This window comes from Rhinoderma darwinii, chromosome 1, assembly GCF_050947455.1.
Source record: "Rhinoderma darwinii isolate aRhiDar2 chromosome 1, aRhiDar2.hap1, whole genome shotgun sequence".
Taxonomy (NCBI): Eukaryota; Metazoa; Chordata; class Amphibia; order Anura; family Rhinodermatidae; genus Rhinoderma; species Rhinoderma darwinii.
The window spans coordinates 16,231,566-16,518,389 of NC_134687.1; the positions used below are offsets into that span (position 1 = coordinate 16,231,566).

At 42.5% G+C, this 286,824-nt stretch overlaps 1 protein-coding gene across 1 annotated transcript; it reads right to left on the reverse strand.

Annotated features, from left to right (window-relative positions):
- Positions 1-82,988: 82,988 nt before the first annotated feature.
- Positions 82,989-241,897, reverse strand: ADRA1D (adrenoceptor alpha 1D). The gene is made up of 2 exons (XM_075848723.1): positions 240,468-241,897; positions 82,989-84,164 (listed from the first exon to the last, which is right to left on the reverse strand). Exons 1-2 carry the CDS (start codon positions 241,399-241,401, stop codon positions 83,605-83,607), a joined length of 1,494 nt encoding a protein of 497 aa, XP_075704838.1. The 5' UTR covers positions 241,402-241,897; the 3' UTR covers positions 82,989-83,604.
- Positions 241,898-286,824: the final 44,927 nt, after the last annotated feature.

The following is a 286,824-nucleotide window of genomic DNA, read 5'->3' on the forward strand; positions in this document are numbered from 1 at the left end:
CAGGGCCCGTTTCACTGATCCCGTCAGTCCTGCTGACCTGACGGATACAGGATACAAAGCAGCTGTATCTCAAAAAGTGAAAATATTTTTTAATAAAACGTAATTACAAAGTTGCACCAAACACACATTTTTATAAAAAATAAATAAAAACAACGTGATTTTTGCGACATTTTTTCCGTAGACAATGCAGGTTTCTTTTTTTTTATCGTTTTTATACACACCTTTTTTGCTATTTTAGAATTTTTATTCATAAAGTTTGAAAATAATAGTAAAAAAATAAGCTTTTTTACGTTTCAGCTATTTTTTTTGGTAATAACATAGTTTTACCCTAAAATAGACCTTTTATTTGTAATCGTCATTGTTTACCGTAAATGTTAATATATTACATGTCTATATTAGGGTAATTGGGTCAGCGCTAGCGTTACAACAATGATTGGCGGGGGGAACAGTTTTTATTGGGGTGGGTATTTTATGTGTATTTATTATTTCATTTTTTTTTGCACTTTACTTTCCTATTTTTTATTACTATGGTCTGTTCCTCAAAGGTCAAAAAAGACCTTTGGGGAACTTTATATATATTTTTTCTTTCTTTTACACCATGTTTTTCCACTGTAACTGGAGCTGCACAGCAGCCCCAGTTACAGGGGAAATCAGCCCTCTCATAGTGACGATTGTCACTAATAGGGCTGTGCTGGGTCTAGTTAGACCCAGCAGCAGCCTGCCACTAACGGCACCCGGCGATCATGTGACCAGTCACATGATCACCGGGAGGAATAGAGACAGCGCCGCTGCTGCTTTCTCTATTCCTATACACAGCGTTCATTGAACGCTGTGTAAGAAGACATCGGAGAAGACAGAAGCAGCGAAAGCTGCTTCTATCTTCTCCTCAGGGTCCCCGGCAGTCACTGACAGCCGGAGACCCGACATTCAGCTGCCCGATCGCGCGGGCAGCAAGTTAAAACCCGAGCCGTAGAAAGTCTATGGCTCGGGTTTTAAGGACCCGTCCCTGACCGCTGGCCGTAAAAATACAGCCAGCGGTCGGGAACCAGTTGGGCAGGAGGATAAGCCTGCTGTACTGACCTCAGCGCCGGTGACCGACCGCCCGGCTCTTGACTTGCAGATTCGGAGTAACAGAACAGCCGTCCGTCGCTGTTCTGTTACTCAATGGCAGCGGCCCGCACTTGTCAGGGAGGCGTGTCCTACCCCTTTCCCGGCCAATTCCCTGCTCCTCCCCTCCTCATCTTCGTTAGTTAGCAGCGCTAGCACGCTGAATAGGTACCTTTGCAAGATGATGTGCGGTTCGGGCTGCCATGGGCCCCCTGGGAGCCTCGGTCCCCGGGCGGCCGCCCGAATCGCCCATATGATAATCCGCCACTGTCTATAGGGAGGCACTATCTACAAGGGGGGGGGGTTGTGTGATACCCAGCAGAGGGGGGGCCCCAGTCAAAAGTTTGCTATGGGGCCCAGTCTTTCCTAGTTACGCCCCTGATCACAGTTGTGTCTTCTTACAAGCTGTGCGTCTGTGTGTCCATCCCATGACCATAGACACAATTGAATCCAATGGAAGTGAACAATGAATGCTCTTACTGAATAATAGCAAGCAGAGATCTTGAAAAACGTGAGAAATTAACACAGAAAGTATATTGGAAAATTGTATAACTTTTAAAGGGACACTCCGGATATAACGTAACTCTCCCACGTGCACCATTCTGGTGTTCCATGTGTCAGGCTCTCACCTGTTATTTATCTCTATATATCAGATTGGGACGGTTGCTTAGCAGCAGTGTGACTCCGGCTCGGTGACTACTTTCTCTACTTGAGTCTATGGAGATCTATGCGTCACCCATCACAGTCTTCAGCAGTTCCTGTACCACACTAGTTATACACAGGGGGGGGGGGGCAGAAACTTCTATCATCAGCCACCACTGATACATAGACAGGTTCCTGTCACGCAGGTATAATGTAGAAGAATATAGTGCAGCCTCCCTGTCTGTATACTTATGGTTTCTCATCTTATTTAGGAGAATATAGAGAGAATGATAATCATAGTGTCCGTTCCTTAGCTGGTCATGTGATGCTGTGCTGATGCATCATGGGATTGATAGCAAAGCAGAAAGAAGAGAAAGCTGGGGAAATATAAGAATCAAGATGGAGGCTTTTTTAAAGCACAGACAAGGCAGAAGTTCAAAAAGTAAGTACAGTTTACATAAAAGAAGTGTAGAGTGTGGCATACAGACAGGTGCGGGGTGCAGACAAGTTGTGTTTCCACTGGAGGTCTTCATTAATTATACAAAAAAAAAAATATTAGTGTGCTGAAACTGGACAACCCCTTTAAAGCGTAACTAAAATTTTTTAAAACGTTTGACATGTCAGAAGTTTTGATCTGTGGGGGTTCCGAGCACTGAGACCCCCACTGATCGCTAAAACAAAGTGGCAGGAGGACTCAGGTGAGCGCTGTGCTGCTTCGTTTCTGATCGGCTTTCTTGGATGGACTCCTAGAATTTCTATTGTGCCCATACAGCACTCGCTCGACTATCCGAGAAAAGCCAAGCGCTTCTGCTTCATTTTAGTGATCGTGGGGGTCTTAGTGGTCCCAGTGCTCAGACCACTGATCAAAACATCTGACATATCACTATGACATGTCAAAAGTTTTTTAAAAGTTTAGTTACACTTTAATCTCTACAAGCCTATTCACGCTTCTCTACCATCAGTTCAGTGACAATTCTGTCTTGAACTGAAGATCTTATGCTGCCTAACAAGAGAAAAATATGGTAGTTAGACAGCATGTAGCTTAGCAACTAGACTGTCAGACATGACTCAAAACCGGATTTGCACTTGTTAGTAGTCTAGCCATGCCATGCCATGCCCTTTCCTGCTGATGGTGTGTAAGTTCTTCAGTCCATCTCTGCTAGTGGTTGCCCTTCATATATAGATCACCCCCTAATAACACTCCACACCCGCTCTTGATGAATAAGTAGTGTCTTTATAGTATAAAAACCTTCAAGAAACTTCAAGCGACTCCAAAAAAAAAATGATAGACCCTTCAACAGACTCCCAACAAACCCGACAGACCCCAGCACCCTTTAGCAGACCCAAAAATACTGATATATCCTAGAAACCCTTCAACAGACTCCATTAGCCTTTAACGGATCCTAGCAGACCCTGATTCTCCTCAACATAACCCTTCAGACCCCCGCAAATTTCAGGCTGCTGACCTCCTCAGCTGCTGACTGCCGTCAGACCTCTTCAGTGTCAGCCTGAGCCTCAGGAGGTCTTATTCCAGCTGAGCACATAGCCTGGCCCCTCACTGCCACAGCTCTCCTGGGGGTCCGGAAAGTGTCCCCGTTTTACTCAGGTCTTCCAGATATCCCAGTAGAATAGCAAACCCTACATTATGTTTCTTTTTACATTAGAGTTCCTATGGGGGACGTCATTCTTCTTTCCCGTTAGAGTTCTGAATGTTTAGTCTGCCCACGTATGCCATAGATTTGCCTACAAGAGTCAGGAAAAGTAGAATTATCAGCTTATTTTAGGAGTTGTGGTGATGACCATATTTTGTTTTTTACCCAACATCAGTCTTAACTAAGATAGCATTTGTTAAAAATTTGACAGCTAAAAAAAGACTTTACACAGCAATTGTAGTAAATTCACAGATTTTCCATATAGAGTAAAAAAGTTGTCAGCAATTTCCAATGATTGTAAAAATTCTGACCATGTAGGAATTCTTGGAATTGTCTTACTCAACCCTTTCCTCCATGTGGAAACATTGAGGTCACATGATTTAAAAAAAAAAAAAAAAAAAAGTTCAATCATTTATATTTTTTATTAATTATGTATTTATATTTTGTTATTTATATTTTTATTATTTGTTATAATTATTTATATTTTTGTATTATTTATATTGTTATAATTTGTTTCTAATTATTATTATCTATATATTTCTTTTTTTTATTATTTATACTTTTGTTATTTATATTTCTATTTTTATCATATTTTCTAATCTGTTATTATTATCATTTATATATTTTTACATTTCTATTATTTGTTATTTAATTATTTACTTTTATATTCATGTTTTGCATTTTACATGCGTACGAGGATTTTGAAAAAGTTTTAACATTGGAAAAATGAGGAACAAATGACTGTGAAAGAAATCTGAAGTTGTAAATATGTCCAATCACTGGGTAATAATGGAGACAATCTGTAAGATTTCTCATGCCAAGGAGGCTCTGGTGAACAATATGTTTAATGATTCCTTTATAGAGGGTTATAATTTAGGAAAACCTACAAAATATGTAGAATAAATGGAGGTAAATTTGTAGCGCGGCGCCCAACATCTGACCCTGAGAGATCCGATGAGATGTTGATAAGAACTGCATGGACTAAATGCTCAGATACTCCAACCTAAAGATTCTTGGCTGTAGTCTTTGCTGAATTAACCTACACCACCTCAAGTGACCACCGAGTCCTGTAAAGCCGCCCCCCTCCCTTATTGAGGCTCATCACCACTTCATTCTTTGTGCAGCAGGTAGATGAAGGTTCAGTTGCTTGTAGTCTATAAGCATTATGTCTTTCATGTAATAGAAATCCTACTGAGTTTATGGTGAGCTTGTGCTTATACACAGCAGCTAATCTGAACAAGCAGAGCTGCAGCATAAAGTATGGCTGAGGGACAGAGCAGAAGCCTGAAACTTTAATGAGACAGGAGGTGTATTTAAAACTACTATATACTCCAATATACTGTCACGGCTGTGGGGTATGTGAACCCACTAGGCCGCTCCGCCGTAGTGGAGAAGCAGCTGGCCGAACAACAGTGAATAACAGTCTCTCAGATATGGGTACCTGGGTAGGAGATCAAGCAGGTACTTGGAGTAGCAGACACGGGGTGAAACAGGCACAGACAATACTTGGTGTAGCAGATGACACCAGATGTGGCAGATGACACCAGACATGACAGATGGCAAGAGACGTGGCAGATGAGGCACACACAACTTCTAAAAAAGGCTTAGGCTCAGGAACAAACACAGCGACAGGATACAGGATATGGGAAGCAGGATACGGGAACACTGGGAGCAGTATACAACTAAGGGACCATTTTCATAGACGAACACAGGAATACAAACAATGCTCAGGCAAGGAGAGGAAGGGCAGAGCCCTTTTTAAAGTCCAGTGTGTTACTGGGTTGATTGGGAAACTTTAGACAGGTGCGCGAGCTGGCCTTTTAAGGCCGGGAGTGAGCACGCATGTGCACCCTACAGGACACAGGAGAGCACTGCAGCCGTGTGTGTCATCATCTCTGAGGAGGGAGATGCCGTCCTGAAGATACAGTCCTGCGGTCGCAGCTGCCGGTAAGTGGGACGTGTCAGCGGTCAGCGACCGTGAGCATAACATATACAATGCAGTTAAGCTGGAATCGCTGATCGTAGTTGTGCCGTAACGAAGCTGAGCTAAGAAGCAGCCAACACTGAAAAGAAGAGCCGATAACGATACCCATTAGGGGCAGTGACTTATATATCGGTGTAATGCCACAACTGGACATACATGTAGCAGTTATTAACAAGTTTCTGCAAATTTTCACCATAGGTAAGTTGCATTGTGGCTGCAGTAATCCTACAATTTTACCGTGACCGCTTGTCACCATATGGTCCTAGTCTATTGTTTACATCAGCACACAAATCTTTCTTGTCCTGATACTTTGCTGCAATGTATGAGTGCAGGTAAAATGTATCAGCCTGGAGTCCAGACTGTTTACCTCACAGAGGATTGACTAGGCTGGATACAAGTACTACCTCTGTATAGGTTTTCAGCCTATGGATGTAAACATGATTGTTCCCATTCACTGATGGACATATGTCTTTTTTCAGCCGTACTAACTATGTGACTGCAAGTAAACAGAGATCTTATAGAAGCACTCAAGCAATTTTTATTTTTTTTGCCTATATAGTGCAGCATAGGCTAATATAGAATAATGTAAAAGCTCCTGTGTATAACCTGTGGGTTGTCTGCCATGTTGATTTCTTCTTCCCTTCTGATACAGTTCCTCTAATGCAAACTACATTTCCCATAATGCTTCTGTGCAGCAGGTGAAAGATCAGTGACATACAGTAGAACTTCTGTACTCACATTGCAGTCTCAGTGCATTCTATGTGATGCAGCTTCAGCCTGTCTCCTCTGCATTCTGCTTGTGATAGGTTCCTCCATGTCAGTTTTTACACAGGAGGCAGTGAGAAGCAGCATCTCATAGAAATACACTGCACTCTCTGCACATAGCACTGACAGAGATGATCGACAGGCAGTGTGAGTCATTAGAATTTTATGTCTTTAGATAGGGATGAAATGTCTCTTTAGCAGAACTATATGCATGGGGGACTTACAGAGGAACAAGGAGGGCGGAGCTGGGTAGGCAGGGGTCTCAGAGCTGCCAGGAGTGATGTGATTGGTGATGATGTAATCCTGTAGTTCACAGGAAGTCATCCACACAGGAGAAATTAACTTCTGTCTACACATTGAGAGCACGGTCTATTTTGGTGGTCAGACTGAGATCACATGACACAGCTGCCCCTAATAAAAGGGTTCAAAATGTATAGATGCAACTGAGCTGGGAGGAAACAACTGGCAGTGCTAGAATATTGCTGGTGAGTTAGCATTATATGTGCAAAAAAATAAATAAAAATTGCTTGAGTGTTTCTTTAAAAATGGTGTGGAATTGAAATACAAAGTAGTAAGTAAAGTACTAAGTTTCAGAACTTTTTATTATAGAATGATTAAAGGCTACAGTATGTAAGCCTTTCTATCCTTTTTTAAATAAAAAGTGTCTGTTATACGTTTCTATACATGTATTACACATTTTCTTTACTTTTCACTCTGCAGCTTCTATGTATCCACTATACATAGAAGCTGTATAGCACGGCTTGTCAATTAGCTGGACTGACAGATGTGATTGGTATTTGGGTTATCGCGTAAGTCAGAGGCACACAGGAGCCACTGTCAGTCGTGCTGTCCATCCAGTAGACTGAAGGATTCATCTTACAGCGGCGCTATGTAGCTTCTATGTATAGTGGATTTACAGAAGCTGCAGCGCGAAAGGTAAAGAACATTTTTAATACATGTCAATTTGACAAATTTATATAAACTCATAACACGTACATTTCATTAAAAAAAATATACGAAGGTTTACATAGCCTTTAAATTGGGCACTGTTCCCAAGCCACCAGTGTTGCCATAGTACATCACAAGAGCTTGGAAGCCAATCGCTCTCCAGTGTGGTGACATTTAGTCATGTGCCGTGACACGGTGCTGGATGACGGCTACCATTACTGGCGACATGACAATGGTGCCTAATTTTAAGCATCGATTTCTTTCCTGGTTTGTAGGAGCCATGCTGGAGGGAGGACGACACAAGGAGGGACAGCAGGGACCTCCATGGACGCTATATTTGTGTATGTATCAGGGTCTATACTCACGGACCCCCTATATGTTATCTTCTCATATCTCTATGATATGTGACAAGTTACATTAAGGTGGAATTCCTGTTTAAGTTTTCTGTGGACCATCCATGTTTCCATGAGATGACCACGTGCAGACCATCTCGCCCCCCCCCCCTCCAGTTCTATTGAATGATCAACCTCTCAACTCTTAATGTCCCCATTCTGTCACAGGAGCAGCACATGTTTTCCTTCTATACTGATGACATAATATTGATCTCACTATTACTATGATGTGATGTGGACATTGACAAAGAACATTTCCTCATGACACATTACATTATTACACCGCAGGTGCCAGAAATTCTAAACAACACGCCCCGAGCCATGAACTGGCGCAATGAGCTGGAATGGGAAGCTTCTTACACATCATCTGTAAATGGAAATAGAGCCGTCAAATACATGATATTACTGAATACCGGGGTCAAGATCAATCTAACCCAATTCATTTACAATATTAATGCCCGTTGCACACGACCGAGTGCCTTTCGGGCAATTTTTCACTGCATCTGAGTGGCACCCAATAGTTTTCACGGACCCACTCACTATAGCGAGTGAATTGGGTCCTTGAAAACAGACCAGATATTCGGATCCGTGAAAAGATAGGAAATGTTCTATCTTTGCACGAATCACAGACGGGACCCGGCCGGCACACATGGTCGTCTGAATGAGGCATAAGTGTTTGCCAAATGTACAAACCCTCCCTCCTTACCATCTTACAGTACTTCTCCCTGTGGGTAACATTTCCAGGTTCTATGTGCTGCAAATAATAACTACCAGTGACTACCTACCTTATCATTTCAATATTGCGCTAACGCAAGAGTTGGTCAATGGGTCCAGGGGGAAACACAAGGGTGAGGTTATTGGGTAACCCACCACATTTGCCCCTCCATGACATAAGAACAGCTCCACGGCTGGGCTGAGTAATCCTGTAATGACTATTGTCAATATAATTGCATTCATGGGAGGGAAGAGCTCTGCTAGTTGGTAGGGTTAGACGTCACCAAGACAGCTTGGCATGCCTATGTGTATGGATGCAGTTAGTACCATATTTACCACCGGGCACTGGGGTGCAGTGCCTAGGGCGTCCAGCAGGGGGGGAGGCTGGAGGATCGTATTTTTTTTAATTTTATTAAAAACTTAACTCGTGACCTAACCGGCCAGCGGTCAGGTCACTCACAGGGCAGGCCAGAACAGCTGTGGCCAATCTGAGAACAGTGGGCGTGTCTTAGACTTAGTCTAAGAAGCGCTGTAGGGGGAGCGGACAGCAGCGCAGCAGGTCAGGTAAGTATTGCTACAAGTTTAATGTAATGTAGTATAGTGTAGTGTTGGGCTGAACAGTTCAATACCGTTAATTAATGCACATCTTAGTATTGTCATACATGAATGTAGTGAACGGGGCTGCAGCTCTGTAATACAGTCATTGCCCCGCTGACAAGTGTGCATGAGGTGATGCGGCCGGTGTTGCAGACAGAGAACATGGTGGGCGCACTAAAAAACACCCATGTTCTCTGTCTTCAGGGCCGGTGCCGCCACTCATTAGTGCAGCGCTGGTCACATCACCTTATGCTGACCGTGCGTGCACACTTGTCAGGAGCGTGCAATGGCTGTATTACACACCCACAGCCCCACTCTAACGGCGGAGATCAGAGAAAACTACCATCTCCGAAACTATTCCCCTGAATGCTGCGATCAAAGTTGACCGCCACCGCAGCATTCAAGGGGTAAAAGAGAAGGGGGTTGCCTTTTGGATCGCATCACAGGGAATCCCTGTGATGCGACTGAGGGACATACCATGTATGGGCAGACAGCCTAGGGTCCATTGAAGGACCCAGGGCTGTCTGACCATATTTCCTGTTGTTAGGGCATACTTAGGTATGTCCTAACAACTGCTTGTGTACTATTAGTATCTGCCAGTACATTAAAGGGGTATTCCGGTTACAACAAGTTACCACCTATCCATAGGGTAGGGGGTAACTTGCTGATCGGTGGGTGTTCGACAGCTTGGACCCCCACCGTTTGAACCGAACGGCAGGTTGCTCACGCGCACTGCCGCTCCATTCATTCTCTATGGGATCGCCGGAGTTAGGCGAGTACAGCGTTCTCATAAATGGTGGTGGTCCCAGCTGTTGGACACCCCCCCCCCCGATCAGCAAGTTACCCCTTATCCTACGGATAGGGTGTAACTTGCTGTAACTGCAATACCCCTTTAAAATGTATAAATAAGAAAAGTAAAAATAAAGTAATGTTAAACATAAAAAATAAAAATACACACACACATTTTTACAATAAACCATAAAATTGTCACGACCATAATAGCAAATTTATAGTGTAATTTATGATGTGTACGGTATAAAAAAATAAAATAAAAACTGCTTTTTTTCACTTATTAATGTGAGGCACGAAGTGCTATGAATTGTATAACTCCATGTGCCTCACATTAATAGTAATTAACCCCATCATGTACCTCACTCATTAACCCAATGTTGTCCATTATGACTGAGAAACACGATGGGGTTAATTACTAATAATGTGAGGCACACGGAGGTTCAAAATTCATCACACCACGCGCCTCACATCAGAAAATGGAAGAACTTTTTTATTATTGTTGGCAAAGTATCGTTTTGATATCGAGAATCACAATATTACACGAAGTATCGATATCGAAGTCCAAATTCTGGTATTGTGACAACCCTAATGTAATGTAATGTATTCAATTGTATCCGCGTCCTTAGGAAGCAGATTCAATTGAAAGCGCAGGTGAAGCAAGGGAACCATTAGTTCCCTTCCTCATCATTCGGCGCTTTCTTGTGGTGCAGGCGGTGAGATGACGTCATCAAGCCGCCTGCTGTCATTCCGCTGCAGCAGGCCTGATCAGAAAAGACCAGGCCTGACTCAATGGAAACTTTATTTCTGAGCCCCGCCGACGCTCGTAACTCCTAGTGCGGGATTCCTTTGTATCTGGAGGAGTCCCTGCACTAGGTTTATAGTGGCACACGCACCCGAGATGCACCAAAATTCTGGAGCATCTCGGGTGACCCCGTGTCACTTACAAGGCTCAGTAAGCTAAGCAGTGACTTTCGGGCGGTTTTGGTCACTGCGTGTGAACATACCCTAACTCAAACGAGGCTTTCTTTATTTTATAACGTGGGTTGACACGAGGGTCGGCCACAGCTTTATTATGTTTAGATTTGTTTATTTCCTTAGCTTTTATTTATACTAGTAACTGATTGCAACAATGTATATGTATAACCATAACTTAATACCCGAATGCCAGACCGCCTAAGGAAGGGTATGTAGGCCAGATCTCTACCCAACACCGCCTACTGTGACACCAGTATTGCCATACAAAATCGAAAAACACACAGAAACATGAAATAAAAGGACAAAAAACGTCCCGGCACACTGACAATCAAAGAGGACGTACATATCCACCAGATAACAAAACGCCTCACAGATCTTAATCAAAACCGTTTACTCCTTTCTTATTATCATCATCTTATTTTTATTTTTTTACATACGGTATGTTTCTTTTTTTTTTTGTGTTCTTTCCATTCTTTCTTTTTTTTAAATCTTTTATATATATACAGTGGAGGAAATAAGTATTTGATCCCTTGCTGATTTTGTAGGTTTGCCCACTGTCAAAGACATGAACAGTCTAGAATTTTTAGGCTAGGTTAATTTTACCAGTGAGAGATAGATTATATTAAAAAAATAAAAAAAAATAACATTGTCAAAATTATATATATGTATTTGCATTGTGCACAGAGAAATAAGTATTTGATCCCTTTGGCAAACAAGACTTAATACTTGGTGGCAAAACCTTTGTTGGCACGCACAGCAGTCAGACATTTTTTGTAGTTGATGATGAGGTTTGCACACATGTTAGATGGAATTTTGGCCCACTCCACTTTGCAGATCATCTGTAAATCATTAAGATTTCGAGGCTGTCGCTTGGCAACTCGGATCTTCAGCTCCCTCCATAAGTTTTCGATGGGATTAAGGTCTGGAGACTGGCTAGGCCACTCCATGACCTTAATGTGCTTCTTTTTGAGCCACTCCTTTGTTGCCTTGGCTGTATGTTTCGGGTAATTGTCGTGCTGGAAGACCCAGCCACAAGCCATTTTTAATGTCCTGGTGGAGAGAAGGAGGTTGTCACTCAGGATTTGACAGTACATGGCTCCATCCATTCTCCCATTGATGCGGTGAAGTAGTCCTGTGCCCTTAGCAGAGAAACACCCCCAAAACATAATGTTTCCACCTCCATGTTTGACAGTGGGTACGGTGTTCTTTGGGTCATAGGCAGAATTTCTCTTCCTCCAAAAACGGTGAGTTGAGTTAATGCCAAAGAGCTCAATTTTATTCTCATCTGACCACAGCACCTTCTCCCAATCACTCTCAGAGTCATCCAGATGTTCATTTGCAAACTTCAGACGGGCCTGTACATGTGCCTTCTTGAGCAGGGGGACCTTGCGGGCACTGCAGGATTTTAATCCATTACGGCGTAATGTTTTACCAATGGTTTTCTTGGTGACTGTGGTCCCAGCTGCCTTGAGATCATTAACAAGTTCCCCCCGTGTAGTTTTCGGCTGAGCTCTCACCTTCCTCAGGATCAAGGATACCCCACGAGGTGAGATTTTGCATGGAGCCCCAGATCGATGTCGATTGACAGTCATTTTGTATGTCTTCCATTTTCTTACTATTGCACCAACAGTTGTCTCCTACTCACCCAGCGTCTTACTTATGGTTTTGTAGCTCATTCCAGCTTTGTGCAGGTCTATGATCTTGTCCCTGATATCCTTAGAAAGCTCTTTGGTCTTGCCCATGTTGTAGAGGTTAGAGTCAGACTGATTCATTGAGTCTGTGGACAGGAGTATTTTATACAGGTGACCATGCAAGAGCTGTCTTTAATGCAGGCACCAAGTTGATTTGGAGCATGTAACTGGTCTGGAGGAGGCTGAACTCTTAATGGTTGGTAGGGGATCAAATACTTATTTCTCTGTGCACAATGCAAATAAATATATATAATTTTGACAATGTGATTTTCTTATTTTTTTTAAATATAATCTATCTCTCACTGGTAAAATTAACCTAGCCTAAAAATTCTAGACTGTTCATGACTTTGACAGTGGGCAAACGTACAAAATCAGCAAGGGATTACTTATTTCCTCCACTGTATATATACTTCTTTTTTTTTTTTTTTAAAAGCACACGCATAACAGTCAACAGGGAGGGAGGGTGGGACAAGTAACGGCCAAAGAGGAAGATGCCCTCCCACCCTTGCCTTATAAACCCAGGCAAGGAGGAGGGGGTAAAATCCGCCCTTGATCCCCTTAATGCCTCCCTGTAGGAGGGGACCTTAAATCCCTCTAGGCTACCCTGTCACCGTAGTAAAGGGAAGGGGAGGAACTAATTTCCCCTAGCCCTGCTTTACCCATGATAACACTTTTCTTGCCCACAGTCATAGTCCCAACGGCCAATAAGCCTGAGGGCCTGTAATTAATGTTATTAATGTTTTTGTTTATTTTTTTTTACAGGTTCGGTCATTGGACTACTTTCGCTTCGAGGACTACTTCGATGACAGCGTTTTTATTTTCAATAAATTGGTTAACGAGGTTTGTTTACCGGGTTTTATTTCAATAAAATATTTTGACGGTCTGTTTTTTTTTACTATATTACTACTGCCTTATTACTTATGGCGGTTTGATTGACAGCATCCATTACTAAGGCAGGGCTTAGTGTTAGCTGGTGCAGAGGCTAACACTAACCCCCTCATTATTACCCTGGTACACACCGCCACCAGGGCTGCTGGAAAGAGCCAGTTATGATCCAGTACCCGACCATCTAAAGTGATGGCCGGGCACTGGGGCGGCCGCAGGCTGGTTATATTAGGCTGGGAAAGCCCAAAAACAATGGTAATGCTTCCCTGGTAATGCTAGGCTGCTGTTGTATCTGGCTGGTTATGAAAAATTGGGGGGAAAGCTATGTCATTTTTTTTTAAAATAAATACTTGAAATAACAATATTGGGACCCCCTATTTTTCATAACCTGCCAGATACAATAAAGCAGCTGCAGCCTAGCATTACCAGGGTGGGAAAGGCCATTGTTTTTGGGCTTTTCCAGGCTAATAATACCAGCCTGCAGCCGCCCCAGTACCCAACTATCACTTCAGATGGTCGGGTACTGGATTGTACCCGGCTCTTCCTAGCACCCCTGGTGGATGTGGGTACCAGGGTAATAATGGGGGTGGAGATTAGTGTTAGCCACTTCACCGGCTAACACTAAGCCCGCCTTAGTAATGGACGCTGTCTAGGCAGTAGTAATAAAGTTAAAAAAAACACCTACATAGAAAAAATATTTTATAGAAATAAAAGCCTCCACACAACCCTCGTTAACCATTTTATTGAGAATAAAAACACCGTCATCAAATTAGTCCTCAAATCCGACGTAGTCCAACGACCGAACCTGTAAAAAACCACACCAAAAAAAAAACAACATTAGTAACAATAATAACTAAAAAAGAAAAAAACATTATCATACTTACCTTCCTGGGTCTGTGACAGTAAACTAAGCAGTGACAGCTCTAAACTGTCATTGGTTAGTTTACATCACATGGTCCCAGGATACCTCCATTCATTGGCCTATTTTTAAAAGTAGGACGGTGTACTGAGGTAACCGGCTGGGCGTTTTTTGCTCCAGTCGGGGAAGGGGGCGAAGCAGGAGTGTTTTTTTTTTCTTTCTAAAAAACAATAAACTGTGACCTGATCAATAATAGGGGAAATTGCCCCCAGTGTTCATGTGGGGGGCAGGGGAGGGAATGATAATGGGGTAGTACTGAGCATTTATTTTTGGGTATGTCCAAACACAAACATTGTGGATTTTACGTAACGGATTTCATTGCGAAAAATCCGCAGCATAACACAGTAGCAGTAGAGTGGATGATCTATGAACAAAACCCATCCACACGCTGCGTATATAACCCACCGAAAAAACGTTTATAAATTGACCTGCGGTGCGTTCTTTTTAATCTGCAGCACGTCAATTTATGTTGTGGAATCGCTGGTTTTCTGTTGCAAGTCTTCCCTGTTGAATTCAATGGAGAGGTAAAACCTGCAACAATTAGCACATGTTGCGATTTTTGCGGCGGAAAAGCTGCGTTATCGGGGGCGTCTGTTATCGGGGGCGTCTGCCTGGGGCAGAACAAACTCTATATACGGCGGCCCTGTATGTAGTGAGTATGCATATACAGTACGTGCATCCATGTCGATAGCGAATATGTGTGTGTATGTATATAGACTGCGCACACCTTAATATAATGACTGTCCGTAAATGTACGTGTACCTGCAGTAATATTATTTGAGCCCTGTATGGCGGTATTATTTGGTGACAGTAGATCAGCATTGTTACGTGTGCAGTATGGTGCTATTGTTTAGGAATACAGAATGATGACATTGTCCAGTAGGATGGTACTGTTTTGCTGTGCAGTATGGCAGCATTGTTTAGGTGAAGTGATGTGTGATTTTATTTATGCATTTTTTCACTCTTCGACAAAATCCTTGTTGATTTGGAAGTAGGACCAGAAGGGCTGCGGAACCCAGGACTTATCACTTGTACAGTCTTATTTTCCCAGTGTTGTGATTTGTTGACTTATCTAGGTCAGGATGTATATACTATGTTATCAATGTGCCCTGTTCCGCATGTACTGTGTGTGTATATATTCTATATGGCCTCAGGAAGAGTTATTTTAACAAAGAACAGCGCTGAAATCTGACCGGTCAAAATACAACGCTCGATCCTCCAGAATTCAAATGAACACCAATGGCGCATTAAACCCTCTAATTCTTCTGGCAGATTTAGCATTGCACCAGACATTTATCTAGAGAGTCCGCACAGTTATAGTCTTGTTTGAGAGTAGATGGGGGATGTTTATTAGGTAAATGAGTTATGTCGCTCAGTTCATCATCCAGCCGCGTACGTGACGGGCCGAGGATGCTGTAAATCTGTATTCTCATCAGTCAAAGCATCTTTACATATACCATGCAGAGACACTCAAAATAAACATCCCTTATGATATCGAGGGAAATGGATTTATTTAGTGCTCCCTGGAGGGACTGACATAAAGGACCATTGAGACACACAGAAGGCACAGGGAACTGATGCTGAAAATTAACTCCATTTTTGTTTCCAAAAGACGTTCTACGATGTCAGCGCTAATATATAAACATAAAAGAAGATAGATGGCATGCGGTATTGTGAAAATATTCAAAGAGGCTTTATACAAATATCCCTTATAATCCAGCACTGGATGGTCCATGATTGTGTGAGCTGGATCTTCAAGACCTAAAACTCAAAGACCTACAAGGCACAAGTGTTAATAATCCCACCAGGACTGCAAATCCTAGAAGAGGAAGGATTAAAAGCCTGGCGCCAAGACTTCTCTCACCCAAGTCATACCGGATTTTGACTGCGCAGGTTGGGTCTTCAAGATCTAAAACTCCAAGACGCTCAACAATCTGCAATGCAAAAGTATTAATAAGCCCACCAGGACTGCAAATTCTAGAAAAGGCAGGATTGGAAGCCTTCTCACCTAAGCGATCCAGGATTCTGACTGTGCGGGATGGTTTTCAAAATCTAATACTTTAAGGTGCTCAACAATCTGCAATGCACAAGTGTTAATAATCCCACCAAGACTGCAAATTCTAGAAGAGGCAGGATTAAAAGCCTGGTGCCAAAGCTTCTCCCACCAAAGTCATACCGGATTCTGACTGCGCAGGTTGGGTCTTCAAGACCTAAAAGTCCAAGACCCTCAACAATCTGCAATGCACAAGTGTTAATAAGCCCACCAGGACTGCAAATCCTTGAAAAGGCAGGATTGGAAACCCGGTGCCAAAACTTCTCGCCCAAGTGGTCCAGGATTCTGACTGTGTGTGATGGGTTTTCAAGACCTAGAACTCCAAGAAGCTCAACAATCCGCAATGCACAAGTGTTAATAAGCCCACCAGGACTGCACATTCTAGAAGAGGCAGGATTGGAAGGCTGGCACCAATTTTTTTTACCCAAGTTTCAGAATCTGAAATTGACACTTGGAGAAGACTGCTTTCCTCAAAAGTCAAGTCTAAACACAGTAGCATATTCTGCCTTAATGCTAGATACGCCACTATGGTCCAAACTACTAATGAACATCTGGCATTTGGTGAGGGTTAATTTACCCAGTTAACAAGTCCTAATGCAGAGGCATATCCTGCCTCAACGCTACGCACCGCTCTATGAGCCAAACTACTGATTACCACTGGGCACCAGACTAAGGTCGGTCTACCCAACTGCCAGGTACATATACAGTTCCATATTCTGCCAGAATCCTAAATATACCACTACGGACCAAACTTCTGATTGGTATCGAGCACTTAGAGAAGGTTGCTCTCCCTAACTGAACCTCTTTACCAGCTTGACAGATGTCGGTAGTGTTTTGTCTAGATGGATCGGTTAAAGATTTCCAATGGCTTAGTCTCAGCAGTGTCGAAGGGAATTTAGTGCTCTATACAGCACTGGTGCCTTACAATTTTGGTCTTAGCTTAGTGACCATCACTGATGTCATCTTGTGACATGTCTACACTCTTGGGTGAGCTGTCCCAAAAAAGTGGGTCATCCAATCTGTCCAGCAGCACTATACTTGCTATCTTTCCAGACTGATGAGATGACAACTTGTTCCTGGGTAATGCTCTCCTCATATACCATCATACTATTGCCAAGTCATCTACATATGCGACCACCATGTTAATCCCATGAAGATTGCTTAAGCCTACAATATGGATGCCTATGTTCTCTGCAGGCGACTGAGGTCATCAACTTTATTCCTGTAGAGAAAAAGTAAAAAAAAATACTTTTCGTACATTTAGTTGTTCATTATAAAACAAAAAGCCTAGAACTGAACATTCAGATCATTGCGTTATATAACTGAAGAATAAGAACTTTTCTTTAAACAAAGTTGAGATGTAAAAATACTTAGAATTCCGTCAGTAATAATTCACAGTCGTATTGTTAGCGACGCTTCGTAGCAGCAATTATGGCTAATAAATGTGGGAACACTTCTCGTTCAGCAAGGATGTGTTAAGAGAATTTCTAAGGGCCGTGTAATTACAGAGATGATTATTTTCTAGGTAACATTTTGTGCTAAAAGTAAATTGTGGAGTTGAAATGTAATGGTACAAAATAAAAACAATATATCATATACTCTCTTCTCACTTGTTCAACCGATTTTCGGAACCCTAAGAACATTTTCCTCAAAAATTGAAAAAAATTCCTCAAAATCGTAAAATTTCTCAAAATTGTAAAAACTTTTGAATTTACTTACTGTTCTACTTGTTTTTGTCGTCATGATTATGATGTCTTAATCAGGCACCTTTAAGAGAATGCAGAAGTTATATTTTACTTTACTAAATAAATGAAATGTTATCAATTTCTGTATATATATAAATATATATATATATATATATATATATATATATATATTTAGTGCTCATATGACCTCTGTGCTAACAATACTACAAGACCCAGCACAGCCCTAAAAGTGAGAGTTGTCACTTGTCACGGCTGTTTTCTTTTGTAACTTGGGCTGCTGTGGCAATTATATGTGAAGCCCTGCCCCCGACACAGTACCCCTAACTAGGGCATGTTATAAATCAAAATAACCACCGGACAATGGCAGGAAAAAATATATAATTTTTATGTTTGTTTTTTTATATGATATAAAAAAAAAGTTGAATCGAAATAATATATATTTTTACCTTTTTTATGCAATAAAAATACAATATTTTTTTTTAAAAAAGCAACTGCTACTTAGTTAAACAATTTTTAACAATAAAGTAAATCCTTGTTTTTTGTCTAAAAAGATGCATAAAATAACTTTAATAACCTAAAAAATAAAACGTTATAGCCGTTTGACCAGTACAAACACAAAAATTCTTCATCATTAGAAGGGTATTTCCATCTAAGACATTAATGGCATATCCACAGGATATGCCATAAATGTCTGATAGATGTGGGTCCCGAGTCTGGGGTCAGCACCTATGTTGAGCTTGGTCTCCCAACCTCCGTCGTGTCTGGTGACGAACACCATTTTTGACATAGGTGTGGGCCTCAGAGACGGGAGCCGCATCTATCAGACATTTATGGTATATCTGTTGGATATGCTATATTTGTATTAGATAGGAATAGCCCTTCAAGGCCCGAGTATTAAAGGATTAAGACATTAAAATGTAAAATAATGCATGTGGGGACCAAAAGTTCAAAAATAGAATCCAGAATGAATGGGGAGGTAATATGGACAAGAACAGAAGAAGGGGACCTAGAAGTTATCAGATGATATGACGGCAAGCAAGGACTGGGGTCAAGCTGTGGGAAAGCCAGGAGGTGACATGATTGTATAGGGAGATATATCAGTAATAGGAAGGAGGATAGGTTACCACTTTATAGGTCACCGGTAAGACCCCACCTTGAGTACTATATACAGTTCTGCAGACCCTCTCTCAGGTAAGACATCAAGTAAGTAAGACATTAATAAAATAAAAAAATTCAGAGGAGGGCAATTAAAAATGGTTCATGGGCTGCAGGACAAAACATAGAAGTAAACATGTTCGGCTTAGAGGAGAGAAGAGAGAAGGGACTGGGGTGATATTATACAAAATGTAAATAAAAGGTATAATAAATATAAAAGTATTAACAAAAGTACTTTCGCTAAAGATTTTTTTTTAAAACGCCAGAATTGCCTTTTTCTGGTGACCTTACCTCCCAAAAAAAGGAAAGAAAGTGATCGAGAAATCATATGTAGCCCAAAATGGTACAAAAAAAAACCACGACAGCTCGCCACTACAAAACACAAGCCCTCACACAGCTGCATCAAAGGAAAAATCCAAAAGTTATGGGTCTCAGAATATGGCAACACCAAACAATATATTTTCTTAAGAAAAAATGTTTTATTTTGTAAAAGTAGTAAAAGATATAAAAAAACCGATATCAATTTGGTATCGCCGGAATGGTATTGACCCGCAGAATAAAGATAACACATAATAACCCAAAAAACAATGGAGGAATTGCTATTTTTTTCCATTACACCCCACAGTGGTGTGATTAAAAACTACAACTCGTCCCGTAAAAAAAACAACCCATCAAATGGCTATGACAACAAATATGATTCTAAACATTAGTAAATGTCCACCTTTCAACACCATGATATTAATGTGTAAATATATCTATATGGCAGTCGGAGCTCTTTCTTTTGATACAAAGCTCCAAATCCCCTGTCTAGACATAGAGTTAAAGGTTCGCCTCCTGAAGTCTACCCCTTTTTAAAAATAAGTCATCGTGGCCGGTCCAGCTTCTTTGCCTTCTCGGCGATCAGCTGTTATTGCCAGAGAAGCCACAGCCAGTCACGCATTGTAGCAAGACATGATTTCTATTTAAATGAATGGCCATCCGTTCAATGCATGGACACTTCGGGTTCACCAGAGTGGGTTCTGCACTCTGGCATATAAAGGGGGGTCCCAAGCAGGGGACTTCCTTTATTTGTCCTAATAGAGACTATAGACAGTAGTTCTTGTCGTGAGACAACCGCTTCAAACAATAAAACTCTTTCTGCCTACAGTCACCACTAGAGGGAGCTTAGGAGCTTCCTGCATACTGTGTTATCATTGAGTTTAAAGGGGTTGTCCAGAATTAGAAACAAACATTGCTGCTCTCTTCCACAAACTGTGCCACACCTGTCCATGGTTAGGTCTGGTATTGCAGCTAAGCTCCATTGAAATGAATAAAGCTGAGCTGCAATACCACACACAACCTGTGAAAAAGTGTGGTGCTGTTTTTGGAAAACAGCAACCCCAATAGGTCTGTTGTCTACCTAAACATGAATGAGAGGTTGTCACAGCTTCTCCTATTTTACCGACCTTACTAAAAAAGTAACAGGATTTGTTTAAGACAGTGTCCACATATGTAACCAACTGCATTTTTGGCTCATATGGAGACCTTTGTGTCTCCATCTTAATAGATAAAAAAACAAACCCTCATCACCTGGACATAATTCTGTCCATTATTTCTTGCCAACACATATTTGGATCAGAAAAATACAGGGGAAAGCTGGAAGGGAGTATGACTAAAGGATCAGACTACACAGGGTTTGTCTGTAGTCTGTTACCATGGGGACTAATAGGACTGCATAGAAGCTGTAGACACAACACTCTAGGAGATTTTTCACTAAGCCGGTTATCCGGGACATTTAAAAATCTCCAATGGTTGGCATAAAGTAATAAATTAGCAGATAATGACCACCTGAATTGTCCTTCGCTCCAGGACTGAGGGTTTGTTTTCCACCACACTGGTCCCGGTGACACTATCATAGGGTGCTGACGGGTTTCCATGGCAACTGGGGCTTAACAGATGCATTGCCTAATGGTTTGTATGTTAGTGTTAGGCTGTATTCACACGTTGCGTATTTGTTGCAGATTTTGATGCAGATTTTTTTTTTAGCTAAAGCTAGAAGTGAAAAGTAATGGCAAATACAAAGGCAGAAGTTATACTTCTCCTTCCTCCTGTATCCTCTTCTGGCTTTGGTTAAAAAAAACCAAAAAAAACTATGCAAGATATAAAGCAGCTGTATCTCAAAAGTAAAAATATTTTTTTTTACCAAAAAGTTATTAGAAAGTTGCACCAAACACACTGATAGACATTTTTATTAAAAAAAAACAAAAAGCTTTCAAAGGTGTTTTAACAAAGTTTAATACAATTTAAAAAAGCCCCGTCGTAAAAAAAAAAAATAATTAAAAAAAATATTTCGGGGTAAAAATAGATATATGGTAATGCTGCAATCATAAGGAACCATAGAAATAAAGGTAACAATTTTAACTGCCTTGTGTATGGCGTGATAAAAAGAAGCGTAAAAAAATTGGCAAAATTTCATTTTTTTTTCCATTACCCCTCAAAAATTAATAAAAGTTCATCAATAAATTATATATACCCCAATATAATAGAAAACAAAAACTACAGTTCCTCCCAAAAAGAAACCAGCTCGAATTTGGCCACTTAGTCCAGCCTGGAATCGGCAGTCAGTGGCCTCCTTACCGGGCAAAACGAGGGTCCAGTGCTCCCGTTTCTCAACATAGGAGCGGGTGCCAGTGCTGGGACCGTATCTGTCAGACATTTATGGCATATCCTGTGAATATGACATAAAGTCTAGGGCATAATCCCTTAACAATATGTGTGGTAAGGCTGGCACCAGCATCGACAGTAATTCAACGGATTTCTGGTTTTCATGGTTTCTTGACACGGAATCCATAAGAATCGGGGTCTGGAGGGGACGAGACATTTTCTGCTCTACAATTATGGGGAAAAACAACTCTCACAGATGGCAGGTATTTTCCCGCAGGACGTCAGTCAGATTTACCCCTTTCTCATCCAATAAAGTTTATTAGGTCATCGGAGTCTGTGACTTTTGAAGAATTACCGATTTTCCAACTGTTATTATTAGACTCGATACCGAAAAACAGGCACAGAAAACGGCCCACGAAACTTTTTTCTTCATCTGTAAAATTCCCTTGTGTTTTTTAAAAAAAAAAAAAATATCTAAATAATTGATTTCAATGGAAGGTTCAAGAGCGGATCCGCCTAACGATAGACCAAAATACTCCTCTGATTGCCAGTGAAATCAATGGAAGGCAGATTGTTTTTTAATGCTGATTCCGATGTGGAAACTGCTTTAAAATCAGCGTAACGGTGTGAACGAGGCCTAACTCAACGCAGCTCGCTGTGAAGTTCATGATTCACGCACAATCCTAGACGCACACTAATCATTCCATCTTATAGACTTCATACAACATATATATCATATAATGCATCCGTTTTTCGGAGCTTCATCTGGACATTTTGGTTCAGCTGTCCAGTAGAGGGCGCTCCAACATAATAACAACTGCAAGTAAACTTTTGTTGTCTCATGACTGTTAACCCCTTGGAGACGTAGCCAATTTTCTTTGTTTTTCTTTTTCTTTTTTTCCTCTCTGCCTTCCCGGAGCCATAACCTTTTTATTTTTGCAACATTTCATTATGAGGACTTTTTTCTTTTTGTGGCATTCCACCATTATTTTTTGGATATCGTTCCTACGGCATTCACTGTGAGGTAATAACTACATGTTAACTTTATTTTGCGCTTCAATACAATTACAGTGATACCAAATTAACCCCTTAACAACCACCCACCGTATTTTGACGGCAGGTGGTGCAGGTACTTTGTCTACAGCGACGTCTTTTGGCGTCGCTGTAGAAGAGGCTGATGAGAGCTTATCCTCTAAGCAGGAGCTGTAACTTACAGCTTATGAACTTAGAGAAGCCTGCTGAATACAGCTGGGGTCGTAAATAGTTTTAACCCCTTGATCGCCTAGACAGCGGCATGATCAAAGGAAACTCCCCTCTTTGATCACGTCATTGGGATCACGTTGGTGATGGATCACGTGTCTTTTTTGGGGTAAGTGGGGTTACTAAAAAAACAGCAATGCTTACAGGTGAATTTGTTATTTTCCTACAGTGTTCACTATGTGGGTTAAAGGACGTGATATTTTAATAGCTCACGCTTTCACGGATGCGGCAATACCAATTATGTTCACTTTTTTATTGCTTACCATTTTTTTTTTACAGAAATTGGGGAAAAAAAAGTTAACTTTTAGTTTTTTTAGTTGTTGATATTTTTAAAAATGTTATTCAACTTTTTTTTTATTCCCCCTAGGGAAACAAAACATATGGTCTTTGGATCGCTCATTAAATAGATTGCAGTACCTATGTATTGCCTATATCTGTGCTCTATCATTAAACGATCAGGGGGGGCGGGACGATCAGCAGACAGAGGGAGTCCCTTCCCTTTGTCTAACCGCTCAGATGCCGCGATTGCTATTGACCGCGGCATCTATGGGGTTATACGGCCGAGATTGGAGTTATCTCCGATACCAACCGTTGCAGGTGGATGTTAGCTGTTTGAAACAGTCGGCACCCGCCGCATATCCGCAACTCCTGAGACCGCGCCATATTGTGATGGTCTACATCAAACACAATAGTGCGTTGGATGTCACCAATAGGTTAATCTATGTGGCATAAAATAAATGGGGGGGCATTATTATAGTGTGAGTGCGTTATTAAATAGTGGGGGGGCATTATTACAATGTGGGGGCATTTTTATACTGTGGGGGCACTACAGTGTGGGGTTCATTATTACAGGGGGGGGCAATATTACAGTGAAAGGAGAATTATTACATTCTGGTGGCAATATTACAGCGGGGGGCATTATAACAGTGTGAGCGACATTATTACAATGTGGGGGTCATTATTACAGTGTGGTGGCATTACAACAGTTTGAGGAACAATATTACAGTGTGGGGGCATTATTATGGTATGGGAGGCATTATAACAGTGTATGGGGCATTATTAAAGTGTGAGGAGCAGTATTACGGTGTGTGTGTGTGGGGGGGGGGAGCAGTATTACAGTATTAAATTAACACCCCTGACCAGACCCCTAAATCAATTCAGACCCCTAACCAGACCACAAATTTCAGACTCCCATACAGATTTCCAGATAAGTTCAGACCCGTAAAGAGACCCCTAAATTAAGAACCGTGTGAAGCGGGGCCCCAGCAGTAGTAACTTTGGAGAAGGGAATGAGCCTTGCAATATAATGGGGCTCATTGATTTCTTCAAACTAAATACCACTGGCATCCTGCTTATAAGTTTTAACATAATTTCATATGGTGGCAAGGGGCGGTGGTGGTGGACAGCAATTTTTTTTGTCCCCTGACGGGAGTATCAGCCGTGCTGCCCTAATAGCCCTGTACAGTAGAGCTACTGGTATATTGTTGTCTTTAATGCCTTTTTATTGGGGGTGGCGGACATAAGTCTTTTGTGGCTTGCGCCCTAGATCTTTTAACATATTAGCAACGCCCCTGGCTGCTTGGTAAAAAGTATGCCAAATACCACTTTTCCAGAAGCGACCACTCCAAACAGCGCTGTCTACAGATGGGTGTCTCTGGTTTGGTGATTAACCCCAGTCGTGTTTCAAGGCTCTGCAAAGGATCACATATTGACATACAGGGAGTCACCTATAGGTGGCACTAGAGATACAGTGCTCTTCTTTCTGAAGGAACACAGCATCTTTCCAGACAGTCTTTGAGTCTATGATGATAATTGGGGAACGGTCGGCATAACCTGCAAATATAAGATTCAGTCGAATGCCATAGACATCATTCACTGAGGAGTCAAGTGAGAAAAAGTAAACGTTGAAATAACTTGCTAAGTATTGATCTCTCTGTAAGGGTGTTTGGACTAAGTTGGTAAGTATGGGGCATCCAAGGGAAGTCTATAGGAAACAGGGTGCAAGGGGTTAATGATCAATGGCGGATTATCATTTGGGACCATCATCATCTCGGGATCGCCCCAGTTCTCCCGAACATGTTGTTAAAGTTACATCCAGTTCGGCGAACGGAGGAGAATTAGGACCCAGAATCGGTACCCTGCACTCAATTGTATCCGCATCCTTAGTACACGAATACAATGATTAGTCCAGAGCTGAAAAGACACGGCAACTATCAGTTCCCTGCCCCACCATTTGGCGCTTTACCAATGATGCAGGTAGTGCGATGACGTCATTGCACAGCCTGCCTCACTCCGCTGGATGAGCCTTTCCAACCAGGCCTTCATCGCTGGAGGACAATGCGGGAACATGACAGGTGAACATGTAATTATTTTTTTTTTTCAGTGGGCAGTGCTGAGGCACTATCTACCAGGGGCACTATACAGGGGATTCAATGGGGCGCACTATCTACAGGGGACTCCATGGGGAGCACTATCTGCAGGCTACAGGGAAAACTACCTTCAGGGGGCTCTATCGGAGCACTATCTACAGGGGGCACTATCTACAGGGGCTTTTTGAGGGGACACTTTCTACAGGGGCCTCTATGAGGGGCACTATTTACAGGGGGCTCTGAATTGGGAATTATCTACAGGAGGAAATGTGAATGCTACTATCTACAGGGGCACTATCTACAGGGGACTCTTTGGGGAGAACTGTCTACAGGGGAAACTATCTACAGGAGGCTCTATGGGGCACTATCTAAGGAGGCTCTGAGGAACACTATCTACAGGGTGATCTATGAGGGGCACTATCTACAGGTGCTCTATATGGGGCATTATCTACATTGGGCATTGTATATGGCACTATCTACAGGGAGCATTGTTGTTAAAGATCTGCCAGGTACAGCTTCTTTGTCTACGCCCATAGGTAATCAGTCTGCACCTGCTTCTATGTCTGTGAGACTGACTCCATCTTCCACCACTCAGGATGGCAGGCTTAGGAGTGGGAGAGCCTATCACAGCCTGGCCAGACGGAGCTAGCTCCCGCCCTCTGTCTATTTATACCTGCCTTTCCTGTTCCTCCTTGCTTGTGATTCTTCTCGTTTGGTTTCCTGGCCCTGCTGCAGCTTCTTGAACTATTTGACCCTGCTTCATATTGACCTTGGCTTGTTCACTACTCTCCTGCTCTTCGTTTGGTACCTCGTACACTCCTGGTTTGACTCGGCTCGTTCACCACTCTTGTTGCTCACGGTGTTGCCGTGGGCAACTGCCCCTTTTCCCTTGCTTCTGTGTACACGTGTCTGTTTGTCTGTCGTGCACTTATTGAGCGTAGGGACCGTCGCCCAGTTGTACCCCGTCGCCTAGGGCGGGACGTTGCAAGTAGGCAGGGCCTGAGTGGCGGGTAGATTAGGGCTCACTTGTCTGTTTCCTTACCCCCATCATTACATAATCACAAGCCCTATACCTAGTCTACCCTGGCCCCTCACACTACTATGGACCCCCTTGAGACCCTGGCTCAGCAAATGCAGGGTCTCTCCCTACAGGTCCAGGCCCTGGCTCAGAGGGTCAACCAGCCTGATGCTACCATGGTAGTGCCCCTCACCTCACCTCTCGAACCCCACCTCAAGTTGCCTGACCGGTTCTCAGGGGACCGGAAGACTTTTCTCTCCTTTCGGGAGAGTTGTAGGCTCTATTTTCGCTTAAAGCCCCACTCCTCAGGTTCTGAGAGCCAGCGGGTGGGTATAATTATGTCCCGGCTCCAGGAAGGGCCCCAAGAATGGGCCTTCTCCTTGGCTCCTGACGCCCCTGAACTTTCCTCCGTTGATCTTTTCTTTTCTGCTCTCGGACTCATTTATGACGAGACTGACAGGACTGCCTTTGCCGAGAGTCAGCTGGTGACCTTACGTCAGGGTAAGAGACCTGTTGAGGAGTATTGCTCTGACTTTAGGAAGTGGTGCGTAGCTTCTCGGTGGAATGACCCTGCCTTAAGGTGCCAGTTTAGGTTGGGTCTGTTGAACGTCCTGAAAGACCTGCTAGTTAGCTATCCCTCTTCTGACTCCCTAGACCAGGTTATGGCTTTAGCGGTACGACTTGACCGACGTCTCAGGGAACGACAACTTGAACGTTTTTGTGTTTTCTCCTCTGACTCCCCCATGATGCCTCCCTAGGTTCCGTTGCTTCGTTCTTCCACGGAAGACTCGGAGGTACCTATGCAACTCGGGGCCTCCGTGTCCCCCCGACAACGTAGAGAGTTCCGCAGGGGGGATGACAAGCATCAAGTGAACACCTGTCCTAGGCGTAAGAATAAGCAGCCGGAAAACTTCCGCGCCTAAGTGATCATCGGGGAGGTCACTTGGGCGCACAGGTATTTCCCTTAAATATGAAACGTAATAAAATCTTGTTTCCCTTTCAGGTCTCTTTTGGTGGTAGGTCTGCTACCGGCAGTGCCTTCGTGGATTCAGGGTCTTCTGCTAATATCATGTCTGTGGAATTTTCTATGTCTCTAGCTATGCCTTTGATTGATTTGCTTAAACCTGTCCCGGTAGTGGGTATCGACTCCACTCCTCTTGCTAATGGTTATTTTACTCAGCATACCCCTGTTTTTGAACTCCTTGTTGGCTCCATGCATTTGGAGCAGTGCTCTGTACTGTTGATGCAGGGATTATCGTCCGATTTGGTTTTAGGCCTTCCCTGGTTGCAGTTGCATAATCCCACGTTTGACTGGAATACTGGGGAGTTTACCAAATGGGGTAATAAATGCTTGACGTCATGTTTTTCTGTTAATTCTATTTCTCCCCCTGAGGAGGTGAACACGCTACCTGAGTTTGTTCAGGACTTCGCCGATGTTTTCTCTAAGGAGGCCTCCGAAGTGTTACCTCCTCATAGAGAATACGATTGCGCTATCGATTTGGTACCAGGAGCTAAGCTCCCTAAGGGTAGGATATTTAACCTTTCTTGTCCCGAACGTGAGAGAGTATATCCAGGAATGCCTGGCCAAGGGTTACATTCGCCCCTCTACTTCTCCGGTAGGTGCTGGCTTCTTCTTCGTAGGGAAGAAGGATGGTGGTCTTAGGCCATGCATTGACTACCGTAACTTGAATAAGGTCACTGTAAGGAACCAGTATCCCCTTCCTTTGATTCCTGATCTCTTTAATGAGGTTCAGGGGGCCCAATGGTTCTCTAAGTTTTATCTACGGGGGGCGTATAACCTTATCCGCATCAAAGAGGGGGATGAGTGGAAGACTGCATTTAACACGCCCGAAGGTCATTTCGAATACCTCGTCATGCCCTTTGGGTTGTGTAATGCTCCCGTGGTCTTCCAGAATTTCATAAATGAGATTTTAAGAGATTACCTGGGGGTATTTCTTGTAGTGTACCTTGATGACATACTTGTGTTTTCCAAGGAATGGTCCTCCCACATTGAGCATGTCAGGAAGGTGCTCCAGGTCCTTCGGGAAAACAAACTGTTTGCGAAGACTGAAAAATGTGTGTTTGGGGTGCAGGTGATACCATTTTAGGGTCAAATCCTCACTCCTCATGAATTCCGCATTGACCCCGCCAAGGTCCAGGCTGTGGCGGAATGGGTCCAACCTGCCTCCCTGAAGGCATTACAGTGCTTCTTGGGGTTCGCTAATTATTACAGGAGATTTATTGCTAACTTCTCTGTCATCGCTAAGCCTCTTACGGATCTCACTCGCAAGGGTGCTGATCTCCTCCGCTGGCCTCCTGAGGCTGGCCAGGCTTTTGAGGTCCTTAAGAAGTGCTTTATCTCGGCCTCGGTGCTGGTTCAGCCCAACCAAATGGAGCCATTTATCGTGGAGGTTGACGCGTCCGAGGTGGGAGTGGGGGCTGTCTTGTCCCAGGGTACCAGGTCCCTCACCCATCTGCGTCCCTGTGCCTACTTCTCCAGGAAGTTTTCGCCCACTGAGAGTAACTATGTTATTGGCAACCGCGAACTCTTAGCCATTAAATGGGCATTTGAAAAGTGGCGCCACTTCCTGGAGGGGGCTAGGCACCAGGTAACGGTCCTTACCGACCACAAGAATCTGGTTTTCATAGAATCTGCCCGGAGGCTAAACCCGAGACAAGCTCGATGGGCGTTATTTTTTACCAGATTCAACTTTTTGGTTACCTATAGGGCTGGGTCTAAAAATATTAAGGCTGATGCACTCTCGCGTAGCTTCATGGCCAGCCCTCCTTCGGAGGAAGATCCTGCTTGTATTTTGCCTCCAGGTATAATCATTTCCTCTATTGATTCTGATTTAGTCTCTGAAATTGCTGCTGATCAAGGTTCAGCTCCCGGGAACCTTCCTGAGAACAAGCTGTTTGTTCCCCTGCAATTCCGGCTAAGGGTACTTAGGGAAAATCATGACTCCGCACTATCTGGTCATCCAGGCATCCTGGGTACCAAGCACCTCATTGCCAGAAACTATTGGTGGCCTGGGTTGCCTAAAGACGTTAAGGCCTACGTCGCCGCTTGTGAGGTTTGTGCTAGGTCCAAGACTCCCAGGTCCCGACCTGCGGGCTTACTACGTTCTTTGCCCATTCCCCAGAGACCTTGGACCCATATCTCCATGGATTTTATCACCGATTTGCCTCCATCTCAAGGCAAGTCGGTGGTGTGGGTTGTAGTAGACCGCTTCAGTAAGATGTGCCACTTTGTGCCCCTCAAGAAACTACCCAATGCTAAGACGTTAGCTACCTTGTTTGTCAAGCACATCCTGCGTCTCCATGGGGTCCCTGTCAATATTGTTTCTGACAGAGGGGTACAATTTGTTTCTTTGTTTTGGAGAGCCTTCTGTAAAAAGTTGGAGATTGATCTGTCCTTCTCCTCTGCCTTCCATCCTGAAACTAATGGCCAAACTGAGAGGACTAATCAGTCTCTAGAACGATATTTAAGGTGTTTTATCTCTGACTGTCAATATGATTGGGTCTCATTCATTCCCCTCGCCGAATTTTCCCTTAATAACCGGGTCAGTAACTCGTCAGGGGTCTCCCCCTTTTACTGTAATTTTGGGTTTAATCCACGGTTCTCCTCCGTTTCACCTGGTAGTTCCAACAATCCCGAGGTAGAGGTCGTTCATCGGGAACTGTGCACAGTCTGGGCCCAGGTTCAGAAGAACCTAGAGGCGTCCCAGAGCATACAAAAAACTCAGGCAGATAGAAGACTTTCTGCTAACCCCTTGTTTATGGGTCTGGTGTGGCTATCGTCAAAGAACTTACGCCTTAAAGTCCCGTCCAAGAAGTTTGCTCCCCGGTTTATAGGGCCGTACAAGGTCATTGAAGTCCTCAATCCTGTCTCCTTCCGACTGGAGTTGCCCCCATCTTTTCGAGTACAAGACGTGTTTCATGCCTCCCTCCTTAAACGCTGCTCCCCGTCCTTGGCTCCCTCGGGGAAACCTCCTGTCCCCGTTCTCACCCCTGAGGGGGTAGAATTCGAGGTGGCCAAGATTGTGGACAGCAAGATGGTCCAAGGCTCCCTCCAGCACCTGGTCCATTGGAGAGGATACGGGCCTGAGGAGAGGACTTGGGTACCCGCCCGGGATGTTCACGCTGGGGTATTGGTCAGGAGGTTCCACCTTCGTTTCCCCAATAAACCAGGTCCATCTAGAAAGGGTCCGGTGGCCCCTCATAAAAGGGGGGGTACTGTTAAGGATCTGCCAGGCACAGCTTCTGTGTCTACGCCAATAGGTAATCAGTCTGCACCTGATTCTATGTCTGTGAGACTGACTCCATCTTCCACCACTCAGGATGGCAGGCTTAGGAGTGGGAGAGCCTATTACAGCCTGACCAGACGGAGCTAGCTCCCGCCCTCTGTCTATTTATACCTGCCTTTCCTGTTCCTCCTTGCTTGTGATTCTTCTCGTTTGGTTTCCTGGCCCTACTGCAGCTTCTTGAACTATTTGACTCTGCTTCATATTGACCTCGGCTTGTTCACTACTCTCTTGCTTTGCGTTTGGTACCTCGTACACTCCTGGTTTGACTCGGCTTGTTCACCACTCTTGTTACTCACGGTGTTGCCGTGGGCAACTGCCCCTTTTCCCTTAGCTTCTGTGTACCCTTGTCTGTTTGTCTGTCGTGCACTTATTGAGCGTAGTTAAAACCACAGAAAAGGCCATACTCACAGATTAGGTGGTGGGTAAAAAAACCCGTTCCAAACAGGACGCAACCAGGTCAGAGAATGCTGTTGAAGGGAAGTGCCCAGGTGTGTTTAAATAATGATAGCCACTCCCACTAACCTTGAGGGGAGTGGTGTGTTGGGCATGGAAGTAAATGTGTAATAATAATAAATAAATAATGAAGTACTGTGTATAGTGTACATGTGAGGTATAGGGGACATGACTAAGTGAAGTGTGTAGAAATCAGGGCTGTGAGTGAAACAAAAACGTGAGTGTGGTGTGTAAAACATGGAGGCATAGTGTTACCCACCACCTAATCTGTGAGTATGGCCTTTTCTGTGGTTTTAATTACATTCTATGTCCCATTTTTTTGCATATCTTATTGAGCGTAGGGACCGTCGCCCAGTTGTACCCCGTCGCCTAGGGCGGGTCGTTGCAAGTAGGCAGGGACTGAGTGGCGGGTAGATTAGGGCTCACTTGTCTGTTTCCTTACCCCCATCATTACAATTGTGAGTGGCACTGCCTACAGGGGGCATTGTGTTTGTAATGCTTTATTTTACAGTGTTTGACACAATTGTATTCAGGAGTACAGTGTATAGTACTATTATATTCAGTGGTACAGTGTATGGTACTATTATATTCAGGGGCGCAGTATGGTACCATTATATTTATGGACATAGTGTGTGGCACCATGGGAATTTTATCTTCGTTTATAGGTTTGGAAATGTTGGAAATTAGGCGCCGAAGACATCTGAGTGGCAAATTCTACAGATGTCACTTGTGAGTCACTGGATTTATAGTGAATCTGTCACCTCCTGACATGTTGTTTAAAGGAAATCCTTGTATTCCACAAAGTCTTTGCGTAGCCCAGGACTGATAGACTATCTATCTATCTATCTATCTATCTATCTATCTATCTATCTATCTATCTATCTATCTATCTATCTATCTATCTATCTATCTATCTATCTATCTATCTATCTATCTATCTATCTATCTATCTAATCTATCCTCCCATCCATCCATCCATCTATCCATCCATCTATCCATCTATCCATCTATCCATCTATCCATCTATCCATCTATCCATCTATTCATCTATCCATCTATCCATCTATCCTTCTATCCATCTATCCATCTATTCATCTATCCATCTATCCATCTATCCATCTATCCATCTATCCATCTATCCATCTATCCATCTATCCTTCTATCCATCTATCCATCTATCTATCTATCTGTCAGCTGGTACGTGGCTGGTGTTTGTTACATGAATGCAGTAGAACAGGTCTGGGAGATTACGTTTACTAGTCAATAATACACATAGAAATAAACATTGTACAGGAGCCGGAATTGTAGTCTTTTTGTGTCTGTGTCTACTAGGCTTGTGCAGACTTGTAGACACTCGTGGGGTCCTATGAAAGTGATTATATCCTGTTCATACCAAATTAACCTCGTGTTTCAGTTCCTCCATATAAATGTCAAATGGAAACACTATCCGACTGGTGAGGCTGGTAACTCACCTCCCTCCATTGTTCTGTACGAGAATAAACACAGTGAAGAATTTAACGATGATCTATTAACGCACAAGTACAAATTAATTGGTGGCCGGTTGGCCAATAGTTCAACCACAATGAGCATTGAGCGGAGGGAAGACTTCTGGGAGTGTTATGTAACCTTTCATAGCAACTTAATGACATATTGGAGGTTTCAAGTATTATATAAACTAGGGGTAACATTGTGAAGCTTGTGCTGTGTGGGAGATGTAGAAATGGGATATCAGTCATACAGAAGAAAACGGTATAAGATTATTATTTTTTAAGAAAAATCTACTATATGGCCAGAACACCCCTCCTCATTATTAAGTTCAGATGTTTCAGCCACACTTATTGCAAACAGATGAATAAAATCAAGCACACAGTCATGTCATCTGTATAGACAAACATTGGTAGTAGTATGTGTCATACTGAAGAGCTCGGTAGCTTTACATATGGCACTGTCATAGGATGCCACCTTTACCATCTGCCCCGGTCACTAGTAAGTGCTCTTATTAAGAAGTCGAAGCATCTAGGATTGGTAACATCTTAGCCACAAAGCGGAAAATCAAGCAAAGTCACAGAGTGGGGCTGCCAAGCGTTGAAGTGAGTGACACATAAAAATCGCCTATCCTCTGTTGTATCCCTCACTACAGAGATCTACAAGGCTTCTGGAAGTGTCACCAGAACAAGAACTGAGTGTCTGGAGATTCATGAAATGGGTTTCTATGGTTCGCTGCATGCAAGCCTAAGATCACCATGCACAATGCCAAGCGGCAGCTGAAGTGTTGTAAAGCACATCGTCACTGGACTCTGGAGTAGCTAAAGGCTCATGGGCCCCGATGAAAAAGTTCTTAGTGGGACCCGCAAACTTCTCATGGCCGACAGCCCGCAGTTTTCAGTTGCATTGCTGGGTCTCCTAAGTGTCCCAACAATGCAGCACTAGCAGCCAGGGGCGTCACTAAGGTCTTAAAATTTCAGGGGAAATAGCCCCTATACATATGTGTCCCCCAAGAAATTGTGTATGTGTGTGTATATGTGTGTCTGTGTATATGTGTGTATAGGAGACAGCATATCTATAGTACTACGACCCTATAAACTATGAATAGGATGAGATACAGTGGCTCAGCAGAAAGTATCACACATGATAGGATTAGATATAGGGCCCAGCTCGCTGACATTGCGGCTCCAGCGCTGGACCCAGGAAAGGTGAGAATAATAATTGTTTTGCTTCTTTATGTGGTACTAATTATTTTTGTGTGGTTGTGTTATTTTACAAGTTCGGTTGTTGAACTACTTCGGATTCGAGGACTTCAATGAAAGCGTTTTTTTTTTATTCTCAATAAAATGGTTAATGAGGGTTGTGTGTGGTTTTATTTTATTTCAATAAAATATATTTTCTATGTCCTTGTATTTTTTTAAACTTTATTATTACCACATTACGAATAGCTGCTGGCTGATTGACAATGTCGTTTACTAAGGCGGGGCTTAATGTTAGCAGGTGCAGAGGCTAACACTAACCCCCATTATTAACCCGTCACCGTCACCAGGGGTACTGGGAAGAGCCTGGTACGAACCAGTACCCGACCACCTGTAGTGACGGTCACAGAGCCCTGATTTCATCCCCATCCAACACCTTTGGGATGAATTCAACATAATTGCCTGTCAGGGACTGTGGCAGATTCAGAGTCCAGTGGTTAAAATTATAAGGAAGGAGGTTGCAAATAGCAATAATAATCAAGTAGACACATGAGGCAGAGATGTCGTCAGGAAACAGTCCAGGTTCGGTACACAGATAAATAGCAATTGGTACTAATATGAGACAGAAAGACTCTAGACTATAAGCAGAAAGCTCAATTATCTGGCAATGAAGAACTGCAAGGTCCAGGCTTATATGGAGTCACAATAATGAGACTAATTAGGCATTCAAGGCAAGGAATCCAGAGAAGCAAGAATCAAAGAAAACTAGACACTAAATCCAACGCCGGAGCTATCCAGCAACACCAATGGCTAAACAAGAAAATACAGGTATAGTTCCTGGAACACAGGAGTTTTGGGGTTCAAATCCAGACATCACAAATTTCCACAGACACACTCAAAGATCTTGTGAAAAAGCCTTCAAATAATAGTGGAAGCTGTTGTAGCTGTAAAAGGGACCGTACGCCATATTAACACCCTTGGTTTTGTAATGGGATGTCTAACGAGTTCATATGGTGTGATGGTCAGGGGTCCACATACTTTTGGCCATATAGTATATCTTTAAATTATCTCATCTTCCTCTGAATTACAGCTCCCACAGGGATTTTCATACAGCATTCCTAGACTTCTGAATGATGAGTGAACAGTACCCACGATAGTTAAAATGGCGTACCTATCATAGAGGCAGGGCACAAGATTGCAGAACTTCATCCCCTGACTGAAGCTAACACTAGGGTGAGCTCATTACATGTAGATGTATACAGCTCCCATTGAGTTTAATACTAAATGTATAAATCTATAAGCAGCTAGCTCCCCCTCGTGGTGGCTGCATGTAGCCAGAATTCTTCTAATTATCAAGTTAAAAAAAAGAGATCCCCCTATAAAGATATATCAGGTCTAGAACTATGCTTTCAATAAATTGTACTATTTCTATATGGAATTAAGATTAATTAGACCCCAGAAGAGAACGGTGATCTGTATCAGTTCTTGCCCTGACTATATATCATAATACCTATTAATAGTTCAATCATAGGAAAATGCAGAAAAAATGAGGTTATCACTAAAGGGATGAACTGTTAAAGTCAAATGCTATAGTTAAAAACAACTGTGCAGTGAATATGTACTTACATTATCTGGCCAAAAGTCTGTGGAAACCTGGCAGGGGTGGATATAGGGGTGGCAACCACCACCCTAAACAACAGCGACCATTTGTATTTCTATTTTATAATCGGCTGTTATCTATTGGATCTGGTCTGGGATTTTAAGTAAATAAGAGGTCTGGTCAAAAGTATGCAAAATTAAGGGGTCTGATATGGGGCAATTAGAGGTCTGCTGTGGGGTCTAAATTAATTTTAGGGTCTAGTCTATTATCTGAATTATTTTAGTGTTTTGGTCGGGGCACTGAAATTATTTAAGGGTTTGGTCTGGGGTTCAGGGGTCTGGACCACGGTCTACATTAATAATGGAGTGTTTTCTGGGGTCTGAAATTATTTAGGGGTCAGGTCTGGGGTCTGAATTTATTTGCATTGATTTAAAGGCTGGGGTGGTTGTAGAAGCGAGGGGCCAAGGATGTCTGGGCAGAAAACTCTAGAGTGGTCATGAGAAGTCATAATGGTGGTCCTATATACAAGAATATAACTACTATAATACTGCCCTCTATGTACAAGAATATAACTACTATAATACTGCCCCTATATAAAAAAATATAACTACTATAATACTGCACCCTATATACAAGAATATAACTACTATAATACTGCCTCCTATATACAGGAATATAACTACTATAATACTGCTTGCTATATACAAGAATATAACTATTATAATACTGCTCCCTATATACAAGAATATAACTACTATAATACAGCTACTATATACAAAAATATAGCTACTATAATAATGCCGCCTATATACAACAAAATAACTACTATAATGCTGCCCCTATATACAAGAATATAACTACTATAATACTGCTCCCTATATACAAGAATATAACTACTATAATACTGCCCCATACACAAGAATATAACTACTATAATACTGCCCCTATATAAAAGAATATAACTACTATAATACTGTTACTATATACAAGAATATAACTACTATAATATTGCCCCTATATACAAGAATATAACTACTATAATACTGCTCCTATATACAAGAATATAACTACTATAATACAGCCCCCTGTATACAAGAATATAACTACTATAATACTGCCCCTATATACAAGAATATAACTACTATAATGCTACCCCCTATGTACAAGAATATAACTACTATAATACTGCCCCTATATACAAGAATATAACTACTATAATACTGCTCCTATATACAAGAATATATCTACTATAATACTGCCCCTATATACAAGAATATAACTAATATAATACTGCTCCTATATACAAGAATATAACTACTATAATACTGCTCCTATATACAAGAATATAACTACTATAATACTGCTCCTTATATACAGGAATATAACTACTATAATACTGCCCCCTATATACAATAATATAACTACTATAATACTGCCCCTATATACAAGAATATAACTTCTATAATACTGCTCCTATATACAAGAATATAACTACTATAATACTGCTCCTTATATACAGGAATATAACTACTATAATACTGCTCCTATATACAAGAATATAACTACTCTAATTATCTTTTTTATTTGAAAACTTGCAACAAATTATTACAATACCTTTGCAATACACTCATAACAGATAAAGAAAATAAACATTTGTCTCTTAATAACATCACAATCATTAAACAAACCATAATATATGAATATTGCTCCAGTATAGATTGTTTCAACTATTTTTCATGATATTATTCTAGACAGTATTACAGGAGAGTTCTTCTTTATTGGTGACCGGGCAGCATCGCGCACACCACAGATGGTACACGGTCACCACATTTATGACATATAGTAAACCTCTATGATATAAACGGAGTTCGGGGTAGAAGTCTCCATACAGCAGCAAAGAGCTTCACTGTCCCACTAGATGTGGTGACTGCAGGGACACAGCAGGGACATTACTCTGTAGATAAGTCTCTTGTATAAAGATGACATTGGTTTTGTCGTCAGACAGACACTGGAATATCGTCCGCCGCCTGCTCCTATTCTTCACACTGTTCACGTTAACAGGAGGTGATTTTCAGCCTCATCTTGGTTACATGTCTTTCCTACTTTTTTTCCTTCTTCCACTGCTATGTCCTGTAACACCCCATCTTTTGGTGGACATTGGGGGGTCAGCGTCTTCATCCTGAGGTTCGTCGTCTGGGTTGTGTGAGGAGACTTGCTCCATCTCTGCTTCTTCTTCCTGGTGATCTTCTCCCAGCGCACAGTAACGTCCCCCAGTTATCGCCAATACTGGAGACTCCGGTGATTTCTTTGCAGCAGTGATTTTTTTCCTAGAAGAATCATCTGTTTTACTTCTCCTTTTAACCGTCTGAAATCCCTCCTCATCCATACTGGTCGCTGCGGCTGAATCAGCTGGTTTTTTACTGGTCACTGCGGCTGGATCAGCTGGTTCCTTACTGGTCGCTGCGGCTGGATCAGCTGTTTTTTTACTGGTCGCTGCGGCTGGATCAGCTGGTTCCTTACTGGTCGCTACGGCTGGCCCAGCTGGTTTTTTACTGGTCGCTGGGGCTGGATCAGCTGGTTCCTTACTGGTGTCGGCAGATGTTTGTTGACAGAGTGACTGGATATTTTGCTTTTAGCATGATCTCTATTTTCAGTGGCTGGTGACACTTGTGCAGCATCCACAGATAGGACATTCGTCTCTGGAGCACGATCTCTGGTACTTCGGCTCACATCATCGTTGGGACTTCCAGGTTCTGGGGTTGTATCTACACATATTGAGACATCCTCCTGCTCTTCCTCCATGGCTTCTTTAAAGGTCTCCTCCTTATTATGTTCTGCATGCGGACACTCCCGGAATGTATGTCCAGGTCCTAAGCACAGGTTACAGATGACAGGTCCTGTACAATCATCCTTCACATGCCCAAACTGACCACATAGTGAGCACTTAATACGGGAACAGTTTAATGCCAGGTGTCTGCCCCCACATCTATGGCACAGTCGCGGTTGACCAGGGTAGTAACATACGCCTCTCTCCGAGCCCAGGTAGAAGGAGTGCGGCAGATGTCTGGTCACTCCATTCTCCTGAACCAGCTGGATCTTGACAGAATATCCTCCATTCCAGATCTCCTCCTCATCATAGATCTTTGTTGGCAGTCTCTTCACCTCACAATATCTGTTCAACCAGTGCTGAAAATCTGCCAGAGCCACCACCTCAGACTGGAACAGGACGGTGGCGGTGACTACCTGGGGTTTAGTCAGCTGGATGACATGTAGATGCTCCCACATCGCGTGCTCCTTTGCATCACTATATTGCAGCTTGAAACTGATGTCATAATTCCTGCTGGAGGGAACGTGGATCAGAGCGAACACCTCAGAAGCTTTAAACTTCATAAACTCCTTCAGCAAAACTTTCCCAATGTAGAGTCTGGAGGGGAGGTTTTCCTCTGGTCCTGAGTACCTGATTCTGACCGCGTTCCTCCTCTGAGGTGCGGGGTTAGTCGGTCTTGTGACGCTGGAGAACAGTCTCCTGTACTGAGGTCTGTCAGCAGGTGGGTCAGGACTGGACCTCTCCTCAGCTGATTGTACTGCAGATCCTCCTGTGTCTGCTCCTGATCGCTGTGTAACCTGCACTTCATTCACTGACACTGCGGACGGCTGAACCTCCAGAACAGGGCCTGCAATGTCCGCCTCAGCCTGTGCCGCTGGTTCATCCGATATCATACTATCAATCACCGCGCTGAGCGAGGTCTCACTTACAATGTCAGTATATGCGGCACTTTCTTGCTCACTCCCAGGAGTGCCACTCGCATTCACTTCATCAGTTCTGCACATAGAGTCTACTGCAGTTAACCCCTCGTCAGCTGGCACACATTTCTCTGCAGCTTTAGCAGCATTTGTGTTGGCTGATTGCACAGACCCCACACATGATGAGAGATGTGATCCTCCATCCACTGCACACTCATATCTTCCAGGGTTTCCCTGCTCCACAATATTATACACAGTCTTATAGTCAGTGTCTTTTTTTGCAATGATATTTTTTCTCTTCACAGTTTGGGCTCTGGTCTCCCTTTTATTCTCTATTGCCCGGTTCTTTATTTTGGGTACTGTGCATGATTCTTTCTGCAATCTCTCCTTCAATATAACCAGCTCACGTGTGCAAACATCCAGACACTCACATTTCATCAGCTTTGCCTTTGGATCAGTCTCTTGGTTAACTTCAGTTCTCAATTTGCGAACTTGCATTTCCATTTTAAAGATATTTTTCTTTGTCATTTTTGTGCACAATTCACCAACATCATGAGATTCAGTTGACTCACCAGCCACCATTTCCAGATCATCACCTCCACCATCTCCATGCTGCAGGCCAAACTCCAGACTCTGGGCTTTCCCAGGATCATCAGCCCAGGACCCCTCCCCTCCACCTGAGTCAGAAGCCATGCATAGTCCTAACAGGGAGCTCACAAGCACACGTCTATCCTCTCCTATGGACAAGAATAGAACTACTCTAATACTGCCCCTATATACAAGAATATAACTACTATAAGGCTGGGTTCACACGTGGCGGAATTTTACTTGAATTCCGCTGCGGACACTCCGCAGCGTTAATCCGCAGCGGAGCCGTTTCTCCATTGACTTCCACTTCTATTTAGAAGTGTTCATTTAGACGATGCGTAAAATTCCGCTGCGGAGCATAGGCTGCGGTGCGGAATTTGGTGTCCGCAGCATGCAAGGGATGTTGCGGAGTTGTGGCGGACTGGTTGCGGACTCATGGCGGAATTTCTCCATTGACTTCAATGGAGATTCTAAGTTCCGCAATGACGTCCGCAGCTGTCATGCACATGTTATGTGTGCTGCGGATGCGTCTTGCTTTTTTGACATTACATTTTTTCATTCTGTCTGGACCTATGTATTTCTAGGTCTACAGCCAGACTGAGGAAGTCAATGGAGCTCCCGTAATTACGGGAGCGTTGCTAGCAGACGTCAGTAAATAGTCACTGTCCAGGGTGCTGAAAGAGTTAAGCGAACGGCAGTAACTGTTTCTGCACCCTGGACAGTGACTACCGATCCCAATATACAGCAACCTGTAAAAAAAATAGAAGTTCATACTTACCGAGAACTCCCTGCTTCTGTCTCCAGTCCGGCTTCCCAGGATGACGTTTCAGTCTAAGTGACGGCTGCAGCCAATCACAGGCTGCAGCGGTCACATGGACTGCCGCCTCATCCAGGGAGGTCGGGCTGGATGCCGAAAGAGGGACGCGTCACCAAGACAACGGCCGGTAAGTATGAAATTCGTTTACTTTCACTAGGGAAAGTGCTGTCCCTTCTCTCTATCCTGCACTGATAGAGAGAAGGGAAGCACTTATCCCGCAGTCTGCAGCAGCTAGTCCGCATCACTTTACTGCACATTTTGGGCAGATCCGCCGCAGAATCTGCAACGCAGATTCTGTGCGGCATTGATGCGGACAGTTGCGGAGGAAATCCGCCACGTGTGGCCATGCCCTAATACTGCCCCCTATATACAAGAATATAACTACTATAATATTGCCCCTATATACAAGAATATAACTACTATAATACTGCCCCATATACAAGAATATAACTACTATAATACTGCCCCCTATATACAAGAATATAACTATTATAATACTGCCCCTATATTCAAGAATATAACTAATATAATACTGCCTCCTATATACAAGAATATAACTACTATAATACTGTCCCTATATACAAGAATATAACTACTATAATACTGCCCCTATATACAAGAATATAACTACTATAATACTGCCCCTATATACAAGAATATAACTAATATAATACTGTCTCCTATATACAAGAATATAACTACTATAATACTGTCCCTATATACAAGAATATAACTACTATAATACTGCCCCTATATACAGGAATATAACTACTATAATACTGCCCCTATATACAAGAATATAACTACTATAATACTGCCCCTATAGACAAGAATATAACTACTATAATACTGCTCCCTATATACAAGAATATAACTACTATAATACTGCCCCCCATATACAAGAATATAACTACTATAATACTGCTCCCTATATACAAGAATATAACTACTATAATAATGCCGCCTATATACAAGAATATAACTACTATAATACTGTCCATATATACAAGAATATAACTACTATAATACAGCTCCTATGTACAAGAATATAACTATTATAATACTGCCCCTATATTCAAGAATATAACTAATATAATACTGCCTCCTATATACAAGAATATAACTACTATAATACTGTCCCTATATACAAGAATATAACTACTATAATACTGCCCCTATATACAAGAATATAACTACTATAATACTGCTCCTATATACAAGAATATACCCACTATAATACTTCCCCTCTATATAAGAATATAACTACTATAATACTGCCCCCTATATACAAGACTATAACTACTATAATGCTGCCACTATATACAAGAATAAAACTACTATAATTCTGTCCCCTATGTACAAGAATATAACTACTATAATACTGCCCCCTATATACAATAATATAACTACTATAATACTGCCCCTATATACAAGAATATAACTACCATAATACTGCTCCTACATACAAGAATATAACTACTATAATACTGCTCCTATATACAAGAATATAACTACTATAATACTGCCCCTATATACAAGAATATAACTACTATAATACTGCTCCTATATACAAGAATATAACTACTATAATACTGCTCCTTATATACAGGAATATAACTACTATAATACTGCTCCTATATACAAGAATATAACTACTATAATACTGCCCCTATATACAAGAATATAACTAATATAATACTGCTCCTATATACAAGAATATAACTACTATAATACTGCTCCTATATACAAGAATATAACTACTATAATACTGCTCCTATATACAAGAATATAACTACTATAATACTGCCCCTATATACAAGAATATAACTAATATAATACTGCTCCTGTATACAAGAATATAACTACTATATGACTGCCCCTATATACAAGAATATAACTACTATAATAATGCCGCCTATATACAAGAATATAACTACTATAATACTGTCCATATATACAAGAATATAACTACTAGCTAGTCCGCATCACTTTACTGCACATTTTGGGCAGATCCGCCGCAGAATCTGCAACGCAGATTCTGTGCGGCATTGATGCGGACAGTTGCGGAGGAAATCCGCCACGTGTGGCCATGCCCTAATACTGCCCCCTATATACAAGAATATAACTACTATAATATTGCCCCTATATACAAGAATATAACTACTATAATACTGCCCCATATACAAGAATATAACTACTATAATACTGCCCCCTATATACAAGAATATAACTATTATAATACTGCCCCTATATTCAAGAATATAACTAATATAATACTGCCTCCTATATACAAGAATATAACTACTATAATACTGTCCCTATATACAAGAATATAACTACTATAATACTGCCCCTATATACAAGAATATAACTACTATAATACTGCCCCTATATACAAGAATATAACTAATATAATACTGTCTCCTATATACAAGAATATAACTACTATAATACTGTCCCTATATACAAGAATATAACTACTATAATACTGCCCCTATATACAGGAATATAACTACTATAATACTGCCCCTATATACAAGAATATAACTACTATAATACTGCCCCTATAGACAAGAATATAACTACTATAATACTGCTCCCTATATACAAGAATATAACTACTATAATACTGCCCCCCATATACAAGAATATAACTACTATAATACTGCTCCCTATATACAAGAATATAACTACTATAATAATGCCGCCTATATACAAGAATATAACTACTATAATACTGTCCATATATACAAGAATATAACTACTATAATACAGCTCCTATGTACAAGAATATAACTACTATATTACTGCCCCCTATATTCAAGAATAAAACTAATATAATACTGCCCCTATATACAAGAATATAACTACTATAATACTGCCCCTATATACAAGAATATAACTACTATAATACTGCTCCTATATACAAGAATATACCCACTATAATACTTCCCCTCTATATAAGAATATAACTACTATAATACTGCCCCCTATATACAAGACTATAACTACTATAATGCTGCCACTATATACAAGAATAAAACTACTATAATTCTGTCCCCTATGTACAAGAATATAACTACTATAATACTGCCCCCTATATACAATAATATAACTACTATAATACTGCCCCTATATACAAGAATATAACTACCATAATACTGCTCCTACATACAAGAATATAACTACTATAATACTGCTCCTATATACAAGAATATAACTACTATAATACTGCCCCTATATACAAGAATATAACTACTATAATACTGCTCCTATATACAAGAATATAACTACTATAATACTGCTCCTTATATACAGGAATATAACTACTATAATACTGCTCCTATATACAAGAATATAACTACTATAATACTGCCCCTATATACAAGAATATAACTAATATAATACTGCTCCTATATACAAGAATATAACTACTATAATACTGCTCCTATATACAAGAATATAACTACTATAATACTGCTCCTATATACAAGAATATAACTACTATAATACTGCCCCTATATACAAGAATATAACTAATATAATACTGCTCCTGTATACAAGAATATAACTACTATATGACTGCCCCTATATACAAGAATATAACTACTATAATACAGCCCCTTATATACAGGAATATAACTACTATAATACTGCCTCCCCTATACAAGAATATAACAACTATAATACTGCCCCTATATACCAGAATATAACTAATGTATTACTTCTCCTATATGAAAGAATATAACAACTATAATACTGCCCCCTATATACAAGAATATAGCTACTATAATACTGCCCCCTATAGACAAGAATATAACTACTATAATACTTCCCCACTATATACAAGAATATAACTACTATAATAATGCCCCTATATACAAGAATATACCCACTATAATACTTCCCCTCTATATAAGAATATAACTACTATAATACTGCCCCCTATATACAAGACTATAACTACTATAATGCTGCCACTATATACAAGAATAAAACTACTATAATTCTGTCCCCTATATACAAGAATATAACTACTATAATACTGCCCCCTATATACAATAATATAACTACTATAATACTGCCCCTATATACAAGAATATAACTACTATAATACTGCTCCTATATACAAGAATATAACTACTATAATACTGCTCCTATATACAAGAATATAACTACTATAATACTGCCCCTATATACAAGAATATAACTACTATAATACTGCTCCTATATACAAGAATATAACTACTATAATACTGCTCCTTATATACAGGAATATAACTACTATAATACTGCTCCTATATACAAGAATATAACTACTATAATACTGCCCCTATATACAAGAATATAACTAATATAATACTGCTCCTATATACAAGAATATAACTACTATAATACTGCTCCTATATACAAGAATATAACTACTATAATACTGCTCCTATATACAAGAATATAACTACTATAATACTGCTCCTGTATACAAGAATATAACTACTATATGACTGCCCCTATATACAAGAATATAACTACTATAATACAGCCCCTTATATACAAGAATATAACTACTATAATACTGCCTCCTCTATACAAGAATATAACAACTATAATACTGCCCCTATATACCAGAATATAACTAATGTATTACTTCTCCTATATGAAAGAATATAACAACTATAATACTGCCCCCTATATACAAGAATATAGCTACTATAATACTGCCCCCTATAGACAAGAATATAACTACTATAATACTTCCCCACTATATACAAGAATATAACTACTATAATAATGCTCCCTATATTCAAGAATATAACTACTATAATACTGCCCCTATATACAAGAATATAACTACTATAATACTGCTCCTATATACAAGAATATACCCACTATAATACTTCCCCTCTATATAAGAATATAACTACTATAATACTGCCCCCTATATACAAGACTATAACTACTATAATGCTGCCACTATATACAAGAATATAACTACTATAATACTGCCCCCTATATACAATAATATAACTACTATAATACTGCCCCTATATACAAGAATATAACTACTATAATACTGCTCCTATATACAAGAATATAACTACTATAATACTGCTCCTATATACAAGAATATAACTACTATAATACTGCCCCTATATACAAGAATATAACTACTATAATACTGCTCCTATATACAAGAATATAACTACTATAATACTGCCCCTATATACAAGAATATAACTAATATAATACTGCTCCTATATACAAGAATATAACTACTATAATACTGCTCCTATATACAAGAATATAAACACTATAATACTGCTCCTATATACAAGAATATAACTACTATATTACTGCCCCTATATACAAGAATATAACTAATATAATACTGCTCCTGTAAACAAGAATATAACTACTATATGACTGCCCCTATATACAAGAATATAACTACTATAATACAGCCCCTTATATACAAGAATATAACTACTATAATACTGCCCCTATATACAAGAATATAACTACTATAATACTGCCCCTATATACAAGAATATGACTACTATAATACTGCCCCTATATGCAAGAATATAACTACTGTAATACTGTCCACTATATATAAGAATATAACTACTGTAATACTGTCCACTATATGCAAGAATATAACTACTATAATACTGCTCCTATATACAAGAAAATAACTACTGTATTACTTCTCCTATATACAAGATTATAACAACTATAATACTGCCCCCTATATACAAGAATATAACTACTATAATACTGCCCCCTATAGACAAGAATATAACTACTATAATACTGCTCCCTATATACAAGAATATAACTACTATAATACTGCCCCCCATATACAAGAATATAACTACTATAATACTGCTCCCTATATTCAAGAATATAACTACTGTAATACTGCCCCTATATACAAGAATGTAACTACTATAATACTGCTCCCTATATACAAGAATATAACTACTATATTACTGCCCCCTATATACAAGAATATAACTACTATAATACTGCCCCTATATAAAAGAATATAACTACTATAATACTGCTCCTATATACAAGAATATACCCACTATAATACTTCCCCTCTAATAAGAATATAACTTCTATAATACTGCCCCCTATATACAAGAATATAACTACTATAATGCTGCCACTATATACAAGAATATAACTACTATAATTCTGTCCCCTATATACAAGAATATAACTACTATAATACTGCCCCCTATATACAAGAATATAACTACTATAATACTGCCTCCTCTATACAAGAATATAACTACTGTATTACTTCTCTTATATACAAGAATATAACAACTATAATACTGACCCCTATATACAAGAATATAACTACTATAATACTGCCCCCTATAGACAAGAATATAACTACTATAATACTGCTCCCTATATACAAGAATATAACTACTATAATACTGCCCCCCATATACAAGAATATAACTACTATAATACTGCTCCCTATATTAAGGAATATAACTACTGTAATACTGCCCCTATATACTATAATATAACGAATATAATACTGCCCCTATATACAAGAATATAACGAATATAATACTGCCCCTATATACAAGAATATAACTACTATAATACTGCCGCTATATGCAGGAATGTAACTACTGTAATACTGTCCACTATATACAAGAATATAACTACTATAATACTGCCCCTATATACTATAATATAACGAATATAATACTGCCCCTATATACAAGAATATAACGAATATAATACTGCCCCTATATACAAGAATATAACTACTATAATACTGCCGCTATATGCAGGAATGTAACTACTGTAATACTGTCCACTATATACAAGAATATAACTACTGTAATACTGTCCACTATATACAAGAATATAACTACTACAATACTCCTCCTATATACAAGAAAATAACTACTGTATTACTTCTCCTATATACAAGAATATAACAACTATAATACTCCCCCCTATATACAATAATATAACTACTATAATAATGCCGCCTATATACAAGAATATAACTACTATAATACTGCTCCCTATATACAAGAATATAACTACTATATTACTGCCCCCTATATACAAGAATATAACTAATATAATACTGCCCCTATATACAAGAATATAACTACTAAAATACTGCCCCTATATACAAGAATATAACTACTATAATACTGCTCCTATATACAAGAATATACCCACTATAATACTTCCCCTCTATATAAGAATATAACTACTATAATACTGCCCCCTATATACAATAATATAACTACTATAATACTGCCCCTATATACAAGAATATAACTACTATAATACTGCTCCTATATACAAGAATATAACTACTATAATACTGCTCCTATATACAAGAATATAACTACTATAATACTGCCCCTATATACAAGAATATAACTACTATAATACTGCTCCTATATACAAGAATATAACTACTATAATACTGCACCTTATATACAGGAATATAACTACTATAATACTGCTCCTATATACAAGACTATAACTACTATAATACTGCCCCTATATACAAGAATATAACTACTATAATACTGCTCCTATATACAAGAATATAACTACTAAAATACTGCTCCTATATACAAGAATATAACTACTATATTACTGCTCCTATATACAAGAATATAACTACTATAATACTGCCCCTATATACAAGAATATAACTAATATAATACTGCTCTTATATACAAGAATATAACTACTATATGACTGCCCCTATATACCATAATATAACTACTGTATTACTTCTCCTATATGAAAGAATATAACAACTATAATACTGCCCCCTATATACAAGAATATAGCTACTATAATACTTCCCCCTATAGACAAGAATATAACTACTATAATACTGCTCCCTATATACAAGAATATAACTACTATAATACTGCCCCACTATATACAAGAATATAACTACTATAATACTGCTCCCTATATTCAAGAATATAACTACTATAATACTGCCCCTATATACAAGAATATAACTACTATAATACTGCTCCCTATATACAGGAATATAACTACTATAATACTGCTCCTATATACAAGAATATAACTACTATAATACTGCCCCCTATATACAAGAATATAACTATTATAATACTGCCCCCTATATACAAGAATATAACTACTATAATCCTGCCCCCTATATACAAGAATATAACGTCTATAATACTGCCCCCTATATACAAGAATATAACTAATATAATACTGCTCCTATATACAAGAATATAACTACTATAATACTGCCCCTATATACAAGAATATAACTACTATAATACTGCCCCCTATATACAAGAATATAACTACTATAATACTGCTCCTATATACAAGAATATAATTACTATAATACTGCCCCCTATATACAAGAATATAACTACTATAATACTGATCCTATATACAAAAATATAACTATTATAATACTGCCCCCTATATACAGGAATATAACTACTATAATACTGCCCCTATATACAAGAACATAACTACTATAATACTGCCCCCCTATATACAAGAATATAACTACTATAATACTGCCCCTATATACAAGAATATAACTACTATAATACTGCCCCCTATATACAAGAATATAACTACTATAATACTGCCCCCTATATACAAGAATATAACTAGTATAATACTGCTCCTATACACAAGAATATAACTACTATAATACTGCCCCCTATATACAAGAATATAACTACTATTATACTGCTCCTATATACAAGAATATAACTACTATAATACTGCTCCTATACACAAGAATATAACTACTATAATACTGCCCCCTATATACAAGAATATAACTACTATAATACTGCCCCTATGTACAAGAATATAACTACTATAATACTGCCCCCTATGTACAAGAATATAACTACTATAATACTGCCCCTATATACAAGAATATAACTACTATAATACTGCCCCCTATATACAAGAATATAACTACTATAATACTGATCCTATATACAAAAATATAACTATTATAATACTGCCCCCTATATACAGGAATATAACTACTATAATACTGCCCCTATATACAAGAACATAACTACTATAATACTGCCCCCCTATATACAAGAATATAACTACTATAATACTGCCCCTATATACAAGAATATAACTACTATAATACTGCCCCCTATATACAAGAATATAACTACTATAATACTGCCCCCTATATACAAGAATATAACTACTATAATACTGCTCCTATACACAAGAATATAACTACTATAATACTGCCCCCTATATACAAGAATATAACTACTATTAGGGCATGACCACACATGGCGGAATTCCTCCGCAACTGTCCGCATCAATGCCGCACAGAATCTGCGTTGCAGATTCTGCAGCGGATCTGCACAAAATGTGCAGAAAATTGATGCGGACTGGCCGCTGCGGACTGCAGGAAAAGTGCTTCTCTTCTCCCTATTCAGTGCAGGATAGAGAGAAGGGACAGCACTTTCCCTAGTGAAAGGAAACGATTTTCATACTTACCGGCCGTTGTCTTGGTGACGCGTCCCTCTTTCGGCATCCAGCCCGACCTCCCTGGATGACGCGCCAGTCCATGTGACCGCTGCAGCCTGTGCTTTGCCTGTGATTGGCTGCAGCCGTCACTTACACTGAAACGTCATCCTGGGAGGCCGGACTGGAGACAGACGCAGGGAGTTCTCGGTAAGTATGAACTTATATGTTTTTTTACAGATACATGTATATTGGGATCGGTAGTCACTGTCCCGGGTGCAGAAACAGTTACTGCCGATCGCTTAACTCTTTCAGCACCCTGGACAGTGACTATTTACAGACGTCTCCTAGCAACGCTCCCGTCATTACGGGAGCCCCATTGACTTCCTCAGTCTGGCTGTAGACCTAGAAATACATAGGTCCAGCCAGAATGAAGAAATGTCAAGTTAAAAAAGCAAGACGTATCCGCAGCACACATGACATGTGCATGACAGCTGCGGACTTCATTGCGGAACTTTGAATCTCCATTGAAGTCAATGGAGAAATTCCGCCATGAGTCCGCCACTGCTCCGCAACAGACAGAGCATGCTGCGGACACCAAATTCCGCTCCGCAGCCTATGCTCCGCAGCGGAATTGTACGCATCGTGTAAACGAACACTGCTAATTTAAAGTGAAAGTCAATGGAGAAACGGCTCCGCTGCGGATTAACGCTGCGGAGTGTCCGCAGCGGAATTTAAGTGAAATTCCGCTATGTGTGAACCCGCCCTTATACTGCTCCTATATACAAGAATATAACTACTATAATACTGCTCCTATACACAAGAATATAACTACTATAATACTGACCCTATATACAAGAATATAACTACTATAATACTGCCCCTATGTACAAGAATATAACTAATATAATACTGCTCCTATATACAAGAATATATCTACTATAATACTGCCTCCTATAGACAGGTGTATACATATATAAATATTGATATGGTTCTGGATAGAATATGTAAATCTGGAGTATGTAGAACATATAATATTGGTTGATTTATTTATATCTTATGATACTTTATAGTGGGTAATAACGAAACATCTGAGTTCTTCTTCAATCTTGAGGCTAATGGCTCTTAATCAGATTACAAGATAAACAGAGATTATGCCTCCTGTCAGAGATGATTTAGCTTCGCTATCAATATCAAAGCAGAAATCTATTAGCAGCTAATAACATTTAGGATGAAACTCGTCGGTTTATTGCGCCGTCCCCGGGGAACAATTGTTCTGCTTTGTTTACTTCCCACACTAATCCTCTGAAAGGATGAAATAAATACTTACACTGTAAAGAAACACAACCTAGAAATCATCTGCAGGCAGAATAGAAGCCGAGTCCTGGAGAGCAGCCTATGTCCTGGCAGATACAGCGGAACAACAATTCCCATTATCCCCTATCATACACTTTACCAAAAAGACTGCGTAAACCATATGGAAGCTGCAGAAACCCTACAAACAAGACGACCAGGGTTTTAAAGATATTTTTCCCATGGGATAAAGCTTTTGGGAGACGTGCAGCGACAGTAAGAATTATCTTAGGGTCCTATACTATAAAGAAAAAATGCCCCATTGGTTGATGTTGGGACAGGAAGCAAATTCCAGATTCTAGGTTCGTGGGGGAAGAGTGAAGGGGAAAAGGAATAAGAACACATCCTACACATCTGGTCCTGTGCAGAACGAACGTTACCCCCTATTAGATAAAACAGCTGATTTTGTCAGGGGAAGCCTCCGCTGGTCAGAAATATAATATTACATGGCGGACATTCAGATATATGGTCGTCCGTGTAATACTGTACATGGACAGCTGGAGTCCGCCAGAATGGGAACTGCTTGAATAGAGCGGCTCTTCATTTTGTCTTATAGCGGAGGGGTCCTAAGCAAGGACCCCCCTCTATCATGTCTATATGGCCTTTGATTCATGAGACAACCCCTTTAAGTTCATAATATCTATAGCGAACTAAACTCCAAATTTTGGTTACTTTATTTCAGATCCCCTGATTTTCTCCTTCAATTTTTTTGTGGGAAATACATTTTTCAAATATATTTTCTATTGTAAATATCAAAAAAGGAAAAAAGTGTGTGTGTATATATATATATATATATATATATATATATATATATACAGTATATATTCACAAATACAATGATAAATACAGAAGCAGCTAGTATACAAAATAGGAACCACGACCTTAACTTTTAAATTAAAAGAATTGTCCAGTTTAGAGAACCTATTTCCATACATCCCATTAGGGAATTCTGAGATAATGGAGGGGGTTCTTCTTTCAAGATCCTCATTTCCTGGCCACAATGGAGAGCGGTATTGGTTCAGAGTGCACTAGACTTATAGGAGGTGCACGAATAGGGTCCCAACCCAATCGTATGTAGAGAAGTATTCGGCACACAGACAAATGGGGTTCATAAATTCTTTCGTTTTATTATATTGTATTCAAATGCCATGGGCGGAGAGCGGTTACAAAGAGCGTCTCTCTCTCTCTGGAGGACCTGTCCTGTCCTGCATTACACAGACAACCCATTGATATGAATGTGCCCAGTGTAATGCTTAATTTCTCCTGTGGTGGCGCTGCAGGGAAACTCAACTCTTTGCACTTTCATAAAATGCTGTCATACGCAGAAATAGGGAGAGGGTCTACGTTTGTAATATACATCCAATACACCTTGCAAATTATGTTGTAGAATAAATGATCCGGTTATAGGAGAGCACATCCTAAATGAGACGGTGGATTACAGAAGGGGCAAACGGGGCAAGCGTCCCAAGGTCTTCATTATCTAGGGTTCTCTACCATCATGTGCCGCCAACACATCAGGCCAATAAAGATATAGAGGAAGGGGTCTATCTGGATCTGGACCCTCTCTGCTATATTTATAGCACTGTAGGATGTATTATTACTGCATGGAAATGTTACGTGGGTACAGTATGGGATCAATGTTATATTTATCGAGTCACTCTCTCTTTTTCTATTCGTCCAAGAAAAGGGGGAGCCCACCACCATATTATTTTTTTGCCATGGGGTCACAACAGACCTCTGCATGCCAGCCTCACAATCTTTCCAGAGGAAGAATTGGGACAGGGTATAAGTCAAAAAGTTGAACCATGTTCCAATTGCTACCAAGGGACAACCCCAAATGCTGCCTCAATATATGGTATTAATCCATATGTAGTAACCACGGTCAGTGAATGGCAATATTCCCCAACCCCACCCCAGGCCTTTTGCCATTGTCCCATACTTTACACTTCCAAACCTCTTTCCCTATGTAGCATAGCCAGTATTATGCTGTCTTAAACAAATGATCACAATTATCTAGATATAGCTGTTATTCTTGCTATAATTCCGCAGTGATGTACGGGTACGACGTCACATAGGACTGGGATAAAACTCAGTGACTGAAAAAAAATTACAACCAATGTATTTTTATTTTCTCTGAAGTAATATTAAAAATAGTATATTTATAATAACTACAATACCTTGCCATCTGATATCCTCCCCCCAGAGGTCATTAACCCCCTCTAGGAGGAGCAGTTCAGGAATAAAAATAAAATAATAAATTAAAGGCTGTTATTCCATTTGCCAACACTAGGGGCAGTATACATTTATTTTTTAGTTCAACAAGAGCAGTAACAATCCCTATGCATTGAGATCCCCCTAGTGGCAGCTGCAGGAAGACAGAATTTTATCATGTTACACTCCAATATGGATGTGTGAAGGGAAACCGGGGATTTAGATGAAATTGAATGAAATTATTAGCACACTTTCCTGCCTGAGACCACCACTACCCCCCCCCCACACCACCCTTAACAGTATAATATTATATAAGCAGTGTTTTTTTCACAATATCTTATACAAAACAGAGGTTATCCTTTTCGTTTGCTTACTGAGAAAACTCTTGATTCTTAAATTTATCCTTTTATTTTATGTTTTTTTGGAGGGGAATGGAAAAAAACTCTATGACAAAGCAGAACAATGGAAACCTATAACGCAGGTGTGAACCCAGCCTTAGGGCTTATTCACACGAACGTGGGGAAACTCGGACGTGAAAAATGGCCGTATTTCACGTCCGAGGTTCACCCGTGCGGGACCCGTTTTGATGGATTCCCATAGACTTGAGTCTATGGAGGGATCCGTGAAAACAGAAGATAATAGGACAGGTTCTATTTTTCAACGGACCCTTCACATGGTCCGTCGAAATAACGGGCCATTGGAATACATGCGTCCGTGTGACGGCCGTTGTTTTAATGGCCGTCACACGGACATATTCAACGTTCAACGTTCATGTAAATAAGACCTGAGAGATAAGTGAAGGAGGGACATATCTGTTAGACTCGGAGCTCCCTATACAATGATATTATTATATAGGAATACAGTCCTACAGACCTCTCCGCTCCACGTGGTTACCGGTCTGTGTAGTCCTCCCCTGTTCTTGGCCCGTTTCCTTGTTTCTGCCCTTTACGGGTATCCTCAAGGTTCAAACTTCCCAAGTCTTTGGCTGTCCTCAGCTGATGCGTGGATGATATAACCCTCGGACAGATTCCGTTTCTTACAGGATAACCTTGGTAACTCTATATGGACAATATCAAGACAAAAACACACACAAAACTGCGTGGGACCAGATCTAAAAGTATTTCCCTTCTTTTTTTTATATATAAACTGATAAAATAAAAACTTGTATCCAACATATAAAATCACCATCTGGAATCCAAATGCCACCCGACTGGTTTCTCCTTGCCGGCTTCCTGGTCAGACAATATTTAATGTTTTTGTTTTTTTAAATTTTTGCCGTGATTCCTGGTCAGACAGGAAACAATATTACATAATGGAATGAATAAATATATATTGATATAAAACATCAGCAGACAAATATAATGTATAAGAAGTCATTATTGATGAAACTAATTCTATGTGCAGCACATTCACCATCGCCCCCGTCAGTTCTTTTCTTACATATTCCAAATACCTTCAGGCTTTCTGGATTGTGTCTGTGGTGGGAATGGAAACGAGCGGATCCACTATGTGATATCAGACCATTCGGAATATTCCTCATACGTTAGTTTAGTCTTGTTTTCCGTTTTCTGCCGATCCATCGAACGTATTAATAGCCACAACCACATTCTAATAGATATACCACATTATTTAGTTACAGTCTATTCTTATTTTTGATCTGGCTGCAATTTGGGGTGACGGAGAAACAATTTATTAATTTTTTTGCCTTCTTTCTTTTAGTGTTTTATATACTTTACATCGTCTGCAAGGAGAGAAACCTTTAACCCCATTCCCTTATTTATTTGTGTTTCCTCCCAAATGGCTCCGCACTAGTCGATCTCTTACGTGCGTGCTCCTCTGTAAACGAGTTTCATTTTAGTTTTTTTCTAATAAAGGGCAGAGGATCGTATTACATTTTAGGATGTGCCAGTTTACTTCTATCTATTTTTTCTGATATTACCATCTCTTAAAAAATTTGTAATAAAATGTGGTATTTTCTCGACTTCCATGCTCCCGTTTTTCTCTTTCTGTCGTGTATTAGGACACGACCGTTGTTTTCTTCAGTGTCCTATCGGTTTTTTGTTCTGAACCTTTCATTTCTTTGGGGCCATGCACACAACGTTTTTTTTTTTGTTTGTTTTTTTGAAGATGCTGCAAATTATAGAACAGTTCTTATTCTTGTCCATAATGGCCGTCTGTCTCACCCAGTCTAGTGTATGGGTCTGCATAAAAACAATGGATAGCACAAAGAAGCCGCTGGGATCGTGTTTTGCGGTTCCGTATAACGCAAACCGTTGTGTGCATGATGTTAAAATTTCTGGATTAACTAGTCTGACTTCTTCCAATGGTCCATTCATTTCCTTCAGAGAGTAGGGTTTTTTTTCAAACCTCTTATCATACTTAGGCTGGATTCCCACGAGCATGTTCAGTCCGTAAAGGACGGAACGTATTTCGGCCGCAAGTCCCGGACCGAACACACTGCAGGGAGCCGGGCTCCTAGCATCATAGTTATGTACGACACTAGGAGTCCCTGCCTCTCCGTGGAACTACTGTCCCGTACTGAAAACATGATTACAGTACGGGACAGTTGTCCCGCAGCGAGGCAGGGACTCCTAGCGTCGTACATAACTTCGATGCTAGGAGCCCGGCTCCCTGCAGTGTGTTTGGTCCGGGACTTCGCGGCCGAAATACGTTCCGTCCTTTACGGACCAAACATGCTCGTGTGAATCCAGCCTTAGAGATTACATGGATTCCACATGAATCTAATTCGGTCCAAATTTCTAAAAAGTTTCAGCAAAATCCAAAACTTCTTTGGTTCAGTGTACACAAATGGTGGAGGAGGAGGACGACCTTACTAATGCTGGATTATAAAGGGGTTGGCTGCTTTATATATAATGTTCTTATAAACAGTGGATAAGGGGGATATACGGCACTTACTAAAATACTGGGGGAAATCCATTAAAGATTGACGCCATTTTTCTGGCGTAAAAAATTTTGCACATGTTAGCTGAACTTTGCGTTTTTGAACTTCTCTTGCCATTTCCCGATAGTAAAAAATATAGAGAAGGTGGTGGGGCCTCTGACAAAACGGCAGATTTACCATAATTTTTGCTAGAAATTGGTGCCAGCGTAAGTTATGGCACAAACCTACCCTGGGTCATAGCAGGCGTAGATTTACCTTTCTGTTGAACGGACGGCCAAAGATACACCAAATTTGTTTAGAAGTATGCACCTCTTAATAAGTGCTTATTCACACGAACAAGTGCAAACTCGAACGTGTAAAACGCCAGTTTTTCACGTCCGAGTTGTACCCATGCGGGACCCGTTTTCACGGATCCCTCATGGACTTGAGTCTATGGAGGGATCCATGAAAATAGAAGAAAATAGGACATGTTCTATTTTTCAACGGACCCTTGACACGGTCCGTTGAAATACATGCGTCCGTGTGACGGCCGTTGTTTTAATGGCCGTCACACGGACGTATACAACGTTCGTGTGACTAAGCCCTAAATTAGGCACTTCTTCTGCAGACGTAAATTAGTTTAAGTATGGCATTTCAAACTATTCATTAGCAAAGTTCTTTGAAAGTTTGACCCTTGAGGAATCCCGTCGTCGCAGCAGCGGGCCAAGTGCAGAAGGACTACGCTGACTGGTAACCACATGGAGCGGGGAGGTCCGTATTCCTATTCTTATATGAGAATATTATTGCATAGGGAGCTCCGAGTCAAACACTTTTTCTTTATCTTGACTGCAATTCCAGCAACGGGACATTCTGTACGACTCGTTTAGAAGTTGTTTACTTGATTTGATCAATTCAGACACATAATGTCTTCACATTGGCGATCCAGTCCATCGGGACCTGGAGCGTTATTGCTAAAATACCTCTTATATCTCCTCCAGTGACAGCGGTGCATATAACATCTTACATTGGTTGATTGTCAGCTGAAGCTTTCCTTCACATTGAAATGATAAAATGTTTGATTTGTGCAGCCACCACTAGGGGGAGCTCACTGAAGATGGATTTATAATGGAGTTTAATGGGAGCTGTATATATCTGTCTGCAGTGATAACCCCCTAGTGGTTGTTGTAGGCAGCCAGAATTTGATTAGGATAGTTAGAGTCCTGTATGAGAGAAAAGTTGCTACCTCTCAGTTTTGCATACTTGCTGTTTAGCTTTTTCAATGGCTACTTTTAAGCTCCGTTCCACCAAGGATATGCTATGATCTGCGACTTCAGCTTAGGTACATTGTCTATTGTAGTCTGAGGTAGTCTGAAAACCACTTCCTGCTTCATCGGCTCAGACTGCTGCTTTGTTCCTCCCCCATGCTTTACACTGCAGCTCTGCTTGTTAAGATCAAAAGGGATTTTCATGACATCAATTACAGAACCATTATAAACTCCAAGTAACTGAACCACCATGGGATTTCTGAAGTTTTCATTTTATAATATCTTTGTTCTATTCACAGTTTCTGAGGCACCCCTACATAAGTAATGGAGGTTGGGTGACAGTTAGTATTGACAGCTATTACAGTTATCTTACTTTCTAAAGACCATGCATGGTATAAAAGGCTAAAACCTTAACTGTCATTCTAAAATTCTATTCCTGCACCAGGAAGATTAGGATGAGCTATGCCATAAGTTTTATCATAAGAAATCCTCTTAATTCCAGTGACCTATTTGCTATCAGTGGTAGCGGCTGTCACAAACCGCCACCTCCTTCTCCAGTAAATGTTTTAGGCAGCAGTGCCATGGACATCAGAGTGACAGCGCCCTATACATTAATCATCACTTGACAGACAGGTTAATTAACCAGAGCAAGCGACACGATCAGCAGATTCAGACATGGCAGCTAGAGAGTAACCCCGTAAATGCTGGTTATAAATAAGAAAGTCATCAAAGCGAATAAAAGAGAGGCACGGTAGTTATTACGCTGGGACTGCCGTTTCGTCATTGTATTGCTTGCATAATGTTATTATTATGGTCACATTTTTCCATCTGTCGTAAATTATATGGGGAGCGGAGGAAACTCCAGCATTTTCTCACGCGAAAATAACAATGAAGTAAGAAATGGAGTCAACAACTATATTATAGTCCTAAAATAAGATAATACAGTAAATGAATATTAAAGGGTACATATAACACAGCTGACGGTTTGTTGCAATGTGAGAATTTGAGCCTTGAACCAAGCACAGCAGCAGCACAAATCTCTTACCTGCATGGATCAAGAATGCTTCTATTCACTGAAAAGAAGCAGAGATTTTGAAAATGGTGATGAAATGAAACACCAAGTATATTAAAAAATTGCAAAACTTTTCACTATACACTGAATAAAGGTCACAGCTTTTGCTGGCTGTCAGAGCATGCTGGGAGTTGTAGTTTCGTATCAGCTGGGGGAGCACAGGATGAACCACACTGCACTAGGGAGCTTAAAAAAACTCTGTAATAAACAGTTGATAGATATTGCTAGCCACAATGTCCACCCTCTTGCATAAGCCCAGCCCATGCTTACCTTGCGCGCAGGTTTCTTTCTTTGTCAGAGCTGTGGCGTTCCATCGTCTGTTACTTAGAGACAGGGAAGCTATGAGTATATGGAGGTTACAATTGAAAGAGGCGATCACCGACCTGGGACACCTGTGGCACCAGGCAAAAAACCCAAGACATGTGCCCCTGATGCCTGGGCCCGACAATGCCACTGGCCCTGGTGGTATACATAATGGAACCAGAAGGGGGTCAAGAAAGTTTGATGTATTGAACTGTTCGGCCGGTAAAACACGAAAAAACGAACATGCTCCATAATTTCCGGCTCATGGACTCAATTATTGGATCCCCCACGCTTCAGGCATGTATGACATATCCATTGATCAAATTATTCTCCCATTTGCTATGGTTGAGAATGACTTGGCATGTGCAGCTCCCTCATTGCTGAGAATAGGGGAGAATAGGGGATAGGGCACCCTGATTCCTGGAAAGGGTGGTCCTGCCCACTGATCAGGCGTTAATGGCACATGAGCTGTTTTAACATCTACCTGTTTTGGATAATACATGAGCAGCCACTTTACTCCATAATGTCCATGATGGGAAATCCTCTCAGTCAAACCTACAACTTCAGGCCATGCTACCACCGGTTTTCTTGACAGGTACCCAGTGGCGGATCATCATTAGGGTGGTTCGGGCGGCGGCCCGGGCCCAAGGCTCCTGGGGGGCCCATGGCCGCCCAAACCGCACATGACCGCACGGGCCCCCTCATGCCCGGTGGCGTAGCTAGCACCGGAGGGGGCCCCGGTGCTAGCGGCAGCCACATTCATTTGTATCGGAGTCCTCAAGACTCCGATACAAATTAATATTATAGTCTGCAGGCCACTTTAGGCCTGCAGGCTATAAGGCGCTGGGAAGACTCCCTGCGCAGGCCGGCGTGACGAGGTACTGCATAACGCCGGTCTGCGCATGCATCTAGTCCGAGGATTCACATGCATCCAGCTGGAGCGGCCATCACGGGGCAAGGTAAGTAAGATATATATATTTTATTAGGTGGGGGTAGCGCTGTGTATATATTCAAGGAGGGGAGGGGTGCTCCGTTACACTATATACAAGGGGGAGTGCTGGGTGGCCCTATATACAAGGGGGAGGGTAGCACTGTGTGGGCCTATATACAAGTGGGAGGGGAGCGCTGTGTGACATTATATACAAAGGGTTGGAGTGCTCTGTGACACTATATACAAGGGGGGGAGTGCTGTGTGACCCTACTTTATATACAAGGGGGGAGGGGAGTGCTAAGTGGCCCTATATACAAAGGGGGGAGTGCTGTGTGCCCCTATATACAAAGGGGGGAGTGCTGTGTGACAATATCTAGAAAGAAGGAGGGCTGTGTAGCACTATATACAAGGGGGTGCTGTGTGGCACTATCCACAGCGGTATGTGTGTGGCGCTCTTTACAGTGGGCTCTCTGTGGCGCTATTTACAAGAGGGGGAGGGCTGGGTGCCGCTCTCTACAGGGGGGCTGTATGGCGCTATCTATAGGGGGCTGTGTGTAACACTCTCTACGGGGGGATGTGTGTGGTGCTAGCTATAAGGGGATGTGTGTATGTGGTGTTTTACAGTCTATGGTATTATTATATTCAGGCGCGCAGTGTTTGGTGCTATTATATTTAGGGGCACTGTATGTGGCACCATGATAATTTTATTTTCGTTTATAGGTGTGGAAATTTTGGAAAAGTGAGAAGCCAAAGACATCTAAGTGGCAAATTATGCAGAAATGGGTCATGGCCGGGAGAAGTCGTCATGAGCTATGGACCGGATGGAGAAGAAAAGAGGAAACAAACGACTAGAATCTGAGACGTCGTCACCTGTGAGTCACTAGATTTATAGAGAATCTGTCACCTCTCCCGACATGTTTATTATAGGCAATCCTTGTATTTCACAAAAAAGTCTTTCTGCAGTCCAGGACTGATAGACAATTACCATTGTCAGGAGGATGTGTCCCAGCACAGTGTGATACTGTCAGTATGTAGGAACACAGCCCTTTGACAAGGGGAATCGTAACTCCCATTTGTTAATGCTTGCCCAAAGAGGTAGTATTAACAGTTACGGCGCGACAAGTCTATTTCATTTGAAGCAGTGGAAATGAGGCTGAGACACGAATGTGGAGACATTTATCAATGTCACTCTGGATTAAACATTAAAGGCGGACAGGGAGACCACATTGATTTTATTCCTTTTCAATGCTGGCTTTTTATTAGGGAATCTGTAAATTATATAATATATAGAATCTGAAAATTATGTCACTTTCTTATATACTGTACTCATCATTTTAATTCCTCACTCGGGTAAGCCCTTGACGTCACTGTCCATATATAGACAGTGACGTCAGTGGCTACTGATTGAGCGGAATCCCTGTTGCCGATGATCTGTCCGGGGATTCCGCTTCTAGAGGAAACCCCTGAGATCACTGTCCATATATGGACATTGACGTCAGGGGCTCCTCCTGGGGCGGAATCCCTGGCCAGAGTCGGCAACGGGGATTCTCCTCAAGTAGTAGCCACTGACGTCACTGTCCATATATGGACAGTGACATCAAGCGTTCCCTCTAGGAGCAGAATCCCCGGCCCAAGCTCTGGCTAGGGATTCTGCTCCTAGAGGGAGTCCCAATGGCGCTATCTACAGGGTGGTGGCGTTATCTTCGAGTGGGGTCGGGCACTATCAACATAGACACTGTGGCACCATGTAGGGTCACTATAAACATGGGCACTATGGCACTACCTACAAGGAAACTGGCACTTTATATGTGGGCATTGGCACTAGGGGTAGCTTTGGGGACATTATACAGTATGGGAGCAGCTATGCGGGCATTATGCTCTATGGGGGCATTAAGCTGTATGGGGGCAGCTATGAGGTATACTGTATAGGGCAGCTATGGGGGCATTTTACTGTATGGGGGCATCTGTATGGGCATTATACTGTATGGGGGGAACTATACTGCATGGGGCAGCTATTGGGCAGTATGCTGTATGGGGGAATTTGTTTTGACATTATACTGCATGGGGGCATCTGTGTGGGGATTATACTGTATAAGAGAATCTGTCTTGGCCTTATACTGTATGGGTGCATCTATGGGGCATTATACTGTTTGGGTGAACCGGGTGTCTATGGCCGGCGATTGGGTGGGCTACGCATTGCCTCATCAGTTGTCCCTCTTTGTGATACTTCATAGTTGGGAGGTATGATACATTGTACCAAACTCTCCTCTACGAGCAGGATTTAAGGCTCATGCAATCGGTTGTTTTATGGCTCCATTTTGCACAGCACTGTAATGGGACCTCCATAGAGATACGGCATGCTCCATCAGACACTGTATATATTAAGGGTATAAGGACGCATTGCTTTAAGGGGAGAGTATCTCCGTACACACAGAGTTCGACAGAGGCTGCATGACAGTGCATGATAACTATACTCAGGAAGAATAAGGCACCGTGCACTGCCATACAGGCTCCGTCCTGATTATGACCCAGCCTCAGATGCAAGACTTGTTACAGTGTATCAGAGCGCTCTCTTCTAACGAGCTGTGCAGCTGTGTGAGCAGGACATGATCAGGAGAGCTGATTAATAGATGAAACTATATACAGCGCCACCTTGTGTTAGACATATTTTCAGTAAATTGGCCATTATAATACAGTGTTTTCTTAATATAAAGCCCACCAAAATTCAGACGGTAAAAGTAAATGTCTCTCTTGCATAACCAATAACATCACTAAATATATGACCTTGACTGAACTAATTCTAATGAACTTGTCTAGAAACCCACACAATCATGATTGTCACACGTTTAACCGCATCAGACTGCTCCACAGGATCCTCTGGTGGGTACATATTCTGATTCGATAATAGGGCCCAGCCAACAGGGGGTCCAGCAGAGGAAATATTCACCAGAAACTGAGAGTAGAGCAGATCACTTGAAAGAGGGGTTTATCAATTTTATAAATTAGTTTAGAAATAATCTATGAGTTATTAGAGGGTCTATGGTCTCTGTGTGCGCAGTAGCAACATTACAGCTAAATGGTGGAGGAGGGGCCCAAGGTTTATCCTAGACAATCGTTTATTGATCATTATTGCCACTAGCTTCCTGAGTGACATCACCGTGCTCCGATACCGACGGGAAGCTTGTGGCAACAAGTACAGCGCTCTACCGGCCGGAGCACCTCCACTATGCAGGACTGCCGAGCAATCAAGACTTCTACTCTACTAGCCTGAGACATCTAAACTCACCAAAAGATAACTACAAATGGGACTGATCCGAACTTTTGTTTTTCGGGAGGCTGGCACTAGCGTCCTCGTTGGTTATATTTTGTACTTCCTTATGCCACCTCTTGGTTGGCTTACTTTAGATGAGTATTTTGTACCAAAAAACTGACCCACGCCATTGACAAGTCTGGCGCATTTTACGGCTCCACTTAGCCCCGTCCCCTTTCCAGACACTTTTCAAAAGTGAGCCGCGAAAAGTGTCTAAAACACATAATAAATGTGGCACACGACATGTGCTTCAGTTTTAGGGCACATTTTGAGCCATTTATGGCCCCATTGTTTTCAGGTTATGCCTATATGTAGATGATTGCTATACGAGGACAGGTTGGGCACTGTACCAATCTAACATCACTACTTAGGGGATTAGTATACGTGAGGAGCTTGAAAGCCTTAGATGTCTGGCGCACAGTCCATTAGCCGGGGAATATGAAGTGCGGATAATAAAGAAGTTTGTTCTGTTCAGTGTCATTCCGAAGCTTCATGATTGAAAGTAATACAAATGAAAAATGACAAAGCATAAAAGCATTAGAAGATTGCTCTGTAATTTATAAAGTCTCTTCTGCCTGGTATGTCCTCTACTGTGCCAATCAAATGTGACTTCAGCATTCGACCTTCTTTTCATATTGTACGTCTTTGTATTATCTTATTTTTCTATGTCTATATCCAGACTTGGAAGCTGGTATTCAATTCCCTACAGCGCCGCCAGAGGAGGAATGAAGCATTACACAATTCCCATTAACCCTTTCCAGACGCAGCCTGTTTTGGCCTTCAGGACTAAGCCGATTTTTTTCAAATCTGACATGTGTCACTTTATGTGGTAATAACTCCGGAATGCTTTTACCTATCCAAGCGATTCTGAGATTGTTTTCTCGTGACACATTGGACTTTATGTTAGTGAAAATATTTGGTCGATAAATTCAGTATTTATTTCTGAAAAACACCAAAATTTTGAGAAAATTTGTAAAAATTTGCATTTTTCTAAATGTAAACGTATCTGCTTGTAAAATAGTTAGTAATACTACACAAAATAGTTTCCCATATGTCTACTTTATGTTTGCATTGTTTTTTGAACGTCCTTTTTATTTTTCTAGGTCGTTACAAGACTTAGAACTTTAGCTGCAATTTCTCATATTTTAACCCCTTCCCGCACCTGGACGTAACTGTACGTCCAGGTGAGCAGTAACTTTGCGCACCTTGGCGTACAGTTACGTCCGCGCTTTAACAGTTAACCGCCGCGCGGCGCTACACCGCAGCGGCGGTTAACTGTGCAGGGTGTCAGCCCTGCTCTCCCCGTTGCCGATCAGCAGCCTGTCGCCGCTGAAATCGGCAATTAACCCCTTCGATGCGGTGGTCGATTGCGATCACCACATCGAAGAGGTTTACAGCGGATCGGCAGCCCCCCACATGTATTTGCGGGGGCTGGCGATCCTTATCACGGCAATCGGAGGTCAGATAATGACCTCCGGGTTGCCATGTACGGAAGCCTCGGAGGATCAGCCCCCGGCCGTTCCTCCTCTGCTTCCTGTCAGTGTGACTGTCACGTCACAATGACAGTTAGAACACATTACACTACGTGTGTAGTGTAATGTATTCCAGCAGCGATCAGAGCTGCCAGTCTAAGTGTCCCCTAGTGGGACAAGTAAAAAAAGTAAAAAAAAGATAATAAAAATGTTTTTAAAAAGTGTAAAAATAAAAGTTAGAAGTGACATAAACAAAGAATGCTTTTTTTCCTATAATAAGTCTTTTATTATAGGAAAAAAATTAACACGTTAAAAAAAGTACACATATTTGGTATCGCCGCGTTCGTAACGACCCCAACTATAAAACTGTAATATTATTTTTCCCGCACGGTGAACACCGCAAAAAAAATAAACAAAAAACAGTGCCCGAATCACAATTTTTTGGTTACCAACCCTCCCAAAATATACAATAAAAAGTGATCAAAAAGTCGCACGTACGCCAAAATGGTACCAATACAAACTACATCCCGTCCCGCAAAAAACAAGCCCTTACATCGCTTTTTTGACTGAAAAATAAAAACGTTATGGCTCTCAGAATAGGGTGACACAAAAATGTATTTATTTTATAAATAAGTGATTTTATTGCACAAACGCTGCAAAACATAACAAAATTATATACATCTGGTATCGCTGTAATCGTATCGACCCGCAGAATAAAGTATAATGGTCATTTATAGCCCAGGGTGAAGGCCATAAAAAAACGAATAAAAAACATTGTCAGAATTGATGGTTTTTGGTCACCTTGCTTGCCAAAAAATGGAATAAAACGTGATCAAAAAAATTTCTGGTACCCCAAAATGGTACCAATGAAAACTACAGATTGTCCCGCAAAGAATAAACCCTCACACAGCTCCGGTGGAGAAAAAATAAAACCGTTCTGGCTCTCAGAATATGGCGATGCAAAATGTGCGGAGTGTTCCAAAAGCAGATAAGATTGGGCGCCATTTACCAGTGCGACACCGGCCACACATCTGCGGATTATTATTTATTTACTGCATTATTATACCCTCTTATTATACCCTGATGTACCCCGCACAGATAACATGTACCCTGATGTACCCCGCACAGATAACATGTACCCTGATGTACCCCGCACAGATTACATATGCCCCCACATTACAAACTGAAACACCAGTAAAACCCCAAACAGAACAACTACCAAGCTACATCTGCGCCCCAAAAGCCAAATGACGCTCCCTCCCTTCTGAGCCCTGCAGCGTGCCCAAACACCAGTTTACGTCAACAGATATGGCATCGCCATACCCGGGAGAACCCGGTTAATATTTTATGAGGTATTTGTCTTCAGTGGCACAAACTGGGCATAACATATAGTGCACTAAAGTGGCATATGAGTGGAAAATTTTAATTTTCACTCCGCACCATCCGCTGCTCATTAACCCCTTCGCGCACCATGACATAGCATGTCTTAGTGTGGGGGGTGATGTATGGAGCGTCTCACGTGAAAAATAAAGAATTTAAAACGGCAAAATCGCTGTTTTTTTGGTCACCTTCGCTCTAGCTAAAAATGTAATAAAAAGTGCTCAAACAGTTGTATGTACCAAAAAATGGTACCAATAAAAACGACCGCTCGTCCCTCAATAAATAAGCCCTCATACCGCTCTATTGACTGAAAAATAAAAAAGTTGTGGCTCTTCGAACGCGGGGAGGAAAAAACTAAAAAGGAAAAGAAAAAAATGGATCAGTCCAGAAAGGGTTAATTACTTTCTAATGAAAAACCATTTATGACCACACGTGGGGTATTGCCGTACTCGGGAGAAATTGCTTTACAAATGTTGGGCAGCTTTTACCCCCTTTATCCTTTGTAAAATTTAAAAAAATGCAACATTTTAGTGGAAGAAATGTTGATATTCATTTTCATGGCCCAATTCTAATAAATCCTGCAAAAGACTTGTGGGGTCTAAATGCCCACTATACCCCTAGATAGATTCTTTAAGTGGTGTAATTTCCACTTTTGGTGGGTTTCCACTGTTTTGGCCTCTCAGGGGCTTTGCAAATGCGACATGGCACCCAAAAACCATTTCAGCTAAATTTGAGCTCCCAAAGCCAAATAGCGCTCCTTCCCTTCTAAGCCCCGCTGTGGGTCCAAACAGCACTTTATTACCACATATGGCGTATTTACGTAATCGGGAGAAATGGTTTTACAAATGTTGGGGTGCTTTTTCGCCTTTATTCCTTGTAAAAATTAAAAATGACTACCTTTTTTCAGAAAAAAAGTCGATTTTTACCTTTACAGAATAATTCCAATGAATTCAGCAAAACAACCGTGTGGTCAAAATGCTAACTTTACCCCTAGAAAAATTCCTTGATGAGTGTAGTTTCCAAAATGGGGTCACTTTCCGGGGGATTCCACTATTTTGTTCCCTCCAGTGCAATTCAAACGCAACATGGCACTGAAAACTATACCAGCAAAATCAGAATTTCAAAATCCAAATGGTGCTCCTTCCCTTCTGAGTCCTGCTGTGGGTCCAAACAGCAGTTTATTACCACATATGGGGTATTGCTATAATCAGGAGAAATTGCTTTACATATGTTGGGGTGTTTTTTCTCTTTTATTCCTTGAAAAAATTACAAATTTCTACGTTTTTTCAGAAAAAAAGTAGATTTTCACCTTCACAAACTAATTCAAATAAATTTAGCAAAAAAAACTGTGGGTTCAAAATGCTAATTATACCCCTAGATAAATTCCCTGAGGGGTGTAGTTTCCAAAATGAGGTCACTTTTGGGGGTCTTTATTGTTTTGGCCCCACAAGACCTCTTCAAACCTGACATGGTACCTAAAATATATGCTAGAAAAAAGGAGGCCCCAAAATCCACTAGGTGCTCCTTTGCTTCTGAGGCCGGTGTTTCAGTCCATGACCGCACTAGGGCCACATGTGGGGTATTTCTAAAAACTGCAGAATCTGGGCAATAAATAATAAGTTACATTTCTCGGGTAAAACCTCCTGTGGTATAGAAATTTTTTTATTACAAATGAATTTTGTAAAAAAAAAATGAAATTTGTAACTTTCACCTCTACTTTGCTTTAATTCCTGTGAAACGCCTAAAGGGTTAATACACTTTCTGAATGCTGTTTTGAATACTTTGAGGGGTCCAGTTTTCAAAATGGGGTGATTTATGGGGACTTTCTAATATATAAGGTCCTCAAAGCCACTTCAGAACTGAACTGGTCCTTGTAAAAATCACCTTTTGAAATTTTCTTGAAAATATGAGAAATCGCTGCTAAAGTTCTAAGTCTTGTAACGTCCTAGAAAAATAAAACAATGTTCAAAAAACGATGCAAACATAAAGTAGACATATGGGTGATGTTAACTAGTGACTATTTTGTGTGGTATTACTATCTGTTTCACAAGCAGATACATTTAAATTGAGAAAAATGCTAATTTTTGCAAATTTTCTCCAAATCTTGGTGTTTTTTACAAATAAATATTGAATTTATCAACCAAATTTTTTCACTAACATAAAGTACAATATGTCACGAGAAAACAATCTCAGAATCGCTTGGATAGGTAAAAGCATTCCGGAGTTATTACCACATAAAGTGACACATGTCAGATTTGAAAAATCGGCTTCGTCCTGAAGGCCAAAACAGGCTCAGTCCTGAAGGGGTTAAAGAAAATTTCAAAAGGCTATTTTTTTTCAGGGACCAGTTCACTTCTAAAGTGGCTTTGAGGGGCTTATATATTAGAAACCTCCAATAAATCACCCCATTTTAAAAACTGCACCCCTCAAAGTATTCGAATCAGCATTCAGAAAGTGTTTTAACCCTTTAGGCGTTTCACAGGAATTAAAGCAAAGTAGAGGTGAAATTTACAGACTTTATTTTTTTTTGCCGAAATTCATTTCTAATAAAAAAAAATTCTATAACAAAGAAGGTTTTACCAGAGAAACACAACTAAATATATATTGCCAAGATTCTGCAGTTTTTAGAAATATCCCACATGTAGCCCCAGTGTGATAATGGACTGAAGCACCGGCCTCCAAACCAAATAAGCACCTAGTGGATTCTGGGCCTCCTTTTTTTAGAATATATTTTAGGCACCTTGTCAGGTTTGAAGAGGTCTTGTGGTGCAAAAACAGTGGAAACACCCATAAGTGACCCCATTTCGGAAACTACACCCCTCAAGGAATTTATCTAGGGGTATAGTTAGCATTTTGACCACACAAGTTTTTGGCTAAATATATTGGAATTAGTCTGTAAAAATGAAAATCTACTTTTTTTATGAAAAAACATAGACATTTTTAATACTTTCCAGGAATAAAGAAGAAAATGCACCCCAACGTTTGTAAAGCAATGTCTCCCGATTACGGCAATACCCCATATGTGGTAATAAACTGCTGATTGGACCCACGGCAGGGCTCAGAATGGAGGGAGCATAATTTGGATTTTGGAGCACAGATATTGCTGGAATGGGTTTCGGTGCCATGTCGCGTTTGCAACGCCCCGGAGGGACCAAAACAGTGGAAACACCCCAAAAGTGACCCCATTTTAGAAACTACACCCCTCAAGGAATTTTTCTAGGGGTATAGTGAGCATTTAGACCCCACGGGTCTTGTGAAGAATTGATTAGAATTAGGCTGCGAAAATTAATATCAAAGTTTTTCCACTAAATTGTTGAATTTTCTCATTTTCACAAGAGATAAAGGAGAAAAAGCCGCCCAACAGTTGTAAAGCAATTTCTCCCGAGTACGGAAATACCCCACATATGGTCATACATTTTTTTCATTACAAATGAATTGACCCTTCCAGAACTGATCCATTTTTTGCTTTTTATTTTAGTTTTTCACTCCCCGCTTTCCAAGAGCCATAACTTTGTTATTTTTCCATCAACAGAGAGGTGTGTGGGTTATTTCTTGCAGGAGGAATTGTAGTTTCTATTGACACCATTTAAAGTACCATAAAAGAGCTAAGGTTAAATAACTTATTACATTTTTTACGGTGCTCACCGCGCAAGTTAAATAATGGTATATTGTAATAGTTCGGACTTTTATGGATGTAGTGATACCAATTTTGTTTATTTTTTTATTTTTTTACATTACTTTAGAAGAAAAATGGAAAAAGTCTTTTTTTTTAACTTTAAAAAATAAATACAAATTTCACTAATAATAACTTTAATTCTTTTAAACATTTTATTAGGCCTCATTCACACGACAGGGTCCGAGTGTCGGCCGGGAAAATCGGCTGTTTTTGGCCGGTTTGCATCCGTTCCGATACCGTTCTGGGCCGTGTTGCCGTTTTTACCGGCCGATTTGGACCCGATTTGCATCCGTTTTTTTCCCTGACCGTTTTTTAATCGGATGAATTTTTTTATATTATCTTCACATTACTAATAATGTTCATTCTTTACTTCATTAGTTTTCCACATTCTTTTTTATGTCCCCCTGGACAGAGCGCTTGATGTCTCTCTCCATATCTGGATAAGGACATCAGGGGCAACTCCTGAAGTGAAATCTCCATGTGGCCGGTGATTCCGCTTCAGGAGTTTCCCCTGATGTCACTGTCCATATATGTACAGAGACATCAAGCGCTCTGTCCAGGAGCGGAATCACCGGCCACAGGGGATTCCTCTCCTTCAGGGAGCTAAAGTGGGGCTAGCACATAGCAGAGCGGGGAGATACCTCCATGCTCTGCTATAGTGGTGTCGCTGCAATAGTAGCAGCCGCGGCAGCAGCAGCTGCTAGCGGCGCCATCGAAGGTGTCGACGGGCCAGGGCGCTTTTAACCAGTTCAGGACCGGGCTATTTTGCGCCTTCAGGACCAGACACCGTTTAGCCCTTTTTAGCACGTGTTAGTTATAGCCATTTAACTTTTTTATTTGTTGGGCTAGCGACGTGATTTTTGCGACGTATTTTCCGTAGACAATGCAGGTTTCTTTTTTTATCATTTTTATACACACCTTTTTTGCTATTTTAGAATTTTTATTCATAAAGTTTGAAAATAATAGTAAAAAAATAAGCTTTTTTACTTTTCAGCTATTTTTTTTGTTGGTAATAACATAGTTTTACCCTAAAATAGACCTTTTATTTGTGATCGTCATTGTCTACCGTAAATTGTAATATATTACATGTCTATATTAGGGTAATTGGGTCAGCGCTAGTGTTACAACAATGATTGGCGGGGGGGGGAAACGTTTTTTTTTGGGGTGGGTATTTTATGTGTATTTATTATTTAAATTTTTTTTGCACTTTTAGTTACATAGTTACATAGTTAGTACGGCTAAAAAAAGACACATGTCCATCAAGTACAACCAAGGGAAGGGAAAAGGGAAGAAAACATTTCTACACATAGGAGCTGATATTTCTTTGTTCTAGGAAATTATCTAACCCTTTTTTGGAGCATCTCCTGTCCCTGCTGTGACCAGCTCCTGCGGTAGACTATTCCATAGATTCACAGTTCTCACTGTAAAGAAGCCTTGTCGCCTCTGCAGCTTGAACTTTTTTTTCTCCAGACGGAGGGAGTGCCCCCTTGTTTTACTTTACTTTACTTTACTTTTTTTAAAGACCTTTGGGGAACTTTTTTTTTTCTTTCTTTTACACCATGTTTTTCCACTGTAACGGGAGCTGCACAGCAGCCCCAGTTACAGGGGAAATCAGCCCTCTCATAGTGACGATTGTCACTAATAGGGCTGTGCTGGGTCTAGTAAGACCCAGCAACAGTCTGCCACTAACGGCACCCGGCGATCATGTGACCAGTCACATGACCACCAGGAGGAATAGAGACAGCGCCGCTGCTGCTGTCTCTATTCCTGTACACAGCGTTCATTGAGCGCTGTGTAAAAAGACATCGGAGAAGACAGAAGCAGTGAAAGCTGATCTATCTTCTCCTCAGGGTCCCCGGCAGTCACTGACAGCTGGAAACCCGACATTCAGCTGCCCGATCGCGCGGGCAGCAAGTTAAAACCCGAGCCGTAAAAAGTCTATGGCTCGGGTTTTAAGGACCCGTCCCTGACCGCTGGCCGTAAAAATACAGCCAGCGGTCGGGAACCAGTTAAAACAAGCAGGGTAAGGGAGCCAGCACAGCGCTCCCTTCCACCTGCTGTACACCCCGGCCCTGCCACACAGAGTATATCCAGCGTAGCCAGTCGTCCGAATGTCATCAACTCCTCCTCCTCACATGCAATCTGCGCTGTGAGGAGGAGGAGAGAGTGCGCGAGCGACAGTAGACCCGGCCATCACTCGGGACACATTCCCACAGACTTCTATGGGAGCCGGGCGGCCGGGTACCCGGCCGAAAATAGGGCATGTCCCATTTTTTGACGGCCGGTTTTCCCAGCCCGTCAAAAAATCGGTCGTATGAATAGCCCCATTAGGGGTCTATTGCTCCTAATGCAGCCGGGTGACGACCGATTTATGAACAGCCGTCACCCGGCCGGGAAACCCTGTCGTGTGAATTCCGCCTTAGTGGTCCATGTTGTACATTAAAGCTTCAAAACATCCAGAGCAGTAGATCTCCACTTTGACTAATAGAGTGTGGTCCTGAGTGGGGGACATAGGAAATATGGACAACCCCTTAAATTTCTTACTCGATATATACAATATTTGGACAAAAGTATTAGGACACCTCCACATTACACTACAGGAGCTTTCATGACGTCCCATTCTAAATCCATAGACATTAATATGGAGTTGGCCCCTTTGCAGTGAAACATCTTCCTCTCTTCTGGGAAGACTTTCTACAAGATTTTTGGTGCCTGTGAGAATTTTTGCCCTTTCATTCCTACGAGTGTTTGTGATGTCAGACCCTGATGTTGGGGGAGGGGGCCTGGCTCGTAATCTCCGTTCTATTTCATCCTAAAGGTGTTGGATGGGGTTGAGGTTCGTTTCTTGCCACTGTGTCCACGACCGGACAACTGATGACCTATCCACCGGATAGGTCATCAGTATATGATCGGTGCGGGTCCGACACCTGGACCCCGCACCGACCAGCTGCTCCGGCTGAATGCGGGAACCGGATGTTATTGCACAGTATGCAGTGTACGGAGCCGGAAGCAGTTGGCTCCGTATACTGTATAGCAGACGTGCTGCAGCTCTGCTTCTATTCACTTGAATACTGCAGTACTGCAGCTCGGCCACTATTCTGGGACCGGAAACCATCTGCTCCCTGATGGACGTCCGGGGGCCGGAGGCAGCTAGAGCAGCTGATCGATGCGGGGTCCGGGTGTCAGACCCCGCACCGATCATACACTGATGACCTATCCTCTTGTCCGATAGTGTGCAACCCCTCTAATGCGTTCAAAGTCAAGATAAAGATGGCTACATCTGTACTATAATATATGGCCCAAGCTGTTTCAGAACATGGAGCTCCATATCAATCACTATTCAGCAAATACAGGTCAATTATTGTATCGTGAAAAGTTATACAATTTTCCTATATACTTTCTGTATTAATTCCTCATGGTTTTCAAGATCTATGCTTGCTGTTATTTATGGGAACCTTCATTGTTTACTTCCACTGGATACAAATCTGCCCTGGTCATGTGTATCAGAGCTGCATCTTCTAACAATCCCAGCACCTGTGTGTCCATCACATGACCATGAACAGAATTTTATCTACTGGATACAAATCTGCCCAGGTCATGTGATGGACACACAGGTGTACAACTTGTTACAAGAGTACTGATCTACATTCTGCAACTGTAACGAGCCGTCCACCTGTGTGTCCATCACATGACCAGGGCAGATTTGTATCCAGTAGATAAAATTCTGTTCATGGTCATGTGATGGACACGCAGGTGCTGGGATTGTTAGAAGATGCAGCTCTGATACACATACTGTAATTGTAACGAGCCGTGCACCTGTGTGTCCATCACATGACCATGAACAGAATTTTATCTACTGGATACAAATCTGCCCTGGTCATGTGATGGACACACAGGTGCATGGCTTGTTACAGTTGCAGAATGTAGATCAGTACTCTTGTAACAAGTTGTACACCTATGTGTCCATTACATGAGGAGGACAGATTTGTATCCAGTAGATAAGAGACACAAAACACAGCGCCACATAGTGTAGATTACCAAGGGTAAAGAGGTGCAAAATCCAGAAATCCAATTAGGTGCTCACCTAGGATCAAAGAACAACGAACAGTGGAGAGAATGGTTTCTGCTGCTGCCAGGACTCGGTGCCGGTGTTCCACGGAAAACCGCAAGGGATATACTGATATACAGATAAAAAATAGAGTCTCCAAGGCGCTGCTGCATGGGGAAAGCAATGAGCATAAAGGATGTGTATGGTATAGGTAATTTATTGAAAACAAGGCTACGCGTTTCAATGCCGCACTGGCATCTTCATCAGGCCATCGTTGGCCTGATGAAGATGCCGGTGCGGCATTGAAACGCGTAGCCTTGTTTTCAATAAATTACCTATACCATACACATCCTTTATGCTCATTGCTTTCCCCGTGCAGCAGCGCCTTGGAGACTCTATTTTTTATCTGTATATCAGTGTATCCAGTAGATAAAATTCTGCCCTGGTCATGTGATGGACACAGAGGTGCACGGCTGGTTACAAGAGTACTGATCTACATTCTGCAACTGTAACGAACCGTGCACCTGTGTGTTATAGGATCACATTAACAAAATTCTACAAAATTTTAGTTTAATGTCTCTTTAAATATATATTATTTTCAGCTTAAAATCTGAAGGGGAATATTTTGACAAAACATCTGACATCTGTGGACTACGTTTAGTTTTGCAGTAAGTCTCGGCCATGTCTCACACCATCCTCTGCCAGCAACGGAGTAATCTCAGCAATGAACTGTACACAAACCTATTTTAAGTACAGACCAGCATGCTTATCATATCAGTGTGGCCAAGTGGAACATAGTGCGGTCTGTCTGGGGAAGCGCGCGCGCACCAGAGCGAGCGGATTCATTCTCTAAATGTAATGATACCGAGTGCTCATTCCATATCTTGCACCGGCCTGAGACTCATTTTCTCCATTCATTCACACAAGGATTCTCTCATTGGTGATCTTTCAATCACTGTGTCATGCTCCGCCCCCTCAAATCCTGAACTTGGCATGACACGCTGCATCAATTTTTCCTTTAAGATCCTCACATTTGCTGCATCTTTCCTTCACAACACTTCTGCTTGTCCTAATACAAGGAATCCAAAATGAGGAACCCCCTTCCTTCTATTACCTCTAAATGTCCTAAAAGGGCATATGGAACGAGGTTGCCCAAAGTGAATACCCCCTTGTCCTTAACCCCTTGCCGCTGAGGCCATTTTTTGTTTTTTTATTTGAGTTTTTTCCTCCCCGCATTCCAAAAGCCATAACTTTTTTATTTTTACTGTCAACATAGCCGTATAAGAGGGTTTATTTTTTCGTGGGAGGAGTTGAAGTTTTCAATGGAACATTTTAATGTATCATATAACGTACAGAGAAGTTGAAAAAAAAATCTTTATGGGGGTGGAATTAAAAATTTGATTCTTCCATTGTTTTTTTGGTTTGGTTTTACGGCGTTCACTGTGTGGGGAAAAAAAACACATTCACTTTGTTCTGCGGGTCAGTACGATTACGGCAATACCAAATTTACATAGGTTTTTGTGACGCACTACTTTTACAAAAAGTAGCTTTAGTTTTTATTGGTACCATTCTTGGGTACATTTGACTTTCTTGATCACTTTTTATTCCAAGATGAGAAAAAATGTGAAAAAGTTTTTTCTTTAAAAAAATTTTTATACATTATTAACAACTTTCTTAAACCGTTTTTTACATTTTCTTTAAGTACCCTAGGGCACTTGAACATTACCTATGTATTGCAGTGTATTGTGCCATTTACTAGCTCCTGTTAAGCCTGCCTATGGTCCCCAGACTTGGGGCTGATGCAGGGCCGCACCGTCCATGTGGCGAGATGAGCATCTCGCCCCAGGCGGCGCTCTGCTGCCTCTCTGAGGGGGCGGCGGAGCCACTGAATCCAGCCGCCGCCACCCCCGCCTGCACTATAATTTTACCTGCTTCTATAGGACACAAATAAAATTACATGCATAAGCACTGAATGGCGCGACATGTTCCGTGTCCCGCTATTCAGCGTCTTTCACTGACGTAAGCTGCGCAATGTTGTCATCGCGCCCCTTGCGTCGTTGAATGACAGGGCAAGGCTGCCTGCCAATCAGCACCTTTCAACGACGCAACGTTGAAAGGCGCTGATTGGCCGGGCAGAATGACTTGCCCTGCCACTCAGCTCCGCATCGTTCAGCCTCAGCAGACCTGCATTGCAAGAAGACGGCACGGGAACGGGTTTAGGTGAGTATGTAAAGTTTTTTTTTTTTGCTAAAAGTTTGAGGGGCTATATGTTCAGCGCTATCTACAGGGGGTAGGGCATTATGTGGGGGGCTATATGTGCAGCACTATCTACAGGGGTAGGTCTGTATGTGGGGGCTATATGTGCAGGACTATCAACAGGGGGTAGTTCTTTATGTGTGGGGGGGTATATGAGCAGCATATCACTTTTGGCAATACCAAAATCGATGTTGGCCAATTTAAATTCTTTGGCAAAACACCTTAGGAAAAGTTGACAATATCTCAACAGTGAGGGTCCGACTCCCAACACCCCACCGATCAGCTGAATGAAGATACCACGGTGCTCCAGCTGCTTCTCCTTCACAGTTTCTCCAAGCACAGCACCACACATTTGGTTGTGGCCATGCCTGGTACTGCAACATACAGCAGTCTAGTGCCATTCAAGTGAACTGTACCAGGCACAGCCACAAACAAATGTATGGCGCTGTGCCTGGGTAAACCATCAAGGGGATGCGGAGCTCGCTGATCGGCTGGAGTGCTGGATGTCGGACTCCTCCGATCAGATATCAATGGCCATTAATATTACAATCTCAGATAATCCCTTTAAGAACTTTTCTTGTACCTGTTTTATATGTAACGTTTTATATACATTGTATTAGCGTGGGCATGAGAACCTCACGAACGCCAAAATTACATGACCACGCTTCATCTATTTAGCGGTTCCCCTGAGAAGCTGGAGGCGTCTCTAATAATTATGAAGAAGTCGAAAGTTTTCGCTACTAAATTTCTTTTGCCTGAAGACCGAAGATTGTTCACAAACATTTCACAGTTTGCTACAATGTTAAACAATCCAACATATGGTTCCCATCAGCAGGAAAAATATGCCAGTCCCTAAAAAAAAAAAGGCAAAAATGTAAAAAATATAACAGAGTTTATAGTAAATAACCAGAGCAGCTTATGGGCCGCACCAGGATTCCCTCTGCCGGCGATAATCAATTCCGGCCCCACTTAAAAGCTTTTTCTCGTTTGATCATATTTATAACAGAGATGAACTGAATCCAGAAAGTCTCGAGCGTGAGGAGTCTCCTAATCGATACTGCGTTAATGGAAGTTCAGAAATCAGACAGGCAGAGTTATCGATCTGTCAAAGTGCCATTAAATACTCCTTTAGGACAGAAAACAAGACACAATGAACTACGAAAAATCTCAGAAAAGTCAAGAAAAATAATATCAGTTCATACAGAACTGGAACTTCATATCAATTTGTATCTATTTATATGCAGCAGAGCTGAGTTGTCATTTGGCCAAGTCACGGTGATATTACCATATTTTTGCTTTTTCATTAGCCTATGGAATTCTCAAAAATCTGTGAAAGATTCTAAATTTTATACTGAACATCTCAAAGAGGTACTGCAGCAGCTGGGGTGTCTATTAGAAGGAATAATGTACAACCTACACCCTCTGAAGCTCCATGCGTTTGGTGACTTCTACTAGAAATGAGGACTGTTAGAGCACCTTTTTACCATATATAATCTGCAACAAGTAATAATTTGATAAATTATAGGCTATACCATTGTGCTTAAAGCGGCTCCTCTCGAATGGCAGCACAGAATAGAGACGGAGACGCTGAGCTCAGGAATATATAGTTTTCAATGTTTGTTTCAGTATTTTCATGTATAAACCTGTTTAACTGCTTTCAGGAGTCATACTGAAAGCCTGTGAGTCCTGCTGACCCCACCCACTTATAGAGAAAGCCTGTGAGTCCTGCTGACCCCACCCACTTATAGAGAAAGCCTGTGAGTCCTGCAGACCCCACCCACTTATAGAGAAAGCCTGTGAGTACTGCTGACCCCACCCACTTATAGAGAAAGCCTGTGAGTCCTGCAGACCCCACCCACTTATAGAGAAAGCCTGTGAGTCCTGCTGACCCCACCCACTTATAGAGAAAGCCTGTGAGTCCTGCAGACCCCACCCACTTATAGAGAAGCCTGTGAGTCCTGCTGACCCCACCCACTTAGAAAAAGCCTGTGAGTCCTGCTGACCCCACCCACTTATAGAGAAAGCCTGTGAGTCCTGCTGACCCCACCCACTTATAGAGAAAGTCTGTGAGTCCTGCAGACCACACCCACTTATAGAGAAAGCCTGTGAGTCCTGCAGACCCCACCCACTTATAGAGAAAGCCTGTGAGTCCTGCAGACCCCACCCACTTATAGAGAAAGCCTGTGAGTCCTGCAGACCCCACCCACTTATAGAGAAAGCCTGTGAGTCCTGCAGACCCCACCCACTTATAGAGAAAGCCTGTGAGTCCTGCTGACCCCACCCACTTATAGAGAAAGCCTGTGAGTCCTGCAGACCCCACCCACTTATAGAGAAAGCATGTGAGTCCTGCAGACCACACCCACTTATAGAGAAAGCCTGTGAGTCCTGCAGACCCCACCCACTTATAGAGAAAGCCTGTGAGTCCTGCAGACCCCACCCACTTATAGAGAAAGCCTGTGAGTCCTGCAGACCCCACCCACTTATAGAGAAAGCCTGTGAGTCCTGCAGACCCCACCCACTTATAGAGAAAGCCTGTGAGTCCTGCAGACCCCACCCACTTATAGAGAAAGCCTGTGAGTCCTGCAGACCCCACCCACTTATAGAGAAAGCCTGTGAGTCCTGCTGACCCCACCCACTTATAGAGAAAGCCTGTGAGTCCTGCAGACCCCACCCACTTATAGAGAAAGCATGTGAGTCCTGCAGACCACACCCACTTATAGAGAAAGCCTGTGAGTCCCGCTGACACCACCCACTTATAGAGAAAGCCTGAGACCTGCTGACCCTGCCCACTAATGGAGAAAGCCTATGAGTCCTGCTTCCTCCACCCACTCTGTCTGTATGCAAGCCCACAATCACTGTGTGTGGGTGCAGAACTCACAGGCTCTCTATATGAGTGGGCTGAGTCAGCAGGGTTCACAGACTCTCTCTGAGTGGGCGGAGTCAGCAGGGTTCACAGGCTCTCTTTATGAGTGGGCGGAGTCAGCAGGGTTCACATTCTCTCTATGAGTGGGCGGAGTCAGCAGGACTCACAGACTTTTAAATTAGAGGGAATATTTAAAGGTACAAAATAGTTTTAAAAACTGTTAAATTACTTCAATTTATATTTAAATATCACTTTTTTAGCAAAAATAAAATTGTTGCCGTTGACATTTTAAAGAGACAAATTTAACCAAAAAAGGTTTTTTATTTTATTTCCACATTTTCCTCCCAAAATCAAGCAATTCACGGATAGTCATTAAATTGTTGCACATCTCTAAAAAGGCACAAAAAATGTGTCCAAAAGATGGTAAATTTATAGGACGTTAATGATGTGGCCCCGGGGGGGGGTTTATTCTGAATATATCAAAAAGTTATCAATAGACGAGAATTCACCAGAGACTTTCCCGCTCGCTGAAGGGGCTGCGCGGTGCGGATGTTAAAGTTCACGTCTCATTGAATTTCATTTCACGGACGAGGAAAAGACTAGAAGAATGAATAGTGTCATTTCTGTGTCCAATTTGGCACTGAATGTGATAATAAATATATTTATTTAATTAATCTCCTTTTAATGAATTCACTGGAAAACAATGAGAGATTTATAAATAATCCTACAAAAATGGCCTCTTGGGCTGGGGCAACATCAAACCCGGACCGCAAACTGCCCCAAAACGATTGCAGTTACATTCACAAATTTATGGACATTTATTTATCCGACTAAATCTAGACAAATAACTGAAGCTGCGATGTCATGACCCATAAAACCTCTCTAATAAATGTAGTATTTCAATTCCTCATCATTTTTACGATTTGTGCTTGCGGTCAGTGAATGAAACCATTCTTAAATGTTTCCAGACGCTGATCATGTCCAACTCACACAGTTGCAGAGTTAGTTACAGTATATCAAAGCTCTCTCTCTTGTAAAGTACCCTGCACTTGGAAGTAAATGAGAGCGTTACCATTCTCACATTTATTAAAAATTGTATTTAGTTTTTTGTGCTGCAGCTTCTTTGTATCCAGTAAACATAGAATCTGCATAGTTCTGCTGTATGGTAAATCCGTCAGTCAGCTGGACTGACGGCTCGGCTAAGAACGACTTCTGTTTGCCTCTGATACACAATCTAACTGTAACCAAACCAAAGAGAGTCACCGTGGGTCAGGGATTAGACACGTCGCCCTGCGACGCTCGAACTGCCGTCACACTGGAGACTTGGAAGAGAACTAGACTTGGAGAAGAACTGGTCTTGGTTTGGAAGATATCAGGCAATCAGGTTTCTTGTAGGACTAGGGTTCACCAGAAGAAATTATTTCGAGGCACCACTCTCCATCTATACTGAACACATGAATGACTCAGTTCAACTGCATCCTGGATCTTTGGGGGGCCCATTGCTAAGTCAGAACCTGGGCCCACCAGAAGAGCCACTCGTACTGTGATGGGCCAGTCCAACCCTGATCGGCTTCATTTGATGAATGGTTTAAAATATGACAGTAGAAGAACGTGCTTGATGTCCATGTCCATCACTCAATGAGGTTAGAAGATCAAGAGGCGGCATGATTAACAACATCCATGGTATCAGTAAGTTCTGGTGGTTGATTTGACCTTGCACATACATTTTTATTGTACCGGTGGCTGCAAAAGTCAATAGGGCATAAATCATGTTGACCCAAAGGTCAGTCTATCCATGTTCTGTAATGTCAACACCCATACAAACCCCGCTACCTTGCCCATACGTCTACAAACTATTTGATGCAGTTACCAAGGTCTAGGTGAACGGAAGTTGCTGCGGAGGTCCAGGCTATTAGTCAAAAAGGTCCAGCAGATATCTGTGCCCTAATCAAAGACAACATAGCCCTGTATATTGGTGGAAATCCCAAATTCCTCTATGTTGAATAACTATTTTGAATTAGAAATGTCCCGACAATAAGCTGCTCGGAACCCTTCCCCATCAGAGGAAACATTGTCACTTTCCTTGCAGCAATCCAGGACTACACGGTACCTGAAGAAATCAATGAGCCATCAATGTATAGCAACGTACGTAGCAGCACATCCACTTTTTTGTAGTTTCTCTCCACTTGAGGTTATAGAGCGGGGTCCTAAATGGTGAACCCTACTCTTTAAGCTCAAAATCCCACAATAGGGCAATTGTAATTTTGTTTTTCTATACCAGACGACCAAAACATCCTCCCTTTAACACCTTAATGCCCTTTTATTTTTATTTTTTGCAGCACTGTAGAATTAGCCTTGCACAGGTGCACAGCTGTCTATTGACAACTTCGCTCCCACAGTAAACACTAATAGTAATCCGGGTGCTATGACATAAATGTCTAAGATAATCATTTCATCATTTTTGCTGATCAACTGAAGGCGTTTTCTGCCTTCCTCTGGGTCAACACTGCAGAATTATAAAATGAACCTGATAGACTTGATGTTAGAGGTGTGGTCAATATTTGGGGGTGGGGCTAAAATGTCTATTAATAGTAAACAAATCCCCCTGACATGAAATTAATAATATATATATATCTTTTTTTTTATTTAATATATTTTTCTCATGTCAGGATTTCTTTTTCTTATAAAACATGTCCAAAAAAAATAAATAATAATAATAATAATAATACATAAATAATATTGTTTGTGCCTTCTACTCGTTATATACAATGAGAATTTTAACACAATGGGGTAATTTATCAAAACTGTTGCAAAGGGAAAAATGGAGCAGTTGTCAGTAGCAACCAATTAGGTTGCCGCTTTCATTGGCAAACCGGCCTCTGAAAAACAAGTGCTGGAAGCCGATTGGTTGCTTGTTACAAATGCCCCTTTGCACAGGTTTTGAAATATTTTGCCCAATGTGTTACTTTCAAAGTATTTCTCTCTGAACATGAATTTAAAGAGGCTCTGTCACCAGATTTTGCAACCCCTATCTGCTATTGCAGCAGATCGGCGCTGCAATGTAGATTACAGTAACGTTTTTATTTTTAAAAAACGAGCATTTTTGGCCAAGTTATGACCATTTTTGTAGTTATGCAAATGAGGCTTGCAAAAGTCCAAGTGGGTGTGTTTAAAAGTAAAAGTCCAAGTGGGCGTGTATTATGTGCGTACATCGGGGCGTGTATTATGTGCGTACATCGGGGCGTTTTTACTACTTTTACTAGCTGGGCGCTCTGATGAGAAGTATCATCCACTTCTCTTCACAACGCCCAGCTTCTGGCAGTGCAGACACAGCCGTGTTCTCGAGAGATCACGCTGTGTCGTCACTCACAGGTCCTGCATCGTGTCAGACGAGCGAGGACACATCGGCACCAGAGGCTACATTTGATTCTGCAGCAGCATCAGTGTCTGCAGGTAAGTAGCTACATTGACTTACCTGCTAACGCCGATGCTGCTGCAGAATCAACTGTAGCCTCTGGTGCCGATGCGTCCGACACGATGCAGGACCTGGGGCAGGAAGTGAGTGACGTCACAGCGTGATCTCTCGATAACACGGCTGTGTCTGCACTGCCAGAAGCTCGGCGTTCTGAAGAGAAGTGGATGACACTTCTATACACAACGCCCAGCTAGTAAAAGTAGTAAACACGCCCCGATGTACGCACATAATACACGCCCACTTGGACTTTTACTTTTCAACACTCCCAGTTGTACTTTTGCAAACCTCATTTGCATAAATACAAAAATGGTCATAACTTGGCCAAAAATGCTTGTTTTTTAAAAATAAAAACGTTACTGTATTCTACATTGCAGCGCCGATCCACTGCAATACGAGATAGGGGCTGCAAAATCTGGTGACAGAGCCTCTTTAAGGTTTGTTCTCCCAGGAGCGCAGTAATAATATTATTACCAAATCCAAATATTATATGTCGAAATAATTTTCTCCTCTTTGTTCATTTTAGTAATATTTAATAATAACAAATGCCAATTTGTCATATTTATGCCAAGAAATGTAAACTCCCCCCCGAATATTTGTGCAAATATAATAATTTAGTACGGTTTTTATATTTGATTTGAAAAATGTGGTCATACAGATAGAAAAATCTCTAAGCGGTAACTGGAAACCCATTGTACCCATTTTATGTAAAAAAAATAATTTTTGTTTTTACGACCTTCCAATGACCATGGGTGGAAGAGTTAGGTCAATATATCCAGTAAGACACACTTACCGAATCAACAAGTATATTGATAGCTAAAACCAATTTTAGTTGTGTTCAACTTCCCAAGGTATTGTGGGGTGGTCTTCTTTCCGATGATAGGGTTCACTAACCTGGATACATTGAGGATGACCAGCTCAAAAACATAACGGATATAAGTAATAGTCTAATATTTTAACGTTACCCTCTAGTGAGAACACCAAAAATTGAAACAGTCGAACCACCTTCTTCTAATTTTTTGAAATTCTTATATTAATACCAAAAATTCATTTATAATCCATAATTTTTTCACAAAAACACAATGACTCCCCCTCCCCAAATGGCAATAAAATCATGACAATATAGTACATATATTTAGATATCTGTTTCTCGGAGGCCGCAACAGTCCGTAAGATCGTACATTTGATACTCTAGCTCGGTAAAGTCATTGGACACAGCCATGGATATGGACTCAACCTCGTTCTTGTAGGCGGCCGACATATTACTTTTAGTTGAGCCGTTCTTTATTTTATTAGAAAGATTGTTCATTTTTTCTTTCAATTGAGACGAAGACTTTCGGAAAGGAGAGATGAGTTTCCAACGGTTAAAATCCATACTCTTCCTCTTTGTAGCAATTCCATGGTTACCCGGATTGAAAATAAATGAGGAGTTTACGGAGGAAAAGTCTGTAGTTTGTTCTGTATCTGAACCCCTCCTGGAACTGTTCATGGAAGTTCTCCATTGATGGTCGTAGACCCTCCAAAGAGGACGCCGTTTTCTGCGGCAGCGGCATCTCAGCAGTCTTATGAATGCCCTTTTGAATTCCTTGCTGGAACATGGGTATATAATCGGGTTGACGCAGCTATTAAAGTAACCCAACCAGAAGATGACTTTAAAGACTGCATCAGAAGGATTCAAAGCTGGAAAAAATGACCCTAAAATAGACAAAAATAAATAAGAAAAATAGTTCAGTCATATAGATCGTAACTTAAATGTATGCCGTGTATTTTATTATTATACATAGATATTATTTATTATATATATTACATTCTACACATAGAAGGTTCCATCAGCATTTCATGGCTCACATTCTCAATTGCTTTACATGCAAAACTTGTCGAAATTAGAGGGTATCCGTCATGAGACAGACCTTTAAATGTAAGGTGCCCTAACATGGGGAACTTGAAAGGGTTTTCCCATATCATAAAATGATGGCATATTGTTATGTCTCCACTTTGTGATCATTGAGAGTTGTTGAAGGAGACGCTAAATTATCGCTGCATCCCATTCATTTTTTTTCCAGCACAGTGGTGCACCCGACCCCCCACTGTGCAGGATACTGCAGAATGGCCCCTTTAAAATGAAACCAGCACTAAACCTGCGGAGCAGCCCCTTCATTATCAGCATCAGTGAGGTCCCAGCAGTCGATAGTACAATTGACACACTAAAAACACCCCTCCTGTCCATTAGGCAGTATTTACAACAGTGACACCTAGTGGTCAGTGTCATAGACATACTGCACAAGTGACAATGGTTTTATGGTGAGAAGTGTGCGCTAGCGAGTAATGCGTTCTGTTAATGTTGATACAAGTGGCACCAATACTGGTGACGTCCAATAGTGAATAACCAAAATAAGGGAACACATGTACCAACATGGATTATGGGGAGCCCAAATTGAGTTTCACCGAATTTTGGATTATTGCACCTCCTTGGCTGCCGACGAATATTAAATGAGTAGTTTACTTATGTCATCCCATTTTCATATGGAGCTAATAGAGGGATGGGGGGCCCCATTAAGGACACCCCTCTATTTGCTACAAGAAAAATCAGCTCAAAAGCAGATAGATAGATAAATAGATAGATAGAGAGAGAGAGAGAGAGAGAGAGGGGAGAGAGGAGAAAGAGAGAGAAGAGAGGAGAGAGAGAGCGGAGAAAGAGAGAGAGCAGAGAGAGGAGAGAGAGAGGAAAGAGATGAGAGAGGAGAGAGAGAGGGAGGAGAGAGAGGAGAGGAGAGAGAGGAGAGGAGAGAGAGGAGAGGAGAGAGATAGAGAGGAGAAAGAAAGAGAGAGAGAGATGAGAGAGAGAGAGAGAGAGAGAGGAGAGAGTCAGATATATGTATAAATAGATATGAGATAGATAGATAGATAGATAGATAGATAGATAGATAGATAGATAGATAGATAGATAGATAGATAGATAGATAGATAGATAGATAGATAGATAGATAGATAGATAGATAACCAGATTAGTTTGACAACACATAAAGCCTCAACCTCCTGCAGGACAGATACTTAAAGTGTTTCCTCGATGTTGCTCATACATGCCAGTGATAAAACGCCATGTTTGTTCCTGTCCATATTACATAAGCCGCTGCATGTTGACATTGGCTCTACCTTTATTCCACAGGCTCAGTTCAATCATAACAAAGCAGCAAAAAATGTCTCAGTTTCATTATTTTTTTTCAAAATATTTAACTCACTCAATTGCTTGGCTGCTCAGTGACGAAGATCAAAGGCCCGACAACAACCTCCTATCAACTACCCAAACAGCCAATGTGACAACTATTTAACATGGAGCTTAGAACAGTGGAACCCAGCAGGATATATACAGCTCACATCTGCTCATAGTGTAGCGGTAACTTGTTCTAAATAAGAATGTTTAAATTTGCTATGCCAGTCAAAAATAATATAATTTTGTCAATAGGGGGCAGTATTATAGTAGTTATATTCTTGTATATAGGGGGTAGTATTATAGTTGTTATATTCTTGTATATAGGAGCAGTATTATAGTAGTTATATTCTTGTATATAGGGGCAGTATTATAGTAGTTATATTCTTGTATATAGGAGCAATATTATAGTAGTTATATTCTTGTATATAGGGGGCAGTATTATAGTAGTTATATTCTTGTATATAGGAGCAGTATGATAGTAGTTATATTCTTGTATATAGGAGCAGTATGATAGTAGTTATATTCTTGTATATAGGGGCAGTATTATAGTAGTTATATTCTTGTATAATGGGGCAGTATTATAGTAGTTATATTCTTGTATATGGGGGGCAGTATTATAGTAGTTATATTCTTGTATGTAGAGGAAGTATTATAGTAGTTATATTCTTGTATATAGGGGGCAGTATTATAGTAGTTATATTCTTGTATATAGGGGCAGTATTATAGTAGTTATATTCTTGTATATAGGAGGCAGTATTATAGTAGTTATATTCTTGTATATAGGGGCAGTATTATAGTAGTTATATTCTTGTACAGAGGGGAAGTATTATAGTAGTTATATTCTTGTATATAGGAGCAGTATTATAGTAGTTATATTCTTGTATATAGGGGGCAGTATTATAGTAGTTATATTCTTGTATATAGGAGCAGTATTATAGTAGTTATATTCTTGTATATCGGGGCAGTATTATAGTAGTTATATTCTTGTATATCGGGGCAGTATTATAGTAGTTATATTCTTGTATATAAGGGCAGTATTATAGTAGTTATATTCTTGTATATAGGAGGCAGTATTACAGTAGTTATATTCTTGTATATAGGAGCAGTATTATAGTAGTTATATTCTTGTATATAGGAGCAGTATTGCAGTAGTTATATTCTTGTATATAGGAGCAGTATTATAGTAGTTATATTCTTGTATATAGGGGGCAGTATTATAGTAGTTATATTCTTGTATATAGGTGTTAGGGATCTGCCAGGTACTTCATCTAGCTATACTCCTGGGATTAATCAATCCACACCTGAGGCCAGACCTGTTCGACTGACACCATCTCCCACCAACCAGGGTGGCAGGCTCAGGAGTGGGAGAGCCTATCGCGGCCTGGTCTGTCGGAGTTAGCTCCGCCCCCTGCCCTTTATTACCTGCCCTGTGCTCTCCCTCAGTGCTTGTAATTCTTTTGGATTCCTGGCCCCACTGCTGCTTGCTCCAGCCTGCTTCTGCCGTGCTTCTGCCTTGCTGCAGTTCTGCCTGACCTGCTTTGCTTTGCCCCTGGCTTGCTTCTGTCTCCGTGCCCGCTCGGGTGTACTCACTTCGTCCTGGTCCTGACTGTTCGTTCGCCGCCCCGTTCCCTCGTGGCGTTCCGTGGCTACTGCCCCTTCCCTTGCGTGTTCCCTGTTTGTCTTCCTGTGCACTTAGCCAGCGTAGGGATCGCCGCCCAGTTGTACCTCGTCGCCTAGGGCGGGTCGTTGCAAGTAGGCAGGGACAGGGCGGTGGGTAGATTAGGGCTCACTTTCCCTTCACCTCCTTCCTGCCATTACATAATTACAAGCCCTTACCTAGTCTACCATTTCTCCTACGCTGACGCTATCATGGACCCCCTTGAGACCCTGACCCAGCAGATGCAGGGCCTCTCCCTACAGGTCCAGGCCCTGGCCCAAAGGGTCAATCAGGGTGACGCTGCTTTAGTAGTACCCCTCACCTCACCTCTAGAACCTGACCTCAAGCTACCTGACCGGTTTTCAGGGGACCGTAAGACGTTTCTCTCCTTCCGGGAGAGTTGCAGACTGTATTTCCGCCTAAAGCCCCACTCCTCAGGTTCCGAGAACCAGCGGGTGGGTATCATCATATCCCGACTCCAGGAAGGGCCCCAAGAGTGGGCCTTCTCCTTGGCTCCTGACGCCCCTGAACTTTCCTCTGTTGATCGTTTTTTCTCTGCCCTCGGACTAATTTACGACGAGACTGACAGGACTGCTTTAGCCGAGAGTCAGCTGGTGACCTTACGTCAGGGTAGGAGACCGGTTGAGGAATACTGTTCTGATTTTAGGAAGTGGTGCGTAGCTTCTCAGTGGAACTGTAAAGGATCTGCCAGGCACTGCTTCGGGGTTAATTCCCAGAATTAATCAGTCAACACCTGAGTGTACATCCCTGAGACAGACACCAGCTTCCTCCACTCAGGCTGGCAGGCTTAGGAGTGGGAGAGCCTATCGCAACCTGGCCAGACTCAGCTAGCTCCCGCCCTCGGTCTATTTAAGCCTGCTCTTCCTGTCCATCTGTGCTTGTGAATTCTTTCCTTGAGGTTTCCTGGCCCAGCTACAGCTCCTGCTACCTTTTGATCCTGCTCCATACAGACCCCGGCTTACCGACTACTCTTCTGCTTTTCGCTTTGTACCTCGCACTCTCCTGGCTTGACTCGGCTCGTTCACTACTCTGTTGCTCACGGTGTTTCCGCGAGCAACTGCCCATTTCCCTTGCTTGTATTCCCTTGTTTGTTTGTCGTGTTTGTCATGCACTTACTGAGCGCAGGGACCGCCGCCCAGTTGTACCCCGTCGCCTAGGGCGGGTCGTTGCAAGTAGGCAGGGACAGAGTGGCGGGTAGATTAGGGCTCACTTGTCCGTTTCCCTACCCCCCCCACCATTACAAATTCACAAGCCCTATACCTAGTCTACCCTGGTCCCTGACACCATTATGGAACCCCGTGAAACCCTGGCTCAGCAAATGCAGGGTCTCTCCCTACAGGTCCAGGCCCTGGCTCAGAGGGTCAACCAGCCTGATGCTACCTTGGTAGTTCCCCTCACCGCACCCCTTGAACCCCACCTCAAGTTGCCCGACCGGTTCTCAGGTGACCGGAGGGCTTTTCTCTCCTTTCGGGAGAGTTGTAGGCTTTACTTTCGCTTAAAGCCTCACTCCTCAGGTTCTGAGAGCCAGCGGGTGGGTATAATTATGTCCCGGCTCCAGGAAGGGCCCCAAGAGTGGGCCTTCTCCTTGGCTCCTGGCGCCCCTGAACTTTCCTCCGTTGATTGTTTCTTTTCTGCCCTCGGACTTATTTATGACGAGACTGACAGAACTGCCTTTGCCGAGAGTCAGCTGGTGATCTTACGTCAGGGTAAGAGACCTGTTGAGGAGTATTGCTCTGACTTTAGGAAGTGGTGCGTAGCTTCTCGGTGGAATGACCCTGCCTTAAGGTGCCAGTTTAGGTTGGGTCTGTCGAATGCCCTGAAAGACCTGCTAGTTAGTTATCCCTCTTCTGACTCCTTAGACCAGGTTATGGCTTTAGTGGTACGACTTGACCGACGTCTCAGGGAACGACAACGTGAACGTTTATGTGTTTTTTCCTCCGACTCCCCCATGATGCCTCCCGAAGTCCCGTTGCTTCGTTTCTCCCCTAAAGACTCAGAAATACCTATGCAACTCGGGGCCTCCGTGTCCCCTCAACAACGTAGAGAATTCCGCAGGAAGAATGGTCTCTGCTTCTACTGTGGGGATGTCAAGCATCAAGTAAACAACTGTCCCAAGCGTAAGAATGCTGTCAGAGAGCTCCCGCGTCTAAGTGATCATCGGGGAGGTCACTTGGGCGCACAGGTATTTCCCGTAAATATGAAACGTACTAAGATATTGCTTCCCTTTCAGGTCTCTTTTGGTGGTAGGTCTGCTACCGGCAGTGCCTTCGTGGATTCAGGGTCCTCTACTAATATCATGTCTGTGGAATTTGCTATGTCTCTCGCTATGCCTCTGATTGATTTGCCTAAACCTGTTCCGGTAGTGGGTATCGACTCCACTCCTCTTGCTAATGGTTATTTTACACAGCATACCCCTGTTTTTGAACTCCTTGTTGGCTCCATGCATTTGGAGCAATGCTCTGTACTATTGATGCAGGGATTATCGTACGATTTGGTTCTAGGTCTTCCCTGGTTGCAGTTGCATAATCCTACGTTTGACTGGAATACTGGGGAGCTAACCAAATGGGGTAATGAATGTTGTACGTCATGTTTTTCTGTTAATTCTATTTCTCCCCCTAAGGAGGTGAATACGCTACCCGAGTTTGTTCAGGACTTCGCTGATGTTTTCTCTAAAGAGGCCTCCGAAGTATTACCGCCTCATAGAGAATACGATTGCGCTATCGAATTGGTACCAGGAGCTAAGCTTCCTAAGGGTAGGATATTTAACCTTTCTTGTCCCGAACGTGAAGCCATGAGGGAGTATATCCAGGAATCCCTGGCCAAGGGTTACATTCGTCCCTCTTCTTCTCCGGTAGGTGCTGGCTTCTTCTTCGTAGGGAAGAAGGATGGGGGTCTTAGGCCATGCATTGACTACCGTGGCCTGAATAAGGTCACGGTAAGGAACCAGTATCCCCTTCCTTTGATTCCTGATCTCTTTAATCAGGTTCAGGGGGCCCAATGGTTCTCTAAATTGGATCTACGGGGGGCGTATAACCTTATTCGCATCAAAGAGGGGGATGAGTGGAAGACTGCGTTTAACACGCCCGAAGGCCATTTCGAATACCTCGTCATGCCCTTTGGGTTGTGCAATGCCCCTGCGGTCTTCCAGAACTTCATAAATGAGATTTTGAGAAATTACCTGGGGATATTTCTTGTAGTGTACCTTGATGACATATTGGTGTTTTCCAGGGACTGGTCCTCCCACATAGAGCATGTCAGGAAAGTGCTCCAGGTCCTTCGAGAAAACAAACTGTTTGCCAAAATCTAAAAATGTGTATTTGGGGTACAGGAGATACCATTTTTAGGTCAAATCCTCACTCCTCATGAATTCCGCATGGACCCTGCCAAGGTTCAGGCTGTGGCTGAATGGGTCCAACCTGCCTCCCTGAAAGCGCTACAGTGTTTTTTGGGGTTCGCTAACTATTACAGGAGATTTATTGCTAACTTCTCGGTCGTCGCTAAGCCTCTTACGGACCTCACTCGCAAGGGTGCTGATGTCCTCCATTGGCCCCCTGAGGCCGTCCAGGCTTTTGAGACCCTCAAGAAGTGCTTTATCTCGGCCCCCGTGCTGGTTCAGCCCAACCAAAGGGAGCCATTTATTGTGGAGGTTGACGCGTCCGAGGTGGGAGTGGGGGCCGTCTTGTCCCAGGGTACCAGCTCCCTCACCCATCTCCGCCCCTGTGCTTACTTTTCTAGGAAGTTTTCGCCCACGGAGTGTAACTATGATATTGGCAACCGCGAACTTTTAGCCATTAAATGGGCATTTGAAGAGTGGCGCCACTTCCTGGAGGGGGCTAGGCACCAGGTAACGGTCCTTACCGACCACAAGAATCTGGTTTTCCTAGAATCTGCCCGGAGGCTAAACCCGAGACAAGCTCGATGGGCGTTGTTTTTTACCAGATTCAATTTTTTGGTTACCTATAGGGCCGGGTCTAAAAATATTAAGGCGGATGCACTGTCGCGTAGCTTCATGGCCAGCCCTCCTTCGGAGGAAGATCCTGTTTGTATTTTGCCTCCAGGTATAGTCATTTCCTCTATCGAGTCCGATTTAGTCTCTGAAATTGCTGCTGATCAAGGTTCAGCTCCTGGGAACCTTCCTGAGAACAAGCTGTTTGTTCCCCTGCAATTCCGGCTAAGGGTACTTAGGGAAAATCACGACTCCGCACTATCTGGCCATCCAGGCATCCTGGGTACCAAACACCTCATTACCAGAAATTATTGGTGGCCTGGTTTGCCTAAAGACGTTAAGGCCTACGTCGCCGCCTGTGAGGTTTGTGCCAGGTCCAAGACTCCCAGGTCCCGACCAGCGGGCTTACTGCGTTCGTTGCCCATTCCCCAGAGACCTTGGACACATATCTCCATGGATTTTATCACCGATTTGCCTCCATCCCAAGGCAAGTCGGTGGTGTGGGTGGTGGTAGACCGCTTCAGTAAAATGTGCCACTTTGTGCCCCTCAAGAAACTACCCAACGCCAAGACGTTGGCTACCTTGTTTATCAAACACATCCTGCGTCTCCATGGGGTCCCCGTCAATATTGTTTCTGACAGAGGGGTACAATTTGTTTCATTGTTTTGGAGAGCCTTCTGTAATAAGTTGGGGATTGATCTGTCCTTCTCCTCTGCTTTCCATCCTGAAACCAATGGCCAAACGGAGAGGACTAATCAGTCTCTAGAACAATACTTAAGATGTTTTGTCTCTGACTGTCAATTTGATTGGGTTTCTTTCATTCCCCTCGCCGAATTTTCCCTTAATAACCGGGTCAGTAACTCGTCAGGGGTCTCTCCCTTTTTCTGTAATTTTGGGTTTAATCCACGGTTCTCCTCCGTTTCACCTGGTTGTTCCAACAATCCCGAGGTGGAGGTCGTTCATCGGGATCTGTGCACAGTCTGGGCCCAGGTTCAGAAGAACCTAGAGGCGTCCCAGAGCATACAGAAGGCTCAGGCCGATAGAAGACGTTCTGCTAACCCCCTGTTTGTGGTCGGGGATCTGGTGTGGTTGTCATCCAGGAACTTGCGTCTCAAGGTTCCGTCCAAAAAGTTTGCTCCCCGGTTTATTGGGCCGTATAAGGTCATTGAGGTCCTCAGTCCTGTCTCTTTCCGGCTGGAGTTACCCCCGTCTTTTCGTATACACAACGTGTTTCATGCCTCCCTCCTGAAACGCTGCTCCCCGTCCTTGGCCCCCTCGAGGAAACCTCCTGTTCCCGTCCTCACCCCTGAGGGGGTGGAATTTGAGGTGGCCAGGATCGTGGACAGCAAGATGGTCCAAGGCTCCCTCCAGTACCTGGTCCATTGGAGAGGATACGGGCCCGAGGAGAGGACTTGGGTACCCGCCCGGGATGTTCACGCTGGGGTATTGGTCAGGAGGTTCCACCTGCGTTTCCCCAGTAAGCCAGGTCCACTTAGAAAGGGTCCGGTGGCCCCTCATATAAGGGGGGGTACTGTAAAGGATCTGCCAGGCACTGCTTCGGGGTTAATTCCCAGAATTAATCAGTCAACACCTGAGTGTACATCCCTGAGACAGACACCAGCTTCCTCCACTCAGGCTGGCAGGCTTAGGAGTGGGAGAGCCTATCGCAACCTGGCCAGACTCAGCTAGCTCCCGCCCTCGGTCTATTTAAGCCTGCTCTTCCTGTCCATCTGTGCTTGTGAATTCTTTCCTTGAGGTTTCCTGGCCCAGCTACAGCTCCTGCTACCTTTTGATCCTGCTCCATACAGACCCCGGCTTACCGACTACTCTTCTGCTTTTCGCTTTGTACCTCGCACTCTCCTGGCTTGACTCGGCTCGTTCACTACTCTGTTGCTCACGGTGTTTCCGCGAGCAACTGCCCATTTCCCTTGCTTGTATTCCCTTGTTTGTTTGTCGTGTTTGTCATGCACTTACTGAGCGCAGGGACCGCCGCCCAGTTGTACCCCGTCGCCTAGGGCGGGTCGTTGCAAGTAGGCAGGGACAGAGTGGCGGGTAGATTAGGGCTCACTTGTCCGTTTCCCTACCCCCCCCCACCATTACAGGAACGACCCGGCCCTAAGGTGCCAGTTTAGGTTAGGATTATCTGACGCCCTGAAGGATCTGCTGGTTAGCTACCCCTCGCCTGACTCCCTTGACCAGGTTATGGCCCTAGCAGTACGACTTGACCGACGTCTCAGGGAACGTCAGCTAGAACGCTTCAGTGTGCTCCCCTCTGACTTTTCTGCGATCCCCCCCGAGGTCCCGTCTCCTCGCCCCTCCACGGAGGACTCGGAGGTACCTATGCAACTCGGGGCCTCCATGTCCCCTCGACAACGTAGGGAGTTTCGCAGAATGAATGGTCTCTGCTTCTACTGTGGGGACGACAAGCATCTACTGAACACCTGTCCCAGGCGCAAGAATAAGAAGCCGGAAAACTTCCGCGCCTAAGTGATCATCGGGGAGGTCACTTGGGCGCACAGGTATTTCCCGTTAATGTGAAACGCAATAAAATTTTGCTTCCCTTTCAGGTCTCGTTTGCTGGCCGGTCTGCCACGGGCAGTGCTTTCGTGGATTCTGGCTCATCTGCTAATATCATGTCTGTGGAATTTGCTATGTCTCTAAAGATGCCTTGTATTGATTTACCTTATCCTATCCCTGTAGTAGGAATCGACTCAACCCCCCTTGCTAATGGTTATTTTACTCAGCATACTCCTGTTTTTGAACTCCTGGTTGGCTCCATGCATTTGGAGCAGTGCTCTGTACTGGTGATGCAGGGATTATCGTCTGATCTGGTTTTAGGCCTTCCCTGGTTGCAGTTGCATAATCCCACATTTGATTGGAATACTGGGGATTTCACCAAATGGGGTAATGAATGTCTTATGTCATGTCTTTCTGTTAACTCTATTTCTCCCCGGGAGGAGGTAAACACGCTTCCTGAGTTTGTTCAGGACTTCGCCGATGTGTTTTCTAAGGAGGCCTCCGAGGTGTTGCCCCCCCATAGAGATTACGATTGCGCTATCGATTTGGTGCCTGGTGCCAAGCTTCCTAAGGGTAGGATATTTAATCTTTCATGTCCTGAACGTGAAGCGATGAGGGTGTATATCCAAGAATGCCTGGCCAAGGGTTTCATTCGCCCCTCGACTTCTCCTGTAGGTGCTGGCTTCTTCTTCGTGGGGAAGAAGGATGGTGGTCTTAGGCCGTGCATTGATTATCGAACCTGAATAAGGTCACCGTAAGGAACCAGTACCCACTTCCTTTGATTCCGGATCTTTTTAATCAGGTTCAGGGAGCCCAATGGTTTTCTAAGTTCGATCTACGGGGGGCATATAACCTTATCCGCATCAAAGAGGGGGATGAGTGGAAAACTGCGTTCAACACACCCGAGGGTCATTTCGAATACCTGGTCATGCCCTTTGGGTTGTGTAATGCCCCTGCTGTCTTCCAGAATTTTATTAATGAAATCCTGAGAGAGTACCTGGGTAATTTTCTTGTTGTGTACCTTGATGACATACTGGTGTTTTCCAAGGACTGGTCCTCCCACGTGGAGCATGTCAGGAAGGTGCTCCAGGTCCTTCGGGAGAATAATCTGTTTGCTAAGACTGAAAAATGTGTCTTTGGGGTACAGGAGATACAATTTTTAGGGCAAATCCTCACTCCTCATGAATTCCGCATGGACCCTGCCAAGGTTCAAGCTGTGGCGGAATGGGTCCAACCTGCCTCCCTTAAGGCGTTACAGTGTTTTTTAGGGTTCGCCAACTATTACAGGAGATTTATTGCCAACTTCTCGGTCGTCGCTAAGCCTCTTACGGACCTTACCCGCAAGGGTGCCGATGTCCTCCATTGGCCCCCTGAGGCCGTCCAGGCCTTTGAGACTCTCAAGAAGTGCTTTATCTCGGCCCCCGTGCTGATTCAGCCCAACCAAGAGGAGCCATTTATTGTGGAGGTTGACGCTTCCGAGGTGGGAGTGGGGGCCGTCTTGTCCCAGGGTACCAGCTCCCTCACCCATCTCCGCCCCTGTGCTTACTTCTCTAGGAAGTTTTCGCCCACGGAGAGTAACTATGATATTGGCAACCGCGAACTTCTAGCCATTAAATGGGCTTTTGAGGAGTGGCGGCACTTCCTGGAGGGGGCCAGACACCAGGTAACGGTCCTTACGGATCACAAGAATCTGGTTTTCCTAGAATCGGCCCGGAGGCTTAATCCTAGGCAAGCTCGGTGGGCACTATTCTTTACCAGATTTAATTTCTTGGTTACCTATAGGGCTGGGTCCAAGAATATTAAGGCTGACGCTCTGTCACGTAGTTTCATGGACAATCCTCCTTCCGAGAAGGATCTTGCTTGTATTTTACCCCCTGGTATAATCGTCTCTGCCACGGATTCTGATTTAGCTTCTGATATCGCGGCTGATCAGGGTGCAGCTCCCGGGAACGTCCCTGGGGACAAACTGTTTGTTCCCCTGCAATACCGGCTGAGGGTACTCAGGGAAAACCATGACTCCGCTCTATCTGGTCATCCTGGCATCTTGGGCACCAAACACCTCATTACCAGAAACTATTGGTGGCCTGGGTTGCCTAAAGATGTTAGGGCTTACGTCGCCGCTTGTGAGGTTTGCGCTAGGTCCAAAACCCCTAGGTCCCGACCTGCGGGCCTACTACGTTCCTTGCCCATCCCCCAGAGACCTTGGACCCATATCTCCATGGATTTTATCACCGATTTGCCTCCATCTCAGGGCAAGTCGGTGGTGTGGGTGGTAGTCGACCGCTGCAGCAAGATGTGCCACTTTGTGCCCCTTAAGAAGCTACCTAACGCCAAGACGTTAGCTTCTTTGTTTGTGAAACACATCCTGCGTCTCCATGGGGCCCCAGTCAATATCGTTTCTGACAGAGGGGTACAATTTGTTTCCTTATTTTGGAGAGCTTTTTGTAAAAAGTTGGAGATTGATCTGTCCTTCTCCTCCACCTTCCATCCCGAAACTAATGGCCAAACGGAAAGGACCAACCAATCCCTGGAACAATATTTAAGGTGTTTCATTTCTGACTGTCAATTCGATTGGGTCTCATTCCTTCCCCTTGCTGAATTTTCCCTGAATAACCGGGTCAGTAACTCGTCAGGGGTCTCCCCGTTTTTCTGTAATTTCGGGTTTAACCCAAGGTTCTCCTCCGTCTCCCCTGGTTGTTCCAATAATCCTGAGGTAGAGGAGGTTCATCGGGAACTGTGCACTGTCTGGGCCCAGGTTCAGAAGAACCTAGAGGCGTCCCAGAGCGCGCAAAAGATTCAGGCGGATAGTAGACGTTCTGCTAACCCCCGGTTTGTCGTCGGGGATTTGGTCTGGTTGTCGTCCATGAACTTGCGCCTTAAGGTCCCGTCCAGGAAGTTTGCTCCCCGATTTATTGGACCTTATAAGATCATTGAAGCCCTCAACCCTGTATCCTTCCGTCTGGAGCTCCCCCCATCCTTTCGCATACAGGACGTCTTCCATGCCTCCCTCCTTAAACGCTGCTCCCGTCCTGGTCCCCCTCGAGGATACCTCCTGTTCCCGTTCTCACCCCTGAGGGGGTGGAATTCGAGGTGGCCAAGATTATGGACAGTAGGATGGTCCAGGGCTCCCTCCAGTACCTGGTCCATTGGAGAGGATACGGGCCGGAGGAGAGGACTTGGGTACCTGCCCGTGATGTTCACGCTGGGGTATTGATCAGGAGGTTCCACCTCCTCTTCCCCACTAAACCGGGTCCCCTTAGTAAGGGTCCGGTGGCCCCTCATAAAAGGGGGAGTACTGTTAGGGATCTGCCAGGTACTTCATCTAGCTATACTCCTGGGATTAATCAATCCACACCTGAGGCCAGACCTGTTCGACTGACACCATCTCCCACCAACCAGGGTGGCAGGCTCAGGAGTGGGAGAGCCTATCGCGGCCTGGTCTGTCGGAGTTAGCTCCGCCCCCTGCCCTTTATTACCTGCCCTGTGCTCTCCCTCAGTGCTTGTAATTCTTTTGGATTCCTGGCCCCACTGCTGCTTGCTCCAGCCTGCTTCTGCCGTGCTTCTGCCTTGCTGCAGTTCTGCCTGACCTGCTTTGCTTTGCCCCTGGCTTGCTTCTGTCTCCGTGCCCGCTCGGGTGTACTCACTTCGTCCTGGTCCTGACTGTTCGTTCGCCGCCCCGTTCCCTCGTGGCGTTCTGTGGCTACTGCCCCTTCCCTTGCATGTTCCCTGTTTGTCTTCCTGTGCACTTAGCCAGCGTAGGGATCGCCGCCCAGTTGTACCTCGTCGCCTAGGGCGGGTCGTTGCAAGTAGGCAGGGACAGGGCGGTGGGTAGATTAGGGCTCACTTTCCCTTCACCTCCTTCCTGCCATTACAATAGGAGGCAGTATTATAGTAGTTACATAGTTAGTACGGCTGAAAAAAGACACATGTCCATCAAGTTCAACCAAGGGAAGGGAAAAGGGAAGGAAAAATTTCTACACATAGGAGCTAATATTTTTTTGTTCTAGGAAATTATCTAACCCTTTTGTAAAGCCATCTACTGTCCCTGCTGTGACCAGCTCCTGCGGTAGGCTATTCCATAGATTCACAGTTCTCACTGTAAAGAAGCCTTGTCGCCTCTGCAGCTTGAACCTTTTTTTCTCCAGACGGTGGGAGTGCCCCCTTGTTTTTTGAGGGGGTTTTACAAGGAACAGGATTTCACCATATTTTTTGTATGTGCCATTCATATATTTATATAAGTTAATCATGTCCCCCCTTAGTCGTCTTTTTTCAAGGCTAAATAGGTTTAATTCTTTCAATCTTTCCTCATAACTTAAAGGCTGGGTTCACACGTGGCGGAATTTCACTTAAATTCCGCAGCGGTGCCGTTTGTCCATTGACTTACACTTTAATTTAGCAGTGTTCGTTTAGACGAGGCGTAAAATTCCGCTGCGGAGCATAGGCTGCGGAGCGGAATTTGGTGTCCGCAGCATGCTCTGTCTGTTGCGGAGCAGTGGCGGACTCATGGCGGAATTTCTCCATTGACTTCAATGGAGAGTCAAAATTCCGCAATGAAGTCCGCAGATCTTATGTGTGCTGCGGAGCGTATTGGTTTTACTACCATGACATTTCTTCATTCTGGCTGGACCTATGTATTTCTAGGTCTACAGCCAGACTGAGGAAGTCAATGGGGCTCCCGTAATGACGGGAGCGTTGCTAGGAGATGTCTGTAAATAGTCACTGTCCAGGGTGCTGAAAGAGTTAAGCGATCGGCAGTAACTGTTTCTGCACCCGGGACAGTGACTACCGATCTCAATATACATGTATCTGTAAAAAAACATATAAGTTCATACTTACCGAGAACTCCCTGCGTCTGTCTCCAGTCCGGCCCCCCAGGATGACGTTTCAGTGTAAGTGACGGCTGCAGCCAATCACAGGCCAAGCACAGGCTGCAGCGGTCACATGGACTGCCGCGTCATCCAGGGAGGTCGGGCTGGATGCCGAAAGAGGGACGCGTCACCAAGACAACGGGCGGTAAGTATGAACTTCGTTTACTTTCACTAGGGAAAGTGCTGTCCCTTCTCTCTATCCTGCACTGATAGGGAGAAGGGAAGCACTTTTCCCGCAGTCCGCAGCAGCTAGTCCGCATCAATTTACTGCACATTTTGTGCAGATCCGCAGCAGAATCTGCGACGCAGATTCTGTGCGGCATTGATGCGGACAGTTGCGGAGGAAATCCGCCACGTGTGGTCATGCCCAAATTCTCCATGCCCCTAATTAGCTTCGTTGCTCTTTGTATTTTTTCCAACTCCAGGGCATCCTTTCTATGAACTGGAGCCCAGAACTGAACTGCATATTCTAGATGAGGCCTCACTAATGCTTTGTAAAGTGGTAATATTACATCCCTGTCCCGCGAGTCCATGCCTCTTTTAATACACGACAGTATCCTGCTGGCCTTTGAAGCAGCTGATTGACACTGCATGCTGTTATTGAGTTTATGATTTACAAGTACACCCAGATCTTTCTCAACAAGTGAATCCGCCAGTGTAGCTCCCCCTAGGACATATGATGCATGCAGGTTGTTGGTACCCAGATGCATAACTTTACATTTATCTACATTAAACTTCATCTGCCAAGTGGACGCCCAAACACTTAGTTTGTTTAAATCTGCCTGTAATTCATGAACATCTTCCATAGTCTGAACTATATTACATAGCTTGGTGTCATCTGCAAAAATAGAAATAGTGCTATTAATCCCATCCTCTATACCATTAATAAATAAGTTGAATAATAGTGGTCCCAGCACTGAACCCTGGGGTACACCACTTATAACTGGGGACCATTCAGAGTAGGAATCATTGACCACAACTCTCTGGATACGGTCCTTGAGCCAATTCTCAATCCAATTACAAACTATACTTTCTAAACCTATAGTCCTTAATTTACCCATTAGGCGTCTATGGGGGACAGTGTCAAATGCCTTTGCAAAGTCCAAAAACACTAAATCCACAGCGGCCCCTCTGTCTAGACTTCTGCTCACCTCTTCATAAAAACAGATTAGGTTGGTTTGACAGCTTCTGTCCTTAGTAAAACCGTGCTGGCTGTCACTTATAATGCTATTTATTGTCACATAATCCTGTATATAGTCCCTCAATAGCCCCTCAAACATTTTCCCCACGATGGATGTTAAGCTTACTGGTCTATAATTACCTGGGGAAGACCTAGAGCCCTTTTTGAAAATAGGCACCACATTTGCCCTGTGCCAGTCCCTTGGCACTATACCAGTCACTAGAGATTCTCTGAATATTATGAAGAGGGGGACAGAAATAACTGAACTAAGCTCTTTAAGAACTCTAGGGTGTAACCCATCTGGTCCCGGGGCCTTGTGCACATTTATTTTATTTTATTTAGCTTGGACCATCTCTACATTCATCCAATTCAGTATATCAACAGATATATTAACAACGCTGGCACCGGCTACATCAGCTGCTCTTTCTTCAGTTGCATATACAGAGCTAAAGAACCCATTTAGTAACTCTGCCTTCTCTTGATCCCCTGTGATCAACTCCCCATTACCATTATCTAGGGGTCCTACATGTTCAGACCTTGGCTTTTTAGCATTTATATACTTGAAGAATTTTTTGGGATTTGTTTTACTATCCTTGGCCACCTGCATTTCATTTTGTATTTTTGCTAATTTTATTACATTCTTACAGATTTTATTAAGCTCTTTATATTTTACAAAGGCTGCAGCTGTACCCTCAGATTTGTATTTTTTAAATGCCCTTTTTTTGTCATGTATTGCCCCTTTCACAGAAGGTGTAAGCCATGTGGGGTTTAATTTGAGTCGTTTATACTTGTTACCTATAGGAATAAATTTTGCACTATAATTACCCAAAGTCGATTTGAAAATCTCCCATTTATCATTTGTTCCATTATTTGACATTAGTTCTTCCCAGTCCATATCCTGAATATGGACTGGTTATATTCTTGCATATAGGAGCAGTATTATAGTAGTTATATTCTTGTATATAGGAGGCAGTATTATAGTAGTTATATTCTTGTATATAGGAGCAGTATTATAGTAGTTATATTCTTGTATATAGGAGCAGTATTATAGTAGTTATATTCTTGTATATAGGAGCAGTATTATAGTAGTTATATTCTTGTATATAGGGGCAGTATTATAGTAGTTATATTCTTGTATATAGGGGCAGTATTACAGTAGTTATATTCTTGTATTTAGGGGGCAGTATTATAGTAGTTATATTCTTGTATATAGGGGGCAGTATTATAGTAGTTATATTCTTGTATATAGAGGGCAGTATTATAGTAGTTATATTCTTGTATATGGGGGCAGTATTATAGTAGTTATATTCTTGTATATAGGAGCAGTATTATAGTAGTTATATTCTTATATATAGGGGGCAGTATTATTGTAGTTAATTTCTTGTATATACGGGGCAGTATTATAGTAGTTATATTCCTGTATATAGAGGTCAGTATTATAGTAGTTATATTCTTGTATATAGAGGTCAGTATTATAGTAGTTATATTCTTGTATAAAGGAGCAGTATTACAGTATTTATATTATTGTACATAGGGGGCAGTATTATAGTAGTTATATTCCTGTATATAGGGGGCAGTATTATAGTAGTTATATTCTTGTATATAGGAGCAGTATTATAGTAGTTATATTCTTGTACATAGGGGGCAGTATTATAGTAGTTATATTCTTGTATATAGGAGCAGTATTATAGTAGTTATATTCTTGTATATAGGGGCAGTATTATAGTAGTTATATTCTTGTACATAGGAGCAGTATGATAGTAGTTATATTCTTGTATATAGGAGCAGTATTATAGTAGTTATATTCTTGTATATAGGGGCAGTATTATAGTAGTTATATTCTTGTATATAGGGGCAGTATTACAGTAGTTATATTCTTGTATATAGGGGCAGTATTATAGTAGTTATATTCTTGTATATAGGGGCAGTATTATAGTAGTTATATTCTTGTATATAGGGGGCAGTATTATAGTAGTTATATTCTTGTATATAGGGGGCAGTATTATAGTAGTTATATTCTTGTATATAGGGGCAGTATTACAGTAGTTATATTCTTGTATATAGGGGGCAGTATTATAGTAGTTATATTCTTGTATATAGGGGCAGTATTATAGTAGTTATATTCTTGTATATAGAGGGCAGTATTAGGGCAAAGCCACACGTGGCAGAATTGCTCTTGAATTCCGCTGCGGACACTCCGCAGCGTTAATCCGCAGCGGAGCCGTTTCTCCATTGCCTTCCACTTCTTTTTAGTAGGCTTCGTTTAGACGAGGCTGAAAATTCCGCTGCGGAGCATAGGCTGCGGTGCGGAATTTGGTGTCCGCAGCATACAATGGATGTTGCGGACCAGTGGCGGACTGGTTGCGGACTCATTGCGGAAGTTCTCCATTGACTTCAATGGAGATTCTAAATTCCGCAATGAAGTCCGCAGCTGTCATGCACATGTGCTGCGGATGAGTCTTGCTTTTTTGACATGACATTTCTTCATTCTGGCTGGACCTATGTATTTCTAGGTCTACAGCCAGACTGAGGAAGTCAATGGGGCTCCCGTAATGACGGGAGCGTTGCTAGGCGACGTCAGTAAATAGTCACTGTCCAGGGTGCTGAAAGAGTTAAGCGATCGGCAGTAACTGTTTCTGCACCCTGGACAGTGACTACCGATCCAAATATACAGCAACCTGTCAAAGAAATAGAAGTTCATACTTACCGAGAACTCCCTGCTTCTGTCTCCAGTCCGGCTTCCCAGGATGACGTTTCAGTCTAAGTGACGGCTGCAGCCAATCACAGGCTGCAGCGGTCACATGGACTGCCGCGTCATCCAGGGAGGTCGGGCTGGATGCCGAAAGAGGGACGCGTCACCAAGACAACGGCCGGTAAGTATGAAATGCTTTGACTTTCACTAGGGAAAGTGCTGTCCCTTCTCTCTATCCTGTACTGATAGAGAGAAGGGAAGCACTTTTACCGCAGTCCGCAGCAGCTAGTCTGCATCAATTTACTGCACATTTTGGGCAGATCCGCCGCAGAATCTGCAACCCAGATTCTGTGCGGCATTGATGCGGACAGCTGCAGAGGAAAACCGCCACGTGTGGGCATGCCCTTATAGTAGTTCTATTCTTGTCCATAGGAGAGGATAGACGTGTGCTTGTGAGCTCCCTGTTAGGACTATGCATGGCTTCTGACCCAGGTGGAGGGGAGGGGTCCTGGGCTGATGATCCTGGGAAAGCCCAGAGTCTGGAGTTTGGCCTGCAGCATGGAGACGGTGGAGGTGATGATCTGGAAATGGTGGCTGGTGAGTCAACTGAATTTCATGATGTTGGTGAATTGTGCACAAAAATGACAAATAAAAATATCTTTAAAATGGAAATGCAAGTTCGCAAATTGAGAACTGAAATTAACCAAGAGACTGATCCAAAGGCAAAGCTGATGAAATGTGAGTGTCTGGATGTTTGCACACGTGAGCTGGTGATATTGAAGGAGAGATTGCAGAAAGAATCATGCACAGTACCCAAAATAAAGAACCGGGCAATGGAGAATAAAAGGGAGACCAGAGCCCAAACTGTGAAGAGGAAAAATATCATTGCAAAAAAAGACACTGACTATAAGACTGTGTATAATATTGTGGCGCAGGGAAACCCTGGAAGATAGGAGTGTGCAGTGGCTGGAGGTTCACAACTCCCATCATGAGTGGGGTCTGTGCAATCAGTCAACAAAAATGCTGCTGCTGCTAAAGCTGCAGAGAAATGTGTGCCAGCTGACGAGGGGTTAACTGCAGTAGACTCTATGTGCAGTACTGATGAAGTGAATGCGAGTGGCACTCCTGGGAGTGAGCAAGAAAGTGCCTCATGTCCTGATATTATAAGTGAGACCTCGCTCAGCGCGGTGATTGACAGTCTGATATCTGATGAACCAGCGGCACAGGCTGAGGCGGACATTGCAGACCCTGTTCTGGAGGTTCAGCCATCCGCAGTGTCAGTGAATGGAGTGCAGGTTACACAGCGATCAGGAGCAGACACAGGAGGATCTGCAGTACAATCAGCTGAGGAGAGGTCCAGTCCTGACCCACCTGCTGACAGACCTCAGTACAGGAGACTGTTCTCCAGCGTCACAAGACCGACTAACCCCACACCTCAGAGGAGGAACGTGGTCAGAATCTGGTTCTCAGGACCAGAGGAAAACCTCCCCTCAGACTCTACATTGGAAAAGTTTTGTTGAAGGAATTTCTGAAGTTTAACCCCTTCCCTCTTTAGCCACTTTTGACCTTCCTGACCGAGCCTCATTTTTCAAATCTGACATGTGTCACTTTATGTGGTAATAACTCCGGAATGCTTTCACCTATCCAAGCGATTCTGAGATTGTTTTCTCGTGACACACTGGACTTTATGTTACTGGCAAAATTTGCTCGATATGTTCAGTATTTAATTGTGAAAAACACCAAAATGTAGCAAAAAATTTCAAAAATTAGCATTTTTCTCAATTTAAATGTATCTGCTTGTAAGACAGGCAGTTATAACACACAAAATTTTTCCTAATTAACATCCCCCATATGTCTACTTTAGATTGGCATTGTTTTTTGAACATCCTTTTATTTTTCTATGACATCACAAGGCTTAGACCTTTAGCAGCAATTTCTCACATTTTCAAGAAAATTTCAAAAGGCCATTTTTACAGGGGCCAGTTCAGTTGTGAAGTGGCTTTGAGGGCCTTATATATTAGAAACCCCCAAAAAATCACCCCATTTTAAAAACTTCACCCCTCAAAGTATTCAAAACAGCATTTAGAAAATGTCTTAACCCTTTACACATGTCACAGGAATTAAAGCAAAGTAGAGGTGAAATTTACAAATTTCATATTTTCATAGCTTATTTTTACTCATTTCCACAAGGACTGAAGGAGAAAAAGCACCACAAAATTTGTAAAGCAATTTCTCCCGAGTAAAACAATGCCCCACATGTGGTAATAAACGGCTGTTTGAACACACGGCAGGGCTTCGAAGGGATGGAGTGCCATTTGGCTTTTGGAGTTCACATTTAGCAGAAATGGTTTGCGGAGGCCTTGTCACATTTACGAAGTCCCTGAGGAGACAAAACAGTGGAAACCCCCCACAAGTGACCCCATTTTGGAGACTACACCCATTGAGGAAATTATCTAGGGGTATAGTGAGCGATTTGACACCACAGTTTTTTTGCAGAAATTATTGGAAGTAGGCCCTGAAAATAAAAATCAACATTTTTTCAAAGTTTAGCTTATTTTTACTCATTTCCACAAGGACTCAAGGAGAAAAAGCACCACAAAATTTGTAAAGCAATTTCTCCCGAGTAAAACAATGCCCCACATGTGGTAATAAACGGCTGTTTGGAGACACGGCTTGGCTTAGAAGGGAAAGAGTGCTATTTGGCTTTTGGAGATCACATTGAGCAGGAATGGTTTGCGGCGGCCATGTCACATTTGCAAAGCCCCTGAGGGGAAAAAACAATGAAAACGCCCAAAAAGTGACACCATTTAGGAAACTACACCTCTTGAGGAATTCATCTAGGGGCGTAGCGAGCATTTTGACCCCACAGATGTTACATAGAATTTATTAGAATTGGGCAGTGAAAATAAAAACAATCCTTTTTCTTCAATAAGACGTAGCTTTAGCGCAAATTTTTTTCATTTTTGCAACAAATAAAGGAAAAAAAAGAACCCAACATTTGTAAAGAAATTTCTCCCGAGTACGGCAATACCCCATATATGGTCATAAACTGCTATTTGGGCACACGGCAGGGCTCAGAAGGGAAGGAGCGCCATTTGGAGTGCAGATGTTGCTGGATTGGTTTCTGGGCGCCTGTGGGCCCAAAACAGTGGAAACCTCCCAGAAGTGACCCAATTTTGGAAACTACACCCCTCAATGCATTTACCTAGGGGTGTAGTGAGCATGTTAACCCTGCAGGTGTTTTGTAGAAATTAGTGTGAACTCGATGTTGCAGAGTGAAAATGGGATTTTTTCCACAGATATGTGGACAATATGTGGTGCCCGGCTTGTGCCACCATAACAAGACAGCTCTCTAATTATTATGCTGGGTTTCCTGGTTTTAGAAACACCCTACATGTGGCCCTAATCTCTTGCCTGGACAGTCGACCAGGCTCAGGAGTGAAAGCGTACCATGTAAAATTGAGGCCTAATTTGGCGATTTACAAAGTATTGGTTCACAACTGCAGAGACTCAGATGTGAAATAATAAAAATAAACCCCTGGGAAGTGACCCCATTATGGAAACTGCACCCCTCAAAGCATTTATTAAGGGGTGTAGTGAGCATTTTCACCCCACAGGTCTTTTCCATAAATGAATGCGCTGTGGATGGTGCAAATTAAAAATTAATATTTTTCCCTAGATATGCCATTCAGTGGCAAATATGTCATGCCCAGCTTATGCCACTGGAGACACACACCCCAAAAATTGCTAAAAGGGTTCTCCCGGGTATGACGGTGCCATATATGTGGAAGGAAACTGCTGTTTGGGGACGCTGTAGGGTTCAGATGGGAGGAAACGCCATTTGGCTTTTAGAGCGTGGATTTTGCTTGGTAGTAGTTTTGCTTGGAGTCTTACTGGTGTTTCCGTTTATAATGTAGGGCATATGTAAGCCGGGCGGAGTATATAAGGGGCATAGTCAGGTGGTATAATAATGGGGTAAAAAAAAACAATAAAATGATCCATAGATGTGTGTTACGCTGTGACACAATCCTTTCTGCACAGGCCGGTGTCGCACTGATATATGGCGTCCTTTATTATTCCCCTTTTGATCCACACTCCGCACCTTTGTAGTTTGGGGAATTTTGCTAGGAAGTGTTGTCCTGGTATAATACGGGCACCGTCGCTTCCAGCGATAAGGTTTGGGCCCTCCCTTTCCTGGTTCCCTAATTTTAGGTCTTTGATAAATCGCTTCTTCAAACAGAAGAAATGTTCCCCTCGGGCTGCACAACTGCATATTTTTTTATTTCCTGACTTATTGGAGCCATAACTAATTTTATTTTTCATAGACGTAGCGGTATGAGGGCTGGTTTGTTGCGGGACGAGCTGTAGTTATTATTGGTACCATTTTGGGGTACATGCAACTTTTTGATCACCTTTTATCCTATTTTTTGTGAGGCCAGGTAAACAAAAAAACGCAATTCTGGCACAGCTTTTTTCGTTTTTTTTATACAGCGTTCACCATGCGTTATAAATTACATGTTAACTTTCTTCTGCGTGTCCGTACGATTCCGGCGATACCTATTTTATAGGACTTTTTTATGTTTTACAACTTTTTGCACAATAAAATTACTTTTGTAAAAAGAATGTATTTTTTCTGTCGCCAAGTTGGGAGAACCATAACTTTTTTATTTTTTTGTCGACGGAGGTGTATGAGGGCTTGTTTTTTGCGGGACGAGCTATAGTTTTTATAGGTACCATTTTTGGATACGTGCGACTTTTTGATCACTTTTTATTCTAACATTTGTAGGGCAAAGTGACTAAAAAACAGAAACTCTGGTAACGTTTTTTACGGTTTTTTTTACGCTGTTCACCGCGTGCAATAAATAATATAATATTTTGATACCTCAGGTCGTTACGGTCGCGGCAATACCAAATACATATGGTTTATTATTATTTTTCAATAATAAAAGGACTTGATAAGAGTAAAAGGGGGATTGTGTTTTATTTGATTACTTGAAACTTTTATTGTTTTCAAACTTTTATTATTTGCACTTTTTTTTACACTTTTTTATACTTTTTTTAGACTTTTTCTCAAGTCCCACTAGGGGACTTGAAGGTCCAACGGTCAGATTTTTTTTTCTAATACATTGCACTACCTATGTAGTGCAATGTATTAGATCTGTCAGTCATTCACTGACAGCAAGCCGATTAGGCTTCGCCTCCCGGCGGGGCCTAAATCGGCTTCCGTAATGGCAGAGCAGGAGACCATTGTGTCTCCTGTTGCCATAACAGCAGTCGCCAGTCCTGATTGCCTGTCAGGGCTGGCGATCTGCTAGTAACCGCTACGATGAAGCAATCGCTTTTGATTGCTGCATCGAAGGGGTTAATGGCAGGGATTGGAGCTAGCTCCGGTTCCTGCCATTACAGGTGGATGTAAGCTGTACAGTACAGCTGACTTCCACCGCTGCTGACGCCGGATCAGCTCCTGACCCGGCGCCATCTTGCCGGCAGCTACGGAAGCCGATCAGGCTCCGCCGCCGGGCGGATCTTGACCGGCTTCGGTGCTAGGCAGACCGGGAGGCCAGTATTAGGCCTCCGGTTCCATTGCAGCCACCGGAACCCCGCCAATTTCATTACTGGGGTTCCGATGAGCTGCAAACACCTTAAGTGCAGCAATCGCGTTTGAGCGCTGCACTTAAGGGGTTAATGGTGGGGATCGAAGCTAATTTCGGTCCCTGCCGTTACAGCCGGATGTCAGCTGTAAGATACAGCTGAGATCCGGTGATGATGGCACCGGCTCAGCTTCTGAGCCGGTCCCAAACATTCGGCGTATATGTACGGCAAGATGCGGGAAGTCAATGCTTTCCATGACGTACATTTACGGCAAATGTCGGGAAGGGGTTAAAGCTTCTGAGGTGTTCGCTTTGATCCACGTTCCCTCCTGCAGGAATTATGACATCAGTTTCAAGCTGCAATATAGTCTAGACTTATTCTGGAGTATTTATAACGATACAAAGGAGCACACGATGTGGGAGCATTTACATGTCATCCAGCTGACTAAACCCCAGGTAGTCACCGCCACCGTCCTGTTCCAGTCTGAGGTGGTGGCTCTGGCAGATTTGCAGCACTGGTTGAGCAGATATTGTGAGGTGAAGAGACTGCCAACAAAGATCTATGATGAGGAGAAGATCTGGAATGGAGGATATTCTGTCAAGATCCAGCTGGTTCAGGAGAATGGAGTGACCAGACATCTGCCGCACTCCTTCTACCTGGGCTCGGAGAGAGGCATATGTTACTACCCTGGTCAACCGCGACGGTGCCATAGATGTGGGGGCAGACACCTGGCATTCAACTGTTCCCGTATTAAGTGCTCACTATGTGGTCAGTTTGGGCATGTGAAGGACGATTGTACAGGACCTGTCATCTGTAACCTGTGCTTGGGACCTGGACATACATTCCGGGAGTGTCCGCATGCAGAACATAATGAAGAGGAGCCCTTTAAAGGAGCCATGGAGGAAGACCAGGAGGATGTCTCCATATGTGTAGATACAACCCCAGAACCTGGAAGTCCCAGCGATGATGTGAGCCGAAGTACCAGAGACCCTGCTCCAGAGACGAATGTCCCATCTGTGGATGCTGCACAAGTATCACCAGCCCCTGAAAATAGAGGTCATGCTAAAAGTAAAATATCCAGTCACTCTGTCACCAAAACATCTAAACATCTGCCCAACACCAGTAAAGAACCAGCTGATCCAGCCGCAGCGACCAGTAAAAAACCAGCAGATCCAGCCACAGTGACCAGTAAGGAACCAGCTGATCCAGCCGCAGCGGCCAGTAAAGAACCAACTGAGCCAGCCGCAGCAACTAGTATCGATGAGGAGGGATTTCAGGCGGTTAAAAGGAGAAGTAAAACAGATAATTCTTCTAGGTAAAAAAATCACTGCTGCAAAGAAATCACCGGAGTCTCCAGTGCTGGCGATAACTGGGGGACGTTACTGTGCGCTGGGAGAAGATGACCAGGAAGAAGAAGCAGAGATGGAGCAAGTCTCCTCACACAACCCAGACGACGAACCTCAGGATGAAGATGCTGACCCCCCAATGTCCACCAAAAGATGGGGTGTTACAGGACATAGCAGTGGAAGAAGGAAAAAATTTAGGAAAGACGTGTAACCAGGATGAGGCTGAAAATCACCTCCATCAATGTGAACAGTGTGAAGAATAGGAGCAGGCGGCAGGCGATATTCCAGCGTCTGTCTGGCGACAAATCTGATATCATCTTTATACAAGAGACTTATCTGAAGAGCAATGCTCAGGTGTATGCAGCCAAGAGAGACTGGAGACACAGACCATCATTCTGGTCCTTTGGACTGGAACGAAATGATGGTGTAGGAATTCTATTTCATAACATGGACGTACAAGTGGAGAAAGTCCTGGAGATCTGCTCCGGCCGCTGCCTGATGCTGGACTTTACCCTGGACACTGTACATTATAGAGTCATTAAAATCTATGCCCAGCAAACCAGAAAAGAGAGGAGGGAATTATTCCAAAATATTAAGCCCTATTGTTTTACTTCTAAGGTCTTTATTTTGAGTGGTGACTTCAATAGTGTCTCCAGTAATGTGGATCGTTCCAGTAGTCACAAAAGATTGAGATATGATGAAAATTTTCTCAATAATCTAGTCCAGCAGGCTCATTTAGTGGACCCCTATGGTCAACATTGTAGTCGTAAAACGTACACTTATCATAAGGGAGGTAATGCAAGCAGAATAGACCGTGTGTACATTAAGAAAGAATTTAAGTGTTCTCAGTATAGGATAAGTCCTATAGAGTTCTCTGACCACTGTATGGTGAGTATAACGCTGGATCTGGACGATGCTGTGGTCTATGGTAAGGGCTACTGGAAGGTAAATAGCTCTGCGCTCCAGGATCCACAGTTTAAAGAGTCCTTTATCGCATTTTATAACGACCGGAGAACTACCCAGTGTATGTGCGATGATACAGCGGAGTGGTGGGAGGACATGAAAAGAGACATCAAGCAGTTTATTATAAGAGCTGCAAAGAGACGGAGTAATATGGAGTATATGAGGTATTCTGCCCTGAGACTGCTACTGAGCCGTCTATATAGTAAGATGAATAGTGGAGAGCAGGTAGACGGCGAGAGTGTCCGCCAGATAAAGCAGAAGATGAGACAGCTGCAGTATGATCGCCTCAAGTCTCTGAAGGCAGAAGGCCAGTTTGATAGTTGGGGGGTTCATACCCCAGATCCCTTTATTGCCTGTAAGAACCGGGTTAGTAAGAAACGTCTGGTGAGTCTATTAGATGAGAACGGGATGGAGCAATCAGAACAGAAAAAACTTCATAAAATCATTGGAAATTATTATGGAAAACTGTTTGAAGGGAGTCAGATTAGAGATGACGACATAAAAGCCTATCTGAAGAGTGTGACCCTGCCAAAATTAGATCCAGCGCAGGCAGATAGCATGGCTGACCCTATATCTGAGGAGGAGGTAAATAGGAGCATTGACTCCTTAAAAACCAAGAAGAGTCCTGGTCTGGACGGCCTGACCAGCGAGTTTTATAAGGAGTTTAGGGATTTATTGGCCCCTGACCTGGTGCAGGTATATAATGATTGTCTCTCTGCTGGGAAACTTTTACAATCACAGTATAAATCTGTTCTAGTTCTCCTAGCAAAGAAGGGAAATCTGAAAGATTTAAAAAATTGGCGTCCATTGTCCCTGCTGAACACGGATTATAAAATCCTGGCCAAGATCTTGTATTACAGGCTGAGTGAGGTGGCGGATGATCTCATCATCCCTAATCAGACGTGTGGTGTGAAAGGCCGGACTATAGAGGACTCCTTGCTGCTGATGAGAGAATCCATGACTTATATTAAGCAGCATGAGGTGGGGACATATATAGTAGGCTTAGACCAGAGTAAGGCCTTTGATAGAGTCCATCATGATTTCCTGTATCAGGTGTTGTTGGAGTACGGCCTTCCTGCGCAGTTTGTACAATGGCTGCAGGTTCTGTATAAGGAGGCAGTTAGCCGGCCTCTGATTAATGGTCACTTGGCAGACGCCTTCAGTATAAAGTCGGGTGTGCGGCAAGGCTGCCCTCTTAGCCCATTATTATATGTGTTTAGTCTGGATCCATTTTTAAGGAAATTGCAGGATAATAAAAAGTTTATGGGGTTGAAATGTCATTTGCAGAATAAAGTAGAGGAGATAAAGTTCTGCGCCTATGCGGATGATGTGACAGTCATGTTGTCTTCTGCTGGTGACTGTGCAGCTCTACAGCAAGAGATAGCCACGTTTTCCCAGGTGTCTAATTCTGCTGTGAATATGGAGAAGAGCGAGGCCTTGTGGTTGGGAAGTGACAGCGATGTCTTCTCGGTGCCCTTCAGAACAGTTCAGGAGAAGATAAAGATTTTGGGAGTTGTGTTTGGAGCTGTGGATGAAGGGAAGGTGAACTGGGAGGAGAAGTTAGCGCTGTGTGAGCAGAAGGTGCTGAGCTGGAAGCACAGGCGGCTGACGTATCAGGAGAAGATCCGCCTGGTGAAGAGCTTCCTCCTCCCGCTCTTTCTATATGTCAGTGTTGTGTTTCCAGTACCGGATAGTTTACTTCCCAGACTGACAAACGTTTTCTTCCGTTTCTTGTGGGGTAACAGGGTAAATGTAGTCAGGAGGAACATTGTCTATCTCCCTCATAAGGAAGGTGGTCTCTCCATGCCCTGCCCGGAGCTCTTCTTTAGTCTGATGTTTCTGATGAAGAATTTTTTATTTTGTAAGAATGCTGAGGTCAAGCCATGGGGCAGTTTGTTTAAAAGTCAGATCCAGCAGTTTTTGTCTGTGTGGTCAATAGGTGACCCCATAAAGAGGATCTCAGGGCACATTAAGAATAACGTGTCTTGGTATGGAGTCAATATAATCAGGAAGATCATTAAATGGAAGATCTTATATGATGATGTCAAGTTACTCCATAGGAAGGAGTTGTACAAGAAGCTCCTTAGATGTCAGTTCACTGTCCATATACAATTGAGGGACGCCCCGAGCCTTGATATAAGACAGGCTGCAAAAATCCTGGATGACTCTAGAGTTCCTCCGCACATGAGGGACGTGGCATGGTTGGGATTTCATGGCAAAATGTATGTTAGAGCCAACCTTAAGTGTAGATACGTGTTGGACAGATTCTGTCCTAGAGAAGAGTGTCCCCAGATACTAGAGACCATGGAACATCTACTGCTAGAGTGTCCTTTCAGTATACAATTATGGGAAGCTGTGTCCCTGTCCCTGCAGTTACCACATCTAGTGGGACAGTCATACTCTCAGCTGCTGTATGGAGACTTCCAGCCCGAACTTAGTGTATATGATAGAAGTTCATTATATGTCATAAATGTGGTGACCCTGTATCATCTGTGGTGTGCGCGATGCTGCCTGGTCATCAATAAAGAAGAACTCTCCTGTAATACTGTCAGGCATAATATCTTGGAAAGTCTTAAGATTGTGTATATGACAGATATGAAAAATAATTTGAATTTATACTGGAGGAATATTAATATATCATGCTTTGTTTAATATTTGTGATGTTATTAAGAGACAAGTTTTGTTCTATATTAGTCATCAGTGTCTTGTAAATACATTGTAATATTTTGTTGCAAGTTTTTAAATAAAAAAGATCATTATAGTAGTTATATTCTTGTATATAGGGGGCAGTATTATAGTAGTTATATTCTTGTATATAGAGGTCAGTAATAAAGTAGTTATATTCTTGTATATAGGAGCAGTATTATAGTAGTTATATTCTTGTATACAGGGGCAGTATTATAGTAGATATATTCTTGTATATAGGAGTAGTATTATAGTAGTTATATTCTTGTACGTAGGAAGCAGTATTATAGTAGTTATATTCTTGTATATAGGAGCAGTATTATAGTAGTTATATTCTTGTATATAGGAGCAGTATTATAGTAGTTATATTCTTGTATATAGGAGCAGTATTATAGTAGTTATATTCTTGTATATAGGGGGCAGTATTATAGTAGTTATATTCTTGTATATAGGAGCAGTATTATAGTAGTTATATTCTTGTATATAGGAGGCAGTATTATAGTAATTATATTCTTGTATATAGGAGCAGTATTATAGTAGTTAAATTCTTGTATATAGGAGCAGTATTATAGTAGTTATATTCTTGTATATAGGGGCAGTATTATAGTAGTTATATTCTTGTATATAGGGGCAGTATTATAGTAGTTATATTCTTGTATATAGGGGCAGTATTACAGTAGTTATATTCTTGTATATAGGGGGCAGTATTATAGTAGTTATATTCTTGTATATAGGGGGAAGTATGATAGTAGTTATATTCTTGTATATAGAGGGCAGTATTATAGTAGTTATATTCTTGAATATAGGGGCAGTGTTATAGTAGTTATATTCTTGTATATAGGAGCAGTATTATAATAGTTATATTCTTGTATATAGGAGCAGTATTATAATAGTTATATTCTTGTATATAGGAGCAGTATTATAGTAGTTATATTCTTGTATATAGGGGCAGTATTATAGTAGTTATATTCTTGTATATAGGGGCAGTATTATAGTAGTTATATTCTTGTATATACGGGCATTAATATAATAGTTATATTCCTGTATATAGGGGGCAGTATTATAGTAGTTATATTCTTGTATATAGGAACAGTATTATAGTAGTTATATTCTTGTATATAGGAGGCAGTATTATAGTAGTTATATTCTTGTATATAGGAGCAGTATTATAGTAGTTATATTCTTGTATATAGGGGCAGTATTATAGTAGTTATATTCTTGTATATAGGTGGCAGTATTATAGTAGTTATATTCTTGTATATAGGGGGCTGTATTATAGTAGTTATATTCTTGTATATAGGGGGCTGTATTATAGTAGTTATATTCTTGTATATAGGGGGCAGTATTATAGTAGTTATATTCTTGTATCTAGAGGGCAGTATTATAGTAGTTATATTCTTGTATATAGGGGCAGTATTATAGTAGTTATATTCTTGTATATAGGAGCAGTATTATTGTAGTTATATTCTTATATATAGGGGGCAGTATTATTGTAGTTATATTCTTGTATATATGGGGCAGTATTATAGTAGTTATATTCCTGTATATAGAGGTCAGTTTTATAGTAGTTATATTCTTGTATATAGAGGTCAGTATTATAGTAGATATATTCTTGTATATAGGAGCAGTATTACAGTATTTATATTATTGTACATAGGGGGCAGTATTATAGTAGTTATATTCTTGTATATAGGGGCAGTATTATAGTAGTTATATTCTTGTATATACGGGCAGTATTATAATAGTTATATTCCTGTATATAGGGGGCAGTATTATAGTAGTTATATTCTTGTATATAGGAACAGTATTATAGTAGTTATATTCTTGTATAAAGGAGCAGTATGATAGTAGTTATATTCTTGTATATAGGGGGAAATATTATAGTAGATATATTCTTGTATGTAGGGGGCAGTATTATAGTAGTTATATTCTTGTACATAGGAGGAAGTATTATAGTAGTTATATTCTTGTATATAGGAGCAGTATTATAGTATTTATATTCTTGTATATAGGAGCAGTATTATAGTAGTTTTATTCTTGTATATAGGAGCAGTATTATAGTAGTTATATTCTTGTATATAGGGGCAGTATTACAGTAGTTATATTCTTGTATATAGGGGGCAGTATTATAGTAGTTATATTCTTGTATATAGGGGCAGTATTATTGTAGTTATATTCTTGTATATAGGGGCAGTATTATAGTAGTTATATTCTTGTATATAGGGGGCAGTATTATAGTAGTTATATTCTTGTATATAGGGGCAGTATTACAGTAGTTATATTCTTGTATATAGGGGGCAGTATTATAGTAGTTATATTCTTGTATATAGGGGCAGTATTATAGTATTTATATTCTTGTATATAGGGGCAGTATTATAGTAGTTATATTCTTGTATATAGGGGCAGTATTATAGTAGTTATATTCTTGTATATAGGAGCAGTATTATAGTAGTTATATTCTTGTATATAGGGGCAGTATTATAGTAGTTATATTCTTGTACATAGGGGCAGTATTATAGTAGTTATATTCTTGTATATAGGGGGCAGTATTATAGTAGTTGTATTCTTGTATATAGGGGCAGTATTACAGTAGTTATATTCTTGTATATAGGGGGCAGTATTACAGTAGTTATATTCTTGTATATAGGGGCAGTATTATAGTAGTTATATTCTTGTATATAGGGGCAGTATTATAGTAGTTATATTCTTGTATATAGGGGGCAGTATTACAGTAGTTATATTCTTGTATATAGGGGCAGTATTACAGTAGTTATATTCTTGTATATAGGGGGCAGTATTATAGTAGTTATATTCTTGTATATAGGGGCAGTATTATAGTATTTATATTCTTGTATATCGGGGCAGTATTATAGTAGTTATATTCTTGTATATAGGGGCAGTATTACAGTAGTTATATTCTTGTATATAGGGGGCAGTATTATAGTAGTTATATTCTTGAATATAGGAGCAGTATTACAGTATTTATATTATTGTACATAGGGGGCAGTATTATAGTAGTTATATTCTTGTATATAGGGGGCAGTATTATAGTAGTTATATTCTTGTATATAGGAGCAGTATTATAGTAGTTATATTCTTGTATATAGGGGCAGTATTATAGTAGTTATATTCTTGTATATAGGGGCAGTATTATAGTAGTTATATTCTTGTATATAGGGGCAGTATTATAGTAGTTATATTCTTGTATATATGGACAGTATTATAATAGTTATATTCCTATATATAGGGGGCAGTATTATAGTAGTTATATTCTTGTATATAGGAACAGTATTATAGTAGTTATATTCTTGTATATAGGAGGCAGTATTATAGTAGTTATATTCTTGTATATAGGAGCAGTATTATAGTAGTTATATTCTTGTATATAGGGGCAGTATTATAGTAGTTATATTCTTGTATATAGGGGCAGTAGTATAGTAGTTATATTCTTGTATATACGGGCAGTATTATAATAGTTATATTCCTGTATATAGGGGGCAGTATTATAGTAGTTATATTCTTGTATATAGTGGGCAGTATTATAGTAGTTATATTCTTGTATATAGGAGCAGTATTACAGTATTTATATTATTGTACATAGGGGGCAGTATTATAGTAGTTATATTCTTGTATATAGGGGGTAGTATTATAGTAGTTATATTCTTGTATATACGAGCAGTATTATAGTAGTTATATTCTTGTATATAGGGGCAGTATTATAGTAGTTATATTCTTGTATATAGGGGCAGTATTATAGTAGTTATATTCTTGTATATACGGGCAGTATTATAATAGTTATATTCCTGTATATAGGGGGCAGTATTATAGCAGTTATATTCTTGTATATAGGGGCAGTATGATAGTAGATATATTCTTGTATATAGAGGGCAGTATTATAGTAGTTATATTCTTGTATATAGAGGGCAGTATTATAGTAGTTATATTCTTGTATATAGGGGCAGTATTATAGTAGTTATATTCTTGTATGTAGGGGCAGTATTATAGTAGTTATATTCTTGTATATAGGAGCAGTATTATAGTAGTTATATTCTTGTATATAGGGAGCAGTATTATAGTAGTTATATTCTTGTATATAGGGAGCAGTATTATAGTAGTTATATTCTTGTATATAGGGGCAGTATTATAGTAGTTATATTCTTGTATTTAGGAGCAGTATTATAGTAGTTATATTCTTGTATATAGGGAGCAGTATTATAGTAGTTATATTCTTGTATATAGGGAGCAGTATTATAGTAGTTATATTCTTGTATATAGGAGCAGTATTATAGTAGTTATATTCTTGTATATAGTGGCAGTATTATAGTAGTTATATTCTTGTATATAGGGGCAGTATTATAGTAGTTATATTCTTGTACATAGGGGGCAGTATTATAGTAGTTATATTCTTGTATATAGGGGGCCATATTATAGTAGTTATATTCTTGTATATAGCGGCAGTATTATAGTAGATATATTCTTGTATATAGGAGGCAGTATTATAGTAGTTATATTCTTGTACATAGGGGGCAGTAATAAAAAATATATTCTTTAAGGTTGCAGCACAATAGTATTCGTACACTCTCCCATAGGGGGACAATATTCTGATGATGAAATCGGATCAACAGCCAGAAATATGTTCAGAATTATTGTTTTTTTTATCTATTACTCCGGAATGTTTTTGCACTTAGGTTGGTAACATGAATGTTGGCTAGCATTGCTCTTTAAAATACAGGTTTTTGATTTCTAAAACATGAAACACTAATAATCTACAGGGACAGTTCCAAGCTTTAAATACTTGTCCCTTGAATATTATATTTGTAGAAATGTCTGTGTTTTTTTAGGATTGGCGCACTGTGCAAACATTTCACTCCAGTTATTTATATTAGACTTAACATCATCTCATCTTTCTTAAGTTTTTAAAGGACAATTCCATAATTCCTTTTTGTTGAGCTTTATGGATATTTGAGCGGTTAGTGTTAGAGATTGAAGACTTGTGGAGATGACAGATGGACATGTAAAGGAGAGATAACAGGCCTTCTTTAAAGAGGTTATTGAACTAAAGACAACCCCTTTCTTATGGGAATCGTCACGACGATCACCTTATCACGGCGGTTCTGGCTCCAGGCGCCTTAATAGGGAATATGCACAACAAATGTCTTAAATGCGGAGTGATATTTTAAATGGAGCATCTTTAAGGCAGACGTAAGGTGCAAAACTGTGCCCAGTAAAAGGCCCCCAAAATTGGTCAAAAACAGCCCAATATGCCCCCCTCATTTGTGAAACCTCTCAGAGTCAAGCTGTGAATGTGTGACTCATTAGAAGCCAGGTGTTGGGCTTTGCTTCTTCTGGCCCAACGATTGGCACCCTGAGGTCCAATTGGTGGGTGCCATTATGGCTGGTAGTTTAGTTCTTATGGTGCCGATGACATGATTTCTTTAAGAAAACATATCCAACAAACGGTTATGTACAACTAGTGATATGCCTTGAAGCTCAAGATTATCCTTCTGTCCTATTCCTGGTGTAATCTAATGAAAAAAAAAAAATACAACTAATCTCATGTTTCCGCTTAAGAGCACAAGATTCAGCTCAGAGACTTATAGAAAACCCAAAGTCAGTCCATAAATAAATAAAAGAAAATGGTTAAAAGAGTTCCAGCATTGAGATCCCAGAGTTATAAATTGCGCAATGAGATTGTAAACTTTTTGAAAACCCTTTGAGTAATCTTGCCTCCTCTATACTGAGCATTGGGGTGGAGGGGTGTGGGCTATGAGATGTTAGAGGATACGGCACTTCATTATATAGCTGCTATAGGATAATGAATGTTTAAGCCCTCGTAAAAAAAAAATCACCAGGGCATTTGGACATCATCGACGAGGGTCCACCGTTTAGGATTCCCTATATGAGCCGGAACAGAAAGCCACTCACAAAGTGCGGATCTCGCTCTGGGGATCCAGACCATTCATGTATTACAGTGTCTGCTATTTATTACATTGGTTGGCCTATAATACTACATGTATGGCCAGATACACGGCTTCCTCTATTTACAGCAGCGGGTTTGAAGCCTGACCCGGTGATGATGATGATCAGTTGACCTCAAGGTCAACATGTATTATTAAAAAAAGAGCCAACCCCTTTAGGAAAAACAGGTCAAGTAAGTCATCAATGTGGTGTACAGAGGGCCTGTATGGTGGCGCACATCGACTTTATGGTTCAGTATTACGGAGCAGAACGTGCACATTATTCTGCCCATTTGATTAAACATGCCATTAATTTTTTTACACAGATCATATGAGAAAATAAAACCTTATTTATGACATCTGAGTTACAGTATGGTCCTATAGATTTCTGTGGTAGTAGTATTATTGATTCACACAGAACAAATCCGTAATTTGGTCTTATGCATGAGGCCATATGTTCGGCCCCTGTAGTTGCTAGTGGGCCCAGGTAATTTTTTTTCCCGATAGGGGCTGTAAACCTAGAAGAGCAGAATGAGTCCTCTTTTTTGCAAGTAATGGGAATGTGGGAAATAGGGAGAGAAGGAAGGTGAACAAGCAAAAGGGACTCCAGTGCCAGGGTGTAGGGGGTAACGGGCTTGTCGCTGTGGTGGCATGAACTATCACACTCTTAAAACTTTAACATTTTTCCTGTTATATTTCTCTTTTTGGCTTCATAGAAACTGTATTGTATGTGAGACATAACCATGTGGTCACGACCGCCTCCGCGTTACAGCCAGGACACATTGTTTTTCTGTCCTTCTGCCACACCATGATTACACTTTGTTTGTTTCCTCAGAAGTTTGATATGTACACAGAAAAAAAAATTGGAAAACAAGCCAACCATTAAATTGAAAACCAAACGCCTGATTGCTCCATGTGGCCTCTCCATTCCACTGGGCGATATCTCAACAACAAATCACTTTTTTAAGGTTATATTCTTGATTTCAGGAACATATCAAAAGCAAAAGCTGGCCGCTGGTATTGATGTTGTACAAATGGGAACATGGAGTTTATTCGGCTTCGGAGATTTCTCAAGAGAGAGTTTTACAGACAAGAAAAACATTAAGATGAATTGTGAAGAAGCACTAAGAGCTTAATTAAACGATGGCTCTGAGAGGGTCTAATTAGAGGAACGTAAATGAAGGAGCCTGCAAAGAAGATAAAAGGATCTTTGTGCAACTTAGTAAAATAAAGGACGTTCTTTATTATTTATCTTAAAGGGTACAGCGCATTGTGTCTATTGATCTTCACTTACAATTACATGATGTATTTGATAATAGTCAGGAAAACTTGTTTTGCAGTTGCTCTTTTTATTAGAGAGAACAACATATTTCACTAAAACCCTAATGGTACCGCAGTGGCCACGTCCAGCACCCCATGATAAAAAAACAATTAAAAAACATAGCAAGACTTTTATAAAACAAGCAAGTATTTGCAGGAACGTCTCCATCAACTCCCAAAAAATAGAGTTTAATCACTATTCTGGAATAGTGGGAGGAGACATGCAAATTATTGTCAACTAGGTAGCCATAACTGAAGGTGTATAGCCTATATGTTTAGACTTAATTATTCCAATAACTATTTAGCTTTATTTAGTGCAAGATAAGAAAACCATGGCTCCATAGATAAATGTTTGTCCATAGATTAATGTTTGCGGGGTGCTATCATGGATTTGTACAGGAGGCAATGTGGTGATAGGTCCTCCATAACAAGTTAACAGGGAATGTCAATTCAGGAGTACAGGAACTAACTACTATAATAGTTGTATGTAAGGAAGGAGCCACTAACATAAGTCCCCAAAAACATAAGCTAGTTCTCCAACTTTCAACCATAACAATAATTTTTGGTGGTCTGAAGTTTTGATCAGTCTGACACTTTTGTAGAAAAAGAGCCGCACCTCATAAAAGTCAACAGACGTACACTACCGTTCAAAATTTTAGGGTCACTTAGAAATTTCCTTATTTTTGCAAGAAAAGCACAGTTTTTTTCAATGAAGATAACATTACATTAATCAGAAATACACTCTGTACATTGTTAATGTGGTAAATGACTATTCTAGCTGCAAACGTCTGGTTTTTAATGCAATATCTACATAGGTGTATAGAGGCCCATTTCCAGCAACCATCACTCCAGTGTTCTAATGGTACATTGTGTTTGCTAACTGTGTTAGAAGGCTAATGGATGATTAGAAAACACTTGAAAACCCTTGTGCAATTATGTTAGCACCGCTGTAAACAGTTTTGCTGTTTAGAGGAGCTATAAAACTGACCTTCCTTTGAGCTATTTGAGAATCTGGAGCATTACATTTGTGGGTTCGATTAAACTCTCAAAATGGCTAGAAAAAGAGAGCTTTCATGTGAAACTCGACAGTCTATTCTTGTTCTTAGAAATGAAGGCTATTCCATGCGAGAAATTGCCAAGAAACTGAAGATTTCCTACAACGGTGTGTACTACTCCCTTCAGAGGACAGCACAAATAGGCTCTAACCAGAGTAGAAAGAGAAGTGGGAGGCCCCGCTGCACAACTGAGCAACAAGACAAGTACATTAGAGTCTCTAGTTTGAGAAATAGTCGCCTCACAGGTCCTCAACTGGCAGCTTCATTAAATAGCAAAACGCCAGTGTCAACGTCTACAGTGAAGAGGCGACGCTGGGATGATGGCCTTCAGGGCAGAGTGGCAAAGAAAAAGCCATATCTGAGACTGGCTAATAAAAGGAAAAGATTAATATGGGCAAAAGCACACAGACATTGGACAGAGGAAGATTGGAAAAAAGTGTTATGGACAGACAAATGGAAGTTTGAGGTGTTTGGATCACACAGAAGAACATTTGTGAGACGCAGAACAACTGAAAAGATGCTGGAAGAGTGCCTGACGCCATCTGTCAAGCATGGTGGAGGTAATGTGATGGTCTGGGGTTGCTTTGGTGCTGGTAAAGTGGGAGATTTTCACAAGGTAAAAGGGATTTTGAATAAGGAAGGCTATCACTCCATTTTGCAACGCCATGCCATACCCTGTGGACAGCGCTTGATTGGAGACAATTTCATCCTACAACAGGACAATGACCCAAAGCACACCTCCAAATTATGCAAGAACTATTTAGGGAAGAAGCAGGCAGCTGGTATTCTATCTGTAATGGAGTGGCCAGCGCAGTCACCAGATCTCAACCCCATAGAGCTGTTGTGGGAGCAGCTTGACCGTATGGTACGCAAGAAGTGCCCATCAAGCCAATCCAACTTGTGGGAGGAGCTTCTGGAAGCATGGGGTGAAATTTCTCCCGATTACCTAAGCAAATTACCAGCTAGAATGCCAAAGGTCTGCAATGCTGGAATTGCTGCAAATGGAGCATTCCAAGACCAAAGCAAAGTTTGAAGGAGAAAATTATTATTTCAAATAAAAATCATTATTTCTAACCTTGTCAATGTCTTGACCATATTTTCTAGTCATTTTGCAACTCCTTTGATAAATATAAGTGTGAGTTTTCATGGAAAACACAAAATTGTCTGGATGACCCCAAACTTTTGAACGGTAGTGTAGGTGAACAGGGTTGTACTGTCCCACAGAGTACGAAAAGGATTAATTGTGGGCCTAGGCTATTACAATATAATGGACCCTTAATGAGACAGGACCCCAAAGATCTAGCCTAAGACAACTGCATTTGGAGGTGACTTTGGAGCCAATCACTTGCCACTAGGGTCTATTTCTTATGGGATGAATCACAAATAACAAATTAGACTTTATTGAAGATACGTCCTGTGTGTAAAATGATAACAACAACGATTACAATGCAATAGAAAAAGAATGTTCACATATTCTAGAGATAGAGGGTGGGGCTCACAATGATCTCCTCCGGTGGGCCCAAGGAACCCCAGTCTGATGCTGATGAAGGAGTTGTACAACTTCGTCCACCACTTTTAGGTTGTATTTCTGCATGAACAGTCCATGTAAGGACTATATATTCCTAGCCAAAAACTGGATTGGATCTCCTAAGAAGAAAACAAACCTACCTGCTTTCCTCTGATGAGAACCTACTTTTGGTCAACAGTTCAGCATTTGGTCGGTTTCACATGCCCATAATATGGCCACAAGACTTGGATACCACAGATGGAATCTCAGTCCAATACCATAAAGCCTCTAGGGGGTCCGGGTGTTGCAGCCATATGACAACCATGTGAAATCGCCCTTGAGTTCAATTCCTATGCCCATATTGTGGGTCCATGTAGGATCTGTAAATTTTTGCCCAAAAATGTATAGGAAAATAGGACAATAGTCCTGTAAATGTATCCCAATGCTGGAGGTTGCGGTGAGCTAGTCAGCCTTTAGTTGTACTGTTTTTCTCTTTTTGATGCAAGTTCCAATTGTTTTGAACCATCTCAGCTGGTAATTGTTAAAAGCCGAAGGTGATGTTTTTATTAGTATAAGCCGTTTTATTGTTTTTGTCTCTCGAGAGGTTTAACAATGGGGATTCCAAGACTTTAAATACCCATGAAAATCACATAAATTTTTTTTTTGTAAATAACTCAAATATAATTACACTAGAATTAGAATAGGGATTATTTGGGTACTTTGAGAAGTCTTTTTTGCCTCCAAATTAATGTTTGTAAAAATACATCATTTCTCGTTTTGACAGTAATATTTGTAACGCTATTAAAGAAAGGTTCTGGCGGAGCGGCGCTGTCTCTCCTGCACTGGAGACTCCACTTCCCCCTCCACAAAATGACAATATTAAAAAAAAAAATACAAAAACATATACCAGCATATCTATCCATGCCCCAGTGGCGGGGACCAATGGCCTCTTCACCTTTGTAATTCAGTGGGAATAAATGTACCTGTCCAAGCTCCAGCAACGCGTTTTACTCGTCCCGGCTGCCATGGAAACTAAATCTGTGGTGCGCATTTTTCCCTATATGACCCTTTGTTCTCCAAGAGATAAGCGGCGCTAGGCGTCTCATTCAGCTGACAGCTATATTTTCTCTATAACCAGCTTTATATTGTCAAGTAATAATAAAAGCTTCAGGATATGTTCAGACAACAGATTTTTCTGTTTGAATTCTAAGCTAAATCCATGGCGGAAATCGGAGGCTGACCCTCTGCACGCGAATTAGCCCCATACAATGGGTATATGCACACGATGGAATTTGCATGCAAATTCCGGGCCGAATTCCTTGTTGGATTTTATGTGAAATATGCCATTCATTATCACTCTTGGCCAACCTCGGATTTCGGCCGCAAATTCTCTGCCAAATCCGCAACCCATTCTCTCCGATCCGTCATCTGAACATACCTTAAGGTCATACTCACACGGCATATTTACACATTTTTACAACATTTTTTAGCAGACGTGCGATATAATCAGAGATTGTACATGGATTATAAGAATTTAACGCCAGTGATATGTATTGGTGTAAAAACCATAACTGGTGGTATAAGACATATAGCATTGTAATAAAGGACGGCAATAATAAGGTTTGATCATTTCCATTAGTTTAATGGAAAACAAAATAGTTATTATAGTTCAATTCTTCACTATGTTCAAAAGCTCTGCTTGCGGTTAGTGGATGGGAACATTATGGTTTATACCATATAAAGGCTAGAAAAACCTGTCCTGACCTAATACTTCTCACAACTGAGGGGCTGTTACATTTAGATCCAATCTAGGCAATCCTCAGTGTGTTAGTGAGATTTTAGCCTGCTGAATTGTGAATGCAGCTCTGGACTATTATGTAGGTTATAATGAAACAAAGAAAATTGTACAATAAATAAGAATAGGGGCTGGTATATAAACATGTTATTGTAGAATTAGGGAAGGTGGGGGGGTCAAAAGAGTCTTTCCACTATAGACGTTTATGACATATCCAGAGGATCCAGCTCTGGAACCCCCACCTATTGGGAGAATGGGGGTTCGGGCGTGCATATGGAAAAACACCAAATGGAGAGGTAAATGCACGTGTGCATGGTAGATGGAGGACCCAGAGGTGGGATGCCATAAATGCCTACGATAATAATGGCCCTTTCTCCAAACTTTTAACATTAAGGGTCGTTCACATATATCCATTGTGCCTGTCAATTTTCCCCTGGCGTGTTGCAGAAAAGCTGGAGACTGATGCTAGAATGGATCCCATTGCTTTTTATGTTATCTGTTCTGGCACATGGTACATAAGTTGTGGCGCCGGACCTGAGCAGGAGCCGGGTCCAAAAACATTACCTGCAACGGTTTTGTGATTGGCTCCCTGGGAGGTCCGCACCGTATCCAATCTTAATGTACTGTTTGTTGGATGAATGCCGGGTGCTGCTCCATCCACCTTCCGGCAGCACCCAGAGTGCAAATCCACGGCTAGAGCATGGGCATATATGGACAGTTGCCGACGCTCTGGTCGGGAATTCCGCTCCTAGATGGAGCCTCTGATGTCCCTGTCCATATATGGACAGTGACGTAAGAGGCTCCTCCTGGAACGGAATCTCCGGCCAGAGCGTTGCCGCGTTTTGGACGGGATTTTTCTCCTGGAGAAGCCACTGACGTCACTATCCATAATTGGAAGTAACATCAGAGGTTCCTTCTGGAGCTAAATCCCTGGCCATAGCTACCCACTTAGTGCAGGACCGTTTGAGAGCCCACTCCCATTATAATAGAGGCGTACTGTACCAACGGAATAAAGTGCCGGGAGAGAGAGAGCAGACTACGTCGTATTCTGCATTTGGATTATAATTATTGTAATTTACTAAATTCTTTGGATTTTAAATGTTGTTTCTTACCAAGTGCTGTGGATTACAAGATTGCTGCCCGGTGAATTACAATTTGGTTCCCTATCGAACCCTGGGCATTACTTACAAAGACTGTCGTTTTGTCAAGCCATAAGGATTATAAAAAATGTCCGTGTTTTAATGGAGGACTAGCTTCACCCTTTAATCTGCTCAAAGCACTACAAGCCATTAACTGTGACACACCGGTGAACGTATCATTTTCTATTCCTTAAGCCCTGTATATTATATTTGACCGAGCGAGGAAAACAGCTGGGGACTCTAGTGACTTCTCTTTCTTCTCCAGATGTGTCCACTGTTATCTGGTTAAAGACTCTAATTTCTCCTGAAACAAATTCAATACAATATCGTGACATGATAGCAAAACCCTTGACAGCCTGAAAAGCACATCACAACCACTGGGTGGCCAAACATAGACACATATAGTATAAACATCTCGTGACAGAGTATTGTGAAATTATGTTCTCCTTCAAAACTGCTCATTTCGTAATTTGCTATCATATCGCGAGATTGTATTGAATTTTCTTGATGAGAAATTGGAGTCTTTAACCAAATTCAACAAAGGTAAGGGTGGACAGATCTGTACTAGGTGAATGTGCAGAATGAAATAGAGCATCGCTCTGTGTGTCAAATGCTCCCGTATTGGGTACTGTAGTCAGCAGTCTATGGTATAAGCAGTCTTGCACGTAGAATAGGATTGCTTAAACGCTACTGCACAATCAAATCACGCTCCAGATAACCCGGCCAGGCTCATAAGATTATGCCCAGATGCCACTGCACAAGCGTGGCTAACGCTGCAGGAACACGGTGGTGGCCGTATACAATGGAAACCCCAAATAAACAACCTGACAATGGAGAAATATACAGAAAGCAGTGGAAATTTTTTTTTAAGGTATTTGCAGATTTTAAAAACTTTACAAAAGGGACTATATGAGATATGATTATTAATATGGGAATACCCCTTTAAATGGTAAACGAATGGCTACCTGAAGACACCACTAGAGGGAGTATAGGAGCTTATACCAGACGGTTTATACATTGAACTCAATAATAATACAGTATGCAGTGAACTCCAATACTCCCCCTGGTGGCAGATCCAGGAACAGAGAAAAACAGATGTCTGACCGCTATAAAGTCATATTAGGATATTAAGCAAAGAATTTTGGACCCATTTAAAGAATAAAAAAAAAACAAATTGGTGTTCGAGTGTGGACATTCCCTTTATGGCTGGTTGGTAAAGGGTTAATCTCTCATCTCTGATTGCTAAGTAGATAATTATACTTTTTACCAAGTGAACAACCGGATAAAATCCACAGACTGGAAGCTGCCAGGTACACGGTCGACATCTCATCAAGATGGGGGAGGGTAACATGAAGTGCGTATAGGGATAATGACGCTCTGCTATTCCATCATACACATTGCGTGTCCAGAGGAGGATGAGGTCCTGGGGGATATTATAAAGTATGTACAGCAATCAGTGAGAACATGAAGTCTGGAGATTCCCATGTAAATAAATATATGCAATCCAGCAAAATCGACATGTCCTGCGCCTCGCTGTCCATTTTATCCGGTCTCGGAGATTTCTGTCCTAATTTAATAAAGATTCCACCTAATCATGGAGAAATGCATGTAAACTATACCAGTAAAATCTCCTCTGCAATAAAGACTGTAATAATATCTAAAGGGCAACTCGATCAGACGGAAAGATTAATATAACAAGACATTTCTTAAAGGGACAATGAATCTAGAAGGAAAAAAGGGGCAGAAGTAGAATCCAAACCCTGGTGTCTGAGGGGCCAAAAGTCTCTCGGCCCCATAAGAAGACACCAGTATTATAAATGGTACATGAAAGTTGGGGGCCCTTTTCTCGATTTTGGGGCCACGGAGAATCAAGTTATGCCTCTGGAAAAGCTGGGTGTTCCCGCTGTGTTAAATAAAATATCCATCTCTCTCTCATATCTCTGTCCATCTATCCATCTCTCTCTCATATCTCTCACTCTCTATCTCTCTCACTCTCTATCTCTCTCTCTCTTTCTCTCACTCTCTATATCTCTCTCTCTTTCTCACACTCTCTATATCTCTCTCTCATATCTCTGTCCATCTATCCATCTCTCACTCTCTATCTCTCTCTCTCTCTTTCTCTCACTCTCTCTATCTTCTTCCTCTGTTTGCAGTAGTGCCACCAGTAATGATGCCACTTCAGAGAGCCTTTGGGCAGTTTGGATGGTGATAAACATTTCTTATTCTAAATACAAGCAGTAAATTGCACACAGATCTACTGTAGCATCGACAAGTGTTAAGATTTCTCTTTACATCTTTATATCTGTACCATAGAGATGCCCCCTTTCCCACCCATAAATAATGGGCAGGTTAACACGCATAAAAAAAGTGTGTGTGTGTGTGTTTTTTTTGGGGCATGGCTTCACACACAGTGTAATTTTACACGTGGAATTTCAATACCTTTTTGCTTAAGGTGGCCATACACATTACATGAATGTCGTCCGAACCACTCAATAATATATTGTGCTACCTGAAAATAATGCCATAGGCTATACCTCATACAAACCGTGTCACACACACACACACACACACACACACACACACACACACACACAAACAGAGCCCCCTGTAGAAACTGACACACACAGTGCCCCCTGCAGATCGTTACCCACACAGTACCTCCTGTAGATAGTGCCCCAAAAAGTGACCAATGTAGATAGTGCCACACACAGTGCTCCCCTATAGTGCCTCACACAGTGCCCCACGTAGATAGTGCCTCAAACATTGACCAATGTAGATAGTGCCTCAAACAGTGGCCCCTGTAGATAATTCCTCACACAGTGACTAATGTAGACAGTGCCACACACAGTGCCCCCTGTAGATAATGCATCACACAGTGACCAATGTAGATAGTGCCACACACAGTGCCCCCTGTAGATAATGCCTCACACAGTGACCAATATAGATAATACCACACACAGTGCCCCCTGTAGATAAAGCCTCATACAATGACCAATGTAGACAGTGCCACACACAGTGCTCCCCTGTAGATAGTGCATTACACAGTGACCAATTTAGATAGTGCCACACATCGTGCTCCACTGTAGATAGTGCCTCACACAGTGCCGCCTGTAGATAATGCCTCACACAGTGACCAATGTAGATGGTGCCACACGTAGTGCCCCCTGTAGATAATGCCTCACACAGTGACTAATTTTGATAGTGCCACACACAGTGCTCCCCTGTAGATAGTGCATCACACAGTGACCAATGTAGATAATGCCTCACACAGTGACCAATGTAGATAGTGCCTCACACAGTGCCCCCTTGTAGTGTAGATAGTGCCTCACACAGTGACCAATGTAGATAGTGCTACACAGTGCCCGCTGTAGATAATGCCTCACACAGTGACCAATGTAGATAGTGCCACACACACAGTGCTCCCTGTAGATAATGCATTACATAGTGATCAATGTAGATGAAGCTACACACAGTGCTCCCCTGTAGAGAGTGTCTCACACTGTGACCAATGTAGATAATGCATCACACAGTGACCAATGCAGATTGTGCCACACACAGTGCTTCCATATAGATAGTGCATCCCACAGTGACCAATGTAGATAGTGCCACACACAGTGCTCCCCTATAGTGCCTCACACAGTGCCCCACGTAGATAGTGCCTCAAACATTGACCAATGTAGATAGTGCCTCAAACAGTGGCCCCTGTAGATAATTCCTCACACAGTGACTAATGTAGACAGTGCCACACACAGTGCCCCCTGTAGATAATGCATCACACAGTGACCAATGTAGATAGTGCCACACACAGTGCCCCCTGTAGATAATGCCTCACACAGTGACCAATATAGATAATACCACACACAGTGCCCCCTGTAGATAAAGCCTCATACAATGACCAATGTAGACAGTGCCACACACAGTGCTCCCCTGTAGATAGTGCATTACACAGTGACCAATTTAGATAGTGCCACACATCGTGCTCCACTGTAGATAGTGCCTCACACAGTGCCGCCTGTAGATAATGCCTCACACAGTGACCAATGTAGATGGTGCCACACGTAGTGCCCCCTGTAGATAATGCCTCACACAGTGACTAATTTTGATAGTGCCACACACAGTGCTCCCCTGTAGATAGTGCATCACACAGTGACCAATGTAGATAATGCCTCACACAGTGACCAATGTAGATAGTGCCTCACACAGTGCCCCCTTGTAGTGTAGATAGTGCCTCACACAGTGACCAATGTAGATAGTGCTACACAGTGCCCGCTGTAGATAATGCCTCACACAGTGACCAATGTAGATAGTGCCACACACACAGTGCTCCCTGTAGATAATGCATTACATAGTGATCAATGTAGATGAAGCTACACACAGTGCTCCCCTGTAGAGAGTGTCTCACACTGTGACCAATGTAGATAATGCATCACACAGTGACCAATGCAGATTGTGCCACACACAGTGCTTCCATATAGATAGTGCATCCCACAGTGACCAATGTAGATAGTGCCACACACAGTGCTCCCCTGTAGATAGTGCCTCACACAGTGCCCTATGTAGATAATGCCTCACACAGTGACCAATGTAGATAGTGCCACACACAGTGCTCCCATGTAGAGTGCCTCACACAGTGCCCCCTGTAGATAGTGCCTCACACATTGACCAATGTAGATAGTGCCACACACGGTGACCCCTGCAGATAATGTCACACACTGTACCCCCTGTAGATAATGCTACAGATAGACCCCCTTGTAGACAGTGCCACACAGTGCCTCTGTAGATAGTTTTATATACCGGCAACAGGTTCTTGATGTGGATACAAGTCAGGCTAGTGGTTTACCGGCCAGGTTGCCACCCTAGACCCAAAGTGTAATTAGTGTGTCTTGCACAGGCCAAGCCACCCACACTGCTCGTCTCCACACTGCTCCTCTCCTCTCAAGTAAGGCTAGGTTCACATCTGCATTGGAGGCTCCGTTAGCAGACTCTGTCGCACATTTGCTAGCTCCGGTAGATCTGTTTGTCAAAATGATGGACACCATGACAAAAAAACAACAGAACCAATTAAAGTCAATGGGTTCAGTCGGACGCCCTGTGTGACGTAATGCACTTCCGTATTTTCCGTTGTTCTGGTTCTATGAAGAAGCAGAACAATGGAAGTAAGGAACACACAAGTGAACCCAGTCTAAGTGACAATGACTGAGTGTGTTTTTGTGTAATCTATGAAGGTATGTAGTGACTGTGTGTATGTGTGTATGTGTGTATGTGTGTATGTGTGTGTGTGTGTGTGTACTGTATGCAGAGTGTGCCTATGTATGCTTGCATGTACTGTACATAATGAGGGTGCGTATATGTGTGTGTGTCTATATGTGCAATGAGTGTGTGTATGAGCATGTACGTCATATGGTGGGTTTGTTTAGAGGTACAGTATGGCAATATTGTTGAAGAGTACAGTATGGCAGCATTGTTGAGGGGTACCGTATGGCAGCATTGTTGAGGGGTACAGTAGGGTGGCATTTTTAGGGGTACAGTATGGCAGCATTGTTTATAGGTACAGTATGGCAGTTTTGTTAAGGGGGTACAGTTGGATGGCATTTAGGGGTGCAGTATAGCAGCATTATTAAGGGAAAAATATGGTGGCATGTTCAGGGGTACAGTATAGCAGAGTTATTAAGGGAGACAGTCACATTTTTAGGGTTACAGTATGGCAGCATTTTTTATAGGTACAGTATGGCAGTTTTGTTTAGCAGTACAGTAGGGTGGCATTTTTAGGGGTACAGTACGGCAGCGTCAATACAGTATGGCAGCATTGTTTATGAATACAGTAGGGCAGCATTTTTAGGGGTACAATATGACAGCATTGTTTATAGGCACAGTACGGCAGTTTTGTTTAGGGTCACAGTGGGGCAGCATTTTTAGGGGTACAGCATGGTGAGATCTATATCCTAGTAAGGTAGGAGATGATTTTTGTGCACAGGACAGGATTCCGCCCCTCGGTCGCCTCCACTTCTGTACATAATAATATCATAAATATCACATCATGTTCTTGTATTATTCCCACTGAACACGGATCCGTCGTGTCTGTGATGAATATGAACTTTCTATTCACCTCACAATCTCCAGTCATTGATAGAACTGCGGAGGAGTCTGTTCATTTCAATCTATGCTGCAAGCTATGGACACCCCATCCCCCGAGCGCCTGCGTCACACCTTATCCGAGGTATAAAGCATTAATAACAAAAGATCTACAGCAGGAGGTGACTTTAGTTCCCATTCATATGGCTTACATCTACATATAATGTTGAGAAACTTTGAAAAGACTTTGCTTTAATGATCTTGTACTGATCTATATCATGGTTTATACTCTAGTCACATCCATAGCTGCGTTCACAATTCTATTTGCTGCTACGTCGGATCTCAATTTACGACTATGATGGGGCCCGGTATCTAAGGCTACATTCACACAAGTGTGACAGATTTACGAGCGTAAAAAAATGCGCGTAATTCTGGTCGTGCGCGTTGCGTTTTGCATCAGTGTGCTTCGTGTGTGGTATGTGTTTTTCACGCACTCGCAAGCATTTTTTTTTTCAGTGTCATTTTTGCGTGAAACACGGAGAGCACACGGATGTCGTTCGTGTGCTGACCGTGGTCTTCAGGCACCCATAGACTTCAATGGGCGACTAGGTGCGTGATATACACAAATATAGGACACTCGCTGTGAGAAGACTCACGCAAGTGTGAATAGCCACATTTTTTTAACGCACAACACATGGACGAGAATCACGCTCGTCTGAATGAGCCCTAAGCCTATCATGTGTGATACTGTCTGCTGGGGCCCTGTATCTAAGCCTATCATGTGTGATACTGTCTTCTGGGGCCCTGTATCTAAGCCTATCATGAGTGATACTGTCTGCTGGGGCTCTGTATCTAAGCCTATCATGAGTGATACTGTCTGCTGGGGCCCTGTATCTAAGCCTATCATGTGTGATACTGTCTGCTGGGGCCCTGTATCTTAGTCTATCATATGTGATACTGTCTGCTGGGGCCCTGTATCTAAGCCTATCATGTGTGATACTGTCTGCTGGGGCCCTGTATCTAAGCCTATCATGTGTGATACTGTCTTCTGGGGCCCTGTATCTAAGCCTATCATGTGTGATACTGTCTGCTGGGGCCCTGTATCTAAGCCTATCATGTGTGATACAGTCTGCTGGGGCCTTGTATCTAAGCCTATCATGTGTGATACTGTCTTCTGGGGCCCTGTATCTAAGCCTATCATGTGTGATACTGTCTGCTGGGGCCCTGTATCTAAGCCTATCATGTCTGATACTGTCTGCTGGGGGCCTGTATCTTAGTCTATCATATGTGATACTGTCTGCTGGGGCCCTGTATCTAAGCCTATCATGTGTGATACTGTCTGCTGGGGCCCTGTATCTAAGCCTATCATGTGTGATACTGTCTTCTGGGGCCCTGTATCTAAGCCTATCATGTGTGATACAGTCTGCTGGGGCCTTGTATCTAAGCCTATCATGTGTGATACTGTCTTCTGGGGCCCTGTATCTAAGCCTATCATCTGTGATACTGTCTGCTGAGACAATACATCTAATCTATACAGCGGTGCAGCTATAGGCGCCTTAGTCTTATAGATATGCGATCTCCGATATGTACGTATGTAAAAATGTATTTATTTTTCGGGGTGGGGGGTGGTAAATATATATGTCTCGGGGCTTGTGCCCCTGATCTTTTAAGACCCTAGCAGTGCCCCTGCCACCATGCATGATCCGCCGTGTGAAGTGACATTAAACAGGGTAAACCAGTCAGGAAATTCCTACTGCATTTCTAAAGGTCTCTAAACATAAAGCTGTCCAATAATCCAGAAAATCTGATAATCCGACACCCGCCCAGTACCATAGATGATGTTTAACCTCTTAGTGACCGGCCTATTTTAAACCTTAATGACCAGGCCATTTTTTACGTTTTTCCATCGTCGCATTCCAAGAGCTATAACCTTTTTAGTTTTGCGTCGACATAGCCGTATAAGGTCTTGTTTTTTGCGGGACAAGTTGTACTTTTTAATAGCACCATTTTGGGGGACATATTATTTATTGATTAACTTTTATTAACTTTTTTTTGGGGGGCATAGAAAAAAACTTGAAATTTCGCCACTCTTTTTCGCGTCTTAAATCAACGGCGTTTACCGTGTGATATAAATAACACAATAACTTTATTCAGCGGGTTGTTACGATTGCAACGATACCAAATTTGTATAGTTTTTGTATGTTTTACTACTTTTACACAGTAAAAACGCATTTTTTTCAAAATTATTTGTTTTTGTGTCTCCATATTTGAAGAGCCGCAACGTTTTTATTTTTTCGCCGATGCAGTTGTAGGAGAGCTTTTTTTTTGCGGGACGACTTGTAGTTTTTATTGGTACCATTTTGGAGTAGATGCGACTTTTTGATCACTTTTTATCACATTTTTTTTAAGGCTGGATTCAAAGAAAACAGCAATTTTTCCATAGTTTTTTATTATATTTTTTACGGCGTTCACCGTGCGGGTTAAATAATGTAATAGATTTATAGTCGGGGTCGTTACAGACGCGGCGATACCAAATATGTGTAACGTTTTTACTTTATTTTGTTTTTTTAATAGTAAAGCAGTTTGTAAGGGGAAAAGCTGGGTTTTTCATTTTTTTTCACATTTTTTTTTAAATTAACTTTATTAAACTTTTTTTAAACTTTTTTACTAGTCCCACTAGGGGACTTTAATATGCGATTCTCCGATCGCTATTGTAATACACTGCAATACTTTTGTATTGCAGTGTATTACTGCCTGTCCGTTTAAAACGGACAGGCATCTGCTAGGTCATGCCAGAGGCATGATCTAGCAGGTATTCATGACAGGCAGACCTGGGGGCCTTTATTAGGCCCCCGGCTGCCATTGGAGACACAGACACTCGGCGATCGTATCGCCGGGTGTCAGTGGGATGAGGGGGAGCTCCCTCCCTCTCTCCAAAACCACTCAGATGCGGTGCTCGCTATTGTGCACCGCATCGGAGGGGTTAAACGGGTGAGATCGATACTTATATCGATCTCACCCGGCAGAGCAGGGACGCCCCCAGCCCTCAGCTGCCTCTGGCAGCCGAGAGCAGGGAGATTTGACGCTCCCTGCTCTGTTTACTTTATCCTGATGCAGCGCTGTAAAAAGGCATATGCATCAGAATAAAGCCCGTTAGTGGCCGCTGTTAAAAGGCATATTGGCGGTCACTAACGGGTTAAAGCCATTTTACTCGGATTTAAAAAAAATAGAACGAAATTATGTTTTTCCTGTCAAACATTTTAGACACTTCTGTATGTGCGGTGATACCACACAATGCCAACAAGTGATACCACACAATGCCAACAAGTGATACCACACAATGCCAACAAGTGATACCACACAATGCCAACAAGTGATACCACACAATGCCAACAAGTGATACCACACAATGCCAACAAGTGATACCACACAATGCCAACAAGTGATACCACACAATGCCAACAAGTGATACCACACAATGCTAACAAGTGATACCACACAATGCCAACAAGTGATACCACACAATGCCAACAAGTGATACCACACAATGCCAACAAGTGATACCACACAATGCCAACAAGTGATACCACACAATGCCAACAAGTGATACCACACAATGCTAACAAGTGATACCACACAATGCCAACAAGTGATACCACACAATGCCAACAAGTGATACCACACAATGCCAACAAGTGATACCACACAATGCTAACAAGTGATACCACACAATGCCAACAAGTGATACCACACAATGCTAACAAGTGATACCACACAATGCCAACAAGCGATACCACACAATGCCATCAAGCGATACCACACAATGGCAACAAGCGATACCACACAATGCCAACAAGCGATACCACACAATGCCAACAAGCGATACCACACAAAGCCAACAAGCGATACCACACAATGCCAACAAGCGATACCACACAATGCCATCAAGCGATACCACACAAAGCCAACAAGCGATACCACACAATGCCAACAAGCGATACCACACAATGGCAACAAGCGATACCACACAATGCCATCAAGCGATACCACACAATGCCAACAAGCGATACCACACAATGCCATCAAGCGATACCACACAAAGCCAACAAGCGATACCACACAATGCCAACAAGCGATACCACACAATGGCAACAAGCGATACCACACAATGCCATCAAGCGATACCACACAATGCCAACAAGCGATACCATGTAGTAGCTTAAAGGAGACCAGACCAAAACCATATTTTTAATGTCGGACTTCTATGATCCCTTTAAGTCACAGACACGATTCCTCCATTGTAAGGGATCCCATGATAATGAGCTGATCGCAGCCGTTATCGCCAGGCGTCCCTGGTAATAAGATGAAGAAGTATTACGCTGACCCTATTGAAATCTATGGGTCCCCTGCGTAGTACACAAATGCACCGTGCCAGCCAAGACGTGAGTTGCTTAGCGCTTATGGGTAGGAGGGTGTCCTTAAAGGAAAAATATGGCGACAAGACGGTGTCCAGGACTCCGTATTAAATGCATTGGTAGCTCAATTTTCTGTTTTGATAAAATTAAAGATAAAAAATAAACTGGTGCCAATAAAAATGGCCACAAATTTTTTCGTATTGTAATATCCTAATTGATACAAATTAAATAAATAAATAAAAATAATAGGACGTCACCGCTGTAACAAGTCAGTTCCTGAAATTTCTCCCCTCCTAGATATTCCCCCATCACCCGTGACTGTTATTATTGTAAAGTGGAAGGAACCGCAGCAACTCAGCCACGAAGTACAGACCACGTAAAGTTACAGAGTGGGAGGGGGGAGGAGCAAGTGCAGAAAAGTCACCAACACTCTGCTGACTCAATAACTGTAGAGTACAGACCTCCTCAGTCATTAACATCCGCACAAAACCTGTGCCCGGGAGCTTCATGGCATGGGGGCCGAGCAGCAGCATGCCAGCCTTACATCACCATACACAATGCCAAGCGTCAGATGGAGGGGTGTAAAGCCGCGGCAACTGGACTATGGAGCAGAGAAAATGTGTTCTGTGGAGTGACGCTTTTATATCTGGCGGTCTGATGATGAGTCTGGTTTTGGTGAATGCCAGGAGAACGTTACATGCCTGACTGCATTGTGCCACCTGCAAAGTAGTTTGGTGGAGGAGGGATAATGCTATGGTTGTTTTTCAGGGGTCCACCCCTTAGTTCCAGTGAAGAGAAATCTTAATTCTTCAGCGTACGAGACATTTTGGACAATTGTAGCTTCCAACTTTGTGGGAAGACTTTGGGGTTCAGCCAAGTATTACTGTGCCCAAGCGGCATAACTATAGGGGTCGCAACAGTCACAGATGCGACTGGGCCCCTAAGCCTGGGGGCCCATAGGGCTCCCATTGCCACATAGCGCTAACCTCGTTGTCCCGGTTCCAACTGTATCTGCATCCTCAGGACACAGATACAGTTGAATTAAAATCTGGAGCAAGGAGCTGACGGCTTCCTGCTCCAGCATTCACTGTGCCGTGAGCCATGAGCGGTCGGCGCAGACAGTCGCGATGTAGTGACACCATCGCACCTGTCTGCGCCGAGTCACTCACAGCACAGTGCAGAGGAGGAGGAGAAGGATCCTCTACCCGTCATGGGAACGGGGATAGGTAAGTAATTATTTTATTATTTTTCTGTTAGGTACATATGGGGGCATTATACTGGGTATGAGAGGGAGCTAACATGGTGGCAGCTATGGGAGCATTATACTGTGTGGGAGCATTATACTCTATGGGGGGCATTATACTGTGGGGGCAGCTATGGGTGGCAATAAACTATTGGGGGCATTATACTGTGAGGGCATTTATGGGGTGGCTGGGCATAAGTGCGCACTGGGATCTGCTGGTGTTGGGGAGGGGTAGGGGGGGCCCAAGGTGAATTCTATGCAAAAGGTCCATAAGACATGATTGGTTGGTTGGTTTGTTGGTTAGTTGGTTTGTTGGTTAGTTGGCTGGTTGGTTGGGGGAGTTTGGTGTGGAAGAACTTGACTGGTCACACTGAGTCCTGACCTCAACCCCATCCAACACCTTTCAGATGAACTAGAACAGAGATTACGAGTCCGGCCCCCTCCTCCAACATCAGTGTCTGACCTCACAAATATTCTTCTGGATGAATGGGCAAAAATTACTACGGACACCCCAAAATCTTGTAGAAATCCCCCAGAAGAGTGGAGGATGTTTTACTGCAAAGGGGGGACCAACTCCATATTAATGTCTATGGATTCAGAATGGGACGTCATAAAAGCTCCAGTAGATGTAACGTGTAGATGTCCCAATACTTTCGTCCATATAGTGTATTTAATTTATAATTTTTTTTTTCGTTATTTATTCCTATAAATATAATATTGTAGCTATTTTTTTTTTATCAGCCGAGATCCGGTTTCCTGTGCGGGGTGTAAACTCTGACCTGACATTGTTCAATAGAGCGGCGTGAGACGTATACAGCGACATTTCCACATGAGTCCAGATCAGAGCCTCAGATATGCACAATCTCATATTACATAGACCCATATGGGGATTTGGTGATGTATAGTGCGCTGCATGCCAGATAATTTAATAATCATACAATAATACATGGCGGTCACCGGCAGAGTAACAGAGCGCTGGGACATCGTTCATACACTCAACACATCTGAAGAGGACCATCTCCCTGCCTAGAGGACTGAGCGTGGTCGTTTAATGCTGAAAAGCTCTGCAAATACCAATGTTGTACTGATATTGGGTTAAATCATGTCTTATACTCTAGTCACATCTATACCTCCCAACTTTCAAGTATGACAAAGAGGGACAACTGATGCGGAGCGCGCAGCACACCGATTTTTTTTATTTTAAACCACGCCTCTAATCCCACCCAATCCCCGCCCATACACACCCGATTCAGCGAACACAGTATCATGCTCCCATACTGTCTCCCACACAGTATAATACCAAATATTTGCCCTTACACAGTATAATGACCTCTTGCTGCCACCATACAGTATAATGCCCCATAGATGCACCTATACAGTATAAAGCCAACATAGATGCCCTCATACAGTATAATGCCCACACATATTCTCCCATGCAGTATAATGCCCATATAGATGCCCCCATGCAGTATAATGCCCAAACAAATTCCCCCATACAGCATAATGCCCCATAGCTGCCCCATACAGTATAATGCACCCATAGCTGCCCCTAGTTACAGTGCCCTTGCAGATAGTAACACAGTGCCCATGTAGGTAGTGCAACAGTATATTGCCCTCTTGCTGCCACCAGACAGTATAATGCCCTCCATACAGAATAAGGCCACCACAAATGCCCCCATAAAGTATAATGCCCACATAGATTCTCCCATGCTGTATAATGCCCACACATGCCCCCATTCAGTATAATGCCCAAACAAATTCCCCCATACAGTATAATGCCCCCCTGTTGCCCCATGCAGCATAATGCCCCATACAGTAAAATGCCCATACAGATGCCCCCATACAGTATAATGCCATCATAGCCACCCCATACCGTACAATGCCCCATACAGTATAAAGCTCCATAGCTGCCCCCATACAGCTTAAAGCCCCCTACAGCATAATGCCCCCATAGCTGCCCCATACAGTATAATGCCCCACTAGTAATGCCCCCTAGAAATGCCCTTATACAGTATAATACCCCGAAAGCTACCCCTAGTGCCAGTGCCCATATATAAAGTGCCCTCTCAATAGTGCCACAGTGCCCATGTAGATAGTGCCCCTATATAGTGCCACTGTTTCCATGTTGATAGTGCCACCCCCTGTAGAGAACGCTACCCCCGCCCTGTAGATAGCGCCATTGGGACTCCCTCTAGGAGCGGAATCCCCAGCCTGAGCATAGGCTGGGGATTCCGCTCATAGAGGGAAGCCCTTTTGTCCATATATGGACAGTGACGTCAGTAGCTACTCCTTGAGCGAATCCCCGTTGCCAACTCTGGCCGGGGATTCCGCTCAAGGAGTAGCCCCTAATTCTAAAGCAGGGAACTATCAGCTCCCTGCTTCAGAATTATTTCAGAGCTCCTCCGCTCGCTGAAGACTCCCTGGACACAGCACTACTTTAAGCGCTGTGCTCGGGGAAGCCATTGACAGTACTGTCCATATATGGACAGTGACGTCAGTGGCTAAGACTTGAGCGGAATCCCCGTTGCGGACTCTGGCCAGGGATTCCACTTATAAATGGACAGTGCCATCAAGGGCTCTACCGAGCACTGCGCTTAAAGTAGCGCTGTGTCCGGGGAGTCTTTGGTGAGCGGAGGAGCTCCCTCTGCTCCTCCGCTATGAACGAATTCTGAAGCAAGGAGCTGATGGTTCCCTGCTTCAGAATTAGTTTGACAGCGGGACAAACCCCCGGCCGCCCGGGACAGCGGGATATCGCCCGAAATCCGGGACTGTCCCGCTGAATCCGGGACGGTTGGGAGGTATGGAGAGCTGCACTCAGCATTTTGCCTCTTTTAATCTGTTAGCACTGTGTTGACAAACACACCCCTAGCAGCTAAGTTAACCCATTACTCACCGGCCATAGGTGTTTTTTACGGCGGTCACTAACAGCTTTATTCTGATGCATGTGTCTTTTTACGGCGCTGCATCAGAATAAAGCAGCGCCGCCAGGAGTAGTAAAAGCTGCCTGCTCTCAGCTACCAGAGGGGATCAATACCGATCACACCAGTCTAACCTCTCAGATGCGGTGCTCAATAGCGACCGCTGCATCTCAGTGGTTTTAGAGCCACGGGGCTCCCGCTTTTACCCTATCGGAACACCTGCAATGGTTTTTAGTTTATTACCTACATGCCCTTAGGGATAGGCTGGCATTCAGGTTTTGTTGACCTCTGGTTTAGGTCATTGAGTTTTTGGATAATGTTATTTATAGATACATTTTATATTAAAATTAATCTAATTATTTTCAAATAAAGCTGTGGCCGACCCCCGGGTCAACCCCACATTCTAAAGAAATTTGGTGTTGGTAATATTATTTGTACTTCTACTCTACACTTGGTTAGGTGGTTATATATGCTGACAGTCCCACACGGTGAACGCTGTAAAAAAACAAAAAAAAAAACAATGCCAGAATTGCTGTTTTCTGTACATCCTGCCTTCAAATTTTTTTTATAAAATGTGATCAAAAAGTTGCATGTACTCTAAAATGGTACCAATAAAAACTACAAGTTCTGCAGAAAAAAAGCCCTCATGCTGCTGCATCGGTGAAAAATTCTAAAAAGTTATGGCTTTTAACCTGTTCCCACATCACGACCTTACTATTGCGTGGTGGTGGGGGACATGTTCGGAGCGGACTCACCCGCTGAGCCCGCTCCATATTCAGCGATTGTCAGGGACATCGATCGCGCTGTTTAACCCCTTAGATGCTGCGATCAGACGCGATTGCAGTATCTGAGACGTTAGAAAGAGGGGGGCGCCCCCCTCAGACAGCTCATCGACCGCCCGCATAGCGATCGGGGGGTGCCCGTGGTTGTCATGGCAGCCCAGGGCCCCAATGAAGGCCCCCAGGCTGCCTTTCTTCATCTCCTGTTAAGCAGTGTCCCTGACTATTATAATATAGCATTATTTAGTCCCCACGGTAAACGCCGTAAAAAAACAAACAAAAAAAAAACGCCAGAATTGCTGTTTTTTGGTCACTTCATATCCCACAAGAAATTAAATAAAAAGTGATCAAAAAGTCTCATGTAGCCCAAAATGGTACCAATAGAAACTACAGGTCGCCCCGCAAAAAATAAGCCCTTATACCGCTCAATCACCGGAAAAATAAAAAAGTTCTTGCTCCCTGAACACAAATTTTATTTTTAACAATTAGTTTCTTCCTTGTAAAAGTAGTAAAACATAAAAAAAAAATACATAAAAATTTGCTATCGTCGTAATCGTATTGTCCTGTAGAATAAAGTTAACATGCCGTTTTTACCGTACAGTGAAAGCCGTAAAAACAAAACCCCTTTAAAATTGAGGAATCACAGTTTTTTTCCCTATTCCACCCCACAAAGATTTTTTTTCTAGGTTCTCAATACATTATGCGGTACAATAAATGGTTCCGGGAAAAACTACAACTGGTCCGGCAAAAAACAAGCTCTCTTATGGCTTCAATGACAGAAAAATAAAAAAAAGTTATGGCTTTTGGAAGGTGGGAAGGAATAAATGAAAATGAAAATCCCGAAAATGTCTGTGAGCGGAAGGGGTTAAAATATGGCGACATAAAAACAAATAATTTTGGAAAAAAAAGTGTTTTTACTGTGTATAAAGTAGTAAAACATTAAAAATATATAGAAATTTGGTATCGCCACCATCGTAACAACCCGGTGAATACATTTATTGTGTTTTTTATACCACACGGTAAATGGCGTAAATTTAAGATGCAAAAAAGTGGGGCAAAATTAATGCTTTTTTTTCTATTCCCCCCTTAAAAAAAGGTAATAGAAGTTAATCAATAAATTCTATGTACCCCAAAAAGGTGATATTAAAAAATTAAACTTGTCCCGCCAAAAAACATAACTTTATACAGCTAAGTCGACGCAAAAATATATTTTTTTTATAGCTCTTTAAAAGCGATAATGAAAAAACGTAAGAATTGTTTCCTAAAATAGGCTGGTCTCTAAGGGGTTAAACACCTATAATGCATTAGACTTCTGGACAGAGCCATTGCATTTTTCACAATATACAATAGCAAAACATGGAGACTCTGAACCAGCAGGAGTCAGCCGTCAGATGGAGGTTGTACATCCTGAGAGCTAACAGAAAATCTGCTTTGAATGCAGCTCTGGATGTGAATGGAGCATGAGATAAGATAAATGTAGCTGACAATTCATGGTCTCTAAGGTATTCTTCCACAACCCAACCATGACAAGATCAGAGAAGCAATGACGTGAGAATGATCCCAGTGTCCATACCAGGACTATTGACTATCGGGACATCCTTGTGCCGTAAATTTTCCAACTTATAGAACAGATCAAGATTGAATGAGAGTTTATTGTGGGTTATAAACCTCTGTGAGTGAGGGAGGGTTGTGGATAGGGGGATGGGGTGGCTGGCAGGTAATGAGACCCAGGTGTTGTCGGGAGGGTGGTGCCAAGAAGGGCTAGGGTAGTGAAGAGATGCCGAAGTTCGACACTGGTTCTGGAGCCTGGATCAAGTATGGCCGAAGAGTAATCTGGTGGGTTTTTATGAGTCCCTATTCCACATCACATAATGCAGCGAGATAAACTCACTTAAAGGGACTGTTCAGTTGGGGATTATAAATATTTAGGTGTCTATGGGTGATGCTCACATGACCAACCATTTCATTAGTGTCGCCTGCTGAGCCGCAATAGGACACCGTTATAACCAGTGACTCCAGTTTAGCTGCATAGTCTATTGGAGTCTGAGGTAGTCTGAAATCCTCCAGCTCGGTTTGTTCAGATTGGCTCCTGTTTATAAGCACAAGCTCACCAGCGCAAGAAGAGCTGATTTCAATTTGAAGGGGCAGAACTATTATAAAACTATAAGCAAGAAATGGACATCATCAGGTAACTGCTGCATACATAATACGGAACCCCAAGCATAGGGGATAGATTCACTCTACACTGTGAACCTGAATCGGTTGTATCCCAGGTAGGAGTCAAAAATATGAAATATATTGAAGAAAATGTGATATTTTTCACTTGTCATCATCGGCCTATGGTATAGAATGACAAATCTGACCAGATATCATCTCCAGTCTCCGCATAATTGGGTGTCAGTGTATTCACAGGCTCCAGACGCCGCAATACGTAATGTAAAAAGTATGACCTTCAGACTAATCTGTCAAGGTCATTACCCATAATCCTTCACGGCTTCTTAGTTTTCTTCTAATTATATGACAAAATCAACAGGCAAAAGGTTTCTGGGCCCCGTGAATGAATGAAAAGCTAATTAAGTCCTAACGTCGTTATCCAGCAGTGAATAATGTGGTGATAAAGCATGAGGTCAGCTCGGATACAAGGCAATTACTCCTAAAAGCAAAATGGACAATGCTTCATATTAATGTCATTTAGTCGTATTCAATGGAAGCGGCACTTTAAGAAAAACAAAAAAGATGAAGAATATTCGCCGTCTCGGCTCGTCACTGCAAGCGAAAAGTTATATTATTACAAAGAAAAATGTATTAAGCTGGAAAGTACATACAAGCAGGCGGAGGGGGGAGGGGTGGAGGAAGCCCTGGGAAGTCTTTATTTTTTTTAAACCCAAAAATCAATCAATGTTGTCCTGCGTAGAACGAGGACAATCAAAAGCTACAGCGGCCAATCACACGACGGTAATGATATTACCAAAAAGCAAACTGTGTCTCCATTCTATTGCCTTAGTGGGAGGTCAGTAATACAAATAGTAAATCATAAAAGTACATACATTGACGTCTCCATGTAAAAGGTTAACTTAAAGGAACACTATACATTGTGTTATGCCTGGTGCAAGGCCTTATGGGGCGGAGCATGACGACACATGGACCCAAAGAAGACCAAACAGAGAGTCCTTGTGTCATGCTCCACCCCTTCCGCATCTTCACTAGGCACAAGGCCAGCACTACGTTCAATGGTGCTCTGTTCGGTCGCTTCTGTTGACGTCCCTTCCCCAATATGGCATACGGTCATATATTATACAAATAACCATGCCATGCCTAATTCTAAGTGCCATACAGTATGGTGCCCAAATACCAGTGCCATACATTGGCCAAATAACACTTGAATGCAGTTGCCTAAATAACAATACTACACAGTGCTGCCACCACCACTATACACTGCAAAATAATATACTGAGCAGTGCCAAATATTACCCCAAATAATACCACCACACAGTGCTCAAATACTACCACCAAACAGTGCTCAAATACTACCACCATACAACGCCAAAATACTATCACCATACAGTGATCAAATACTACCACCATACAGTGCTTAAATAATACCACCATACAGTGCTCAAATACTACCACCATGCAGTGCTCAAATACTTTGACCATACAGTGCTCAAATACTACCACCATACAGTGCTCAAATACAACCACCATAGCGTGCTCAAATACAACCACCATACAGTGCTCAAATACAACCACCATAGCGTGCTCAAATACAACCACCATAGTGTGCTCAAATACAACCACCACAGCGTGCTCAAATACAACCACCATACAGTGCTCAAATACAACCACCATACAGTGCTCAAATACAACCACCATTCAGTGCTCAAATACAACCACCACAGCGTGCTCAAATACAACCACCATAGTGTGCTCAAATACAACCACCATACAGTGCTCAAATACCACCACCATACAGTGCTCAAATACAACCACCATAGAATGCTCAAATACAACCACCATACGTTGCTCAAATACTATGACCATACAGTGCTCAAATACAACCATACTGTGCTCAAATACCACCACCACACAGTGCTCAAATACAGCCACCACAGTGTGCTCAAATACAACCACCATAGTGTGCTCAAATACAACCACCATACAGTGCTCAAATACAACCACCATACAGTGCTCAAATACAACCACCATAGCGTGCTCAAATACAACCACCATAGTGTGCTCAAATACAACCACCATACAGTGCTCAAATACAACCACCATAGCGTGCTCAAATACAACCACCATAGTGTGCTCAAATACAACCACCACAGCGTGCTCAAATACAACCACCATACAGTGCTCAAATACAACCACCATACAGTGCTCAAATACAACCACCATACAGTGCTCAAATACAACCACCACAGCGTGCTCAAATACAACCACCATAGTGTGCTCAAATACAACCACCATACAGTGCTCAAATACCACCACCATACAGTGCTCAAATACAACCACCATAGAATGCTCAAATACAACCACCATACGTTGCTCAAATACTATGACCATACAGTGCTCAAATACAACCACCATACAGTGCTCAAATACCACCACCACACAGTGCTCAAATACAACCACCATAGCGTGCTCAAATACAACCACCATAGTGTGCTCAAATACAACCACCATACAGTGCTCAAATACAACCACCATACAGTGCTCAAATACAACCACCATAGCGTGCTCAAATACAACCACCATAGCGTGCTCAAATACAATCACCATACAGTGCTCAAATACAACCACCATAGCGTGCTCAAATACAACCACCATAGTGTGCTCAAATACAACCACCATAGTGTGCTCAAATACAACCACCACAGCGTGCTCAAATACAACCACCATACAGTGCTCAAATACAACCACCATACAGTGCTCAAATACAACCACCATACAGTGCTCAAATACAACCACCACAGCGTGCTCAAATACAACCACCATAGTGTGCTCAAATACAACCACCATACAGTGCTCAAATACAACCACCATACAGTGCTCAAATACAACCACCATAGTGTGCTCAAATACAACCACCATAGAATGCTCAAATACAACCACCATACGTTGCTCAAATACTATGACCATACAGTGCTCAAATACAACCACCATACAGTGCTCAAATACCACCACCACACAGTGCTCAAATACAACCACCATAGCGTGCTCAAATACAACCACCATAGTGTGCTCAAATACAACCACCATACAGTGCTCAAATACAACCACCATACAGTGCTCAAATACAACCACCATAGCGTGCTCAAATACAACCACCATAGTGTGCTCAAATACAACCACCATACAGTGCTCAAATACCACCACCATAGCGTGCTCAAATACAACCATCATAGAATGCTCAAATACAACCACCATACAGTGCTCAAATACAACCACTGGGACCAGCAGGGGCAGCTTATGTAACCTATACGACCCTAAGGCCGGCCTTGACTTGGCACAACAGTGTATATATTTTGTTCATTGTGTTCCTTTGAAAGAAAAATGTTCCCTGCTGACCCTCAAATACTAATACTGGAATACTAAGGCTGGGTTCACACGACCTATTTTCAGACGTAAACGAGGCGTATTATGCCTCGATTTACGCCTGAAAATAGGGCTACAATACGTCGGCAAACCTCTGCCCATTCATTTGAATGGGTTTGCCGACGTACTGTGCCGACGAACTGTCATTTACGCGTCGTCATTTGACAGCTGTCAAACGACGACGCGTAAATTGACTGCCTCGGCAAAGAAGTGCAGGACACTTCTTTGCAACGTAATTTGAGCCGTTCTTCATTGCATTCAATGAAGAGCAGCTCAAGATTTACGAGCGTCAAAGACGCCTCACAAAATGCTAGGAGGAGCTTTTACGTCTGAAACGACGCAGCCGTTTTCTCCTGAAAACAGTCTGTCTTTTCAGACGTAAAAGACAGTTCTCGTGTGCACATACCCTAAAGTATCCACAAGTGCTGGTAGCCATCGTCCTCTCCCTGCCAGCGTCCGGAGCCACCAGTTATAGTGACAGAGCCTCCGGATCTCCATATTGGTGGTAAGGTCTATATCATGCACCGTCAGAGTCCCCTTTTACTATAAATGCTAAATAATAAATCAGTTCATGTCTGTGTAAGACGGGCATGAAGGGTATCAGGGTGCAAGGTGTGCGGGGGATACTGCTGAATGAAGGAGTCAAGTTCACATGACTAATGCAAAAGGGGGCCAGGGAAAGGGGACAGATTAGGAAATGATATAGGCCGGTCTAAAAAGATGTGCTTTCAGGGCAGGATCTGATGGTCTGGGCTAGCGCATTCTAGAGGACTGGTGCAGCATGAGAGAAATCTTGGAGACGGGAGTGGGAGTGGGAGGTTCGGATTATAGTGGTTAGCACTGTTGCTTTGCAGCACTGGGGTCCTGGGTTCAAATCCAACCAAGGACACATCTGCATGGAGTTTGTATGTTCTCCCTGTATTTGCGTGGGTTTCCTCCGGGTACTCTGGTTTCCTCCCACACCCCAAAAACAGACTGATCGTGAAACTTAGATTGTGGGGACAGTAAGTGTGGACCTTTGTACAGAACTGCAGAACATGTTGGCGCTATATAAGCCAACAGAAATAAATAATAAAATAAATAAATGAACCCAAACAGAACAACTACATCCACATAACAGCCCACAAAAGAATTGAACATTAGGCTGGAGGATAGATTGCCACATGTATTTCCCCTCTGTGAAGTCTCTCGGCCTTTCAGAAAATTAGCGATGGGGTCACTTGTCTGCAGTTATAACTCCTATAAACAGGTCTTTTTTTTCTAAGGCGTCAAGGAGGAGGGGCTTAGTTCTAGTTTCCTTATTGGCACTTCAAGGGGCAATTTGGAGGGTTAAATGGTGCCAATTTGGAACCAGTCCTGGTGAAAGGTTCCCTTTATTAGTCGTGTGGATGTTCAACAATGAATCTATTCGGGGTTGACCAATATTCGCTGACATTTTCAACCAATCAGATGACAATTCCTTATACACCACCGTTCAAAAGTTTGGGGTCACCCAGACAATTTTGTGTTTTCCATGAAAACTCGCACTTATATTTATCAAATGAGTTGCAAAATGACCAGAAAATATAGTCAAGACATTGACAAGGTTAGAAATAATGATTTTTATTTGAAATAATAATTTTCTCCTTCAAGCTTTGCTTTGGTCTTGGAATGCTCCATTTGCAGCAATTACAGCATTGCAGACCTTTGGCATTCTAGCTGGTAATTTGCTGAGGTAATCGGGAGAAATTTCACCCCATGCTTCCAGAAGCCCCTCCCACAAGTTGGATTGGCTTGATGGGCACTTCTTGCGTACCATACGGTCAAGCTGCTCCCACAACAGCTCTATGGGGTTGAGATCTGGTGACTGCGCTGGCCACTCCATTACAGATAGAATACCAGCTGCCTACTTCTTCCCTTGCGTAATTTGGAGGTGTGCTTTGGGTCATTGTCCTGTTGTAGGATGAAGTTGGCTCCAATCAAGCGCTGTCCACAGGGTATGGCATGGCGTTGCAAAATGGAGTGATAGCCTTCCTTATTCAAAATCCCTTTTACCTTGTACAAATCTCCCACTTTACCAGCACCAAAGCAAGCCAAGACCATCACATTACCTCCACCATGCTTGACAGATGGTGTCAGACACTCTTCCAGCATCTTTTCAGTTGTTCTGCGTCTCACAAATGTTCTTCTGTGTGATCCAAACACCTCAAACTTCGATTCGTCTGTCCATAACAATTTTTTCCAATCTTCCTCTGTCCAATGTCTGTGTGCTTTTGCCCATATTAATCTGTTCCTTTTATTAGCCAGTCTCAGATATGGCTTTTTCTTTGCCACTCTGCCCTGAAGGCCAGCATCCCGGAGTCGCCTCTTCACTGTAGACGTTGACACTGGCATTTTGCGGGTACTATTTAATGAAGCTGCCAGTTGAGGACCTGTGAGGCGTCTATTTCTCAAATTTGAGACTCTAATGTACTTGTCTTGTTGCTCAGTTGTGCAGCGGGGCCTCCCACTTCTCTTTCTACTCTGGTTAGAGCCTGTTTGTGCTGTCCTCTGAAGGGAGTAGTACACACCGTTGTAGGAAATCTTCAGTTTCTTGGCAATTTCTCGCATGGAATAGCCTTTATTTCTAAGAACAAGAATAGACTGTCGAGTTTCACATGAAAGCTCTCTTTTTCTAGCCATTTGGAGAGTTTAATCGAACCCACAAATGTAATGCTCCAGATTCTCAACTAGCTCAAAGGAAGGTCAGTTTTATAGCTCCTCTAAACAGCAAAACTGTTTACAGCGGTGCTAACATAATTGCACAAGGGTTTTCAAGTGTTTTCTAATCATCCATTAGCCTTCTACCATTAGAACACTGGAGTGATGGTTGCTGGAAATGGGCCTCTATACACCTATGTAGATATTGCATTAAAAACCAGATGTTTGCAGCTAGAATAGTCATTTAGCACATTAACAATGTATCGGGTGTATTTCTGAATAATTTAATGTTATCTTCATTGAAAAAAACTGGGCTTTTCTTTCAAAAATAAGGAAATTTCTAAGTGACCCTAAACTTTTGAACGGTAGTGTGTGTGTATATATATATATATATATATATATATATCAATTACTAGAAAAGTTTTCTTAAAGTGGAATTACACCTAAATTTCATGTCTGAAATGGAATAGACTCAGTTGTTTTTATTGAAGAAAGAAACTGCACTACTAACGCGTGAAATTTTTTTATGGATCCCCTGAAGAAAATCCCATGATGCACATATGTTCTGTGTTTAGTTTGTCCTCCAAGAATACCACACATCTGGACATGATCTGTAACACTTCATTCTAAGCTTCCTGGCTCGTGAATAAAATGCCAGAACTACAGTAAGGACTGACACATATCCATAGCAATACTAGAAAAGGAGTAATAAGAAGGAAACTGTATAACAATGCCGGTCATGGTCTGAGGAAAGCGGAGTGACTACCTCTGTAGGTATTGTAATGGTAGCCAGTAGTGATTGTCACCCAGAGACCAAGATAAGGCAGAAACATCTGTAAGAGACTTCATAGAAGTCTCATCATCTGGAAATGATCCATCCACCCCTTGACCTCCGATTCTCCTTATATACATCATCCTTTCATCCTGCAGGTTTCGCTTTTCATCCTTACACGGATGGAGATTATCCCGAAACTTCCCTGTCACCTGCGTGCTCAGATAGAGCATCAATCATGGGCCTTCCTAATGGACCCAACACGGGCCCATGAAAAATCACATATCTGTTTATGAATATACCGGGAGACAGTGCCAGCCACAGATGTCCTCCAGAAGAACCGCCCACTCACCACTTGTGCCCACTCAACACTTGTGCCCACTCAACACTTGCGCCCACTCACCATTATCTCTTGCTCAGTTACAGTGAAGGGACCGCATGAAGGACACTATTTTCCAGTTTACCCTTTAGAATTATTCTGCCGGCTCCAGAGGTAAAATCGCACAGCATTACCCAGGGGCAAACACAGGATTTTTAAGGGGGATTTCCAAATGCATACTTTTACCAAGATATATTCGCCACGCTCCCACTACCCTATATATTACAAGCTCTAATATAAAGGCAGGATATGTGCTGACCATTACTCGTAGCAGAAAAACCAGCAGAGATTATGCCAAACACAGTGCCCCCTGTAGATAGTGCCAAAGTGACCCTTGTAAATAGTGCCACAGAGCCCCATGTAGATAATGCCAGTGCCCCCTGTAGAAAGTTCCACAGTGGCTTTTGTAGAAAGTGCCACACAGTGTCCCCTGTAAACTGCCAGAGTGCCACATTGCCCACTGTAGATAATGCCAGTACCCCCTTAAGAAAGTGCCACAGTGTCATCTGTAGAAAGTGACACCCACTGCCGCCTGTAGATAAGGCCACAGTGACCCATGTAGATAATGCCAGAGTGCCCCTGTAGATAGTGCCACATACTGTCCCTTGTAGAAAGTGCCACAGTGCCCCCTGTAGATCGTGCCACACTCTTCCCCCTGTACATAGTTCCAAACAATGCCCCCTTTAAATAGTGGCATAGTGCCCATGTAGATAGTGCCACAGACCACAACAGGAATACTCACCAGTCCCCGTTACCACAGCGTCCTCCAGCGATGCAGCCTGGTCTCTTCTGACCAGGTCTGCTCCAGCAGAACGACGCAGGTGGCTGCACAGAACTTGTTCTGGTCATTTACATTCAGAGAAGCATCATCTTTAAGAAGATACTGTACAGTAATCTCATGTAGGAAAAACTGTTCCCTGCACTAAACTGTAGTAGCCCAGCTAAGCAATTAGGGAGGTGTTTATCGACAAGCTTGCTGACGGTTTCCACTAACAACCAACAAAATTGTGAATACAGCTCAAGAGTATAACACAGGATGTAACTCAGGATCAATAGAATAATGTATATACAAAACCACTTTAATTATATGTGTACCCTGCAAAATGGTGTTCAATTGTGGACAGATCCTTTAAATCTTCTGTTATGCTCCTAGTACTAATGAAAGGACTGATCAATATCTTTGCTCTACCCAAGTTTTTATGTTGAACGATCCATCTCAGCTAAATTTGTTGTTGATCATTGATCGATTAGGAGAATCATTGTTTATTGTATAGACTGCGCCTTTAAGAAGAGTCTGTAGAGAACATAGCGGGATCAGAGGCAGCGACTTGGAGGTCTTAGGCTCTTGGTAAAGATTTTAAATAACGAATCTCCTGACGCTTTTAATTTACTTTCTTTACACAAAGACTTTGAGACCACTTTTAGATTTCACCCTTGAAAGACCCCCGTCTTGAAAGACCCCCGTCATCTCCATCTTGCCTCGTCTGCTGCCCGCCATGTACCCTGACCCCTGCCATGTACTGATCTCTCCACAGCTACTCCTGCAGAGAATCAGGCCAGCAGCTAGCGGTCTTGTTCTGCATCAATATAATATATATAGGTACAGATGTAGCAGAGCTGAATTTAATATTAGGCTCTTTGAAGTTCCAACATCAAAGTACCACAATAATGCAGTAGGTTTACCTGCAGGCCTATGTAAAACCACAGATAGCATAACATGAAATCACCAAGAGTTATAACAAAATAACAAACTCAGCTCAACTACATCTGACAAACCAAGATCAGACGCATTACAGGATGAACTTGTATAAGAGTTGTCATTCGCCACCATCCATTGTCAAAGCTTGATGCATTATTTGTGGTTTTACATAGGACAGCGGATCAACCAACTACATTACTTTTACTCTGAGAATGCACAGTTGACAAATCCAACTCTACTACATATGCCATACGTAGTGATAGGCAAATGGCACAAAAAAAATTGGAATTAGCGGTCAAAATTGCAACTTTTGTGCCGTTTCCACTGCTGCCAAAGTTTTATAAAAAAAAGTGGGCAGGGCTTATAAGGTTAACCAAGATGGCAGACCTAGCGGCCATAAAAACCCATCGGCACCCCAACCTTCAGGGGGGGGTGTAAGGGTTGAGCGATGGGATGATGGAGTTGGCGCGTCCTCTTTTTTTAATGGCACAGTTATCTCCGCCCCTGACTGTCAGAATATGTTCCCACTGACCGGATACGCAACGGAAAATCTGCAGCGGAATCGGAGGGTAAATCATTCACGGTAATACGCTGCATATAGAAGCTACAGACATCATGGCGGATTTTTCGCAGCGGTTTTACCTGCGGATTTAGTATGAAGCATTGATTATAAGAGACTTTATGCGCACCTGACGATTTGCAGCATTTTATTAGAGCGTTTCCGCAGCGTAAACGCTGTACAAACCGCAACAAAACAACTTTTAGTGCAGAATTTATGCTTCGTATCCAAGTCTATGGCCAAACACGCAGCATCTCCGCTCAGAATACGCATAAAACAGACATGCTGCAGGTTTGGAAGCTGCACCGCGGATCACTTTCCGCGCGACTTTTCTTAGTTTTTTCCGAGGCGCGTGGCTGAGATTTGCAGACATCTCATTCCCCTTGGTTATACTGTAAATGCTGCGGAATAGCTGCACAGAATTTTGTTCTGAAAAAAATCTGCAGCGTATCCTGTCTGTGGTAACATAACATTAGTGAGGTGTCAGATGTAATATATAGAGCAAAACACCTGCAGCGTATAGAGTGGACTTAGCTCCTGAGCCCGCTCCACATTTCTGCTCCGTGGCCATGACATACAGCTACCCCATGACGTTCTGCATACCTCCGAAACATCCCGGATTCAGCGGCCACTGTCCCACTGTCCCGGGTGGCCAGGGGTATGTCCCGCTGTCAACTGCATAGGCGTCCTCAGGACGCCGATACAGTTAAACCCAATGCTGAAGCAGGGACCCATCAGCTCCCTGCTTCAGCATTAGTTCACAGCGGAGGAGCAGAGGGAGCTCCTCCGCTCACCGAGAGCTCCCCGGACACAGCTCTACTTTAAGCGCTGTGCTCGGGGAAGCCCTTGACGTCACTGTCCATATATGGAGGGGGTGTGGCAATATCAACATGGACAGTGTGTAGAACTATATAGGGACACTATCTACCTGGGCACTGTGGCACTATCTAAAAGGGCAATGGCACTAGTGGCAGCTTTGGGGGGCACCATACTGTATAAGGGCAGCTAGGGGGGCATTATGCTGTATGGGGGCATTAAGCTGTATGGGGGCACCTATGTGGTATTATACTGTATGGGGCAGCTATGGGGGCATTATACTGTATGGGGGCATCTGTGTGGGCTTTATACTTTATGGGGGCATTATACTGTATGGTGGCAGCTATTGGGCGTTATACTGTGTGTACTGAACCGGGTGTGTATGAGCGGGGATTAGAGGCGGGGCTTTAAAAAAAAATTGCCTACACGCGCCGCATCGGTTGTCCCTGTTTGTGAGACTTCAAAGTCGGGGGTTTGCGTTCTGTTATAGCCCTGGCTTTAGGTATGAGAATACGGACCCCTCCAGTCTGACCTATCTATATAAGACATGTCCATCATCAGGTGTTCTCCATGTGGGCGCAGCAGGAGACCCCAACAGCTGGAAGGGTTTACAAGTGCTTCATAAATATAGTTAATGTTCCTCTTGATGTCCTTCGGGGGGCGCTGTCTGTCTGGGTTATCTGCAGTCAGGGTAAATTACGACTTCCCTAGGAAGAAATCCCAGACATGTGTACAGCGCGTGTAATAAGAATCTGCCACATGTGTCCCGGTCTCCTCACACCACAAAATAGAAGCCTGGTAACCGGAGCAGAACTCGTCCGGACCGCTCGCCACCAGCAGTGCGAATACGATCTACTGTGTCCGTCGTGTGAACTCGTCACAGAGTCTAAACCGGGGAAGAGTGGAAGATGTGGTGCTTTTTCTTAAAGAACATATTAAAAACATATGAAAAATGCTTAGTTATATCTGTTTTTGGAAAAGCTGGGTGACAACCAAGATGGCCACAATGACCGCTTACTCAGGGAGTCCCTCTTTTCCAGAGTACTAAATGGCAAAAATATCAGTGGCCGAAATGTACCGTCTATAACCTGGCAAATAAATTGTTCAGGGGATATGTATGATCATCGCCAGTCACATGGCAGCTCCCTCAGAGACAGTCACTCAGCTTTTCTAGGGTCCTGAGAGGCAAAATATGCAGTGATGTAAAACTCCAAAACAAGCGAGAATTGTGCTTCAAAAGGGGGTAAAGAAGATGGTCAATAACCATGAGGGAAATGTAATATGAGTTTCTTAATGGTTTTCACCCAGCTTTCCCAGGTACAGATATACAACTCCACACAGCTCCCCATATCTCAGCTGCCTGGTGCTCTGTGAATGTGATGGGATATATACGTAGCAGCATATGGACGGCAAAGAGGAAGGTCAACTGTTGGGGGCCCCTCTACGAGCCAGAACAGAGAGAGACATAAATTCAAACCCTACACCAGACCCGAAGTTATTTAGGATTCCCGACCAGACTCCAACATTTTCAGACTTCAGAAAAGACCCCAATATTATTAATTCAGACCCCCGACCAGATCCCAAAACTAATTCAGACACCAGACAATACCTCTAAGTAACTTCAGACTCCAGACTGTTCCCCTAAGTAACTTCAGACTCCAGACTGTTCCCCTAAGTAACTTCAGACTCCGGACTGTTCCCCTAAGTAACTTCAGACTCCAGACTGTTCCCCTAAGTAACTTCAGACTCCAGACTGTTCCCCTAAGTAACTTCAGACTCCAGACTGTTCCCCTAAGTAACTTCAGACTCCAGACTGTTCCCCTAAGTAACTTCAGACTCCAGACTGTTCCCCTAAGTAACTTCAGACTCCGGACTGTTCCTCTAAGTAACTTCAGACTCCAGACTGTTCCCCTAAGTAACTTCAGACTCCGGACTGTTCCCCTAAGTAACTTCGGACTCCAGACTGTTCCCCTAAGTAACTTCAGACTCCAGACTGTTCCCCTAAGTAACTTCAGACTCCAGACTCTTCCCCTAAATTATTTGACCCCACACCAGCCACCGCCCCCCGCTATATACTTACTTCTTACACCTGTTTGGGTCAGCCAGCATCAGCGCCTGAAGCTGCGGAGGAAAAGTAATAAGGGAGAAGTAAGTATATGGAGGGGTCTGTGGTCTAAATTTAGGGGGTCTGAAGTAATTTGAGGGTGTGGACTGGGGTCTGTATTCATTTAGGAGTCTGAGGTCTGAATCAATTTAGGGGTCTGGCCTGGGGGCCTGAATTTATTTCATAGTCTGGTCTGGGGTCTGAATTTGTATAGGGCTCTGGTCTGGGGTCTGAATTTGTATAGGGTTCTGGTGTCTGAACTAACTTAGGGGTTAGGATTTATGGGGTTCAAAACCCCATCTCCATGTAGCGGAGAAAATCCACGTGGAATTGAGATCATGCTGTTGATTTCAAAGCCGAAACATGTCAATTATGCCGCAAATTTTATGTGAATTTTCACCCCCTCAATATATGGTGAGAAATCCGCAATAAATCCACAGCAAAATCTTCCCGTAACATATTGGTCAGACTTCTTCCCCCACGTGTGGACGTCCCTCAGGACTAGGATTACAGGTTTGTGTTGTACCGCAGCGCTGAACCCTTCACATTGCATTCTTTTAAGGATTGTTCCCTTATGCGGACACCTCTGATACACACACATGGTTCCCACCTGATCCTGACAGGTGAAGAATTACTGCAGCAATGTTATGGGTACAAAACACATATGAGGAGAAGGGATGCTTTTGTGACACTCGTCGTCCTCCCGAGTCATTTTTAGAAACATAGGGCATATCTATGGGGCACGGCTTGTGATCAGTAAATTTTGTAAAAATATTTTATGGCACAAAATGTTTCCCCAGGCCGCAAAGTAGTAATTTGTTTCACAAAAATCCAACAAATGTGTATTGTGTGTCACTAAATGTTACCCTATATCACAGCATTACACAGATTACAGCCCACTATTACAAAACTAAATTCATTCATGTATTCGATCTTTTATTTTACGACCCTACTACAGATCTTTGTGGTACTAATCCGTATATCAGCGCCCATAAAATTCTCCGGGCTCATACTACAGCTCGATGTGCCTGATTTTACACAGAAACACATATGGTTTTTACTCACCGATTCCGTGCAAGAAAAAAAATGGTCTCATGACGAACATGCTGCATGACGGAGGAACGTACCCATAGGGACTAGGCATGAGCAAATTTACAAAAATTTGTTTCGGGTGCGATTCAGACAAATAGGTCATCCGTTTCAATTCTGTCCGAATAAATATGAAGTGAATTGCAAGTGCCCCAATCGCCCTGAAAACTCCTGTCTGACTCTCAGATGTCTTCTAAGACTGTATCCAACCCCTCTCAAGGTCTTAATCACAAGGCAGCATTAGAGATGTCAAAGTGACAGTAACATACACTGAATGGCCACTAGAGACACCGGCCCTTTCACAAATGGAATTTCCCTGTATGGAAATTAGACACGTGACCCCGGAGCGCAGCATATAAATCAGTTTCAGGGCAAATCAACATTCAATGAATCAAATGAATCCACAATTTGAGGGATCTGAGTGACTCCCAACAAGGCATGGTCATCTGTGCCAGACTAGCCAGCGGTCAATATTTCAAAAATTGCCAACCTTGTGGGGTTTTCTCGTGCAACAGTGTCAAAAGTAGACCAAGAATGGTGTGATCGAGAGAAAAGATCCAGTGCGAGGGGATCCTGTGGACATCAACAACTTGTCTACGAAAGGGGTCAGAGGAGAATGTAAAGAATCGTTCTGATGAACAGGCGTCAAATTGTAGCTGGTGCTCCAACGAAATTGTCCGAACGCACAACTTGTCGTTCCTTGGCACGGATGTGCCCTTTAACAGCAAACGACCGTTCCAATGCCATTATTGTCTAAGGAAAGTCAAGACTCCAGTGGGCAAAAGAGGGCAAAAATTGGATCACTGAGCGGCGGAAAAACATTGTCCGTGAGATGAATCCGGATTTCTGTGGCACCATGCTGATGGCAGGGTATGAATTTGGGGCAAGTAGCATGAATCGATGAACCCTTCCTGTTGGGTGTGAACAGTTCAGACTGGTGGAGGTGTGGGGGATGCAATGGTGTGGGGGATGTTATCTTGGTGCACCTTGGGACCTCTGATACTTGTGAATGGACATTGGAACAGTAGGACTGACCTAAGCATTGTGGCCGACCAAGTTCATCCCTCCATGGAAGAGGTTTGCCCCATGGCAGAAGGACACTTTATGATGAGAAGCTCTCCTGTCCGCATGGGCCGATATTCCTGCGGTATAACACCTAATAGAATTTATGTCACCACGAATTGCTGCGGTTCTGAAGGCGAAAGGAGGTCCAACATGCTACTACATGGAGGTCTCTAATAAAGTGGCCATTTAGTATATATGGGAAGAGGGAGAGATAAATGCAGTCCATTTCGGGAATGCTGCCTGCAAGCAATAACGGGGAAGACCACCCAAGTCATGTGATTTATTTTTATAATTTGTAAAAATGGCAGCCTGCGCCTGTCCGGTGCCACCTTTTTGCCATGATTCGTGCACTACAAACTCCAAATGTTTTGAAATTCACTGAATCCAAAACTTTTGGGAAATGCACACCAAATTAGATTTGCTCATTCATAATGAAGAATGATTTTGTGTCACGCTTCATTGGATGTCATATTACAAAGTTACAATTGTTCTCTGACAATATCTCCATAATACAGCATCATACAGAGGATCCCTATACGGGCTCTGCCCACTCGGCTCTATCATGTACATAAGACCTGAGATTACTCTATGGTTTCGGTTATCGTTGACATCCATGACTTCTGGTTGGCGTCACGTTGGGTATGTGGACCCACTGGGCCGTACCGCCTTGACGGTATGGCAGCTGGCGAACAGGACACAGGTCACAGTCTATAGTTCATATAGGTGTACCTGTGGTAGCTCAGACAGTAGCAAGACAGGCTCAGCTGGGACTAGGCAGCAGGCACGATGAAGGTGTGGTGTAGCAGGACAGGCGTGGAACACAGCACAGCACAGCACGACTATAGCTCAACACGGTACTTGACCAGGATAGCGCGGGATACAGGTTACAGGTAGCAGGAATGGGAAACACTGGGAACTGGAAAACACATAGGAGACCACTTGCATAGACATACTAGGATAACGACAACAAGGCTCAGGCAAGATAGGAAGGGGCAGAGCCCTTCTTATAGTCCAGGGTGCTCTGGGGGCGATCAGCTCAATCTCTCACCTGTGTGCGCTCCAAGGTTGACTGAGCTCGCGAGCACCCCCTGGTGGTCACTGTGGAACAGGACAGCCGAATGTGCAGACATCTCTGGGGAGAAGGGAGTCGACCGGATGGAAGGAGTTTGATTATAGGAAAAAAACGCAAAGCGTAAACTCACCTTTATCCCAAGTCTTCACATTTCTTATATTAGGCAGCTAAAAAAAAAAATAGTTAAAATCTGAAATTTGGCCAATTCTCTACAAAAATATCGAGTACGTGCTCTCGCAGAGTGAATTAGACGATCCACAGAGCACTTCTCAGGCTTCTGGCATCTTGTCTGCTTTACATAAACGCGTATAACTCTTCCAGGGCTATCACAAGCATTGCACACATAACTTGGAACAGCATCCAAAACTACTACATTATAAATCACCCTTTATATCGTCAAGGTCCCGTAGAGGAAAATCCGACGTTCCGTCATAAAATAAATGAGTCGCAATTGATACGAGTGTATTAGTTCTGAAAATAGCAGAAGACAATTGTCTCAATGACAAGCAGATAGGACGCTACGAGCATTGGTCACTTCTCTGACAAGACCGGACAATGGGCAGCGACAACGGAGACTTAGAGAAAAGTCCTCGACTACAATTCTTCATCCCTCCGAAATGAATATAAAACATGAAATCTTCTGGACTCTTTCCATTGTCATTTTAGAAGCATTTTCCTGACTGTCTCCTTGCATGATGTCTTTTTATATCCCATTCCTCTTGTTCTGAATTATTTTGCTAGGTGACAACCCCGGAGAGCAGTCATGAAAGTGCCCGGGGAGTAGTCACTCAGCTTACACATCTACATTACCATGGATACATTAAAGGAGACCTGTTCATTTGGTTAGATCGGTATGATGCTCTATCAAAGTTAATAAGTTATAAGAAATCATGCCACGGCATACATATCACAGGGAGTCTATGTAGCTGTAATGGGGACCTTGAAGAGCGGTGCCCAGCCCTGGTTGGACTTGCCCCTTTGCTACTAGGTGGTGAGAACTTGTGCAGGTCTCCCCTCTCCAGTAATCCAGAAACGACATTTGGGAATTGGCCCAATGGTCATAGAAAGAGAACAGAATGGAGGGGAAAGAAACAAGTGGCCCCTCTGTCATAGGTGGCAAAACAAAACATCAAAATGGGGGGGGGGTGGCATTTTGATCTATGCCGGTGCCCCCTTCTCTTCAATGTACGGCACTAAGCACATATACAGGACCGCACTACGTATCCATGTTGTATGAAACCATCATACTGTAAAAATTAGCGCTGTCGACCCAAAAGTATCAGGGAGCGCAGAGAGGGCTAATGAAAAAGCCCCATGGAATAGACCCAAACTGTACCTCAATGTGCCACTTAGTTGTGGCATGCCACATGCATGCCATATCATGTAAGGATGTATTCTCGCTTTGAAACAGGGAGAGACCATGATATGGATATAGGGACTGCATAGGGACTCTGTACAGGCTCCAGGCACACAGCAATTCCTAAGTCTGTGCTGAATGAATAAGGCCCTGTTCACACAGAGTATTTTGACAAGCTTTTTGGAGCGGAAACCGCTCCGCAAAACTAGTAAAAAAACGGCCGAAAATGCCTCCTATGGATTTCAATAGGAGGCGGGGGCGGTTTTCTCGCGTGAGCGGTAAGACCGCCTCGCGGGAGAACGAAGGGACATGCCCTATCTTCACGCGTTTACGCCTCTGACCTCCCATTGACATCAATGGGAGGCAGAGAAAGCGTATTTCGCTGAGTTTTTTGCCCGTAGCACTCAATGGGCGCGAGCGAAAAACATGGGGAAAATCGCGCCAAACGACATGAAGGAAGGATAAAATCTGCCTCAAAATCCCGAAGGCAGAATTTTCCTCCTGCAAAAAAACTCAGTGTGAACGAGGCCTTAGGGTATTTTGATACGCAGGGTTTTCAGACGTAAATCGGGTGTTTTACGCTTCGAATTACGCCTGAAAAAATGCCCCTAATACGCCTACAAACATCTGCCCATTGCTTTCAATGGGAATTACGATGTTATGTTCCCACGAGCCTTTATTTTACGCGTCGCTGTCAAAATACGGTGCGTAAAATGACGGCTCGTCAAAAGAAGTGCAGGATACTTCTTGGGACGTTTTTGGAGGTGTTTTTCATTGACTCCATTGAAAAACAGCTCCAAAAACGGCCGTAAAATAGACCGCGAAAAACGCGAGTTGCTACAAAAACGTCTGAAAATCAGGAGCTGTTTTCGCCTCAATACAGCTCCGTATTTTCAGACGTTTTTAGTCACTGCGTGTGAACATATCCTCAGAAAGTACACAATAGGGAGGAACATATTTGGCAAACTACTTTACAAAACTCTGACCAGCAGGGACTTCAGGTTGGTGGAACTTACTCTCTTGTAATATAAAGGGACCTGAAGCTCTAATAATTTCGATAATGTAATTATTTATGGAAAAAATAAGTAAAACTGCTTTGACTAGTTTCTTTGGTATTTGAGAATTACAGAGCCACTATGTTCACCTTAAAAGGACAAGTCACTTATAAAATAACATTATTGACCGGTCAAAATGTATTTCCAGCAATTTAAACAAAAATAATTTGGTGTACGTGCCTCAGGGTGGACAATAAATCTTCCAAAGATCTTACCTTTATTTCACTGCAATTATATTGCAAGCTATATTAATTTAAAATTCCACCAACGTTGGAAGAGAAGCCAGCTACTTCCTCTCACTGATATCACCACTAAACTACACTTCCCAGAATTAAATTTATTTCACAGAAGTTATGTCCCAAGCTATAATGATTTGAAATGAAACCCGGAGAAGCTAGCTACTTCCTCTCAATGATATCCCCATTAAACTACGCCTCCCTTTATTCCCCATTTCTCAACTTCAACAAAAATTTGGGATAATGGACATATAAACATTTAGTCACTGATCCCAGATAACTTTTCACACTCTACAGACATGTTTCTGCACAGTGAGAGGAATGGGAGAAAGAGTAGGACCCTCTGGGTGACCGAGTGACACAAAAAGTAGCCACATGACAGCTAATATGGCTGTACACAGTCATTGAACATGATTCAGGAGCAGAGGACAGTATTCATTTTTTGCTGGATGTAAAGCATAAGCAATCCATAATATATATCTGTTATGCCATGCCTCGAAATATGCGTACTTTAGATGTAGTGTGGGAACTAGTTCTACACGTTACGGTCACTGAAAAGTCAGGTTATTCATGCGAATATTTTACATTCTCATGATATTATGTACACAAAAATGCACTTGTCTCCATCCCATAAGTGTTCAGCAGTTGTCTTAAATCTTTTTAAAAGACCATTTCATCCTTATTGGACCGTATTTTAATATACAGTACCATAGGAACTGGCCTAGATGTTCCTGCAGATAAGAAGACTCCAGTGAGTAGTTATCTGGTTTATGGTTTTATTGGGAAGCAATTTATTGTAGGTTTCTAAGGGCAGCAGCAGTAAAACTGGAATTAAAATGGCTCTCCCCCTAATATATTTGGTACGGTTTAGAAAACAGACTCAAAGAAGAACTCCCATAAGAAATGTTATTGTTGTGCCCGTTTATAATTTCAATCCATGGGCTCCGTTCGGCTCCCCCGTTCTGTCACGTGACCTGTAAACTGACTTTCCAATTCACACAGCCTCTTATGTGTGGACCGGAAGCCATAGAGAAACTGGCATCCGGTCCACGCTTAAGATATTACGTGAATCGGAAAGTCAGTTAACAGGTCATGTGACTGAACGGGGGAGCCGAACGGAGCCCATGGATTGAAAGATAGACGCTCGTCGAGAAAATACATATAATTCACATGCACAAGATGCCCATTATAAACGAGCACAGCAATACAATTTCTCATGGGAGTTCTTCTTTAAACTGGGAATCAGAAATTAGAGCACAGTGCCGATAAAACCGGAAGAACCACAGCAAATGACCCAGCATGCACTGCTACATTATAGGGTCGCCTGGACTATTAGATGTAATGATAATTATCTAGGTTGACTCCAACACATCTAAAGACCCTGCAAACATGGTTCCGACACAACATTGGTCAGGGGCGAGTAGCGAGGAGGGGTGGCCACATAGCAAATTCAAAATGGGACCCTACTGTTTGGTGTAGCTCCATGGGGCACCCCATTCTTGGAATTGGTGGGTGTCTAAAAGTGCATTATATCTCTGAATATTAAAGAGCAGGGGTTGTATAATCTGGGGCCTCAAGGACGGATCGACCTTTATGGTGGTTTCCGTTTGCTGTAAATGTAGAGGATGGGACATTGTTCTACATGTTTTCTCTTGTCATCCAGCACAATGATGACCGCTTACATAGATAACTGTTTCCAAAACACGACTCCGGATTCTTTCCATTGACTTGACACATTGAAAGATTGTAAGTCAATTAGAAAAAGTTTTCACTTTGTACAACTGACATTACAACAACAAGGCTGGGTAAAGTACAAAAGGAAATAAGTAAAAATACTGCACATAGGGTGTAAAGGATCTGCCAGGCACAACTTCTGTGGATACTCCCATAGGTAATCAGTCTGCACCTGAGTCTATCTCTCTGAGACTGACTCCATCTTCCACCACTCAGGATGGAAGCTTAGGAGTGGGAGAGCCTATCGCAGCCTGGCCAGACGGAGCTAGCTCCCGCCCTCTGTCTATTTATACCTGCCTTTCCTGTTCCTCCTTTGCTTGTGATTCTTCTCGTGTGGTTTCCTGGCCCAGCTACAGCTTCTATTTATTTGATCCTGCTCCATACTGACCCTGGCTTTCTGACTACTCTCCTGCTCTGCGTTTGGTAGCTCGTGCACTCCTGGTTTGACTCGGCTCGTTCACCACTCTTGTTGCTCATGGTGTTGCCGTGGGCAACTGCCCCTTTCCCTTTGCTTTGCGTTCCCTTGTCTGTTTGTCTCGTGCACTTACTGAGCGTAGGGACCGCCGCCCAGTTGTACCCCGTCGCCTAGGGCGGGTCGTTGCAAGTAGGCAGGGACAGAGTGGCGGGTAGATTAGGGCTCACTTATCCGTTTCCCTACCCCCGTCATTACATAGGGACTGTAGAGCGAGGGGTCCATGATCCGTTCCTCGTGGGCGGGGTAAACTCATGAGACCCTCCTCCTTCACAGGCCATGTATCTGCCACAATAGAAAGCAAGGGTCACTTTGCCCCCCTTTAGGTGAAAAATAATACTATAAATCTATTGAAGAGGTATTCCCATCTGAAGCCTCTTGGATGACCAGCTATAGGAAGAACTGGTTTTCCTGTTGCATTGAAGTCTATGGGCGTTATGAAAAGAGCTAAGCTTCGTCTCGACTCTTTCCATAACCCCCATAAACTGCAATGGGGTGAGCCACATGCTAGGGTGACCACCTCCCTATAGATTTAAATGGTAAAATCGACTACTTTAAATTGTTGAACGGGGGTCACGGTCTCCTATTGTCCCAATATGTGGGGGCTTAAGAGATGGAACTCCCACCTATCAGACATTTATCCTGTTCATATGCCATACTTGTCTAAGATGTAAATACCATATAGGAAAAACCCATAAAATACAGTTGAAATTTTCTCCAGGCTGTTAGGGCATGCTGGGTATTGTAGTTTCATGACAGCTGGACCAACCTAAAGTTTTTCATTCTCCTGTAGTTGACAATTTCCTGCTTTCACATTATTATTTGCGCTTGTTGGGTTTACTTTTTGTGGTATTTTTGATACTTTGATGTCTTTAATGCAGCCTACGTGCTCCAATTCTACTTTTTCCTATATCTCCCTTCCCTTTAGTGTCTGCGTACAGAATAATTGTGGATGACAGCTGGGATACAGCAGCTTTAGCTGAAGCATGGGGTTAAATCCCACACTGGGGGAGGTATCTGGATGTCGGTCTGATTGCTGGAGCTTATCTGAGGATTTATCAAAACTCCAAATGACGATGATTTTCTGCTAGCGTCGCCTGCGATTACGGATTCAGAGGCACAAGGAAGGACTGACATGGCATCATCCTGATTAAAAGTCAAGAATTGCCAGACTATCCGCAGAGGTCAGCTCATCGCAACCCAACTTTCATTGGTCACCAATCAGATTTTTAGAGATTTCGTCTTGTGTTTCTCGCCCTCTAATACGGATTATTCAAGTAAAATGCGGATTCCCTGCGCTATATGTTATGTGGGGAATACAATAGCAACGTCCTATAAGGTCTTCTCCATGTTTATTATTTAGGCTGGGTTCACACGACCTATTTTCAGGCGTAAACGAGGCGTATTATGCCTCGATTTACGCCTGAAATTACGGCTCCAATACGTCGGCAAACATCTGCCCATTCATTTGAATGGGTTTGCCGACGTAGTGTACCGACGACCTGTAATTTACGCGTCGTCGTTTGACAGCTGTCCAACGACGACGCGTAAAATGATTGCCTCGTCAAAGAAGTGCAGGACACTTATATACATTATATGCGGGACACTTATATACATTATATGCGGGACACTTATATACATTATATGCGGGACACTTGTATACATTATATGCAGGACACTTATATACATTATATGCGGGACACTTATATACATTATATGCGGGACACTTATATACATTATATGCGGGACACTTATATACATTATATGCGGGACACTTATATACATTATATGCGGGCCACTTATATACATTATATGCGGGCCACTTATATACATTATATGCGGGACACTTATATACATTATATGCGGGACACTTATATACATTATATGCGGGACACTTGTATACATTATATGCGGGACACTTGTATACATTATATGCGGGACACTTATATACATTATATGCGGGACACTTATATACATTATATGCGGGACACTTATATACATTATATGCGGGACACTTATATACATTATATGCGGGCCACTTATATACATTATATGCGGGCCACTTATATACATTATATGCGGGCCACTTATATACATTATATGCGGGACACTTATATACATTATATGCAGGACACTTATATACATTATATGCAGGACACTTATATACAGGACACCTATATACATTATGTGCAGGACACTTATATACATTATATGCGGGACACTTATATACATTATATGCAGGGCACTTATATACATTATATGCGGGACACTTATATACATTATATGCGGGACACTTATATACATTATATGCGGGACACTTATATACATTATATGCGGGACACTTATATACATTATATGCGGGACACTTATATACATTATATGTGGGACACTTATATACAGGACACTTATATACATTATGTGCAGGACACTTATATACATTATATGCAGGACACTTATATACATTATATGCGGGACACTTATATACATTATATGCGGGACACTTATATACATTATATGCGGGACACTTGTATACATTATATGCGGGACACTTGTATACATTATATGCGGGACACTTGTATACATTATATGCGGGACACTTATATACATTATATGCGGGACACATATACATTATATGCGGGACACTTATATACATTATATGCGGGACACTTATATACATTATATGTGGGACACTTATATACAGGACACTTATATACATTATGTGCAGGACACTTATATACATTATATGCAGGACACTTATATACATTATATGCAGGACACTTATATACAGGACACCTATATACATTATGTGCAGGACACTTCTATACATTATATGCGGGACACTTATATACATTATATGCAGGGCACTTATATACATTATATGCGGGACACATATACATTATATGCGGGACACTTATATACATTATATGCGGGACACTTATATACATTATATGCGGGACACTTATATACATTATATGCGGGACACTTATATACATTATATGCGGGACACTTATATACATTATATGCGGGACACTTATATACATTATATGCGGGACACTTATATACATTATATGTGGGACACTTATATACAGGACACTTATATACATTATGTGCAGGACACTTATATACATTATATGCAGGACACTTATATACATTATATGCAGGACACTTATATACAGGACACCTATATACATTATGTGCAGGACACTTATATACATTACGTGCGGGACACTTATATACATTACGTGCGGGACACTTATATACATTACGTGCGGGACACTTATATACATTATATGCGGGACACTTGTATACATTATATGCGGGACACTTGTATACATTATATGCGGGACACTTATATACATTATATGCGGGACACTTGTATACATTATATGCGGGACACTTGTATACATTATATGCGGGACACTTGTATACATTATATGCGGGACACTTGTATACATTATATGCGGGACACTTGTATACATTATATGCGGGACACTTGTATACATTATATGCGGGACACTTGTATACATTATATGCGGGACACTTGTATACATTATATGCGGGACACTTGTATACATTATATGCGGGACACTTGTATACATTATATGCGGGACACTTGTATACATTATATGCGGGACACTTCTATACATTATATGCGGGACACTTCTATACATTATATGCGGGACACTTATATATATTATATGCGGGACACTTATATACATTATATGCGGGACACTTGTATACATTATATGCGGGACACTTGTATACATTATATGCGGGACACTTATATACATTATATGCGGGACACTTATATACATGATATGCGGGACACTTATATACATTATATGCGGGACACTTATATAGATTATATGCGGGACACTTATATACATTATATGTGGGACACTTCTATACATTATATGGAGGACACTTATATACATTATATGCGGGACACTTATATACATTATATGCGGGACACTTATATACATTATATGCGGGACACTTATATACATTATATGCGGGACACTTATATAGATTATATGCGGGACACTTATATACATTATATGTGGGACACTTCTATACATTATATGGAGGACACTTATATACATTATATGCGGGACACTTATATACATTATATGCGGGACACTTATATACATTATATGCGGGACACTTATATACATTATATGCGGGACACTTATATACATTATATGCGGGACACTTATATACATTATATGCGGGACACTTATATACATTATATGCGGGACACTTATATACATTATATGCGGGCCACTTATATACATTATATGCGGGCCACTTATATACATTATATGCGGGACACTTATATACATTATATGCGGGACACTTATATACATTATATGCGGGACACTTATATACATTATATGCGGGACACTTATATACATTATATGCGGGACACTTATATACATTATATGCGGGACACTTATATACATTATATGCGGGACACTTATATACATTATATGCGGGACACTTATATACGGGACACTTATATACATTATATGCGGGACACTTATATACATTATATGCGGGACACTTATATACATTATATGCGGGACACTTATATACATTATATGCGGGACACTTATATACATTATATGCGGGACACTTATATACATTATATGCAGGGCACTTATATACATTATATGCGGGACACTTATATACATTATATGCGGGACACTTATATACATTATATGCGGGACACTTATATACATTATATGCGGGACACTTATATACATTATATGCGGGACACTTATATACATTATATGCGGGACACTTATATACATTATATGCGGGACACTTATATACATTATATGCGGGACACTTATATACATTATATGTGGGACACTTATATACAGGACACTTATATACATTATGTGCAGGACACTTATATACATTATATGCAGGACACTTATATACATTATATGCAGGACACTTATATACAGGACACCTATATACATTATGTGCAGGACACTTATATACATTACGTGCAGGACACTTATATACATTACGTGCGGGACACTTATATACATTATATGCGGGACACTTGTATACATTATATGCGGGACACTTGTATACATTATATGCGGGACACTTGTATACATTATATGCGGGACACTTGTATACATTATATGCGGGACACTTGTATACATTATATGCGGGACACTTGTATACATTATATGCGGGACACTTATACACATTATATGCAGGACACTTATATACATTATATGCGGGACACTTATATACATTATATGCGGGACACTTATATACATTATATGCGGGACACTTATATACATTATATGCGGGACACTTATATACATTATATGCGGGACACATATACATTATATGCAGGACACATATACATTATATGCAGGACACTTATATACATTATATGCAGGACACTTATATACATTATATGCGGGACACTTATATACATTATATGCAGGACACTTATATACATTATATGCAGGACACTTATATACATTATATGCGGGACACTTCTTTGAAACCTAATTTGAGCCGTTTTTCATTGAAGTCAATGAAGAACATCTCAAGATTACGGGCGTCAAAGACGCCTCGCAAAATGCGAGGAGGAGCTTTTACGTCTGAAACGACGCAGCTGTTTTCTCATGAAAACAGTCTGTCTTTTCAGACGTAAAAGCAAGTTCTCGTGTGCACATACCCTTACTGTGCTACCCTAGATGGAAGATTTGTGAAATAATAACTATAGAAACAACGATAAAGAAGCACAAAGTAATCTGTTACAGATCTGGCACATGGGGGTCTTGTAGCTGGCAATGGGGGAGCTGTGGCCGGTACTAGGGTGCATTGTGGCTGTTATTGTATGGGGTTACATTGTGGTTCTCACTGTATGGAGCATGTATGGAAGTACACTGTCACTTACACTATATAGAGACACACTGTGGCTTACACTATATTGAGACACACTCACTCTATAAAGTGCATTTCACAGAGTGTCTCCATACAGTGCAAGCCACAGTGTGTCTCTATATAGTGTAAGTGACAGTTTGCCCCATACAGTGCAAGCCACAGTGTACCTCCATACAGTACATTTTGCAGTGTGCCCTATACAGTACAAACCAGAGTATCTCTCCATATAGTGAATTTCACATACTATGGCTTGCACTATATGAAGGTACACTGTGGTTTTCACTGTATGGGGGCACACTGTGGTTTTCACTGTATGGAGGCACACTGGTTTGTACTGTATGGGGCACACAGTGGTTTTCACTGTATGGGGGCACACTGTGGTTTTCACTGTATGGGGCACACTGTGGTTTTCACTGTATGGGGGCACACTGTGGTTTTCACTGTATGGGGGCACACTGTGGTTTTCACTGTATGGGGGCACACTGTGGTTTTCACTATATGGAGGCAAACTGTGGTTTGTACTGTATTGTGGCACACTGTTTTGTACTGTATGGGACACACGGTGGTTTTCTCTGTATGGGACACTGTGGTTTGTACTGTATGGGACACACTGTGGTTTGTACTGTATGGGACACACTGTGGTTTGTATTGTATGGGACACACTGTGGTTTGTACTGTATGGGACACACTGTGGTTTTCACTGTTTGGAGGCACAATGTGGTTTTCACTGTATGGGGGCACACGGTGGTTTTCACTGTATGGGGGCACACGGTGGTTTGTACAGTATGGGGGCACACTGTGGTTTTCACTGTATGGAGGCACACTGTGGTTTGTACTGTATGGGGGCACACGGTGGTTTTCACTGTATGGGACACACTGGTTTTCACTGTATGGGGCACACGGTGGTTTTCACTGTATGGGGGCACACGGTGGTTTTCACTGTATGGGGACACACGGTGGTTTTCACTGTATGGGGGCACACTGTGGTTTGTACTGTATGGGGACACACGGTGGTTTTCACTGTATGGGGCACACGGTGGTTTGTACTGTATGGGGGCACACTGTAGTTTTTACTGTATGGGGGCACACTGTGGTTTGTACTGTATGGGGAACACTGTGGTTTGTACTGTATGGGGGCACACTGTGGTTTTCACTGTATGGGGGCACACTGTGGTTTTTACTGTATGGGGGCACACTGTGGTTTTTACTGTATGGGGGCACACTGTGGTTTGTACTGTATGGGGGCACACTGTGGTTTGTACTGTATGGGGGCACACTGTGGTTTGTACTGTATGGGGGCACACTGTGGTTTGTACTGTATGGGGGCACACTGTGGTTTGTACTGTATGGGGGCACACTGTGGTTTGTACTGTATGGGGGCACACTGTGGTTTGTACTGTATGGGGACACACTGTGGTTTGTACTGTATGGGGACACACTGTGGTTTGTACTGTATTGGGACACACTGTGGTTTGTACTGTATGGGGGCACACTGTGGTTTGTACTGTATGGGGGCACACTGTGGTTTTTACTGTATGGGGGCACACTGTGGTTTGTACTGTATGGGGGCACACTGTGGTTTGTACTGTATGGGGGCACACTGTGGTTTGTACTGTATGGGGGCACACTGTGGTTTGTACTGTATGGGGGCACACTGTGGTTTGTACTGTATGGGGGCACACTGTGGTTTGTACTGTATGGGGGCACACTGTGGTTTGTACTGTATGGGGACACACTGTGGTTTTTACTGTATGGGGGCACACTGTGGTTTGTACTGTATGGGGGCACACTGTGGTTTGTACTGTATGGGGGCACACTGTGGTTTGTACTGTATGGGGGCACACTGTGGTTTGTACTGTATGGGGGCACACTGTGGTTTGTACTGTATGGGGGCACACTGTGGTTTTTACTGTATGGGGGCACACTGTGGTTTTCACTGTATGGGGACACACTGTGGTTTGTACTGTATGGGGACACACTGTGGTTTGTACTGTATGGGGGCACACTGTGGTTTGTACTGTATGGGGGCACACTGTGGTTTGTACTGTAACCGACTTCTCTGCTGTTAAAGAAGAAATAGTTCATGTTATTCAATTAGTAACAGACATGAAACTTACACTTCCTCTCCAAAAACAGGTTCTGCAGCAGCTAAAGTTTGCATTTTATGGATAAAAATATATAAACTATTATAAATGATTAAGAACAATTGAAATCCGTGACCTAAACAAAAGCACTCGTCTTGCAGGATTTTGCTATTATATTGCTGCGGAACTCCTTGTTGACTTCTACTACTGTTATAATTTACAGTCGGGAGAACACTATCCGGTATACAGTATATTCATATTACAGATGAAAATCATAAATAGGAAGATACAAGTAGAGAAAAGACTTACACAGGCTGAGTAGTCGGAGAGTGTTACTCTACATGCGACCTCTGCACCCCCTTTAGCTATGCCCCAGTGTAGAATGATGGGGTTAGTGATCAATAACCCACATTAGTAGTTGACACCCATCATTCGTTAACCGTGAGGGACTCCATTGGAATTAAAAAATTAATGAATAGAATACAAAAAGACCTCATACAACCCATCAACTCAAGGAACTAGATCTTTCCAAGATCTTCTAAATCTACCTGGAAACACTCAATTTTCGGACGTAACTCTTCTGACAATTTCTTGCTCTACTTGTTGTCCCCACTTTTTTGACCGAAGCCTTACAGATCCTTGTGACGAGCATGACCCATTGTCTCAACATCTGGTTTCCAAATCCCACCTGTTTTCCATTTTTCTTCACACCACTTCATTCTCTCTAAGAATTCCATATAAAAGACGGCTAATAGAACACAACTTCAGTTCAGGGTCTTAAATAGCAGAATAAAGGCTAAACAAGACGACCATTCCAGGTACAAGAACCTTGACTCGAAATCTTAGATCTATACCTGCCTACAAGAAGCTGACAGCGCGCTTATAAAGTCCACACTGTGAAGACAGAAAAACATATTTCATATTACATGTATGTTAGATTAACATTTTATGAGCAGATGACCTCTGGCACAGGATGGTCCATCTTAAAGGCCAACTCAACAAAAGGGACCCTACGCTCGTGATGTAAACATCCGTTGACTTAGAAGTTGGTCAAATGGTCTTCAGACTGGTTCTTCTATTACATCTACTTGTATTATTTACTACAGAGCAGGAATTCACATAAAGTAAACTTGTTAAGCGAAGGAAAAAAAAAACAACTTGTAGTTCATAACGGTCTTGGTGAAACACAACACGGGATTGCGGTTCAGGTCACTGAAAGACAAGTATAAATAGTGTTTTTGAAAGGATTGCTCGATAAGGGGAACTTTGCTCTTCACCATTCAGTGCAGCACAAACTTTTAGTATAGATTAAAGGGTCAAATAGACAGGAAAACGCTGTGTCTAAATGTTTAAAAATTCCTCATTCGCCGCATTCTCCATAGCTGGAACTGTACGAGGTTATTGAACTTTGGAGAACAGGATAGAAGAAATATATTAATCATAAGGTCATTACCATATAGTTACACTGTATATTTACGTTATTTATAACACAAGGGCTTGGGAGCTTCTTTGCTCCTGGACACTCGTTTAGAAGACGGAAATGCATTTGACTTTCAAATTAGACAACTTTTCAAAAACATTCAAAAGTTTTACAAGTTTTAGAGAATGGAGGGAGCAACAGTAGTGACTTCTAAAAGTCAAAGGAGCCCAAGGGTCAAATATAGATCAGCATGATATTAGGGGACTATGAATAGGACTAAATGTATAATTTTGTATCGACAGTATTTAGCATCAAGGTATTCCATTCCAATACAGGAATTAAAAAGTATCTGGTACAATGTATTCCAGCAGCCGAAACCTCTTAATTTCTTTCTTCTTAGTCTAGGTCCCCATACACACAAGAGCACATGTAGCTACGCGGCCTCTGTGCGCTGCCGGACCCGGCTCGGTTCGGTGCTGCATGTATGTTCTGACATTCGGCATCCGATGGAGCAGGTCACAATTTTTTCTCTGAGTATGTGATTCAATATTGAGGTATACAGAGGAACAGTAATGATCCACTATTTGTATGGGTGCAATATTAAGACTCTGAGGTTATAGTGAGCCGCAATACTGCTGTGTGCGTGACGCCTTAACAACATTCAAAAACAGCAGCATCAAACTGAAGCTGCGATAGGGGTAACTTATTTTACTGTTCATACTAAGTTTGATCCCAAAGACAACCTGATAAAAAGGGTTGTAAAAGCCAGAATGATCAAATTCAGTATTAAAGTTATTGTGGGCAAACTTTAATCCACCAAGTCCTGCCATCAATCAAAAATACAAATTTCTTCGACATTAGGTATGGTAAGTTTGTTGACTGCTGACTATTGAAAACAATATATTTTAGTTTGGATGGCATGAGGAAGCATCTTTAGCTTTTCAGGTACAAAGGTTTAATTTAAATGCTTGTTGCATTGGATTTTAAGATTGTGCTTGGACTTCATGCTAGGAGAGAGGGAGAGGGAGCTGGTATGTGAGTAAATGAGTATTTATTTAAGTTGTTTTCTACAATCAAGTGTGCTCATGAGGATAAACGATTGTGCATGGGAGCATACATAGTGACATCTTCACATAGTGACATCTTCACATTTACATTTCTTGCTTGATGATACTACTAAAAACATAATATACTGTGTAAATTGTTTTATAAACTTCAACTAAGGTCATAGTATGGCTGGGTTATCCAATGACATGTATATGGTTAGTAGGCCACGGGGCTTTGACATAGACCATAAAATTGACTGGATTTACCTAAAAGGAACATACAGTGCCATCTACTACACAATGGGCATATTGTGGTGGACCAGGGTAAATTGGTTGCTGTGGACAGCGTCACCACAGTTGCCTATAAAAGTTAATATATAGGTCTGGTCTTCAAAGAAATGTCAAGTAATTGAGACTTTTTTCCACTATTGTCTCTTTGGACACCGAAATCCTCCACGGTGTCCAGTCCCCATTTATATGTACGAACACAGACCCACTCCCAGATCCAGTGTATTGTTTTGCTCGGTTCCAGGTCAAATCCACCAATTCCTTAAATTAGCCTCTTGTCATTATTTTATCTGGACTCTTCGTGTATTATTTGGCAATGATCATCCAAATTCCCCAATCTCTTACAAAAACAGAGATTTGGCAATGAGTAACTCAGCAAAGTGATTTCTGTTAAGTTAAACCACGTACAAAATATTTCCAGTAGAGGCTCATTTCCAAGGTCCCACTTTTTTGCAGGGAAAAGACCACATTTTTAATTTCTTCTCCCCAAGTGATTAATATCAAATATTTGAATACCAATTCAGATTATCTAAATAATCCAGAGAGCAGAGTCGTAGGTAGTTTTACGTCACCCAGGACAAAAGCCAAGTTTGATGCCCTAGCTCTCTAGCTAAATACCCTGGCCTAGGCAAAGTAGCTTGTTGTCGCTCACCTGACACCCAGCACCCCTGGCCAAACCCCAGTAGCCCGCCCCCCCCAGGAGCATTTCCCATATAAGAGACTAGACAGCAGTTGAAGGTGCCATGACAGTGACCCTTAGGAAAACTCTTGGCAAATGAGGGAGCCAGTGTAGGTAACAGATTAGGGGATGAGACAATCCACCAACACTCCTTCCGAAACGAAATGGAGAATTTTTGTCTGGAGATTGTAAATATAATATAATGACAAATTAGAGTCAGACAATAAACTGTTGTATGCGCAGATGCAAGTCTCCACGCTCATAACTGGTGAAATGTTTTGGTTTTTTCAAATTCTCAAGAATGAATCCACATATGGGGAATTATCAAAAGCTTTTGATGACTAGAACTCAATTTTAGAAGTTAATGATAAAACCCTGAAATATTCTGGCCATGACAGAGTAGCTTGTTTCACCCCTTGGCACCCAATACCTGGGAAAAATGCTCGGCCAGCCCTCCCTAGCTAAATTCCGGGTGTAGGAACTGGGAAACTAGAATGAGAGCAGGATCAGAATCAAATTTTTTTGGGTTACAAATTTCAGGGTGTGTGACGACAACAACAGCTTCAGCCATGGTGAAAAAATCTTTGGAGAAGACATTAGCTGGGACTGAGGCCAGAGTCTGCATGGTAAGCTAGAGGAGTTTGGGCAATTTTTGTACCCTGTGGACCTAGAAATACATTAGATCTCAAGTTTTTAGGTCCACTCCCGAGAGGGAGAAATCCACATAGGACATGACCATTTCTTACAGGTCTCGGACTCTCAACTAAGATCAGGTGAATAAGAGAAGTTCCTATCAGTGGTGTTTTTGGAAGAGGTGTTAGGAGAAGGAGGCATCTGCTGGGGTGCCATTGTACTGAACCTTGGGGAACCCCAACATGGATCCTTTTTTCAATGTAACAATGTTTTATTTATTTCTTAAGAGTTTCACTGCCCGCTGTCCAGGAACGAGAACAGTTTGAGCCAACTGGCTGCACTGACCAGAAATGAAGGCTGGAAGTGGTCTTCACTCATCTTTACCCGTTGGCTTAGTGTCTCCCGTAATCGGACATCAAAACACTCGAATGTGGGTCTGGTATGGAAGGCGGTACAGACAGCTCGGAATTGTGTCATAAGTGGTGGGTATCAGAGGAAACGCTACCATAGAGGGTGGTTGATAGGGGTGAGGAGGTGCTCAGCTGCGAATGCTAGCTGCAATTAGTAGAATTGGTATCAATTTAGGAATTCTACTGTTTTTGGTAGTTCCCCAATACAGAACTTTATGGTTCTATCCAACTATACCCAAGACCTCACCTGCACCAATCACAGACCTGCTGCGACGCGGACTGTCTTGTAGTTGAGTGCTATGGGTTCCTCTGTTGTTTACCAAAACATTTCTGCAGCTCCAATATCATTCCCAATCCATGTCGCATCAGGTTCCTCAGCAACAGACGTTCTGTAAAGGATCTGCCAGGCACAGCTTCAGGGTTAACTCCCAGAACTAATCAGTCAGCACCTGAGAATACATCCCTGAGACTGACTCCTGTTTCCACCATTCAGGCTGGCAGGCTTAGGAGTGGGAGAACCTATCGTAACCTGGCCAGACTCAGCTAGCTCCCGCCCTCGGTCTATTTAAGCCTGCACTTCCTGTCCCTCGGTGCTTCTGATTCTTTCCTTGTGGTTTCCTGGCCCAGCTACAGCTCCTGCTATTTTTGATCCTGCTCCATACAGACCCTGGCTTACCGACTACTCTTCTGCTTTTCGTTTTGTACCTCGCACACTCCTGGCTTGACTCGGCTCGTTCACCACTCTGGTTGCTCACGGTGTTGCCGTGGGCAACGGCCCCTTTTTCTTGCTTGTGTTCCTTTGTATGTTTGTCGTGTTTGTCATGCACTTACTGAGCGCAGGGACCGCCGCCCAGTTGTACCCCGTCGCCTAGGGCGGGTCGTTGCAAGTAGGCAGGGACAGAGTGGCGGGTAGATTAGGGCTCACTTGTCTGTCTCCCTACCCCCTGCTATTACATAATCACAAGCCCATACCTAGTCTACCCCTGGTCCCTGACACCACTATGGATCCCCGTGAGACCCTGGCTCAGCAAATGCAGGGTCTCTCCCTACAGGTCCAGGCCCTGGCTCAGAGGGTCAACCAGCCTGATGCTACCCTGGTAGTTCCCCTCACCGCACCTCTTGAACCCCACCTCAAGTTGCCCGACCGGTTCTCAGGGGACCGGAGGGCTTTTCTCTCCTTTCGGGAGAGTTGTAGGCTTTACTTTCGTTTAAAGCCTCATTCCTCAGGTTCTGAGAGCCAGCGGGTGGGTATAATTATGTCCCGGCTCCAGGAAGGGCCCCAAGAGTGGGCCTTCTCCTTGGCTCCTGACGCCCCTGAACTTTCCTCCATTGATTGTTTCTTTTCTGCTCTCGGACTTATTTATGACGAGACTGACAGGACTGCCTTTGCCGAGAGTCAGCTGGTGACCTTACGTCAGGGTAAGAGACCTGTTGAGGAGTATTGCTCTGACTTTCGGAAGTGGTGCGTAGCTTCTCGGTGGAATGACCCTGCCTTAAGGTGCCAGTTTGGGTTGGGTCTGTCGAATGCCCTGAAAGACCTGCTAGTTAGCTATCCCTCTTCTGACTCCCTAGACCAGGTTATGGCTTTAGCGGTATGACTTGACCGACGTCTCAGGGAACGACAACGTGAACGTTTATGTGTTTTCTCCTCCGACTCCCCCATGATGCCTCCCGAAGCTCCGTTGCTTCGTTCCTCCCCGAAAGATTCAGAGATACCTATGCAACTCGGGGCCTCCGTGTCCCCCCAACAACGTAGAGAATTCCGCAGGAAGAATGGTCTCTGCTTCTACTGTGGGGACGACAAGCATCAAGTGAACAACTGTCCTAAGCGTAAGATTGCAGCCAGAGAACTTCCGCGTCTAAGTGATCATCGGGGAGGTCACTTGGGCGCACAGGTATTTCCCGTAAATATGAAACGTACTAAGATCTTGCTTCCCTTTCAGGTCTCTTTTGGTGGTAGGTCTGCTACCGGCAGTGCCTTCGTGGATTCAGGGTCCTCTACTAATATCATGTCTGTGGAATTTGCTATGTCCCTTGCTATGCCTCTGATTGATTTGCCTAAACCTGTCCCGGTAGTGGGTATCGACTCCACTCCTCTTGCTAATGGTTATTTTACACAGCATACCCCTGTTTTTGAACTCCTTGTTGGCTCCATGCATTTGGAGCAATGCTCTGTACTGTTGATGCAGGGATTATCGTACGATTTGGTTCTAGGTCTTCCCTGGTTGCAGTTGCATAATCCCACGTTTGCCTGGAATACTGGGGAGCTAACCAAATGGGGTAATGAATGTTGTACGTCATGTTTTTCTGTTAATTATATTTCTCCCCCTAAGGAGGCGAATACGCTACCCGAGTTTGTTCAGGACTTCGCTGATGTTTTCTCTAGGGAGGCCTCCGAAGTGTTACCTCCTCATAGAGAATACGATTGCGCTATCGAATTGGTACCAGGAGCTAAGCTTCCTAAGGGTAGGATATTTAATCTTTCTTGTCCCGAACGTGAAGCTATGAGAGTGTATATCCAGGAATCCCTGGCCAAGGGTTACATTCGTCCCTCTTCTTCTCCGGTAGGTGCTGGCTTCTTCTTCGTAGGGAAGAAGGATGGTGGTCTCAGGCCATGCATTGACTACCGTAGCCTGAATAAGGTCACGGTAAGGAACCAGTATCCCCTTCCTTTGATTCCTGATCTCTTTAATCAGGTTCAGGGGGCCCAATGGTTTTCTAAATTGGATCTACGGGGGGCGTATAACCTTATTCGCATCAAAGAGGGGGATGAGTGGAAGACTGCGTTTAACACGCCCGAAGGCCATTTCAAATACCTCGTCATGCCCTTTGGGTTGTGTAATGCCCCTGCGGTCTTCCAGAATTTCATAAATGAGATTTTGAGAAATTACCTGGGGGTTTTTCTGGTAGTGTACCTTGATGACATACTGGTGTTTTCCAAGGACTGGTCCTCCCACATTGAGCATGTCAGGAAGGTGCTCCAGGTCCTTCGGGAAAACAAACTGTTTGCCAAAACCGAAAAATGTGTGTTTGGGGTACAGGAGATTCCATTTTTGGGTCAAATCCTCACTCCTCATGAATTCCGCATGGACCCCGCCAAGGTTCAGGCTGTGGCGGAATGGGTCCAACCTGCCTCCCTGAAGGCGTTACAGTGTTTTTTGGGGTTCGCTAATTATTACAGGAGATTTATTGCTAACTTCTCGGTCATCGCTAAGCCCCTTGCGGACCTCACTCGCAAAGGTGCTGATCTCCTCCACTGGCCTCCTGAGGCTGTCCAGGCTTTTGAGGTCCTTAAGAAGTGCTTTGTCTCGGCCCCGGTGCTGGTTCAGCCCAACCAAATGGAGCCATTTATCGTGGAAGTTGACGCATCTGAGGTGGGAGTGGGGGCTGTCTTGTCCCAGGGTACCAGGTCCCTCACCCATCTCCGCCCCTGTGCCTACTTCTCCAGGAAGTTTTCGCCAACTGAAAGTAACTATGATATTGGCAACCGCGAACTCTTAGCCATTAAATGGGCATTTGAAGAGTGGCGCCACTTCCTGGAGGGGGCTAGGCACCAGGTAACGGTCCTTAGCGACCACAAGAATCTGGTTTTCCTAGAATCTGCCCGGAGGCTAAACCCGAGACAAGCTCGATGGGCGTTATTTTTTACCAGATTCAATTTTTTGGTTACCTATAGGGCTGGGTCTAAAAATATTAAGGCTGATGACCTGTCGCGTAGCTTCATGGCCAGCCCTCCTTCGGAGGAAAATCCTGCTTGTATTTTGCCTCCTGGTATAATCATTTCCTCGATCGATTCTGATTTAGTCTCTGATATTGCTGCTGATCAAGGTGCAGCTCCCGGGAACCTTCCTGAGAACAAGCTGTTTGTTCCCCTGCAATTCCGGCTAAGGGTACTTAGGGAAAATCATGACTCCGCACTATCTGGCCATCCAGGCATCCTGGGTACCAAACACCTCATTACCAGAAATTATTGGTGGCCTGGGTTGCCTAAAGACGTTAAGGCCTACGTTGCCGCTTGTGAGGTTTGTGCTAGGTCCAAGACTCCCAGGTCCCGACCAGCGGGCTTACTGCGTTCGTTGCCCATTCCCCAGAGACCTTGGACACATATCTCCATGGATTTTATCACCGATTTGCCTCCATCCCAAGGCAAGTCGGTGGTGTGGGTGGTGGTGGACCGCTTCAGTAAGATGTGCCACTTTGTGCCCCTCAAGAAACTACCCAACGCCAAAACGTTGGCTACCTTGTTTGTCAAACACATCCTGCGTCTCCATGGGGTCCCTGTCAATATTGTTTCGGACAGAGGGGTACAATTTGTTTCATTGTTTTGGAGAGCCTTCTGTATGAAGTTGGGGATTGATCTGTCCTTCTCCTCTGCCTTCCATCCTGAAACCAATGGCCAAACGGAGAGGACTAATCAATCTCTAGAACAATACTTAAGGTGTTTTGTCTCTGACTGTCAATTTGATTGGGTCTCTTTCATTCCCCTCGCCGAATTTTCCCTTAATAACCGGGTCAGTAACTCGTCAGGGGTCTCTCCTTTTTTTTGTAATTTTGGGTTTAATCCACGGTTCTCCTCCGTTTCACCTGGTAGTTCCAACAATCCCGAGGTAGAGGTCGTTCATCGGGAACTGTGCACAGTCTGGGCCCAGGTTCAGAAAAACCTAGAGGCGTCCCAGAGCGTACAAAAAAGGCTTGATAAAAAAGTTCTGCTAACCCCCTGTTTATGGTCGGGGATCTGGTGTGGTTGTCGTCTAGGAACTTGCGTCTCAAGGTTCCGTCCAAGAAGTTTGCTCCCCGGTTTATTGGGCCGTATAAGGTCATTGAGGTCCTCAATCCTGTCTCCTTCCGGCTGGAGTTACCCCCGTCTTTTCGGATACACGACGTGTTTCATGCCTCCCTCCTCAAACGCTGCTCCCCGTCCTTGGCTCCCTCGAGGAGACCTCCTGTTCCCATCATCACCCCTGAGGGGGTGGAATTCGAGGTGGCCAGGATTGTGGACAGCAAGATGGTCCAAGGCTCCCTCCAGTACCTGGTCCATTGGAGAGGATACGGGCCCGAGGAGAGGACTTGGGTACCCGCCCGGGATGTTCACGCTGGGGTATTGGTCAGGAGGTTCCACCTGCGTTTCCCCAGTAAGCCAGGTCCCCTTAGAAAGGGTCCGGTAGCCCCTCATAAAAGGGGGGTACTGTAAAGGATCTGCCAGGCACAGCTTCGGGGTTAACTCCCAGAACTAATCAGTCAGCACCTGAGAATACATCCCTGAGACTGACTCCTGCTTCCACCATTCAGGCTGGCAGGCTTAGGAGTGGGAGAACCTATCGTAACCTGGCCAGACTCAGCTAGCTCCCGCCCTCGGTCTATTTAAGCCTGCACTTCCTGTCCCTCGGTGCTTGTGATTCTTTCCTTGTGGTTTCCTGGCCCAGCTACAGCTCCTGCTATTTTTGATCCTGCTCCATACAGACCCTGGCTTACCGACTACTCTTCTGCTTTTCGTTTTGTACCTCGCACACTCCTGGCTTGACTCGGGTCGTTCACCACTCTGGTTGCTCACGGTGTTGCCGTGGGCAACGGCCCCTTTTTCTTGCTTGTGTTCCTTTGTATGTTTGTCGTGTTTGTCGTGCACTTACTGAGCGCAGGGACCGCCGCCCAGTTGTACCCCGTCGCCTAGGGCGGGTCCTTGCAAGTAGGCAGGGACAGAGTGGCGGGTAGATTAGGGCTCACTTGTCCGTCTCCCTACCCCCTGCTATTACACGTTCACACAGATATATTTTTCACACGAAAGGTGGACCCCTTCACTAATGCAGGTACACACATGCCATGCATAAACAGTCCAGGAACAGGCTGTGCAGGGTTTGTTTGTAGTCTGTAACCATGAAGACTTATAAGCCTGCATAGGAGCTGTATACACAAAACGTTCGAATATTTTTTAACTATGATTATTTGCAAAGTTGCTTCGTTTTGTTAGATGCTTTGGATCAATAAAAAAATGGTTGGCAAAGCTGAACATGTCCTTTCAAAGATAATAAAACTAATAAAGATTAGATCCAGCACTTCACATATCAATGTTAGGACTTTATATCGGGTAGATTTCAATATAGAAGGCCGTGCCCTGAATCTCTGAAGGCGCTGGACACCGGTGAACTGGAACTTTTTGTTATATTACATATGCCCTAAGAAGAGTCGATGAGCCTACACTACCAACACCATACTCTATGGGGGGAATATAAGAGGTTTACGCCAGTTTTCTGGTGTAAAAATGTGCCGATGTTGGTGCACCCCATAGTTAAGCAAAAATTTGCGAGTATTTACTTTTCTCAACACTTTGTAATGGGGGTAAGATATGGGGACAGGGCTTAGCCAAAGGGGACGGTGCCTCCATCGAATCAACAAAGTTATAATTTACCAGAAAACTGGTGTAAATTAGGCCTCATGCCCACTTCAGTTTTTTCCTTCAGGGTGCTATCCGTTTTTGTCACTGATAGCACCCTGAACCCATTCATTTCAATGGGGCCATGCACACTTCAGTTTTTTTGACGGTCCGTTGCTCCTTTCCGATCCAAAGTAGAGCATGTCCTACTTTGGTCCGGGATTCCGTGACCGTGAGGCCAATGCAAGTCAATGGGGCCGTCAAAAAAACTGAAGGCACACGGAAGGCATCCGTGTGCCGTCCGTGTGTGACGGAGCCATTGCCTAGCAACCGCTGGGCGGGCAGAAAAACATTAGAAAAATATTACACTAATCGGCAGCCACTTGTCTCTATCAATAACTGATAGAGAAAAGAGGCTGCTGATTAAAAATAAAATAAAAAGCATTTCATACGTACCCGGTCGTTGTCTTGGTGACGAGTCCCTCTTCTTCCTCCAATCCGACCTTCTTTTGTGACGCGGCAGCTTGTGATTGGCTGCAGAGGCCGCGGCAGCCTGTGATCGGCTGCAGCGGCGACATGGATTGAACGCCATCGCTGGAGGCCGGACAGGAGGAATGTAAGTATGAACTTTTTATTTTTTTATTTTTTTTATTACATTAAAATTGTATTTTTTGCGCGCCGAGCATGGTACTGTCACCCTGGACAGTACCATGGTCGGTGCACGGAAACGGAAACACAGAGTGCACACGGGAATGCACACGGAAACCACACGGCCGCTAAAACGGGTTCACGGACCCGTCAAAAGCGGCAGTGAAAACGGTGACGTAAGTGTGCACGAGGCCTTATAGCAGAAATCTACACCAGCTCCTAGCTGACAGATTTCAGTCTGTGGGGCATAGCAAGGCAGAGGGGCGCATGCCAGGCCTCCACCTTGCTCCCCCCAGATCTGACTACCCACTACCCCATTGGACACATAAAAAAAAAAAAATGTATACTCACCTCACCGATCCACTTCTCTTCCGCCCATAAGGTACCCTCCGGCTCCCTCTTCATGCCGCAGCTAATTCTAGGTACGGAGGCCACACCCTATGCGACATCATCAGTGCTGCTGCGTTGCATAGGCACGGATGCTGCCGGGTGTTAGCACCTTGAGTGAGCTGTGACATGAAGGTGAGAGTCGGAGGAGTGTATGTATTTTTATTATTTTATGTAATGGGGGATGGATTATGCCACAATTGTGGTGCATGGCCAGCGGAAAGATGCAACACATATACAGATGTAGCCGTTTTTATCTTGACTTAACGCATAAAATATACAGTGGCAACAAATTTTAACTTGACTTTTCCAATGACTTTTGTTGTGTGATATCACGCTGCATCAAGTTATCAGAGTCAAGATAAAGATGGCTACATCTGTATTAAGAGGCATTCGCCTCTTAATAAATGTGTCAAGATTTTTGACCATCAAATCTTGTTTAACTTTGTGTGAACTCCCTACATACTTGAGTTTGGACAATGTTATCAAAGGACATTGACATCTCGTTATCAGAAGCGTGCAAGCTAAATTTTAAATAATGGATGACCAATATACATACACAGAATATATATATATATATTTAGACGTAATTGCACAGTCCGAACATCAGACATCAACTATTTTGGTTGGTTGTCTTCAATTGTACATCTACGTTGCTGATAAACACATTAACAGAGGGGATCTTATATTGTTCCCTACTGCATTGCATGTAGTGTTTTCTACATCAGAGAAAGGAACGCTCAAAACAGACACTGAACCAGCAGGGAGCTGTGAGCATATCCCGAGATCAGGAAAATAGCAGATTTCTGAATGCTGAAAGCTCTGGATGTGAATAGAGTATAAAACATGATGTAATGCAAAGTATTAGGGATGCTACTAGCTCAAACTTATAGGCTAGGTACACCTTTGAAAACGTTAGTTTTTTTTGGTGCAAATTTCTATTTACTTTTTATTAAAAATTATTTTTACTTTTTGAGATACAGCTGATTTGTATCCTGTATACAGAGCAGCTGTAACTTGCGGTTAGACCTGTACCAGTCAGGTCCTTGGGACTGACGGGTTCTGTTGGTCTCTGACATCACATCTAAGTTCATAATTTAGATGTGATCGATAATAGGTGGATCTTGCGCGTCAGACACATACAGAACCCGCTGATACTAAACCAGTCAGTCCCACTGACCTGACAGATTCAGGTCTCAGCGCAAGATACAGCTGCTCTATATACAGCAGGATTGGGCAAAGTCCTGCCCTTGAGCCATAATAGGCCAGCGGGATCATTTGGTCAGGCTCGGCCTCACTCAGACCGCATTGACGCCGCGTCATTCGCTACTTGGCTCCGTCGGCGGTTTGAGTGAGGTCGGTGTGTGTTGGTCGAAGAGTGGATCAGTCCGGTCACCTGACCTGAGTCCGTGACGTGAGGTCAGGTGACTGGACTGCTCCACTTCTGTCACAGCACGCCCCGACCTCACTCTGACTGCCGCTGCCGCCGTGTCATTCCCTCCTTGGCTCCATTCGCCCTACTCACACACATTTAGGAGCAGGAGAAAGGTGGACGAAGCCATGTATGGCGGCGGTGGTCTGAGTGAGGTCTGTGCGTGCCGGCCCAAGAGTGGACCAGTCCGGTCACCTGACCCGAGTCCATGACGTGAGGTCAGGTGACTGGACTAGTCCACTCCCGTCACAGCACCTCCCGACCTCCCTCTGACCACCGCGTCATTCCCTCCTTGGCTCCGTCCGCTTCCCCTATTTAAAGTGAGGTCCAAGTGACTTAAAGGATTTTATTTTCACCAAGGACATTTACGTTATATCCACAGGATATGTTAAATGTTCGATAGATGTAGGTCCCACCTCTGGGACCCGCACCTATCTCTAGAACGGGGCCCCCTAAACACCGTTCTACCTCTGTGTTGAAGCGTGTGATTTCCGACCATAAAGAATGAAACAGCGTAACTCGCTGTGCTACACGGTTTCCATAAGTCCCATACATCTGAATAGTAATTAAGGACGCAGCGTAACTCGCATTCTGCGCTTCTTCTATAACTGCTATTCACTACTATGGGAGTTATGGAAACAGCGCGGCTCAGTAAACTACGCTGTTTTCTCCTTCATGGTCAGAAATCAGCAGGAACATGGAGAGGTAGAATGGGGTTTAAGGGGCGCTGTCCTAGAGATAGGTGCGGGTCCCAGACGTGGGACCCGCATCTATCTGACATATCCAGTGGATATGTCATAAATGTCCCTGATGGCAAAATCTCTTTAAGTAAGTTACGGCTGCGAGTTCTTTTCAAAACTTACCAAAGAGTCAACTGTGCTCCAGATAGACCGGCGCAACATCAATACCGGCGAACATCACGCGCCGCACCAAAGAGAAGCAGTCCAGCCATCACATTAGGGGCGAGTTAATTAAATGTTTGACCAAATATAGCAGGCAAATTTTTATGTTGATAATTTTGTATGGCCCACGAATGATGTTATAAATATCCAAATGGCCCTGGGCAGAAAAATGTTCCCCACCCCTGGTATACAGGATATAAAGCAGCTGTAGCTCAAAAAGTAGAAATAATTTTTAATAAAAAGTAATTAGAACGTTGCACTAAATCACACTGATTCACTGTTTTATTTTTTTAAAAACAAGTGGTGTACGTACATAGCCTTTAAAGGAACACTCCTAGAAAAATGTATGCACTGTGTTTTGTCTAGCCCAAGGCCTGAGGGGGCGGTGCCTGACACAGATGTAAAGGAGTGTTCCTTTAATAAGTTTTCACCTATTTAGGATATTCCTATTACAAGGGATTGTCTTATGTAGACAATCCTTTTTTATATGGGAGCCGGCTCGGCAAACAGCTGATCCCCGGGGCTCCAGTTTCAGAAGTTCCAGCTAATGAAACATTTCCTCTCCAGCGGCCACAGTGGAAATGTAGCATTACATGCCAGTCATTCAAATGACTGGCCAACCATGTAATACATGGACAGACTGTCGCTCTTATATAGTAGCTGCTTCTGGAGAACCTAGAATACTGCATCTGTGAATTACAACAATAGCCTATTGTTTTTAATTGGAACCGTGCAATACTTAATTTCCCCATGTGGTGGCACTGTGGGGAAAATGAACACTTACTGACAGGTTCCCTCTGCTGATGAGCTAATCATTGGATCGTAGGATCAGCTAATTTTTGAGGGAGCTAATAATAGAAAAAAGTTAGATCACCCACCCATCTTCTCCAATGAATTGATTGCTCCAGTGCATGGACTGACTCTCAGACAACGATATATCACAACATATATATACATACACATACACATATATACACACACACATGTATGTATGTATGTGTGTGTATATATATATATATATACATACACACACACATATATACACACACACACACATACATGTATATCTTCTACTTGACCGGAGTCTACAAAAACACAGACACACATTTATTTTCCAGGCCAGCACAGGAATGCAGTTGATTTTCAGTGACTTTTCTGCGATTTTGGGCTTACTGAAGAATTCCTGAAAACTGAATGATAACGTGTTAGACCCTGATCCGAAAGCATCTAGAGCTCTATAGATAAAGAATGACATTTAACGTGATATCCTGGAGACCGCCTCTGACATGTAATACTGGATTTCACACGCTGCCTGCCAGCCGTTTAGCTGTAGACTCGAAACCCAATTAAAATCAAATTGCCCCTTGATCTGCTGTATCATGTTCAGTATACGAGCCCTGGAAGACAGTTATTGTTTTGCAAAAGGAAATATTAAACAATACTTCAGTACGAGATTTGTCCCTCAGGGTCTCTCTGTGATATAACAAATGCCAGACGTGTTTCAGCGACTGCACGGATTTCTGAAATCTAATATCTCACATTCATGATGTTACGCTGACTGCTGTTTACAAGAGGCAAATTGCCAGAAAATGAATACGCCTGAGACAATTAAAGTAAGGTCCTGGTTTGGAGTCACTTCAAGGCGTAAGTCCATACAATTTACATATAGAATAAAGCTACAATAAAAGTTTAGTCACTTTGTAAATAACTTTTCTTGTATTGTTACAGCTTGTGTTATACTTCAGAGCTGCATTCACAATTCTGCAGGCTTCAGAACTGAAATCTCCCAGAATGCCCTGCTTGTGCAGTGTCTGTAGAGAGTTTGCTATGGGAAGTGATGTCTTTAGACCAGAGACTGTAGAGTAAACTAATGTAGGAAAACAATCTGCCACCCTGAATTATAGCATCTCTGCTAATCTGAGTATAGCGACAAGCTTGCTGACTGTTTCTGAATTGCTTTCACTATATATTCACTGGCATCTTGAAAAACTCTCTATGGGGCAGTTGGAAATGATGCCTATGTTGTGAGGACAGCAGGGCAGGGCGGTGATTGGACTCTCTGCAATACAGTAGACTACTTTCCTACATCGTTCCTACTTGCTCTTGCAAATCTCTAATGATATATGTAAACTTGTTAAAAACAGTTGTCATTAGTTTTCCATGGTTAGAACATATATGAAATGTTGCATTTCAATTAATAGTAACTGCACGTTTGAAGTAAAATAAATAATTCTATTCTTGCTACTTCTTTCTTGCCCTCAGTGTTTACAATGCTGAGCAGCTCATTGTGGGTGGGATTGCAGTGTGATTGACAGCTCTGTTCTAAGTCTATAGATCGGCTCCTGCGCTGGGAGACATCTCTTAAATTAAATTTATCTTAGAATAGACGTGAGATCCTAAAGCCAGGGCAGGAATGCTGGGCACTGCGTATATATATTATAAAAATTTGAACTGAAGGTTAAATATGAGACTGTTTATAAAACTGTATCATTTATAGCTAGTTTATCATGTGAATGTTAGCTTAAAGTGGAAAAGTGTCCTGCAATACCCTATAGTGAATGTGGGAGAAGGTTCACAATGCAGATGTCTCACCATGGTCCAGATATTATGGTTTGGACAATACAGGAGCTTTCCAATGCCAGAACCCCTAGGTAGAGCATCATAAGGGCTCTGCCTGCAGACTTAGGCCCTAGGGAAGCTCCTGACATCACCGTCCATATATGGTTAGTGAGGTCAGGAGCTTCCCCAGGGCCGGAGTCCTTTAGCAGTGCATCGGAAGGGCTCTGCCAATGGACGTTGGCCCTGGTGAAGTCCCTGATGTCACTGTCCTTATATGGATAATGGATAGGGACATCGGAAGCTTCTCCAGAGCCAAAGTCCCGGGGCGGGGGGGGGGGGGGGGTGGTTCGGGCAATGTATCTCACTGAATGCTTGTAAAGTGGGATACTATGCCGGCTTCTGTCGTAGGTATTCGTCGGGATTCTTCCCAATGTTGACCTCCGACAGACAGATGGCAGTAACAAGATGTAAAGGGGCCTTAACCAAATAAAACGAGCAATTAGCATTCACACAAGTCCCAAAAAATGTAATGGTATCTGTTCACAGATCTGATAGCTTACGATTTCTTGGGTTTGGCCATCAGTCACAAGAAAAGGAACATGTCCAGTCCTTATCTAATGAAGAAGTAATCGAACATTAAAAATAACAAATACATTGAAGAAATAATTCTCAATGGACGAGCCGCTTGTGAGAAACATATTTAAGAATTTGAATAAATCCTCATGCTTGTGTGACAATTTACAGAAAGAAAATCATGTAACGCTGCTAATATCTTGGATTTCGCTTCAGCCCTTTTTGAGCTCTTCCAGAATATATTTTTTTCCTCTTTTAACTTTGAACTTCTGTGATTTTTAACCTTTCGGAGTATACTCTGCCAAATGTCATCTCCCGAGAATTCTTTAAGTACTTTTGACGTACACTTTAAGTCTTTCTATTACTATCCTTAATTATTTAAATAAATGATACCTCTAGTGTCAGAAGTAATTTCCTCCCTTTAAAATCACAGAGGAGAGCGAAGAAGCTAAATCTGATTTTCATTATTAAGGGATTCCCTGTGGAAATAGTTAACCGACTACCAATTACATGGGTTTTTGTCTAGCAGAAAGAAGAAAAAGTTTTCCGTCAGTTAAAGAAATTGCCGGTAAGGGGTTTTTCGGTCTTCACTTAGACTGGTCTAAAGATAACATCAGCGGGGGGCCTCACCCATTGGTTTCCACAATGCTTCCCAGGAACTTTGTAATGCAGACCCATTCGGCATCGGTTAGAGACTACCATAACTTGGAGTCTTCCACACAGAACTTCTTCACAAACTACATAGCTTTGTATGCCAACTGATCCTTGGAGCATTGTGACTTGAGGCAAAGGGATTCAAGAAGTGGCGTTCATAGTCGAGAGCAGTACCATAAAGATCAAAATGCCCCCCCCCCATTATGGTACCAGTTTGCAACCCAAAATTAAGGGTCTGATGTTTATTTCGCCTCCAAGACCTTTCCATGACCCTTGGGCCATTTACCATCCTATTGCTTTCCAACAAAGCAGTTCCTCCGGAGAGGAGAGTCCTGCATCGGGTCTGGCCACCCAGTAGAAAGTTGATGGGACCAACCAAGGCTGGACCCGGCTTGCTCCAAGGGAACCATAAAAGCTACATAGTCTGCCTCTATGGTATTGATTTCAAGCAGTGTTGAGGCCCCATGTTCATACCATTGTTGGGGTCCCAGCTTGTGGACTCCTAATGACGTTATCTTCGGACATGACTCAAGATCAATTTTTTAAGAAATTTTAACGGAATTTAGAGAATCTTCTAAGAATAAGGATGATCAAACACAGAAGATAGCTACACGTAACAGGTGGTTGTTGGACCATAAAGCAAAATTTGGAACGGGGCCCTACCCATCCATGACAACTATGACTATTTTGGTCTTCACTCTGTCCTCTGTGATTTTTCCTCCTTTGCTTTCTCTCAGAGTCACTTCCTCCCCCTTTCATCTCTTGCCCTTTAACTTTCTCTCTTCATCTCCATCATCCACGGTGATCACTAACCGCCCATCACATGGAAGTAGAACTAGAACACTTTAAAGAAGATGTCTCATTAAGACTACCCGTGCCCATATGCCCTTTAAGGGCACGTGGACATCAAAGAGGGAAGTCCTTTGTGCCAGAAAGTTGAACCGATCTGTAAGAGAAGTTCTCACTCGGGTGAACCTGTTGCGTTCATGCATTACAGGGGAACTATGTGGCTGGCCACGGCCTACCCTGGTGACAACATCTTATCGCCAGGGGGAAGAGAAGCTTGGCTTCTTTCCAAAAAGGGTCATATATACGTCTTCATGAGACAACCCTTCAAATGCTAGGCCTGATAGTTAATACCATGGTAGCTGCATCTTCCATGCTCACACATTAACATAGGCCAAGCATGCATGTTATTAAGTATTCAGAGTGATGTGGTAAGTGGCTACTTGACAACGCAAGCACCACTTATCTCCAAGGAACACAAGATATCAGATATGGTAAACTGTAACCTGTATGGCCGTTTCCACAATAGTTATAAGTGAGCAACAATCTAGCTGTCCCCAATGTGACAATCCTACATGGTCATCCGCATATACTGGCTAAATGGGCAGCAAAATGGCAAATAAATGAATGTTGACAAGTGTGAGGTTATACATTTTAGGGAAAAAATATATATGCATTCCATTAATACACTGTATGGATTCCTCTTGGGTGAGTCTACCATGAAGAATGCTTTGTGTGTATTCTTTGATGATAAATGAAATCATAGCACTCAATGCCAGTATACTGCATCAAAAGCTAACAATGTATTGTCTTCCATTAGAAAGGGAAAAGCTTCTAGAAAAACACAAGTATCATAATAATTGTATCATAAAAATTCCCTAAAGCATCTGCCCTCAGTACATACACATATATATATATATATATATATATATACATGAACAGTCTAGAATTTTTAGGCTAGGTTAATTTTACCAGTGAGAGATAGATTATATTAAAAAAAAATAAGAAAATCACATTGTCAAAATGATATATATTTATTTGCATTGTGCACAGAGAAATAAGTATTTGATCCCCTACCAACCATTAAGAGTTCAGCCTCCTCCAGACCAGTTACACGCTCCAAATCAACTTGGTGCCTGCATTATAGACAGCTCTTACATGGTCACCTGTATAACAGACTCCTGTCCACAGACTCAATGAATCAGTCTGACTCTAACCTCTACAACATGGGCAAGACCAAAGAGCTTTCTAAGGATGTCAGGGACAAGATCATAGACCTGCACAAGGCTGGAATGGGCTACAAAACCATAAGTAAGACGCTGGGTGAGAAGGAGACAACTGTTGGTGCAATAGTAAGAAAATGGAAGACATACAAAATGACTGTCAATCGACATCGATCTGGGGCTCCATGCAAAATCTCACCTCTTGGGGTATCCTTGATCCTGAGGAAGGTGAGAGCTCAGCCGAAAACTACACGGGGGAACTTGTTAATGATCTCAAGGCAGCTGGGACCACAGTCACCAAGAAAACCATTGGTAACACATTACGCCGTAATGGATTAAAATCCTGCAGTGCCCGCAAGGTCCTCCTGCTCAAGAAGGCACATGTACAGGCCCGTCTGAAGTTTGCAAATGAACATCTGGATGATTCTGAGAGTGACTGGGAGAAGGTGCTGTGGTCAGATGATACTAAAATTGAGCTCTTTGGCATTAACTCAACTCGCCGTGTTTGGAGGAAGAGAAATGCTGTCTATGACCCAAAGAACACCGTCCCCACTGTCAAGCATGGAGGTGGAAACATTATGTTTGGGGGTGTTTCTCTGCTAAGGGCACAGGACTACTTCACTGCATCAATGGGAGAATGGATGGAGCCATGTACCGTCAAATTCTGAGTGACAACCTCCTTCCCTCCACCAGGACATTAAAAATGGCTTGTGGCTGGGTCTTCCAGCACGACAATGACCCGAAACATACAGCCAAGGCAACAAAGGAGTGGCTCAAAAAGAAGCACATTAAGGTCATAGAGTGGCCTAGCCAGTCTCCAGACCTTAATCCCATCGAAAACTTATGGAGGGAGCTGAAGATCCGAGTTGCCAAGCGACAGCCTCGAAATCTTAATGATTTACAGATGATCTGCAAAGAGGAGTGGTCCAAAATTCCATCTAACATGTGTGCAAACCTCATCATCAACTACAAAAAACGTCTGACTGCTGTGCTTGCCAACAAGGGTTTTGCCACCAAGTATTAAGTCTTGTTTGCCAAAGGGATCAAATACTTATTTCTCTGTGCACAATGCAAATAAATATATATAATTTTGACAATGTGATTTTCTGTTTTTTTTTTTTTAAATATAAGCTCTCACTGGTAAAATGAACCTAGCCTAAAAATTCTAGACTGTTCATGTCTTTGACAGTGGGCAAACTTACAAAATCAGCAAGGGATCAAATACTTATTTCCTTCACTGTATATATATATATATATATATATATATATATATATATATATATATATACATACATACATACGTACACACACACACACACACACACACACACACCCCCCATAATATACAGTATCTACAATATTACAGAGCTTTGTGGCACCTGTAAATACAGGAACAATAATCCTAAGTCTGACTATTGCATCATTTATAAACAGGCCCCAGTACAGATCCAGATCAAACCGAACAAAAGCTCTACTGATGTTCTCTGAGTGATTTAAATGTCTATCAATTTTACCCAACCGAGATAATTAATAATGTTTCAATGAATGAACAATCACTGCAAGTGAAGGAATTTTAATCTTGTTGTCTGCGCTGTCAAGATCTTTTTAATGGGAGTTGACGAAACATTTGTTATACATTTTCACGCTTGGACCATAACTAATTGAAAATTATGCTATATAATAGACTCGGGAGGAGGGGAGAAAGAAAGATATTTTAAATGATGGAAGGGTAAAGGCTTAATATTTGAAGATTATTACTAGTTTAGGTCAATCGTTTTACCACAATGGTGCAATGTCATATTCTTGTAAATAGGGGGCAGTATTATAGTAGTTATATTCTTGTGTATAGGAGGCAGTATTATAGTAGTTATATTCTTGTATATAGGAGCAGTATTATAGTAGTTATATTCTTGTATATAGGGGGGCAGTATTATAGTAGTTATATTCTTGCATATAGGGGAGCAGTATTATAGTAGTTATATTCTTGTGTATAGGAGGCAGTATTATAGTAGTTATATTCTTGTATATAGGAGGCAGTATTATAGTAGTTATATTCTTGTATATAGGAGCAGTATTATAGTAGTTATATTCTTGTATATAGGGGGGGCAGTATTATAGTAGTTATATTCTTGTATATAAGGGGCAGTATTATAGTAGTTATATTCTTGTATATAAGGGGCAGTATTATAGTAGTTATATTCTTGTATATAAGGGGCAGTATTATAGTAGTTATATTCTTGTATATAGGAGCAGTATTATAGTAGTTATATTCTTGTATATAGTGGGCAGTATTATAGTAGTTATATTCTGGTATATAGGAGCAGTATTATAGTAGTTATATTCTTGTATATAGGGAACAGTATTATAGTAGTTATATTCTTGTACATAGGAGGCAGTATTATAGTAGTTATATTCTTGTATATAGGGGGCAGTATTATAGTAGTTATATTCTTGTATATAGGAGCAGTATTATAGTAGTTATATTCTTGTACATAGGGAGCAGTATTATAGTAGTTATATTCCTGTATATAGGGGGCAGTATTATAGTAGTTATATTCTTGTACATACGGGCAGTATTATAGTAGTTATATTCTTGTATATAGGGGCAGTATTATAGTAGTTATATTCTTGTATATAGGAGCAGTATTATAGTAGTTATATTCTTGTATATAGGAGCAGTATTATAGTAGTTATATTCTTGTACATAGGGAGCAGTATTATAGTAGTTATATTCCTGTATATAGGGGGCAGTATTATAGTAGTTATATTCTTGTACATACGGGCAGTATTATAGTAGTTATATTCTTGTATATAGGGGCAGTATTATAGTAGTTATATTCTTGTATATAGGAGCAGTATTATAGTAGTTATATTCTTGTATATAGGGGGGCAGTATTATAGTAGTTATATTCTTGTGTATAGGAGGCAGTATTATAGTAGTTATATTCTTGTATATAGGAGGCAGTATTATAGTAGTTATATTCTTGTATATAGGAGCAGTATTATAGTAGTTATATTCTTGTATATAGGGGGGGCAGTATTATAGTAGTTATATTCTTGTATATAAGGGGCAGTATTATAGTAGTTATATTCTTGTATATAAGGGGCAGTATTATAGTAGTTATATTCTTGTATATAAGGGGCAGTATTATAGTAGTTATATTCTTGTATATAGGAGCAGTATTATAGTAGTTATATTCTTGTATATAGTGGGCAGTATTATAGTAGTTATATTCTGGTATATAGGAGCAGTATTATAGTAGTTATATTCTTGTATATAGGGAACAGTATTATAGTAGTTATATTCTTGTACATAGGGAGCAGTATTATAGTAGTTATATTCCTGTATATAGGGGGCAGTATTATAGTAGTTATATTCTTGTACATACGGGCAGTATTATAGTAGTTATATTCTTGTATATAGGGGCAGTATTATAGTAGTTATATTCTTGTATATAGGAGCAGTATTATAGTAGTTATATTCTTGTATATAGGAGCAGTATTATTGTAGTTATATTCTTGTATATAGGGGGCAGTATTATAGTAGTTATATTCTTGTATATAGGGGCAGTATTATAGTAGTTATATTCTTGTATATAGGAGCAGTATTATAGTAGTTATATTCTTGTATATAGGAGCAGTATTATAGTAGTTATATTCTTGTATATAGGGGGCAGTATTATAGTAGTTATATTCTTGTATATAGGGGGCAGTATTACAGTAGATATATTTTTGTACATAGGGGGCAGTATTATAGTAATTATACTCCTTTATATAGGGGGCAGTATTATAGTAGTAATATTCTTTTATATATGTAGGTAATTGAATTATGTGCTATTTTCCTTTGTATGAGCAATTTTCTATGGTAAACATGTTTGTACTAGGGCAAATATATTTATGCCCTTTGTAACAAAAAGTATTCCTATAGCGATAAAATAGTTAGGAAAACCCATAGTGTTGACGGGGAATTAAGGACATACATACTATAGAGGCATCCTATGCGGCAGCTGCTGTATGCGGGACATGTGATAGTTTGAGCCACTGCATGTAAGGGCCCGATTGTATTTTTTGCTTTATGGCCCCATCTTCTCCATATATGTCCCGGAGGGAAACCCATTTAGTCAGATTTACTCTAGATCCACTACAATTCTGGTTGTCTCCTCCTTGATGCCTATAGTTGGTCAAAAACTCAACTGCATCTAAAAGTTCCACCATATTATCCTACAAGTGAATTCGCTTTCACACTTACAAGACCTTTGTAACATATAATTTGTTCTTGACTTACTTGTTCTGTAAATGTTGCGATGTCAGGGTCCCTTGGGTCGAATAGAACAGGTCATATCTTTAACTTTTCTATCCATATGTCTTTAGTCAACACAATAACTGACACAAACTTTCCTGGCTCGAAATGTTCTGGCAACACTTGAGACTTGTAGGTTACATGATCTCTGCTATCTAATAATTTAAGGATGTACTCCGTATGTGTTGAAGAGCCTGCACACGGCAGCCAGGATCCAACATCCTCTGATCAAAGTCTCCTACAGCTGTTGAAAGCCGTGATGAGAAGAGCATGGCGGCGAGGTGACCTTTATCATCATCCACATTGAAGATCTTTGAAGACACACACTACCGTACTAACCACACGACTGGGACCAGACACAGGACAACATGGTGGGCCAACAGAATACACGACTGGTTAGCAGAGTCTTACAACTTATTCAAATAGGTTGAGCAACTTATGACATATTGACATCCACTAGTATTTTTTTCAATGTGATCAGTTCTCTAATCTGTAAATTCCATTTCGCCGCAAACGCCAAAAGTTTTGGAATTCAATGAATCCAAAAAGTTTTATAAAAATTGCATCAAATTTGATTTGTGTAGAATTATTTTGCGCATCTCTAGTGGCCATCTTTCCATTCCCTCTGAGACTGGATGGGGCGGCCATCGGCTGCCAGACAAGGTTGGTTGGAGGTCGTTCCCTAGATAGTTGCTGGGTTCCAGAGGTGGACCCGCACCTGTTAAACATTTATGGCATGTCTTGTGGATAGGCCATAAATATTTTTTATGGGAACAACCTTTTAACTGCAATGAATCGTTTGGTCCCTTGTCGTAAAAGCCCTAAATGTGCCAAAAATGTTTTTTATGTTTTTGCTTTATTTTTTGTCTACAATCCATAAAATCTATTACATTCGTGTACAGTATGAATAAATTTAGGTGTGAATGTTTGTTCAGGGAGTATTTCTTTTGAAATGACACAAGAAGATCGGTGACGAGTTCTTGAGTCCTCGGTTTACAAGTGGTTAATTTTGCGGTTGAAAAAGAAGTAACCTGCTGTGATCAGAACTTTTGCCATTGCTATCAGGGGAATTCTAAAAATAGATTAAAAAGACTTCCGTGTGCAATGCAAGTGCGTAAAATTGTGACTCACTGTCCCCATTCCTCGAGCAGAAAAAATAAAGACAATCCAGGGAAGAGAAATAAAAAAATAATAAAAATAACAATTACACAGTATAGGAATCTTATTTTCCCAAGATGTACTAGCTATCTGTATGATAAATACGAAGATCATAGAGCAAGATATATATGTCTTCATAAAAAAGAATGGCAAGAAATGATGTGTGCGCATCATGGGGAAAGTCACGGGGAGATCTGGCTGCATTTTAAAGAAAAAAAGACTGTCTGAAAAAACACACAACAAAAGAAAAAAACAATTAAGAAAAACGTTGTAGTCACAGGTGGCTTCTTGTATTCTCTATGAGGGAAAAAATTGCATACAATGTTGTGCCTATCGTGTGAATTATAGGGCTATGTTCATATAGGTCAGATACGCTGAGTAAAGGTACACGCTCTATCCGCCCTGGAGCCCGCAGGCAGAGGTTCTCCTGCACCCGGGGCAAAGATTCAGATTGCCACCGCCCAACTTCTTTCCTGCCATTTCTTCCCCTCTCGACAGATTTGCATTCTCTACCAATCAATGAGGTGTAATTTTTTTTTAATGTAACTTGAACATAAAACCATTTGTACGTTTTCCAAGCAATATAGTTCTATAAGGGAGCTACCATATCAATAAATTAAAAGAAAATAAATTAAAGAGGCCACACACAGCCCCCCTTGTAGATCGCTCCACACACAGCCCCCCCTTGTAGATAGTGCCACACACATCCCCCCCTGTAGATAGTGCCACACACAGCCCCCCTTGTAGATAGCGCCACACACAGCCCCCCTTGTAGATAGCGCCACACACAGCCCCCCTTGTAGATAGCGCCACACACAGCCCCTCTTGTAGATAGCGCCACACACAGACCCTCTTGTAGATATTGCACACTGTCCCCTTGTAGATGGTGCTACACAGCCACCCCCTTATAGATGGTGCCACACAGCCCTCCCTTGTAGATGGGGCCACACAGTCCCCCCTTGTAAAAATAAATGAAAAAAAATGACTTACTTACCCGGTCCCTGCTCCACGCCTAGTCCCTTGCGTAGGCCGGAGTGATCCAGTGACGTCATCACTCAGTCTTCATAGGCTGCAGGCCTAATGTGGCCTGTAGGCTAGTGAAGGCGGAGCAGGGAGATGCTCCGCCATAGTATTCAATTGTATCTGCGTACTGAGGGTGCAGATACGATTGAATGTAGCAGTGCTAGCAACCCCCCAGTGCTAGCGACGCCCCCAGGCATGAGGGGCCCATAAATGTAATGTGCCGGCAGCACGGGCCCCATAGCAGCAGGGGGCCCTGAAATGATGGGGTGGCGGAGACGCCGAAAAACCTTTCAGAAATTGACCTGCGGCGGACGCCACAGAGCAGCCGTATCAAAACAGCTGATCGACGCTCTTGGGCGCCGTATGCCAGACGGCTGCAGCAGCGATAGATCGCTGCTGCTGCAGCTGTCCGGCATACAGGGCGCATATCAGCGGCGATCAGCTGTTTTGATACGGCTGCTCTGTGGCGTCCCCCACAGGTCAATTTATGAAAGGTTTTTCGGCAGGTTTCTTACGCAGCGTGTGGATGAGATTTGTTCAAATCTCATCCACTTTGCTGCAACTATCTTATGCGGCAGATCCGCAGTATTTACGCTGTGTGGATTTACCCTAAAATGGCTTAATATTTATTGTGACTTTTTGCCTCAAAGGGTAAAAGAGAAGTCACAGGCAACTAGGCTTAAAGGGGATGTCTGAGAATAAAAATATATATATTTTTTTATTTAAATCAGCAGCCAATGTAATAACATAAAAACAAAAACTAAACACTCACTTATTAAGTCCCCGAGCAGTCTTTGCTTACACTCCAGGAGCAAAGACGTGCCATATTGGCATGTGACCAATGGGGACCACTACAGAATTAGGGATGCTTTTGAGATTTTTTGCTCTTAGACAAAACCCTTTAATTTGGCAAATCCAGTCTGGACAAATGTTCCATGTACCTATGAGCCAGATCAGAAAAGTTAAGAGCCAGCAAGGACATGGTCTGAAGAAACAAAGCCTCACCCACAAAGTCAAATGCACAGACTCTGTATAGTGGCAAACTGAGACCTTATGGTTCCTTATTATGAAGCTGTAGACACCAAGTGTACTGCTGTATGGTGCCGCGTCTAGAAGAAATGCTAAAATCTAGGAATAATGCCAGCCACATAGCAGTGCCCACACTGTAGACCATGCCCATGCAGTGCTCTCCTAATAACTAGCCCCTTTAGTGCCCATACATTATCCACTGGTCCTTTATTGCTTCCAGAGCCCCCACAGGGCCCAGAGTACCCCAACCACAGCCATTGGACCCACATTACCCCCTTAGTAGCTATAATTCTGTCAGTGCTCCAGCAGTAGCCATAGACGTCCCTGTGTCCCCACAGTAGCCACAGGCCTTGCCACTCAACATCTGTGCTGGAACTCACTAATGTTTTTGTAAATGATTCTCTGCAATCCAAAATTGTCCTGAAATAGTGGAGGCTCTTATAGTTGCAAAGGGTGGACCACCATATTAATGCCCATGATTTGGAATGAGATGTTCATCCAGCTCACAGTATACGGATCCTATATTCGGATGCCCACTTACTTCTAGCCATGTAGGATATGATACGGACTCCCAATATGCTTTCTACAAATAGTTAATCCTACTGTTAATCCCTAATGGACTGGTGAGGACTTGTTGTGAATTCACCAGTTCAACGGACACTTCTAGGCAATATTCCAGCGTGAAAACCTTCACTAAGTGAGAATTACTGCCTGCAAGTTAGAAGAATCCGGTGCGGAGATGAAGTAGCGAATCCTGGAAATTAACTTCAACCACTGAAACATAAGAAAAAACAATTGGCTTTCTGTAAAGAGCGAAACCAGGAGAGGTCATATAATCTCATGTGTGAAGTATGTGACCAGTGTAGCAGTTATATTACGTCTATTGATGGAACCGGTAGATAGAAATTCCATTACCACAAAGCAAATTTCCCTTTGAATTTTCTTTTTCTTATCCAACAAGGTGTCGGAGTCCACATGTCTCTTAAGGTGGCCATACACATTAGGTACAACAACATCTGTTACAGGTATATGTTAAACGTACGGACAGTGACATCAGGAGATTCCCCGGGGCTGAGCACTCTGACCGGGAACTCAGACATTTTTAAACCTCCCGACATCACTGGACATCTTCCAGGATTGTTCGGGTGACGTATCCCACCATTTGCCTTTACAGTTGAATATATTGCAACCTTCTGTCGGAGTCATACGTTGGGCGTCCTTCCGACGAATACCTCTGATAGAAGGCAACATGATGTGAAGGGGGCTATAGATAAAATTTGGTAGAATTGGCAGATTATACATGTATGGGGTGGCCCAACTCTCCCCCAACATCAAATATTGGGGAAGAGGGCATGTTGGATTTCAACGTGACCGATCCTTTATTCCTGCGGGAGACAAGCCGCTGTCGGTGGGCCTATTCCCGTCTCCAAGAAGAGTGTATGTATATGGTGGAGTTGGAGGAATAGTTCACCGACAAACAAGGGTTTGGGCGATAGTTATCTAATGTGTATGGGTAGTGTTAGACCTTGCTTACACTTAGCAGCAGTAGTGCCTTTCCGAACACCAAAGAGTTGCAACAAAATCTAAAGGTTAAAGAGGCGCTGTCACCACATTATAAGTGGCCTATATTGTACATGATGTGATCGGTGCTGTAATGTAGATTACAGCAGTGTATTTTATTTAGAAAAATTATAATTTTTGATGGCGTTATGACCTATTTTAGATTTATGCTAATGAGTTTCTCGATGGACAACTGGGCGTGTTTTACTTTTTGACCAAGTGGGCGTTGTGGAGAGAAGTGTATTACGCTGACCAATCAGCGTCATACACTTCTTCCCATTCATTTACACTGCAGATAGCGATTTAGCTATATCGCTATGTGCAGCCACATACACACACTATAACATTACTGCAGTGTCCTGACAATGAATATACATCACTACCAGCCTGGACGTGATGTGTATTCAGAATCCTGACCACTTCTATGCACTTCTCTGTGATTTACAGCACAGCACAGCGAGATCTCGCTGTAAATGACAGTTTACAGCATAATCTCACGAGATTACGCCTGCTGTGCTGTAGTGTCGGGATTGTGTTAGCGAAGTGTCAGGATTCTGAATACACATCACGTCCTGGCTGGAGTTAATGTATATTCATTGTCAGGACACTGCAGTAACGTTATAGTGTGTGTATGTGGCTGCACATAGTGATATAGCTATATCACTAGTGCAGTGTAAATGAATGGAGAGAAGTGTATGACGCTGATTGGTGACTGATTGGTCAGAGTCATACACTCCTCTGTACAACGCCCACTTGATCATATAGTAAAACACGCCCAGTTGTCCATTGAGAAACTCATTAGCATAAAGCTAAAATAGGTCATAACTCCGTCAAAAATGATAGTTTTTCGAAATAAAAAACACTGCTGTAATCTACACTACAGCGCCAATCACATCATGCACAATATAGGCCACTTATAATGTGGTGACAGAGCCTCTCTAAACATTCTGCTTTATATGTTGTGGAAGGTACTCAAAGAAAAGTCAAGGAAATATTAAGAACTTCTCAGAATAGCAAAATCACATTACTGTACGTAAGAATCAGACATGACACTATTATTCATGGAATGAGCGATCACAGAATATACAAAAAGGTTTCTCCATGTACTCTTGGGGGGACACTTGATGGACCCACATAAATATTCCTATCCTAACTGATAGTAACTTACTCTTGTGCTAGAAGTTACAGGCCTAAAACAATAATTTAAAAACTTTCAGATATACTAAAAAATATTTTTTATATAACTCGTTTCCGTTCAGTGTTAACCAGATTTAAGCACACAAGACCAGGATTCCCTTCTACTTAGTGATTATACTATATAGTATTAAAATCATATGTCAGATCTGTAGGGTTAAGGCAGCTTATAGCGGCCATAGAATAATCCATTACGAAGCTTATTTTTGCACCCCGTTATAGGGGGTTGGCACATGGTGGTTGCAAACCTCTCCTATTTCTAAAAACTTGATATAAATCTCAAACTGGCAAATTGTCAATAAATTTTCGGAGTGGGTGAAAAAACTCAGAGTAGTGTGAAGTATACTTGCCTATGTAGGTGGGAGACAAAAATAATCTTTCCATTTTAGAGACTGAACAGCGTAGCTTTCCACACATTTTTATTGGAAATTGTTACTGGGTGAAAGATCATTGTCCTTCATTGACTATCGACTTCAATATTACTAAGATTAGCACAACGTGATGACAGGTCAATCTTGAAGTTCACTAGGGGAACGTCAAGGTCACCTATAGTCAGAGCTTTAGTTTAAATTGTTGAAATAGAAAAGTTTTTACAAAAACTGATTCAATTACTATCCTTCATTTATAAGCACCGATACCATTGCCATAAAAAGTAGAGTACACTAAATCACCATGGAGTTGGAGGTCCTAAAACCTGAGAGTTCACAGAAAACCAGTGGAACTGTAAAAACAAGAACTGGATGGAGCTGGATAATAAAAGAATATTCAATATTTTGGTATGAAACCCGTGTTTTAACGTTATTCGAAAGTTTTGTTACCCAGAGACAGATCTTTAAGAGAATCTCTAGACATTATCCCCGAACTTGCCAAGTCTGCCTCAGCGCTTAAGAAGAACTCCAAGGTGGCCATACACATTAGATAAGTCGACAATTTTTTCTCCTGGCTCGCCCAGATACACGTGTACTCGTCTGAGCATACACGTTCATGTGGATGGGGAGAGAGAAATAAGCTGCTGCCAGACATCTCTGGGGAGTAGTTTATCCCCTATGGTAATGAAGAATAGGACAGGTTGAAATCCATCATCCAAGGAAAAAAGTTAGAGGTCCAGCACACGATATGATTTGAAAAAAATACAAAACTTTATTTAAGTCAAAATTAAAACAAGAAATTAAAAAATCCCGGGAGAGAACGCCTACGCGTTTCGAACTTTTCAGTTCTTAATCATAGCTATTTTTAGCTAGGATTTAATTTTGACTTAAATAAACAGTTTTGTATTTATTCACATCATATCGTGTGCAGGACCTCTAACTTTTTTCCTTGGATATCTACCCACTCCCGACGTAGCTCTCTTGCCCGTCCACCGAATAATCATGGAATGTGGCGTCTTTACTTTGAATGAGTGGTGAGCGGACCAATTTTTCTTGTGTATTTTTTACTTGCTGAAATCCATGATCCCCTATCCTTCTTTCCCCAGTGACATCTGCCTTCAGTGGAGAGTCGGGAGTCCCCCTCACATTTTAGATTCTCAACCGATCTCGTTAAAATCTGCGAATTCGGCGAAGTGTTGCGTACAGCACTTTACTGTAGGACAAGGATAGCAAGAACAAGATGAAGAGCAAGAAATAATTACATCATCTACGTCTACAAGGTGCTCAAGTGAATCCAACCATACTCTGGCACCTTATCCAAGATCACGAGCATCATGTACTTGTTTATCAATTATATTTTTGGATGCACGACAGGCGAAGCCTGGTTTAGTACAATTGCTCCAACATCACCTCCCGAGAGGTCGTGCGTCTGATGTGGACTCCAGAACTGCTCATGAAGGCGGTGTTTGATGGCACCAAGGCTGGAACCAAGTAATTTGACCTCAAAAGTAGATGCAGTCTCCCCATATAGGGGTCTGTGGTTGAGCCTCCCGTAGATCTAGAACACTGAAATAATTATGGTTCACTGAGCCTTTATAGATGATAACATTTACTCCTTAGTACTAACCAGATGTAATACTTTCTACCTATTCCTTAGAGGTCTTCAAGACTTGATGGAAACATCTATGGCTTCCAAACTGCTCACTTTACTTAGGTTGGATTGTCAGCGCCTACAGCGTATTAACAAATGTACTCATATTTCCTGGAAGATTTTACCTATAACACAACTTTAAAGAGCAGTCATTTTTCTTACTGCAAAGACAATGTCATATTTCACACTGATAAAAATGTTTAAAAGTCATAGTGCGGATGAAAAATGCCTTCTACACTAAAAAATAAATGAGGAATCCATCATCCACAGCCTCAAACCCAATGTCTATTTAACAGAGGAACTATGTTTGTTATAGTGATAAGAGGAAATCTTTAAAGGAAAAGAAAAAAACATCAGATGTGAAAATTTTCCTACCAGTAGGTATGTATTATTCTTATACATAGAGGGCAGTACCATAGAAAAGTTATATTCTAATACATAGAGGATAGTATTATAGTAGTTATATTCTTGTATATGGGGGGGCAGTATTATAGTAGTTATATTCTTGTATATAGGGGATAATATTATAGTAGTTATATTCTTGTATATAGGGGGCAGTATTATAGTAGTTATATTCTTGTATATAGAGGGCAGTATTATAGTAGTTATATTCTTGTATATAGAGGGCAGTATTATAGTAGTTATATTCTTGTATATATGGGCAGTATTATAGTAGCTATATTCTTGTATATAGGGGGCAGTATTATAGTAGTTATATTCTTGTATATAGGAGCAGTATTATAGTAGTTATATTCTTGTATATAGGAGGCAGTTTTATAGTAGTTATATTCTTGTACATAGGAGCAGCATTATAGTAGTTATATTCTTGTATATAGGAGCAGTATTATAGTCGTTATATTATTGTATATAGGAGGCAGTATTATAGTAGTTATATTCTTGTATATAGGGGATAATATTATAGTAGTTATATTCGTGTACATAGGAGCAGTATTATAGTAGTTATATTCTTGTATATAGGGGCAGTATTATAGTAGTTATATTCTTGTATATAGGGGGCAGTATTATAGTAGTTATATTATTGTATATAGGAGGCAGTATTATAGTAGTTATATTCTTGTATATAGGGGATAATATTATAGTAGTTATATTCGTGTACATAGGAGCAGTATTATAGTAGTTATATTCTTGTATATAGGGGCAGTATTATAGTAGTTATATTCTTGTATATAGGAGGCAGTATTATAGTAGTTATATTCTTGTATATAGGGACAATATTATAGTAGTTATATTCTTGTATATAGGGGCAGTATTATAGTACTTATATTCTTGTATATAGGGGCAGTATTATAGTAGTTATATTCTTGTATATAGGAGGCAGTATTATAGTAGTTATATTCGTGTACATAGGAGCAGTATTATAGTAGTTATATTCTTGTAGATAGGGGCAGTACTATAGTAATTATATTCTTGTATATAGGGACAGTATTATAGTAGTTATATTCTTGTATATAGGGGGCAGTAGTATAGTAGTTATATTCTTGTATATAGGGGGCAGTATTATAGTAGTTATATTCTTGTATATAGGGGCAGTATTATAGTAGTTATATTCTTGTATATAGGAGCAGTATTATAGTAGTTATTTTCTTGTATATAGGAGCAGTATTATAGAAGTTATATTCTTGTACATAGGGGGCAGTATTATAGTAATTTTATTCTTGTATATAGGGGGCAGTATTATAGTAGTTATATTCTTGTATATAGGGGCAGTATTATAGTAGTTATATTCTTGTATATAGGGGCAGTATTATAGTAATTATATTCTTGTATATAGGGGGCAGTATTATAGTAGTTATATTCTTGTATATAGGAACAGTTTTATAGTAGTTATATTCTTGCGCATCGGCGGCAGTATTATAGTAGTTATATTCTTGTATATAGGGGGCAGTATTATAGTAGTTATATTCTTGTATATAGGGGGCAGTATTATAGTAGTTATATTCTTGTATATAGGGGGCAGTATTATAGTAGTTATATTCTTGTATATAGGAGCAGTTTTAGAGTAGTTATATTCTTGCGCATCGGCGCCAGTATTATAGTAATAGCCACGATGGCCAAATACAATGTCATCGTCATGCAACTCATTCTTGTGGCTTGTAATGTATTTATGCCATAAAAACATGCCCTCCATACACGGTATCAAACACATACTTCAGTAAAAATGGCAGCCACATGCCACCAAGTACCTGCTACACGTTCCCTCTGTATAGTGGCAGCCACATGTCCTACCTTATGTACAGTATTTATTTCTTCCTTGCTTCACCCTTTATTTTGTGCTTCCGTAAGCGTATTGCTTCTCAATTCCCAGAAGCTTTTCGGCTGTTCCCATTTTCAGCTACTGGCTGCGGTCACGTTTTGAACACAATGAATGATGGGCCGGAAAGTTGTACAATGACTAGTGCCACATTGTTGTTACCTTGTCCGGCTCCAAGTTATTACTTTGAACACTTATGTGACTTCCTTCGAAACAGTAAATAGGAGTAAATAAGGTATATAAAATTATACTGCGCCTCCAACTCATCGCTCCGCAGGCAGGATCATAACTCCTGACAAAAGTTTTATGTCTAAATCGATTGAAGATGCGACTTACAGCATTGAAAAAAAAACTTCCACTGACCATAACTTTTTTTGGAACTTGAATAGCAAAATCCTTTGAATGTAGTTGGAGGTTGCACACAATTAGATGAATGGAAGCTCTTTTCTTCCTTTTAATCTCCCCTTTTTAAGCCCCAAATTGATTGTTGCCAGGGATTTAGCCAAGAAACTGCAATAGAAGGCAATTTATAGTCACCGGGACCTGCTGGAACATACCGATGAGCCTCCGACTCACCAATCACTATGACGTCTCCTGGATTTGTATTCGGAGGTTGTCTCCATCTAATGTGGGTCACTCACTAAATTATAGTGTTTGAGGTTTCCAAAAGTACACAACGCATTGTGCTCGGAGTGATTTACAGAGCAGCGGGACATGCATATCATATAAACACTTATTTATTTCCATTATTTTCCATTCTCCGGCTGATTAACGACGAATCAACAAGAGCAAAACTCTCAACACCGTCGACTAAACCAATAAAGGTCAACGTGATTGGACTCCCACAACCAAAGAGCTTCACAAAACTTAAACCCTATGATGAAATAATGTGTCTAATCCAAGCACGTGCATAGTACATCATTCTAAAGACTATTTCATTGAGAACATCAGAAAAAGTATCCCATAACTACAGATGTAGAAGAGACAAATTTTTAATTTACTCGGTTTCCTGCACCATCATAACCCATAATAATGAGTGAAGGTTAACATGGAGTCCTATGGAGAAATACAGATAACTTTTTGTGATACCACCACATCTGTCTCATCTAAACTTTTAATCAATCATTGGTTGTCAAGCATTAATATAGCGACGTATGAAGGTTAGTCACTGTGTGTAGGACTCACAAATCAAATTTTTCTGTTATAAAAGGGGTTATTTGATTTAGGAAAAAAACATTTTCAAAATACCATAAGTTAATAGGGGGCCACAAAATACAACCCTCATCTATCAGCCAGAGTGGAAAGTGGTGGCAAAGAATGTTTCTTGCTGTGGAGGGCACGTCACATGCGGACAAGCCATTGGTTTCTATGGGTACTATGTAATGTTTTATTTCACCTGTGGTGGCGCTGCAGAGGAATGAAACACTGCAGAGTCCTCCAAATGATCGCTGGGGGCGATCAACTTTATCATCAGGGAATTGTTCTAAGAAAAAATACTTTTTTTTTTCAAAGTGGAACATTTTCTATTACAGAACCATATTTATTACATGTAAGACAATTGAGCCTTGAGTGATCTGGTCAATCCATTGAATGACAAAATCATCGGCTCTTGAGTCGATGACCACCCCAAATGAACTCCCGAAACCATTACATGGGGGAATAAATCCATTTTAATTCACCAGTGGCGCGCCCATGGCTAAGTTCACGATAAAAAAACACACTATAGAGTAACGTTAGCACGAAGCTCCTACCAAAGATAAATTAGTTTTACAAATATGGAAAAACATCTTATTGTTTTCACTCAATACTTTAAAACTTCAAAAGGATTTTTCTACTGACATGCCAAAAGCCCAAAAGGGAACAGCTGTCAAAATATTGCTTAACAAAAATCATTATTCTTTTTTTTTATTTTTTACAATAGCGTAAAAATAATCAGATTTAGAGGTACAAATATTTGGATTCCTCAAATGAACAGCAAATTGGCATCAAAATCTACTAGAGTGACATGTTTTTCTTGTATTTTTGGCCAAAAAAGTAATAGAGTAATTTACTGGCATTGCCAAATTTTATAAATCTCTAAACCATAGTAATCAATGAGGTTATTCATTTCATTGTCGAAAGATGGAGATACATGGCCAGACCCAGCTGCTCAATTCAAGGGTGACACGACAAATGTATGGACTAACCAAATCCCTGGTCCAATAACATGAGATCCTCTCATCCACATTTATAGACTGATTGACTGGACTAATAAAGACTTCTTTATGCCTTTCTACAGTAGATTCCCAACTGGACTTTGGGCTTGGGTTGTCATCTCCGTACGTATTAGGCCAAGAAAATGATTTGGAGCCCAAAAACTATACGTTTATCTTCCACTACTTCAATCCATATAAGACCAGGACGACCAGGACTGAGCCGCTCTCTGTTATCTTGGTTATCTCTCCTTAAAGGCATTTTCCGGGACAGTAATAATAATGGCCTATCCTTAGAAAAGGCCATTAATATCTAAATCGGGTGGGGGAACCTAACTTCCGGAACCTCTGCCGATCTGTTGCTTGAAAGGACTATGTCCCCTTCATTGTTTACCAGGCACAGCATTGTAAATTTGGTTGCGGCTTTACCTGTTTCTGTAGTTCATAACAGCTCAGTCCAATACAATGCCACCTGCAAATGTAAACAGCTGATCGTGAAGGTGTCGGGAGGCGGACGCCCACTGATCAGATTTTGGTTGCCTACCCTAAGGATAGACCATCACTAAAACCATCCCGTAACCTTAGGTAGGCCTCATGTTTACTATCACTGTTGCCATAAAGCCTGGGGACTTGAGTTTGAATGAAATCCAGACATCTTTGTGGAGTTGAAAAGTCCTCCACATGGTTGTCTAGGGTTCTAGTTTCTCCAATTTCCTCCCACATCCCACATACTGATTGGTATAATCCATTAAAATTGGTTCTAGTACATATGCAATAAGTATGCCTAACAGTGGCTATAGCCTTCATGCTTTTTTCGGCACATAGTCAATTATGAGGGAATCCGCCAACAATCTTACGTCTAAGTTGACTGGTTGATAAGACATCAGGGGAAACCAAGATCCAACAACCTGTCCAATCCAACTTTTTTTTTTTTTACAAAGTAAAGCCAACCCAGAGGTGTCTGGTAACCACTTATATCCTACGTTCTGCCAAGCCAAATGGGCATGTTTTATGGTGGAGCAGATAGGACGTGTCTATGGCCATCTTGAGATAAGGAGATTAGTTGCGGAGCCCTGGGAAAGTGCCTGCAGAATATATTGGTAATAAGATAATAGAATAAGGGAGCCTGGAGCCTTACATTTGTGTTGCCCTATAAATCTTAGAAGTTGTCAGAGCATGTAGGTACATGAAAAGGGATGGATTCTAACACAGCCTGAGAAAGGTAAAAAAATGCAGTCGGAGTGTGAATTAGATTACATATATAAACAACAACAATCAGATAATAATCCAGATCACAATGCAAGGGTGGACCGATGAAGTTGCAATAAAAGCTTTAGGTCTACCTCTCCCATACGGAAGGTTAAAAAATACAAGGAAGAATAAGCAGAGCTATTGTTATCAGGCAAACCGTAATTCGTATACAGTAACCCTTTGTCTTACTAAAACAAATGTGATGAAGTAGGATACAGAGAAAAACTGACAAGAAGCCCAATATCATACATATAACCCCCAATATAGTCATTTTCGACAGGCTTGTTGATAGTCGCCACGTCTATGGGTAACATCAGAGAGTAGCAGAAATCCCATCCACCCTTTCATAGTATCATAGTTTGTAAGGCCAAAAAAAGACTAAAGTCCATCCACTTCAGCCTATTATTCTGCAATGTTGATCCAGAGGAAGGTAAAACCACCAATTTTTCTCATCTGTGGGAAAAATTCCTTCCCAACTCCAATATGGCAATTAGAAAAAAAATTGCTGGATAAATGACCCCTCTCCAGTAACAATATTGGGTAATATTATTATACTCAAGAAAAGCATCCAGGCCCCTTTTGAACTCTTTCAGTGAATTTACCATAAAAACTTCCTCTGCCAAATAATTCCATACGGTCACTGCTCTTACAGTAAAGAATCCCTGTCTAGGTTTGCGTAGAAAGCTTCTTTCTTTTAAACATAGAGGATTCCCCCTTGTTATAGTTACATGCCTGGGTATACATAGATCATGAGACAGATTTCTGTTTTGACATATATTTCTACATAGTTATTAAGTCACCCCTCAGCCATCTTTTTTCTAAACTAAATCACCCTCATTTTGATCATTTATAGTCTACCTGTTCCATTTATTTCTTTAGTTGGAAGTCTTTGAACCCACTCAAAGCCTACTATGTTTTTCTTGGGAACCGGTGCCAAAAACTGTATACATTACCACATGTGCGTCTTTCTAGTGCTCTATAAAGTGGTATAACCCATGATCTTATTTGCCTTGGCAGCAGCTGCCTGACACTGGTTGCTACAGTTAAGTTTACTGTCAACTAAAATCCCTAAGTCTATATTAATTTTACTCAGTGTTTTCCCATTTAGTACGTAATAGCGACAAAACTAATGTTCCCTTCCCAAATAAATAACCCTACATTTATCAGTGTTAGATCTTCATTTGCCACTTCTCTGTCCAAACCTCCAGCTTCTCCTGATCCATTTGTAATAGAATACGGTCCTCCTTTGTGTTAATTACTTTACACAATTTCTTTTCAAAAATTTTCCTGCGCAATCCCTCTACAAGATCATTAATAAATAGATTAAACAGCATGGCGCCTAATACTGCCCCCTGTCGTACCCCACTAGTAACAGTGACCCAATCTGAGTATGTACCATTAATAACCACCCTCTCTTTTTTTATCAGTGAGACTGTTACTCACCCACTGGTCACCCCCAGACGAAGGCATTTAGCGCCAAATCGCACGTTGGGGTGGACGCTCCATGTGTTGTCACTCCTGAATTTATTATGCGTACGTTATGTCTATTATCTGCTCAATACTAGATTTATTTTTGGTCTTATTTATACAGTGACAATTTTTTCACTATATAGTCATCAATTCATGCCACTTGGTATTTATGCATTACTTATCATACGCAAGTCTGTGCAATAATGGAGTCTGATGTAATTGTTATTTTTTCAGTCAGTCACACGGCGAGTTGTCCTCTATCTGTTGGTCTGCGGATTCTTTTGAATTGTTTTGTCACTCTGAATGCACTGGGGCACGCAAATCATCAAGATCGGCTGCTGGCAGCTCCCTTTGCAATTGCCGACCAATGACGTCCCAGATGTGCTCGACATACCCGGAGACGCTACAGGCCATGGTAGAACATTTAGCCCACGTAGGCTGCACACAGTAGCACGAGTAAAATGTGGCCCAGCATTGTCCTGTTGAAAAACGGCTTCTGGGACACTTTGGAAAAATAGCCATACCACTGGCTCTATGACCAAATCAATGTAACGCCGAGCTGTTAGTTTACCTGAAATGAAGAATAGAGGAGTCCGGCTACAGTACATTATGCCACCCCACACCATAATCCCGGGAGTAGGACCGTTGCGACATTCCCTTGTGAAGGCCTCTTCATGGCGTTGCCCACATGGTCTCCAGACCAATGTCCGGCTATTATTGCGTCCAAGACAAAAGTGGTACCCATCGCTGAAGAGGACAGACCTCCATTGCCATCTTGCTGTGCACCATGATAGCCTTTGAGAGCGGAGGCGTGTGGTCAATGAAACACCTGTAGCTAGACGTCTGGCTCGTAGCCCAATGTCGTGCAATAGCCTTCCGATGGTTTGTGTCGACACTGGATACCGCCCTAGCAGTGGCGGATTAAGTAGACCGTAGGCCCTGGGCTGTTCCACAAGCTTGGACCCCCCCGTCTCCACCACCGCCCTGCCACGCTGTGTCTATATTAAACACCACCTTTCTGTGCGAGCATTGACAAATGAGTGTTAGGGTATGTTCACACGCACTGTTTGCATACATAATTCGGGCGTTTTACGCCTCGAATTACGCCTGAAAAAATGGCTCCATTACGCCTACAAACATCTGCCCATTGCTTGCAATGGGATTTACGATGTTCTGTTCCCACGAGCCTGTATGTTACGCGTCGCTGTCAAAATACGGCGCGTAAAATGACGGCTCGTCAAAAGAAGTGCAGGACACTTCTTGGGACGTTTTTGGAGGCTTTTTTCATTGCCTCCATTGAAAAACAGCTCCAAAAACGGGCGTAAAAACGCTGCGAAAAACGCGAGTTGTTAAAAAAATGTTTGAAAATCAGGAGCTGTTTTCGCCTGAAAACAGCTCCGTATTTTCAGACGTTCCTGGTCACTGCGTGTGAACATATCCGCAGAATATATCACACATCCTCCTGACAAGGGGAATGGTAACACGCATTTGTCTATTAGTCCTGGCTGGGTACACAAATACTTTGTACAGAATACAGGGATTTCCTATAACAGACATGTCAGGAGAAGGGACAGGTCTATAAATCAAATGACTCACAAGTGATTTCTTCTCTGATGGGAGTCGTTCTCTTTTCTTCTCTTCTCCATCGGATACAGACTGCTATGGCGACTTCTCCTGACGACTGCAGTGTTTCCTAATGAGAAATCTTTGCCCGTCGATTCTGCAGCCATTTTGAGTGTCTACAGCAACACAAAAATTAATAAACTAAGCACCCTAAATTGTTTTATACCCCAGATCAAACTCCTAAGCAAATTAAGACCCCAGGCCCATACATTAACTCAGACCAATAAATTCAGTCCCCAAGGGGTAACTAAACTTTTAAAAAACATTTGGTGTGTCATAGTGATATGTCAGAAGTTTTGATCGATAGGGGTCCGATCACTGGGACCCCCACCGATCACTAAAACAAAGTGGCAGAAGTGTTCGGGTGAGCGCTGTTCCACTTAATTTCTGATCGTCTTTCCTTGGAGCGGTGTATGGACTCAGACATTCGATTGAGTCCGTACACTGCTTGCTCGGTTATCAGAGGAAGGACGATCAGAAGCAAAGTGGCTTATCACTCACCTGAGCGCTTCTGCCACTTTGTTTTAGCGATTGGTGGGGTCTCAGTGCCCGGACCCACCAATCAGAACTTTTGACATGTCACTGACTTGTCAATTTTTTAAAAAAAGTTTAGTTACCCTATTAGCAGTCAGACACCTCTCTCCAGTGTGTCTGTATGACTGTGGAGTGCTCTATGGGAGGGTCTGAGCGTCTGACTCTTATGGCTCTGGGGTAGGGGGGGGGGAGTTATCCCCCCCATAGAACCCTCAGCAGTCAATCAGATGCTCTGACCGCCCCCCCCCCCTTGCAGTATAATAAATACTGAGGGCTCTATGGGGGAGATTATACTGCAGGGGGGGGGGGGGGGGTTCTGAGCATTTAACTTACTGCAGAGGGCTCTATGGGTGGGAAATAATTTCACACACAAAAATTTTGAAACTAAACACCCTATATACAAATCACACGAACACCAAACACTATATGTTCAAACCACACACTATACACACCCACTTATACTATATAGACTTACATTATACACACACTATAAAGACCTACATTATAAACACACACTATATAGACTTATACTATGTTCCCTATATACACATTCCACACTTACCAGAGCCTCTTCCTCTGCGGTGCATGTGTACAGCCTCCAGGACATTAATCATGTGACTGTGATGTCACCGCAGGTCCTTTACCTCCTACTTGCTTTCTTGCCGTTATCAGGCAGCTGCTGGAGGTTTAGACAGATGGGACAGTGCACAGCAGCACAGAGGAGCTGACTGTCAGGGAGACTCCAGCACCTGACCATCACTATGTCTGACAGTCTGTTCTGTACCGCTGATGTGCTGTTCCACCCCCCCCTGTTCCCTGGCCACAATAGACTCCCCCTGCACATGCCCCCCCACCTCCTCCTCCTCATAAAAAGGTGGGACTGATTACCGCGACAGGCAGCAGCCCTGTTTTTTTTTAACTTATGTGCGGTTTGGACGGCTATGGGCTCCCTGGGAGCCTTGGGCCCCAGGCGACCGCCCGAACCGCCCATATGAGGCTCCACGACTGCGCCCTAGGCTTGGGATGTGACGTTAAATTTAATTTGCAGTGTAGAATGGATCACTACGCGCCATTCTTCCAAACAGACGATTGAACAGTACTGACAACTCGGCCTAGGCGCGTAGCGATCTGCCAGAGTGATAAACCAAGGCCTCTCAGTTCAAAGACTCTGTCCCTCTCAGTTTGCGACATGTGGCGATAACGGGCACGTTGACGGACAGGAGGGATCGCACAATCATCCCACACTACTTGATCCGATTTTTGACAAATTTTTGGTTTCATGTGAATAAAAAAAACTTTGCTTTCAATCTGGCTTCTATGCCTCCCACATGCCACAGATTGGAGCTAAGTGCTTGAACATTTTATCATTTGCAGATCTTAGCGACACCTGCTACTTCCTCGATTTGCAAAACCTTACGGATTGTCCTTCTTGGTGGTGCAATTTTAATGTTGAGGAATCTACATTACATTACTTATCTTGTACTGATCCTGAGTTACAGCCTGTATTATACTCCAGAGCTGCACTCACTATTCTGCTGGTGGAGTCACTATGTACATACATTACATTACTTATCCTGTATTACACTCCAAAGCTGGTCTCAAATTTGTATGCAGACTAATATATATATATATATATACATACACACGGTAAGATAGTGCTTACTCAAAGGTGGACGTACCCTTGAATTTTCAGTAGATGTTTGTAAATTAGTTTAAATACGTTTTTCCTGAGCAGCCAGCTTTTGGTGGCAATTCGATGAATGCTTCAACTTGTGGATGGTCCGTTTTGGACAATCCCTTTTTGTTAGAAGGGTTCCCTGATAAGCTGTTCACAGGATGTCCTGCTGCTAGAACTTCTAATGATTACCTGTAATTTATGGAGGAACTTAGAAGCAAATGTTTACATTTCCTTTAGCGCCACCACAGGTGAAAAATAGCATTACACATTTCCTATTGCAATCAACAGACTGCACTATTGTATGGATGTGCTGGGTCATCCAGAACAAGAGATGCTCCTTGTAGTGTTGCTCTGCTCTGGATAATAGATAAGGGTCCTGAATCCTGAATGAGGGACCCCCCCCCCAATATGGAAATGATCTTTCCCATGGAAAACTATATCCATCGATCAGCTGTGATCTCTGGGGAAACCTGGCAACAAGACTTTTTTATTTTCCTGCAGCGCCGCCGCAGGGGAAAGTAAGTATTAGAGACAATATTGAAATCAATGGGCTGTCTGTGTAATTCATGGACTTGCCGTGTGCGCCAGAGTGAGAGTTTCTCTTTGCAAGTTCTATTTACTGTTTGTAGTAGATAAGGGTCCTTTTTAAGGGACCCTCTAATAATATTAACTAAGAATATTTTTAAGGTGCCTATCGTGAAAGAAAAGGCAAAGTTCATGATCATTGCATGCTTAGACTTTACCGGTTGGTCGAAAACTCAGCTACTTTTCTTCAGCTCTTCATGATTGACCCTTGAAAGGCATCAATTTTCTGTTTAAAATTTATTTGACCTTTATTGTGACCCTGACCGTAAAGTGACTCTCCACCATTAATCGCCATGTTTTTAGGTCCAAAATTTGGTGCGGATTAATTTCTTATTATATCTACATAGCGGTTGGAACTTTGTTTTTCTTTAAACATTGCTCCAAATCCCCTGCATTCACACAGTTAAAAAAATAAAAGAAAAAAGAAAGCATGCTGGCTACCTGCAGCCACCACTAGTGGGAGCTAAAGAGCTTACCGCATACAGTGTTATTATTGAGTTCAATGTATAAACATGTGCAGTAAACTCCTCAGCTCCCCCTAGTGGTGACTGCAGGAAGCCAGCATTTTGTCTTTTAAACCGATGGCTATGCAGAAGATTTGGAGCTCTGCATCAAAAAAAACGACGGGAAAATATCTTCCCCATGGAAAACGGTTTCCACCATTAGAAATTCTCATGGCACATAGGCATTCAATGATATCTAATCGATCATCAGATCTATGGCTCTTGCTTGCCATTACTTTGATAGGAGGACCTTCTAATCTAGTAGAGCCTCCTCGCGGAGAATATGGTCTACACCTTGACATTAGAAGGTCGTTAAAATGGTTCAAGGACCTAGACTGACGTGTTTGATAATGGTGACAATGAGACATGAGACTCATCTGTGTAAAAAACAACACAAAGAATGTGAAAAGTGTAACCACCACAGCCCAAGGCTACCAGATGACGGATCAGGACTTGGTTTGAAAGACATTAACAATTGTCGCGCCATGGAACAGACCTCAAAATGGGGCAAACGGCCTAGAATGGACATATTTGTATGGTAGGGGATACAGATCTTTCCGAGCTGAACCATCATAATATCTTGTTGAGTTAAGATAATCCACAAATATCACATTGTGATAATCCCAAGAGGGGTTCTTAATGACAAACCCAACCCTGCTACATCTGTAGATACCCATTGACACTATAGTCATCATGGAATGACTACAGGGATTAATTTGATCTTCTAGGGTATTCCTCCACTATAGCTATAGATGGGTCACAGAGTTATCTGCAGATAAGGGCACACTGAAATAAGTAGTCAAAGCATTGATACCAGGAGGGGGGTGAACTCTTTGTGGCACTTGACCCCTTATTAAATATTACACAACAATGACACAGACTTGGTGAATGAGAGAAGCCATCCATTAAACTTGGACATGAACTTTAGAAGTTAAAGGAGCTCTATGCTATAGACAATTATTTTCTGTTGAAAGGGCTCCCTAATGATAAGTAAATTACAGGGTCTCCCGCTGCTGGGACCCTCAGTGATCAGCTGAAATCTGTGGAAGAACCTGGCAACACAAGTTACATTTTCCTGCAGTGCCACCACAGGTGAAAATTAGTATTGCACAGTTCCTATTGAAATCAATGTGCTGTCTGTGTCCTCCAGAGACAGAGACACTCTTTGTAGCGGTTTTCTGATCTGGCTAATCAATTCGAGTCCTGATCCCCTTTCTATTAACTGAGAATTTTTATGAAAGGATATTCGAAAATGGGTTTTCTAAAATCGCTTTAACCATCAAAGAAAAGGCTCTTGATCGCTGTATGGTTAGGCTCTACAGGTTGGTTGAAAAATTACCTCTACTATGAATGTCAATGCTAAAAAGTCAAATGGGCTGGTTTTCTACATTGAGGGTGTGTTCCAGGCCTAAAAACTAATAATACTACAGTAAAAGGACACTTTTAACTCAAAAGGTAATTAAAGATCTTATTCCCAGGGAAACCTTCATGGTTGGCCCCTGGAAGGCCTCAGTGTTCTGCTTAAGCTTTATTTTACCTACATCCTTACAAGGACCTTAAAGAACATTCACACCTGGGATTGTACCTCAGCATCTGCCTCACAAGTAGGTTCAAACCAGATTCTTCACGACAGGTCACCCCCAGGTACCAGATCGGGCATCATCAGACTGACCCACCAGAGGATCTTCCAAGAGGTCCAGGTTTTGACCTGACAACAGGACCCAACTACAACCAAGCCCATGGGGTCCATCAACAGACACCATTTTAAATCGGACAGTGGATAATCTACTGCTGGGTTTTTCAATGTTTTTAAGCTATTTTTCAAATACTTTTTGAAGATATGGCTTGTGTTTGCTATGATAACATCACTCAGTCCATAACGACTTTACTGAGCAATTTAAAGTAAGTAGTCATTGACTTGTTATCCGAAGCTTTACGCTGGCCCTAGTTTCCTCAAATAGGTCAAAAGTACTATGAGTCCAACACTCATAGTGCCAAACTATGAGTTAAGAAAATGATGCCCATTGAGGTGGTCACATGCCATCCCCCACCTAGCAGCCAATGGACATATGTAGCCCTGAGCAGGAAAATTGTCCCCACCAATGGTGATAGTTGAATTAGCCCTTTTGGTGAATTGGAACCATCTAAGCTTCCACATATCAATATGTTTTGGTGGCAAATACTCTATAAGCAAAAGGTAATACGATTAGTGTATGTTCACACAGGGAGGATAAGCTGTATATAAGCACACAGCTAAATCCGCCATGGGCGCCGCAGGGAACTCCAGACTAAAAATTGCACCAAATTGTGGTGCCGTTTTTCGTCCGGAATGTCTGCTGAGGAAAACTGCACATGGAAAAAAAAGAAATAAAAAAATTACCCTCTGCCGTCTTGCAGCCTGGCCTCCTGGGATGATCTCATGTGACCGCTGCAGCCTATGATTGGCAGCCTGTGAAACGTGCTCCCAGGAGATCGGCCTGGACGAACAAACACAGAGTTATGGGTAAGTATAAGATCTTTTATTTCCCCCGAGTTGCATTTTTTGGGTTGGAATCGCTGCTTTTCGGCACAACAAAATGCAACATCTGCTATTTTTTACAGGTTTTACCCCCCCTCCCATTGAATTAAATTGGAAAAATCCGCAACACAAAAACAGCGATTACGCAAATACAATCGACATGCTGCGGATTAAAAATACGCAGGATAATTTCTGAGTGTTTTTTTCGCTTATCATTTACTCAGCGAGTGGATGAGATTTGTTCAAGTCATCCACTCTGCTGCTACTGTATTATGCTGCCGATTTTCCGGAAAGTCAGTTGTGGAAAATCCGCAGTATTTACGCTACGTGTGAACTTACCCTTAAAGCTACAACATCTCAGTGTTTTACGAGCAGCTCACTACAACACAGGTAAACCAAGGATAAACTAGCAGAGCATTTCTGCTTTTTTTGGGTGGAGACACATGTTCTGCTCCTATACGAAGCTTATGAATGTGTAGGTGGAGTGAACCATACGTGACATTACAGATAAGGTGTTACGTGCACATTATGTAGTCCTAGGGGTTGTGTAATTATAGGCTTCACCGCATAGTTATTAACAATATAAACAGCAATAATCACAGCCCGTGACATGAACAGTACATCACATTGTAGTCGCGCTTTGCCCATATAATAAGCTCCTGCTGTTATCATTGGCGCCCAGAACAGTGGGATTTCATTAGATAAAGAGCGTTTCTTCATAGATCATGTTCAGGGTTTGCCCAGATTCACACGAATGTGGTAAAACTCGGACGTGAAAAACGTGACTTTTTCACGTCCGAGGTGCCCCCGTGCTGGATCCGTTTTCACAGATCCCCATAGACATGAGTCTATTGAGGGATCCATTAAAACAGAAAAAAATAGGACGTTCTAATTTTCATCGCATCCTTCACACGGTCCGTTGAAACAACGGCCGTGTGAACGGTCCCATTGAAATACATGCATCCGCGTGACGGAAGTTGTTTTAACATATGTTACATGGACATATTCTACATTCGTCTGAATTCGGCCTTAGACTGACCCCACCAAATGACTGAAGGATCCACCTGTGTGCGCAGGATCTGACATGACAACAAGGCACAGTAGGATCCATTAGGACAACCTCATGCTATTATTAGAGTGAGTCACTTTTTGGGGGTTATCAGGGCCGAAGGTAGCAAACTAAGTAATTGCCCAGGGCCCCTGTTTTCCAAGAAGCCCTCAAAGCCGGGAACCCTAGGAGCAAAGTAAAACCACCCAGTACATATATATATATATACACATACACACACACACATACTATATATAGTATTATTTATATATCAGTGGGCCCTTTAAGGGAGTATTATTTGGATATTACATATTATTTGGGCACTATATGGTGGTATTATGTGGGGTGTATATTGTAGTATCATGTAGGATTTTAAGGAAGTATTGGTTGGATACTGCATATTATTTGGACACTATATAATGGTATTATGTGGGGTGTATATGACATCATAATGTGGGCTCTTTAACAGAGTGTTATTCGGGTACCGCATGTTATTTGGGCACTATATGGTGGTATTATACAGGGTGTATATGGCACTATTGTGTGGCCTCTTTATTGGAGTTATATTAGAATATTACATATTATTTGGGCACCATATGGCGGTAATATGTGGGCTGAATATGGTAGTATCTTGGTACTGTATGGTGTTAATATGTGGGCTGAATATGGTAGTATCTTGGTACTGTATGGTGTTAATATGTGGGTTCAAAATAATGAGAGAAACGGTCAAAAATGGTAAGCTGGGGTCCTTCTTTGCTTGTTGCGCAGGACTCCATTTTCTACAAAACTGGGGGGTATATTACATAAACCTAAAACAACAGAGAGAACAGAGACCTGGGTAGAGTTTTTGTACTAACAGTGAGTCATAATGCCTACAGGGAGCAATGATCTAAACACAAACTTCCTATGCAAACTAAAAGAGAATAAAAGATTTCCAGAATTGTGACATTGGGTTAAGAAAAAGGTTTGACGGTTGCAAAAGGCCTTAAATTGGAACCTGTTAAATAAGTTTAAATATTACTTATGCCGTATGCAAATTGCAATGGAAGTATGTAAGACTTACAATATAAAATTCTGTCTGCCTGAAGTCACCACTAGAGGGAGCTTACTGCATATGGTGTTATTATTGAGATCAATGTATGAAAAGTATACAGGAAGCTCCTAAGCTCCCCCTAGTGGTGACCACAGGCAATCAAGATTTTTATCATTTAACTCAATCTATGCAGAGGATTTCGAGCTCTACTAGAAAAATGGAGGTCTGACCCCTATAAAGATAGCAATATCGCCAAGTCTTTATTTATTTCTGATGTGGTCTACACTCCAGACACGGCAGCGCCCCATTCAACAAAATGTCATCTCAGGCTTGATCTATACGGCGGAGGGAAAGAGGATTACGCTGCAGAATGAAAGCGTTCAATTATAACAAGCCAGACAGATGTGTCCTATGTCATTATTATCCAATCAATTATCAGCTGATGACTCTGCGGAGACAACACAGAAAACACACGTTGTCCTACAAATTCTTCCGATCAGGCTGTAGCGGTGATCCAGGCAACAGAAGCGGAGTCGCAGCTTAGCAATTGTTTTCAGAGGGAATTTATCCTAAATCCGGTCTTCGTTTTGTAAATTAAAGGGCTTTTCTGGTCTTATGGAACGAAATATATTTGGTGCTCCAATTCTTTTTTTTTTTTTTTTACTATTTTTTAAGATCTCTGGTTGCTGTATGACAATTGAAGCATTTATTAGTCAGCCTTGCAAACATAGTTCAGGGTTGGTAACATTGTTACAGTCAGCTAAACACAGCAGCTGTGCTAATCTCTCTCCTGCCCCGATTGATCGCTCATACCTACAATAATACACTGTAACAAGCCCATCTGCTGTGTGAGCACTAGTTCTTCTTGTGAGAGCTCACATGTGTAGGCAATCTAGTGCATATAGCGTGTAATATTATTCAGGAAAGGCCGTCAATGTATGATTGGTGGTGGTCCCATTCCCGAGACTTCCACGGATCAGCAGAATGTAGGGTCAGCAGCACACATTGTAGCACCACTGCTCCTTTACTGCAGTACCAGACATCGCTACGTCCATATGCATATGGCTCTGTCTAGTACTGAAGCTCAGCTCTGCTCAACCAGTCAATATGAATGGTCTGAGCTGCAGTACCAAACACCACCACCACACAGCTCTGCTTCCTCTTCATTCTGCTGATGGGTGGGGGTCTCACTAATCATACATTTATGGCGGATACTAAGACTAGACCATTAATTTAAACAATTCTGAAATCTCCTTGTAAGGGCTTATCCAGGTCTATAGTAGTGATTGCCAATCCATAGGATAGGCCATTAATATCAGTTTAATGGTGTTCCCAGTTGCAGCACCCCACTGATCAGCGCTCCAGCCACACCCCCTTCATTGTTTACAAGGCACAGTGATGTACATTTGGTAGTGGCTGTGACTCGTGCTTCAGCTCACTGAACAGGATTGAGCTGTAATACCAGGCACAGCCACTACCAAATGTATGGCGCTGTGCCTGGTACACAATGAAACAAGTATCGGCTGATGGGTGGGAGAGTCAGGATTAGCACCACCACCAATCTGATAGTGATGGTCTATTAATGAGCCAACCATTACAATAGTTGAACCTCTGTTGATCATTTCACAAGGAAGTTTCCTCTAGGAATGGAGGTCTCTTTAATTTTCCTAGAATAGTCTTGAATTTTAAGGATACTGAAGTATTTGGTGCTGGTATACGGCACGAACTGAGCTGTCTTTGGATCCTGAAGAAGGGTCCTGTCCTATATGATGTCAGTTATGTATTGATTTCTGAGTGCTATAAATTGGGCCTTGATGGCATTGTATGGTCAATGACTAGACAAAAAAGAGACGGTCTCGTAATTAAAAAGCCCAAAATATGATATTTTTTCTCGAACATCAACAAGACAGGTGTGTCTAACACAAAGCTTTCACCCACCAACCATAAAAGAGGAGATTTCCTTGACTTTTCATGGTTTGTTAAATGGATATAATCTCATTAGATCACAAAGTGGCTGAAATACAACCCGCACGATAAGTATGTGTTGCGTCTTAAGCCGTTGAAATCAACATCTTTGCTTTTGGAGTCAAGACAACTTGTCCTTCGACTTAATCGGGACATCATCTACGTCTAGAGGAAAGAATGTTTCGCCATCAGCATAGAAGAGATTCTTTACTGTAAGAGCAGTGAATCTGTGGAACCCTCTACCACATGATATTGTATTTACCCTTTAACCCCCGTACACGGATCTGGACTTCGCTACTGGGGGACCCCAGGTCACTACCCCTGAAGTAGTCCGGGCAGTTGGCAGACGGGCACTCACAGTTGGTAGAGCAAAAGGTCAGGGCAGGAGGTAGAGGTTTTTCATGGGTAAAAAGCAAGAGGTCAGGGCAGGCGAAAACAAAAGGATAGTCAACGGTACAGGCAGAGGTCAATCCAAGAAAATCCAAACAAAGTATTGCACATGGTAACACGAGGAAGGAAGCAAATTGCTGAGGCATTGGAGAAGAGTTGGCAGAACCCTTTTATAGCTTGGGAAAGCTAGGTGAAATATTGGCGCACACTGGCTCTTTAGGAGAAGGGTCAGCATGTGCACGCTCTAGCCGAAGCAGTGGACAGGACAGGAGCGGTGGTGTGGGAGGCCGCCAGTAGCAAAAACTCAGGAAGAGAAGCGGCACCGGCCAGGAGACAGAAGACACCAGGAAATAGTAATAACATGATGGTAGACAGTGGCGGCTGCCGTTACATTGTTGCCTTACTATGTATTATATGGTCTACATGTAACGATGACCATGCAGAGGAAAATGTCTCACCAATGCCAACCAAGACATCCACAAACACAACTGACTATTTTTTTTTTGGGGGTGTCTACATATTAAATTTTTATGTAATTTTTTTAATTTGCATGATAAGTGGTTATGACTTTATATCTCCCACCATATGGCCCGAATATTGGCCCCATCATCAGATCAGTCCATACAGTTCATGTAAGACCACCTTGACCTTTAGTTCTCAGGTTGTTGTGATACTACAAATCTCATTGCCCCCAGGTATCGGGTGACCCCCGTTCTCGATATAGGTGCGAATACCAGCACTGGCACCCGCATCTATCAGACATTTATTGGATATCCTGTGGATATGCCATAAATGTCGGAGTTGGGAATAACCCTTTAATTTGCCTACATGTATTGTATCCGATCCTCCTAGCAAACTGCATTATATATTAGAGAATCTTTTTTTTCTCTGTGTAGATCTCAAGAACAAGATGTGAAATCAGAAAACACAAAACAACCTGATCCCAAGAAAGAACCCAGTAACAAGCCAACAAAATATTTTACAAAACATCATGTGTAGGAAATTACAGCAGACAATGAGAGATGAGCAGAAGCCCCGAAGCGATCGGAGCATCTAAATAAGACGGTTCATGGATGGTGATTATGAGATTGGCTGGATTCTACTACACTACCAAGTTATAATCCCATTCAACTAAGGAACCAGTGGCGTAACTACCACCGTAGCAGCAGTAGCGGCTGCTACGGGGTCCGCGGCATGAGGGGGCCCGTGTCGCCCGCCGGCACGGGCCCCCACCATAACCGGAGGCTCCGCTAGCAGCCACTATGGCTGCTACAGCGGGACGCCACTGAAGACTACGGCAGAGCAGGGAGGTATCTCCCCGCTCTGCCATTAAACAAAAGACATGTATCCCCTCTCCACAGGACAGGGGATACATGTGTGATCGCAGGCAGCGATAAGGAGAACGGAGGACTGAAAGTCCCCTGAATTTCTCCATCACAAACCTCGGACTTCCGGGGTCTGTGTCGGCAGCTCCGTAGAAATGAATGGAGCGCCGGGCGCGCTTGTGCGCATGCGTGACCCGCGCTCCTTTCATTTTTATTGAGCTGCGCAGACGCCGGAAGTCCGAGGTTAGTCATGGAGAACTTTGGGGGACTTTCAGCGATCACACATGTATCCCCTATCCTGTGGATAGGGGATGCATGTTATTTGTAGCACACACTGTAGGTCACATTTTTTTGGGGGGTTGGGTACGATGTATGGCGTTCCCTACATGGGGGGGGGGGCTATATGGCGTTCCCTACAGGGGGGCGCTGTATGGTGTTCCCTACAGGGGGGGCGACTGTATGGCGTTCCCTACAGGGGGGACTGTATGGCGTTCCCTACAGGGGGACTGTATGGCGTTCCCTACAGGGGGGACTGTATGGCGTTCCCTACAGGGGGGACTGTATGGCGTTCCCTACAGGGGGGACCGTATGGTGTTAGCGCCATACAGTCCCCCCTGTAGATAACGCCATACAGTACCCTCTGTAGGTAACGCCATACAGTCCCCCTGTAGGTAACGCCATACAGTCCCCCCTGTAGGTAACGCCATACAGCCCCCCCTGTAGGTAACACCATACAGCCCCCCCTGTAGGTAACACCATACAGCCCCCCCTGTAGGTAACGCCATACAGCCCCCTCTGTAGGTAACGCCATACAGCCCCCTCTGTAGATAACGCCATACAGCCCCCTCTGTAGAAAACGCCAAAAAGTCCCCCCTGTAGATATCTACAAAGGGGGCTGTATGGCGTTATCTACAGGGGGGGCTGTATGGTGTTATCTACAGAGGGGGATGTATGGCGTTATCTACAGAGGGGGATGTATGGCGTTATCTACAGAGGGGGATGTATGGCGTTATCTACAGAGGGGGATGTATGGCGTTATCTACAGAGGGGGATGTATGGCGTTATCTACAGAGGGGGATGTATGGCGTTATCTACAGAGGGGGACTGTATGGCGTTATCTACAGGGGGGACTGTATGGCGTTATCTACAGGGGGGACTGTATGGCGTTATCTACAGGGGGGACTGTATGGCGTTATCTACAGGGGGGACTGTATGGCGTTATCTACAGGGGGGACTGTATGGCGTTATCTACAGGGGGGACTGTATGGCGTTATCTACAGGGGGGACTGTATGGCGTTATCTACAGGGGGGACTGTATGGCGTTATCTACAGGGGGGACTGTATGGCGTTATCTACAGGGGAGACTGTATGGCGTTATCTACAGGGGGGACTGTATGGCGTTATCTACAGGGGGGACTGTATGGCGTTATCTACAGGGGGGACTGTATGGCGTTATCTACAGGGGGGACTGTATGGCGTTATCTACAGGGGGGACTGTATGGCGTTATCTACAGGGGGGACTGTATGGCGTTATCTACAGGGGGGACTGTATGGCGTTATCTACAGGGGGGACTGTATGGCGTTATCTACAGGGGGGACTGTATGGCGTTATCTACAGGGGGGACTGTATGGCGTTATCTACAGGGGGACTGTATGGCACTAGAGAAACTATGCAGGGGAAATATCGGACTATAGTGAGTTCAGCTCTGGAGTATAAGGCTGGGTTCACACGTGGCGGAATTTCACTTAAATTCCGCTGCGGACACTCCGCAGCGTTAATCCGCAGCGGAGCCGTTTGTCCATTGACTTACACTTTAATTTAGCAGTGTTCGTTTAGACGAGGCGTAAAATTCCGCTGCGGAGCATAGGCTGCGGAGCGGAATTTGGTGTCCGCAGCATGCTCTGTCTGTTGCGGAGCAGTGGCGGACTCATGGCGGAATTTCTCCATTGACTTCAATGGAGAGTCAAAATTCCGCAATGAAGTCCGCAGATCTTATGTGTGCTGCGGAGCGTATTGTTTTTACTACCATGACATTTCTTCATTCTGGCTGGACCTATGTATTTCTAGGTCTACAGCCAGACTGAGGAAGTCAATGGGGCTCCCGTAATGACGGGAGCGTTGCTAGGAGACGTCTGTAAATAGTCACTGTCCAGGGTGCTGAAAGAGTTAAGCGATCGGCAGTAACTGTTTCTGCACCCGGGACAGTGACTACCGATCTCAATATACATGTATCTGTAAAAAAATATATAAGTTCATACTTACCGAGAACTCCCTGCGTCTGTCTCCAGTCCGGCCTCCCAGGATGACGTTTCAGTCTAAGTGACGGCTGCAGCCAATCACAGGCCAAGCACAGGCTGCAGCGGTCACATGGACTGGCGCGTCATCCAGGGAGGTCGGGCTGGATGCCGAAAGAGGGACGCGTCACCAAGACAACGGCCGGTAAGTATGAAAATCGTTTACTTTCACTAGGGAAAGTGCTGTCCCTTCTCTCTATCCTGCACTGATAGGGAGAAGGGAAGCACTTTTCCCGCAGTCCGCAGCAGCTAGTCCGCATCAATGTACTGCACATTTTGTGCAGATCCGCAGCAGAATCTGCAACGCAGATTCTGTGCGGCATTGATGCGGACAGTTGCGGAGGAAATCCGCCACGTGTGGTCATGCCCTAATACATGCTGTAATTCAGGACCAGTTCAACACAACTAATGAATTGTATGTACACAGTGACTCCACCAGCAGAATAGGGAGTGCAGCTCTGGAGTATAATACAGGATGTAACTCAGGATCAGTACAGGATAAGTAATGTAATGTATGTACACAGTGACTCCACCAGCAGAATAGTGACTGCAGCTCTGGAGTATAATACAGGATGTAACTCAGGATCAGTACAGGATAAGTAATGTACGTACGTACGTACGTACGTACGTACGTACGTACGTACGTACTGACTCCGCCAGCAGAATAGTGAGCGCAGCTCTGGAGTATAATACAGGATGTAACTCAGGATCAGCACAGTAATGTATGTACACAGTGACTCCACCAGCAGAATAGTGAGTGCAGCTCTGGAGTATAATACAAGATGTAACTCAGGATCAGTACAGGATAAGTAATGTAATGTATGTACACAGTGACTCCACAAGCAGAATAGTGAGTGCAGCTCTGGAGTATAATACTGGATGTAATTCAGGATCAGTAATGATTTTTTATGAAGATTAATTTGATATGCAATCTGTAAAATATCTTTGAAAAGTGGAGAAATGCGTTGAGAATAATTGAGAGTTTGCCTGCAGTCCTATATAAAACAACCTATTTTTTTGTTTTTGTTTTGGAGAGACACAAATGACAGACAATCTTACATTCAGAGTCAATACGTACAGAAAAACATTTTGTATGCTTAGTGCGTTCTACATATCAAAATGTAAGTTCACCATAGTTAGTGCAATATTACTAACTCAGCTCTGCTACATTTAACACAACTTTAAAGGGATCAAAACCCTTTGATGCCGCTCAAGCACTCAGAATATTTTAATATTGTAATAGAAAAACCATTCAAATACATAAAGCTTTACTTAAAATGTGGAGTCAGAGTTGGTCAGAATGTAATAGAGTCAACCAATAGCGAGTGTTCAGATTATTTTACATGCAGCCCAGAAAGCCGTTCACTCTGGAGATCTTGGTGGTCCGTGCGCCTTAACAGCCATAACATGAAAACCACCTGCCAAATATTGCGCTTTTTTTTCTGAGTTGCGAATTTTGCAGTGGAATTACAGCTTTTCCGCTGCAAAAAAGAAATAAATGGCAACATCTGCTATTTGTCGCGGGTTTTACCTCCACATTGAATTCAATAGGGAAAACCCGCAACAAAAATGCAGCAATTACGCAAAAAATACATGCTGCAGATAAAAAAACCGCAAGTTTGAGCGTTTTTTTCCCCGCTTATCATTTACGCAGCGTAAAACCCAAAACGGTTTAAACGGTGGACAGTGGTCAGCACGGGCTGCGCAGCCCCATATACAGCGAGCCGCGATGCCTTGTGCGTTCTGACATCTTAACCCCTTAATGACTGGCAATTTTCGTTGTTTAATTTTATTCCTCCCCTTCTTCCAAAAGCCATAACTTTTTAATTTTTCCGTTGATATAGCCGTATGAGGGCTAATTTTTTTCCGGACAAGTTGTATTTTTTTTACCGCACCGGTTAATGCTTTATAAAACTTACTGGGAAACTGAAAAAAACGAAATTATTTGTGGCTAAAATGAGCAAAAAACAGCAATTGCGCCATCTTTGGGTGTTCCGTTTTTTACAACGAGTTTGTGCGGTAAGAACGACGCATCCACATTATTCTATGGGTTGATACGATTACGGCAATACCAAAAGTTATGTTATTTTGTGTTTTACCACTTTTATAAATAAAAAAAACTATTAGTTAAAAAAAAAATATTGTTTTCGTTCGCCATATTCTGAGAGCCGTAACCTTTTATTTTTTCGTCAACTGAGTAATGTTAGGGCTTATTTTTCGTGGGGCGAGCTATCGTTCTTATTGGTACTAATTTGGGGCATGTGCGACTTTTTATAAAAAAAAAAAAAATTCAGGGGGGGGGGGGGGGGAGGAGTTAAAGTGACCAAAAAACAGCAATTTGGCCGATTTTACATTTTTTATGGCGTTCACGAGAAGGTTAAATAACGCTAAATTGTAATTCAGACTTTTACGGGCGCGGCGATACCAGTTATGTTAACTTTTATTTATTTTTTACTTTTCTTTAGGAAAAAAAAAATGGTAAATGGGTTTTGTTTTGAACGTTACATTTTTTTTTTCACTACTAAAAACTTTATTTTTATTCATTTTATTAGTCCACCTAGGTAACCTGAACTAATGTATTGCAGTGTATTGTCATTTTTACAGGCCTCTGAGCTTAACAGATACAGAGTGAAGGCAGAAACGGGGGCCTTCATTAGGCCCCTGGGCTACCATGAGAACCATCTGCACCCTCTGATTGGTTCAGAGGGTCAATGAGCTGGGGACCGCCACCCTCTTTTCAATGCCTCAGGTGTTGTGGTCGCGACTGACTGCAGCACTTGAGGGGTTGAACGGCCAGGAACAGCGGGATCGCTGTTTCTGCCTGTTAGTGCCGAGGGTCAGCTGTAATAAACAGCTGACACCCGCAGCATATGGAGTGGGCTCAGCGCGTGAGCCCGCGCCAGACACCACCCCTCACACCGGGACGCATCGGCACGTCTTGGTGCGTGAAGGGGTTAATATGCCGATTATTTGTGTTAGGGACCGACAGTAGCTTTTATGTGAAATCGGACCAGACTGGTTAGCCATGATCTTGTCACCGGTCCTTCCTTGGACCACTTTTGGTAGGTACTAACCACTGCCCCCCCCCCCCGGGAACAACCCACAGGACCGGCCGTTTTGGAGATGCTCTAACCCAGTCTTTGGTCCTTGTCCCAGTCGCTCAGATCCTTACACTTGACCATTTTTCATGCTTCCAACATCAACTTCAAGAACGGACCGGTCACTTAATATATCCCCCCCCCCTTCACCGGTCAGTGGATATAATGTTCTAGCTGATCGGTGGACAATATATAACACAGGTGAATCCTCTTTGTACATGTTCCTGTAAGACCATCAAACGATTCTGTATAAAATCTGTACAAAATAATATAACTTCACTTATTCCCACGTCATCATTACTGTCCATTGTTCTATACAATAAGTTACAATATACTGTATAAATAATCTCTAAATTGACTGTCCTGATAATGACACCGCCAGAGCTTTGCCTTATAATTGGCCCCCAATTGTTACCATGTGGCAGAAAAATGCAAAACAAACATATATGGCCAAAGAAAAACACAACTAAATAGCGTAAAATCACTGGGATTTGCCCAGCACGTCCCGAAAACAGTTACCAATCACTGCTGTCACGCAATCTGGAATCTGTCTCTACACGAGACTGCAAATATACAAGAGAGATTTACTAACTGCACTGAAGACAGGAGCGTGTGGAGAAAGTACAACCTTAAAAGGGGTTATCTGGTTCTTTAAAATTGAAAGCCTATTGTAATATATTTCTACATAGGGGGCAGTATTATAGTAGATATATTCTTGTATATAGGGGACAGTATTATAGTAGTTATATTCTTGTATATAGGAGCAGTATTATAGTAGTTATATTCTTGTATATAGGAGCAGTATTATAGTAGTTATATTCTTGTATATAGGAGGCAGTATTATAGTAGTTATATTCTTGTATATAGGGGCAGTATTATAGTAATTATATTCTTGTATATAGCGGCAGTATTATAGTAGTTATATTCTTGTATATAGGAGGCAGTATTATAGTAGTTATATTCTTGTACATAGGGGGCAGTATTATAGTAGTTATATTCTTGTATATAGGAGCAGTATTATAGTAGTTATATTCTTGTATATAGGAGGCAGTATTATAGTAGTTATATTCTTGTATATAGGAGCAGTATTATAGTAGTTATATTCTTGTATATAGGGGCAGTATTATAGTAGTTATATTCTTGTATATAGGGGCAGTATTATAGTAGTTACATACTTGTGTATAGGAGCAGTATAAGGGCATGCCCACACGTGGCGGATTTCCTCCGCAACTGTCCGCATCAATGCCGCACAGAATCTGCGTTGCAGATTCTGCTGCGGATCTGCACAAAATGTGCAGTAAATTGATGCGGACTAGCTGCTGCGGACTGCGGTAAAAGTACTTCCCTTCTCCCTATCAGTGCAGGATAGAGAGAAGGGACAGCACTTTCCCTTGTGAAAGTCAAAGAAATTCATACTTACCGCCCGTTGTCTTGGTGACGCGTCCCTCCTTCGGCATCCAGCCCGATCTCCCTGGATGACGCGGCAGTCCATGTGACCGCTGCAGCCTGTTATTAGCCTGTGATTGGCTGCAGCCGTCACTTAGACTGAAACGTCATCCTGGGAGGCCGGACTGGAGACAGAAGCAGGGAGTTCTCGGTAAGTATGAACTTCATTTTTTTTTACAGATACATGTATATTGGGATCGGTAGTCACTGTCCCGGGTGCAGAAACAGTTACTGCCGATCGCTTAACTCTTTCAGCACCCTGGACAGTGACTATTTACAGACGTCTCCTAGCAACGCTCCCGTCATTACGGGAGCCCCATTGACTTCCTCAGTCTGGCTGTAGACCTAGAAATACATAGGTCCAGCCAGAATGAAGAAATGTCAAGTTAAAAAAGCAAGACGGATCCGCAGCACACATAACATGTGCATGACAGCTGCGGACTTCATTGCGGAATTTAGAATCTCCATTGAAGTCAATGGAGAAATTCCGCCATGAGTCCGCCACTGCTCTGCAACAGACAGAGCATGCTGCGGACACCAAATTCCGCTCCGCAGCCTATGCTCCGCAGCGGAATTTTACGCCTCGTCTAAACGAACACTGCTAAATTAAAGTGTAAGTCAATGGACAAACGGCTCCGCTGCGGATTAACGCTGCGGAGTGTCCGCAGCGGAATTTAAGTGAAATTCCGCCACGTGTGAACCCAGCCTAATAGTAGTTATATTCTTGTATATAGGGGGCAGTATTATAGTAGTTATATTCTTGTATATAGGAGGCAGTATTATAGTAGTTATATTCTTGTATATAGGGGGCAGTATTATAGTAGTTACATTCTTGTATATAGGAGCAGTATTATAGTAGTTACATTCTTGCATATAGGGGCAGTATTATAGTAGTTATATTCTTGTATATAGGAGCAGTATTATAGTAGTTGTATTCTTGTATATAGGGGGCAGTATTATAGTAGTTATATTCTTGTACATAGGGGGCAGTATTATAGTAGTTATATTCTTGTATATAGGGGGCAGTATTATAGTAGTTGTATTCTTGTATATAGGGACAGTATTATAGTAGTTATATTCTTGTATATAGGGGAAGTATTATAGTAGTTATATTCTTGTATATAGAGGCAGTATTATAGTAGTTATATTCTTGTATATAGGAGGCAGTATTATAGTAGTTGTATTCTTGTATATAGGAGCAGTATTATAGTAGTTATATTCTTGTATATAGGAGGCAGTATTATAGTAGTTATATTCTTGTATATAGGGCAGTAGTATAATAGTTATATTCTTATATATAGGGGCAGTATTATAGTAGTTATATTCTCGTATATATGGGCAGTATTATAGTATGTATATTCTTGTATATAGGGGGCAGTATTATAGTAGTTATATTCTTGTATATAGGGGTAGTATTATAGTAGTTATATTCTTGTATATAGGGGCAGTATTATAGTAGTTATATTCTTGTATATAGGGGCAGTATTATAGTAGTTATATTCTTATATATAGGGGCAGTATTATAGTAGTTATATTCTTGTATATAGGGGTAGTATTATAGTAGTTATATTCTTGTATATAGGGGCAGTATTATAGTAGTTATATTCTTATATATAGGGGGCAGTATTATAGTAGTTATATTCTTGTATATTGGAGGCAGTATTATAGTAGTTATATTCTTGTATATAGGAGCAGTATTATAGTAGTTATATTCTTATATATAGGGGGCAGTATTATAGTACTTATATTCTTATATATAGAGGGCAGTATTATAGTAGTTATATTCTTGTATATTGGAGGCAGTATTATAGTAGTTATATTCTTGTATATAGGGGCAGTATTATAGTAGTTATATTCTTGTATATAGGGGCAGTATTATAGTAGTTATATTCTTGAGTATAGGGAGCAGTATTATAGTCGTTATATACTTGTATATAGGAGCAGTATTATAGTAGTTCTATTCTTGTATATAGCGGCAGTATTATAGTAGTTATATTCTTGTATATTGGAGGCAGTATTATAGTAGTTATATTCTTGTATATAGGGGGGCAGTATTATAGTAGTTATATTCTTGTATATAGGAGGCAGTATTATAGTAGTTGTATTCTTGTATATAGGAGCAGTATTATAGTAGTTATATTCTTGTATATAGGGGGCAGTATTATAGTAGTTATATTCTTGTATATAGGGGGCAGTATTATAGTAGTTGTATTCTTGTATATAGGAGCAGTATTATAGTAGTTATATTCTTGTATATAGGGGGCAGTATTATATTAGTTATATTCTTGTATATAGGGGGGCAGTATTATAGTAGTTATATTCTTGTATATAGGAGGCAGTATTATAGTAGTTGTATTCTTGTATATAGGAGCAGTATTATAGTAGTTATATTCTTGTATATAGGGGGCAGTATTATAGTAGTTATATTCTTGTATATAGGGGGCAGTATTATAGTAGTTATATTCTTGTATATAGGGCAGTAGTATAATAGTTATATTCTTATATATAGGGGCAGTATTATAGTAGTTCTATTCTTGTATATAGGAGCAGTATTATAGTAGTTATATTCTTGTATATAGGAGCAGTATTATAGTAGTTATTTTATTGTGCAAAGGAGGCAGTATTATAGTAGTTATATTCTTGTATATAGGAGGCAGTATTATAGTAGTTATATTCTTGTATATAGGGGTAGTATTATAGTAGTTATATTCTTGTATATAGGAGCAGTATTATAGTAGTTATAATCTTGTATATAGGAGCAGTATTATAGTAGTTATATTCTTGTATATAGGAGCAGTATTATAGTAGTTATAATCTTGTATATAGGGGGCAGTATTCCAGGATTCCAGCAGAAAGATTGTCGGATGATAATCTCTTACATGCCTGTTTGCCAAAAAGAAATGTCAGCTCCATGAAAGCAGGAGAAACACAGGAACTATGTTATGCCAGTAGCTGCCAGCGTTGTGTCCGTGGATGTGGTACAGTAATTATTATATCACACTAGGCAGGAACACTCATGTTAACTCGTAAACTGAAGAAAGGGCTGCCTCTTACCCCAGGGCACGGGCGTGTTGTTTAATATGTTTCTGTCTCATGTAAACTCATCATTTTTGGCTAGTGCTTTACATCAGGAGAACTTTCTGTAGCGTCTCATTATCATTCCTTGACAGGAATTTATTTACTGATATTATTCTGCGTCATCTATGACTCACTGGTGGAGACTGATAATAAGAGCGGTTATACGGAACACGTCCGCAGCCGCATGCTACATGATGGGTGAAGCTTCAGGATACTGGCTTGGTTTTTCTGGACTGGTAGAACTTGTAGCTCAGAAGTTGAAGCTTGTCATCCATGTGAGGTTTAGGATGTGGTCTCAGGTGGCATTACCAGCCTAAATACTTATCTGTCGCATGGTTGACCACAGAGGCGTCCACAGAAGTTAGAGGGCGTAAGGCCTAGTTCACACCGGTGTTGGAGGCTTCGTTAGGGTCCTTTGTTGCATGTTCAACCAAAAATACAGGATACAATAGCGCAGTATGCTGCACTATTGTTTCTGGTAAAACCACGGAAATCCTGACGGAACTGATTAAAGTCAATGGGTTCCGTTGGCCGCCAGTGTCATCAGAGGAGCATTGGAACCAGCGCTTCCGGCTATTGTGTTGTTCTGCTCCACCGACCGCTCTGCCAAATTTTCTCTGCCATTATTACAGTTATGTCCACCAGCCCGTTTTTAGGTCCAAAGTTTGATTCTGTATATTGTAATGCACCATAGAGATAACACACACATATATATATATATATATATATATACACACACACACACCTATTATACTGTAAGATATAGGGACATAAGTCCCCCAAATAAGTCTTCCTATCTATCTATCTATGTACAAAGCGAAGTTTGTAATTTAAATCCATGGGGTTCCATTGGTGGAATTTGTTTACCTGTAGTCCTATGTAAAACCACAGACTGAATCATGATATCATCATCATCAAATAAGCCATATAACAGACTCAAATATACTACATGTATCTATATAGATGTAGCAGTGCTAAATTTGTCATTGGGGCTATATATGTTGGTGTAATGTGTTCACAAAAGTTGTGGTTTTACCTGAATTGAAAACACACACACACACACACCTACACACAAACACATTCTGAAATCCCTGTGTATTGAGCCATAAAACAAACTCAGCTCTACTACATCTGTAAATTGATACATTAGCCAAAAATAGTAATATTAATTGCATAGAAGGGAAGACTGGAATGCAAGTAGTAAAATATGCCAGTGGGCTCTTCAGGATATGACCCTCCTGAAGCTGTTCTGTAGCTGCAGATACTGATGTAGCAGTGCTGAATTTGAATTTTTTATTTTCTTTAATTCATGGCACTGCATCACTTATGCTCTATAATTTCTCAGTGAGCCACAGAACCCTGCATTAAACGGAATAATCAGTGCCAAATTCAGCACTGCTACATCTGTGTATTGATGTATTTGCAGTTCTTAAAGTACCAGTCTCTGCTCTTCAACCATGAGCACATTAAGCTCATCAACTAAAGTCTACTCCACCTGCGCTTATCGCCTGCAGCTGAAGTGTCTGTGACATGGGACAAGGCAGTCACTGTACAGCATCACCATTATAATGCCAAGATAGGATGAAATAAAACAGACCACTCACTGTACCAAAACAATACAACATATGGAGTGTGTGGAAGACCCGACTAGAGGTGAAGCTCTGTTGGATCTGGTCATTTCTAATAATGCAGACAAATGATAAATGGGAGATTTTCAAATCTACCTTGGGTAATTATAGTGCAAAATTTATTCCTACAGGTAACAAGTATAAACGACTAAAATTAAACCCCACATGGCTTACACCTTCTGTGAAAGGGGCAATACACGACAAAAAAAGGGCATTTAAAAAATACAAATCTGAGGGTACAGCTGTAGCCTTTGTAAAATATAAAGAGCTTAATAAAATCTGTAAAAAGGTAATAAAATCAGCAAAAATACAAAATGAAAGGCAGGTGGCCAAGGATAGTAAAACAAATCCCAAAAAATTATTCAAGCATATAAATGCAAAAAAGCCAAGGTCTGAACATGTAGGACCCCTAGATAATGGTAATGGGGAGTTGGTCACAGGGGATCAAGAGAAGTCAGAGTTACTAAATGGGTTCTTCAGCTCTGCATATACAACAGAAGAAAGAGCAGCTGATGTAGCCGCTGCCGATGCTGTAAGGGTATGTGCACACACACTAATTACGTCCGTAATTGACGGACGTATTTCGGCCGCAAGTATCGGGCCGAACACAGTGCAGGGAGCCGGGCTCCTAGCATCATAGTTATGTACGATGCTAGGAGTCCCTGCCTCTCTGCAGGACAACTGTCCCGTACTGTAATCATGTTTTCAGTAAGAGACAGTTGTCCTGCAGCGAGGCAGGGACTCCTAGCATCGTACATATGTATGATGCTAGGAGCCCGGCTCCCTGCACTGTGTTCGGCCCGGTACTTGCGGCCGAAATACGTCCGTCAATTACGGACGTCATTAGTGTGTGTGCACATACCCTTAATATATCAGTTTATATACTGAATTGGATGAATGTAGATATGGTCCAAGCTATATAAAATAAATGTGCACAAGGCCCCGGGACCAGATGGGTTACACCCTAGAGTTCTTAAAGAGCTTAGTTCAGTTATTTCTATCCCCCTCTTCATAATATTCAGAGAATCTCTAGTGACTGGTATAGTGCCAAGGGACTGGCGCAGGGCAAATGTGGTGCCTATTTTCAAAAAGGGCTCTAGGTCTTCCCCAGGTAATTATAGACCAGTAAGCTTAACATCCATCGTGGGGAAAATGTTTGAGGGGCTATTGAGGGACTATATACAGGATTATGTGACAATAAATAGCATTATAAGTGACAGCCAGCACGGTTTTACTAAGGACAGAAGTTGTCAAACTAACCTAATCTGTTTTTATGAAGAGGTGAGCAGAAGTCTAGACAGAGGGGCCGCTGTGGATTTAGTGTTTTTGGACTTTGCAAAGGCATTTGACACTGTCCCCCATAGACGCCTAATGGGTAAATTAAGGATTATAGATTTAGAAAATATAGTTTGTAATTGGATTGAGAATTGGCTCAAGGACCGTATCCAGAGAGTTGTGGTCAATGATTCCTACTCTGAATGGTCACCGGTAATAAGTGGTGACCCCAGGGTTCAGTGCTGGGACCACTATTATTCAACTTATTTATTAATGATATAGAGGAAGGGATTAATAGCACTATTTCTATTTTTGCAGATGACACCAAGCTGTGTAATATAGTTCAGACTATGGAAGATGTTCGTGAATTGCAAGCGGATTTAAACAAACAAGTGTTTGGGCGTCCAGTTGGCAAATGAGGTTTAATGTAGATAAATGTAAAGTTATGCATCTGGGTACCAACAACCTGCATGCATCATATGTCCTAGGGGGCGCTACACTGGGGGAGTCAATTGTTGAGAAGGATCTGGGTGTACTTGTAAATCATAAACTAAATAACAGCATGCAGTGTCAATCAGCTGCTTCAAAGGCCAGCAGGATATTGTCGTGTATTAAAAGAGGCATGGACTCGCGGGACAGAGATGTAATATTACCACTTTACAAAGCATTAGTGAGGCCTCATCTAGAATATGCAGTTCAGTTCTGGGCTCCAGTTCATAGAAAGGATGAAAAATACAAAGTAGAGCAACGAAGCTAATAAGGGGCATGGAGAATCTAAGTTATGAGGAAAGATTGAAAGAATTAAACCTATTTAGCCTTGAAAAAAGACGACTAAGGGGGGACATGATTAACTTATATAAATATATGAATGGCGCATACAAAAAATATGGTGAAATCCTGTTCCATGTAAAACCTCCTCAAAAAACAAGGGGGCACTCCCTCCGTCTGGAGAAAAAAAGGTTCAAGCTTCAGGGGCGACAAGCCTTCTTTACAGTGAGAACTGTGAATCTATGGAATAGTCACCGCAGGAGCCGTCACAGCAGGGACAGGAGATGCTGCAAAAAAGGCAAAGATAATTTCCTAGAACAAAAAATATTAGCTCCTATGTGTAGAAATTTTTTACCCTTTTCTCGTCCCTTGGTTGAACTTGATGGGCATGTGTCTTTTTTCAACCGCACGAACTATGTAGCAGAGCTGAATTTGTCTTTCAGCATTGTATGTGTTTGGTGATAAGATAACGTAGAAGGGTTTCCGGACGTCCTTAAACCACATATTAAACATAATTACATGATGAGATGTAGCAAATAATAGGTTAACTCCAAACTTCTACCACATCCAACTGTAGTATAGCGGACAAACTCAGCCCTGCTTCATATAACACATTGAGCTATACTACAGATGACAAACTCAGCTTTCCTATATTTGAGAAACTCAGCTCTGCTACACGTGACACCACCACACTGGATGCTAGATATTTGAGTACTATAGTAAAGCTTTCTGTACATAACATGAAGTTATACCAAACCAATATGAAGGAAAAACACATTGACATGTGCCTATGTAGGTGAGCTGAGTTTGTCATTTGGCACAATGAGTCCTGTGATTTTACACAGGACTGTAGGTAATCATAATGGGGCAGCTTTATAAATAGGGTCTTAAATTTAGACAGCTTAGAATTAGACTAGATGCGCCAAATTTATCACAGTGACTCATGATGGATGATAAATTTAGCATCTGAAGACACTTCTGTCACTTTAGGACTCCTCTTGGTTGACTTACTCTAGACAACTTTATTTGCGCCAATTTAGTGCATCTGAAGCCCCGCCACAAGTTGGGACAGTCGCAAAAAGTGTCTACAAAACACGCTATAAATGGGGTATACAAAATGTGCGCCAGAACTAGGACTTAGAGACAGAATTGTAGCGCATTTTGATAAGAAAATGTAAAGAGGCAGATTTACTAAACTCTTATCACTATACTCAAACAATGTAACACACCCGGCTCTGCTACTGCAGCTGTATAGAGCTGAAACCAAAATAACAAGGCACAGTATGTATATAACACCAGCACAACCTGCATGCAATATTGTAAGACCAACACAAAATGAGGGCTTGGATGTATGCATGTATACAAAACCAACACAACCACCGTGTACTATAGAAAATACAACACAACAACCTGCATGTACTATAGTAAAACCACATGCATGCATGTATGTATGTATGTATGCAAAACCCACACAACCACCACCATGTACTATAGTAAGTCCAACACAACAACCTGCATGTACTATAGTAAAACTACATGTATGTGAGTGTATGAATGCTTGTATGTATGTATTCTTGAATGTATAAACACTTGATTGTATGAATAAATTATTTTATATGAATTCTTGTATGTATGTGTATAAAGAAATGTATGTATGAATTTTTCTTTGTGTATACAGTATGTGTATGGATGCATGAGTTCTTGTATGTTTGTATGAATTCTAATATATATATATATATATATATATATATACACACATATAAAAAAATTGGATGTATGTGTATGCATTCATGTATGTATGTATGTATGTATGTATGTATGAATTTTTGTATGATTGTATGTATGAATTATTGTATGTATGCATGTGTATATGTATTAATTCTTGTATGGGTGTGTCTATGTATATATGAATTATTGTATAGGTGTATTTATTTATGCATATATGTGTGTATGTATATACAGTATGTATGTGTGTATGTATATATTCTTGTATGTATGTATGTGTGTATATATGTATGTATTTACATACAACCAACACAATAAATAACATGCACTATATCAATCATTATAAAACACAAAAGCAATTCATACAGTAGAAGAGGTATGCTCATACACTGCAGGAAGGTTGACAATACAGGGTTAATCATGAATCCAGTGGCTACTTACCTAGAGGCAGCACAATGAAGAAGGGCAACCAGCACAGAATAAATACCCCCACCACTATAGCCAGTGTCTTGGCCGCTTTTTTCTCCCTGGAGAACTTAATAAGTCTGACAGAGAGTGAACTCCTGAAGGTATGTCCCTTAGACCTGGAGCTTGAAGAAGGCTCCCCCATGACACTACTTCTGCAATGGATCCTGAGGACAACTTCCATGGACTTATTCCTTTCCTTCTTGACCCCAGCCTCTAAGCTCTTGGTGGTCCTTCTGGCAACAATATAAACTTTGAAATACATGACGAGAATGACCAATAAGGGCAGGTAGAAAGAGCAGAGAGAGGAGAAGAGGGCATAGCCGGGTTCCTGAGTGATGTTACACTGGCTGTCATCTGCTGGTGGAGGCTCCTTCCATCCCAGGAGAGGTCCAATGGAGATGACCATGGAAGAAACCCATAGAACGATGATAATAACCACAGCCTTCTTCTCAGTCATGATGGTTGGGTATTTCAGAGAGTGCTTGACCCCTACATACCTGTCAATGGATATAATACAGAGGCTCATAATAGAGGCAGTGCAGCAGAGGACATCCACAGCAGCCCAGATGTCACAGAAGATCCTTCCAAAAGCCCAAAAACCCAGAACCTCCAAGGTGGCAGAGAAAGGCAGCACCGTGGTACTCAGCAGAAGGTCAGCAATGGCCAAGTTGATGATGAAGTAATTGGTCACAGTCTGTAGCTGCCTGTTGCATGCCACTGACAAGATGACCATGATGTTGCCCACAATGGCAAACAATATAAAAACAGCCAAGACAATGCCAACGCTCAACGCCTGCAGGTCCAAGCCATCAACCAGAGAGGTATCATTGACAGTCCCATTACCCCCTAGCAGGTAGTCCTGCTGTTCTGAACTGTTCCACAAGCTTTCATTGATGAATAAAGTCATGTTAACTCAATCTCCTCTCCATGTAAGAAGGATCCAGGTCTCAAACTCCTTGCAGAAGAAGACTCAGGCATGGTGTTGTCAAGCTCCTTTTCAAGATATCTCCAAAAAGTCCCATCCTTGAAAGCATTCCTTGGCACCACATCCTCCAGAAGAGCTTCTGCCTTGACAGGCTTAGATTCAGGAGACGTGAGGCACAGGAACTCATGAGAAACTTTTGCAGGGTGATGCACCTCCCATGCATGACATTGTGTCTGAAGCAGCTACTTGTCTGAATCAACAGCAGCAGCAGCAGCACTGATTGCAGCAGCTCCTCCCCAGTGTGAGCCTAATGATGCTTCAAACCCCAAGAGTATGTGGTGAACCCTGGGTGCAAGAGCCCTGCATGACCTGGTGGTTCTGTACCATCTACCTGACTCCACTCTCCATGACAGCAGCTCAGGGCAGAACATGGGCTCAGCAGCTCAGAGTACATGAATAATTAAGCCTCCCGAAGCTGTAATTCATTCACTGGGGCAGCCAGGTCTCCTCCCCTCTCTTCCTTTGAGAGCTGCTACTCTAATCCTAAAATTGGCTCTTGCATTCTGATCAGCCGCCGCTAGAGGTCAGCAATGAGCTTGAGTTATTGCTACTTTGTTGCAGATCAAAGCTGTTACTTTTTATTTATTTATTTTTTATTTTGTAGCATCTGTTTTTCCTTTTTTTTTTTTATTACAACATCTGATCCCATTTAACCTGCTCAGATAGTTTCTTTGTAATGTTCCTGTTAATGATATCCTGAGAATCTTATGTTTTCCACAGCGATTAATTAGGATGCTGGTGTTGAGACTTTTCTTCTTCTCCTTTCCCAGGCACTTTGTGTGGCTGCTGTTCTTTTGAGTCCAATGTATTATAGATCTGGTGCAGGCAATTGATCTCTTGAGGAACCACTGGTCTCAGCATGCATTTGCAGCAAGTGTATGAGACCCATAGGTTTTATATCTATGGGGTTGGCAATCTGAAAACTGATGCTAGGAAATCTATTTACTATGGCTGGAGATCTAGAGGCAGCATGCAGCAGAGAGAATAGTAAAGACATGCTGGGAGTTGTAGTCTCACAACAGTTACTACACATCCACCAAACCATAGGCTAATATGTGTATGTAAGAAATGAGCAGATTGATATTGTCAGGCTCCGGTAACAGGAGCATGTGTCCCAGGTCTTTGTGCCCGGTAATCCCGAGCTAGTAAGCATGGGCTGGGCTTATGTGGGGGCTTCATGTCTTGCTTAAGGGACATTGTGACTTTAATAGGGGGCATTGCAGCTGTCAGAGTGGCATTGTGGTTGTCATGAAGGTACTCAGGCTATCATGGTGCATTGTGAGTGGCATGGTTGGCTTTCAAGTGGGCATTGTGGCTGTCATGCGGGCATCATATCTGGCTTAAGGAACATTTTGACCTTCATAGGGGGAAAAGTGGCTGTCCTGGTAGGCATTCTGGCTGTATGGGGGCACCATGGCTGTCACGCTGGCAGCATGTCTGGCTTTGGTGGTTATACCAGGCTGGTAAGCTTGGGCTGGACTCATGAGGGGGGCTTGTTGGCTATCATGGGGGCATCATGTCTGGCTTAAGGGACATTGTGGCTTTCACAGTAGGCAGTCTAGCATTCAGGGGGGCATTGTGGCTGTGATAAGGGCATCTCGTCTGGCTTAGTGGGCATGAGGGGGGCTTGGTGGCTATCATGGGGGCATCATGTCTGGATTAAGGGACATTGTGGCTTTCATAGTTGGCAGTCTAGCATTCAGGGGGGCATTGTGGTTGGTCTGGTGGGCATTGTGGCTGTGATAAGGGCATCTCGTCTGGCTTAGTGAGCATTTTTACTTTCATAGAACGTATTGTGGCTGTCCTGGGAAGCATTGTGGCTTCCCAGCCCCATAGAAAGTTAATAAAGCGGTGGTCATGTATGCGCAGTACTTCTTCATTTCAATAGGGTGCACAGGGATGCCCGTTCTCGGGATCGGTGGATTCCCAGTTGTCGGACCGATCAATAATAATAACATTACTACTACTACTACTACTACTACTACTACTACTACTACTACTACTGCTACTACTACTACTACTACTACTACTACTAATAATAATAATAACAACACTACTACTACTACTACTAATAATAATAATAACAGTAACACTACTACTACTACTACTACTAATAATAATAACACTACTACTACTACTACTAATAATAATAACAACACTACTACTACTAATAATAATAACATTACTACTACTACTACTACTACTAATAATAATAACACTACTAATAATAATAATAATACTACTACTAATAATAATAATAATAATAACACTACTACTAATAATAATAATACTACTACTAATAATAATAATAATAATAATAACACTACTACTAATAATAATAATAACACTACTACTACTAATAATAATAACACTACTACTAATAATAATAATAATAACACTACTACTACTAATAACAAGAATAACAGTAGTAGTAGCAGGGAAATAGGGGATAGGAGGAAACCTCCAGCTCACCAGCTCCACGCTCCTGCATTCGAATCTCGCCCGGATCTCCGCGATGGCACACGGCAGGTAATGAGAACAAAAGAAAGAGAGGATCCAGCGATGAGTGATATATGTGGGGAAACACAGTTTCCACTTTATTGAAATATAAGCAAAAAAGCTGTAAAGAAAACCAGGAGGAATGACAAGGTGGTAGGGATGGCAAGTAGATGAAAGCCTACGCGTTTCAAGCACTGGCTGTGCTCTTATTCATGGCTAGTTCGAGACTAGCCATGAATAAGAGCACAGCCAGTGCTTGAAACGCGTAGGCTTTCATCTACTTGCCATCCCTACCACCTTGTCATTCCTCCTGGTGTTCTTTACAGTTTTTTTGCTTATATTTCAATAAGGTGGAAACTGTGTTTCCCCACATATATCACTCATCGCTGGATCCTCTCTTTCTTTTGTTAACAATAATAACACTACTACTACTACTACTACTACTACTACTACTTCTACTACTACTACTACTACTACTACTACTAATAATAATAATAATAATAACACTACTTTTACAACTACTACTACTACTACTATTAATAATAATATTAATAACTCCACTAATAACTACATTACTTTTAATAATAAAACTTTACTACTACTAAAATAATAACAATACTTATATTAATAATTCCAACATTACTACTAATAACAGAACACTACTACTACTACTAATAATAATAATAATAATAATAATAATAGTAATAATAATAGCACTCCTAATAATTCTGACTTTGCTATAAATAACAATAAAACTAACATTACTACTACTACTAATATTATAAATATGACAACTACATGTATTACTACTAGTGCAACTACTAATAACATTATCACCACTACTACTAATAATAATTATAGTAAATTATAATATATAATATGTCATATACTATAATATCTGTTAGTATGTTACACATTATATTATCAGTGAACCTGTATATGTTGTGGCCTGAGGTTGTATTAACCATATCCTACTATATCGTCCTTTATATGCAGCATTTCAGATGGCACTGGATGTGGACTCTGCGAGGAGCATGGTAAGGAGATTTTCACACATGCTTAGAGAAAGGCCGATGGGTGAAAACCTTATTTTGTTTTCCTGTGCAGCCATAATTTAGCGTTCCCACCAGTATGACAAGGTCCACCAGGGGGTTTCAATAACTTTCAGGATAATTTTTTTGTTCTAGACATTTAATGCATTTTCAATTTCAGAAGCGGAGGTTTAACATGGAACAACAAAATGAAGATACCAGGGGATATATCAATGACATCACTCACAAGACGGTGCTTAAGATTCTCTAGACTGGATGGTTATTCCAAAATAGAGGTTAATAAAGGACTGACTGTTCATTTATAGCCACCTATAGCTATTGGCACCTGGGCCCTGGAGCCTGAGGGTACCCAAAATGTGCATCTGCCCATATAAGGAGACCAGTATGATGAATTATGAGTGAAAGTTGGGGTTCCTTGTTATAGATTGTGCATTAGAGGCTGAATAACTTCAAGTTTACTAGGGGGGCCCTGAGGACAGTCGCTCCAAGAGAAAACGGAAACCACCGGTAATATTTAGCAGAGTATGGCGGTATTATTTAAGAGTTATATTGCAGCGTCATGTAGGAACAATATGGCAGTATTATGTGGGCTCTTTATGGGATTTTTATTGGATACTAGATATTGCATGGACACTATAAGGTGGTATTATGTGGGTTAGATATGACAGTATTATCTTGGAACTATATGGCGGTATTGTGTGGGCTCTTTAAGAGATGATTTTTGTATCCTGGATATTACTTGGGCACTATATAGTGGTACTATGTGGGTTACATATGGTAGTATTACCTTGTATTTATATGGTGGTATTATGTGGGCTCTTAATGGGATGCTTATTTGGATACTGGATATTACTGGGGCACAGGATTGGCCTTAGGGGTGTGCGACCTGTGCCATTGCACAGGGCGCATCACTCCAGCAGGTGGAAGGGGGCACTGTGCTGGCTGCCTTCCCCTGCTTGTGTTTCAGAAGCACCCAGGCCCGCGACTTAGCAGCTGCCTTTCCGCCCGGGCACTTCTTCTCTCAGTGGCGTGCTGTAGCAGACATAGCGGTTGCTAGCAGCAACACCAGGTATGAGGGCACCTGTGCTGTCCATTGGGAAGGCCCCCCCAGCTGCTGTGGCTGCTACAGCAAAACCGATAAAACCAAGGGGACATATACAAAAACACTGAAAAAGGCCATACTTACAAATGGACACAGCCAGGTCAGAAACGCTGATGAAGGAGTGAGCAGGTGATTTAAATAATAATAGCCACTCCCACTAGTCTTGAAGGGAGTGGTGTGTGGGGTGCATGGGATGGGCACGACGGCAGAAGTCATCTCTGTCTAAGTGTCATATTGTCAAAGTGTCCTGGCAGTTATACATGGCACAGATCTAACATCCATCTCTCTTCTCTTCATACAGGTATATAATCCATTTCATTCCTGCATGAACCTCATCCCTGCTGTAGCTGCATTTCAAAAAGCTGAAACTGTTATTTTATGGTATATAATCCATTTCATTCCTGCATGAACCTCATCCCTGCTGTAGCTGCATTTCAAAAAGCTGAAACTGTTATTTTATGGTATATAACTCTGCTTTCCTGTCTTGCTATATAGTCTAATGTTATCTCAAAGTTTTGTCAAAGTGTTTGATCGTCGTTAAGTTTTATGATCATCCAGACCTGCTAGTTTGTTTGTTTATCTCTGCATAGCTTTTCACCTCATGTGTCTAGTTGATTTGATTAATAGCTGAACGAGCTTAATTAGGCCTAGATCTGAGCATCTACTCCCCTATAAATTTAGATGTAGCATATGGGGAAGGCACTCGTGCAGGGGGGCACGACGGCAGAAGTCATCTCTGTCTAAGTGTCATATTGTCAAAGTGTCCTGGCAGTTATACATGGCAGTTGCACAAGGTCAGTGACAGGTAAGCTGCATTACCAAACCAGACAAACTAGCCCACGCTCTCAATATTAGATTTCTAACTATCTGTAAACAAAGATGTTTGCCACCGCTCTCATCATTATAGCTGCTCTTGGTTTTCAATCCTATCACCCATTTAAGACTTGCCCAAAAACAGTCTACATCAGTCCTTCTCTCCTTGCCTCGCCCATGTACAGCTCCCATTCACTATTCACTTTCCTCAGTCAACTTAACCCATCTCATCCCACTGCCCAACATAAAAATCACTCTCATAAATCACATAACCATATGCTGTCTCTCTGCATTCTCCTGCTACTAGCTGCAGGGGACATCTCTCCCAACCCTGGGCCTCCCTTTTCTTCTGCCAAGCTCAACCACTTACCTGCCACACATAGAAACCCTGCAAATCTTCTTGCCATTCCTTGTATGTCTTCTCCTGTCTCTTTTAACTGTGCTCTCTGGAACTCTCGGTCCGTGTGCAACAAACTCACCTTTATTCATGACTTATTCCTTTCTAACTCTCTCAACCTTCTGGCTCTTACAGAAACATGGCTACACCTGTCTGACACTGCTTCCCCTGCTGCTCTATCTTATGGTGGTCTCCAGTTCTCTCATGCCCCCAGAACTGAGAACAGGCAGGGTGGAGGAGTAGGTATACTTCTTTCCCCACACTGCACTTTCCAGGTCATTCCCCCGGTCCCCTCACTCACATTTCCCTCTTTTGAAGTCCACACCCTCAGACTCTTTCACCCTTTTCCCCTCCGAGTGGCAGTTGTCTACCGCCCACCGGGCTCACCCCGCCAATTCCTGGATCATTTTGCTGCCTGGCTTCCACAATTTCTATCCTCTGAAACACCCACTCTCATCATGGGTGACTTCAACATCCCCATTGATAACCCAATCTCCTCATCTGCCTCCCAGTTTCTATCTTTAACCTCGTCCCTCGGTCTGTCACAACTTACTAACTCTCCTACACATGAAGACGGGCATTCACTTGACCTGGTCTTCTTCCGGCTCTGCTCAGTTTCTGACTTTATTAACTCTCCTCTCCCGCTTTCTGACCACAATCTTCTCTGCTTTACTATCAAATATTCTCTGCCTCCTCAGGTCATCCCTACGTATCAGACATACAGAAATCTACATGCCATTAACACTGTGAAACTCATAGACAGTCTACAGTCCTCATTGTCCCCTATCTCTTCCCTCTCCTGTCCCAATCTGGCTGCCAAACTTTATAATAACACTCTCAAAAATGCATTGGATGAAGCAGCCCCCACTACACTCCGAACCACCCGACAAAGACGACGACAACCCTGGCACACGCCTCAATCCCGCTTTCTTCACCGGTGCTTGAGATGTGCTGAACGACTGTGGAGAAAATCGCATTTGGATGCAGATTTCCTCCATTACAAATTTATGCTCAAAACTTACAACTCTGCCCTTCACCGCGCCAAACAAGTCTACTTCACTTCTCTCATCTCCACACTATCTAATAATCCAAAACGCCTCTTTGATACTTTTCACTCCCTCCTTAGTCCTAAAGTGCAGACGCCAATCACAGATCTCAGTGCTGAAGACCTGGCCAATTATTTTAAAGTTAAAATTGACAACATCCGGCATGATATTATCTCCCAGTCCCCTAGTAACATCGATCCCCTTCCCCCCCGCACTCCCTCTTCTTCACTCTCAGCATTTGACCCAATAACTGAAGAAGAAGTCTCGAGGCTCCTCTCTTCTTCTCGTCCTACTACCTGCCCTAGTGATCCTGTCCCCTCACACCTCCTCCAGTCCCTCTCCCCAGCTGTCACTAGTCACCTCACTAAAATATTTAACCTCTCTCTTTCCTCTGGTATCTTTCCCTCCGCTTTTAAACATGCCATTATAAACCCATTATTGAAAAAACCAACACTTGACCCATCCAGCGCTGCCAACTACCGACCAGTCTCTAATCTGCCCTTCATCTCCAAACTCCTGGAACGCTTGGTCTACTCTCGCCTTATCCGCTATCTCTCTGCTAACTCCATTCTTGACCCCTTACAATCTGGTTTCCGCACTCTACACTCCACAGAAACTGCCCTTACTAAAGTCTCAAATGATCTCTTGGCGGCTAAATCGGACGGTAAATCCTCTCTCCTGATTCTTTTGGATCTCTCTGCAGCCTTTGACACTGTAGACCACAAACTCCTACTTAACATGCTCCACTCTATTGGCCTCAAGGACGCGGCTCTCTCTTGGTTTTCCTCCTATCTCTCTGACCGCTCATTCAGTGTGTCATTTGCTGGTTCCACCTCTTCTCCTCTTCCCCTTGATATCGGGGTTCCTCAGGGATCAGTCCTAGGTCCACTCCTCTTTTCTCTCTACACAGCTCCTATTGGACAAACCATCAGCAGATTTGGCTTCCAGTACCATCTCTACGCTGATGACACCCAATTATATACCTCTTCCCGTGACATCACCCCTGCTCTAATACAGAACACCAGTGATTGTCTGTCCGCTGTCTCTAACATCATGTCCTCTCTCTATCTGAAACTGAATCTTTCTAAAACTGAGCTCCTTGTGTTCCCACCATCTACTAACCTCCCTAAACCTGATGTCTCCATCTCTGTGTGTGGCACTATCATAACTTCTAAGCAGCACGCCCGCTGTCTCGGGGTTATTTTTGACTCAGATCTTTCCTTTACTCCTCACATACAATCACTTTCACGCTCCTGTCATTTTCACCTCAAAAACATCTCCAGAATCCGCTCTTTTCTTACGGAGGAAACTGCCAAAACTCTCATTGTTGCTCTGATTCACTCTCGTCTTGACTACTGTAACTCATTACTAGTCGGTCTTCCCCTCACTAAACTCTCCCCTCTCCAATCTATCCTCAATGCAGCAGCCAGGCTCATCTTTATGACCAACCGCTACACCAACGCCTCTAATCTGTGCCAGTCACTGCACTGGTTGCCCATCCCCTTCCGAATAAAATTCAAACTTATTACTCTCACCCACAAAGCTCTCCACAGTGCTGCACCTCCTTACATCTCCTCCCTCATCTCTGTCTACCACCCTACTCGGGCTCTACGTTCTGCCAACGACCTTAGATTAAAATCCTCCATAATCCGAACCTCCCACTACCGTCTCCAGGATTTCTCTCGTGCTGCACCCGTCCTCTGGAATGTGCTACCCCAGACAATCCGATTAATTCCCAATATCCACAGTTTTAAACGTGCCCTGAAAACACATCTATTTAGACAGGCCTATAACATTCCCTAATCTGACTCCTTTCCATGGCCCTCCATTTAGATTAGTCATCAGAATAAGATTCCCTCACACTCCTTCTCTTCATGTCCGTCATACACGGATAGTGGCTGGTGACCGGCTCATGCAGCTTTATGTTACCACCGCATGTGTATAAAAATGGCCGGACTATTGTGCAGAACAAACACTGTTACACTTTGTGTCTCCCTTATGTCCTCATAGATTGTAAGCTCTTGCGAGCAGGGTCCTCACTCCCCAGGTTTGAATTGTAAATGAACTTTGTCACTATGTAATGTCTGATATTGTTTGTTTCATGTTCCCTCTAAATTGTAAAGTGCTGCGTAATATGTTGGCGCTATATAAATAAAGATTATTATTATTATTATTATTATTAGTAAGAAATAATAAATGAATAGTGTGTGTGCAAGTGTAATACTATAAGTGAAATATAGGGGGCAGTAATGAGTGAAATGCCTCAATAGAAATAAATGGATAATGGGGTGCAAGTGTGTGAAACATGGAGGGATATTGTGTACGTCATGAGGCACAACGTGTATAGCCAGGTAGAAGCCTATTTGTGACGCCTTGATAGTTCATAGAGCGGGCTACCCTGCTTGCTATGCCAAACAACAACACACCATGCTCTCCCAGCATCAAAGACCCGGCTGTGTCCAAGAGAAGTGAATATACGTAATAATGAAAAATACCTGGGGTATTAGTGATCATTTTGGGCAAAAGGACGCAAGCTCGCAATCCACGACAAGGATCCCCAGACTTGCGAGTCCCTAACTCCTTAACTGGAACAGAATGTTCCTGATGCACAGACAGAACCGATAAAAACAAGGGGACATATACAAAAACACAGAAAAAGGCCATATTTACAAATGGACACAGCCAGGTCAGAAACGCAGATGAAGGAGAGTGAGCAGGTGCTCACTCTCCTTCATCGGAGTTTCTGACCTGGCTGTGTCCATTTGTAAGTATGGCCTTTTTCGGGGCTGCTACAGCAGTAGCGACGCCACATTCATTAGTATCTCCGTCCTGAGAACGCAGATACTATTGAACACTATACCAGAGAACGGAGGTATTTCCCTGCTCTATCTACTAGCGCCACTGTAGCTCCCTGAAGGTGCGGAAACCCTGTGTGGCCGGGGATTCCGCTCCTGGAGGGAACGCTTGATGTCTCTGTCCACAGCATTGCCGACACTGTGACCAGGGATTCCACTCCAGGAGAAGCCCCTGACGTCACTTTCCATAAATGTGATAAAATTGTGAGAGATATCATCTATGCGGGGGCTCTATCTACAGGATTTGCCTGTATCTACAGGGGGTGCTATATGTGGAGCACTATAGGGGGAGCTATATGTGAGGCACTATATACAGCGGTGGGCTATATACAGGGGTGGGCTATATGTGGAACGCTATAGGGGAGCTATATATGAGGTACTTTATACAGGGGTGGGCTATATGTGGAGCACTTAAGGGGGATCTATATGTGAAGCACTATATACAGGGGTGGGCAAAATACAGGGGTCGGCTAAATGTGGAGCACTATAGGGGGAGATATATGTAAGGCACTAAATACAGGGGTGGGCTATATATGGAGCACTATTTATAGGGTGAGATATATGTAGGGCACTATCTAAAGGGATGGGCTCTATGTAAAGCACTATCTACAGGCGGCTATATGTGGGGCACTATCTACAGGGGGGCTACATGTGGGGCACTATTTTTAGAGGGAGCTAAATGTGGGCCATTATATACAGGGGGGCTAAATGTATGGCACTATCTACAGGGGTGTCTATATGTGGGCACTATATACAGGGGTGGGAAATATAGAGGGGTGGGCTATATGTGGAGCACTATAGGGGGAGATATATGTGAGGCACTATATACAGGGGTGGGCTATATGTGGAACACTAATTACAGGGGGAGATATATGTAAGGCACTATCTACAGGGGTAGGCTATATGTGGAGCACTATCTACAGGGGGCTACATGTGGGGCACTATTTACAGGGGGGCTACATGTGGTGCATTATTTTCAGAGGGGGCTAAATTTGGGGCACAAACATAAGGGGGACTATATGTAGGGCACTATCTACAGGAGTGGCTACATGTGGGGCACTATCTACAGGGGCCCACAGGGCGCTGTATGTGGGGCACTATCTACAGGGGCCCACAGGGCGCTGTATGTGGGGCACTATCTACAGGGGCTCTATGGGGGACACTATCTACATGGGATCTATGTAGGGCACTATCTACAGGGGGCTCTGTGGGAGTCACTATCTACTGGGTGCACGGTGTGTGTGTGGGACACAGTGTATGGTGCTATTATAATTAGAGGTGCAGTGTATGGCGCTATTATAATCAGGAACACAGTGTATGGTGCTATTATAATCAGGGACAGTGTATGGTACTATTCTAATTAGAGGTACAGTGTTTGGTGCTATTATATTTAGGGGCACAGTGTCTGGCACCATGAGAAATTTATTTTTGTTTATAGGTGCAGAAATGTTTGAAAAGTGAGAAGATAAAGACATCTGAGTTACAAACTGCAGAAATGGACTGTGGCCGGGAGAAGTCGTCATATAGGTCTGGACCGGATGGAGAAGAAAAGAAAAAAAGAACAACTAGGATCTGAGATCATCACCTGTGAGTCACTTAATGTAAATCTTTATTCTGCCTCTAATCAGCACTGTAGTCACTGTATGATCTGCAGCGAGATGATGGGTGGTATGTTGTTTTTTTGTGAAACAGCATCTCCCAGCATATCCTTACCATTGTTTGAGCCATGCTGTGAGCTGTATACAATTTAGTGCAAACCTATACGGCAGGGGTTTCACTTTATTGAGCTGTATTTGTTCTGGTGCTGTATTTATGTACTGAGATTTTTTTCTGGTACTGTATATATGTATTGAGCTTTGTTCTGGTGCTGTATATATGTGCTGAGATTGGTTCTGTGATTTATATATATATTGAGCTTTGTTCTGGTGCTGTATATATATTGAGCTTTGTTCTGGTGCTGTATTCATGTACTGAGCTTGCTTCTAGTGTTGTATATATGTACTGAGCTTTGTTCTGGTGCTGTATATATATTGGTCCTGGTGTTGTATATATGTACTGAGTGTAACGTCCATGGTTGCTGACCACAAACTCCTCTCATCTTGCCGACGCCTTTCTCTCCAGAGATGCCAATACATGCGTCCGTCCTGTCCCGCAGTGACAAATAGGGTGCACGCGCGAGCTCAATCCAGTCTTAAAAAGCCGGAGCGCACACATGTGTGAGATTGAGCTGATTGCTCCCAGATCACACTGGACTATAAGAAGGGCCCTGCCCCTTCCTTCATTGCCTGAGCAGTGTTTGTACCTACCCGAGTTAGTCTTTGCAATGGTCCCTTGAGTGTTTTCCAGTTCCCAGTGTTCCCGTCCCTGCTACCTGTATCCTGTATCCCGTGCTACCATGTTCCTGTGCTGTACAGAGTTGAAGTCGTGTTGTGTCGCCTACTACACCCGCTGTGTTTCATGAATTCCTGGAAGACCACGGGAGCATTACACAGTCGAACGGCATCACCAAGTATTCGTCCAGGCAGCATGATGACTGGCAGCATGGGTGCAGCTTCTTCCTTGGGCCGAGTTCTCGTATAACAACCATACTAGCGAGTCCACAAAGACCACACCATTCACCATCGTTTACGGACAACACCATCAAATCCCTCTCCCGGTGTCAGTTACATCCCAGGTGCCCGCAGCTGACTCTGCTTTCACATACCCACAAATCGTGACACCGAGCTTGATTCAGGTGCTGTATATATATATTGAGCTTTCTTCTGGTGTTGTATATGTGTACTGAGCTTGGTTCAGGTGCTGTATATATATTGAGCTTTGTTCTGGTGCTGTATATATGTACTGAGCTTGGTTCTGGTGCTGGATATATATTTTGAGCTTTGTTTTGGTGTGGTATATATGTACTGAGCTTGGTTCTGGTGCTGTATATATGTAATGAGCTTGTTTTCGGTGTTGTATATAGAATTATATTGTTTGTAAAATTTACAAAAGGCTTTATGCTCGAGTTACATTAAAAAAATGTGGGAAAAAAATGACACCTCATTGACTGGTAGAGAAAACAAACATGGCAAGGGGGGAAGGAGATGTCGGGAAAGAGGTTCCGGGGGTGGGGATCGCCAAACTGAAATCTTTGCCCCGGGTGCTTGAGAAACTAGCTATGCCTCTGAGCTGAGGCATATCTAGAAAAGGGGGATAGTAATTATCAAAATGGGCCTCTTCTATGGTGCTGGGTATTGCCACTAGGACAGAAAGATTGTTTCCTCCTTCACACCATTTCCATTATTTGAAAAAGGGTTTTCTGAACCAAACATTCCCTTTAAGTAAAGACTAGGAGGAGGTGCTTGGCACTAATTGGCCACAAGTGAAAGTGTGGCCCCTTTAACATACCAATAAGAAGCTGCACACTAGGACCCAGGTGACATCTCAGCAGAATGTATCACACATGATCGGCTCAGCTATATCAGCTCTGCAGACAATATTGAACATCATAGGCTTAGATAAACTAGACAGTATCCCACTTGATAGACTTAGATACACTGATTCAGCAGACCGTATCACAAATAATAAGATAAGAAACCCTGGCTGAGCGGACTGTATCATCCATGATAGGCTCAGATATATCTGCTCAGCAGATAGTATAGCACATCATAGACTTAGATACACTGGACAGTATCACACATAATACACTTAGATACACTGGTTCAGTAGATTGCATCACACATGATAGACTCAGATACATGTGCTCAGCATATAGTATAGCACGTGATAGAGTTAGATATACTGGACAGTATCACACATGATAAACATAGATACACTGGTTCAGCAGACAGGATCAAACATGATAGGACTGGTACAACTGATAGGATCACATATAATAGGCTTGGGTACACTACACAGTATGATAAATGATAGGCTTAGATACACTGATTCAGCAGATATTATTATACATATTAGGCTTGGATACACTGGGCAATATCATACTGGCCGAGTAAACTATATCACGCATGATAGGCTCAGATATATCTGCTCAGCAGATAATATAGCACATTATAGACTTAGATACACTGGACAGTATCACACATGATAGCCTTGGGTACACTGGAAAGTATGATCAATTATAGGCTTAGATACACTGGTTCAGCAAGCAGTATCATAAATTATAGGCTTGTATATGATATGGCTCCGCAGACAGTATCACACCTGAGAGGCCTACTGTAGATACACCAGCTGATCAGGACAGTATCCTACAGGATAGGCTTAGATACACTGGCTGGGCTGAGATTATTTTATAATGCAGTATAGTAGCATTACATAATGGGGAGTGTAGTCCTGTGTCCTGTTATATTTTAATTGAGTTTAGAGAATTCCAGACAATGTTCGGCCATGTTAGGAATTGACTTCCGGTCTGATATCTTGAACGCCATATGTCATGAATGATTTGCCAGCCTTTCTCATGTGTAAAATAACACAAGTCTCCTGATAAATAGCTGCGTGTTAACCCGGGGCCAAAGCTGCACAGTGGTTCTCAGCGCTCAGGGTTTTGCCTTCTCCTATTAGATTTGACATGTTAAGATTAACTTTTTTGAGGCAATATTAAATCTTGAGTTCCAAAATGAATACATAGTATGGGCCTGGGAGGCTACAAAACGACCATATTATTTCCCTGTAATAATCAGTGGGTCGCTGTTCTTCATGAGAAGTGTAAAAGTCTTTCTCAGGCAATCAACAAATTTACACAATAGAATATAAGGTTGGTGGGCTTGAAAATAATTTCATGGACCCTGAACATTTGTTTGTATGGGACCCAGATATCTCTGATGGCAGCCCTGACCAAATCAACCTATCAACAAGTATAATACACATTCAGTAGACTTCATTGTGTTCCTGCTGCAGCTCCAGTAATATACCTCACCCAGTGCAAACAGTGCCACCAAGGACGGTACATAGAAAAACTGGACAAATATGGTTACACAGATATTGAACAAAAAAACAAAAAACAACATTCCCAACCAGAGTGTCTACACTTCTCCCAATTAAAGAATTTACTGAGAACATTACTTTCTCAACCAGAACATCTACTGAGGACATCCTTTCTCCCAACCAGATCATCTAATGAGGACATCACTTTTCCCAATTAGAGCATCTACCGAGGACATCCTTTCTCCCAACCAGATCATCTACTGAGGATTTTACTTCTCACAACCAGATCTACTGAGGACATCACTTCTCATAACCAGATCATCTACTGAGGTCCTTCTACTCCCAACCAGAACATTTACTGAGTACATTGCTTCTCCTAACCAGAACATTTCCTGAGGATTTTGCTTCTCTTAACCCAGTAACCTACTGAGGACATCACTTCTCCCAACCAGATCATTGAGCATGTCACTTCTCCCCACCAGAGCATATACAGAGGACATCTCTTTTCACAACCAAGCATCTACTAAGAACATCACTTCTCACAACCCGCGCATCTACTGAGGACATCACCTCTCCCAACCATCTCATTGTCACGGCGCGGGGTGTGGACCCACTGGGCCGTACCGCGTAGTGGGATAGCAGCTAGCCAAACAGGTACAATTCAATGTCTATAGTCCAGAAAGGGTACCTGAGGCAATGTAGACAGTAGCGGTGGATTCAGGCTAAGATGAGGCTCCGACAGTAGACAGACACCCGGCAGGGTGTGACACAATAGATGCACCGGAAGACACAACACGACTCTAACTCTTGACAGCACAGAGTCACAGGATACAGGGTACAGGCAACAGGAACGGGTAACACTGGGAACTGGAAAACCCTAGGAGACCTTTTGCAAAGACAAACTTTAGGTAACACAACAACGATCAGGCAATGATAAAGAGGGCAGAGTCCCTTTTATAGTCCAGCAGCATTCTGGGCTAATTGCAGATCTTCTGCAACTGTGCGCGCACTGGCCTTTTAAGGCCGTGCACGAGTGGGCGCGCACCCTACGGAAGACAGTTTCCAGACCAGGAAGTGCTGGCGTCTCTTAGGAGGGAGATGCCGCAGAGAACTCACAAGTTCATGGCCACGGTCGTCAGAGGGTCTCAGGACGATGGTCCGCGGCCATAGATGTTACAGTATCCCCCCTCTTATGCCCCCTCTTCTTGGGACCAGAGCCGGAGAGAAACTTCTTCACGGGGGCAGGAGCATCGATGTTCTCCTCTGGCTCCCAAGACCTCTCCTCTGAACCGAATCCCCTCCAATCCACAAAATAAATCGTCCTTCCTCCTACTTTCTTGGTGGCCAGGATCTCCCTCACCCCGAAAGTACCTGACGATTCGCAAGGAGCCACTGCGGAACTAGGAGTCCTGGAGTAGCGGTTCAGGACCACAGGCTTCAGCAAGGAGACATGGAAGGAGTTTGGGATCCTGAGGGTAGGAGGCAGCCGAAGCTTGTAAGACACAGGATTAATTTGCACCAGAATCTCGAAGGGTCAGAGGAAGCTGGGGGAAAACTTGCAAGATGGCACCCTCAGCCGGATATTCTTGGAAGACAGCTAGACCTTAGTACTTGGAAGAAACTGGGGAGGTTCACGTCTTCTAGTGTCTGCCTTTTGCTTCATGCGGTCGACCGCCAGCAGAATAGAAGATCGGGTCTGCTGCCAGATCTATAGAAGGTTCCTGAAGGTTGAGTCAGCTGCAGGCACCTGGGACATAGTGTAGACAGGAAAAGGTATTTGTGGATGTTGGTCGTAAACAATGAAAAACGGACTGGAGGTGCTGGACTCACTAGTATGGTTATTATAAGAGAACTCAGCCCAAGGAAGCAGCTGCACCCAGTCATCATTCTGTCTGGAGATAAAGTGCCGCAGATAGTTGTCCATAATCTGGTTAACCCTTTCGACTTGACCAATGGACTGGTGATGGTAGGCCGAGGAGTAGTCCAACTTTACACCGAGGAGACCGTAGAGTGCTCTGCAGAACTTTGAGGTGAACTGGACCCCTCGATCCGAGACAATATGTAGAGGCAAGCCGTGCAGACGGAAGATGTGTTGAACGAAGAGATCGGCCTGTCGGGAAGCAGAAGGCAGCCCAGTCAGTGGAACAAAATGAGCCATCTTGGAAAATCGATCCACCACCACCCAGACCACACTGTATCTAACAGAGAGAGGCAGATCTTTGACAAAGTCCATTGCAATATGTCGCCAGGGGGCATCAGGCACAGGCAGTGTTTGGAGCAGACCAGCTGGACTGGAGTGGGAAACTTTGTTTGCTGCACATACCGTACAGGAGGAGACAAAGTCAATGACGCCTTTGGGCAGCGTGGGCCACCAGAACTGACAGCCGATTAGGTCTCGGGTCTTACGGGCACCCGCGTGACCTTCCAGCTTGGAACTGTGTCCCCAGTGAAGGATTCTTCCTCTGTCTGCCAGATGTACAAAAGTACTTCCTGGAGGAATATCTCTAACTGGCAGAGGGTTGACAGAGAAGATGCAGGAAGGGTCAAAAATATTCTGTTGGGACTCCACAGTGTCCTCTGTCTCAAACAACCTAGACAAGGCATCAGCCCTCACATTCCTGTCGGTAGTGAAGCTCAAACTGGAACCGAGCGAAGAACAGCGACCACCTGACTTGAGGAAGATTGAGCCGTTGAGCCATCTCAAGATAGGTGAGGTTCTTGTGGTCCGTGAAGACCAGGATTGGATGAGCTGCGCCTTCTAGTAGGTGTCTCCACTCCTGCAGGGCCAGCTTAATGGCCAGTAACGCCTGATCCACAATCGAGTAGTTGCCGCTCTGCGGAAGAAAGCTTAGAGTAGTAGCCACAAACCACAGTCTTGCCTTTCGAACCTCTCTGGAACAAAAGTGCGCCAGCACCAACAGAGGAGGCGTCCACCTCTAACGAAAACTGTAGGGACACAACAGGATGATGAAGAATTGTGGCTGACGTGAAGGCCTTCTTTAAGCTCTCCAACGCGGCCTCTGCTTCTGGGGACCACACCTTGGAATTCATGCCCTTTTTGGTGAGGGTAGAGATGGGGGCTGTCAATGAGGAGAAGTTGGGAATGAACAGCCGGTAGAAGTTGGCGAATCCCAGGAAGCGTTGCATGGCCCTTAAGCCTTGAGGGCGTGGCAATTCCAGGACAGCCTTTACCTTCTCAGGATCCATTTTGAGGCCCTGATCGGAGATGATATAGCCCAGGAAGGTTAGAGACTTTCTTTCGAACATGCACTTCTCCAGCTTGGCATATACGTGATTCTCCCTTTATCGAAGCAAAACCTGGCGGACATGTCTCTGATGAGTTACTGGATCTGGGGTAAAAATCAAAATGTCATAGAGATACACCACAACACAGACATAGAGGAGATCACGAAAAATGTCATTGACAAATTCTTGAAAAACAGCGGGGGTGTTACACAGGACAAAGGGCATAACCAGGTATTCGTAGTGCCCATCACCTGTATTAAATGCAGTCTTCCACTCGTCACCCTGATGAATCCGGATTAGATTGTAGGCCCCCCGCAGGTCTAGTTTAGAAAAAAAATTCACCCCCGTATGCGATCAAACAGTTCCGAGATTAAGGGCAATGGGTATCTGTTCTTTGCTGTGATCTGGTTGAGACCCCGGTAGTCAATGCAGGGTCGGAGGGATCCGTCTTTTTTCTTGACAAAGAAAAACTCAGCTCCAGCCAGGGATGAGAATTTACGTATGAAGCCCCTCTCTAGATTCTCCTTAATATAGGCAGACATTGACAGGTAAGGAGAGGGGGAATACTCTACCACGAGGAGGGGACGAATCAGGAACCAAGTCAATAGGACAATCAAACGCTCGTTGTGGTGGCAACGTCTCTGCCTCCTTCTTGTTGAAGACGTCTGAGAACTGAGAGTAACAAGGAGGCAACCCTGCCAATGACTGATGCGGGGGAGACTGAGGCGGATGGATATGCCCCAGACAGCGGTTGAGACACTTGGGACCCCACTGGAGAACCTCTTTGGAGTTCCAATCCAGGACTGGGACGTGTAGACGGAGCCAAGGCAAACCCAGTAGCACAGGGTTGATGGCCTTGGGCAGGACAAACAAGGAGATGAGCTCAGAATGAAGGGCTCCCACTTGAAGCCTCAGCGGCTTGGTCACAGACAGTATTGGGTCAGGCAGCGGCAGTCCATCTACCGAGGCAATGACCAACGGCTTCTCCAGAAGGACAGTAGGCAAGTGAAGAAGATCCACAAGGTCTTTGCGTATGAAATTGGCTGCAGAGCCAGAGTCCAGGTAGGCATAGACCAGATGGGGCCTCTCGCCAGCGACAATGGTCACAGGGATGAACAGCTTGGAGGAGAGTTCTCTATCAAATGCTGTGTCGCCCAAGGTTGTCTCTCCAACCAAACCTAGGCGATGGACTTTTTTCGCTTCTGGGGAAACAGACGCATGACACGGCTAGCAAGGCCGCAATATAGTCAGAGTCCAGAAGTGCACCTGCGCTGTTTCTCCTGAACAGACAGTTTAAGCCGATCCACTTGCATCGGGACCTCGGGTGGAGTAGTAGATGAAGGCAAGAGGGGTTGCTGGAAGTTGGGCACCAGTCTAGGAAGCCTTCTCTCTTGTCGAACCTCTTGGGATCTTTCTCTGAGCCTCATGTCCACTCGGGTGGCAAGTATAATCAGGTCGTCCAAGGTAGATGGTAGATCCCGAGCAGCAAGTTTGTCCTTGATCTCGGATAATAGGCCATGCCAGAAGGAAGCTACCAATGCCTCGTTGTTCCAGGACAGCTCTCCTGCCAGGGTCCGGAACTGGATGGTGTACTCGCCCACGGAGACGTCCTTGCCCACAAGTAACGAAATAATGAAGTTGATCCTGGCTCCGTCTGAAGGAAATGCTCTGGCGTGCAGGGTGGTGGATATGACATTGGTTAATAAATCCCCTGCATGTGCTTGCATCTCCATGGAAGCGAGGTGGCAGCGAGAACCGAGGATCAGAACCAGAGCTGCAACCAGGTGTAGCAGGAAGATCAGTCGGAGAGGCTGGAACAGAAGCAGAGAAGGAAGCAGCTAGCAGGAAGCGCCCATAGCTGCTGTGCCATGGAGTCTACTGCCACAAAAAGTTGATCCTGTCGTGCTCGCAGGTCCTGCAGGTCTGCCTGCATGGCTAGGGAGGGTGACAGGCCCTTGATTTGATGAGCGGGGTCCATGGTCTGAGCGTACTGTCACGGCATAGGGTGGCGACCCACTGGGCCGTACCGCGTAGCGGGATAGCAGCTGGCCAAACAAGTAAAATACAATATCTATAGTCCAGAAAGGGTACCTGAGGCAATGTAGACAGTAGCGGTGGATTCAGGCTAAGATGAGGCTCTGACGGTGGTCAGACGCCCGGCGGTGTGTGACACAATAGATGCAGCGGAAGACACAACACGACTCCAACTCTTGATGGCACAGAGGCACGGTAGCACGGGATACAGGGCACAGGCAGCAGGAACGGGTAACACTGGGAACTGGAAAACCCTAGGAGACCATTTGCAAAGACAAACTTTAGGTAACACAACAACACTCAGGCAATGATCAAGAGGGCAGAGCCCCTTTTATAGTCCAGCAGCATTCTGGGCTAATTGCAGATTTTCTGCAACTTTGCGTGCACTGGCCCTTTAAAGTGTATGCCCTGCGGGAGACAGTGTCCGGACCAGGAAATGAGTGCCGGTGTCTCTGAGGAGGGAGATGCCGCCGAGAACTCACGTCCATGGCCGCGGCCGTCAGAGGGTGTCAGGGTGATGGTCCGTGGCCATAGACGTTACACTCATCTACTGGAGACATTACCTCTCAGAACCAGATGCTCTACTGAGGACACCAGAGCTTCTGCTAAGGACATCACATCTCCCAACCAGAGCACTTAACAAGGACATCAATACCCCAAATCAGAGTATCTAATAATTACTTCACTTCTCTCAACTAGAACAGCTACTAAGGACATCACTTCTCCTAACCAGATCATTTACTGAAGACATTCTTTCCCACAATCCAAGCATCTACCAAGGACATCACTTTTCCCAACAAAAGCACATACTGAGAACATCACTACTCCAAACCAGAGCATCTACTGAGGACATCATTTATCCAACCAAAGCATCTACTAAAGACAACACTTCTTACAACCAGAGCACCTACTGAGGACATCACTTCTCCTACCTAAAGCATCTACTGAGGATATTGTAATGACAGGGTAGGGAGACAGACAGGTGAGCCCTAATCTACCCACCACTCAGTCCCTGCCTACTTGCAACGACCCGTCCTAAGCGACGGGGTACAACTGGGCGACGGTCCCTACGCTCAGTAAGTGCAAGACAGACGAAACAGACAGGGGTACACAGAAGCAGGGAAACGGGGCAGCTGCCCACGGAGACACTGTGAGCAACAAGAGTGGTGAACAAGCATAGTAAAACCAGGAGAGAGCGAGGTACAAAACGCTGAGCAGGAGAGTGGTCAGAAAGCCAAGGTCAATAACAAGCAGAGGATCAGTAGTACAAGCAGCAGCAGCAAGCCAGGAAACAAGCATAGAAGAATCACAGGCAAAGGAGGAACAGGAAAGGCAGGTATAAATAGACAGTGGGCGGGAACTAGCTCCGTCTGGCCAGGCTGTGATAGGCTCTCCCACTCCTAAGCCTGCCATCCTGAGTGGTGGAAGATGGAGTCAGTCTCACAGACATAGGAGCAGGTGCAGACTAATTGCCCACGGGCGTTAACACAGAACCTGTGTCTGGCAAATCCTTTACAGTACCCCCCCATTTATGAGGGGCCACCGGACCCTTTCTAGGTGGACCTGGTTTATTGGGGAAACGAAGGTGGAACCTCCTGAGCAATACCCAAGCGTGAACATCCCGGGCGGGTACCCAAGTCCTCTCCTCAGGCTCGTATCCTCTCCAATGGACCAGGTACTGGAGGGAGCCTTGGACCATCCTGCTGTCCACAATCTTGGCCACCTCGAATTCTACCCCCTCAGGGGTGAGAACAGGGACCGGAGGTTTCCTCGAGGGAGCCAAGGACGGGGAGCAGCGTTTAAGGAGGGAGGCATGAAAGACGTTGTGCACTCGAAAAGACGGGGGCAACTCCAGTCGGAAGGAGACAGGGTTAAGGACTTCAATGACCTTGTAAGGCCCTATAAACCTGGGAGCAAATTTCTTAGACGGGTCTTTAAGGCGCAAATTTTTAGAAGATAGCCACACCAGATCCCCGACCACAAACAAGGGGTTAGCAGAACGTCTTCTATCTGCCTGAGTCTTTTGTATGCTCTGGGACGCCTCTAGGTTCTTCTGAACCTGGGCCCAGACTGTGCACAGTTCCTGATGAACGCCATCTACCTCGGGATTGTTGGAACTACCAGGTGAAACGGAGGAGAACCGTGGATTAAACCCAAAATTACAGAAAAAGGGGGAGACCCCTGACGAGTTACTGACCCGATTATTAAGGGAAAATTCGGCGAGGGGAATGAATGAGACCCAATCCTGTTGACAGTCAGAGATAAAACACCTTAAATATTGTTCTAGAGACTGATTAGTCCTCTCCGTTTGGCCATTAGTTTCAGGATGGAAAGCCGAGGAGAAGGACAGATCAATCTCCAACTTTTTACAGAAGGCTCTCCAAAACAATGAAACAAATTTTACCCCTCTGTCAGAAACAATATTGACAGGAAACCCATGGAGACGCAGGATGTGTTTGATAAACAAGGTAGCTAACGTCTTAGCATTGGGTAGTTTCTTGAGGGGCACAAAGTGGCACATCTTGATGAAGCGGTCTACTACAACCCACACCACCGACTTGCCTTGAGATGGAGGCAAATCGGTGATAAAATCCATGGAGATATGGGTCCAAGGTCTCTGGGGAATGGGCAAAGAATATAGTAAGCCCGCTGGTCGGGAACTGGGAGTCTTGGACCTAGCACAAACCTCACAAGAGGCGACGTAGGCCTTAACGTCTTTAAGCAACCCAGGCCACCAGTAGTTTCTGGCAATGAGGTGCTTGGTACCCAGGATGCCTGGATGGCCAGATAGTGCAGAGTCATGATTTTCCCTAAGTACCCTTAGCCGGAGTTGCAGGGGAACAAACAGCTTGTTCTCAGGAAGGTTCCGGGGAGCTGAACCTTGATCAGCCGCAATTTCGGAGACTAAATCAGAATCATTAGAGGAAATGATTATACCTGGAGGCAAAACATAAGCAGGATCCTCCTCCGAAGGAGGGCTGGCCATGAAGCTATGTGACAGTGCGTCAGCCTTAATATTTTTAGACCCAGCCCTATAGGTGACCAAAAAGTTGAATCTGGTAAAAAATAACGCCCATCGAGCTTGTCTCGGGTTTAGCCTCCGGGCAGATTCTAAGAAAATCAGATTCTTGTGGTCGGTAAGGACCGTTACCCGGTGCCTAGCCCCCTCCAGGAAGTGGCGCCACTCTTCAAATGCCTATTTAATGGCTAAGAGTTCGCAGTTGCCAATATCATAGTTACTCTCAGTGGGCGAAAACTTCCTGGAGAAGTAGGCACAGGGACGGACATGGGTGAGGGACCTGGTACCCTGGGACAAGACAGCACCCACTCCCACCTCGGAGGCATCAACCTCCACGATGAATGGCACCATTTGGTATAGCTGAACAAGCACTGGGGCAGAGTTAAAGCACTTCTTAAGGACCTCAAATGCCTGGACAGCCTCAGGAGGCCAGTGGAGGAGATCAGCACCTTTGCGAGTGAGATCCGTAAGAGGCTTAGCGATGACCGAGAAGTTAGCAATAAATCTCCTGTAATAATTAGCGAATGCCCGGAAGCACTGTAACGCCTTCAGAGAGGCAGGTTGGACCCATTCCGCCACAGCCTGGACCTTGGCGGGTTCCATGCGGAATTCATGAGGAGTGAGGATTTGACCCAAAAATGGTATCTCTTGCACCCCAAACACACATTTTTCGGTCTTAACAAACAGTTTGTTTTCCCGAAGGACCTGGATCACCTTCCTGACATGCTCAATGTGGGAGGACCAGTCCTTGGAAAACACAAGTATGTCATCAAGGTACACTACAAGAAATACCCCCAGATAGTCTCTTAAAATGTCATTTGTGAAATTCTGGAAGACCGTGGGAGTATTACACAACCCAAAGGGCATGACGAGGTATTCGAAATGACCTTCGGGCGTGTTAAACGCAGTCTTCGACTCATCCCCCTCTTTGATGCGGATAAGCTTATAAGACCCCCGTAGATCAAACTTAGAGAACCATTGGGCCCCCTGAACCTGATTGAAGAGATCAGGAATCAAAGGAAGGGGGTACTGGTTCCTTACAGTGACCTTATTTAAGTTCCGGTAGTCGATGCACGGCCTAAGACCACCATCCTTCTTCCCTACGAAGAAGAAGCCAGCACCTACCGGAGAAGTAGAGGGGCGAATGTAAACTTTGGCCAGGCATTCCTGGATATACTCTCTCATGGCTTCACGTTCGGGACAAGAGAGATTGAATATTCTACCCTTAGGAAGCTTAGCTCCTGGTACCAATTCGATAGCGCAATCGTATTCTCTATGAGGAGGTAACACTTCGGAGGCCTCTTTAGAGAAAACATCAGCGAAGTCCTGAACAAACTCAGGTAGAGTGTTCACCACCTCAGGGAGAGAAATAGAATTAACAGAAAAACATGACGTCATGCATTCATTACCCCATTTGGTAAGATCCCCAGTATTCCAGTTAAACGTTGGATTATGCAACTGCAACCAGGGAAGGCCTAAAACCAAATCGGACGATAATCCCTGCATCACCAGTACAGAGCACTGCTCCAAATGCATGGAGCCAACAAGGAGTTCAAAAACAGGGGTATGCTGTGTAAAATAACCATTAGCAAGAGGAGTGGAGTCGATACCCACTACCGGGACAGGTTTAGGCAAATCAATCAATGGCATAGCTAGAGACATAGCAAATTCCACAGACATAATATTATCAGAAGACCCTGAATCCACGAAGGCACTGCCGGTAGCAGACCTACCACCAAACGAGACCTGAAAGGGAAGCAAGATTTTATTAGGTTTCATCTTTACGGGAAATACCTGTGCGCCCAAGTGACCTCCCCGATGATCACCTAGGCTCGGAAGTTTTTCCGGCTGCTTATTCTTACGCCCAGGACAGTTGTTCACTTGATGCTTGTCATCCCCACAGTAGAAGCAGAGACCATTCTTCCTGCGGAACTCTCTACATTGTTGGGGGGACACGGAGGCCCCGAGTTGCATAGGTTCATCCGAGTTTTCCGTGGAAGAATGAAGCAACGGAACCTCGGGAGCCATCATGGGGGAGTCAGAGGAGAAGGCACAAAAACGTTCAAGTCGTCGTTCCCTGAGACGTCGGTCAAGTCGTACCGCTAAAGCCATAACCTGATCTAGGGAGTCAGCAGAGGGATAGCTAACTAGCAGGTCTCTCAGGGCGTTCCACAGACCCAATCTAAACTGACACCTCAAGGCAGGGTCATTCTACCGAGAAGCTACACACCACTTCCTAAAGTCAGAACAATACTCCTCTACAGGTCTCTTACCCTGACGTAAGGTCACCAGCTGACTCACGGCAAAGGCAGTCTTGTCAGTCTCGTCATAAATGAGCCCGAGAGCAGAAAAGAAAAGATCAACTGAGGAAAGTTCAGGGGCATCAGGAGCCAAGGAGAAGGCCCATTCTTGGGGCCCGTCCTGTAGCCGGGACATAATTATACCCACCCGCTGGCTCTCAGAACCTGAGGAGTGGGGCTTTAAGCGAAAATAGAGTCTACAACTCTCCCGAAAGGAGAAAAAAGTCTTCCGGTCCCCTGAGAACCGGTCAGGCAACTTGAGGTGGGGTTCAAGAGGTGAGGTGGGGGGCACTACCAGGGAAGCATCACGCAGATTGTCCCTCTGAGCCAGGGCCTGGACCTGTAGGAAGAGGCCCTGCATCTGCTGAGCCAGGGTCTTAAGGGGGTCCATAGATGTGTCAGGGACCAGGGTAGACTAGGTATAAGGGCCTGTTATTATGTAATGACAGGGTAGGGAGACAGACAGGTGAGCCCTAATCTACCCGACACTCAGTCCATGCCTACTTGCAACGACCTGTCCTAAGCGACGGGGTACAACTGGGCGACGGTCCCTACGCTCAGTAAGTGCAAGACAGAAAAAACAGACAGGGGTACACAGAAGCAGGGAAACGGGGCAGCTGCCCACGGAGACACCGTGAGCAACAAGAGTGGTGGACGAGCCGAGTAAAACCAGGAGAGAGCGAGGTAAAAAACGCTGAGCAGGAGAGTGGTCAGAAAGCCAAGGTCAATAACAAGCAGAGGATGAGTAGTACAAGCAGCAGCAGCAGCAAGCCAGGAAACAAGCATAGAAGAATCACAGGCAAAGGAGGAACAGGAAAGGCAGGTATAAATAGACAGTGGGCGGGAACTAGCTCCGTCTGGCCAGGCTGTGATAGGCTCTCCCACTCCTAAGCCTGCCATCCTGAGTGGTGGAAGATGGAGTCAGTCTCACAGACATAGGAGCAGGTGCAGACTGATTGCACACGGGCGTCGACACAGAACCTGTGTCTGGCAAATCCTTTACAGATATGCATTCTCACAACTAAAGCATTTACTGTAAACATCACTCCTTACAACCAGAGCACCTACTGAGGACATTAGTTCTCAAAAGCAGAGCACCTACTGAGGACATCACCTCGCACAACTGGAGTCTCTTCTGAGGACATCACTTCTCACAGCTGAGTTCATCACGCCTCCCAAACAAAGAATCTAATGAGGACATCACCTCTCACAGCTAGAGCATGTACTGAGGACATGACTTGAAAAACTTTGAGAAAGAGAAGTCATTACGCCATAGATATAGTAAAAAAATTAACAAATTTTATTAGGACATACAACATAAAAGGTATTACATAAAATTCAAAGACAGATCCGAATAAAAATAGGAACACAGTGTGGCGGCTTCAAAGGTATTATAAATTTGGGATGTTAAGCCCACCACGACACAAATTCCCTGGCAATGAGTCACGATCCAAAATGAATGGTAGGTGACAAAGTCTAAGTGAAATTATACATGCGTAACTGTGGAGATAATGACTACTGAGTATGTGCAAATTTGGAGTGAAAGGAAATCACTCAAAGGGTCATATATATATGTCCGAAAATTACTCAGAATGTTAGAGATTTATGTCCATAGTTAATAATCGCATTACATAAATAAAATGAAAAGATAGACCAAGATCAGAGTATAGTGGTGCGACTAGGTTCGCCAGAGAGAGAGTCGAGTATCTTACATAGAGAATGTGAAGGTGGGCTTAGACGACAGGGAGTCAGGGCGAGGCTCCCAGGTTCTGCTGCAGCATGCACAACCCCAGTACATAAGAAGATATTGAAGTGAATATGGGAACATATGTGTGATGCTTCAACAATGTGGATGTGACTAGAAATAAAAGAGTGAAATGTTTGGGATGTCTGCTCAAAGGTGATCAGACGAAGAGAGTGATTGACAACAGAGAAGAAAAGAAAAAGAAAGAAAAAAGAAGAAAAAAGAAACAATGAATGGGGGAGAAAAGGTCACGAGACGTGGAGCAGCCACGTGAGTGCCAGGATATAGCTAATGATTTAAACATGACAATTTAATAAAAATATTTTTTTTTTTTTAAATGTTACTTAAAAATATATAAGTGTCGTGAAAGGTCAGAAAATAAAAATAAAAAAAGTGAAATAAAAATATAAAAAAATATAAATAAAGATGAAGTAATAAGCTAATAAAACACATAGATATCAAATATAGTGTGAAGATCATGATAAACATGAATAGACGACGCATATAAATACATATATATATATTGCGATCAGTGAGCCACAAAAATAACAACAAGAACAAAAACAAAAACAGAAAAGCACATATAGAGATTAAGAATAATGTATGAGTAGAACAAGTATATATTAATTAAATATCAAACAATACAAGGACAAAAAGTCACAAAAAGAGATAAAAATTCATAAAATGTTGTGAATTGGCAATAATAAAAAATACAGTAAATAAGATATACAATACACCATAAAGTAATGGCATAAATATAATTATAAAATATAGACATATTCTTCTTGTCCATAGTAGTAGGTTGATACATCGGGAATGTAGTTACGTAGTATGTCGGAAGGACGGCAAATTTGGGATCACTCAATCTAGGCATGACAATGCAGAAAAAACAGGCATTATTAATGATTAAAAACACTTAAAATGTAAAGGGAAAATTGATATGAAAGAGGTTTGCTGGCCGAATTATGTTATAGTCCAAGGGGCAACGAATCTATTACAAAAAGGCCGAGAAACTTAGGTTTTCATTGAGCCCATGTGGAGTCATGGTGCCCAGTGTGATAATCCACCTGCACTCTTTTTGTGCAAGTATCTTTTTGACATCCCCCCCTCTGACACCGCAATGGATTCGGTCAATACCTCTCACGCGAAAGGTTCTGGGGTCACATCCGTGTTTTCATTTAAAATGTCTTGGGATGGTTTTTAAAGTCGTCAAATCAACTACATCTTTTGCTGCGGATATGTCCCGTACATGTTCCCTCACCCGTAGTCTCAGTTGTTTGGAGGTTAGGCCCACATAAACCATAGGGCAATCGCATGTGGCGTAATAAATCACGTGAGTGGTACTACACGAGACGTATTGCAAAATTTTGAAGCGTCTATCCGTCTTTACTGAGTCAAAAGTTGTAGTCCGCAGAATGTTAGGACAGGCGACACAATCACCGCAAGGGAAACAGCCTTGAGCAGGACCTCTAGTTGATAAAGGATTCTCTCGTTTGGGAACATAGTGGCTCTGTATAAGGATGTCCCTCAAATTGCTGCTTCATCTTGCTGTCCTTTGGGGGTGTGGGGGTAGGGCTGGAGCAAGTGTTGCCTCCAACTGTAGAATGGACCAATGTTTTTCCAGGATTTCTCTCATAGTTTGCCGCTGGTTATTGTGGGTCGAGATAAATCTAATCAAGCCGGGCATCTTTTCCTTCTGTTCTAAAGGTGGTGGGTTAAGTAGGTGTTTCCATGCCACTCTCCTAGCCCGATTATAGCCCTGTTTAATACAGCGATGACTGTAACCCCTCTCTTTAAAACGTTCCCTTAAGTCTTGAGCCTGATTTTCAAAGCTAGAGTCCGAAGAACAGATCCGCCTCATCCTCAGAAACTGACCAACCGGGACAGCCTTGACCGTGGAATAGGTGTGTGCCGAAGTCGCATGTAGAAGGGAGTTGACCGACGTCTCTTTCCTAAAGACGTCGGTCTGTAGTCTCCCATCTTGATCTGATGTAATAGATATGTCCAAAAAGTTCACCCTTTGTCTGTCATGGACAAATGTCAACTTAATGTTCCAAGTGTTGATATTCAGATTTTGCATGAAGTCAACAAGTTGTAATTCAGTGCCCTGCCAGATAATAAAAACGTCATCAATGTAGCGTAGCCAGCATAGCACATGGTTGTCGGTGTAGGCGCCGTCACCGTGCACAACCCGCCTCTCCCAGAGGCCCAGAAACAGGTTGGCATATGACGGCGCGCACGCCGCCCCCATGGCCGTGCCTTGTTTTTGAACATAGAAAGAGTCATTAAAGACAAACAGGTTATGCGTAAGGATGAACTCCAAAAGATCAACTATCAGATCACATAAAAGGCTGTCCCGGTTGCTCATTCCGAGGAAGAAGCGGACCGCCTCAATACCATCTTGGTGTCTAATGCACGTGTACAAAGACTCCACATCTGCTGTGACCAGTAGCATGTCTGCCTCCAAGTATATGCCATCAATTCTTTTCAGTACTTCAGTAGTGTCTTTTACAAATGATGGTAGGCATTCGTCTAAAGGTTTCAAGTAAAAGTCGATAAACTTACATACCGGTTCGCATAGGCCTCCAATCCCTGAAACTATCGGGCGACCTGGGGGGTCCCTAATATTTTTGTGGATTTTAGGGAGAAGGTAAAAAGTGGGGATTTTGGGAAATTCCACCATTAGACCATCCAGTATTTTTTTAGGGATGATTCCCTTCTCAAAGGCACTATTCAAAATTTTTATTAGGTCCAAGGAGAAGGTGCCTATAGGGTTGTGACTCAATTTACAATATGTCTCTTTGGTCCACAATTTGCGGAAAGCTTCTTTCTCATATTGCTTAGTTGGCCAGACCACAATGTTACCCCCCTTGTCCGCCGCCTTAAAAACCACGTCTTCAAGTGATTTTAAAGATTTAAGTGCTGTACGCTGTGCAGCTGTAAGGTTGTCATATTTGTTGTTGATGGAGATCTTTTTAACCCCTTCCCGACATTTGCCGTACATGTACGTCATGGAAAGCATTGACTTCCCGCAAAATGCCGTACATGTACGTTAAATGTTTGCCACCGGCTCAGAAACTGAGTCGGTGCCATCATCACCGGATCTCAGCTGTATCTTACAGCTGACATCCGACTGTAACGGCGGGGACCGAAATTAGCTTCGATCCCCGCCATTAACCCCTTAAGTGCAGCGCTCAAACGCGATCGCTGCACTTAAGGTGTTTGCAGCTCATCGGAGCCCCAGCAATGAAATTGCCGGGGTTCCGGTGGCTGCAATGGCAACCGGAGGCCTAATACTGGCCTCCCGGTCTGCCTAGCACCGAAGCCGGTCAAGATCCGCCCGGCGGCGGAGCCTGATCGGCTTCCGTAGCTGCCGGCAAGATGGCGCCGGGTCAGGAGCTGATCCGGCGTCATCAGCGGTGGATGTCAGCTGTACTGTACAGCTGACATCCACCTGTAACGGCAGGAACCGGAGCTAGCTCCGATCCCTGCTATTAACCCCTTTGATGCAGCAATCGAAAGCGATTGCTGCATCGTAGCGGTTACAAGCAGATCGCCAGCCCTGACAGGCAATCAGGACTGGCAACTGCTGTTATGGCAACAGGAGACACAATGGTCTCCTGCTCTGCCATTACGGAAGCCTATTAGGCCCCGCCGGGAGGCGAAGCCTAATCGGCTTGCTGTCAGTGAATGACTGACAGATCTAATACATTGCACTACATAGGTAGTGCAATGTATTAGAAAAAAAAAAATCTGACCGTTGGACCTTAAAGTCCCCTAGTGGGACTTGAAGAAAAGTGTAAAAAAAGTATAAAAAAGTGTAAAAAAGTGTAAAAAAAAGTGCAAAAAATAAAAGTTTGAAAACAATAAAAGTTTCAAGTAATCAAATAAAACACAATCCCCCTTTTACTCTTATCAAGTCCTTTATTATTGAAAAATAATAATAAACCATATGTATTTGGTATCGCCACGACCGTAACGACCTGAGGTATCAAAATATTGTATTATTTATTGCACGCAGTGAACAGCGTAAAAAAAAACCGTAAAAAACGTTACCAGAGTTTCTGTTTTTTAGTCACTTTGCCCTACAAATATTAGAATAAAAAGTGATCAAAAAGTCGCACGTATCCAAAAATGGTACCTATAAAAACTATAGCTCGTCCCGCAAAAAACAAGCCCTCATACACCTCCGTCGACAAAAAAATTAAAACGTTATGGTTCTCACAACTTTGCGACAGAAAAAAAATACATTCTTTTTACAAAAGTAATTTTATTGTGAAAAAAGTTGTAAAACATAAAAAAATGCTATAAATTAGGTATCGCCAGAATCGTACTGACCCGCAGAATAAAGTTAACATGTAGTTTATAACGCATGGTGAACGCTGTATAAAAAAAACGAAAAAAGCTGTGCCAGAATTGCATTTTTTTGTTTACCTGGCATCCCAAAAAATAGGATAAAAGGTGATCAAAAAGTCACATGTACCCCAAAATGGTACCAATAATAACTACAGCTCATCCCGCAACAAACCAGCCCTCATACCGCTACGTCTATGAAAAATAAAATTAGTTATGGCTCCAATAAGTCAGGAAATAAAAAAATATGCAGTTGTGCCCGAGGGGAACATTTCTTCTGTTTGAAGAGGCGATTTATCAAGGACCTAAAATTAGGGAACCAGGAAGGGGAGGGCCCAAACATATCTGCTGGAAGCGACGGTGCCCGTATTATACCAGGACAACACTTCCCAGCAAAATTCCTCAAACTACAAAGGTGCAGAGTGTGGACCAAAAGGGGGATAAGAAATTACACCATTTATCAGTGCGACACTGGCCTGTGCGGAAAGGATTGCTTCACAGCGTAACACACATCTATGGATTATTTTTTTTTTTTCATACCACCTGACTATGCCCCTTATATACTCCGCCCCGCTTACATGTACCCCCACATTATAAAACACCAGCAATACTCAAACAAATTTAGTACCAAGCAAAATCCGCTCTCCAAAAGCCAAATGGTGCTCCCTCGGCTCTGAACCCTACAGCGTGCCCAAACAGCAGTTTCCTTCAACATATATGGCATCATCATACCTGGGAGAACCCTTTTAACAATTTTTGGGGTGTGTGTCTCCAGTGTCATAAGCTTGGCATGACATATTTGCCACTGAATGGCATATCTAGGGAAAAATATAAATTTTTAATTTGCACCATCCACAGCGCATTCATTTATGGAAAAGACCTGTTGGGTGAAAATCCTCACTACACCTCTTAATAAATGCCTTGAGGGGTGCAGTTTCCATAGTGGGGTCACTTCTCAGGGGTTTCTTTTTATTATTTCACATCTGAGCCTCTGCAGTTGTGAACCAATACTTTGTAAATCGCCAAATTAGGCCTCCACTCCGCATGGTACTCTTCACTCCTGAGCCCTGTCATATGTCCAGGCAAAAGATTAGGGCCACATGTAGGGTGTTTCTAAAACCGGGAAACACCGCATAATAATTAGAGGGCTGTCTTTTTATGGTGGCACAAGCCGGGCACCACATATTGGCATATCTATGGAAGAAAATCCCATTTTCACTCTGCAACTTCGAGTGAACACTAATTTCTACAAAACACCTGCAGGGTTAAAATGCTTACTACACCCCTTGGTAAATGCATTGAGGGGTGTCGTTTCCAAAATGGGGTCACTTCTGGGGGGTTTCCACTGTTTTGGGCCCACAGGCGCCCAGAAACCAATCCAGCAACATCTGCACTCCAAATGGCGGTCCTTTCCTTCTGAGCCCTGCCGTTTGCCCAAACAGCAGTTTATGACCACATATGGGGTATTGCCGTACTCGGGAGAAATTGCTTTACAAATTTTGGGTTCTTTTTTTCCTTTATTTGTTGAGAAAATGAAAAAATTTGCGCTAAAGCTACGTCTTATTGATGAAAAAGGACTGTTTTTATTTTCACTGCCTAATTCTAATAAATTCTATGAAACGTCTGTGGGGTCAAAATGCTTACAACACCCCTAGATGAATTCCTCAAGAGGTGTAGTTTCCTAAATGGAGTCCCTTTTTGGGCGTTTTCATTGTTTTGTCCCCTCAGGGGCTTTGTAAATGTGACATGGCCTCCGCAAACCATTCCTGCTAAATGTGATCTCAAAAAGCCAAATAGTGCTGTTTCCATTCTAAGCCCTGCCGTGTGTCCAAACAGCCGTTTATTACCACATGTGGGGTATTGTTTTACTCGGGAGAAATTGCTTTACAAATTTTGTGGTGCTTTTTCTCCTTCAGTCCTTCTGGAAATGATAAAAAATTAGCTAAGCCTAGATTTTTTTGGAAAAAATGTAGATTATTATTTTCAGGGCCTAATTCCAATATTTTCTGCAAAAAAACTGTGGGGTCAAATCGCTCACTATACCCCTAGATAATTTCCTCAATGGGTGTAGTCTCCAAAATGGGGTCACTTGTGGGGGGTTTCCACTTTTTTGTCCCCTCAGGGGCTTCGTAAATGTGACATGGCCTCCGCAAACCATTCCTGCTAAATGTGGACTCCAAAAGCCAAATGGCGCTCTTTCCCTTCTAAGCCCTGCCGTGTGTCCAAACAACCGTTTATTACCACATGTGGGGTATTGTTTTACTCGGGAGAAATTGCTTTACAAATTTTACGGTGCTTTTTCTCCTTCAGTCCTTGTGGAAATGAGAATAAATTAGCTAAACCTACATTTTCTTTGAAAAAATTTAGATTATCATTTTCACAGCCTACTTCCAATAATTTATGCAAAAAACCTGTGGGGTCAAAACGCTCACTATACCCCTAGATAATTTCCTCAATGGGTGTAGTTTCCGAAATGGGGTCACTTGTGGGGGGTTTCCACTGTTTTGTCCCCTCAGGGGCTTTGTAAATGTGACATGGCCTCTCAAACCATTCCTGCTAAATTTGAGCTCCAAAAGCCAAACGGCGCTCTTTCCCTTCTAAGCCCTGCCGTGTGTCCAAATATCCATTTATTACCACATGTGGGGTAGTGTTTTACTCGGAAGAAATTGCTTTACACATTTTGCGATGCTTTTTCTCCTTTAGTCCTTGTGGAAATGAGAAAAAAAAAATCGCTAAACCTACATTTTCTTTGAAGAAATGTTGATTTTAATTTTCACGGCCTACTTCCAATAATTTCTGTAAAAAACCTGTGCGGTCAAAATGCTCACTACACCCCTAGATAATTTCCTTGAGGTGTGTAGTTTCCTAGATGGGGTCACTTTTGGGGGATTTTCACTGTTTTGGCACCGCAAGAGCCCTTCAAACCTGACATGGTGCCTAAAATATATTCTAACAAAAATAAGGCCCCAAAATCCACTAGGTGCTCCTTTGCTTCTGAGGCCGGTGCTTCAGTCCAGTAGCATGCTACGGCCACATGTGGGATATTTCCTAAAACTGCAGAAACTGGGCAACAAATATTGAGTTGCATTTCTCTGGTAAAACCTTCTGTGTTATAAAAAAAATTGTATTAAAAATTTATTTCTGCAAAAAAATATGAAATTTGTAAATTTCACCTCTACTTTGCTTTAATTCCTGTGAAATGTGTAAAGGGTTAAGACATTTTCTAAATGCTGTTTTGAATACTTTGAGGGGTGAAGTTTTTAAAATGGGGTGACTTTTTGGGGGTTTCTAATATATAAGGCCCTCAAAACCACTTCACAACTGAACTGGCCCCTGTAAAAATAGCCTTTTGAAATTTTCTTGAAAATGTGAGAAATTGCTGCTAAAGTTCTAAGCCTTGTGAGGTCATAGAAAAATAAAAGGATGTTCAAAAAACGATGCCAATCTAAAGTAGACATAAGGGGGATGTTAATTAGCAACAATTTTGTGTGGTATTACTGCCTGTCTTACAAGCAGATACATTTAAATTGAGAAAAATGCTAATTTTTGCAATTTTTCACTATATTTTCGTGTTTTTCACAATTAAATACTGAATGTATCGACCAAATTTTGCCACTATCTTAAAGTCCAATGTGTCACGAGAAAACAATCTCAGAATCGCCCGGATAGGTGAAAGCATTTCAACGTTATTACCACATAAAGTGAAACATGTCAGATTTGAAAAATGAGGCTCTGTCAGGAAGGTCAAAAGTGGCTAAAGAGGGAAGGGGTTAAAATCTTCCATCACAAGTTTTGTAAAAATCTCGACTTGTGGGCACAGGGACAAGGGGGGGAACCTCTTGGATCTGGGTACAATCAAATTAGGGAACCCACCTTGCTCTAAGGGGATTTGTTCCTGCAAAAGTTCCTCCAGGGCTAGCAACATTTCTCTTTCCAGGGGGCTGTCCAGACCCATATGGCTAGCACCCCTCCCATGGAGTTTCCGCAGTATCAACTTTCGTGAGAAAAGGAACAAGTCCTTTACCGCTGTAAAGAAATTAAATTGATTACTTGGAGAGAATGTCAGTCCCTTACTTAAAATCTCACATTGCGTGTCAGAGAGGGTATGTGTCGACAGATTAATTACCTCTAAATTTCTCGATTTCTTGCCCCCAGAGTATGGAGATGGTGACTTCCGTTTGGTGGCCTGTCTCTCCCTATTTCTCCGAGGGAAATTTGGATTTTGGCCAGATGCTGTATCCCCATTCCACCTTGTTTCTGTGCTTTCATCATTGGAGGTTTGAGAGGACATGGACCCTGATCTGGATCGAAAACCAGGGCGTGTTTTACCATTCCTCCACTTGTAGACCCGACCTTGTACATAATCATTATTATCTCTCTGGAATTTTTTGGTTTTAATTGAGCAGATTTCATTTTCCCATTTTTTAAAATCTAATTCCAGATCGCTATTTAATTTTTCCAGGGCCTCGGTAGAGAGGTCTTTTTTCATGGTCACATTCAGATCATCTATTTCTTTCTCAATTGATTTTAATGATGCATTGTTGGACTGGATCAAAAGATCCATGTAGCCCCGTGAACAAGTGGTAGACAAATGTTCCCATTTGTCTCTAAAGGTTTCTTCCTCACTATGGAGGGTGGGGAAAACTTGAATCCTCAAGCCTCTTGGAATGAATCCTTTAATTAAATATCTTTCGAGGAACGCTTTGTTCCACCATATTTTAGTCCTTTGTTTGAAAAGACTCTTCAGCCTAGTAATTGATTCCCTTGTATCTTTCCCTTTATTGTCTAAAAACAGATTCGAATCTTCTTTGAAAACGACATTGAGTTGCGAGATCCAAGACTGATCTCGCATTCGAAAGTCGATATTAGGCCCAGAGCCCAAAGCTATTGAGAAACACAGAAAAGCAACAGTTGAAATATAAGGACTTACCAGGTTAGGTAGAGAGTTAGGCGTCATTAACAAGTGTCCAATACGCCTCATTATATATAAATAATGTAGCAAACTTCATTATATCATGAAAAACTTTGAGAAAGAGAAGTCATTACGCCATAGATATAGTAAAAAATGTAACAAATTTTATTAGGACATACAACATAAAAGGTATTACATAAAATTCAAAGACAGATCCGAATAAAATTAGGAACACAGTGTGGCGGCTTCAAAGGTATTATAAATTTGGGATATTAAGCCCACCACGACACAAATTCCCTGGCAATGAGTCACGATCCAAAATGAATGGTAGGTGACAAAGTCTAAGTGAAATTATACATGCGTAACTGTGGAGATAATGACTACTGAGTATGTGCAAATTTGGAGTGAAAGGAAATCACTCAAAGGGTCATATATATATGTCCGAAAATTACTCCGAATGTTAGAGATTTATGTCCATAGTTAATAATCGCATTACATAAATAAAATGAAAAGATAGACCAAGATCAGAGTATTGTGGTGCGACTAGGTTCGCCAGAGAGAGAGTCGAGTATCTTACATAGAGAATGTGAAGGTGGGCTTACCCATGGAGATGGACGTGGTAAAGGCCCCGCACTGCAGCCTGACAACGTAGCGCCCCGACGCACGTTTTGCCAATGTGGCTTCCTCAGGGGGTAGTGTGTGGGATGCTGCAATGTCATGTTTATATCTATAGTTCAATTAATTATGGGTATAGAGTTCCGGTGTCCGTCCTCGCCGTTCTGGTCTTCGGCGCATGCGCGGGAACCCGACCTGAGCCGCGAGATCCCTGCCCTGTGTCGTCACGCTCCCAGTGCGCCTGCGTGCCCCCAAGGACGCGTGTCCATGGGAACAGAGCAAAGCACAGTGCGAGCGTAGAGACGACAGGGAGTCAGGGCGAGGCTCCCAGGTTCTGCTGCAGCATGCACAACCCCAGGACATAAGAAGATATTGAAGTGAATATGGGAACATATGTGTGATGCTTCAACAATGTGGATGTGACTAGAAATAAAAGAGTGAAATGTTTGGGATGTCTACTCAAGGGTGATCAGACGAAGGGAGTGATTGACAACAGAGAAGAAAAGAAAAAGAAAGAAAAAAGAAAAAAGAAGAAAAAAGAAACAATGAATGGGGGAGAAAAGGTCACGAGACGTGGAGCAGCCACGTGAGTGCCAGGATATAGCTAATGATTTAAACATGACAATTTAATAAAAATAATTTTTTTTTTTAAATGTTACTTAAAAATATATAAGTGTCGTGAAAGGTCAGAAAATAAAAATAAAAAAAGTGAAATAAAAATATAAAAAAATATAAATAAAGATGAAGTAATAAGCTAATAAAACACATAGATATCAAATATAGTGTGAAGATCATGATAAACATGAATAGACGACGCATATAAATACATATATATATTGCGATCAGTGAGCCACAAAAATAACAACAAGAACAAAAACAAAAACAGAAAAGCACATATAGAGATTAAGAATAATGTATGAGTAGAACAAGTATATATTAATTAAATATCAAACAATACAAGGACAAAAAGTCACAAAAAGAGATAAAAATTCATAAAATGTTGTGAATTGGCAATAATAAAAAATACAGTAAATAAGATATACAATACACCATAAAGCAATAGCATAAATATAATTATAAAATATAGACATATTCTTCTTGTCCATAGTAGTAGGTTGATACATCGGGGATGTAGTTACGTAGTATGTCGGAAGGACGACAAATTTGGGATCACTCAATCTAGGCATGACAATGCAGAAAAAACAGGCATTATTAATGATTAAAAACACTTAAAATTTAAAGGGAAAATTGATATGAAAGAGGTTTGCTGGCCGAATTATGTTATAGTCCAAGGGGCAACAAATCTATTACAAAAAGGCCGAGAAACTTAGGTTTTCATTGAGCCCATGTGGAGTCATGGTGCCCAGTGTGATAATCCACCTGCACTCTTTTTGTGCAAGTATCTTTTTGACATCCCCTCCTCTGACACCGCAATGGATTCGGTCAATACCTCTCACGCGAAAGGTTCTGGGGTCACATCCGTGTTTTAATTTAAAATGTCTTGGGATGGTTTTTAAAGTTGTCAAATCAACTACATCTTTTGCTGCGGATATGTCCCGTACATGTTCCCTCACCCGTAGTCTCAGTTGTCTGGAGGTTAGGCCCACATAAACCATAGGGCAATCGCATGTGGCGTAATAAATCACGTGAGTGGTACTACACGAGATGTATTGCAAAATTTTGAAGCGTCTATCCGTCTTTACTGAGTCAAAAGTTGTAGTCCGCAGAATGTTAGGACAGGCGACACAATCACCGCAAGGGAAACAGCCTTGAGCAGGACCTCTAGTCGAGAAAGGATTCTCTCGTTTGGGAACATAGTGGCTCTGTATAAGGATGTCCCTCAAATTGCTGCTTCTTCTTGCGGTCATTTGGGGGTGTGGGGGTAGGGCTGGAGCAAGTGTTGCCTCCAACTGTAGAATGGACCAATGTTTTTCCAGGATTTCTCTCATAGTTTGCCACTGGTTATTGTGGGTCGAGATAAATCTAATCAAGCCGGGCATCTTTTCCTTCTGTTCTAAAGGTGGTGGGTTAAGTAGGTGTTTCCGTGCCACTCTCCTAGCCCGATTATAGCCCTGTTTAATACAGTGATGACTGTAACCCCTCTCTTTAAAACGTTCCCTTAAGTCTTGAGCCTGATTTTCAAAGCTAGAGTCCGAAGAACAGATCCGCCTCATCCTCAGAAACTGACCAACCGGGACAGCCTTGACCGTGGAATAGGTGTGTGCCGAAGTCGCATGTAGAAGGGAGTTGACCGACGTCTCTTTCCTAAAGACGTTGGTCTGTAGTCTCCCATCTTGATCTGATGTAATAGATATGTCCAAAAAGTTCACCCTTTGTCTGTCATGGACAAATGTCAACTTAATGTTCCAAGTGTTGATGTTCAGATTTTGCATGAAGTCAACAAGTTGTAATTCAGTGCCCTGCCAGATAATAAAAACGTCATCAATGTAGCGTAACCAGCATAGCACATGGTTGTCGGCGTAGGCGCCGTCACCGTGCACAACCCGCCTCTCCCAGAGGCCCAGAAACAGGTTGGCATATGACGGCGCGCACGCTGCCCCCATGGCCGTGCCTTGTTTTTGAACATAGAAAGAGTCTTTAAAGACAAACAGGTTATGCGTAAGGATGAACTCCAAAAGATCAACTATCAGATCACATAAATGGCTGTCCCGGTTGCTCATTCCGAGGAAGAAGCGGACCGCCTCAATACCATCTTGGTGTCTAATGCACGTGTACAAAGACTCCACATCTGCTGTGACCAGTAGCATGTCTGCCTCCAAGTATATGCCATCAATTATTTTCAGTACTTCAGTAGTGTCTTTTACAAATGATGGTAGGCATTCGACTAAAGGTTTCAAGTAAAAGTCGATAAATTTACATACCGGTTCGCATAGGCCTCCAATACCTGAAACTATCGGGCGACCTGGGGGGTCCCTAATATTTTTGTGGATTTTAGGGAGAAGGTAAAAAGTGGGGATTTTGGGAAATTCCACCATTAGACCATCCAGTATTTTTTTTAGGGATGATTCCCTTCTCAAAGGCACTATTCAAAATTTTTATTAGGTCCAAGGAGAAGGTGCCTATAGGGTTGTGACTCAATTTACAATATGTCTCTTTGGTCCGCAATTGGCGGAAAGCTTCTTTCTCATATTGCTTAGTTGGCCAGACCACAATGTTACCCCCCTTGTCCGCCACCTTAAAAACCACGTCTTCAAGTGATTTTAAAGATTTAAGTGCTGTACGCTGTGCAGCTGTAAGGTTGTCATATTTGTTGTTGATGGAGATCTTTTTAAAATCTTCCATCACAAGTTTTGTAAAAATCTCGACTTGTGGGCACAGGGACAAGGGGGGGAACCTCTTGGATCTGGGTACAATCAAATTAGGGAACCCACCTTGCTCTAAGGGGATTTGTTCCTGCAAAAGTTCAACCCAGGGCTAGCAACGTTTCTCTTTCCAGGGGGCTGTCCAGATCCATTTTCGATCCAGATCAGGGTCCATGTCCTCTCAAACCTCCAATGATGAAAGCACAGAAACAAGGTGGAATGGGGATACAGCATCTGGCCAAAATCCAAATTTCCCTCGGAGAAATAGGGAGAGACAGGCCACAAAACGGAAGTCACCATCTCCATACTCTGGGGGCAAGAAATCGAGAAATTTAGAGGTAATTAATCTGTCGACACATACCCTCTCTGACACGCAATGTGAGATTTTAAGTAAGGGACTGACATTCTCTCCAAGTAATCAATTTGATTTCTTTACAGCGGTAAAGGACTTGTTCCTTTTTTCACGAAAGTTGATACTGCGGAAACTCCATGGGAGGGGTGCTAGCCATATGGGTCTGGACAGCCCCCTGGAAAGAGAAACGTTGCTAGCTCTGGAGGAACTTTTGCAGGAACAAATCCCCTTAGAGCAAGGTGGGTTCCCTAATTTGATTGTACCCAGATCCAATAGGTTCCCCCCCTTGTCCCTGTGCCCACAAGTCGAGATTTTTACAAAACTTGTGATGGAATATTTTAAAAAGATCTCCATCAACAACAAATATGACAACCTTACAGCTGCACAGCGTACAGCACTTAAATCTTTAAAATCACTTGAAGACGTGGTTTTTAAGGCGGCGGACAAGGGGGGTAACATTGTGGTCTGGCCAACTAAGCAATATGAGAAAGAAGCTTTCCGCCAATTGCGGACCAAAGAGACATATTGTAAATTGAGTCACAACCCTATAGGCACCTTCTCCTTGGACCTAATAAAAATTTTGAATAGTGCCTTTGAGAAGGGAATCATCCCTAAAAAAATACTGGATGGTCTAATGGTGGAATTTCCCAAAATCCCCACTTTTTACCTTCTCCCTAAAATCCACAAAAATATTAGGGACCCCCCAGGTCGCCCGATAGTTTCAGGGATTGGAGGCCTATGCGAACCGGTATGTAAGTTTATCGACTTTTACTTGAAACCTTTAGTTGAATGCCTACCATCATTTGTAAAAGACACTACTGAAGTACTGAAAATAATTGATGGCATATACTTGGAGGCAGACATGCTACTGGTCACAGCAGATGTGGAGTCTTTGTACACGTGCATTAGACACCAAGATGGTATTGAGGCGGTCCGCTTCTTCCTCGGAATGAGCAATGGGACAGCCATTTATGTGATCTGATAGTTGATCTTTTGGAGTTCATCCTTAGGCATAACCTGTTTGTCTTTAAAGACTCTTTCTATGTTCAAAAACAAGGCACGGCCATGGGGGCGGCGTGCGCACCGTCATATACCAACCAGTTTCTGGGCCTCTGGGAGATCCGGGTTGTGCACGGTGACGGCGCCTACGCCGACAACCATGTGCTATGCTGGTTACGCTACATTGATGACGTTTTTATTATCTGGCAGGGCACTGAATTACAACTTGTTGACTTCATGCAAAATCTGAATATCAACACTTGGAACATTAAGTTGACATTTGTCCATGACAGACAAAGGGTGAACTTTTTGGACATATCTATTACATCAGATCAAGATGGGAGACTACAGACCGACGTCTTTAGGAAAGAGACGTCGGTCAACTCCCTTCTACATGCGACTTCGGCACACACCTATTCCACGGTCAAGGCTGTCCCGGTTGGTCAGTTTCTGAGGATGAGGCGGATCTGTTCTTCGGACTCTAGCTTTGAAAATCAGGCTCAAGACTTAAGGGAACGTTTTAAAGAGAGGGGTTACAGTCATCACTGTATTAAACAGGGCTATAATCGGGCTAGGAGAGTGGCACGGAAACACCTACTTAACCCACCACCTTTAGAACAGAAGGAAAAGATGCCCGGCTTGATTAGATTTATCTCGACCCACAATAACCAGTGGCAAACTATGAGAGAAATCCTGGAAAAACATTGGTCCATTCTACAGTTGGAGGCAACACTTGCTCCAGCCCTACCCCCACACCCCCAAATGACCGCAAGAAGAAGCAGCAATTTGAGGGACATCCTTATACAGAGCCACTATGTTCCCAAACGAGAGAATCCTTTCTCGACTAGAGGTCCTGCTCAAGGCTGTTTCCCTTGCGGTGATTGTGTCGCCTGTCCTAACATTCTGCGGACTACAACTTTTGACTCAGTAAAGACGGATAGACGCTTCAAAATTTTGCAATACATCTCGTGTAGTACCACTCACGTGATTTATTACGCCACATGCGATTGCCCTATGGTTTATGTGGGCCTAACCTCCAGACAACTGAGACTACGGGTGAGGGAACATGTACGGGACATATCCGCAGCAAAAGATGTAGTTGATTTGACGACTTTAAAAACCATCCCAAGACATTTTAAATGAAAACACGGATGTGACCCCAGAACCTTTCGCGTGAGAGGTATTGACCGAATCCATTGCGGTGTCAGAGTGGGGGATGTCAAAAAGATACTTGCACAAAAAGAGTGCAGGTGGATTATCACACTGGGCACCATGACTCCACATGGGCTCAATGAAAACCTAAGTTTCTCGGCCTTTTTGTAATAAATTTGTTGCCCCTTGGACTATAACATAATTCGGCCAGCAAACCTCTTTCATATCAATTTTCCCTTTCAATTTTAAGTGTTTTTAATCATTAATAATGCCTGTTTTTTCTGCATCGTCATGCCTAGATTGAGTGATCCCAAATTTGCCATCCTTCCGACATACTACGTAACTACATCCCCGATGTATCAACCTCTATGGACAAGAAGAATATGTCTATATTTTATAATTATATTTATGCTATTGCTTTATGGTGTATTGTATATCTTACTTACTGTATTTTTTATTATTGCCAATTCACAACATTTTATGAATTTTTATCTCTTTTTGTGACTTTTTGTCCTTGTATTGTTTGATATTTAATTAATATATACTTGTTCTACTCATACATTATTCTTAATCTCTATATGTGCTTTTCTGTTTTTGTTCTTGTTGTTATTTTTGTGGCTCATTGATCGCAATATATATATGTATTTATATGCGTCTATTCATGTTTATCATGATCTTCACACTATATTTGATATCTATGTGTTTTATTAGCTTATTACTTCATCTTTATTTATATTTTTTTATATTTTTATTTCACTTTTTTTATTTTTATTTTCTGACCTTTCACGACACTTATATATTTTTAAGTAACATTTAAAAAAAAAAAATAATAATAATAATTTTTGGATATTTTTTTCACTTTCATGTACTAAAAATGACAATTTTTATTAAATTGTCATGTTTAAATCATTAGCTATATCCTGGCACTCACGTGGCTGCTCCACGTCTCGTGACCTTTTCTCCCCCATTCATTGTTTCTTTTTTCTTCTTTTTTCTTTTTTCTTTCTTTTTCTTTTCTTCTCTGTTGTCAATCACTCCCTTCGTCTGATCACCTTTGAGTAGACATCCCAAACATTTCACTCTTTTATTTATAGTCACATCCACATTGTTGAAGCATCACACATATGTTCCCATATTCACTTCAATATCTTCTTATGTCCTGGGGTTGTGCATGCTGCAGCAGAACCTGGGAGCCTCGCCCTGACTCCCTGTCGTCTCTACGCTCGCACTGTGCTTTGCTCTGTTCCCATGGACACGCGTCCTTGGGGGCTCGCAGGCGCACTGGGAGAGTGACGACATAGGGCAGGGATCTCGCGGCTCAGGTCGGGTTCCCGCGCATGCGCCGTAGACCAGAACGGCGAGGACGGACACCGGAACTCTATACCAATAATTAATTGAACTATAGATATAAACATGACATTGCAGCATCCCACACACTACCCCCTGAGGAAGCCACATTGGCGAAACGCGCGTCGGGGCGCTACGTTGTCAGGCTGCAGTGCGGGGCCTTTACCACGTCCATCTCCATGGGTAAGCCCACCTTCACATTCTCTATGTAAGATACTCGACTCTCTCTCTGGCGAACCTAGTCGCACCACTATACTCTGATCTTGGTCTATCTTTTCATTTTATTTATGTAATGCGATTATTAACTATGGACATAAATCTCTAACATTCTGAGTAATTTTCGGACATATATATGACCCTTTGAGTGATTTCCTTTCACTCCAAATTTGCACATACTCAGTAGTCATTATCTCCACAGTTACGCATGTATAATTTCACTTAGACTTTGTCACCTACCATTCATTTTGGATCGTGACTCATTGCCAGGGAATTTGTGTCGTGGTGGGCTTAATATCCCAAATTTATAATACCTTTGAAGCCGCCACACTGTGTTCCTATTTTTATTCGGATCTGTCTTTGAATTTTATGTAATACCTTTTATGTTGTATGTCCTAATAAAATTTGTTACATTTTTTACTATATCTATGGCGTAATGACTTCTCTTTCTCAAAGTTTTTCATGATATAATGAAGTTTGCTACATTATTTATATATAATGAGGCGTATTGGACACTTGTTAATGACGCCTAACTCTCTACCTAACCTGGTAAGTCCTTATATTTCAACTGAGGACATGACTTCTCAAATCAAGGCTACCTACTAAGAATATTTCCTCTTATAGCCAAAGCATCTACTGGGGACATCATCTCTCTCAACCAGAGCATTTATTGAAAGCATCACTTCTCACACCCAGAGCATCTACTGAGGACATCACTTCTCACACCCAGAGCATCTACTGAGGACATCACTTCTCAAAATAAGAGTACCCACTAATAATATTCCCTTTTTATAACCAGAGCATCTACTGTGGACATCATCTCTCCCAACCATAGCATTTAATGAGAACATCACTTTTCACACCCAGAGCATCTATTGAGCACCTCACTTCTCACAACCAGAGCAGTGTGTTGAGGACTTTAATGTCAGTGTCACCTACGACTCTCAGGTCAGTCCTGATGCAATATATCCCTGTCTATCTATTACTGACTAAAAAATTGCAGCATACTACGTATATCATTACTTATTGCACTATTATAGGGGATGTCT

Bases quoted from the DNA above. Each gene is read 5' to 3' on its own strand.
- ADRA1D (XM_075848723.1), bottom strand. From the start codon at position 241,401: ATGACTTTATTCATCAATGAAAGCTTGTGGAACAGTTCAGAACAGCAG. The intron at 84,165-240,467 runs GTAAGTAGCCAC...TGTCTATTTTAG, and splicing joins CTTCATTGTGCTGCCTCTAG to GGTCATTTTTTCCAGCTTTG.